Here is a 261,493-nt window from a genome sequence, read left to right as displayed (position 1 = left end):
ATAACTTTGCACACGACTTTTTCATTGCTTGCAACTGTTTTACAAAGTTATTCAGTATGTTGAAATATACATTTTCTGTGAAGACATTATTATCATTATCATTATCATTATGTATTTTTATATCATCTGACACACGGTCTACATGAACAAAACTTAACAATTAACATACATCAGTCGAAATTTATAAAAATTATAAACACGATTCTTAAAACAGTTACTAGTAATACAAAAGTCAAACAAATGATACACGTCATTAAATATATTACACATTGCTCGAATTGGCTCATTTTGACCGTAAGCCGTCCTGTGAAATGCCAGGCGAAGAAAGTTATTGGATCGTAGAGACCTCGAAGCTACGTTTACATTTACTTGCATCAGAATATTCGGTGCGTCTATTTCTCCATGAAGTAATTTTGCAATAAATGCGGCACGCATACAGTCTCTTCTTCTCCACAAGGTATCCATACTTAATAGTCTACAACGACTTTCATACGATGGGAGTTCAAGCGGGTTCGTCCACGGAAGGAACCGCAATGCTGATCTGATGAACCTGCTTTGCACAGCTTCAATCCTCATGAACCACGCTGCGATATAAGGGCTCCAAACCACTGCAGCTGTTTCAAGGGTAGACCGCACTAATGAGTAGTAGAGAGATCTCAAACAGTAAGGTTCATGGAAATCCTTTCCAATCCGCATAATGAATCCCAGGTGTTTGTTCGCTTTTGCGACAATGTGGTTATAGTGGCACTGGAAAGTCAGTTCGGCGTCCAACAAAACGCCAAGGTCCTTCACCACTGTTTCTCGCTGAATTGGCTGGCAATTAATAGTGCAGCAGTAGTCCAAAGGTGATTTTTTCCTGGTAAACGTAATCACTATACACTTTGCTACGCTGATAGTAAGTCTGTTGCACGAACACCATTCAAAAAACAAATCAACTAACTGTTGAAGTCGCTTGCAATCCTCCTTCGACCGTACCACGAAAAAGATTTTCAAATCGTCAGCATACATAATCCGACATCCGGGCGGTAGCGCTAAGAAGACGTCATTTAAGAAAAGTGAAGAATAACAGTGGTCCCAAATTGCTACCTTGCGGCACGCCAGAGCTTATCAGGAATACCTGAGATCTGAAGTTTCCCAGTTTTACCGATAGAAAGCGGTTGGAGAGAAACGATGCTAACCAACGCGTGAATGAAACGGAGGCTCCTAGACGTTTCAACTTCGCTAAAAGTAGACCAGGATAGAACCCATGCTGATCAGGTGAAATATAGCAAGTAACGTTACGCTGTAATGCCTCACTAATGAGTAATTCAAATACTTTAGATCCTGCACATAGTGAAGTGATTCCATGGTAATTTGCAACATCACATTTGCTTCCTTTTTTATACATAGGAAAAACGAAAGACTTTTTCCAAATAGCTGGGAACGTTTCTTCGCCTAGAGATCGATTGAATATTTTGCGGAGTGGATGCAGGAGTGTGCCTGCACATTTTTTAGTACGAGAGACGGGAGACGACTTCAATTTATTTATTATTCACTAAGACGGATATTTAATGAATTGTAAAATATTTTATCAAAAACTAACATACTTTACAATTAATTTTTTCCGAGGATGCTTCGGAGATCTCCATACGAAAACTAGTTTTTTCCGTTAGTCGTTTCAGACAAAATATAGTACTTTCCTGAAAAAGTATCAAAGTTTGCGGGAAGTTCCCCGAAATTGACAAACAAAATTTTGGGTGGTGCGAATTTCTTTTCTTAAGTATTTCACAACTCTGTAAATAAGCAGACTAGCGACAAACAGTCTTAAGAGACAATATGTGATTCAACATATGAAATAATTTTGTAGAACATTTGAAAGCAATGAGAAAATTGTGTGCAAAGTTTTATTGAGCAAAATTGATTTTTAAGTGCTCTTTCTAAACGAATCATTACATTTCGCAATCAGTAAGAGATAAATAGTCACTATGTTCAGAAAAGTTGCTTATTTTAGATTGTTCTGCAATTTTTTTTAAAGAAAACTTTTTTTTTAATGTATTTAAAAAAGTAGAAGGGTCTGTGCCTAAGGACACGAACGCTGGCTTGGCTGGGTAGTCCTACCGTAAAATACGTATTCCGGTAGAGCCAAATGTTGAGTTGAACAGCAGCTGCTTCTAACCTCGTGATGGTTTCGTTTCTGTTCTGGAAGATTCACTCGGCAGATTCATGTGAACGAATATTCCACATTCGCATACGCAGGATAAAAAAATAAATTATACTATTCAAAATATTACGAATGGTCTTTAAAATGACAGTTTTCTACTATCAGCAGATAAGAAAAATGTAAGATGGCGAAAACCAAACAAATTAACCATTAGTGGACCCTTTAGCGCTTGAGTTGGCTTCATCTATGCATTATTTTGAAGTAGTAACGCCAACTGACCTTTTTTATCTTTTTCTGTCCCGCTGTCCCATTTCTGTTCTGTCTTCCTCTTCTGTTCCGTTTTTGATTTTTTCTCTACCTATTTCTTTTTTTCTGTCTAGATTTTCATTTTTTAGTCCCGTTTTCCCTCTTTATTATCCCGACGTGTTTTTTTAGTTGTGTTTCGTTCAACTACTTATTCTGTTATACTTTCATTTCTGTTCTCTCCCGTTTTTTAAGTCAGGTTTTTTCTCTTTCTCTGGACCGGTTGTTCTGATATCGTTTTTCCTTTATCACTACCCCGTCTTTCTTATTTTTCTGCTTCGTTTTTCCTCTTTTTCAGTCCCGTCTTATCACTTTTGTAGTGTCATTTTTATTGATCCCTTTGTCTCCATTTTTATCCCGATTTCCCGTGTTTTCTTTTTTCTTGTTCACACCCTTTCTGTTTCGTTTTTCCAGTTTTTGTCGCGTTTCCTCGCTAATTTGCTTTCATTTCATGTTTCTCTCTTTTTTCATATTTTTCTGTCTCATCCCTCGTTTTCTGGCATCGATTCCTTTTGTCCCAGTTGTTCTCTTTCTGTGTTTTCCTCTTTTCATTCCAGTTTTTTGTCTTTTCTTATGCTTTTAATCCTTTTTTCTGACTGAAGTTTTTGGAGAGTCTTAGTAGAATACGAAACCTAAAATTAAAAAAGAAGAAAACTTATCCAATTTAATTCTACTATGTATATTTTATTCACGACAGATACATATTTCGCCTACGACTTGCAGGCTTCCTTCGAGTTCGAAAACAGACACTGAGGAAGCCTGCAAGTTGTAGGCGAAATACGTATCTGTCGTGAATAAAATATACTTAGTAGAATTAAATTGGATAAGTTTTCTTCTTTTTTAATTTTAGGACCTTTTTCCTGGCTTTTTCGATTTTATTTCCATGTTTTTATCTTTTTCGTCTCGTTTTCCTTCCTTTCCCTTCGGTCACATGTTTCCCCTTTTCACGGTTCACTATTTTCCTGTCTCGTTTTTGTCTTATTCTGTTTTTACAGCTATGGTTTTCCTTTTTCTCTGGATCGTTCCACTTTTCGTATAACGTTTTCCAACTGTTCTGTTCTGTTTTCTCTTTTGCAGTTTTATTTTTTGCAACCTCCTTTTGTGTTTTTTATTTGGTCCCAAGTTTTCGTTTTCTACTACGTGTTCCACTTGTACTGTTCCGTTTTCCCAGATTTTGTCACGTTTCCTCTCGTTCAGTGTGCCTTTTTTGTTTTTGTTTGTCATATTTTTATCTTTTTGTCCCGTTTTCTCTTGAACTGTATTGTTTTTTGTCTTTTCTCTTTTTCTTCTGTCATTATTTTCATCTTTTTAGACCCGTTTTCGTTCCTTTTTCATCCGCTTTCTCTTTTTTTATCCCGTCTTGTCTTTCTTGAGTCCCATTTTCCCCATTTTCCATTTTCCTGTCCTGTTTCTGTTTCGTTTTGTATCTTATTCTGTAATGTTTTCTTTCCTGTTCACTCCCTTTTTATTAGTCGGGCTTTCCTTATTTTTCTGCTCCGTTTTTCTTATTTTCCAGTCCCGTGTTTGTCCCTTTTTACTGTCTTGTTTTGCCTGACCCCTTTGAGTCTACTTTTCGTCCCGAGTCTTTGTGTTATCTTCCATTTTCGCACTTTTTCTGTCTCGTTTTTCCAGTTTTTGACGCGTATCCTTCCTTCACAGTCCCGTTTTGGTTTCTATTGGTTACATTTGTTACTTATTTTAGGTCCCGTCCATCGTTTCCTAGCTTCTTTCTGACTACTTTTATGTTCCGTTTTTTGCTCTTTTCTTATTTTTTGTCATTTTTGCTTTACTTTACGTCTTCTTTCGCTCCAGGTTTTATCTTTTTTCATCTCGCTCAGATAAAACTAACATAAAAAAGCTAGTTTTGTGATTTTTATCATTGTAATCCATAACTACTTTTGACACTTTTAACTGCTGAAATGTGTCATAAATAATTTCACCAATACTTCACCCTTCTAAGGTCTACATCATTTTTAGTTCTGAAAAATTCGCTGAAATGGTCAAAACTCATTTTTCAATATTTTCAATATTTTTTTTCTCAATATTTTTTTCAATAAACTTGAGAATTTCCCCGAAAATCTTTTCTCTTTTATCAGCTCCTACAGATATATGCCTTATGTCACATGATCCCGGACTTATTCCGTATTCCTTGAGCGACCGTGACATCGCTTTTTAGATAATTTTGTCAAATTTTTAAAACAAATCATCGGCTGTGATCATATTAGATACTTTGCTGCAGTTACGAGCCATGGTACGCGCCATCCGGATCCGGGAGGTCACAAGAAATCCGGAACCGGTACTCATAAAGGGACATTTCAACATCAGTAACATATGTCATGTCGCATATCAAAAAGCAATACTCCCGGTCCTGGACAAGTTCCTTCGATATCCAATCCTTAGCTGGATCAGAAACCAATCAAAAATTAAAATGGGTACAATTTTTAGTTTCTAATATACAACTTTTTCGAAAAGAAACCAAGTCCAACCAGTCCAACCTCATCTATTACCATTCCACCCCACCCTATCACTAATCCACTTTTGTTTCCCGCTTCCGGCTATCTCCGAACGGCACCTAAGCTACACACATGGGACATCACTCATTCACTTCGCACAATTCCCTCACTCAATAACGACCGAACGGAAAGGAAGCGATAGCAACTCTCAACCCCTTGTGATGCGTGATAGGAGTCAAACGGCGATGGATCGACGCATCGCCTGCCGCCGCCGGCCGCAGCACAATATGGACTCGAAACCCCAAAACAACTGTCGGCCTTCCTCACTTCTTCACAATCGCACAGGAACCCGGCGAAAAGATGGTCTTTCTTCGCCCGCCCCGGGACGGCTGAATGGGCAATTGAACGAGATCACATATCACATCCCATTCGGGCAGGATATTGGAAAATCGCTTTTTTATTGCTTGGGATCTTGTGTGTGTTTTTTTTTTCACCCTTCGCCGCCGGAAAGGGTGATTGCGAATTGGGTTATTTCGTTTCCCGCTATCGAACGGCTGCCGGCTCCGACCGTTTCTAAACATGTCCTGCGGGTTGGTCCAAGAAGTTTTTTCTGCGGCCAATTCAAGGATGGTGTCTTTATCCTGTTTTTTTTGGTCGAGGGTTGTTTGGCCAGGAAAGGGACTTTTCCGGTTGTTTGCCACTGTTTTTCTTTTTTATGGAGATTTAATATATTGATATTTATCATCAATTCGTAAATAATTTGATTGTGATTTATGGAAAAGATAAAGTTTGACGGAATGCTTACAATAACAATCTTTATTTTGATTTGATTTTATGTAATATCATTTGGAATCTGAATAGTAGCAAGATAGTATCACAGTGAATTTATTTCTTTGCTTGCAGTTGATAAATGTTGTACAGTCTATAGAAGGCACCAGACTAATTATGTAATTTCTGCCCCAGTGCAGAGCAAAGCCCGAAACTTAGCATTCTGTACTTTATGACATAAAAACATATACACACACACACTTCGACTATTACTGCCTTTTGTGAGAAAATTTGCAAATTATTTTCTCGTAAAGTGGCTCGACACTTTGGAGACCCAGCATTCGGCCCTCCCGATGATGGCGCTACGGCGCATCGCATCAAAAGAAGTGCACCCCAGCGGAACTGCCAGGCTCGGTGCTTTATTTGTTTTATGAGCGATTTTTTCCTCCTTGCATCTTGCGGAATTAATATCATTTTAACTTTTGCCCACCCTTGGTACTTGGCAACGACAACACGGGACCATGTATGTGCGCCACCGGTGCCCTGCGCTGGCGGCTGCGACGACGGGTGCTGCTGCAGTAGCTAACCATTCCGATAAGAGCTCACTCGACTTTGACAGGAAAGATGGAACCAGCAGAAGGCCGGCGCATCCGGGTTTCGGTGGACATACCAAAAGAATTTTAATTTATTTCAGTCAGGGAATTTGAGACCTCACCGCCACCATCATGCTCTGCCAGTCGGTAGTATAAATCCTATTCATATTTATTTGAATACACGCGCGGTGAGTATTTATTATTTCTTCCGGTGAGACCGAGACGCGGATGTGAGTCTGCCAGCAGTGCTTACAGGCGGGGTAATTTGTTCCAAAGGGCGGTCCAAAGGTTGTGCGAAGCTAGGCGGGCGGGAGGTAATCCTTTGAGGTGGACTAACATTAAAAATGCACACACGAACTCCGGGAGAGACCCGCCCGCACACAACATACTTCCAGGATTGCCTTTTGTCCGGTTGTGACAGAGTTGGCTTTGTTGTTCTGTCTCCACAGTTCAGCTCGCGCTCACCCGAGGAGGAGGATAAAACGGCGAAAGATATACAGTATGTTATCTTTTAATAATAATTATAATATATTTTACTCGTATGAAAGCGTAAATAATTGTAATGCTTGCCTTGTAGGGTAGGAAAATACGAATACAGCTTACATGATAGCTCATTCCTAAACAAAATGTTCAATTTATTATCAAAACTTATAAAACTGCTCTAGAGAAGCTCATTTAAAAAGCAGAAAACATAATTATCAATGTCCCTGACGTCAAATATTAATTTATTTACTAGCTGATGGCCACTTGAACATCTGTTATTGTAACGAAACTTCTCATAATGCAAGAAATGCAAGAAACCAAACTATTTTTCTTCAATTGTATGTGTCTACTCTTTGTCAGCTCCCCCTCATGTTGTCTCCCAGCCAATTGTAAATATGTGTTCTTTTCGGTAATCCCCATAAAGCGAAACAAAGCCTTTTTATGTTTTTGAACCTCCACCTTGTCAATGGCCACAATATTCCCCCCTTTCAAAAATCTCCTCTTATCGTCCAGCCACTTGTACAACTACTATCGTTCCAAATGCAAAAGAAACGCCTCCTTTACCCATTTGAGCCTTCATTCCCACCCATAAAAGACCGCCTACCATTTTTGTCAAACCCCCTGCACTGGTTCTTTTATGTCAAAAAATATAAGTACCAAGTTTGCTGAAGAACCGTCAAGGCGTTCCGGAGTTATAGCGGAACATATATTCTGCTTCCCAGTCGGTTACCCCTTCTGTAACGTAGCTAATAATGCATCCAAAACTGGTGCTGGAATCTATGGCTCTGGAACAAAAATCTCTGCGATGTGCGTCCTTAAAATCTCTGCCGATTTTAGCGACAAACCCTTGCTGTCGAGATACTTTGAAAATAAAATCAGAACGGTGAGCGTTAAATATAAATCGAGTAAAATGCTGATGTCTCTAACTTGCTCTTCCCTCCGAAGAGCATTTACAAAGTTCCATGGTTTCCTTAGTCAAAGTTGATAGGGTATTGGGTGCGTTGGAACGTAATTACTTCAAATTTTGGTGTGCCCACCATCAACCAGTTAAACTTGAATCAATTGACAAAGGCATCTTACATTCCTCGGTGCCGGCGACAATCGTCGATGGAACGCATGGTGAGACACAATTTAAGATCGTCAACGCAGATAAGTGCGTATCCGGCTTCTAGTAGCATAACTACTTCGTTGAAAAATAATATAAACAGCTAAGGTCCCACATTGCTTCCTTGTGGAACACCAGATATGAAACAGAGTATTGCTTGAGCTATTGTTGATATCAAATAATTTTTTTTTTTTAACTTTTCCCTTAGTGAAACTATGTTCATCAGCAGCTACCGGTAGCATTAGTTAAAAGATTAGGAAAATATTTGATTTGTCAGAGGTGACCTAAACATAAGGTGGACCACCGACCTTTCAAAAGCAAGTTTTGGACAAAAAATTACCAAGTAATCGTTGTAATTTTACGTAATTAAATTTTATTTGTCACAAAAATTAGGTTAACAACTCCACAGTTCCGAGTTCGACTATTAACTGTTTTCTACATTAAAGTTTAAAGAGATGACGGGAAGTATGTTCCAGTCTGGTCCCGCCCGTCGAATTTACATTGGATTTGAATTCAAACTAAAATTTGAACTTTAGGCCAGACATTAAATTAGCATTTGGATTTGAATTCGGGCTTGACGTTTGGTTTAAAATTGGATTAAAACTTTAAACTAATCCTCGAACTGGGCAACTGGACATTGAGTTGAACATAAATTGGAATTAAATTTGACTAGATATTTAGCTCAAATTGAATTTGAAAGCAGACTAGAAATTAGGATTGAATTCGACTTGAAATTGGACTAGACATTAAGTATAAAATTGGAATTAAAATTAGACTTTACATCAGAGCTGAAATTTAAATTCGAATTTAAAATCGTACAATATATTGGACTTAAAATTAGACTCAAATTGAGCTTAAAATCGGAGGCGAACTTGAAACTGAACTAGGCTCGGCCATCTCCACAATACTCGGTCTTGGGCTGCCGCTCTCCGTCGCCCCTAACACCCGTTGTTCTAGCAGCCTCGTCAGCAGCGCTCATCCAACGGGTGCGGGGTCTGTCTCGCAGTCGTCGGCCTCTGTCAGGTTCTCTGCAAAATATTATTTTCGCTGGTCTCTCATCCGGCATCCTTACTACGTGGCCAGCCCATTGTAGCCTGCCGTATTTTAATCGCTTTACAATATTCGCAGCTTTGGATACTTGGTATATTTCATGATTCATGCGCATGCGCCACACTCCTTCGTCTAATATGCCGCCAAGAATTGATCGCAGGATCTTTCGCTCGGAAGCGCCAAGAGCTCGTCGGTCGCTCTCTTTCAACGTCCACGCTTCGTAACCGTAGAGTACCACCGGGAGAATTATCGCCTTATAGAGCGCGAGTTTTTTACGGAGTTGTGGGCGACGGGACGTCAGCTGGCTACGTAATCACAGCTCATTTCGTTTAACTGAATCGTACGCCGCCTTGAAGTCTATAAACAAATGATGAGTCTGTAAGTTAAATTCCCGGAATTTATCGAGGATCTGTCGCAAGGTGAACATTTGGTCCACCGTGGAGCGTCCCTCTCGAAAACCGCACTGGTATTCGCCAACCCCGGCCACTGTAGGTGTCGTGACCCCGATGAGGTACTATACCGAAAACTCAATTACCACGAATAAAGCCATTCGCCAACAAAGGTTTCCTGCGACGGCCTCAGTCTGAGAAACAGAATGCGGGAGAGAACTTTGTATGCAGGATTAAGGAAAGTAATGCCTCGATAATTGCTGCATTCGAGTCGATGGCCCATTTTGTAAATAGTGTTATAGTGTAATTTAAATAGTGTAAATTTGTGTTTGGCCTTAAAATCGAAAAAACAATTGTACTTTGACTCGGAATTGAATTTGAAATTAAAGTTTAACGGGAAACTAGCAGTCATTGACTTTTCGTCGGAAAGCTCAATTTCGGAAGCAGTTTTTGGGCCCAAAAGCGGGGTTCTGTTAGTAAACATGTAAATACTGCATTCTTCTTGCAAATAAGAACACAGTGAATATATTTTCATGAACAGAATTTTTGTTTCAAACAAAAAAACTGCCTTCGAAATTGGCAAAATCGATGACTGCTAATTTCACCTTAAGTTTGATTGAAATCAAGCCCGAAATTTCATTTTAAATAGGCAAAGAAATTGGACACAAATTGGATTTTAATTTGACTTGAAATTACATTTGAATTCATACTTGAAATTGGAACTCATATTGTACTTGAAATCAGAGTTATACTTAAATTATACTTGAAATTTGGCTTCAATCGGACATGCAATTAAACTTGAGATTGAATTTGGCATTGGACATTAAAAAAGACTTGAATTTGGACTGATTTGAACTGGAAGTTTTACTTCACAACGAACATGGACATAAAAGTAGACACTATTATTCTCTCACATGTTGTATCTCTTTTCTATTTCGTTATATTTTCTTTACCAGTTACCCTTTTTTATACCATTTCGTTGAATTATGCACTTTTTCTCTCGTTTTCTTTTTTTCTGTCTCGTGTTTCCTATCACATTGTTCCGTTTGCCTTCGTTTTTAATCCCAGTTTTCTTACGTTAAGTCCTGTTTTTTCTTATGTTTTGCCTTTCTACTATATAAATATATAGTATATTGCCTTTCTACTATATAAATATATAGTATAAATGTATAGAAATCACTTGGAAAACCGGAAATGGAAAGAAGGTCCTGCGGGCCGAATGTTATATATCATTCGACTCAGTTTCGAAAACTGAGCATTTTCTGTGTGTGTGTATGTATGTGTGTGTGTGTGTGTGTGTGTGTGTGTGTGTGTGTGTGTGTGTGTGTGTGTGTGTGTGTGTGTGTGTGTGTGTATGTATGTATGTGTGTGTGTGTGTATGTGTGTGTGTGTATGTGACGCTTTTAATCTCACTCACTTTTCTCGGAGATGGCTGGACCGATTTTAATGTTCTTAGTGTCAAATGAAAGGTCTAGATGTCCCATTGGTCGCTATTGAATTTCATACTGATCGAACTTTTAGTTCAAAAGTTATGTATAAAAATACGAAAAATATGGGACTCCATTATCTCATAGGTCTCTTAACCGATTTGAACAAAATTGATTGCATATGAAAGAGGAGCCTTGCAAACCCTTAACTTCCAAATTTCATGACGATTGGACTTGTAGTTTGAAAGTTACATAAAGAAATGTGAAAAAATAGTATTTAAAACATATTTTTGAAACATATAAACATTAATTCAATGAAAAACATCACACATTTTATTATTATTTGAAAATTACTGCTAAGATCTATCAAACGAAACCGAGTTATTTAAAAACGGACGGTTCATTCAAAAGTTATTCAAACTTTAACACTTAAGCACCGTATATTGAACCGTTAAAACGTGTGAAATCAAATCATATCAATCAAATGTTGGTTGTATTCAATGTGTGTGATGTATGTATGTGTGTATGTATGTATGTATGTATGTATGTATGTATGTATGTATGTACGTATGTATGTATGTATGTATGTGTGTATGTATGTGTGTAAGTGATTACTATTTGCAATTTTTAAATTTGCATTGGTATTCAAGAAAAGTGAGAAACAGGTCAATTGTCTGAAGTTTTTGAAGTCTCTTAGTGGAATACGAACTCTGAAATTAAAGAAAAGAAAAAACTTTTACCGACTAAATTCCACTCTTTATTATTTATTCGCGACAGATACGTATACGCTTTGAAATAAGACAGTGATGAAGCCTGCACATCGTAGGCGAACTACGTATCTGTTGCAAATAAATATTAAGTAGCGGGATTCAATTAAAAAGTTTTTTCTTTTCTTTGCTTTCAGATTTCAATTGTCATTTTTTTCACTTGATGTTACTCACAATTGTACAAGAAAAGCAAAAAGCGAAGAAAAGCAGTTAATTTAAGCATGTAGGTCTAGTGGTGTATAGGATTAAAAATACTAGTGAGTTGATTTTTCCAAACAAAATTATACAAACTTCAAACAAATTTTCCGCATCAATAGAAGCTCTTTTCTATCAATAGATACTAGAGTTTAGGCATGTTATATGAAAAATAAGAAGTAAACGTTGCACGGTAATAATTTTATAACATTTGTTTTCGTTAGTGACATTTTCAAGGATAGATGTCTTATGTCATGTATCATGTTTTAATAAATAAATAAAAAATGACAAGCACTTGAAATCATATCAATCATATTTCCCATTCTCAAGCATGTTTATGGCGCAGCTTTTGCACTATTTTTTTTATCTCATCTTGTTTCCCTGTCCCTCTTATGGGATACATTGTAAAAACGATGCGACCAAGCTAATGACTATCTTTTCATGAAAGTACATTCAAAAGAAGCTTAAGTTTTGATTTTCATGCAAAAATAAATATTTGAAAGAGCGCCAGCTAATAAAAATTTCACTTTCTCTTTTATATCTAATGCTCTATTCAGTTATTTTTTCTAATTCAGATACCTATATTGCAAAATTGAAGCCAAGCAAACTAATAGTAATGAATCATTTTGTTGTAGATATCCTTTTTCTTCAAAAGCGAAGTATAATGATAATTTTTCTGAACTTTTGTTTTTCAAAGATGCTAACTTTTGAACGCATGGTATTAATATCAAAATATCAAAAAATCTGCTAAGAACACATATTTCATATTGTCAATTCGAAACATGTTTCGTATGTGGCTCTGAAGCCCGAAAATTAAGACCGTCTGTAGACCCGTTAGAGGGTTAATTTCTAATTTTCTATATATGTTCATTCAAGTCTGCAAACATTATATTTTTTTTATAAATCACGTAAAAATTATTAAACTAAACAAGGTGTTCATCAAGTAACATAAATGACGCTTGCAACTATTTACGCACCCAAGGAAAGAAAATATAATTATTCTACGTATTGGACGTTGTGAATTTTACTGGCAAATAAGGATTTTGAGGAATACAGAACGGTCATTTAAAAATAGAGTCAAGTTAATTATAGATGCTCCTGAGAAACTAAATAATGATTATTGTGGCAGTAGAAAGGCTAGGTCACGCCGCTAGGTGGATTAATTCGGGTTTTTGCTCATTTTTTGTTATCTTCTTTCCCGTTTGCGGTCTTATCTCTTCGCTTTTTCCCTCGTTTTCGATTCTGGTTTTATACTTTCTTAAACTTTTTTATCCCTTTTCGTCCTCATCATTATTACTATTTTTGATGTTCAGTTTTTCCATCTATACTATCACGTTTATTCTATTTTCGGCTCCCTTTCCGCTTTTCTTTTCCTCTTTTTCTGACCAATTTTCCCATTTTTTATCCCATCTTTCTCCATTTCCCCATTTCTCCATTTAGCGATAGCGTTTGATCTCTTTTCCTTATTTTCCTCGATTCCTCTATCGGTTTTCTTTTCACTCCATCGCTATTCTTGTTTTCACTTGTTTTCTGCTCCATATTCCCTTTCTTGCTTCGTCTTTCCTCTTTTTCTCTTTTGTTTTTCTTTTTTCTGTCCACTGTTTCGTCTTTCTTTGTTCCTTTTCCCTTCTTTTCTTGTCCCGTTTTTCACCCTTTTCCTAAATCCTGATTTTCCTCTATTCCGTTTTTTGGTCTTTTTCCTTCTGTTTTATCCCGGTTGTCAGCCTCGTTTTCCTGTTTACTCATTGTATGTTATTTTCTGTCCCGTTTCGACTTTTTTCCGGTTCTGAATTGTCTTTTTTCGCGTCTGCTCCGTTTTTCCTCTTCTTATGTTTTGTGTTTCCTCCTTTTCTGTCACGTTTTGGGTTTGTTTTCTGTTTTATCCTTCTTGTCTTCCGTTTGCATATTTTCTCTTAATTTTCATTTTTTTTGTCCCATTTTTCCTCTATTTCCTCTATTTCTATTTCTCCTTTCCTCTATTTCCTCTCGTTCTTTTCCGTATTTTCTCCTTTACATATCTGTTTTTTCTATCCATGTATTCTTTTCTTTTGTCTCGCTCTTTTCCTTTTTTGTCTAGTTTATCCTTATTTTTTCTGAGGTTCTTCGATTTCTAATGGGTTTTCCTTCTCTCCTCTCATTTTTCCTTTTCTCTTCCATTATTCATCTATTTCTAAAAATAAAAAATAAGAAAACTTATCCAATTTAATTCTACTATGTGTATTTTATTCAATGACAGATACGTATTTCGCCTACGACTTGCAGGCTTCCTCAGTGTCTGTTTTCGAACTAGAAGTTCGAAAATACACATAGTAGAATTAAATTGGATAAGTTAGCTTATTTTTTATTTTTAGGTTTCGTATTCTACTAAGACGCTCCAAAAACTTCAGTCATCTATTTCTATCCAGTCTCCTCATTTCTGCCTTGTTTTTTCTCTCTTATTTTCCTCTTTTACACTTCATATTGTTCCGTGTTTTCTCCCATTCTGCCGCGTTTCGTTCTTCTTCTAACCTCTGTACTTAACAAAGGCTTAGGAACTGGCCAAAATCACGAAATTGATCCAAAACTCAGAGGGTCGAGTTACATAAACCAATCGTTCGAATTCGACGAACTGAGCAATGTATGTGTGTATGTTTGTGCAGGCCGCTTCTTTTCTATCGCCTGTTTATCGGAGATGGCTGAGCCGACTGGGCCGCTATTACTTTTGTCTGAAAGATAGTATTGCCCAGTATATTACTCTTTAATTGTTTCGTGGTTTGATGTTTCGTTTAAAGTTACGAGCAAAAATGTGAATACTGCGTGAAACGATTTTCTACGCAACCATACAACCGATTTCGACGATCTTAGTACCTAATTAATGCTCTTGCTATCATAAAAATTTTCAGGAAGTTTTATTTATTGACGTCTCCAGAAAACTTTTTCATTCAGCTTACTACCAAAGGTTAAAATTTTCAGTTCCTTGGGTGTTTTGAGATCTAGATTCCAGATCGAAACAGCTCCACAATGTTTTTAAGTAAAATGTTCTTAGTATTTGTAGAAAGTTTATCAACACTTTAACCACTGGTCAGCATAAAATGCCTTTGCTTTGTCGCAAATCTAAGCACTTGATTCGGCAGTACTGATTAGAGTTGGTAGGATCGTTGCACTTGCACCGTAATTTTCCTGGTTGTCGATAAGAGAGGGTCAAGTATCAAAGACGTTTAAACCCAAGGCTTTTTAGAGTGCTCAGAGCCGTGAATACTGCATCAACATGCATGAAGTTTCTGGTTTTTATGTTATAGGATATTCAGCGATGCTAAGGAACCTGAAAGTATGTGATTCATTTGCTAGAGCAGAATTGTACCGTTTGTTTTGTTATAATATTCATGAACTAATGCTAATGTTCGGTTCAAAAATTCAAGTGGCGAATTTTCCGACCTCTGCTAAGCAACTTTCGCCCAGCCTAGGAAGTTCACGTATGGATCTTCCACTTGGCTACCCATCAAGCGCTTTGCTTGGCTTTGACGGTGGTGCGACGTTAGCGTGCGTTACTTGCTGTGCGGTCGGCACGGGACGGAAAGCGAACTGGCTGTAATCGGTGTGTACGTTTTAGCATAATTGTGGTATAGAAACGTTGCTCACAGTGGACATTTAAAGAATTTTTAAAATTACACTTTTTTTATGTTGAGCACCCATCTGTGGCGCGTGTGTGTGCGCTTCGGTGTACCAACCGAAGAGATAGGGAGAGAAGAATTGCTCCTTGGCGATGAGCTGCATCCACTGACTGCCTGCCTGCCTGTTGGTGGCACTGCACTGCCACCGGTGGAAACAAAGTCCGGGGTCCTCGGTTCGCGCGATATCCAAATCTTGTGAACCTCCACCTCCGCTGCACCGTGGTAATGTTTTATATAATTAATTTAGTTTTTTTTCTCGCTGTATTCTTGCAGCTCCCAGCCTTTCCATGAAGCTCGTATTTTTATTCGGCTTCCTGGATTCGGAATCTCGGATGCGTGATGGCAGTATTTTTTTTTTTTTTGCTGCTGCTTGCTACTCTAGCAGAGCACATTGCTTTGTGGCAAAGGGAAAATGAATTCTATAATTTCATTACGTGTACAATCTGACAGAATTTTATTTTACGGTATGCGCATATTTAGATAAGGATATTAAAAGTAAACGGGACAAAAGTTCGCGGTAAACCGGTGTTTTCCTTCGGTTCACAGATTTTCAACGGAAGTTTTTGTTTTTATAAACATGACAGCCGTTGCGGTCTCATTTTATCAGAAGGTTTGTAAGAATCGGTTCAAAAATAGAATTTAATTACAACTCTTGTCTCGTTTAGGCTTCTGATAGTAATTGCAAAAGTGTCAAACAATGTGACCTTATTTTGGTGTGTTCCATATAATTGCCTATGAAAAATGTCTATTAACAAACCGTTCAACTATTGTCTGATGATCTGATCAACATTCTTCAACAAAATTACAGCTTTTATCACTGGCGTTCCTGTGAGTTGTGCGATGCTTAAGTTCGTATGACAAACTTGATACCTGAAAATAAATAACGAGCAAAACGTAATCAATCAATAAGTCCCTAAGTAAATAAGCATTATCCGTTACCAACGCGTATGTGCAAAGAAATATCACGCTACATGTTTTGATGCAGATATTTTACAAAATGACAGAAGGAATCACAACAGTAACGTACTGATGAAACAAAAAGAGACAAAAACGATCCTCGAAACGTCACAAAAATAGCAAAAAAACTGACACATAAATGGAAAATACCACAAAAAGATACAAAAATAACAAAAATTGCACAAGAATGGCACCAAAATGATTCAAAAAAAATTTATAACAGTAGTCCTTCCAATAGACACTTCCACTTCTGTTTCGCGGTAGAAGCGGTAGAACTCAGTTTTGGAGTTTTTTAGGCTATAAAGCCACAGACAATTAAATACTTTGAAAATAATTTACAGTGGCCTAGCATGGAAAATTAACTTCTGGGTATTATTATAACTTGCATTCAAAAACTGTTCTATGATCCAAGGTAAAAGCTATGGAAGATACCATTGACTGAGTGTTTTCTATTGATTGACAAAAAAATACAAAAAAAAGTTGTTGAACAATGAAGCTCATTTTCGGTTACATCCTGAAAAAATAACTGTTAGTTGCATTTTGTAAAACGATTGAATTGTTGGTCTGCTTTTTTTTCAGGTATAACCCGATCAAATGAAAATAACAAATTTATGACAGGACGAGGAAATAACAAGTTTTTTTATAACAAAATCTCCTTTGCGTTTCGTTATAAATTTGGTCTCGTTAATAGCTTAGCTTAGCTTAGGTAAACTGCCCGTAGTTGCACTCCGTGATTGGTCGAACCAGTAAGATTGCGCAAAGAACAAATTAAAAGGGTGCTTGGGAGTAGCATTACAGTCTCATTGTGCAACTTCTACTGATTCAATACTTTGAAAATTAACCAATAACGACGCCGGCCACAACCAAAAGGCTGTACTACATGGGAAAAGGAAGGAATATTAGTCCGATACTTGTTGCTGCTAGAGACCGCAGGTACCACTGCATCTCCATAAGTATCACGGTATAGGATTTGTGTTAGCAGGGCAAGGTATAGCTCAGATATCAGATCAGATCAGATTACATTTTATCTATTACAAAAGCGCGAGCGACGTATTTGAGCCTGAACTCGTTTCGAGGATATGAACATAATGCTTTGGACATTTATTTCCGTAAGTAAAATATAAACTAGTCCCACGCGAATCTACTGTATGGACGGAAAATATTGCATCCGTCTTGTAAATAAGGTTGACGATTTATCACGAATGTTTTGAATTGATTTAATATTTTCTCGCAAATTTAAGATAAAGATATCGTGGCGGTCACGAACCATTACATTAAAAACTTTACGGCTACAGGAATTTATCGTTTCATAACAAAAATCATACAAATAACGTATTCCGTATTATTATTGTAAATTTCAATACAAACTACTATTCAAAACGGTTAGATTCGAATTTAAATCTGCTTAATTGTAACGGTTTCGTATAAATTTCGTTGTCAAAGTTGTTGCAACGAACGAGGCACAAAAGCAAGCGATGCCGATCGCTTGCAAAAAATACTCAGAACCACAGAACCATTAACGAAAACTGAGAATAACAATGTGCTTCACGTATGATTAGAACAAAATTAAATTAAAAACATTGTCCGTTGCGCAACAATTTCAAATTTCCGGTGATTTTTATGAAGATGTAGATAATCATCACATTGCTAATTGGCTCACAATACCTGGCAGCAAAAACCAGGAACAGTGAAACCAATAAAGCTTTTCTTAAAGCAAATAGTCCCTAAGTTGATAAGCATTTCCTCCTACCAACGCAAATAGGTAGAGATATAGTGCCCTACACGCTCATAAATTTGGTCTCGTTAATAGTTAAAATAACAAAAAATTTCAACAAAATCCACTCTAGACATATCACAATTATATCAAACTAGTTGAGCCCGAATCTTACGATCCGTAAAATATAAATGTCTGTTCAGAATCATCATTAATCTTTGTATAAGTTCTTTGAGTTCTTACATTGCATTATATAGCTGCAAGATGTTGTACATAAAAGAGTCAGCCGGAAACTGAAAAAAAAATGGATTTTATGCTCGCATTGGATTTTTTTTATATGAATAAAAATATTATCTCCACTGTGCTGATTCTATAGGTGGACACAATGGCTCTTTAGTGTGAGTAGCTCTGAACTTTCCATTGTCTGCCGCGAACCGATTCATATGGTCGGCGTTAAGTCAGACAGAACCGAGTGACAACATTCTGACTTCGAGAAAAACGCATTCAAAGTGTTCTGCATTCGAAATCATCTTATAACTCTGGCTGTTTGCAACATTTAGTAGTCTGATTAGAGTTAAATGTTGCTTAGAAAATTTTTGATCGTTTAGGCCATTGCAAATCATTTTCAAAGTTTTTGTCGATTAAAAAATTCTCTTTGTATTTTTTTCGCCCCCCCCCCCCCTTCAGTGGCTCAACAACGGAGGGACAAAAACATTTTTAAATATTTGTAATGGCCTAACTTATTTTATAAAATTTTGCGACTTGGTCCGGTCTGATTCAACACCGACCATCTGATACCGCGACAAGCAATCGAGTTGAGGAGGCGAGTCGAGCAGTCGAATCTAGTAGTTGGCTCGAGCAGTCGAGTCGAACAGTTGAGTCGAGCAGTCAAATCGCGCAGTTAAATCAAGCTGTTCAATCAAGCAGTTCAGTCGAGCAGTCGAGTCGAGTAGTCCAGTCGAGTAGTCCAGTCGAGCAGTTAAGTCGATCAGTTGAGTCGAGCACTCGAATCGAACAATTTAGCCAAGCAGTCTAGTCGAGCGGTCGGGTCAAGCGGTTCAGACGAGCAGTTGAATGAGCAGCGGAATGGAGCAGGTGAATCGAGCGGTCCTGTCTAGCAGTAGAGTCGTGTAGTCCAGTCGAGCAGTTGAACCGAGCAGTTAATTCGATCTGTCGAATCAAATGGAAGTCAAGCAGTTGAGTCGAGCAGTCTGGTTGAGCAGTTGAATCAAGCTGTTCAGTCAAACAGTCCAGTCGAGCAATCTAGTTGAGCAGTTAGATCAAGCTGTTCAGTCAAGTAGTCCAGTCGAGCAGTAGAGTCGAGCAGTGAAATCGAGCAGTCGAGTCGAGCAGCCGATTCGAATAGCCCAATCGAGTAGTCGCAATTGAGTTTAGTAGTCCAGTCGAGCAGTGGAGTTAAATAGTTGAATCGAGCAGTTGATTCAAGCAGTTGAGTCGTGCGTCGAATCGAACAGTTAAGTCAAGCAGTGGAGTCGAGCAGTCTAGTCGAGCAGTTGAATCAAGCTGTCCAGTCGAATAGTCGAAACGAGTAGTTGAGTCGAGCAGTTCAGTTGAGCATTCCAGGCGACCAATCAAATCGAGCAATCGAGCAGTCTAGTCAACCAGTTGAGCAATCGAGCAGTCCAGCAGTCAACCAGTGACTGAGGTGACTGAGAATACAACCCATTGCTACGAAAGCATGACGTCCTGTCAGGGGATTGTTTTTTTACCGATAAGCCTTTCATGACGTCCTGTCAGAACCTTGGTTTTCGGTACAGACATAAGCCTCATAGTTGAGCCCAAGTCTTACGTTCCGGAAAATATAAATTCAAATAGAATTCAACAGCTGCGGATACATTCCATTGGCCAGTGTTTGCGAAGATGTTTAATCTTTGTATTAGTTCTTTGAGTTCTTATATTGCAAAATATAGCTCGAAGATATTGTACATAAAAGAGTCATAGCCGGAAACTGAAACAAATAGTTTTAAGGTCGTATTGGATTTTGTTTAACTGACTAAAAACTTCTAGCTGTCTGCAACATTTATGTAGTCAGATTAGAGTAAAATGTTGCTTAGAAAACTGTTGATTGTTTGCTATCATTAACTCATTTTTTTAAATTTTGCGACTTGGTCCGGTCTGATTCAACACCAACCATATGATATCGCGACAAGCAATCGAATTAAGTAGGCGAGTCGAGCAGTCGAATCAAGCAGTTGGGTCGGGCAGTCGAGTCGAACAGTCAAGTCGAGCAGTCAAATCGAGCAGTCTAGCCGAGCAGTTAAATCATGCTGTTCAGTCAAGCAGTCCGGTCGAGCAGTTGAGTCGAGCAGTCGAGTCGAGCAGTTGAATCGAGTAGTCTAGTCGAGCATTTAAGTCGAGCAGTCAGGCCAAGCGGTTAAGTCGAACAGTTGAGTCGAGTAGTCGAGTTGAGCAGTTGAGTCGAGGAGTCCAGTCGAACAGTTTATTCGAGCTGTTGAGTCGAGTAGTCTCGTTGAGCAGCTGAGTCGAGCAATCGTGACGAGTAGTCCAGCCGAGCAGTTGAATCGAGCAGCTAAGTCGAGTAGTCCAGTCGAGCAGCTGAATCGAGTAGTCTAGTCAAGCAGTTCATTCGAGTAGTCGAGTCGAGCAGTCGAGTCGAGTAGTCCAGTCGAGCAGTGGAATCAAGCAGTCCAGTCGAGCAGTCGAATCGAACAGTGCAATCGAGCAGTTCAATCGCGCAATTAAGTCGAGTAGTCGAGTGGTCTAGTAGTAAGTCAAGCAAATATATCAATCGAATCGAGTAGTTAAGTCGAGTAGTCCACTCGAGCAGTTGAATCGAGCTGTTCAGTCAAGCAGTAAATTCGATCTGTCCAATCAAGCAATTGAGTCGAGCAGTCCAATCTACCAGTCCAGTCGAGCAGTCTAGTCAACCAGTTGAGCAATCGAGCTGTCCAGTAGTCGACCAGTGAGGTGACTGACGATAGAACTCATTGCTACGAAAACATGATTTCCTGTCAGGGGCCTGTTTTTAATTACCCATAAGCCAGGTCAGAGACGTGGTCTTCGGTACAGACATAAGCCTCTGATATCAATAGATGATAGATGATTATTGATTTTGATGATGATATGATATAACTAGATCTTTCCCCTCCATTCAAAAAATCCTTCTTCATTACTTACCCTTACCGTCCCTTCATCAATTGTAGAACCAGCGTTTCAAAAAATATAACTAGATCAAGTTTATTTCAAGATGAGTCACAAAAACCAGCATTCTGCCCTTAATGTGGAGACGCTGTGGTTTCAACGGGATGGCGCAACATGCCATACTGGTTTTATAACACTAGCCCGAATACCAGAAGCCCTGGAGTGCGAACCCTCGCGAGTAATTGGTATCAGCAGCTCGGGCTTCAACGACGAACGAGAGCGACGACTGTAGCTGTTAGCTAAACACACACTCGCAAAAACTCCTTGCAGTGCTTAAATAAACAAGAGCGAGGGTCCGAAAGAATTAATACGCTTCTGTGAGGAAATTAGGCCACAAGAGTATGGGCTTCGCAACACCGATCCGAGGGCAAAGTCTAGGTGCTACACTTCGTGTAAACTTAATCTTCTGTTTTTATACAACAGACTTCGCAGCCAGCCGACTCTGCAACCTTGCGGTTACGGAGCTCCTAATGTTACATTCGTGCTGGTATTACATTCGGGCTCGTGCTGCATTCGGGCTTTGGTTACATTCGGGCATCTGTTATTGGGGTTGGTGGTTTCGGGCTTGTGACGTTCGGGCAAGAGGTATTCGGGCTAATGTTGTAGAATCACCATACTACTCGTGTTACAGTTGGTCTATTAAAAGAACCATTTGTGAGACGAATAATTTCACCTATGGACTCGTGACCCGAATGGTGAAGTCATTCAATGAGATCTAGATGACCCAGCGACGGGCGGGCAGCTGTAAAATTAACGACAAACATAACACAGACGACAAAGCGGACACAAAGCAGCTACCGAGGTAGGATTTTTACGTTACCTTGCCACATCACGCTGTTTCAGCAGGATTTGACATCCTATCAATACGCGTTCCAGGGTTAGATTGGTGCAGACATTACAATGCTTTTATTTTAACCAAAGACAGAGATGAACAATGAGTGTGAGACGGAGTTACTGAGTGAGTATTGTTGTTATAAACTAGTTGTGGCAGCCGAATAATGACTAATTTCAGTCAGAAAGAGGTGGTAGCAACCAAAAATGACAAAAGTGTGATGCTTGGGCAGTATGTATTTTTCTTATCAGCTTTCGCGGGGGCAATTTTTCGCGAGCGAACCGGTTAAGGAAAAGTTACCAATTGTCGAAATTTAAATCGCTGATGAGCTGACGATGAGCAATCATCGCGATGAAAATTAGAAACATTGCATATAAATATGTCCCGCTCTGGAGCCACTAGCAACAACTTTCTTTCATTGCTTTCTACTACCGTTCCCTTCGTCGATTGTAAAGAATTGCCGTTATAAAAAAATTTAAAAATGGATGTCGAACTTTTCAGTAAAGATTTAACGATGCCTTACTTCACTTTTGGAACTTCATGGTAGATGGTGTTTGGTGTTGATCCTCAAAACGTCTCTTTTATTATTACTTATTGTACATTGGCTGAAGCAGATAAAACACGCATGAATTCGAAGTTGAATTGTATGCTTTCAATCCATTTCGATTTCCAACAACTTTTTCAACACTAGAGCCTACCCGAAACAAAAGATAAATTCCTTAAGAATTCATCTGCTGTCATTTGCAAAGACTCCACACTTTAGTACGTATATTTGGCGTAATCCTACCTTCGACAGTTATTCCGGACTCCGTCCCTTTCAGTGGTATCGAAATAAATATCCTTATCCTTCACAGATAATAAATCAACAATAAGAACCAAATCTTCCGTTCACATATGCGCGGCGGCTGGATGGTCCTCCATGCTCTCTAATATTAACGTATCGTATCGTCTTCCCATATATCATCGACAACATATCCTAGCGGCAGGAAGGAGAACGAGATGGCACACACCGAAATCCTCTTTTGACAGGTGCCGGTGCAGAGTCTAGCGCGTGAAATACTTCTGACGCTCTTGTAACAATACAGTCCGTGCCCACCACCTACGCGTTTTCTCCATCACACTTGAAATAGTAATGAAGTGCTGTCGGCTCCGATGAGTGCTGTCTTCGGCAGGCGGCAAAGGAAAAGGTCCTTCCAGCCAGCCATCCAGCCAGCCAGCGCTGCAGCAACGACAGCAGGGAGTTCGCCTGAATTATTGCCCGGTTTGCGATGATATATCGTCGATTTATTGTGATCATTTTCGCCCTGTTCGCCGATTGCCGGTGAAATATTTACGCGGACCAAATCTGACACTAAGAAATGAACACACTTCTTCCAGTTCCAAGTTTCGGAGTGCAGTGATGGAAGAGGAGGGGTGCCTCGAATGCCACGCGTCCGTGCATCCGAGTGGTGGCAGAAAGTCGCGAAAAGTAGCTGCCAATATATCATCGACGCTGATCGGCTTTTCTGTACGTAACTTTCAACTGTTCGCTAGCATTTTCTTTCCTACAAAATAGCTTCGGATTTTCTGAATATATTCTATCATTTCCAACTGTGTGCCACACAGTTACTGCTTGCTACGTATGCAAAACACCAATCTAAACAAATGAACAACTTTCTAGCGATTGTGGTGAATGAAGAAAACTCCCTTTCTCTTTCCGTACTTCCGCTTTGATTCCCCTTTCGTTACCAGGGTTTTATTGTATGATTTATTCTCGCATGATTTATTACGCCATCGAAAAGGAAAAGGAAAATCCTTTCACATCTGCATGCACGACTTCAACTGTTCTGCGGTCGCTCGCTGCGCGGACGCGGCTTCCTCCTCCTCGCTGGCGCTGCTGATGCTGGCATCTTATTGACATTCGAAGGCTTATGTGAGATAATTTTTCAAAGTCCACTCTCGTTGGTGGTGGTTTTGTCATCATCGCGACCGAATCGAATTGAGCGGGGGAGAATCCGCCAAATGTAATCACGTTCCAGTCATTTTTCTCGGTGAGTCTTGGATCTGGGTAGGAAATTGCGCGATTTGGCATGTATGATGGAGAAATTTTCTGCGAGTGTCGCGAAAAAGTAGAGGAGTTTTTAAACTTAGCTATTCAAAGTCTTTCAACAAAAACTTAACGCAAACAAAAGTGTAAGAAAATCGATCTTTCTTTGAATGGATTCGCGGATCACCCTTTTAGGGAGAATAACAAAAAACAGCTCACCGACAACGGAAGTGGGATGATAATTGCGTGTATACAAACACATTCTACAAACCGTGACCGTGTGCTGTGTGCGGAATGGCAACGAAGGGTGTCGCTTTCTACTGCCACATACGCGATACGTACCACGTGTATTGCTTTCATCAATCCCCTTTCTTTGATCCGAAGCATCGTTGGGGTGGAGAAAAAATCGTCCTTTCCGGCAGGAATGTTTCAAACGCCCAGCATTGCATATCAATATTTGGCCGACCGATTGTCGGAACTAGCCATGTGTGCGTGTGTGTCTGTATTTATGTTGTTCTTATGATTATAACAATTCTCCAGTGGCTTGTATATTTGCCTAAGGACTAGCATGATGCGATTTGGTGACCTCGCTTGAGGGGAAAGCACCATTCGAAGGGATAACTGGGTGGTTTATGTCACTTTATTAGTCCTGGCTGGCTTGTTATCAGATTTTGGTAATTCAGGACATGTTGATGGTTCCATTCGACTAACGTATTCATGCTGCGGCATACAAAAGAAGTTTAATCCAGTTTTTCTTTTCTTTTCTTTATATTTTCTGTGCACCAAAAAGTTTTAATTTTGTAAGTAAATTTGTGTCTAAAACTATATCAATACGCCACGCGCAAAGTCAGCGTATCAATGGTGTTTTCTATTACTTTTCCCCGATACGTGACCGGCAATGATTTTTGCTGCTAAGTAAGACTAGCACCAGAACAAAGCTCATCCCCGAAATATCAACACTTGATTGCTGAAGGTGAAGGTAGGTGCAGTTTATTTAAGCGATAATTCAACTCTCAGACTTTCTCCTTCTTTAATAGAATTAACGATTACGCCCTGATTTTGGTAGAAAGTGTGACACCAAGCTTTTGCAATCGGTAGTAACTCCGTTATGTTAACTGAATGGAATTTAATTAAAATTATTCTCAAGCGCTTTTCGATTCTATTTTGTGTTGGACAGGGTACCCGGGTACCCATCCGGATTTCAAAGTACAAAATTTTCAAATTTTCTTTGATCCAGGGTACTTCTTAGAACTAGTGAAATTACAACTTTTTATAAAATAAGTTTTCATGTAGCACTTAAGGACGTCAAAGTGGGGTGGGAGGTGGCTTCGAAGTGCTCAACAAATTAAAACGCTTAAAGGCAATTTTTGACCGAGTTGGATTCTCGTAGCACCCATCAAACACTCAGGAACTCACCCATTTCCAGTTTCGTGACAACATAGCCGGAGTTGGTTTATCTGAATCCCAGAAATGCGGCATTACGAGAATATGTACCGGAATTAAAGCATTTTTTATGTTGTTGGATATAATCATGGTAACATGCGTATTAAAATTCATCGAATTACTTCGAAAGGTCATTTTTTATTGCTTTGTGTTCCAATGAACAGGGCACCATACTTTCTTTTAGCGGTTAAAACACTTGGTTTCAGATGGGCTCAAGCTAGAATATTTATGAATCGATATTGTTTGCATGTAGATTATATAACGATGCCGGCCGTTTCGTTCGTTTTTCTATTTTTCATGCCAGTTTTATTTTATTTTCTGTCCATTGCCTCCTCTTCCATCGCACTTTTTTCCTGTCCTGTTTTTCACTCTTTCTCTGAGTTCTGATTTTCTTCTGTCTCTATCCTATCTATCTATCCACTGCTTTTCTATCGCGTTTTTCGTTGTCATCCTTTCCGTTTTACCTCTTATAATACACAGATTTTCCTGCTTTTCTGTCGCGTTCTGTTTTCCTTTTCCGTTTAATCCTCCATTTTTTTCATTTTCATTGTTTTCTCTCCATTTTTTTCTTTTTCTGTCCCATATTTCTTCTTTTTTTGTTTTCATTTCTTCATTTTGCCGCTCCCGTATTCTCTTTTATTCTTTTCCTCATTTTCTATCCCATTTTTTCTTTCCTTTTGCCTCATTGTTTCTCTTTTCTTTTCTTTCTCGTTTTCTTCTTTGCCACATTTTTTCCTTTTTATATCTCGTTTTTTTCTCCCTAACTGTCACGTTCTTCTTTTCTCCGTGCCAGTTTTTTTTTCTCTCGAGCGTTTTCTGTTTTTTTTCTATCCCGTTTGTCCAGTATTCGTCACGTTCTTCACCTTCTATCACATTTTTTTCTTTTTAACTTTTTTTGACGTAGGACTACGTCTTACTTTAATAGGGTGGCACGCTACGAAAACAAAAATGATCGTGACACGAAAAAGTGATAGATTCTGAACGGTAATAGTAAAGTCAATTCTGAACGGATTTTGCTGGATTACATACCAATCTGTGGTTTTCACAAAAAGGAAGGTCTTTACAGCTCGAACCCCTGGAATTTTTACATAAAGTCGAACAATTTTAGTGAATTCACATTAGCTTCCAGCCAATCACGTTTGATTATTTTCGGGTATGAACTCGCTATTTCTATTGCATTTATTAGGTAGACGTTGGAGTGATATCCGGCGTTTTTATAACCTTTCAGTGCAATTACTGCTATTTTATTGAATATTGGATATTTCAGCTCACAATTCCTCAGCTTTTGCTTAAATGCCATTTGCTTTTAGACACACTGAAATGCAACACAAAACATCACCAGTTTTCGTTGCTACGTGTAGCAAAAACAGTAACAGTTTCGCGACTTGCTAGTAGTGTATTGGTAAGCTATGCCCTTTAGTTACGTAGATAATGAAATGAAAGAACTTGAAAGAACCACCACTGTAGCACGGACAGCCTGTTTGTGGACCAAGGACAGCCTTGGAAGAAAAATCAACAAAAATTATCGTACCTCACATTTAGCCGGAACACTAGCACCATCTATAGTCGACATTCCTAAATATCAATTAGCAACAGGAGTATCCCTCGAACTAGCAATTATTTTTTATTGGACATTCCCCTTCTTTCGTTAAAAAGCGCCACTTTGACCAAAACGGAGACATTCCCAACTAAGCCCAAATTTGAAATGACGATTTAATCGAGGGGCAAGACTCTGTCGAAAATATATTACTTTTCCCTTAATATATTTACCGTTCCCACCCATAAATATAACCTTAAGCCCTATAAAGGTATACATTTATAGGGCTTTAATAGGGCCTAATATATTAATATATGATAATAATATGAAGTGTCTTACCCCTCGGGTTTAATCGGTGCGAAGAATGGAGAACGACTGTTGTGCCTGTTTGTCTGTGACTATAGTTTCCCAACTAAATGATTCTTTTCATTTACACACTGACAACCTTTGGCTCCTCTGGCGCTAGTATATATGGACTACAAGCGTTATGCTAGCGCCAGAAGCTAGCTGTTGTGAGTTTAGTGTAGAATTTTAGGCACCTTTAGCGACATCATCACTATAGCTTCCCAACTAATATGACGGAAGTTTTATTCAAGTGGGGACCTTTCGCTTGGATGTCTGTTCTCGTTGATTGAAATCACTAACCCATTTGGTTTTAAATTACAAAGCCGTTTAATTATTTGAAATAGTTGACCAAACTCGTGACTTTAGTCATGACCTTGAAATGCGGTCAGGCATATATTAATATTTTTTTTTTGAAACGATGATTCTACAATTGATGTAGGGACGGTAAGGGAAAGTAATGAAGAAGGATTTTTTCCGGGAATGAAGGGGAAGGGTGGGAAGGAAGGGGGGGGGGGGTATTAGGTAGCTATGCTTAACAAGTTGTCGTTGTGACTCCTATCTCCACTCCAGCATTGAACAAAAGATAGGAGTCACAACGACAACTTGTTAAGCATAGCTACCTAATACCCCCCCCCCCCCCCTTCCTTTCCACCCTTCCCCTTCATTCCCGGAAAAAATCCTTCTTCATTACTTTCCCTTACCGTCCCTACATCAATTGTAGAATCATCGTTTCAAAAAAAAAAATATTTGAAATAGCACAATTTCCTTTAACAAACCATAATAAATTAGTTGAACGTAAACAGTTGTCACTATTTCACATATGTAGTATTTAGTGTGCGTTTATGCTTCTGTTGAAGCTGCTATGTTAGAGAATTGAATTGGACGTACATTTTTCGTCCAACGATTATGCAACAAAGAGCCTTACGTAATTCTACGTCAGCTATGCGGTCGTGTCTTGTGCACAACCCTTCTGATTTTATCTAGAGATCAGCCAGAGGCTTAGAGTCATCAGTAATCCATTTGTGAATACGCTATCAATTTGGACTAATTTCAGTTAAATGTTAGAGGCGATTGTAGAAAAGGGGTGATTTTATACTTTAAGAAAATTGTTTACGTTCAGGACATCATATTGGACTAGGTTTTTATTTATTTATTTACTAGCTGAACCAACAAACTTCGTATTGCCACAAAATAAACTGTGTTGTACATAAGTCGTGAATCTCGGATGACCTTTGTCACAATCTTGAGTTTTGCAAGTTTCTGGGGAGTTCATGGGTGTTTGAATATACAAATTTTCCTCACAGTATAGTAGGAAACAACTCCCCCCATTGCTTAGCCTGATAAAATAAAGCGGATAGCATTTAAATATTCGCAATCATTACAAACCATTTCGCTGAATACCATTTTGCGGAACACCAATTCTCGGTTGACCATAACCATAATATAACATAATATATTCTCGGTTGACCATAATATAGAGTTTCGCAGAATACCATTTCGCAAAAAACCTTTCGTGGGATGTACCATTTCACCGAAAATCTTTTCGTAGAAAGTACCATTTCGCAGGGGTGACCCAACTGAAGGAAAGTAATAGAGGTCAGTAGATCTAGGAAAATAAATAAACCTAGATAGAGGTGATCTCTACGGGGGGCTGCCCCCGCAGTGGCCGGCGCTTCCGACGGCAGGACGCCCGCAACACTCGCGACCTGTGGCCGTCTCGCGCTGAATTAACTAATGTTACTATTGATAGTTTTCATTTGCTTGCTTAGTTCTCGAGTTATGAGGAAATTTGTATTTCATTTGTATGGGAGCCCCCCTTCTAAAAAGGGAGAGGGGTTCTAATTCATCATAGAAAAACTTCATGCTTCCAAAAACACCCACTTGCTAAATATGGTTCCACTTGATTAATTAGTTCTCGAGTTATGAGGAAATTTGTATTTAATTCGCATAGGTGCTCCCCCCCTCCTAAAGCGGTGAGAGGTTTCAATTCACCATAGAAAACATTCTTGTCTCCAAAAACACCCACATGTCAAATTTTGTTCCATTTGCTTGATTAGTTCTGGAGTTATGAGAAAATTTGTGTTTCATTTGTATGGGAGCCCCCCCCCCCCTCTTAGTGGGAGGAAAGGTTTCTAACCATCATAAGAACCTTCCTTGGCCCCAAAAACCCCTATATGCAAATTTTCACGACGATCGGTTCAGTAGTTTTGGATTCTATAATGAACATTCGGGCAGGCAGACAGAAATCCATTTTTATAGGTATAGATTTGTATGGGAGCCCCCCCTCTTAGTGGGGGGAGGGATCTCTAACCATCATAAAAACCTTCCCTTGCACCAAAAACCCCTACATGAAAATTTTCACTCCGATCGGCTCAGTAGTTTTCGATTCTATAAGGAACATAGGGCAGACAGAAATCCATTTTCATAGGTATAGATTTATTTATTTTCTTTGATACAATTTGATCTGACAATGTCTTAATGAAGGTCACACAAACTCTTACAAAGCATCAGTTCTTTTTTTATTAGATGATGATGATGGATTCCCCTACAAAGGTTTGAGGTAGTCGATTTATCTTATAGATAACTAGCTGACCCGACAAACTTCGTATTGCCACAAATTAACCTGTGTTGTACATAAAGCATGAATCTCGGATGATCTTTGTCACAATCTCGAGATTTGCGAGCCCCCCAGTGGGCGGCGCTTCCGACGGCGGGTCACCGGCAACACTCGCGACCGTCTCGTCCTGAATGATCTAGTGTTACTATAGATAGTTTTTGTGGCCTTGTATTGACTAATGTTTTATGGAAGAGTCTCGAATTTCTCGAGTTCAATTAGTTTTTGAGTTTCGCAAAAATTTTTGTTTTATTTGTATGAGAGTCCATATCCCCCTACCACAGGGGAGAGAGGTCTCTAACTATCGTAAAATAAATTCAAGACTCCAAAATCTCCCACATGTCAAATTTGGTTCCATTTGCTTGATTAGTTCTCGAGTTATGAGGAAATTTGTTTTTCATTTGTATAGGAGCCCCCCCCCCCCCTCTTAAAGTGGGGAAATCCATAGAAAATATACCATAGAAAATATTCTTGCCTACAAAAACACAAACATGATAAATTTGGTTCCATTTGCTTGATTAGTTCTCGAATTATGAGGAAATTTGTATTTCATTTGTATAGGAGCCCCCCCTCTTAAGGTTGGGAGGGGTCCTAATTCACCATAGAAAATATTCTTGCCCTCGAAAACTTTCACATGCATATTTTGGTTCCATTTGCTTGATTAATTCTCGAGTTATGAGGAAATTTGCATTTCATTTGTATAGGAGCCCCCCTTCCTAAAGTGGGGAGGGGTCCCAATTCATCATAGAAAAAAATGTTGTCTCCAAAAACACCCACGTGCCAAATTTTGTTCCATTTGCTTGATTAGTTCTCGAGTTATGAGGAAATTTGTATTTCGTTTGTATAGGAGCCCCCCTCTTAAAGTGGGGAGGGGTCCTTATTTACCATAGAAAATATTCTTGCCCTCGAAAACTTTCACATGCCAAATTTTGTTCCATTTGCCTGATTAGTTCTTCCGTTATGAGGAAATTTGTATTTCATGTGTATAGGATCCCCCCCTCCTAAAACGGGGAGGGGTCCCAATTCATCATAGAAAAAATGTTTGTCTCCAAAAACACCCACATGCCAAATTTGGTTCCATTTGCTTAATTACTTCTCGAGTTATGAGGAAAATTGTGTTTCTTTGGTACAGGAGCCCCCCCTCTTAAAGTGGGGAGGGGTCCTAATTTACTATAGAAAATATTCTTGCCCTCGAAAACCTTCACATGCCAAATTTGGTTCCATTTGCTTGATTAGTTCTCGAGTTATGAGGAAATTTGTATGAAGCCCCCCCCCTTTTAAAGAGGAGAGGAGTTATAATTCCCCTTATAAAGAGGGGAGGGGTCTCAATTTACCATAGAATAAATTCTTGTCACCGAAAACACCCACATGCCAAATTTTGTTCTATTTGTTTGATTAGTTGTCGAGTTATGAGGAAATTTGTGTTTCATTTGTATGGGAGCCCCCCCCCCCCCCCCCCCCTTAGTGGGGGGAGGGGTTTCTAACCATCACTAAAACCTTTCCTGGCCCCAGAAAACCACTACATGTATATTTTCATGCCGATTGGTTCAGTAGTTTTCGATTCTATAAGGAACATACGGACAGACAGACAGACAGAAATCCTTCTTTATAGGTATAGATTAGTGAATATACATTTGAACCAGCTAACACCTGCCAGTTCTTGACAATTTTTGAATAAAAATTCGAGTAGGCTCTCCAAATTCATACAGTTCTTCAACCCGAGTGAACATCCGGATGCATGACGTCACTGGTTCATGGTACCCAAACGTGGTTCGGTGGAATTCCGTGTGCAATAAAGCCGTAGTTCGCAGAGATCTTTGAGATGCTCGGAAATTCACTTTTGAAAGCAGCGTCGGCGAACCAATGTCGTTGTTCAAAATTTTTGCTACAAACGTTGCCTGCTGAACTTTTCTGCGCCGTTCCAGTGTATCCAAACCGTGCAGAAGACAACGTTCACGATAAGGAGGAAGATTCTCTGGGTCCCTCCAAGGCGAATCTCTGAGGGCAATACGGATAAATCGTCTGTGGATGCGTTCGATTCTTAGAATCCAGGTGAGCTGATGTGGTTACCAAATCGCGCAGGCGTTTTCAAGAAAAGGGCGGACTCATGCACAGTATAAAGATTTCAAGCTTTAAAGGGTCGTTAATAAAAATAAAAAAAAATTTCAAGATTTCAAAAGAGGGTCCTTAAAATCTCTTCCGATTTTGGAGATAAATTCTAGACTAATCTCAAGATTTTAGTCTTGATCTTGGAATGAGGTCATACATATATTTAATATTTTTTTGAAACGATGGTTCTACAATTGATGAAGGGACGGTAGGGGAAAGAAATGAAAATTTTTTTGGTGAAGGAGGGGGAAGAGCGGAAAAGGAAGGGGGGGGGTATTGGTAGCTATGCTTGACAAGTAGTCATTTTGACTCCTACCTTTTGTCCAATGCTGGAAAGTGCATGAGTCGAACCAAGCTGTAATCTGAGATTATAACCGGATTCGAACCCACAACACCCTCCAGGGCATGTGGTTCGCTGGTACTTGTACCTTTGAACCATAGAGGCGCTGGACAAAAGGAGACCGCAAAATCCACTTCTCAAGGATAGCTACGCGTGTTGGTTGTGTTATCGACACATATTGTGCCGCTTCCTGCATCAATTGCAGATTACCACCGAGCGAGAAGTTTTAATCTAACTACTATTTACTTTCAGGACGACGGCACTGTGCCGGTCCTTACGACTTGCAAGGTACTGCACGTGACGCTGTTCGTCCGTCAGCGTATGTTAGCCGCGTTTCTCGGCGCGGGTTTTCGAGGGAAGGCCCCGTTCCTATGTAATAGACTAATCTCAAGATTTTAGTCTTGACCTTGGAATGAGGTCATACATATATTTAATATTTTTTTGAAACGATGGTTCTACAATTGATGAAGGGACGGTAGGGGAAAGAAATGAAAATTTTTTGGTGAAGGAGGGGGAAGAGCGGAAAAGGAAGGGGGGGGGGTATTGGTAGCTATGCTTGACAAGTAGTCATTTTGACTCCTACCTTTTGTCCAATGCTGGAAAGTGCATGAGTCGAACCAAGCTGTAATCTGAGATTATAACCGGATTCGAACCCACAACACCCTCCAGGGCATGTGGTTCGCTGGTACTTGTACCTTTGAACCATAGAGGCGCTGGACAAAAGGAGACCGCAAAATCCACTTCTCAAGGATAGCTACGCGTAGCTATCCTTGAGAAGTGGATTTTGCGGTCTCCTTTTGTCCAGCGCCTCTATGGTTCAAAGGTACAAGTACCAGCGAACCACATGCCCTGGAGGGTGTTGTGGGTTCGAATCCGGTTATAATCTCAGATTACAGCTTGGTTCGACTCATGCACTTTCCAGCATTGGACAAAAGGTAGGAGTCAAAATGACTACTTGTCAAGCATAGCTACCAATACCCCCCCCCCTTCCTTTTCCGCTCTTCCCCCTCCTTCACCAAAAAATTTTCATTTCTTTCCCCTACCGTCCCTTCATCAATTGTAGAACCATCGTTTCAAAAAAATATATGATAAATTCTAGCTGACGGGATGCTTTGAAAATAATAGCAGAACGGTGAGCGTTAAACATAAGTTTGGAGTCGAGTAAGATGCCGAGGTCGCTAGCTTGCTCTGCCCTCCGGAAGGTATTTCCGTTTATATTGTAGTCAAAGATGATAGGGTTTTGAGTGCGATGGAACGTTATTACCTGACATTTTGCTGTGCTCACTATCAAGTAGTTAATCTTACACCAATTCACAAAGGCATCTAACAATCTTTGGAGCCGACGACAATCATCGATGGAGCGCACGGTAAGAAACAATTTAAGATCGTCAGCGTAGATAAGTGCGCATCCGGCTTCTAGTAGCATAACTACATCATTTAAAAACAATATAAACAGCAAGGGCTCCATATTGCTTCCTTGAGGAACACTAGACTTATTTGTAAACACAGATGGAACAGTAGATTTTAACTTGACTTGCAAGACTCTATCGCGTAAATATGATTTAAGTCAAGCCAATAGCTGCTCTGATGCTCCCAAACGATACAATTTCCGTAGTAGGATACGATGATCGATCCGGTCGAATGCAGCTTTTATATCAGTATAAACTGCGTTGACTTGTGCTTTTTCTGCGTGATGCAGAAGGAGGTAAAGTCGAGTAGATTGGTGGAAACCGATCGGCCAGGCATGAACCCGTGTTGGTAGGCTGATATATAATTGTTGGTACGGTTAAGCATGGCAGCGCGCACAATAATTTCAAATAGTTTGGAAGCTGCAGACAAGCTGGTAATTCCTCTGTAGTTCCTAACATTCCGACGATCGCCACTCTTATGAACGGGAAACATAAAGGATCGTTTCCAAATACTAGGAAATTTTCCTTGTGCAAAAAACTTGTTGAAAATATACCAAAATGGTACAGATAACTCAAATGCACTCCGACAAAAAATGCTGAAATGCCGCTATAATGCTGAAACGATAACATCGGTTGAAGAAGAGGAGTGGTTTTGCTCCCAGAGGTGCTTCCCAAGCAAAGATATCAAATTTTTTTTGCTTGTCGTTTATTTAAGGCTCACCGAAAAATCAAATAGAGCCAATTACCTATTTATAATTGTTACAATAATTTTAAAGTTATAAATTAACTATATTATAATATTATAATAATATTGTATCATATATTTTGTTTAATGTGTTTTGTTATTTCCGTTTTTTCTGACTATTCGCTGTCTGCGCCCCCCTGCCTTCGAAGGCCTGCTCCTATTGTGGCTCTGCTTGATGCCGTTTGAATATTGAAGTCTGGGCTCCTCTCCTTCATTAAATATGTAAGCCAATTTTCTTAAAGAATTCGAATATTTTTCCCAATGACTGAACATCTCTTACTCCCAATAAATCTCTAATAGGAAATAGGAATAGGAATAGGAAAGCCCCCGTTTGCTTTCCCAGCGATGAAAACTTTGCTAGCAACTCCACTCTCTCGGAATCAAATCTCACACATTCCCATACAATATGATTTACATCCTCGTATCCGTCTCCGCATTCACAAACATTTGTTTGAACTAATTTAATCCTATAAAGATGACTACCAAGAGCATAATGATTTGCTATCAGTCGCGAGACGAATTTAATAAATGGTCTTTCAAAATTTGTTTTATAAAACCAAGAACTAGTCGTAACTGAGGGTAAAATTGAGTAGCAATATCGTCCCAAGGTATCCGTATTCCATTTTTCTTGCCATTCTTCCATAGCAATCTGGTGTTCTATACTATACAATTCAGTATATTGAATGCCTCTATCAAAAGTAACTGTACTCAGAGCTCCTTCCTGAGCTAGAATATCCGCTTTCTCGTTGCCATCTATTCCGCAATGCGAAGGGATCCACACTAACGTTACATTGTAATTTTTAGATGCCAATTGTTATAAAATTTCCAAAGATATCAAATTGGTATAGGTTTAAGCACCGTAAAGAATCTTCGACCTATTGGGGCGAGGAGTTTCTGTCACTTTTTTTGCAAAAAACACGTGCAACCCATGATGACGTCTTTTCTTCGACCAATCAGGATGCGAGGATTTCTAGTTGGACAATACTTCATTATTTTCAGTTTTTCAATAGTGTACACTTACGATATAATAGCGATAATAATTCTTAGAAGATGTTTGATCCGAAGATGTCCGATCGATTGGTGCAAAAATATTGAAAATCGATCGGGAAATCGCTAAGCTATTAGCGTTCAAAACCTGACCTCTAGTCGAGAAAGATTTTTTGGAATGACACCCTATACCTAGCCAAACCTTGCCGTAAGACGTAGTCCTACGTCAAAAAGGAAAATGCAGCCTGGATGCGTCATACAGGAAAAAAAGATACTCAAAATAACTGTTGTTTCGAAAGACTGTACTCGAAAAAAATAAGCTGCACCAAAATGATCGCCAAACTTTCATTAAAATTTGGCTTTTCAATAAACTTTAAGGAAATAAACTACAGTATTATGGTATTTTATTTTTTTTTTGTCAATTGTATCTCCTCAAGACCAGCTTGTTCTCCTATATCTAAGATGCTTTCCGAAGTATCGAGCAAAGTTCTGGTAAATTTGGTGAGCTGACATCTTTTGGTTTAAAAACCGCATTGCCAAATATTGACCACGCCCAGTGGTAGGACGTTAAATCCGGCTGAAACAGTTTGATATTTGATATGATAACGTAAAACTCCTACCCCGGTAGCTGCTTTGTGTTCGCTTTAATGTAACTTTCGTCGTCCTCATAAGCTACGACGGTATCGTCAGCCAACCTCGGTACAGTTTTCTGGCGCGGGTTTTGGTCACCATGTTTTGTCTGTCGTTTCGGTTCAGTGCTTTCCGAATCTTGAAGTCCTGGAAGCATCGCAAATCATAAGTTTCTCGGCCTGTCAGGTTTGCGGTTTTCTGCCGCTGGCTGACCGCTACTGGGTCGTTTGGATCTCCTTGAATGACTTTACCAGCCTGGTTACTGTTAAAGAATGGTTTTTCAGGTATTTTTTCCATCCGCCTGTGTAATACATTCGAATTTTCTTTCTTTCAAGAAACCAATTGTGGCACGCACAGTACGGCATGTAGCGCCATTTCGTTGAAACCACGATTTCTCCAGATTTAAGACACTTAATTGTGGTACAAAGAAGAGGAAGGTCTTGGTACTGCAGCGGACATCATTAACTATTCTGATTGGCATAATATTTGAAGCACAACAGACCAGTAATGCAACCATCCCATGAAATGCTCCATGAAAGAATTACTTTTTCAGGATGTAAACGAAAATGAGCTTTAATCAACAGAATATTTTCTATTTTATTACATAAAACAGAATACTGCTTAATGTTTGCTGGCAGCAGAAATTGATTTTGACCTGGTTTCAAAACGAGCAGTCGTCTTTTTTTATACATTTGTTTCAATGCAAATCCTTAAAAAAGCGAGCAACCAAATGACGCAGCATGAAAAAAAACCCTTAAAAATATGGCATCAATGGAGCAAATTCCCTTGATCCAATAAGCACAAATTTCCATGCATATCACCGCACCGGTGCGTGTGGCCCATCGCTGGAATGTACCTTCCGACCCGGGGTATCTGGTCGCAGCCATCCATCCGTCCACCGAACCGGAGTGGAGCGAAGCAAATCATCCATCCACTTAAGCGTTATTATTTATGATTTCGAATAAATAAGCAAGAAATCAGGAAGCAGCAGCACACGACCTTTCGACTTTGGTCACGCGGGGTGAGACCAAGGGAAGGCGTCCAGATTTTTTTTTGCTTGTGCCGCGCGCGCGCCCGTAGGGGTGCATTTACAATGAGCTGAAGGACATTGAAGGAAGAAGGCGCACAAAAAAAATCCAGAAATCTGAATGCAAGATTTGATTTTGGACCGATTCTAAGAAGAAGAAGGTGGACGACGGTTGTTGTGGACGCCGAAAAAAAAGAGAATTATTTATGATTGGACCGCTCTGCTGGTCGGTGAAGTTGTTCTCCGGACTGCCAAGTGGATGTGAAAGATCAAATCAATTCAATTTGTTTCCTTTTTTTTTTGTTGCCGAACTGGCATGGGGAGGGGGCATCCTTCAGAGGATATTTCTCTCCAGAGGACCAATTGAGGATGGCGATTTGCTGCCGTTTCGTCTTGGCGAGGGATAAAATGACGGGAAATTGATATTTGTCTAGCTCATAAATTGCTGTTTTGAATAATTTTACGATATTTTTATAGCTTATTAGGTTCAATTTGTTTCATCGGAAGCTGAAGTGAGGCGGACCATTTACGTGGAGTTTGGCAGGATCGCTCGCAATTGTTAAACATCGAAGTTGTTAAATTGATGATTTTGTTCAGTCAAGTTCTATCGACGCCGGTGTAATGATTTTTGGGTGACCAAATACAAAATTGAATCCCAAAGGAATTCAGTGACTGTTCAATAAATTGAATTCCGATAAAAATGATGCTTGTCACTGTTTATGACCAACAAATAGCATTATTATGTTTATAATAATTTGAATTATATTAAATCTCGTGCTAACGGATTTTTCACTCGCTTATGTTTTAAGTTCACGACGATAAAAGCATCTTATAAACCAATTCGAAAACGTTGAAAATGAGAAGGCTAACGACGCCAAAAAATATCCTTCGCGGCCTTTCACTCCGCGAACAGTCAAACACAAAGGGAAGTAATTGATATTACGGAATAAATATTGAATGCATTATTTATCTATTATATATGGTAATTTGGCATGCATAATTTAGCCGTAGAAAAATCGTTCAAACGCTACTTTCATCTCGCGCTCAACTTTGTTACTCCGGAAAGAGCATCGCGGAAGGAAAAAAGTGATTTCGCTTAAGTGATTCTTCCGCATCCGATGCCTCCTTCCGCCGTCGAACTGAACAGTCTATTTATGATGTACACATCACTTGCTTTCGTCCCCCTCTCCCCGCTGTCTTTCAAAAATATACCACGATAGGAAAAATCGCGCGCCAACGATCGAAAAGAAGAAGAAAAAAAAACCGGAAAACGACTCTCGCGTGACGACGGCTGGCGCAGCAAAAAGGGCGTATCGAAAGCCCCGTTCCATTTTATTCCCAAAAACATCGCGCCATCATAGACTTGAAAGGCTGCAAGAAGATGATGATGATGATGAGAAAAAAACGCGATATTATTGCTTAATAGAAAGAAAATGATTAAAGCGATATTGACGACGGTTTTCCCGAGGTGGAGCTTTCCGACCGTTCGTTCGAGTGACGCGACGCCGACGGTGCGGTGGTGGATTTTTACGCATCGTTTTTCGCATAAATTGCACATTAATTTTATGGCTTGCCATCAATATGCTGGAAATTAAGTGAGAGGAAGTAATGACTTGTATTCTCGATTCGGTCTCTCGACTTTGTCCTCCCTGGGGCGTCAGTTTGCAGCTCAGCCGAAATGGCCGATGATCACAAATAATTCTTCGAATGGTTGAAGTAATAATTTCGACAAAGCTCGTGGCCTTCCAGTGAGAATCGTTATTATTAAAATTTAGGTTTGATGATTCAGAATTCTTGCAAGGAGTTTCACCAGAACTCCCAGAAAACCAGAAAAATACATTGGCGTTTCACAAGGAAGCAAAATTAGACCGTTATTATTCACATTGATAAAAATTTTGGTTACAATCAAGTATAAATAGAATAGTAAAATGTGCCAATAAACGATATCGAAAGTCCTTTAACTGTTACCATCGTGGCTGTTGGTCTAAAACACGCAATATTGTTCATTTTATTTTTTCCACACCCATTGTCCCCCTCTACCGTCCGGATAGACCACCCTTCCGTACTGAGCCTGCTAGCTTCACACGTATTCTCCGCTCTTGAAACTGACAAAAACCCAAAAACTAAACGAGCAAATAATTGCATATTTGAATCCAATCCCGACAGGTCCGAGTCAATTTAAATCCCCCATCGCTGCCGGTCAGTACCCGGCCGGTCAGCCGGTTGCTTTTGTCGATGTGGATGCGATTCCAATACATTGGGAAAGCCCGTAGACCGTAAACCCGTTGTATGGCTAGCGAGGCTGGACGTCATCATCAAATATGTAGCTGTTCATTTGTCCGGCCTATGGAGGAGTCATACCTCTAGTGTTCGATAGCCAGCGCCAGCGGTTCGGTTGGTTGATGGTGATCTGCACGATGCACATGAAATTGCCCGGTTGTGTCGAAATAAATTGACTAAAGTGTCTATCCACTGGGATGCCACTGATGCTGCTGCGAACGGAAAATCGGTGCGAGAACAGGATGAATCGGATTTGATTGAATTGATGCTGGACAGATTATACTGATGTACCGAAAAACGATGAATATTTAATGGTCCAGTTGATTGTTCGGAGGTTTTTTGATTTATGGTTTATGATGTTAAATTAAAACGGCCTAATTGGTTTTGTACGTAATCGGATAGAGGAAGGATGCAGCAGATTGACCGAGAAATGCTACGTGTTTAATCGACTATGGTGTCAGCTGTGAATAATTGATCCGGTTGGTTGGGACGGGCTTCAAAAGAGTTCGTCGCAAAATTACATGAAACAACCGCACGCAAGTAGAAATATCATATAATCAAAACAATAATCATAAGTTTAGTAACGCAACCGCAAAACAAACACAATCCAAACTAAACTAAGGGTGTTGAGAGAAACGTCGCGTGTTGAACCTGCACTATCGAGTTGTTTGTTGTTGCAATCATCTTCCGCACAGGTGTGACAGATTTTGGTTTCCGGTAATGCCGTGCAGACATCCAAATTGGCATAGATGCAACCTTTCACCAGGGCCGATGAGTCCTGTACTTGTAGTTTCAAACAATGATAACCCGTATTCCGATTGGGTTCTTCCAACCAATCTTCGATCATCTTCAATTGCTTAAACATAAATCCAGCCAGAAATTCCGTACAGATTTCCTGTGAACCTTCGGATTCGCAATCGCTTTCCTCTTCCGCTCCACACACCATACACTTTATGCCCTGGGCCGTACGAATCAGGAAGGCTAGCTTCAGGGTCCAGATTAGAAGTAACCAGGAGAATTTCATGCTGTCCATTCACTGTTTAACGATTGAATGAGTTTTTTCCGGAACAGCCAAGGGGTATTACAGTAACGTAATGGTCCCGGCTGAAGGTCAATGTTGCGCCACTTTACACTCCGTTCAAGGTAGGAACACTCAGCGGAATTGAAATGGTTTTGCAAAATTAATACTTTTGTTGATTGGATTGATCTGAAAAAATTGATTACTCACTTCCTATAAATAAATAAAAATAAAATTACTTAACACATGTTTATACTATCCACATTAATTTTGTTGTAAAGTTAAACACAATTGCATTTTTTTCGAAATTTCGAAGATTGGACAGTCATGCTTTTATTGACAAGCGCAAGTTACTAAATAAAAGCATGTCTGTCCCATATATTCTATTTTAAATTTTTAACAGTACATGGCGGAAGATAGTTCCTATGCCAACAATGTATGCACAAACGGAACGCTCCTACATTATTTCAGGATTTTAAATTCGTGATTAAAGAAGCCAAGAAAGACATCGCGGTCTTGGACGTATAGTCATCGGGTTGGATTCGAGATACATAATTTACAAATTACAATATCTCGAAGGCATTCGAAAGATTATATTCAAAAGAGGGCAGCTTCGCTGTTAAATACAGCAGAAAACTTGATGAAGTATGAATTTTGAACTTCAAGTATGCTCTACTGTCTAAAAAACAACACGAGCTATTTTTTTATTGAAAACTTCTCATATGAAACAAAATATTACCATAAAGGACATTGTAGAACCGAATGTTAAGTTATTATCACACTCAATAGAGACGTAAAATATTGTTGCCTCAACTGGCAAAAAGAAAATGTTAATAATGAACAATATTACTATGACACAGTTATGCTTTTATTTTGCACATGGAACTGTTCAAGTTTGATACTTTTAAGCAGAGCAATCAATGCACCTATTTTGCTTTTTCAACTGTAACACCTCAACCAAGAAAAATTGAAAAATGTTTCGTATGGGGCATTTATAGAGTCAATTATTATCCACAAGATTGCTGAACTAAGTATTGCTCTATCTTCAGTATTTACGGCGCACTCCCGATTCACACTGGGTGGTGCACTAAAAGCGCTCACTGAGCACCGTCCAGTGTTAACTAAGAGTGTGCAATAAATACTGAAGATAGAGCAATACTTAGTTCAGCAATCTTGTGGACAATAATTGACTTCATAAATGCCCCATTCCTAACATTTTCGAATTTGCTTGGTTGCGGTGTTACAGTTAAATATGCAAAATAGTTCAGCCCTGCTTTTTGGAAAAATTTTTGAACAAAGTCCGTCTAAATTACAGTTTTGACGTAGGACTACGTCTTACGGCAAGTTTTGAGATAGGGTGTCATTCCAAAAAATCGAAAAATGCGAGCGTCACGAAAAATGAAAGGTTTTGAGCGCTAATAACTCAGCGGTTTTCCGATCAATTTTAAATATTCTTACACCAATCGATTGGAAAATCTTCTAAGAATTGGCCCAAATGAAAAAAAGTATGGATTCTTGATGTTGAACTATTGAAAAATTGAAAATATTGAACCTATGTTTTACCAGAATTCTCGCTTCGTGATTGGTTGGAAGATTCTTTACGATGATCTAAATCTATAACAATTTGATATCTGTGCTTGGGAAGTAAGCCAAAACAAGTGACAAAGTTTCCTTATTTCAACAAGATTTCTTTACGCCACGATTAAACCTAGACCATTTTGATATCCTTGCTTGGGAAGTATGCCAGATTTCTTACGAACGCCCTTAAACCTAGTCCAATTTGATGTCTGTGTTAGGGAAGTGTGCCAGAAAAAATGACACAAGTTCATTGTCCCAACAGATAGCAAATTCTTTACTGCGAGACGATTAAACCTAGACGAATTTGATATGTGTGTTGGAAAACTGTGCTACAGCTGTAGTGTTCGGTTATAATATACTCTGTATAAATGCGCAGGCTTGCCGTTTCATTAGAAGTGTAGTGAAAAGATGTGCTGTTGATAAAATAGGATTGAATTGGTAAAATCCATTCACCGTGGGGAACCATGGGTAAAAAAACAATCTTTAATTTCTGTAAAGTAGCAGGAAAGTAATAGTTTGTGTTCATGATTTTGTTAAATTGTTTCCAAATACACAAAGAAATAACCCTGGAATCTGTTGAGAATTCAACGAATGCAATGTTATACTTTGATAAATGTTACATACAACGCATGTAGCATGTATATATGTTGCATATAGCATGTATACATGAAGAATCGAGTGATTACAAGCATGGATTCATGCTCTATCACTACAAAGAGACTTACGTAGTCCTGCGTCACCTATATATACGGTCGTGTCTTGTACACAACCCCTCTGATTTTCTTACTTAAAATTTAAACACGAAAACCAAAGCAATTCTTGCTTTTCAAAGATACGTTATTACTATCCCTGAAAAAACCTGCAAAAAGAAAGAAAAAATCGAAAGAAAATATTTTTTGTCGATTTTCGGAAATTCCATTTTTTAAATTTCCATTCCTGTTTCGTTTTAGAAGCGATAACACTCCGTACACTCATTTTTCGAGATCTTTGGGCCTTTGGGCTGTAGAACCCACAGACAATTGATTTTATTAAAAAAAATTGAGTTAAATCTCAAATTACTTTTTTGCCCCGGGGGTGTGGCAAAAACTTTAAAAATAATTTGCAATGGCCTTACTAATAAGGTCCTAGCATTGTAGCACTGTGACTACAAAAGATACAGCAATACTTTATTCAGCAAAATTGTAGTTAATGACTAGTTCTACAACGCTCGCATGAATAAAAATTGAGTCAAAGTGATCGAACCATCCCTGACCCCACCAGTGGTAATTCGACTCTGATATCATCGTTTAGACATTTACTATCGCGAGCTCGGGTTTAGATCGTATTTTAGCTTGCTACATTTCGCTGCAAATAGACGACGTACGCCGTTACGGACTGGTCAATCTGAATCAATTTGCGTATCTTGTCAGTTTTCGAACGGTACGAAACGGAATTAAATGGCATCTGAACGGCAAGACTGCATTTTGGTGGTTGTCAATGCGGATAAACGTCGGCGGTGGAAGATTTAAATTGTCTTCTCATCTTTTTAGTAGCTTGATGCGTGAGGGCGATTTCTATTTTGGTATACTCCAGAGGCGGACTGACCCACCGGGCAACCGGGCAAATGCCCGGTGTGCCCCAATAAAAATTTCGTTGTTACACAAAATGAGATTTTCCAAAATTTTTATTTCAGTTAAACTCTTTCTACGACTCACGAATGTTCAATTCCTGGGGCCCCATGATTCATGAAATCAATCGATTTGATGATTGAAAATTCAGCTTCGAATGAGACTGTTGGGGCCCCGAACTCTAAACCAAAATTTCTCTTTCAATTCAATTTTTTTATGACTCACGAATGTTCGATTGCTGGGCCCCATGATTTATGAAATCAACCGATTTGATGATTGAAAATTCAGCTTCAAATGGGACTGTTGGAGTCCCGAACTTTAAACCAAAATTTCTTTTTCAATTAAACTTCTTCTATGACTCATGAATGTGCGATCGCTGGGCCCCTTGATTCATGAAATCATTTAAGTTGAGCTGTTGGGGTCCAAGCTCCGAAAATATTACCAGCTTCAATTCTGAGTATTTAAAAGTAGAATATTTCATCCGCAGTTATTTGACTACTTATAAATATTGAACTGTCGGCTTAAGCTCCATACTCAGTTTACTTCAGTGGCGACGGTCCGTTATCGATCCTAGGCCGAATGAATTATGGTCCTACCTTTCTTCAAACCCCTCGAACACCTGGCATCATCCTCGATAGCGCACATCTATCAGTGCGATGTCTACTCCGAAGTCGAGAATTCTTGATTCTCTGCTTAAAATAATTTTGGCTACTCTTTCGTCGGGCCTTCTAGACACCTGACCAATCCAGCGCAGACTGCCACACTGTGCTATCTTCATTATAACAGCATATTTGCATTCTTAAGATAGCTCGTGGTTCATGCGCCTGGGCTACACTCCATTTACACACCATGTACTTCGTTTTGGCGGTGTTAATGGTAAGTCCCAATCTCTCAATAAATGACCAAAAGGCTTCTTTCGCTGCTCTACTTTTGATTTTGGTATATCGACGTCATCCGCAAAATCAAAAAGCGCGTGAGGTCTCATCCGCTATTCTGACTCATAATTTTTACTCATCCAGCGTCACACGAATCAACGTAACTAGTCCTGTGGGAAAACCATGTCCTAGCGTTAATTGTCACAGCTCCTTTCGTTTGACTGAATCGTATGCCGCCTTGAAATCCATAAAAATATTATGAGTCTGCAAGTTGTACTCCCGGAACTCGTCAGTTACTAGACGCATGGTAAATATCTGATCCATCGAGAAGCGACCCTCATGAAAACCAGCTTAATACTCGCCAACGAAGAACTCGGCTAACGGACTCAGTCTAAAACACAGAATAGGGAGAGCACTTATAGGCAAAATTGAGTAACGTAATGCCTCGATAGTTTTTCTCTCATGTCGATGTCCGTTTTTAAAATTATGGGAAATGAGGCCAATCAACCACTCCTCCGATATTTATTTTCCTCCCATATTCTGTTCCTGACAATGAGGTGGCGAATTGTTTCGTACAACTGCCCGCTCCCCGTTTTTAGAAGTTCAGCCAGGATACCATCCTTTACAGCAACCTTACCGTTTTTCAGCTCACTGATTGCTCTTTTGACCTCCTCCTGTGTTGGTAGCTCCACAGTTTGGCCTTCGCTCAAAATTCTTATCCTGTAGCTGCTGATCTTTGTGTTTACTTCTCTATTCAACAGCGTCTGGAAATACTCTTCCACCTGGCTGCTACCGTTTTTTGGTCAGCAAGCAGGTTGCCAGCACTATCATTGCACATCACAGGCATGGCAAAATTCTTGCACCTGACCGTTTTGTGGAAACTCCGCGTGTCGTTGCTGACGAACCTCTCCTCTGGACTGGCGAGCACGTGCTCTTCGCACTGGCGTTTTTAGATGGTGGGTTCTTTTTTCCGCAGTTCTACCGGGATGAACCAAAAAGATTCGCGCAGAGTCTCGGGTATTCCTCACATTGAAATCGTGTGAAGAAATTCTACAGAGGATTCGCACAGAATACCTTGCTTATAGAAGCATGATTCTTATAGGAGAATCCAAGAGTTGAATCCCAGGGATAGCTATAACTCGGCACGGAAATCGCTTGCACTATGAACTGTTCTGTTCTGACGTGTAGACGCAGTAAGCTACTCATATATATTGAACTATTGACATCATATCATTTATCACGCAAATCAAATCAAATGTTCACGCTGCGGCAGATCCTCCAAATAGTCCATGAATAGAGAATTCAACGGACAATTATTTCATTGATTTCAAAGTTGCGTATGATACCATCGACCGTAAAATCATGGCCATTCTAACTTCGCAGAGGACTTTATCAACGTGATGGTTCCTCATGTGGGCTGTTCAACATGCCGTTACAGGATGTTATCAAAGAAGCAACACACAGGCACAATCTTCAGCAAATCTAGTTAGTTCGTCTGTTTTCCCAATGAAATGGATATTGTCGATAGAACAGCATCTGGGGTGGTGGCTGAACAAACTAAAACTCAAAGCAGCGAAGATTGGGTTGAAGAAAAATGCGTCAAAACTAAAGTACCGTGAACCGCTAATATGACGCACATGCTAAAAGCTGGTAACTCGGTCCTAATAACGACTGAGTTTGTTTTGAGCATCGAGCCGCTATGCTGCCCGTTCTTCCGATACTCGACACTCGACAGTGCCTGAGTCGAGTCGAGTTGCACGACATGACTTACAAAATAGAGCCCATATTCATTCGATTTACTGTCCTTGTAACGCTGATGTCTTTTGAGTAGATGTCTTTTTTTGTGTTAATTTACTATCATGAGAATATTGCAAACTGGGGCCCCTAATATCAAAGGTCCGGTGGGCCCTTTGGCTCCCAGTCCGCCCCTGGTATACTCCAATTTTGCCGGTAAAAATATTCGTTTTTCCCAACATAAAATAATTTATTTACCAAACATATGTAGGACCAAACAATTATTTAGGAAGATAATCCTATTCATACACTATTTGTTTTTCCTTACTTTGCGCGGTTTTATCTATACTAATGGTTTAGTTTTATTTGATAATCAAGATTTCATCGCAAAAACCCTCTTAATGCAGTTCTACGCCAGCCAGCAGTGGGTTTCCTATATTATCTTTTGTAGATAACGCAAACACAATCCATAATTGTTGATGCTTAGTAAAAGTTTGAATTTAATTGGTTTCAAAGTTGGTACTCATGCTGTTTTTTCGTCTCTATAAAATTCAGTTACAATGACCACCTCAAAATTTGTTCCAATACTTCTTTTTGATGCAGAAAACTTTCCCAAATGAGGAAATAATAACGAATAGCCATTTACTCATTTTCTTCGATATTGTTACTTACTCCTGAGAACACTTCACCACACTTGTCCATGGTTTCAGCTTCTCGGTGGTAGCTATCCGTCCATAAGTTTGCCAACAAAGGGCACAGTTCGATAGCCCACCGCTGCTGACCAAAAGCTACCCAGCCGATTCGGTCAGTTCGGAGAAACGAACCGTCGTACGCTGACAAGGGTTCTTGACAGCCAGTTTCCAATAGCATTGTCCCTCCCACAACCACACTGACTGGCTGGTCTGCGTCGTCGATCCGTTTCGAAATCGAACAACAAAAGACATTTGCTGACGGACGGCCAAACACAGCCCGGCCGGCCGGCCGGTTGGCTGCGTTGGACGACGATGAAATGCACAGCTCGTCACTTCTCGAATTTCAAGTCCGGTCAAGCGGAAAGCTTCCCGTCGAAGAACGACAGCCGAAGAAGGGACGGGGAAGGTTTTCCATTCTTTATCCGGTGAGAAATTTACATAAAAGTGATTCGAAGAAGGCGGACAGAACTTCACTTCGCCGCTCTCGGCTCCAAAGGGCTGTGAACGTAAATCATTTCAATAGATTTTCCCTCTATTTATTCGGATGATGTTTGGTAGGGTGTGGGTTCTCCGGAAAATGGACATCAATTCTTGACCACATTCTTGTCCACATTGTTTGGATTTCAACTCGGAAAGGGATCTAGCCTTGAGGGTTGGATTTGAAGTAGCTATGGTTTTGGTTTCAAGTTTCCTTTAGAAAATAGAATTTCAGAATCGATATTGAGAGTCGGATTGCAGCAATAGAGATTAAAGTTACTAGTTTGTAATATTTAATTTATTTCTCAGTTTGGTTACAATTGAATGCCTCACTTTTTTCACAGTCGTGACTGAAAAGTAAAATAAAATCAATTATCACTATACCATATTGAAGCAATCACTGATTCTTACCTCAACGTGAATCGCCAAAACGCCATCCTCGCCATCATGAGCAATGTGTATGGAAGCCCGCCCATCAGCTAGCACTGTAACCGATTTGCCCGTGCACGAATTGTTAACCTTATCACCAGAGATAACGTCACAATAAACACCAGCTGGGAGACCAGTTTGCAGTACTTCCAACATATCCGCACCCGCCTGATTGTTGAAAGCCACAAATCCTTGATTGCCGCGCGAGAATGCTATTTTGTTATCTCCGTTGGACCACCAATTAGCGACCGGAGTTCCCCAGCAGACATTACGGAAGTGAATCATGTTCGTGATCTGGCGCCAACGGTGCTCGCAAACCCACCCATTGCCGCAGGATTGATCTAGATTGATGGAAGGTGAAACAATATTTCCATTGGCATCCATCGGTGGTCCAATATCCAGGTCATCGAACGCGAACGAACTCATGATCCTCAGTTGACCATAAGGAAAAGCTGCTCCGAATGCGACTGCCATCTTGTACGGTTTCGGTAATTTGTAGGTCAATATTGTGCCAAAATCGTGTCGTTGATTGTCATGATTATCGACAAACACCAGCGCGTCTCGCGACGGCAGCAGTCCCCAGCCTTCCCCGAAAGATTCCAACCAAACGAGAGCATCATTCCCACGGAACGCTCGACCCATGTAGTACGAGAACATAAATTCCGTCACTGTTCCCAAATGATTATACTCATACTTTCTCACCACTTCGTGATCCCCATTATCAATCACTTCCTGCATCATAAATGCTCGAGATCCAGGTGCAAAACCGAATTCCGTATTCAAATTCTTCAGCCGACCGTAAATTATTTCCAAATCTCCCGGCCACATATGCTTGGCGGCATCCACCCTAAACCCAGCGACACCCAGATCAATCAAATGATCCATAAATGCCACCAGTTTATCCCGCACGCTTCCAATCCCTTGATTTAAATCGGGCAGCCCAAACAATTCACAGTTTCTAATCATCACTGGATCGTTCCAATCGGTAATCTCACAAGAAGGATTAAAGTCCGACAGCGACCAGGGAACGGCCGGAAAATCACGATCGCGTGGAACAGCCGTAGAGCCTCCCGTTCCTACACCGGTACTGCCATCGGCCGGATGAGCCGCCATATGATTGATAATAATATCAATGTACAATCTCACCCCAACAGCATTACACCTTCTGGACATATCCAAAAAGTCCTGTTCGGTGCCGGACCGTGTGGTCAGCTTATACGACACCGGCTGGTACCGTTCCCACCAGGGTCGGTTGTGCTCGCTGGATGGTGGTGAAACGATTACATTTTCGTTGACCGGTGACAGCTGAATACCGCCGAATCCTCGTGGTCCCAGGAAGCGTTCACATTCCTGCGCGATATCGGAGAACTTCCACTCAAACAGATGCACTATGGTGCTGTGACCGGTCCAGAAATGTGGATCATGCTGCCCTTGAACATCCGTAAAGAGTATCAGAACCACCGCCAGTACGGTGGCTGTCCAAAATTGTTTCATTTTCACTACCGCGTTAGATTTAAAATGCGACTTTTTAAAATTAGTTCACTCCTTTGGTATGCACCATTTATAGCTGAGCTTAATCTCACGAAAATGAGCTAATTTTTATTCAACCGGTGGTCAGTTCGAACAAGATAAGCATGCTATGTAGAATCAAATCTTATCGGGTACAATTGCTGTATGAGATAATTTGCGAGAAAAAATAGCTACTGATTAATTTAGATCATCGTCGATTCAGGCATCATTTGTGTTTAAACGAATTTTTAGAGCAAAATCATTTGATAACCGTAAGGGCGTCTCAGTTACTGCAGTATAACCCTGGTAAGTCAGCCGTAGTATGTTCGAATCTTGACTGGGAGAGACTGTATAGGAATTTGGACACGGACACGACATTAGACACGAAGTTTTACTTCAAATTAGAATTGATATTTTTCGTTTTACTCTCTCACAAGTTCTACTTCTTTTCTGTTCCTTTTTTTCTCTTTTCCAGCTAGATCCTATGTTCACACATATTTTTCCGTTTATATCTCGTTTGATCTCTTTTTCCTGTTTTCCTTTTTTCATCTATAGGTTTTCTTTTTCTCCTTCGTTAATCTTCTTTTCTACTTCCCTTTCTTCTCTTGTTTTCCGTCTTTTTCTTTCTCGTTTTTTCCTCTTTTCTATCGCGTTTTTTTTTGTATTTCTATCCCGTCTTTTTCTTTCTCGTTTTTTCTTCTTTCCTATCACGTTTGATTTTTGTATTTCTATCCTATTTTCCCTCTATTCATTTCGTTTTTCCTGGTAAGATCATCTGTTGCTCTGCAAAAAACTTAAACGTTACTTTATGCAGCACAATTCTGCAGTTGGGTTAATATTGAGTTACCTATCTAATCGACTACAATATGTTGAATTCAATGGCCTTAAGTCTGACGTTTTATTTGTTGGATGTGGTGTACTGCAAGGATCAATTTTAGGTCCTTTATTTTTCTCAATGACTTACCTAATCAAATTAATTATTGTCAGTCACACTTGTATGCCGACGACTATCAAATATATTTATCGGGAAAACTGAATGAACTACCGAACACTGTCAACATGGTTAATTTCGACATTCAAAACATAATTGAATGGAGCAATGCGAATAGTCTCAAACTAAATGCACGTAAGACTCAAGCAATCATTTTTAGGACAAGACACATGGATGTACATTAAGCTCCTCTTGTCAAACTGTCAAATGTCGTAAAAAACTTGGCATTTTCATGGACAGTAATCTGAATTGGAAGACCCAACCTAATGCGGTCTGCCAAAAAGTTTATTTTGCATTGCACACTTTGGTAGCATTAAAACATTGTACTCTACAGCAGATGAGATTGAAACTTGTACGATCCCTAATAATTCCACTATTCGAATATGGAGATGTACTTTTCGCTCAGTCAACAGACGAAAACTTTCGTAAGTTACAACTTGCTATCAATTCTCTTACCAGATATGTTTACGGATTAAGAAAATTTGACCACATTTCAAGTTTTTCCAAATTGATTCTTGATTGAAGTTACAGGGAATATATAAATTTTAGAATTTGCAGTATGACGTATAAAATACTAAATCACTCTCCAGTCTACTTAGAACAACATTTTACCACAACAACACTTCCTAGAACGCTGAACTTGCTACTTCCAAGGTGTGAAACTAATATTTTGCGAGACTCGTTCAGACATCGCACTATACGACTATGGAACAGCCTACCTCACGCAATAAAGAGACAAACATCATTTTATAGGTTCAAGAAAGAAACAAAATTGCATTTTTCTCACTAGTCGAGTAGTAATACATACTTTGAAAACTATTAGAAGGTTATTTGTATTATTATTATGTAAATAAATTATTATTATTATTATTCTCGCTCGTTTTTCGCTTTTTCTGCCCGCTTTTTCTCTTTCTTTTCTCTTTTCCTTTTTTTCTTCTTTTCTTGTCCTGTTCTACGCCTTTGTTATCCTGGTTTTTCTCTTTTCTGTTTCGGTTTTCTTCTCTTTTTCAACATTCCTAGTCATGCCCATTTTTCACCTCTTCCTTTTCCTTATTCTGTTATCGGTCAGTTATCTGTCCCATTAACTTTTTTTTATTTTTTGTTTCAGTCTGTTCCTCTTGTTCCTTTTGTTCTTCTTATTGTACACTATGATGCTGCTTTTTTGTTTTGTTTTATTTGTTTAGTTTTACCTCGTTTGCATTCCGTTTTATTTTTTTTATCTTTTTCTCACCTTGTTTCTCAATTTTCCTTCTCGGGTACTTTCTCCCTTTGTTCTCCTCCCGGTTTTCCGCCTCTTTTGTTCCGTTCTCTTTTATGTCCAGTTTTCTTCTCCATTTTTCTCGTTTTCTTTAACGTTTCTCCTTCTTTTCTCTCATGTTTCTTCTTTTTTGACGTAGGACTATTTTTTTTTTGCTCAGTAGATGCTCATTTGACTGCAACGCCTCAACGAAACAGAAATCGAAAAAGTAGTGAAAAAGGCAATTGTAGAGTTAATTACACAGGTCTGCTTCAAAAAAACTGCATTGGATTTTTCTATTGATTCTTATAGATTTTTGTCCACTGAATTCAGAAAAAATTAAAAAAATTGTTCGTCACGTCAGGTTTTCATGTAATACTTGTTGAATAATCTTGAAAGTTGGTTTTAGACATAAAGCAGCAGAAATATCCCGGATGGTAATTACATTAAAAATTCATTTTTACATCAGAATTGTATTTATTAATGTAAACCCTTCCATGTTTTGGAAGAAAACCATATACGATGGAGAAACTATGGAGAATATTATTTTAAAGCAAATTTGGTGCGATCAAATACGCCCACTTGCGCTTAATCAACTGTACTGCCTTATAGAAGCAAATTTGATAAAAGTCCTGTATGAAACATTTGTAGAACTGAATGCAATCTACAATCTTTCTGAATTGAATACTCCATTACTTTTGTATTTACGTGGTAATAGTATTGCAACTTTATCTTTACCTCAAACAAACGTTCTATTTATATACAAGGCTTAAAGGCCGTCTTTATTATACATGAAAAAAATAATGCACTACTCTATTCAGCAAAATTGTAGATTATATTCAGTTCTACAAATGCTTCTTACATATCTTTTACAGATTTTGCATCTGTGAGGCACAGCAGTTGAATTTGCGTAAGTGAGCGTACCTGAGTACATTAACCCAGTGTTGAAGGGCAAAAACAGAGCAAAGATAAAAATTTCAGTCCAGTAGTATTTTTCCTGTATTTATTAAGTAAAAATTTACTGAAATAACAGAAAAAGATCTTATTTAGGTTTTTTAATACGAATCTGTGATAATAATTTTCCCATCTAATTTGCGACTTTTCCATATAAGAAGCATAATTTGCAAAAAATCTGTACGTGATGGAGAAAAACGGAAATCAATTTTGAATTCAGCACCCCAAAAAACATATGATTCACCATGATGCATTTGAAAAAAAAAATATTTTTGCAGACCTGTGGTATTATCCACAGTATTGTTGAAGAAAGTATAGTTCTATCTTTTCTATTTACGGCGCTATGTGGCTGCTACCCCGTTGGTAGCAAAAAGAGCGCTCATTTGGCTACCAACGGGGTAGCAGCCCCATAGCGCCGTAAATACGAAATATAGAACTATACTTTCTTCAACAATAATGTAGATAATAATTAGCTCTACAATTGCCCTTTACACTACTTTTTCGAATTCTGTTTAGTTGGGGCGCTGTAGTCAAGTGAGCATCTACTGAGCAAAAAACCAAGAAGGAAGCCTATCCATCACCAATGCTACAGTAATAATACGTAGCGTAATTTTTCTTTGGCAGCAAAAGGCGAACGGCTCACTGGTAACTTTGCTCTTTTGTTCAGACTGAAATTGAAATGCTCTATTTTATTTGACGTACATGATAGAATGAAGGACCATGAAAAATAGGTGTGGCCGATTCTTGTCGCTTGTTCTGGTACATAACACGAGATAAGGCGGCGAACAGCATTATTCAAACGCTAGCTGAACAACTGCCAACATCGTTTGCCACGGCAAACGAGAGTCACGCTAGACTCGTTTACGTTTTCAGTGTGTGTGCAGTGTAGTGTGTTGGAGCCGGAGCACTCGTTTCGCTGCCGTGATGAAATATCTGGCTGCTGAAGTTCTGGAATTGGCAGGAAATATGCTGCACGCGACAACAAAACGACCAGAAGCATCCCACGTCACTTGCAGCTGGCCACTTGGAGTTGTATTTCATCGTGATTCAGGACCATACACGAACGGCTTCGTTAATCGCATAGCTGCTAAAGCTTTCCGGCTGGTCCGTTGCGACAAGCCGTGCCTGGTTAGCGGTTATCGGTACTCCAATTTACCGAACAGAGAATTACGTTAAGTGCGTTAGTGCAAGTTTATTGCAAGCTGGAGTTATGATAACCAAACAATCAGTCCTTTCAAGGGCCACACAACGATTGAAGAGTTTATTATATTTTCTTGCCCAGTTAATACCATAATAACACAGGCGACGAGGGAAAAGTTAAATTTTCGCCATTGCGGACGACCAACAAATGACGGAAATAAGTTTTCTGGTCACGGGCGACATTTTCTGCGACTTTTAAAACGTCTGCAGGTTGTAAATGCTTTATCAGTGTTCTTTTGTAAGCCGCAGAAAAGTTGCGCAAAATTTTCAACCATTTGAAAACTCGCGCGTACCGTATACCGATTATCAGAGGAAAAGCATTATTCAACGTAGAAACATATCATAAAAATTTATTTACTGTTTGGTTTAGTTACTGACTTCGGAAATCTCTGGATCCGACGGTAATCTCCCTGTGAATATGCTAGGAAAATTTACTTACGTTTTCATAAGCAACTGTTTGCTCTACGCTGTTTGGTGCCTGATATATATAGAAGGATTTAAATTGACAGACAAAAAAATATATTTGAAAAAGAAATCATTGAAACAGAACATAATTTTCCGATTCTTTGAAGTTTTCCACCAATACTTAACCTGTAATTAGACTTAAAATTGGAAATTAATATAGATTCAACTTGAAACTGAATTTAAAATCAAACTTGAAGCTGGACTCAAAATCAAATTTGTAATTGAGAATAAAACTACCCTTGGATGGACAATATGACAATGGATTAGACAAAAATAAACAAAAACATGATTTGAAAATTGAAGTCGAAATCGGTGTTGAAATTGGACATAAAATTTGAATTTAATTCCGACTTGAAATTAAGTTGAAAAAATTAATTTATAACTTTAGGCAATTAATTTAGGTACTTATCGCAAAAATTGTGGCAAATTAAATTATAAACTGGTATCTTCTGAGTTACAGAAATCATCTTGTAACGATTAAATCAGTTGAAAAATCGGTTTACTCTGTATAGATATCCTGTATCTTTTACACGAAAAGACAACTGTATTCAATTTGTAACATATTATCGCTATTTTAGTTGGAATTCCGCACTGAAAATTATTGTGCGACTACTTTTTCCTTTCGGATTGTGGAACGGCCTAACAGAGATGGAGCGGCTCTTGACTCGGTTGATATCTCTCTTAATGGAACTCCGTCCGGATCAGCGTCACCGTCAACCGTGCATGGAATCGAAAAGGTTCTGCGACAAGTTCATCTCCTTTGTCACGATGCGAGCGGAATAGTTCTGCGGAGGAAACTGATCGATTGGCTTCATGAAGGAAATTGATTATTGATAAGCAGGTAATACAAATGTTCGTGTGTGTTCCGAAGAATTCTTTGCAAGAAAGAAATTATTCATAAAGCAGTTTTTTTCGATTCCAATAAAGTACCTTTTTGTTGTTACTGGTTATCATAGCGCCGGCGTCGCTCAACTCGGTCTTGGGCACGTCGCCAATTTCTCAGAAGTCGCAAGTCGCTTTTGAACTGGTCGAGCGATCCCGCACGGTGGACATCTCTGTTCCTGAGGCAGGAGGAGTTGTTGAAGAGGGCCACTGTCAGGGCATTGTCTTTTGGCATCCTTACGGCGTGAACGGCCCACCGTAACCTACCGACTAGCAAGGTTTAGGTATTTCAAGTAAGGCTTAGTCCACTGTCATAGAATTTTTAATATTATACCGTGTGACACATATATATTTGAACAAAAATCATTTTATGCTTGCAACGGCATATACAATTAATATAATCAAACTAAGACCGTGTTTGTAATCATGACTTAATTCTTACTTGACGTAGTTTCATTTTCGTATTGTTTCTAGTTCTGTGAGCACGATCCATTGTTTGAGTTACGGTCGTTGATGATAAATAAATTCCAGAACGAAGAGATGATTTGTATAAATACTACACAGTAAAAAGCTTTGTTGAGACGGGTTCTGTTGAAAACCGTAAAAAACCGAAAGAAAACGAAACGTTAGAACTGCAGAGGTCAAAAAGGTTGTTCGAGAGAGAATTCATCACAGTTGCGATAGGTCCGCATAGAAAATGGCAGTTGAGTATATTTCTTCACCCTACTAAACAGCCAATTTGGTCGGTTTTAATCGATCGATTAAACATACCGACGAATCAGTAGATCGCCCTATTAAACTCCCATAAGTCGTCGTTGCAAGAATCAACCGATTCGGCGAGTCCAAAATCGGGCAATTCAGCCTACGCGAACCTACTTTTAATAGGGGAAAAAATAGAAGTAATTTTTGTCAGGTTAGCTTGGACATTTCTACACTCAAAAAATCAGCACGTCAAGCCAACGTCTAATAACATTCTAGATTAAAACAATGAAGATTTGTCATTGATATAAAAAAATTCAAGACGATAGATTCGGTTTTCGTCCTGAGCTGCATTTATTTCCCTATCTAACCGAAGTTTGAACACCATAAATAGCGGTATATATCAACATCCAACCAACTAACCGAAACAACGAGCATTAAGTAAAGTGTTCTGTTTCCCGTAAATTTAATCTTCATAAATTTACCCAAAAACCCTGTGCCTGTCACACCTGCCTCGAAGCGCGGCAAAAAAAGGAACTAGCGGCAGACCGACTTCAACTCAATTGAGAATACATATTTATACAATTACCGGTTAATTAGAAAGAAAGTGTTTTTCTCCTGCAGAGCTGTGAGCTGTGGTCCACCGTCACCCATTGCCATTTGAACCGCATACAGAGAAACCAAACTCCAGTTACTACTGCTAGGTAAGTGAGAGAGCGAAAAAAAATCGCATAAATTAATTTACTGCTCCGAATGCACTGGTGGATTGTCAAGGGAAGGGGGTGGAGGGGAGGAGAGGGGAACTCGCACCAAGCCAGGAAAGTGAATTAATTTTATTTTAATTTTTGATCCCTTTCCTTGAGGCAGTACGGTTGGCGAAATCAAACGACACACGAAAGGAGTAGCTACGAAGTGGTTTCCGTTCATTAGACGTTTGCTTGAGCTGACAAACGACCGGCTCAGGCGAACAGACAACGGTTTCTTAAGAACCGGAAAAGGCTCCAGCAGAAGAGCCTTTTCGGCCGCCTAAAATGCCTGCAAAGTGGGCGGCCGGGAGCGAAGCCGATGAAGGATGCGGCCCGGTACCACAATACATTATCCTATAATTCACAATTATCTCATTTCTCGAGGAGAAACTAATTGTGGTTTATGTGTGAATGACGTTCTCCACGGCCGTCGTCGGCGCGGCACAATTGCGGCCGAGCACGAAAGAAGAAGGGCTGCTGCTAGGTTTATTAAAAGTGTTTTTAAAACATGACCCCGGAGTAACATCCAACCGGTTCTGGCCAACAACCGAAACGAAACGAAATTGCAATCACATTTTTATTCACAACTCAAACGGATGGAATGGAAATCTCTTTACGGTCCTTCGCGAAAGCCAAGTTTGCGCAGAAGAAATGGCCGCCACTTCCGGTGCTGGGCAGCACGGTGGGTAGAGTGGTTCCTCGCGGGTGACAGGTTGGGTTGTCGAATTCACAGGACATCAAATCTATGGATTTTATAGAATGGAGCAAAACAAACTCCATCTCAATCCGAAACAGATCAGATTTAAGTCACAACTTGTAGTGCTTTTCCGTATAGGACAATGCCACATCCACCCTGACCGGGAAGCGTCGCAAAATATATTTCACAATTTTATGGTGTGGATTTAGGTAAATAAATTATAACCGAAAAGTGCAAAGTTATAATCGTTGTGGCAGCCGAATGGCCAGCCACTTGTTTGTTCATTGGAGAGGCACCGTGAGACAACCTCCCCTGGACTAGGCATAGTTTCAGGCAGGCACCAGGAAGGTATGGCAAAAGGCAATGTGTCCTTCCTAGCCAGTGATTTCATCAGCTATTCGTCCGTTCTCTCCAGTTCACGCTCACTTTCTTCGGGGTGGCCCAGAGCAAGAGTTGTCGTGGGAAATGCAGTTGTCACCGAAATTAAGATTTAATGCACACTTAATTAGAGGAAAAACTGCAACGAACTGTATAGCAGGAAACCAAGGGGACTAAGGAAAAAGGTGATTTGTTTGAAATGACAGTTTCTATCGTCTCTCTAGGTGCCTTGCTGCCTGGTATAGCCAGTCCAAGAGGCCAAATCTATAAAAACTTGCAGGCACATGTCATTCCACTGTTTATTCCGACGAGGTCAGACAAACAGTGAAACCATTTGCGTAATGGGAAATATCGATTGATTCGCTGACCATGATGCACGATGGAGCGCGTTTGAATGCATTCAGCGCTTTCATTAATTGACAGTCCGTCAACCTCAAAGGATGTCACCACAACAGGGATGGCTTACAGTAGTATTTTTTCTTTTACTATCAAAATCAGGTAGGCGAACGAATGTATTTGGAAACATCCTAAATAAAAACGCTAAACTCATATTTTACAGCCCAGTGCATCAAGTGCATGTACTGCAAAAGTGACCTGTACGAGGAAGCTTGCGATGCCGTTGGAAAGCGCGTGACCTGTACCGAGGGGAATGCCCACGAGCACTTTCGCTATCTGCAGCGTCTCGATAAGGAGCTGCGTGAGCCCAACCGGAACGAAGGCTACCAGTGTATGAAGATCAAAGTAGGCAACCATCGGCTGATCAAAGGGTGCATCTATGCCAATCTGCCGGTGTGTGTGGCCTTCCGGAAACGGGCAAAAACATGTTCGGCCTGCTTGGATGACGATTGCAACAGTTTGCAGTACAGGGATTACTATCTGAACTAATTGCCTCATGCAAGAGGCTAAAGATTGTGTTTTCCTTTGGGATAGTGAGAAGAAAAAAAGAATATAATCTTTGTTTACATGCAAGAAAATGTTTCTCCATGTTTCGTGGAACCGTGAAATGAACGATAAAATTTGACTGAATCGGACGCCGCCTCATAGTCCACAAACAAATGATGAGTCTGCAAGTTGTAGTCTAATAAATGACACAAGGTAGACATCTGATCAGTCGTAGAATGACCCTCACGAAAACTAACTTTATGCTCGCCGACGGAGGACTCGGCTAACGGTCTCAGTCTACAGAATTGGATACGGGAAAACATCTTAAAGGCAGCCATCCAACCAGCCCTTCGGCAGTTGTGCTTCCTCCCAGACCCTGAAAATGATCCAGTGGATTGCTTCGTACAACCGCTCGCTCCCCGCTCTTAGAAGTTTAGCCGCGATACCGTCCTTCCCAGCAGCCTTACCGTTTTTCAGCTTACTGATTGCCTCTTCAACCTTGTCCTGCAACCTGCGGGCTCCACACCTTGGCCATCGCAATTCTTATCCTGTTCCTTCTGACCTCCTTATTTACCTCGCCATTCAACCGCGTCATGAAGTGCTCCTTCGACCAGGCTACTTCCACCGTTTTATCAGTAAGCAGGTTGCCAGCAGTATCATTGCACATCACAAGCATTCGACCGTTAATCAGTGCAAGGGAAAAGTCACTGAGAGCATTGTGCTAGGTACCATTTAAGTAACGACGTCTTACACAGTTCACTTCGTTCACAATCACAATTGCGTTACGTTCGTTGCACATTTGTTGCCTGCTGTGGCACCTTTTCGGCATCCAAACTTTAAAATATTGGAATCTGGCAGCTCTGCCAATTTTTGACATTGTCAAACTGAACAAATGAGTACATGTTTCATGTGTTCGGCACCTTGCCGGTACAATTGATCTGAGAGCTAGAGTCTCCATTTTGATGCCTCCGGTCAGTCCGCTGATTTCCAACTCTCGTAAAGTCTTGAAGTTTGAAACTCTTATTTGTATGGTTTCGGTCATGTTTTATAATGGCCATAAAGGTGGGACGATACTAGCAACATTTCCAGAACTGATTTTACTGAAATGGCCATATCTCGGTCGTTTCTCGACGGATTTCCGTTCTTTTATCACCAGTCGACTAAAAATAAAGTCTAGTTTTGGGACAAAATATGAATATTTTTGAATTGCACTAACTACTGCGTAACTTGAAATGTTTTAGAAAAACTAGAAAAATTTCCCCGTCGTGTGCAATTAATTTCATCGAAAAATGTGTTTGTAGAAGTTATGGCTGTTTGAATTTCGTCAACATTTTGCCTGTTCCGATCATCTTGTCTAACCCCTGTACTTCGACATCGTACTCAACGATCGAAGTTGATTGACAGTTACGCATATGAAACTGATCGACAGGAGACATCGGATGAACCAACTATCTATGATTCAAGCTTGTACTAGTAACGTGTAATACGTATGCATTTAAAAACTGGACTGATTTTAGCGATGTTTCCTGTGATTCTGTTGTATACAGAAAAGGTTTGACAGCGTTATTAGTTAATTAATATGTAGCAGCCATGCCTAAAACAGTCAAGCAACTACGCTTGATGCTTTTTCTCGTACGGCGTAATGTATTGCGTAAAGAAACTGTTCCATTCAGTCGTTTTTCGGTCGTCTCTCAGTCGTCTTTTATCTGTCTTTCAGTCGTCATTCAGTCGACATTCACATCATTTCACTGTACCAACCCAGGGAACATTCTGAGTTTTATTACATTCTTATAATGGTATTTATGACCATTTTTGGTAATAAAAACCATCATAAGAGTGCAATAAAACCTTGATTGTGACTTGGGAAGCAACACTAAAGGTTTTATTACACCCTTATGATGGTTTTTGTGGCCAAAATTGGTCATAAATGCCACTATAAGAGTGCATTACAACTAAAATTGCTACTTGGGTTCTTCAATCCGTCTTTCAGTCGTTTGATAGTCGTTTTTTAGTCAGTTTTTCAGTCAGGCGTCTTTTATTCGACTGCCATTCGTCTTTAACGACAAGGTCGTCAGAGTCCATTTACGGCAGTCAGCATGGCACCGAATATCACCCTTCTCTTCCCTTCTTCAGTGTGCCAACATACTCCCATAGACTCGGGAAACCATCACAAAAATATAAAATTAGTTCAACTAACCTGCTAGCCGTAATGAAATCTTGCAACTCGAAGCCCTAAACATTGCATTCTATTAGTTCTATTACTTTTTCGGTCATTAATTACACTAAATACTGAGATTAGTGACTAATTAAAATTCATCACTATATTTTCACTTTTTCGCCGTCGAATTTTCAATAATTTTTTTCAGCCGTTTCAGTCGTCGAATCACTCGCGAAACTTAACTTGAGGCACAAAAAACTTTAATTTACCACCCGAACAGTTATGTAGAGAGATATCATAATCATTTTGCCTAAATTATTCACTTGAATTGACAGGAAAAACTTTACTTCGTTTCGATTGAAATTAAGAATCCGCGACCGTCGTTGTTGTACGTTGCCAAGGAAACGGACGTTTATATGGAGTGATGCCAACGCAAACATTTGAGCATGAAATTGACCAATTATTTTCGCAATTAAATTAAAGGTCGTAAAGTGTCGATAATATACTTATAAAATTTACTGATAATAAAATTCACCGGAAATAACAATTTATGTGATAGAATTACCGTCGGATCTAGTTCAACAGCAAAAATAGATACGCGATTCTACGTTTCATAATTGTTGATAACAGATCATTACCTACTACTAACAACTCTATTCTCAACAAAACGATTGTAGCAACAAGTACTGAAATCAGTAAAAAAGCAACTGGACTCTGACGACCTTCACCTTAAGTGGTCGTTTTTCAGTCATCTTCCAGCCGTCGCTCAGCTATCTTTTATCCATCCTTAATTCCTTTTTCAGTCTTCTTGCAGGTTTCAGTCGTTTTTAACCGTCTTTCAATCGTCTTTCAGTCGTCGATCAGCCGTCTTTCAGTCACCCTTCAACGGTCTTTCAACCATCTTTCAGTAGCCTTTCAATCGTTTTCAACCGTCTCTTTGTCGTCTTTTAGCCGTCTTTCAGTCCTCTTTCAGTAGACTTTCAGTCATCTTTCAGTCGTTTTTCAATGGTTTTCAGTCTTCTTTCAGCCGTCTTTTAGTCGCCTGTAAGTTTTGTTTTAAACACCTTTCAGATTTCTTTCAGTTGACTTTTAGTCGTTTTTCAGCGATCTTTCAGTGGTTTATAGTCGTCTTTCAGTTGTCTTTCAGTCGTTTTCCAGTCTTCTCTCAGTTCTCTTTTACCCTTTTTCCAGTCGTCTTTCAACCATCTTTCAGTCGTTTTTCAATCGTTTTCAGGTCTTCTTTCAGTCGTCATCACCTGCGCGTTTTTTTTAGTGTACTTTTAGTCATTTTTCTGCCATCATTCAATCGTCTTTCAGTTTGAAATTAAGTAAAACGAAAGCCATTCCAAAAACATTCTACTATCTATATTTATTCGTGACAGATACGTATTTCGTCTACGACTTGCGGGCTTCCTCACTGTCCATAGTTCCATAGTTTTCTTTTTATTTAATTTCAGGTTTCGTACTACTAAGACGCTCCAAAAAATTCAATCTCTCAGCCGTCTTTCAGCGGTCTTTCAGTCATCTTTCAGCCGTCTTTTAGACGATTTTCTGTCTTTTTTCCGTCGTCTTTTAGGTGTCTTCCAGTTCTCTTTTAATCACCTTTCGGATTAGAATTTTAGTCGTGTTTCAATCGTTATTTAGACATTTTTCTCTCATTTGTGAGTCACCTTTCCGTCGCTTTTGTGTCGTATTTGATCCGTTTATCAGTCGTCAGTAATCATCTTTCAACAGTCTTTCAGACATTTTTCTATCATTTGTGCGTCACCTGTCCGTCGGTTTTGTGTCGTCTTTTATCCGTTTTTCAGTCGTCATGCAATCGTCATTCAGTTGTCTTTTATCTGTCTTTCAGTTGTTTTAGCCGTCTTTCAGTCTTTTTTCAGCCGTCTTTCAATTGTCTTTTATCCGTCTTTCAGTCCTTATTCAGCCATTTTTCAGGCCTTAGTCGTCTTTCAGTAGTCTTTCAATTGTTTTTCAGTTGTCTTTTAGCCGTCTTTCAGTTTTCTTTTAATCCTCATTTCACTCAACTTTTAACCGTTTTTCAATCATCTTTCACTCATCTTTCAGTTGTTTTTCAGTCGTCTTTCCATCGTCTTTCAGTCGTTTTCAGTCGTCTGTTAGTCGTCTTTTAGCCGTCTTTCAATTTTCATTAAATCATTTTCCAGATTGCTTTCAGTCAACTTTTAATTGTTTTTCCGTTGTCTTTCAGTCGTCTTTCAGTCGTATTTCAGGTTTTTTTAATCATCTTCCAGATTGCTTTCAGTCAACTTTTAGTTGTTTTCCAGTCGTCTTTCACTCATCTTTCAGTTGTCTTTCAGTCGTCTTTCAATCGTCTTTCAATTGCATTTCAGCCGTCCTTCAGTCGTCTTTCCATCGTCGTTCAGCCGTCTTTCAGTCGTTTTTCAGTCGTCTTTTAGCCGTCTTTCAGTTTTCTTTTGATCATCTTCCAGATTGGTTTCTGTCAACTTTTAGTTGTTTTTCAGTCGTCTTTCACTCATCTTTCAGATGTCTTTCAGTCGTCTTTCAATCGTCTTTCAGTTGCATTTCAGTCGTCTTTCCATCGTCGTTCAGCCGTCTTTCAGTCGTCTTTTAGTCGTCTTTTAGTCGTCTTTTAGCCGTCTTTCAGTTTTCTTTTAATCATCTTCCAGATTGCTTTCAGTCAAATTTTAGTCATTTATCAGTCGTCTTTCACTCATCTTTCAGTTGTCTTTCAGTCGTCTTTCCATCGTCGTTCAGTCGTTTATCAGTCCTCTTTTAGCCGTCTTTCTGTTTTCTTTTAATCGCCTTCCAGATTGTTTTCAGTCAACTTTCAGTTGTCTTTCAGTCGTCTTTCAATCGTCTTTCAGTTGCATTTCAGTCGTCTTTCAGTTGTCGTTCAGCCGTCTTTCAGAGGTCTTTCAATCGTATTTCAATTTTCTTTTAATTACCTTTCAGATTTCTTTCAATCGACTATTAGACGTTTTTTATTCGTGTTTCAATCGCCATTCATACATTTTTCAATCGTCTTTATATCACCTTTTTGTCGTCTTTCAGCCACTTATCTGTCGTGTTTCAGCCGTTTTTCTGTCGTCTTTCATTCTTTTATCAGTCGTCTTTTAATCATCTTTCATCCGATTTTCAGCCGTCTTTTAATCGTCTTCCAGTCGCCTTTCAGTTTTCTTTCAGTCGACTTTTAGTCATTTTGCAGTTGTCTTCAAATCGAATTTCAGTCACGCTTCAGCGATCTTTCAGACGTCTTTCCATCGTCCTTCAGTCGTCATTCAGCTGTCTTTCAGTCCTCTTTCAAATTTCTTTCCGCCGTCTTTTAGTCGTATTTCAGCCGTCTTTCAGTCGTTTTTCTGGCTTCTTTCAGTCGTCTTTAGTTGCTTTTCAGTCTTCTTTTAGTTGTCTGTTAGTCGTCTTTCAGTCCTCTTTCCGTTTTCTTTTAATCGCCTTTCAGATTTTTTTCCGTCGACTTGTCGTGTTTCAATTGTCATTCAGACATTTTTCAAACGTCTTGGAGTCGCCTTTCTGTTGTCTTTGATCATTTTATCCTTTTATTATCTTTCAATCGACTTTCAGCCGCCTTTTAGCCGTCTTTTAGTCGTTTGCATTCGCCTTTCAATCGTCTTTGAGTCGCTTTTCTGTCGAAACGAAAACGTTGGACATCATAAGGCACTTTGCGTCCACCGAATTTAGCCGTTCCGGCATTTACATCATTACATTCTTTTTGGAGAAAGCCGAGAGCTTCGAACGGAAGCCTGGTTCCGGTTAGCTACAGGGCTGCACGACCGTATAGGGCAGTGGAAGTAAGCCCGAGAGCAAGGTGGCCTAATTGTTCCACACCTTAGGTCGGGAGGTTGGAGCAACCGGCCTAACGAGGAAGATGTACTTGGACAAAATGGACATTTTTTATGCGAAAGCGTCAGTCAAGACCAGCCGTGTCTGAGCGGCAGGTACTGAAGATGCTGATGAAAAACATCTTTTCGTTGAAACGCGACGACCAGAACTACCTGACACCGGACGCTGGAGGTTAGCGATGACGATAAATTTATCTGCCACACCAAGTTCATGAAGACGATATTTCTGTGGTTGACGACCAGCGAGAATGAAATGTTCAAGCTACTTTTTGAGTGAAAGAGCTGAATAACATACCGACTTCCAACTTTCCATCGGTCATGGCTAAGGTAGCGGCCAACTACCGTAAAGCCGCCCACTTAGACATCAAAACATTTTTGTAGAAGGTTTAATAAACCTAGGATTTAAAGAAAATTTGAAGTAGTTTTTTTCATCACCAACTGAGATCACTCCATTTATCGAATACTTTCTTCTTTCGGAGAAGAAATAAATTCTCGCCAATCCTTTCCCGTTACAACAATTACCATCAACATTAATTACAATAATTTGTCAGTGTTGCAGTTGCAGTAATCTAGAACTAGATTATAAACTTGCGTGACTCAAAGGTGCCTCATAATTCTAAATCTCAATTACGTGTATTACTATTGCATGCTCAGTGTCAACCATGTTTCCAAGTGCAACAGTCCGGTTAGTTATAATCCTGATTTTCTCCTGCATCATCCAAATTATAGTTAGTACTCGAATACCTTAACTTTACGTTGAAATTTCCAACATTCTTCTACCACAACTTCAAGCCGTTCGAAGTAGAACTGGAATCTTTTCTACCGGATCCGGAATCGGACCCGACGCTGGTCGACTACGGGACGCTTCGCGTATACAAAAAAAGCCGCGATTGCCTAATAGTGACGGGCTATTTCATCATCCTGCGCAACCTGGGCCAGCAGAACGAAGCAATGCTGGAGTTCGGATCGATACGGGCCGATGGAAGCCTGTTTCCGTTAGGACGAAGCAGGAAGAAGTTTTGCGATTTCTACAATTCGGACTTTCCGGTGCTGCAGGCCGTCCGCGAAAAATCCAACCTCCCTCCGAAAGGGACCTGTCCGTTTCCGAAGGACAAGTACCACATCAACGGGTACGAACTCTCCATGTCGCACCTGCCACCGCTGCTCGCCCCTGGCAGGTACTACATGAGATTGGTTATTTTTCAGGACGAACAGTACGCTAGCGGAGCCTCGGTAAAGGGAAGAATGTCGGTGTGAAATGTGCGGAAAAATATGTGGTTTGGTAATAAAAGCTAATAAAACAGCAAAAACCCCATATTACTGCCTTGTGGGGCATCGGAATTATTTGAAACCACCATAGAATAGCAGAAGTTGAATTATACAAACAGAAACTTCTGTGATGCATTTTGACGCGTGCTTACAATTGTTTCGGGTGGGGTAAACTGCGGCCACGATAACATTCAGACATTCCTGACATTCCGACCATCAGCCAGACGATCGGTCAATACAGGTACTCATTCGATAATTGTGCTCCGATTTAAAACTTTTCCGTTAATCTAAACGTCTCAAAATTGTTCATCGTGTTTTATATGGACCCGTGACAAATGATCAAGTATCATAATTACTATCGCGACGCAAGGTGTGTTGCCGATTTAAGCATACTTCACCAAAACAAGACACAAGATGTATAGTAAAACTCCTTCCAACAGTCTGGGCCCCGCACAGCTCAATCATTTCGTAAAGACGTCAATGAAAAGGAAATAAATTACATGCTTTATTATGCATTCAGTCGGAGGTAGGCATGAGTTATTAAACAGAATACCGTCACAACTATAGTAATTACACTAATCACATTTTGTTCACCACCACTGAAAATGACATCGTTGCAACGATCGGTATGGTTGCAAGCCAGGCATTCCCGAGTTCCTTGAAAGCTCGCGTATCGCAAGTCACAAAAGTTGATCGAACTGACGGTCGAGTACACGCACCCTCGTATAAACAGAAAATTCATATCCGATAAAGAAGTTGCCCTCACGTGAACACATTGAAACTCTTCCCGGCTTAGCACCTGCGTCCAGACGAGGGTTGGCATAAAACCGGCCAGCGATTCGTTGGTTCTGCGAACGATCTCTTCCGTGCAGGTCATGGTTTCGATTTCCTCTGCAGTTCGGTTGCAACTGTTGATTCCGATACAGAAATGACACTCCAAACCACTCACGACAACACCTAACAACGATAAAACAAAAAGTCACGACTGAGAACAACGGACCGTCACAACGGAATTAACCTTTAAAGCTCACCTTGATCGATTATGGTTACGATCGCAATTACCGATACAACCTGCCAGAGCCGGTGTGACGTCATTGCGTTTTACTACCTTTGGCAGGAAAAAAAGTAAACTGCAATCAACAATCAACGATGCAACGCTGCAAGCGATCACTGACATACTGATCCTCTCGACCGGAGCCGTTCAACCCAACCTCACGGCGCGCGCGCCGATCATCGGTCAAGTGTCCGTACACTTGAACACTTTCGCACCTTTTGCGCTGTACCTGCGGCTACATTGCAAGTCAACAATGAGACGGAATTCTCAGGCGAACATCGACTTGCACAGTGCATGCAATACAACCGTATTACGGACTGGTTAAGTAATTTCAATCCTTCGTCGTCAGGCATCGTGTATTATCAGGCGCAATACACCTTATTGATTACGAACAATTCGACGTTTACGCAAAGAGAAATGTAACCACCTCTCAATGTATCATCATGGCTACTCGACATGCTTATATCATGATCTGATAGCGTAAAGCTGCCTACTATGATTGAACGGCTTTTATCAGAACCAAGATTTCCGCGCTAGCAGTTCTGTGTGTTTGGTGACAGTGCACAGTGAATAAATTTGCATTCTAAATTTGCGCGCAGCATATATGCAGCAGTTTGTGAATGAAATCGCGAGATAAATCTGATCATGCGATAGTGATCTATCCGACCAGCCATAGTGAGTGTGCGGTACTCCGCTGTGACCAGTTATTAGTGCAACCGATTGCAGCTAATGTTCAGGGAACAACAAACTACATGAACGGCGAAGTTTTTTAAGCTAATTGACTTCGCAAAAGTTCTCGAAACGGTAGCAGTACCGCTGCTGTTCCAATTCTGCCATTCGACGGAAGAGATTGGGAAATTCGTGTTGACACGCGCGATCGTACCACTAGCGACCAATCAGTTTAAGCCAATCAGCTGTTAAGCGTTTTACAGACGAGGCTACAAAATACAGGGCAGTTTTTAGTAAAGCTGCAAATTTCAACTTTTAACAGCAACTGGTCCTTATTTTACGGTAATTAGTATAGTAGAAACGACTTCCAAAATTCTATTTCAATTGAATAGTTAGAACATGTGGTGTGCACTTGATAACTTCGTCTGTAGAATGCTTCGATTCTTCATACGCAGATAATTTTATGAGCCGGTTACAAGTTACTCACAACATACATTTATTTTTCTTTTTCATATTTACTTTGCCGGTTGTAAACGATTGAGAAAATTGGTTTGAATCACCATCCGGTGATAGTGGCAGATCACTGAACTGGTTCGGCTGATTTCTTAAACGAAGTGACTAGAGCCGGAATGCTTTCGTGACCTACTACCAGTACTGTCGTTCATTTCGCTGATTTCATACCTAACGTGACTTAGTGCTTGCACGGGTCTGATATATGCTCTTAGAACCGCAACTGTGCGGACGATGCAAGCAAGTAGATTTTACAGTTTGATTAAATCAATTCTGAAAGGGAATTCTGATCCAGTATGCTTTTAACCAAACAGTTTGATCAGAATTCAGAATAAACATTTTGATCAGAATGAGTTTGATCAAAATGTACAATCGAAGTCTTCAAGGCTTTCCTAAATTAATTGTCTCCCAACTTTTGCAAGGTGTACGATGGGAATCTCTCCAAGTAGTGCCTGCAAGGCATGGTTCATACACCTACGCCACTCTCCTCTTTCCGTTTGTACTCTGCCAACAATAGTCTGGAAACACCTTTCGTTCCAATACGACAAGTGCACGTATGTCTTCCGTAAGCAAAGTTACCGTCTTAAGTCCGAAGAGGACTACCGCGGTATACCGGTCTGATTAGGGTTTTGTACATCGTCAGGTTTATGCGGCGGCGTATGCTCCTTGATTGATGCGTCATGCGGAAGGTAAAGAAGGCTCGACTTCCAGGTTGAATGCGTCGTTGAATCTCCTTACTTGTAAGAACCAACAGGCAGTGACCAGAGATCCCAAATATACGAACTTATCAACCACTTCCAATTCATTGCCGCCATGAATTACTGTCCGTGGGAGGCACGTTGCTTTCTCTGGAGCCTCTTCCTACAACATATTTGGTTTTCGACGCATTGATTTGTAACCCTTTCGTCGTAGCCTCCGTTTTTAGTCTGGCGTAGATTGCCTCCGCCGCGGTGTTGACCAGCGTAATGCCGCGGTAGTTACAGCAATCTAGCCGATCGTCCTTTTTGTGGATGGAACAAACCACACCTTCCAGTCACTCCTCCGGTAGTTTCTCCTCCTCCCAAGCCCTTGAAATTATCCAGTGAAATGCCGTAGCAAGCGGTTCTTGGCCCTTATTGTAAAGATCTGGCGGGAGTCGGCTCTTCCCGGCGGCTCTATCATTCTACAGCTGTGGCTGTGATGATATTAATAAGAAAAAGAATAAGAATAAGAATAAGAATAAGAATAAGAATAAGAATAAGAATAAGAATAAGAATAAGAATAAGAATAAGAATAAGAATAAGAATAAGAATAAGAATAAGAATAAGAATAAGAATAAGAATAAGAATAAGAATAAGAATAAGAATAAGAATAAGAATAAGAATAAGAATAAGAATAAGAATAAGAATAAGAATAAGAATCAGAATCAGAATCAGAATCAGAATCAGAATCAGAATCAGAATCAGAATCAGAATCAGAATCAGAATCAGAATCAGAATCAGAATCAGAATCAGAATCAGAATCAGAATCAGAATCAGAATCAGAATCAGAATCAGAATCAGAATCAGAATCAGAATCAGAATCAGAATCAGAATCAGAATCAGAATCAGAATCAGAATCAGAATCAGAATCAGAATCAGAATCAGAATCAGAATCAGAATCAGAATCAGAATCAGAATCAGAATCAGAATCAGAATCAGAATCAGAATCAGAATCAGAATCAGAATCAGAATCAGAATCAGAATCAGAATCAGAATCAGAATCAGAATCAGAATCAGAATCAGAATCAGAATCAGAATCAGAATCAGAATCAGAATCAGAATCAGAATCAGAATCAGAATCAGAATCAGAATCAGAATCAGAATCAGAATCAGAATCAGAATCAGAATCAGAATCAGAATCAGAATCAGAATCAGAATCAGAATCAGAATCAGAATCAGAATCAGAATCAGAATCAGAATCAGAATCAGAATCAGAATCAGAATCAGAATCAGAATCAGAATCAGAATCAGAATCAGAATCAGAATCAGAATCAGAATCAGAATCAGAATCAGAATCAGAATCAGAATCAGAATCAGAATCAGAATCAGAATCAGAATCAGAATCAGAATCAGAATCAGAATCAGAATCAGAATCAGAATCAGAATCAGAATCAGAATCAGAATCAGAATCAGAATCAGAATCAGAATCAGAATCAGAATCAGAATCAGAATCAGAATCAGAATCAGAATCAGAATCAGAATCAGAATCAGAATCAGAATCAGAATCAGAATCAGAATCAGAATCAGAATCAGAATCAGAATCAGAATCAGAATCAGAATCAGAATCAGAATCAGAATCAGAATCAGAATCAGAATCAGAATCAGAATCAGAATCAGAATCAGAATCAGAATCAGAATCAGAATCAGAATCAGAATCAGAATCAGAATCAGAATCAGAATCAGAATCAGAATCAGAATCAGAATCAGAACCAGAATCAGAATCAGAATCAGAATCAAGGAGAAGAGCCGCCACCAAGAAGAGAAGGAGTGCGAAGAACTCGAGCAGCTGTACCGCTTTCACGACAAAGGGCTCTAACAGAAACTCAACGAATCTCACAAAGATTTTGTGATGCGGGCCGAAATGTGTAGAGATAATGTAGGTATCTTGACTGACGACCGTGCGGTGATCGAAAGGTGGAAGCAGCACTACGATGAACACCTGAATGGTGTGCAGGCGGAAGACCATAATAGCGGAGGAAGTGACCACATTGGTGTAGCAAGTAACGAAGATGTGCCACCCCCATCGATGGGCTGCGGCTGGAGAACAACAAAGCAGCGATAAAGGATGGCATTGGAGCGGAATTTATTAAAATGAATAAGAATAAGAATAAGAATAAGAATAAGAATAAGAATAAGAATAAGAATAAGAATAAGAATAAGAATAAGAATAAGAATAAGAATAAGAATAAGAATAAGAATAAGAATAAGAATAAGAATAAGAATAAGAATAAGAATAAGAATAAGAATAAGAATAAGAATAAGAATAAGAATAAGAATAAGAATAAGAATAAGAATAAGAATAAGAATAAGAATAAGAATAAGAATAAGAATAAGAATAAGAATAAGAATAAGAATAAGAATAAGAATAAGAATAAGAATAAGAATAAGAATAAGAATAAGAATAAGAATAAGAATAAGAATAAGAATAAGAATAAGAATAAGAATAAGAATAAGAATAAGAATAAGAATAAGAATAAGAATAAGAATAAGAATAAGAATAAGAATAAGAATAAGAATAAGAATAAGAATAAGAATAAGAATAAGAATAAGAATAAGAATAAGAATAAGAATAAGAATAAGAATAAGAATAAGAATAAGAATAAGAATCAGAATCAGAATCAGAATCAGAATCAGAATCAGAATCAGAATCAGAATCAGAATCAGAATCAGAATCAGAATCAGAATCAGAATCAGAATCAGAATCAGAATCAGAATCAGAATCAGAATCAGAATCAGAATCAGAATCAGAATCAGAATCAGAATCAGAATCAGAATCAGAATCAGAATCAGAATCAGAATCAGAATCAGAATCAGAATCAGAATCAGAATCAGAATCAGAATCAGAATCAGAATCAGAATCAGAATCAGAATCAGAATCAGAATCAGAATCAGAATCAGAATCAGAATCAGAATCAGAATCAGAATCAGAATCAGAATCAGAATCAGAATCAGAATCAGAATCAGAATCAGAATCAGAATCAGAATCAGAATCAGAATCAGAATCAGAATCAGAATCAGAATCAGAATCAGAATCAGAATCAGAATCAGAATCAGAATCAGAATCAGAATCAGAATCAGAATCAGAATCAGAATCAGAATCAGAATCAGAATCAGAATCAGAATCAGAATCAGAATCAGAATCAGAATCAGAATCAGAATCAGAATCAGAATCAGAATCAGAATCAGAATCAGAATCAGAATCAGAATCAGAATCAGAATCAGAATCAGAATCAGAATCAGAATCAGAATCAGAATCAGAATCAGAATCAGAATCAGAATCAGAATCAGAATCAGAATCAGAATCAGAATCAGAATCAGAATCAGAATCAGAATCAGAATCAGAATCAGAATCAGAATCAGAATCAGAATCAGAATCAGAATCAGAATCAGAATCAGAATCAGAATCAGAATCAGAATCAGAATCAGAATCAGAATCAGAATCAGAATCAGAATCAGAATCAGAATCAGAATCAGAATCAGAATCAGAATCAGAATCAGAATCAGAATCAGAATCAGAATCAGAATCAGAATCAGCGCAGGTAAAAATGTTGAGTAGAGCCACCCGTCAGAATGTGGAGCGATACAAGCAGAAGCAGAGACAGGAAACCCGACTCATCAAGGAGAAGAATCGCCACCAAGAAAAGAAGGAGCGTGATGAACTCGGGCAGCTGTACCGCTTTCACGACACAGGACTCTAACAGAAACTCAACGAATCACACAAAAGTTTTGTGGTGCGGGCCGAAATGTGCAGAGATAATGTAAGTATTGAAAGGTGGAAGCAGCACTACGATGAACACCTGAATGGCGTGCAGGCGGAAGATCATGATAGCGGAGAAAGTGACCACATTGGTCTAGCAAGCAACGAAGATGTACCACCCACATCGATAAGGGAAGTTAAAGAAGCCATCCAGCGGCTGAAGAACAACAAAGCAGCGGGAAAGGATGGCATTAGAGCGGAACTTATTAAAATGGGCCCGGACAAGTTGGCTGGCTGTTTGTATCAACTGGTTGTCAATATTTGGGATACGGAACGACTACCGGTGGAGTGGAAAGATGCGGTTATCTGCTCTATCTACAAGAAAGGTGATAAGCTGGATTGTGAGAACTACCGAGCGATCACTATGCTGAATACCGCCGACAAAGTGCTGTCCCAAGTCATCTTCCATCGACTATCGCCAATAACCAATAGATTTGTAGGAAGTTACCTGGCCGGTCCATGGAGGGTCGGTCTACAATGGACCAAATCTTCACCCTCCTACAGTAGAGCCGCGTATTTCGATTCCCCACGCATTACCTGTTCGTCGACTTCAAAGCCGCATATGATAGCGTAAACCAACAAGAGCTATGGAAAATTTTGGACGAAAACGGCTTTCTGGGGAAGCTTACTAGACTTATCATGACTACGATGGATGGGATCCAGTGCTGTGTGAGAATCTCGGGTGGATTGTCGAACCCATTCGAATCCTGCAGGGATTTCGACGAGGAGATGATTTTTCCTGCCTGCTATTCAATATTGCGCTTGAAAATGTAATAAGACGAGCCGCGATCGAAATGCGGGGCACGAACAATTTATTTGCTTTGCTGACGACGTGGATCCTGTCGGCAGAACATTTGAGGCGGTGGAAGATCAGTACATCAGACTAAAACGCGAAGCAGAGAAGACTGGATTGAAGATAAATACGTCTGGCAGGCGGGACCGAGCACGACAGGGCCCGTTTGGGCAGTACCGTGGTAATCGAGGGGGAATTCGAATGAAAACAAGAAAACAAATCGGCATAACTTTCGAACGAATATCATTCGAACGAAAACAAGAACAAGGTGAGTATTCGAGTGAATTTCGTTTTGTTTTACCTTGCCTATAAATCGATGTTGGCGCGAGTATCGAAAAATTATGGACGTCCATTTTCATTCCAAATTTCGTGTAATTACGACTGTGGTAGATAGTCGATGCATAAGCAGCAATGTGAGAGAATTTTTAGTATGAAAATTTGTACATATTGCTTTCCTAAAAAAATTAAAAAAAATAAATTTTTATTTCCTTTGCATCCTGAGCTCTGAGAAAAAATGTTAGCATCTCTGGTCCCGGCGTAGTAGTTAGCATTCACGCCGAGGACCTGAGTTCAAATCCCAACCCCGCAGGAGTCACGAATGACCCAAGCGATTGACTATAATCTATACAAAAAAATCTTGTTAAGACGAAGGAACTTTGTTACTTATTTTGGCTGACTTCTCAAACACAGATACTAAATTAGTATAGGTTTAGATTGTCGTAAACAATCTACGACGTTTTGGGACCGGGAGATTTTGTCACTTTTTTTCTAAAATCACGTTAAAAATATGACGGCGTCTTTTCCAACCAATCACGAAGCAAGAATATCTAGGCGGACAGTGCTTCATTATTTTCAATGTGTCAAGAGCATGTACTTTGATATAGGTTTCATTATTGGTGTGGATGCGAAGAAGATTTTCCAATCGATTGCAGCATGAATATTGAAAATTGATCGACAGACCGCTGAGCTATTAGCGCTCAAAATCTTTCATTTTTTCGTGACGCTCTCATTTTTCGATTTTCTGTTGACCTTGTCGTAAGACGTACGTCCTACGTCAAAAACGTATCGAAAAGACAGCAATGAGATGACGAGAAGACGACGAAGATGCAGAGAAAAGACGATGAAAAAAGACGAAATACGTGAAAAGACATCGAAAAGACGCCAGAACAGCAACAGAAAATGCAAAAAAAAAAAACAATACAAAACGACGAAATGCATATAAATAGATGTACAATAAATGTACGGTTAGGAGATGATAAAAAGACGGTACAATAGGGACAAAAAAGTTTAAAAGCTTCAACAAGGCAACAAAACATGCACGAAAAGACGGTAAAGGCCAGTTTTTTTATGTCATGACAGCAAACGACGATAGAATTGCAAAGCCAGACAAAACAAAGCAACAAAAAAACGACAAAACGACGACAAAAGACGACGAAAAGATGAAAATAAGACAGGAACAATAGACGACAAAAGGATGGCAAAACAGTAACAAAAATAATGACAAAAAAGTCAGAAAGCCGACTAAATGACGACGACAAACCAGCAACAAAAATGGCAAAAAGCTGAAAGAAAACCAAAAACAGAAAACACGACAAAAAACTTTTAAAAAGGGTCAAAAAGTCTACAAAATATGTAAAAAAGACTACAGTAAAGAAAACAACATTTTGGTTGTCTCTTTTTATGTGCCAGAAGAGCATTAGGTTAGGATACCACTGCAACAGTCCTAATGATTTTCTTTTGTGGCAATTTTGGTTGCCTTGACAACAAACAGGACGAGGAGAAAAGGTACCAAAATCGTGAAGAAAAGACAATAAAACATGTTTGAAAAAGGTGACTAAAAACACAAAATCAAAAAAATAACAATGACAAAATGGATGAGGCCAAAAGACAACGATAAAAAGTCGTTGAAAAAATTTTTTTGTGAACGATCATCTTCAAAGAGCCTCAAGGAGAGTCGAAGAGATTTCAAAATGAAAACAAAATTGTTAATGCTAGTCCGAAGCGCTCTGTTTAGAATGTAAAAGATTCAAAGTCAATTCGTCTTTCAATTATCAAGAAAAAATAACTATTGGAAAGAGTCAACAAAAAATATGTTAGAACTTGTACGCCCCCTGTACAGAAGATAAAAAATTACTAAAACCATAAAAGCAATACTAAATTTAAATCAATTGTACAATCAAATATATTACAAGTCTTGGAATTAATGGTAAGACTGTTCCTATTACTTAATCTACGTTTAAAAATGGTTTTACTTACTAGAATTTGAGATCATCTACAAACATGTAGGTATTTGGGAGATTTTATGATGGAACACAAATCGTTCACAAATAGAATAAACAGTAGTGGGCCAAGGTGGCTTCCTTGAGGCACACCTGATTCTATCTTGAAAGGTGTTGACTTTGTTTTCATCTATGCGTACATACTCAGTACGCTCGGTGAAGTCCTTTTTTTCAATTTAGCTGCCAGTAAAATGTGCGGCACTCTTCAAACTCTCGCAAAATCGATGTAAACGGCATCGACTTGCTGTCGTTTATCAAGAACAGTTATCACCGATGTAACATAAGCCGTCAGATTCATAGTTGTCAATCGTTTTTTAACAAGGTGCTATTTCCACCTATAAATTAATTAAATTTATCTTAGCGTTGATTAAAACTACTCAGAATCCTCTTCAAAGTGCTAGAGTCTGAATGGAAAATTTGTTCCTACTTTAGCCATATTCTCTCAAATCACGGTTAAAAATAACGTCCTTTCGAATACCAACGGTTACCGTCCGTGGGGACTGCGTAGCCTAAAAGCTGGCTACTCGAAGCGCACTGTGGTCTGTCGCACCAGTTTGTCTGGAAAACCGTGTTCGTGCATTATTTGCCATAGCTGGTCTGGATCGTCTGTATCATATGCTGCTTTGAAATCAACAAAGACGTGATGCGTGGGCACATTGTGTTCCGACATTTCTGCAAAATCTGTCGGATGGTAAAAAAAATGTGATCCTTACCCGAGTAGCACACTTTTGTCATTTCTGGTTGCTGTAACCTATTCATGACTGAAATTAGTCATTATTCGGTTACCACAACTTGTTTATAACAACTGTGCTAATAGGGTAGGTGTGTGAGCCGCAATGAACCAGCATTTCTCGGCCATATTTATGAAGCTCTACTGGTCGGCAGTCCTTACCGGCGGCTTTGTTGGTCTTCAGGAACCTGATTTCTAGTTTGACTTTTTGGGGATCAGGTGCTGTGACTATCTTCCATGGGCATTCCTAAGTTCCCGATGTTGCCACTGCGGTGTTCATCGAACAATTGCTTCCACCTGTCAATCATCTCGCGATCAGATTTGATCAGATTCCCTTGATCGTTTATAAACCTGTCAGATTACGGCGTACAGATCTTACGAATTCACTTTCTCGTAAAACTGGCACTTATTGACTGTAGTGAATGTGCTAATTGTCCTGAGTTGCGTCCAATCGAAAGATACCCTTATGAAACGGGCGTATTCCGGAAAGAAGCAGGACTTAAAAGCGCTCAGCATTTCCAACAAATCCGAACCAGATCTACCGCCAAGGTCAAATGATTTTTATGTATATTGATAGTCATTGATGTCATCATGTTTGGCTAATTATTGACTCCTCCATTATTTATGAATCGAATTTTTTGGTGCTCCAGTGTCAAAAAGCGTTAGTACTTTCATCGTTGCCGAGCTGTGACTATTACCGAAAAACCACAATAGTTGACATCTCAGTTCAATTAAATTACACCTCTCCCCACATACGGAACTTGACAAAGGAAAAATAAAACACAAATAAACCTATCATCGAACGAACGAACGAAATGGCCTCAAATATTCCGCTCGCATCCGTGTCCAATTTTTCTTCCTTCCCGAGGCTCATTTATCAAACAGCCAGCAGCCGAAGGAAAAGTGTCACTTTCGTTCGCGTTTAATAAAACATATCCATTCCGATTTCCTCCTCCCACCGGGCTGATATGTTTGTTTCTTGCCTTCTGCTCTATCAAACGTATCAAGATATCCGATGGGGTGCGGGGGAAAACGTTCCCCGACTGTCATCTCTCATATTTTATTCGACTTCGTTAGCGGATGACGACTGCCTGCCTGCCTGCCTGCCTTTCTATCGAGTTCACGGTCGGATCGTGAGCGATGGCTCGTTCGAAACCTACACCCATCAGGCATTCGGGGAGCAATGTTTGTAAAATCTTTATTCTCATCCTGAATTGGCAATAAAGGTGCATTTCGGCTTCGTAGGACGTAGGTATTGCCGGAAGACAAAAGTTACGTAACCTCTTTATACGGTGGCATTTCCGCTTGCCTTCTGTTTCGACACCCGCCCGCACCCTCCACGGTACGTGTTCCGACGTTCTTCGTCTGCTGTCAATGTTTACTCAATGATTCTACGTTATGTCGTTTTGTGTGTTCCCGGGCAACATGCGGGGGAAAGTGAAAAGCATTTCAGGTATGTTAGAATTGATTTTGGGCATACATAAATCATGATTTTGGACTGCGAAACACAAGGACCGAATCTATTTATGAATATGGATTGCGAACGGCGGATCTTCACGGATCTTCGGTCGAAGTGCTTTTTGTTATTTTGTGCTGCATAAAATAGCTTGGTATGACAGGGTGTGCTTGTTTATGAAATATTTATTTGCAATAGAATGGAATTACTCGCGGTTCTTCGGTTTTCTAAGAATAATCATATTGAAGAAAGTTTCCACTGTATAACAAAGAAAGACGTTTGATCTCCTACAAGTTTGAAAAGTTTTGTCTGTCTGAGGTGTCAATCAGCATAGGAAAATTTCGGTTTGATCTCAGGTTGGTGCGGTTGCTTCATTCAATAACAACGAAGCAACGCGAAGCAAAGCATAAATCGTTATCCTTCCAAATAACCTCATCCAATCAGTAGCAACAATTTAAACTCACCGTTCGCCGAAATCTGCACCAAGTTCCTATTTGTTCAGCTGCTCGCTCGCGCCCCCAGGGCAAACTGTGTACACTTCCATCTGTTTTCTTCCGTACCAACCGAAAATTACGGTGAACTCGAAATCGAGATTAATTTTCATCCAAAGATGCTCCGGCTCACATACGTCAGTCTGATCCTGGAATGCAACCAGACCGGCTCACCCGAGGGATGAAGCGGCTGAAGAGGAACCCAGCTGACACGCAACGTTTTACCTGATGCTTGTACGTCTTCATCGTGCCTTGCTTGGGTCGTCTTACGACCGGGCCCGGTGCAGGAATGTACCGATTGTGATTTTATGTAATTAGAAAATTAATCTTAAATGAAAACAGCACCGCCACCGTCACCGCACATCAGATCTTACTTTCGCTTCTGGCATGCTCGGAAATTGGAACCAGAAATGACACACGGTCTTCATCCCGGGCGAAAGCTCCTCTACATTGGCTGCGACATTGGTTCACGGTCCGTGCGCAATCTTCTGGAAGACGGATTCGATGCTTGTTATTAAAAGTAAAATATTTGTGTTTGATTTTTCGGAAGTTCCTACCCGGTGGAACTCGAACCGTGCCTCGTGTCTCTCAATTTGGCAAATCTTCCTGTAAAGTTGCTTAGACATCTTGAAGTCACATACAATGGAATACGAACCAACCGTACCAACCGTACGTTGGAGGTTTACCACCAGAAGCGATTACACAATTGCCGCTCAATCAAAACCTGAAGGTATTCCAATTAATCAAGTCCTGCTTCAGCCCGAATAAAATCCTTTTGTTGACACTTGAAACCCACGTCAGAAACATTTCAGCCACACCTATAGACGAAAATTATCCTTAAGGAATCGTCTCATGCCTTCGGAGCATCGTACATCGTCCTACATGTTCGGTATATGGAAAATGAAATTCGATATAATTTATGTCTCTCCACACACTCGCTCGGGCACGTGAGAGGGCCTTCAATGAACCGGGCATACCACGGAAAAGACAAACTATGTATTTATCGATGGCAGGTGCACGAGCAGGAAGACAGCAGCAGCAGGACAGGGATGCTGCGAGGCGGATGGGGCGGAATCTGGCAAGTGTTTGGTGTTAATAAATTTGCCTCGAATTTCTCCGGTGGCATCCTGCCCGTTGTGTTTGCAGCCAAAGTCAATCCGGAGGAAGTGGAACTTCCGACTTTTGCCAGCTTTCTTACACCGGATAGATGCCGACCGAAAGCGGACGAGGGGTCGGCAATTAACAGTGGTGTTCTTTTAAAATTATTGTACAAAATGGTTCGAAAGTACCCAGAAGAATTTCATGAAATTTTGTGTGTAGAACTACGAAAGTAGAATAACCGAGAAGAAGTGTTCTGTAGAGCGCCAGTTTTGTGCGAATTTGCAAAGTTAGGGACTTCAGCTGGCTACGTAATCCGTAGAAAGCCCGATTCGCGGTTGCAATTCGTCGTTTCACTTCGTTGTACTTCTAGTTGGCAGTGTTAATGGTAAGTCCCAAACTCGCTGCTTCCCATTTTAAAGGCCTGAAAGCCTCTTCCACTCCTTTACGTTCCAATGATACCGACGTCATCCGCAATAGCAACGTTGAATAGCAGGTTAGACAGTGCATCCCATTGCTCCAGTTCATTCAACGTCACGAAAGCGGCTAAAGTCTCATCCGCTATTTTGACGCATGATTTTGACCCATCCAGTGTCGCACGAATCAGCGCAATTACGTTCGTCGGAAAACCATGTTTTAGTATTACCTGGCACAGCTCATTTCGTTTGACTGAGTTGTACGCCGCCCTAAAATCCACAAACAGATGATGAGTCTGAAAATTGTACTCTCGGATCTTGTTTAGTAAATGACGCAGGGTAATCATCTGATCCATCGTGAAGCGACTCTCACGAAAACCAGCTTGGTACTTGCCAACGAAGGACTCCGCTCCGGATACGGGAAAGCACCTTACAGACATAATTGAACAATGTAATGCCTTTATAGTTTTTACACTCGAATTTATGTCCTTTTTCGAAAATAGGGCAAATGAGGCCCGGCATTCGTTCTTCCTTCCAGATCCTACCGTTGTAGAGCTCACTAATTGCCTTTTTAATTTCTTCCTGTGTTGGTGGCTCAACAGCTTGGCCTTCACCTGCAATTCTTAACCAGTTTCTGCTGATCTCCGTGTTTACCTTCCTATCCAATAACATCTAGAAGAGCTCCTACCACCTGGCTGTTACCGCCATTTTATCAGTAAGCTGGTTGCCGGCACTATCATTGCACCTCACAAGTATGGCAAAATTCCTGAACCTCACAGTGCTCTCAGTGCAAGCACTTGCTGCATTCCACAACCTTGCGCGAATCTTACACACGACAAGATAGTGGTCAGAGTCAATATTTGGTCCCCAAAAAAACCGTACATTGATGACATCCGGAAAGTGTTGATCGTCGATCAAGACATGATCGTTCTGAGAGCTAAAGTCCCCATTTGGATGCCTCCAGGTGTGTTTCCGACTATTCGTTCGACGGACGTGGAAAGTAGATAGTAGAGATGGCCATTCCTCAGGTCGCGACGAAGTGGTTGAGCCTCAGACCATTATCGTTAGTGGATAGATAAAGGTTATGTATTCCAATGGCAGACCGATCAAATGAAAATATCAAATTCATAACAGGATTAGTTCTAAATAACAAGTACTTTATAATAAAATCTCCTTTGTTTTTTAGGTTTCGTTAGAATTTAAAATAACAAAAGTTGTAACAAAATCTGCTTTAGGCATATCACAAATATAGCAAATTATGAAATAATTTGACCTAGTTTATAGCAAGATGAGTCACAAATATCAGCATTCTATTCTGCTTTATAACCAAATTGTAGCAAAGTTTGTTATAAGCAACAAAACGAGATAGAATCTTTGTGGAATATTTTTTGAGTCGCAAGTTTTTACATCACATTTATAACAAAGTTTGATAGAAATATCAACTTGAGCTACAATTCTGTAATATTTTTGTTAGAATAATCTGATCAGGAGAACGGAAGAATTCCGTCTCCGATGATGATTTTCACATCATGTTTTGGGGCACTCTCCATAGGTCCTCTCGAGTCTATAGTAGAACTCGTCTTAGCATCATTGGAATTATCATTATTGTCGGTGCGTAACGGGTGGCAACATAAATTTTGGAATTTTTTCTCAAGCTGTCAAAAAAACACAAAGATACATGAAGAAGATCTGATTTACCGAAATTAAAGATACATTATCTGTTGTTGAAAAAAATTAGTGCACATTCGAAGACGGTCCGTAATCGGTTGTTCGGCGAAGCTTTCGTTTGACGTCGAAACAGAAGCGTTGTACGGCCGTCATGTCAACTTTGCGAATCCATCTCTTGATTCTACCAATCAACCGTTTGCAGTTCGTGGTTCTCCATTTATTTTTGTACACCAAGGAACTCAAAATCCCGAAGAAATCTTCGATTGGGTGCACTGAGGCACATTATTCGGGTCGTAGTTTTTGGGTAAAAATGGGATCGAATGGGTATTCAGGAACGATTGTGTTTTTTTTTTTGGCGTAATGCGATGATGCTCTATCCGGCCAAAACACGTATTGTCCATCTACATGATGTTTTTTTATATAAACGGGATCAAAATTTTTTTCAAACATTCGTCTGGTGCATCTTAATTGATAACCAGACCAGAGGGCTTGTTGATGAAGAAACGAGAAAGAGAACGATATCCTTCTGCGTCCAAAATTTTGGCTGGTCCTCCACTACCTTGCTTGCGAATAGTTGTCTATTCGCACCATCTTAGGATATGGTAAACAGTCGAAGCCGCAACATATCTGCTTTTTAAATGTTGTTCCGTATACTTTTTGCCGAGATTTCTGTTGCAGTTCGTAGAAGTGTACAACGCGCTCCCGAAATGTTTCTTGTCTCAACGCCATTTTTAGCAAAACTGGGCAAGCATAAACAAAAAAAAATATTTAACTGGAGGAGGAGGAGGAGGAGGAGGAGGAGGAGGAGGAGGAGGAGGAGGAGGAGGAGGAGGAGGAGGAGGAGGAGGAGGAGGAGGAGGAGGAGGAGGAGGAGGAGGAGGAGGAGGAGGAGGAGGAGGAGGAGGAGGAGGAGGAGGAGGAGGAGGAGGAGGAGGAGGAGGAGGAGGAGGAGGTTTTTGTCATCTTTCATAGTCTTTTTGTCATCTTCTCGTACTAATTCCCTTGTATGTTCGTCGTTTTTTGTTACTTTTTTCGGTGGCTTTTTGCCGTTTTTGTCATTTTTTGGTGCTGTTTTGGTATCTTATATGATATTTTATTTTATTATACCTATTCTTCGTCTTTTGTCGTCGTTTGACCGAATTTGTTTTTGTTTTTTCGTCACTTTTTTACACTTTTCTCGTCGTCCTATTTGTTGTCAAGATAAGCAAATGGTGTCTTTTTATCAGTGTTGCGAAGCCCACACTCGTGTGGTCTAATTTTCTCACACACGCGTATTCATTCTAACGAACGCGCCGGCATAAGTATCCTTTTCGGAAAAAGTAATGCAAAACCTGTAGCCCAGTGCGCCACGATGTCTCACAGCAGCTGATTGCTCAGGAGTTATTTGGTTCGCGGCATAGGCTATGCAGGAAGACAATGTGAGGGTGTGCGTGCGCGAGTGTGTAGGTAGCAAAATGTCTGCACACAGCTACGGTGGCTGTATGTTTTACGCTTGCATGTGCGGCGTAAGCGTTGAATGCCACATGCTTCCCATACTCACTCGCGTGAGAGTAGACATCGTTGGCTTCTCGCTCGATTTGCAACATTGCTTTTTATTATCTTTTCGCCGTAGTATTTCTGTCGTACATTCGTCGTCTTATTTGCCTGTTTTGTCACCTATTTGATGCTTTTTAAACATCTTTTTGTCGATTTTTATTGTGTTTGTTGTTTTTTGGTGTTGTTTTGACGTCTTTTCATGTTATTTCCGACATATGTCGGTCTTTTCATTAAGTTTTCAATTTATTTTGTATCATCTTTACTTTATTATTATTGGGACCTGACATGCTACTTGAAAATGCACATAAATTGCACGGAATTAACGTTAAAATTAGACTTAACACTGGTTCTATTTTTACGTAATTAGTTTACTTATCACAAAAATACCAAGCTCTTGAATTAACAACTCTTGCCCTCACCTTAAGGCCTCATTTTGTTATGCAATTCTTTTAGAGAAGGTGTGGCACGTGCTCCAGTGTGCCCCAGTCTGTGAATACCGGTAGTAGTAGAAGTGAAGGGAATGACGCCGATACTCTAGAATAAGTATTTCAGTTGTTGTTTTTATTTTTAATAGAATAAATACATTAAAAAAATCCTAAAAAAGTAATTTTTAGGCCCAAGAATATTAAAACCAGATGCCAAATGGGTGTATGTTATAATACATTGAATGACTGAAACACGGTAAGTAAAACAGATCTTTGATAAAGAAACTGACATGATTTTCGTGTTAAAAGACATCAGGTTAGCAAAAACTAGTGTCATTCAAAGTACACATAACACAGTTGATAATGCTATCAAATCAGACAGCAGTGCCCCTCGGTGCTTAGCCGGAATGTACGCATCGGCAATACAGCGGTACCTTCTTTTAGCCGCGGCGTGTCTAATCAAGCTTCCAGGGCATGGTGGTGGCAGTGCGAAGCACTGCACTTCCCCTCCCGAGGGGAATGTATTGCTTCGATACGATAGATGGGAGAATCCTTCCACCATCGTCGTCGTCGTCGTCGTCGTCGGCATCTATCAGGAGTGTTTTGTTTGCGGAAGAGCTGTGCTGCTCGGCCTCGTACCTTCCACGTTAGTTCGTCGAAAGTTTGACGATAGTTTGCCACAGCGCAGCGAGCCGCAGCAGGTTCTGTTTACTCTGGCCTTCTCCCGCACTCTGCCCTTTGCTGCGGGAAGTTGCTGTGCACGTTTAATATGAAAATATTTCCGAAAATAATAGTAATAATAATGAACCCCAAATGCGGCGGGTGCCTCCCGGTTCGTGGCGGAGGTGGGCTCTGGAAGGCAAGTAAATTTGAGAATTTATAGAATATTTAGATTACTTCTTTATCATTGGAGAAGATGTGTGGCAGAGCTGCCGCCGTTTGGCACTCTGGAGAAGTGCCAATTTTGGAACGATACGATGCGGTCGCAGCCAACAACGACTAGGACGACGACGACTGGTGCCTGGTTTTGCGAGATTTGATTTATTTGACTGGCGGGGAGGCGCAGAATATTTGTTTAACGAAAATACAAACAACGTGCGGTCTTCTCTCATTAGAGCCCGAAGCACTAGTTTTGGGTGGGTTGAGTTAAGTGTCATTAATTTTTGTTCGCGAGATCGATTTTTCGATAGGAAAATACGTTCGCTGTAGCTATATTATTCTGCTTTAAATTGAAAGACTACACTCTTACATGCCTAGTGAGATTCATCAGAGAACGTCTCGTCTGTTTTTGATGACAGTTTTCCACAGTCAAAGCTCACGATCACTGCACGGATGCATTGACTTAGCGCAGGAATCAATGTAAGTCTAACGCAATTCACAGCCGTGTGGCCGTATAACTAATCCCAAACTTTTAATTTGATATTAGAAGAAGCATAAACAACTGTAATAATATAATGTGGTCTCGGTTTAGACCGATAGACCAGAAGAAATATGTAGAAGCCGAGAGAGATTGGAGACTCTTAGGTACACTTTGGCGAACAGTTGCAGAGCGAAGGGTAAAAGTTGGCGCATTCCCGTGTCACCTGTTCACTGTTTCGAGATGAACGGAACAGAATTGAAAGTAGTGTGTCCAGTTTTACAAAATTTATAATCAGAAAAACAACAATTTTTTTAAAAAAATTAAAATTATCTTTTCAGGAAACATAAATTGAAAAAAAAAGCTCAATTTCGTTTTTCGAATCATGAGGAAGGTTTTTTGTTTCAAAAAATCCTTCGGCATCACTGATGTTGTTGGCCATCCGAATCAGGCCGGTTCGCAAGTCGATTGTCCATACGTCCTGGGCGAAGAGTGAATTTATATGGTACGCCAACTTTTCACATATCTTCCCAAACCGCAACCCCACCACATCCATGGCTGGGTTGCCGTTGATGGTTGTTTATGGATTTTCTGCTGCACTTCCAGCGCCGTAGCAAACATCCTCGGAGTCTGCTTTCGGGATTTATGCAGCCAGCAACAACGCTCGCTTGCCATGGCGAAAGACGTTCGCTCGTTTTGTCTTATGCGGATCCGGATAGGTAAATGGTGAATCCTTAGTCCTTAGGAGATATCTTCTCGCACTTTGGCCATAGAAAAGTTTCCTTAAGTGGCGGTTTCATTCCTGAGCGAGCAACTACAAATCAATGGTTTGGTTTTCAAACAAGACTGATTTACTTGACCCACAACAAGTGCAATAGTTGTCTCGGTTGTAAAAACTTGTGCAGCCCTGTTCTTCCTTGCGTGACTACATTAGGTAACAATAACACTTTATTATCGAAAATCTCAACCACAGTGGAACATTTTCAGATTACCAATCGATTCAATGACATGACAGAGGGCTGCCATTTCCGAAGCAATGTTAACAATGCATTGGACAGGAGCAAAACAGTTTTTGATATTAGTTCTCTGCATAACACAAATCCAAGTTAGTGTTCAATTAGTCTAACCTTCCTTCAATATTTCTCACATCCTTTCTCGAAAATTTTCAAGCCATTTGAAATTGAGTTGGATTCGTTTGCACCATACCCGAATTCGGACCCGTCAGTAGTCGATTACGGAACCGTTCGCGCCTTTAAAAGGTCGCGTAATAGTTTAGGCATATCGGGAAATTTTACTATGTTTCGAAACCTGGGCCACGAAGTTCAAACGGTGGTGGAGTACGGTACCGTAAAAGATGGACGATTTATTCCTATGGTCCGATGGAGGAAGGGCTTTTGCGAGTTCTACGACACGAACTACCCCTTTTCGGAGAGTGTCCTCGAAAAATCCAACCTTCCACCGAAGGGAACCTGTCCGTTGCCGAAAGGAAAATATGCCATCGATGGATTGGACGTTTCCGTCGAACATCTACCGCCGGTTTACGCTCCCGGGGTATATTATTTGAGGTTTTTAGCCTCAATCAATACGAAATATGTCTGCGGCTTCACCGTTATGGCAACGGTGTCCTATTGAGTTTTGATCGTCATTTTTAAATACATGAGCTGATTGAAGTTTTTTTTGAGAAAATATAATACTTTCTTCTAAAAGTTGTTTGGTTTGCCCGAAGTGTCCCGAAATTGATTTTTTTTTAAATATTTCATAAGTCTTTAAATATGTATCCCAGCGATAAACAGTCTTCAAATAAAATGTGGCTTTTAACATACTGAATAACCATGTAGAATTTTTGAAAACAATTGAAAAGTCGTGTGCAAAGTTATTGAGCGGAATTGAAGTTGCGTTGGATTCGTTTGCTCCATGCCCGGATTCGGACCCGTCGATAATCGATTACGGAACGCTTTGCGTCTTTAAAAGAACCCGCACGAGTTTAGGTATATCGGGACATTTTGTTATCTATCGAAACCTGGGCCACGATTTTTTAACTTTGCTGAAGTACGGCACCGCAAAAGACGGACGATACTACCCCATACTTCGAAATACGAACGACTTTTGTGAGTTCTACAACACGGAGTACCGCTTTTCGGATAGCGTCCTCAAAACGTCCAACTTTCCACCGAAGGTAACCTGTCCGTTTCCGAAGGGAAAATATTACATCGATGGATTGGACGTTTCCGTCGCCATTTTCTGCCACCGGTTATCGTACCCGGGATTTATTATTTGAGGATTCTGGGCCCAGTCAATACGAAGTATGCTACATTCACGTAGCCAGAAGGGGGGGGGGGGGGGCAGGCGGCCTATTTCGACTCCGATTGTTTTATATGTGCTGGCGGCTTCAAGATTATGGCAACGTTATCTTACTGAGCATCGATCAACATTCGGAGTGCTGCTGATGGAAGTTTTTTTGTAGACAAAATATAATACTTTCTCCTAAAAGTTGTTTGGTTTGTGCGAAGTTGCCCGAAATTGATTGTTTTTTAATATTTCATGACTCATAAGAAAAAGTGACAAAACTTCCTCAACTCACCAGGTCGAATGTTCTTTACGTACGATGATTAATGCTATGCCATTTTTATTTGTGTGACGGGCAAACCAGGGCTCCAGGTTACCAGGTGGTAACCAGGCTTCATTCTCGGATTTTTGCTCAGTAGATGCTCATTTGACTGCAGCGCCTCAACGAAACAGAATTCGAAAAAGTAGTGTACAAGGCAATTGTAGAGCTAATTATTATCTACATTATTGTTGAAGAAAGTATAGTTCTATCGTTTGTATTTACGGCGCAAAAAGAGCGCTCATTTGGCTACCAACGGGGTAGCAATCGCATAGCGTCGTAAATACAAAAGATAGAACTATGCTTTCTCGTTGATTGCTAATTGGCTTGAAAATTCCTTACTGAGATGTACCACCAACGGCAACACGAGTGGTGAGTCGGTGACGCAGTCGTGCACGTCTGCAGTTCCCCGTCGGTCGTATTTATCGGCTGCTGAGGAAAGGAAAGTATGCTGAGCGTGTGTTGGAGCTGGAGCACTCGTTTCTCTGCCGTGAAGGAATATCTGACTGCTGAAGTTCTGGAATTGGAAGGAAATATGCTGCTCGTGACAACGAAACGATCAGAATTATCGTCACTTGCAGCTGGCCATCCGCAACAACGAAGAGTTGAACAAATTGCTGTCCGGTGTCACCACTGCTCAGAGAAGTGTTTTTCCGAACATCCAAGCTGTTTTGTTGCTGCCCAAGAAGACGGAAAAGAAGGCTTAAATTTCCAACATATTACGTCGAAAAAATGTTCTTTTAAGGACAAAACATAATGTTCATGAAGATTTGAGGAATTTTCGCTCACTGATTTTATTTCCTATTTAATTCGATTGATTCTAATTGTTCGCTTCTTATCAAATAATAACCGATCGCCTCTCGCGCTTCTGTCCGCTTGTTGCTGCTGGTTGAGTTGGCCGTCTCGGAAGGTACCACAGCAGCCAACAAATATACCAGCTCCAAGTAAATGTGTTCGGTCAAGCGTCAAAATGCATAAAACCATGGCTTTAGTAAAATAAAATAGTTTTAGTAACATCTTTTGTATCTTCATATAAGAATTTGTTCGTTCTTCAACGAACGGTTTTCGGTAATTGATGAAACCTAGGAAACTTGGAACTTAGGGCTTTTCACTCGGTTTTCTTAAGCAACACAAATTTATCCATCACCAATGCTACCGTAATAATACGTAGCGTAATTTTTCTTTGGCAGCAAAAAGCGAACGGCTCACTGGTAACTTTGGGCTTTTGTTCAGACTGAAATTGACATTTTATTTAACGTAGATGATAGAATGAAGGACCATGAAAAATAGGTGTGACCGATTCTTGTCGCTTGCTCTGGTACATAATACGAGGTAAGCCGGCGAACAGCATTATTCAAACGCTAGCTCAGCTGAGCTACTGCCAACATCGTTTGCCAGGGCAAACGAAAGTCACGCTCGACTCGTGCACGTCTGCAGTTCCCGGTTGGTCGTGTTCATCGGCTGCTGAAGAAAGGAAAATATACTGAGCGTGTTTGAGCTGGAGCATTCGTTTCGCTGCCTTGATGGAATATCTGGCTGCTGAAGTTTTGGAATTGGCAGGAAATATGCTGCTCGCGACAACAAAACGACCAGAATCATTCCACGTCACTTGCGGCTGGCCACTTGAAGTGGGATTTTATCGTGACTCTGGACCATACACGAACGGCTTCGTCGATCGCTTAGCTACAGAGCCTTTCCGGTTATTTCGGAATTGACGCGGTTTTTACGCGAATTTCGGAATCTACCGCACATGTGCTCAATTAGTCTATTTTTTCATGTAGTATTGAAATCCACAAAGTTTTTTTACCCGAATTTTGGAATTTACGTGGTTTTTAACGTGAATTTTGGAATTTACGAATTTTTTACGCGATTTTGATTTACGTGGAACATATCCTTCGCGTTAAAAGCGACTTGAGTGTACATTGAAAATATGTTTGTGCAAGGAGGCGTGCAGTGGGGAGGCAATAACGAAAAACTAATGGTTTAAATTTTTAAATTGCAAACATGTGTGGGAAACGCAGAATTTTATACTCGCGTGGATGTATAAAAAGGTGGAATCTCCGCAATACCAAGTTATGTTTTATTTTTCCAATTCTATCACTCCCGTGTACGCACAACCACACATTCGTATGCGACGATATTATTTTCGTACGGCTGCTCTTTGTTTCTACCATAGAGAGTATAGACTTTTATCCGTGCGATAGAAACAACCAGAGCCGTAGCGTGACGCCCTTGGCGGAAACCCAATTTGGCACCCCCTTGTTTCCTAAACCAGTGTTCCTTGCTGGTTTATCATTTTTTCGTATTTATCGTATTTTTCGTATTTATTTCGTAAATGGATTAATTTCGGATGGCAATGATAAAAAATACAAAAGGTAATGCAATGAAACAAATTATCCTTAAAGCCTACGCTTATTAAGCCTTCTATAAAAATACTTTGACGCCGCTGAAACCATTGCGATGGCCGATCAAAAGATGGACGTCGGCATATTATTCAGCTCTTTTGCGGCCTTGGCGATTAGCTCCTTCTCCATTTTGACCACAACATTATTTCAGCACACTTAAATTTTTTTTATCGAACTCTGAGCAGCCGAACGTTCGGTAAAATTCGATGGTGCCAATCGACGTTTACGGATCATTAGTAGGAATGTTTGGCATCATAAAAAATTCTTACCGAACGTTCTGCTGCTCAGAGTTCGGAATGTGTATCTTCACTGACCGGAATACCCACGGACCCACAGGACGTAGTGCGATAAACGTGGAAAGTAATAGCGGTAGAAATTCACTAAGATTACCACTTTATTGACGACAAGAAAAAAGAGCTCTACAGTGAGTGCATATTTATTGCATATGACCTGCATGGCCGGTATGCGAGAACCATGATAACCATGATCTCCTGCGGTAGGCGCCAGAGAGCAAATAATAATAATTGGATCTCAACGATGCCATCAAAATACTATTTAAACTATACGTAACACGGTACTTTTGTTAAGTGTGAGGAAATGCTCCGTTTGAGCAACGCTTTAAATTTTTTAATTTGTTGCAGTCGGAGAACGTTGGGAGAGTTGATGATCGCCGGTACAATGTTTATCTCCGGGCGGTTCATCTCTTCTAGTGATCTTTTGGCATAATAGTCCAGGGTCGGCCAAAAACTTGCGCATCCTATGCGCGATACTTCTTGATAAAGACGGTAGCTTCCGGTATGTACTTCGTACTGTATCTTTGTATCTACTCGTTTACCGTAAACCTCGAATGAAACAACAGCGGCTTGAATATTTTCTTCCCACTGATCATCAACCACAGAAGGATCTTCTTTGGACAGATATACTTGACGTCATCGTTTATATTCTTGGTGGGGGACGTAAAGTACGCGGTTCCCTGCCAGTCGTTGCCGCCCAGCGTCAAGTAGTTTTCGTCGTCCATTATGACCGCGACACCGTGCTTCGTCGGAAAGATGTTTTCCCCAGTACCTTCAGTTGTTCGCTGGGCGATTGCATGCTACTCAGACATAGCCAGCATCGATTGACACTTACACTTAAAAATGGCCATTTTGGTCAAGTACTTCTTCACCGTTTCCGTTCAACGCTTTCACCTTTCTCGCGGGGGAGGATGTTGTTACTGTCAGATAAGCTTTTTTCAGCGGATAAGAAGCGCTTGACTATGCCCAACTTCTTCGCTACGGAGTGGAGCTGACAGTAACAAAGCATCGAGCGTAATTGTTTGACTTTTCGCCATGGCTGCTGCACGCAAATCACCTGGTAATGTGACATAAAAAATCGCTCAGTTCAGCTTTTCAATGCATATGTTAATGCTAATGCTTTACCGAGATTCAAGTCGTTTTTGGCGCCCCAAGAGAGCACCCTTGGCGTGACTAGTCTGGCCAACCGCCCGCTACGGCGCTTGAAACAAGCAGTACGTTGCGGATAGTCACTTCGACAAGAACGTTACGATTAGGTATCAACGTGCTGACCAGAGGAGAGACTTCAGTTTCAATTATCCGGAAAAAACACTTTGGTGGGATATGGGAGGCAGTGGTTTGTTGAACCAATTATGAGATTCTTCGGTAAGAATTGAATCAACCACTCGTTCAATCAATTCCTAATGAATTAAGCCTATTTTTGAAAAACCCGATAATTTATTTATTTGTCATTATTTATTTTATTATTAAATAAATAAATAAGTAAGGAAGTAAATACTGAAACAAGTAATCACTAGACACAATCGCGGAACAAGTAAGTTTATTTATATTTCAGAACTATACTAATCATAGTGTAATTTCTAGTGGGCTTCCGGACGACAATTACCACCACATTCCAATAAAGTGTCAGAAACAGTTGTAACTAGTACAGAACCTTATTCAAAACCTCCAAACAAAACAAAGTTAACTGAATATTGATCTGAACTACAAGCTTATGTTAAATATTGGCGTTCACCCGCTACCGTTTCAGTTAGCAAACTAGTTATCGAATAGAATTTTGAATGCCAATATCAAATATCCAATCATTCAAAAAGCTAACAAACAGCGCCGTGCAGTATAAAATGCCAGATATACCAAAAAGCAGTTGATTTGCTTTTTATTTTAATGCTTATATTGGTTATCTGGGATATGTTGAATTAATTTTCGAAACAAAGTCGGAAATTCAAAACTTATGACCAAAGCATTCTGATATTACTACAGGTCACATAGCATTTTGGTGTTGCATGAATCCTTTTGAAAAATAAGACGTGACTCGATATGGCATACTAAGTAAATGACATATAGAGCATTGAACATGATGCTCGGATCAAAAATTTAGTATACTATGTAAGACTACGGAAGAAGAATTTGTCGTTAAGGAGTACGCACTGGTCCGGAGCTTCCTGACAAGTCACAATATGACTAAGCTCGTGAGATTTTGTTAATCAATGAATGGTGGCAAAAGGTTTTGTTATCAACTGCAACCGATTCATCTACTAATATGATTATAAATTGAGAGTAACGGTACCAAACTTAGATTTGTCTCTCGAATGGATCAATGTCACCCTTTAATTAATAAAATCAACAATCTCTGACTAATGTTGATATCATAATTGATGGCTGCAGATGAGCAAGTTATCTCGTGTTGGTTTTTTTGACTTAAAATAGAGTGACCTACCTTCTTTCGTTCGGTGGTTTGCATTTCTAGGTGAAGTATTGTTTCATCATTCGGAGCACAATCGTCGTTACACCTAAGCATACACCTGCTATCTAATATGTTTGCTCTAATTTTTGGTGTGAACTCTCTGCACCTACATTACCATGGAATTTTTAATGATTATCATCAACAGCGAACGTTATCTCGACAATATCGGAACCATGTGGCAACACCTATCGATTACTTTGTATCGCATTATTGAGTAAACCAAACACTCAACGGTGCACGTGTGTTTGGTCTAGGCATGTACTAGTCATCGAGTGGCCAATTTGTTCAGTTCAAAAATAATCATTAGTTCCGAGACGGTGTACGGAAATCAAGCGCAGTCGCAGCTGATTTTTTGAAGGAAGTGCTTCCCTAAATTGAAAATCTACCGGAAACAATGCTTGCTTCCATTAATTCACTTAGCTTTCTCTTTGCGCTCGCTCTGGTTGCATCAGGTAATTGTGTGGATTAAATCAGTTTAATGTTATAATTATTAACATGATGTTATTGTACTCACAGCTTCGGCACTGGAATGTTTTGAATGCTACGGATTGAGCAGTTGCAATGGCGCTGATCAGAACCGAACGGTGCAGTGTGACAGAAGTCGAGCTCAGGCTACGATTGAAAGTCTGAAGGTGGTTTACCCAGAAGTTGAGACTTCACTCGTCCCATCGGATAGTTTTGTCTGTATCAGAGTTAAACTAACACTAGAAGGTAAAGCTGATTGAAACCCTGTCCCTTTGAGCTGCCAATAACATACCGATTTCGTTTCGTCTCCAGGTCAATCGACAGAGTCCTTCAAAAGTCGAGGTTGTGTGTTCAATGCCAAAGGAAATGTTTGCGATCAGAAAACGATTTCGTTCAACGGAGCGCTCGAGTGTTACTCCTGTAACCAAGATAAATGCAATGCAGCTGCTGGACTAACCTGGAGTGTTCTGATGCTAGTGGCTGGTTGGATAGCTACTCACCTATGGTGATAATTATCCTAAAAACTTCAAGAGATCACAAATTATTTAATTAGATACCACACGAACATTGTCATGTCGAAAGTACAACTCAATAAATTTATCGTCAAATGTTGGACAGGTACTCTGCATGATTGGCGTGCCCGGGCTGGGGCACGTGCCCCACCTTCTCTGTAACTTTACCCGGCTGTAATGTAAGACAAAATAATTTATGTAACCCAGAAGCCCGTAATTTTTAATTTAAATAAGTAAATGAATTGCGTTTCGAGCCTTGTTTAGACTCAATTTCAAATTCAAATTCAATTCTAATTTCATGCCCAATTACAATACCAATTTGAAGTTATCGAAATGGACTGGTCAATGAAATGGTAAAGCTGTGATGAGATATAATATTCAGAAATGAATTATTAAAACAATTCAAATAAGAAAACAAAAAATCTTAAATTTCCTATGAAAAAAAAAATTATTTTGATATGGTGCAAATCGAGTAAATAAGAAGTTGAGACCCTCTTTTAGAACTAGTGTCGGCTCACTAAACCATAATTGTTTAATTTAAAACTGCTGATCAAAACTTAATAATGCATACTTGCTATAACTGTGTAACCGATAACGTACTTCCCATCAAATGAGCACATAAACCGCAAGTAATAGGTCGCAGGATCGATAAACGGTAGCAGATGGGCAACGGAAACTTCATATCCATCCGTGTAGTATTTCCCCTTCGGAAACGGACAGGTTCCCTGCGGAGGCAGGTTGAATTTCGCGAGCAGCGCATCCGAGAAAGGGTACTTCGTGTTGTAGAACTCGCAAAAGTCATTCCTCCATCGGACCATCGGGAAAAAATGTATGGATCGCGACAAAGTGTTTGTCGCTTACAAGTAGTGATGTCAATGAATCTGAATCTGATCGCTTCTATGATCTTGATCGCTAGAAGCGATTTTTTTCCATCCCTGACTATAGCATAAAAATGCATAATTTTTCAAAACTAGTGTCTTGGGAAAATTTTAATAATAAAATTTAGCGCATCATTTTACACTTCAGGGTGACCGGTTAAGGCGATACAAATTTTTATTTTTTTAAATGCGTTCAAAACAATATAGCGTCTTCAGTAAACTTGTTAAAATAGCAACTTTGCCGAATATAGTAACTATCTATATCTTATTGGTTGTGAATTTTAGTGGTAGTGGTTTGTTAGAAAAAGTAGAAACACAGGCAAACAGACGAGACACTCGCGATAATTCCATCGTCCAATCAAAAACCAGTCATTTTTCAAAAAAGCATGTTTCGCAACATGGCCACACCGCGGCGCGCAAGTGTTGCTTTGAGTTTTCAGTATAAAACCATTCATATGTACTAAACCCTACAGCATAAAACCCTGCAAATGCAAACTACTCCGCAACATGCATAACAGAGGGTGCTAGTGTGCAAGCAAAATGTGCAGGACGATAGTTTTTAAAGGATTTTCTTCTAAGTGTCATGTCAGTTCGTCAGTGGTAGAAAGCTCGGTATCTCAGGGTACAAACACAGGTTTGGTGTAGGACTACGAATGTATACACTTATAGGTATGGTCTCTCCTCTAAATGCTGATACCACGAACCTTTCTATTGATTTCGTATGAAGATTTCAAATTTGAACATTATTAGACCGAAGTATATGCTATGATTCGATATATCTACAACAATCGATGAATTCCACGCTTTAAATATATTAAATGATGGAACATAATTCGTCCTGCGTCAAATCTAGATTCGCTCAAGACCTAATTTCGATAGATTTAATGCAAGCTCTGATTTGATATACTGTCCGTCAAATTTTACATCAAGCTGTTGCCGTCACGCAGTTTCAGTGACTAGTTTTGAAATAACGGTATAGATTTGCAAAGATTCTGGAACTGTTAATAAACAACACAGATCTACATGTTAATTAGCCAACAACATACGGGCTACTTGTTGAAAAAGTTAACATAAAAAATGTACTCAACTGTATGTTGTGATCCTATGACCTAGAAGAAATTTGTGGGTATTCAGGGCACATAAACGAACTAATTTCTTCTTCTGCTTTTTAGCAAAGCAAAAAAAAGAGTAATTCTCGCTGAAACGGTGCCAATACTGGCACGAGGCCTTCGAATATTGAATCTTTTGCGCCTAATTGGTTAAAAATGGGTAAAAAATAAGAATCACGCTTTTAATACCTCGATATAGTGGACCCCTCGTTCGTCAAGGGCCCCAACAGTTTCAAAAAAAGTTGAATTTTGAGCAAACCTTGAGATCCATATCATGTGATATTTCATAAATTTGCCATGAAGCAACTAACAAATGACCTGGTTCTGTAAAGAAGAAAAACAGGGCTTTCAAATGGAGTAAAAAATTTTTGGCGACCATCTTCGATTTCCTCACTTTAGGGGTCCTTAAAGTGATCTTAAAAATGACCCACATCCCTAAGCTCAACATCACTTGTTTTATATTCAATCCTAAAACTTTGATCAAAATTTCAACCAAATCGGTCAACATTTGCAATTTTGAGACCATTTTTAAGAGTTGTAGAATTGGTTGCTTCCCATATATCACCCGCCTAATCTTCCAACTGAGCATCTTGTACACGATATAAGATTAGGCGGGTGATATATGAGAAGCAACAAATTCTACAACTCTTAAAAATGGTCTCAAATTTGCAAATGTTGACCGATTTGGCTGAAATTTTGACCAAAGTTTTAGGATTTTATATTCAATCCAAGTGATGTTGAGCTTAGGAATGTGGGTCATTTTTAAAGTCACTTTAAGGACCCCTAAAGTGAGAAAATTTTTAATTTTTTAGGTAAATTTCATATTTAATTGAAAAAATCTCATCTAACTTTTGTAGAACCATAGTGAATGTATATATATCCTGAAAGCTTTTTTTCTAAGTTTTCCAAAAATGTATAAAAAACTTAAAATTGCTTGGAAAATTATTGAGTTATTCATGAAAGTATGTGTACACCTAGCCAAAAAACGTTTTTTTGCAATAACTTGAAATTTTGGGGGTGCTAGGAAGATTTCAAATGTGTTTTTATGATGTACTAGGTGTGACTAACAACGTACAGAGAAGCATTTTTTCCGTGTAACACCGTGTAATTAAGGAATATATAAGAAATTTTCAGAGTGAAGCACGCTGCACTCAAAGGCTAACGACGGAATTCTTTACATTTTAGGTTGTGTTGCTGTCAAGTACAACAACAACTGAAAAGCAGAGTACTAAGAAAACCGCTGGAATGACCTTCTCTAATCTCTAAACATTTCTCATCTGAACCCCGGTGATATGAATGCGTTCACATTAAAAGTCATCAAGCGCCATACACAACGGATCATTTTAGGTAGCTTTTGCTCATGCTTGCCGCTAGATGGACAATGTTTTCGGCCGATTTTCGGAAATTTCATTGTTCGAACTTCCATTTCTGTTTCGTGCTAGAAGCGTTAACTCAACTTTTCAACTCGTAGACTCAGGCTGTAAAGCCCACAGCCAATAGATTTTATAAAAAATATTAACTCATATCCTGCAAATTATTTTTTTACCCCACAATTTTTAAAGCCAATTTCCAAGTGAGGGGTGACAAAAACTTTAAAAATATTTGCAATGGCCTAATATCTTTCCTCTTCCTCAGCAGCTTTGGCAATATAGCTCACATTCAACTTACCTCTTTCCAGCATCCAAGATAAACCATTTTAGAGGAAACTTTTAAGCCAATTTCCTTTTCTACAATCCGGACGCTCAGAATTCGCACATATTTGATATGGTTTTCAAACCATTTGTTTTCATTAAGTTAAAACAATAAATTCATAAAATGGGCGCTTTGCACGTATGTCAAAATGAATAGAATTACTCAATATTTAGATTAAAAATGAACTCGCCTAATCTGAACGAGGTGTTCTTCATATTAGTGAGGGTTCACGGTATGCGAAGGAAAATTCCGGTGAAATAGCATTCATATCATGTAGGTAGTTAACTCTTAGCAAAGCGACCCAAGTAACATTTTTGTTGTGTAATAGCTTATTAAACTATTGTACAGCTAATTCACGTGAAACAAGTGCTTTATAAGCTTTTGTACAACAAAAATGTTACTTGGGGATAGCATTTTATTCAAGCCACTAAACGAATCCAAAATGCATTCATCGGTGTAAAATAGAGATGGTCGGGTATGAAAATCTGAATACCCGAACCCGACCCGTACCCGATTAGGAAAAAATTGAAAACCCGTACCCGACCCGAACCCGCAAATTATTTTTTTTTCAATACCCGAACCCGGCGGGTACGGGTACGGGTGCGGGTTTCGGGCAAATTTTCCGCTACCCGACCAACTCTAGTGTAAAACCATTCATATATAGATCAAAAAATACAATAAAAGCAAGGAAACTCCATCGATTTCGGTTACTTTTCTTTTACGCGCTTCATGAGCACGTGTAGAACCTTACAAATTCACCTCTTTCGTTTTCATTCCGGAAAATGGATCGTCACCGATAGCCGCTCCCTTCTGCAGCAACATCAGCTGACTCAAGCGGGAGAGCAACGTGCAAAACGTGCTCTCCCTCTCGCATACAAACGCACAAATTTGACAGTTCTCTCTTGTTCTCGGTAACGTTCGCGGTGTTGTTTTGGTTTTGGTTAATCAATCGTCGCAGCTAATCGGTGTTTTTTTAAACGAATCTCCACATTTAAAGCAAGAAAATTACGCTCCAGTTAACCGGTAATCGTTATTTTCCGCGATAAGTGTTCCCGACTGTGTACGGATCTAAAGTGCAAGTGAAAATGGCATCCAGCTCGACCGACAGTTTCGGTTTCAATGGATTGAAAATCTTCGAAGTGGCTCGCGATTGTCTGCCCGACGAGCGCAAGAAGACGCAAAACCTGCTGGAAACCAAAGACGATATGCTGTTTGTGTGGAATTCGAAAAATTGCTCGGTGCTAACGCTGAACTGGCGTGCGGCCAACGCCAAACGGGACGAGCAGGCAAAGTATCAGGTTAGTGCTCTGCCCGAGTTGGGTTTGATTTTGCTGGTCGGCTCGCTGGAGGAACTGCCGGAACGGAACATCATGTACATAACCTAGCTGTTTTGGTTGGCTTCGGCTTCGTGTTGTTTCTTGTTTATTTTTGTTTCATGTTGCTTTACCTCTGCTGCGTCTGCGCGTAAAAAAGAGAGAAGTCGCGTGACGGTCTCTCACTGTTTCTTATACAGATACAGTAGAGGCTTCCTGAAATGGGGCACCAGCGTAGAAGTTCTTCAATTTGATGTTTTAAATATGTTTTGTTCGCTAAATTTAAAAAAAATCAACATAGATCAACTTTAAAAATTCAGGAAACAATTACGGTTTGTAACTGAAATTTATAATCAACTCATCAGAGTGTTCTCTTTGCAAATGAAAAACAATGATTTACGTTCTTCGTTTTATCAATACTACCTCACTGAACAACGTTGTCTGTTAAAAATTATTTGAAATTGCATTCGAAGTTTTTCTCAAAATTACAGCTTTCCAAAAAAAGCTATCAACATTTAACCATTTACCATTTAATTATGAAAAACTCAAATAATGGCTTCCCCTAACCTCGATTTTGTAAATCAATAAAAACTTCATAAAAAGTTGTTTTGTTCTATTTAAGATACATTCAAAAATCACTTATTTTAAAAAGTATGACTTTTTTTTATTTGTTCTGTAGGTTGGAATTATACTGATTCAAGAATAAGCAGAATTTACAAATTAAGGAAAAGGCCTGAAAGCCTCCATAAACTTGGTATTCAGCTTATCTTACTACAACTCCTTTTATTCAATACCTAAATTGTGCACCATTGTGAAATGTATACCTAGGTTCCAATAATGATACCTTTGTATAAAATAATGTATAGTCTGAAACAGATAAAAATTCTATTAAAACCTATCGTTAGTTCACTAGTACCATAGTAGAGCTCAGCTAGCTCCTCTGCCAAGGGCCGCCAAGGTGCAGAATTCTAACGTCAAACAGTATTTAGATCCGTTCGTTGTTAAAAGACGAATGACGAAAAAGGCTCCGCCACTCATCAGACCATCTGCCGGCGCGCAAGTGTCGCTCTAGAGACACATTTCTTAGCTTTTCTAGCGGAAGATTTTCACTCGCTGGTCTGTTTTTGTTTAGTCGCAGCGAACGAAAGCAGCTTGACGACTGTAGTTCCGAAAGTGCTTGTCGAACTCGTGTGTCGCTTCGTCTCCTATAATACTACCCACACCAACGTGTAGCTTAAGATGGAAGAGAAAAGAAAAGATGAAAGATTAATAAATATTAGGAGGAAAACTTCTGTCTAGTTTTTCACTTGTATGTTTTCACCGGTGGGTGGAGAAGGCCCATGGTTAGAGCATTGGGGTAGCATGTGTGCTCGCACGGGGCGGTGGGTGCTGCGGGAAAATCGCGTTTATTAATGGTATCTTTTCATCTGTGGTCTCTAAGCTACACAACCGAAGAAGGCCTTATATAGAATGCCGCCAGGATAATATTCGTCCATTCTTTTCGGAATGAATTACCAGCTTGAGTCACATACTTTATTGATCCACAGACAGAAAGTACCCTGCTGTGACTGTCTCTTCATTTTAGATGATGTATGGAAAATCTCTCCATGGAAAGAAAAAACCCGTAGAGAAAATTGAGCAACCGCCCGCCGCCTCAGTACTTCCATCGGGTACCGTACCGTCCGCTCGCCACTCACAAGTAGATCGTAAATTATTGACAAAATTTGCCCTCTTATCTTCATCCCGCTCGGTAAATTTGAATAATTTTGTTACGATCGTAAAATTATGAATGCAGGACAATTTTCCGGGGCGCGCTTGTTGCCGATGCAATGGTCGTCGGCCCATCGAAAGCGAGCAACGAAATGCGATAATGTCGATATAGATTGCCTCGGCTTGGTCGTGAAAAGAAAAAAAAAGTAGAACAACCAGGACAGGAGAGCGGCGAAAAAAACTTGGTCACCCCCTCGAGCAAATAAATGTTAATCATTACACTTGGCCCTGGAGACTGAATGTGTAAGTACATACCTTGCCGGGAGCGGGAGCAAGCGGCAAAAAAAGCACCGGAACAGAAAATGAAAAATCCATTATTTTTTTCCAGCCGCTCATCCCGAATGGTGCGGACTAAAAAGTAATAAAATTTCCTTTCTATAATTTAAATCGCCAATTTCGGCGACGAAGTAGAAGGACACGCGAACCCGTGTGCACCTTGGCGCGCGGGCACGTCGGGCATCGCCGCGAACTTGGAACTCAGCAGTCGGATCGGTAGGAGTTTGCGATTGCATATAATTTAAGATTATGGCCATAAAGGCTAATTATGGCGATAAATAACTCATTATTAGTTGATAAATTGCTGCCATCGGAAATTATGACTGGGAAGATACTTTGCTAAATTAGAATCTGAAGCAGTTCCCTGAGTAGAACTAATGGCTTGTAGCGATTTAAAAGTATTTGGTAGCGGCGCTGCCAGTAGACTTGAGGAAATGTTTTGAAGGTCTTTTCAAAGAGTGCTCAATTTAATACTCTATCAATTCATCATAGGCAAAAGCGCGATTACCTAAAATTAATCGATCAGTTCGCAGCATTTCATTATCAGTCCTAAGCAAATAGCAAGGAAGGGATGCCTGAAGTTTTTGGAGCGTCTTAGTAGAATACGCAAACCTAAAAATAAAAAAAAATAAAAAATAAGAAAACTTATCCAATTTAATTCTACTATGTATATTTTATTCTATGACAGATACGTATTTCGCCTACGACTTGCAGGCTTCCTCAGTGTCTGTTTTCGAACTAAATTAGCCAAAGCAATTTTACAGTTTTTATAGGAGCTTAAGGTTCTCAAGGTGAAGCTGGTATACAAAAGGCGATTTTTTTATTTTTTTTTTATTTTTAAGGAAGGGATGACTTTTTACTCGAAATGAAACGAATTTAGAAAGTTTTTAAACGCATTTTTCTATACGCGATAATTTGGACGTAAATTTTGGAGTTTACTCGTTTTTTCGCACATTTTGGGATTTACATTGGCTTTTCCTTCGCGGGTTTAATTTACGCAGATGGATGGATTCAGAGAATGTTAAGTTAAGACCCGCTAGAACAGATGACATACCCTTCTACATATATATAAAGAATAATGACACAAACGGAGTACTGGCGCAAAGCTACATAAATGTTCAGAAGAGAAAAGAAAAACTCAGAGAGGTTGTTGTGATGATTTTTGTATTTCGTAAAGGTGTTCTATCGTTGAACCCACAAAGTGAGTCCTTCGGTTGCTCATGAAGAGATTCGGGACATTTCAGATCGGATGAAAAAATCAACTGCAGGTCAGAATTTGCTGACCGGCGACATACCGGATGAACTATAGAGCCTCAAAGTTTATTGGTAACTTTTTATTTAGAATTAATGAAAACTGCATTCCTCCTCCTCTAATAGCGGGGGTGGCTCCCTCCTTGATACAACTTTGTCTCCGATCGAACATACTTGGTCCTAGGCTGGGGTCGTCAATTCATTTAGCGTCTCGCCACTCGCAAGTCGGTTTCAACCAGGTCGCGCTATCTAGTACGTTGGACTCCTCCGGGAGATTCAAATCTCCCGCTCTCGAGCTCATGCATTAAGAACTTACCGCGTTTTTCACTCCACCTGGGTATTTTAAATATTTTAAGATGCCATTCGGTTTATCGAACAGTAGTGCTGTGTTTCCACGGATGATAGACTCAGTTGTTGCGCCACTGCGGTCGTTGGGATTTGTTGCGTATTTAGACGATGTGACATTCGGTGGGCACGATATAGAAGACGTCATGAAGCGATAAGCTTGCAATATTCCTCGGCAAACTGTGCGAACCCGGCTTAGTGGCAAATTTGGAGTAGACGCATCTTCTCAAAATGTCGATCAACTTTTTGGGTCACGAGATAAGTGAAGGTGAAATACGACCGGGAATTAGGAAAGTCCTTACAATTCGGGAATTTCCAGTTCCGACAAACGTGGAAAATGTCAGAGAGTTTCTCGGTCTTGGTCTAAATAAATACTTCAGCCGGTTTGTGAAGGAGTTCAGTATTGCAGCGAATCCATTAACTAGACTGACCAAGAAGGAGGCTACTATTTTAGTCGCAAAACTTCTGAAACTGAGAATCGAAAATATAGTTACGAGCTTGAGGCTTTAGCGATTGTGGAATCAGTGGAAATGTATAGAAAATACTTGCTAGGAAGACACTTTCTAATCGTAATAGACTATGAAGCCGTTAAAAAGACTGGAGAAGAAGCAAATGTTACCAGTATGTAGTTGCAAGATGGTTATTGAGGCTACAGTAATATGACTAAGAGCCAGAAAGCGAAGAACCGGAACCAGTTGTTGCAGCGTATGGACGAAAAGCTTCTGGAGATTATGAAAATTTTGTCAGTACCACCAGTGGATAACAGGGGTAGGCAGCTTTTCGAAGAATACACACTGAAGGAGGAGAGCGTGATGCGTAGATGCAGTGACGGACTGAAGTGGGTGGTACCAAATCGTGCTCGTTGGCGATTGGCACCGTGTTACCGTGATGACCTTGGACATAAGGGGGTGGATAAAGTAATTGAAGCGGCGAAGAACAATTTCTAGTTTCGCCGGTTACGAAGCTACCTGCAACTTGTTCGTTCGTTCATCGCTTCAAAACGAATATCTTGTGTAAGTGGATGGTTTTACGAAGTATAGGCTATTGAAGGCAATCCCTAATACAATAACTGGTCCAGTGATGGTCCAGGGAAACCGAAACGCATCATCACAAATCGTGGTACTGCGTACACATCCAAGGAGTTCGAGGGTTTGTGTGAACAATTGGAAATTATACACGTGAAGGTGGCGGTTGGAACCTCGTGTGCAAACGGTCAGATAGAACGTGCCAATTGAAGTATTTTGGATACCGTAAGATGCATGGAGAAGGAGGATATCAAAAATTGGGACAAACATTTGCGAATGATTCAAGGGGGGTTGAACTCGATGATCAACAGCACAACCAAACTGTCACCAAATACAATTCTGTTCAACTGTAGCTGTATCATCGAGACCTTGTCGAAAACCAGCTAACGATGATGTTCACCAGTTTACTACCCTGAAGGTCGATCGGATGAACTGAAACAATTAGTGCAAACAAGAATCAAGGTGGAGCAGCAGAGACTAAAGAAATGCTTCGATGAGCGGAGAAAACCAGCCAGAAAATACTACGATCTCTCGGACTCGTTGAAAAAGATTTGCAGGCCTCCGGGCAGATTCGGAAATTGAAACCACGATACAAAGGACCGTACGTCGTTCAAAAAAATTGGATATTGGACTACCAATATAAGCGAGGACGGTAGCTTAACGCCAAAAGCCTTCGGGTACAAACCGAAAGATTGTGGGCTGAAATCCCACCTGTCATTGCAATCCCAATATATTTTTGGTAAATATATCTCAATTTTCAAGTTTACCCAATTTATCATTCTTCAATTCACAAAAAAACGTCGAAAAAACTCGTCATAACATCGTGTCAGGTATGAAAAATAGATTTAAAAATATACAGTAATAAATATTGTTTCAATAGATATAGATTGGACCATACCAGAAAATATCCTAGAACGGTGGCAAACATGAATTTGCTGCACCGCCTTTTCAAATCATCAGATCCCTTAATTAGTAGCATTAGCAAATCGCCTTACTACCAACGCACATCCTAGCGAACCCGTCCTCCGATAACATCATAACATCGCTATCTAGTGGACAGTACAGAAAAACCAAAGGTAGAGCGTGAGAACCCCACAGCAAACTGGTGTCAAATATGGTCAAACGTACTGCGGAACCAGCGGCTGTCGTCAGATCAAAAAACGGTGCTCTATCTGTTCGTGAATGGTAAAACAGAGCATCGCCGCTTAATGTACATCACTCAGCGTGTTGACAGTGAACAGTGCTTGTATTGTCACGCAGCAGTAGAAACGTTGGAGCATAAACTGGTCGAGTGCCCGCGAGCAGCCGATGCATGGAAACTGCTGCAGCAGATGATCGCAGCGTGCCTTCCCGGACTACGAAGAATGGAGTATGTAGATATTAAACAACCAGTACTCAATAGAATATCGAGAATAAGCAAAACCAAAATACTAAACCTAGTTTCAAATTACATATGTTTTCTTAATGACTGCAATAATGTAATAGACACCAACTCGCTAAAAGCTATTCTTGAATTGTAAATATTAATTTAAATAAACATGACAAAATAAAAAAAAAATTAGGGCGTCGCGAGACAAGTTGGCGAGTGAACTATGTGGCGATGCAAAATACATGCTCGATATTTAATTTTATATTTCTTACTTTGCTTTTCTTACTAGTGTCTTGCGATGCAAGTAGAGCAAAGCTTTGGGTATAACCGTCTTGAAGACATGACCCTTCTTCATCGGCAGGCTTCGCAGCCGGTTATTAGAGTACAGGACAATTACATGGATAGTGTAAGGATCCTATTAAACTCTTGCAGTACCACACAGCCGAGATTAGTGTGCAGCCTCTGCGTATGGGACTGCCGCGGATCCACCTGGAAGAGGGGAATCCGCGAACTTAAATCTAGAGAAATCAAACACGCACGATCTAGCTCTAGATAACGACTGATTTTATTGAAACTAAATTTACAAACAGGAAACTTAAGACCAGGTAATAAAACTGCTGTCGGTAGGCATCGTTGGAAATTCCATGGTTGTGAGCATCGGACCGCCTATTTTGATGCTTCGTCCAGACGGTGTGAAAACAGGCAAACGTCCTGCCTATGGAATGCTGATATGATGATGATGGACATTAGCGAGATGGGCGGCAAGTATTGGCAGACAATAACATATCCCTTTAGTTTATTTGGCGCATAGGTAGCAAGCGCCGTTAAACAAAACAAAACCAAATTAAACCTTATGTTGTGAATGGGGGTTTTCCCCGCCAGAAGGCCGATCCTTCAATCAGCTTCTTGTAATGCATCTGATAAATTCATATCACACCGCATATACTTTAAAATAGAGGTAGGCAAATTAAGGAAGAGTGGCGCTGCAAGTGCATACGTCGGCTGGCTTGTTAGATTAGCATCGTACCTTGCTGCTAACAGGGCGATTTTCGGAATTTACGCGGTTTTTTACGCGAATTTTGGAATTTACGCGGTTTTTTTACTCGATTTTCGGAATTTACGCGGTTTTTTACGCGAATTTCGGAATTTACGCGGATGTTCTCAAAACGTCTATTTTTTCGCGTAGTGTTGAAATCCACTAAGTTTTTTTTACGCAAAACTTTGTTTTTTTACGCGAATTTTGGAATTTACGCGGTTTTTACGCGAATTTACGCGGTTTTTTACGCGATTTTCGGAATTTACGCGATTTTCGGAATTCACGTGGTTTTTTTTACGCGGGACGTATTCTTCGCGTAAAAAGCGACTTGAGTGTATCTCGGTCGCCAGTTTTTCCAACTTTTTATTGCATAGCAGTACGAAATATGACTAATTTTTACCTAAATCGTTCATTAACTCGCTCTGTATAGAAGATACGTGTTCACTATCTTCTGCAAAAGTATGTGATTTTAATAGATGCAAATGTTTGCAGAACATTATTTTTCCCTAAATCACATAGTTTGGAAGCTACAGTAAAAATTCCAATTTTGGGGGTCCGTCATGAAAGACGCCTAATATCTCAAAGACTGTGATACTTAGAGGAATAATGTTTTCAGCAAAAAGCTTCATAATAAAATTATCTAAAACTTCCTAGAACGTACTATACCTCTATATCATCAAATTAAAAAGTTATATTTTGCAGCGCCACCTGTGTTTGAGTTCTGAACTAATACTAACCACCAGTTGTTGCGTCTATTGATAAACAAAAATTCTTCCGAAGACGCCATATTGAAAAAATACTATGAAAATTAAAAAAGTTCACGATTCCAGAGCAATCAAACCACTGTACACTGTAATCCGGAATATCTCCGTCAAAAGCGGTACCGAATTCCACTCATAAATTGTTTGATTGATTTTTGCCTCAATCTAATACGGTTCTTTTAAAACGAGTTGAATTAAAATGGAATGAAATTTAAAGCAAATACCGCCAAAAGTCTGATTGCAAGCACCCCGATTTTCGACTTGGGGAACTTAAAGGTTAAGCAAAACAGTCACCTGGGACTTGCAGTAGGAACCAGAAAGCTTAGTTGATGAAAGAAAGTTGATCAAGACTAACAGGATAATTTGTTGAACTTTGCACATATTGCATAATTTAGAGGTGTAAACTCGTTGAACTGTAAAAAATCTGCTTATGAGTCAAGAATGCAACATAATAATATAACACTTCTCGGGTAATTTTTCAAATAGACCTATGTGACAATGAGAGATTCTCTTCGCGGGTCCTCTCTTCCTCTTTTTACGATCAATGCGTCGAAAAGAAAATTTTCAAAACATTCAGCTTACTAGTGACTCCGACAACCGATTCATTCAAAGCTGATGTGTTAAAATGCATTAGTATCGCCGTAAATAGCGGAAGAGAGGAGACGCGCAGAGAATCTCTCATTGTCACATAGGTCTATTTGAAAAATTACCCGAGACTTTGGGCCCTATTCTCACAGTCACCTCACCTAAATTTTTAATCCGAGAAGGTCGATTCATGGCACTCGGACACTTGACGTGGAATGACCCTTGTACAATAATTTTCCACACGATGATATCTAAACCGGATTACCGCTGGTGAGGTCCAAGCTTAGATCGAAGAGGCGAGTTGATCTGAACAGCTCGGCACTCGAGCAGCGAATGAACGACGGTAATGGCTCAGCTTGTTTTTTTTATAGCATTCCAGTAGCCGTTACTAGTCAGGAAGCCGAGACTACGCAATTGTCGTAAGTTTCTTCTTCTTCTTCTTCTTCTTCTTCTTCTTCTTCTTCTTCTCTTCTTTTACTTCTTCATCCTCTTCTTCTTCTTCTTTTTCTTCTTCTTCTTCTTCTTCTTCTTCTTCTTCTTCTTCTTCTTCTTCTTCTTCTTCTTCTTGAAGCAACAGCAGCAGCCGCACGATTGGTGTATGTAATAATCGTCCGTGCCTGCGAAGCAAAAAATCTAGCCATTGGAAACAATATTTTCATGAAAACGCAATTGCTGCAATCTTTTGCGGTTCGAATGGTATGTGAACCAGCAAACTCCGTTCTGAATTGGAAGAGCTATTAACAGTCAAAATCTTTCATTCTTTCGTGACGTTGGCCTGAATCTACCCTGCAGTAAGACGTAATTCTACGCCAAAACAGTTCAAATTTCCGTAAAAAAGAAAAGGCCAGCAAAAGCATAGTAAAAAGTACGAATCTAACAGCTTAAAAATAATACTTCTAACGTAAGTTCAGGTAACTGATAGCGAATTATTGCATTCCCCAAAAAACTGAAAATCACGAAAAAGGACTCATTCCGGCAGCTAATTTCTGCGTCTGTGGGCCAAAACGCGAAGAGTAAAAATTTTTGACTTATTATCGAAGAAAAAAATTACTCTCCAGTCGCACTCGTAAACCAAAGGTCAAACAGACCGGGTGCGGAGGCGAAAAACATAAGGAGGGAGGATAAAATTGCAAAAGTTCCTCCGTTCAACTGCAGTGGGTTGGGTGGAGTAGGTATAGGGACTGCAGTTGGATGATCAAGAATTATACTGTTCTAGAGCGAGACATAGAGATAGAGACAGAGAGCGCCGCACACGAATGAGTGAAAACGAGTGAAATAGCCAGCGAATGAAACAAGTCGAGGAAAGATGCAGCGGACGACGGTCTTTTTACCAGCAGGAGCCCGTTGGAAAAATCGGAAGTACCATTTTTGCAACGCAAACCCGGAGACACGGTGACAATGAACGGCGCAGGCCGGGATTATTTTATTATTATGATGAGTGTGGGTACAATTTATACTTTCGAGATACTATTATTAGTGCAGTTGAAAATTTCTTAATACTTCCGTAATTAAGGATATCCCCTTTTGCCGGTGTCGTTGGTATACGGGTTCCGGAGTTGATTCTTGGTTTTCGGGCTGTTCCGGGTTTTTACAGCTTTCCTTTGCCGGAGCTGCCCGTGTAGTGGCTAATTTAGACCAGCACGGCCATAAATATGTCATCTTGTTATAGTGGTGTTTCCTTCGGCTCGTCTTGAGCTTCGGCCATCCCTTTCCCCAGCTGTGTTGGCCTTCTCAGGCACGGCGGTATTTAATGTCACATAAAGTGCCGGCGAGTGCAAGTGAACGATGAAATACGAAATCGTCGTCGCTCGTCAGAAAAATCCTACCCTGGGAAATCGCTGCAAAAATTTTACAACCACACTGCGATATAATCACATAACCGTGCCTTGAGGCATATTGAGTGGACAAAAAAACTTTTACAGTGTTTTGGAGACTTGCTATCCATCATCATTCATCCCGCTATGATTAGAACGAATCAAAACGGGACTTCTAGAGTAATTGCTCTGCTGTTACTTTTTACCTTTCTCCTCAATCAAGCTGATACGAAACATCGGATTAGAAATATCAATTCTACTATCGAACTTCGAAGCAGTTGCCTTTTTTTACAACAACCAAACAAACCCTCCGTTGCCATTTATCTCAGCATGATTTTCCCAGGAGACCTCCATCCACATTCGAACCCCACGTCCGGGAGCGACGAGAGTGTGCCTCATCAACCAACAGCGGAAATCAGAGAATCATAAAAACGAACCAAAGGGCCCCAAAATAAATTTCCACCGAGCCGAAATAACAGATGTTTGCCCATCATCGCTGACAAATGGCCTGGCGCTGCTAAATTGGTTAATAGATGATGGATGGAAGCCATCGCACCACCACCTTTTTAGTTCCCGCTTTCCGGGAATGCTCTCTTCCTCTCGCTGCCGCTGGTGAGGGCACGTAAACAAGCGGTCAGTCAGTCGGTTCGGCTTGGCGAAAGGGCGGAGGCTGATTTGATGATCGACGAGATAAAAGCTTTTTCGCCGCACTTTGGTCTGACACCTCTCATCAGTTCGCTGTCAGCCGAATCAAACGAAGGAACCGGGGAAGAAGTGCGTCCTTTTTCTGGCTGGTAGCGAGGCGATGGCCATAATCATAATAATAGATCATTATATCGTTAGGGCGACGAATCACTTCCCGATGCGTGACGAAATGGATGATGGTGCCAAAAGGCCATTTTTACGACCTGGTCCAAATTGGATCAACGGAAACAGGCGCGTTTGATACGGTGCATAAACGATCCATCACACCACTTCGGTTCGTTTGGTTTGCTAAAGTTTATTAGGGATTGATGGAGTCGGCCGGGAATTTTCAGCGGTATAAAAGGCAACACTGGGACTGAGAGAGAGGAGAATCAAATCTGAAACAAAGATGCTATTTACGATTATTGTCGCTGCTTCTTCCGGGGCGATGATGCGAATAACACAAGGAACTTAATGCTGAAAATTCAATTTCCGGTATGTTGCACATTGCCGTGCACCGACGGCGCCATAAAGCGATATTATGATCAGTTTTATGCAAATCGTTGCTTACGAGCGACAGTCAGCAGCGAAAGCAAAGAAAGGCTTTCCGCCGTTGTTACTTCAGCAGTACAAAATAGTCACAAATGTGCAAACTATCAACTGCATGGCGGCTCCTGCAGCAGCAGCAGCAGCAGACGGTGTGTATTGTGTGATTTTCACTGCTTGGCGAGCTAATAAAATCGTCCTATTTGTTTTTATTTTAATACAGCCGTTATGGTGATCAGCTTTCATTTTTGCCAGCCAGCCAACAGCGGTTAATAAGAATTGAATATTTTGTTGCCACGAAATACGGTGGCAGTGTCGTAGAAAGTTCACTAATAGAAATTATGCGATGGATAAGTGAAAATTTGTAGCACATTGCGACTCTATTTTTATTTAAAGAAATAAACCTGTGAAATAACTCACCGCAAGGTTGTCTTCTGGAATATACAGTCAACTTTCATTAATTATACTAAGCTTATAACCGAGTTGGGCTGACCTATCAAAACTAAGACAAAGGAGTACATGAAAATTTAATACAATCCAATTATTAACGAAAGTTTTCATCAAAATCGTCTACCAGTTTAGAACAATTAATGTATCAGAAATCAGAAATCGGGTAACCTACCCTGGTGTAAACTAAGATCGGTTGTTGACAGTGAAGGGTCTTACAAGCCTTTCGTAAAAAATACCAAGGATAGGACGGCATCGACCAAGACAATGAACAAGGACTAACGATTGTAAGTTTTAAACATGAAAGTGCAAGTGTCCTAATTTTCTGAAAAGTACCCGCATTCATTTCCACTTATTCGAGGATTCTATTCGACTTATTCAGGGTTCGACAGGAGGTAAGCGCGTAATTATGCGGTGCCAATCGACAGCCGTATGTGCATGAGGTGTGAATGAGGATTAGAAGTCGTTTCTTCAACACTAGCATTATCAACGTGCATAGTCCACACTTAGGAACTAACCAGGACGATAAGGACGCTTTTCACGTGCAGCTTCAGCGTGAACGCAACAATCACCCCAGACATGACGTCAAAATCGTCATCGGAGACCTCAACGCTCAGGTTGGCCAGGAGGAGGAATTCGGACCAGTTATTGGGAACGTTCAGCACACACCCGCATACGAACAAAAACGACCATCGAATCATTAACTTCGTCGGCTCCAAAAATATGACCATGCGAAGTACCTATTTCCGACATAGCCTCTCATGTCGGTGCACCTGGACCTGGATCTAGCATTGGGCGATACTGTATCTGTATCGAAAAAATCGATACTTTTGAGCCGATACATCGATATTTTGGATCGATACTGAGCGTCCCGATACCGGCCAGTATCGATGCTAAAACGACGATATTTGTAGCGATACCTTTATAGTAAATGCTAGAGAAACTAAAATACTTTACTTATCCTAATGCGATGTCCATTGAGCTTGCTGGTGTTTATCGTACGCACACATCGACGCGCGATTTGTTGTGGTAACAACAGCCATTGATTTACAGCCAACAGCCAACAGATTTTACATTGATTTTACACGTTTGTTTTTGTTTTCCCCCAGTTATACCCCGGTAAAAAAACGAGGATCGCAGTAAGCAACGCGTGTGGTCGGCAGCAAATATTTTTGCTGTCAATTTTTCTTGTGAATTGTGAAAATTATTCAATTATTCAATTAATCAGGTTTTGGACCTTTAAAGATCAATTAGAACTATATATGTATTCCTGATATGTATTATACTAGTTACCAGTACCATTAGCGGATGTCGATAGCCTTAAAGCTAGCGATTCAGTCGTTCACACGGAAGCTGCTCTTGCAGACTAGGCGTCCTGCCATGAAACACCTGAAACCCAGCTTTCGGAGGAGTCTTCAATGTGTCACTGTCAAATTCAATCGGAAGAGTTATTCAGTGGTGGAGCCTGATTATCCTCCTTAGGTTAACAAAGTTGTCCCCAGTTCAAGGATATGGAAATCTACATACACACAGGTCCAGTCGATACACCAACAGATTACAGCGGGGTAACTGTTGGATGCGCTAGTGGCGGTGATAACCAGAAAAATCCGTTCAGCTCCTTAATTTGTGTGAGGAAAATGTTCACTGCTTTTGAGAACACCGGATTTGTGAATCTGCACACTAATGGAACGAACGATGGAACAAAGAGGAAATACCGGTGAGATCGTTTTGGTTTTTCTGTTTGTCATGAAGTTCCACGAAAACAATAACTTAATATTAAGCAATTTTGCTTTCTACAAAAACATTCTGTTATCTATCTGCTTTTACGTCAGTCAGTAATTGAACCGTTTGATCGAGAAACCCCACAAGCGCCATTTGACATGAGCCAATTTTCATGAGTTTTTGAAAGTTTTGAATCCTCGGGGATTCATACACCTTCTTTCAAATCCCGGGAAAAGGTTGCTTCCACAAACCCCTTTTTGTTGGGGTTGAAAATATTTCGAGAAAATCAGTTTTTCATTGTTTTCCTACAATTGTGTCAAAAGCACATTTGGGGTTTCTCAAACAAATGATTCAATTTCATTATACAGTAATTTTTGTTATTTTATTAAGTAACTCATGTCATACGAATAATCTATACTATTTACTACATCTTTGGTAGTTGGGATTTTTCATCTATTTGCAGAGAGCGAAATAAGGCGCTATAACCTTTGCCTATTGCAGCCGGACTTTTGGCCTAAATGCCATAAGTTCATCCTCGAGGGTCCGAAGTATTATATAATCTTTACTAGCTAAATACTCCCAACGAAACAAAGCTTAATAATTTATCAGAAACGGTTGGTACGAGACGTCCCCGTTTCTTCTTTCCCTGCTGATTCAGTAATATATGTATGTATGAATAACGTATTCACACAAGATACATTTCACAGAATCGTCTTTACGGTAATACTTCACAGTTGGCCTGGCCGATTTAACATTTGAGATGTATCTCGGATGTTTTCCAAATGTTAATACAGACAAGAAAATAATTTGAAATATTTCTATCATTAGAAATAATTAAAATTATTTCCAGGAATCCTTTATTGTGGCTGTGATGGTATTAATAAGAATAAGAAATAAGAATAAGAATAAGTTATACCCCGGTAAAAAAACATACGTTTGAGTGATAAACGATAAGTTTTTGTAGCCTTTTGCACTGGGCTTAGCAAGCTCTATTAGGATTTCACCTGCATAACAATGTTCCGCCAACAAACTCGATCCATGGCTGTCCGCCTCCAATTTCTCGAATGTCCCACACTTTCCAGGACTTGCTCCATATGGTCTAACCGTCAAGCACGCTGCGTACCTCTGCGCCTGGTACCAACCGAATTCGAGGCAAACATCATTTTTACGGGATTGTTTTCTGGCATTCTCACAACATGTCCCGGCCATTGTACTCTTCCAGCCTCAGCAACTTTCTGAATGCTGGGTTGGCCGAAAAGCTGCGCCAGCTTGTGGCTCATGTTTTTCCTCCATAGACCGTACTCACATACACCACCAAAGATGATCCTAAGCACACGACGTCCAAAAGTGATCAGTCTCCGTCGAGCATTGTCCACGTTTCGTGCCCGTAGACTATCGGTCTTATTTGCGCTTTGTACATGGTACATTTGGTACAGGGATGAAGCTTGCCAGATTTTAGGGTCTTGTAGAATCCGTAGTAAGCACGACTTCCGGCAAGAATACCTCTGCGTATTTCTCTGCTGCAGATGTTATCCGACCACCTCGAACTCGTAGAAATTAAAATAAGAGGTGTACCTAATTAATGCGGCAGCTAATTTTTTTTTCGATAAATAAACTCTGTAAAAATAGATGCATTCCCAGTTCCAGTCTTAAATCAAATTTTAAGTAAAACTTCAATTTCAATTTGAAATCTAATTTAAAGTCGGATTTCTTGGGTGATGTAAAAAAATCAAATTCAATTTCAAATCCTATTTCAAGTTCAAGTAGAAGTCCGATTTAACTCCAATTTCTGGCAAAGTTGTAAGTATAATTTCTAGTCAAATTTTACATCCAATTCACTATTAGTTACTAGTAAAATTTTAAGTTCTTTATTATGTCCTATTTCAAGTTCAATTTCATGCCTCATTATAAGTCCTATTTCATGTGTAATTTCAAGTCCAATTTATATATTCTAGTCTGAATTGGTCCAAACTTGAGTTTAACTTCGCGTCTAATTTTAAGTGTGATTTGAAGTCCAAATTCAAGTTCCACTTCAAGTTTAATTTTAAGTTAAATTTAAAGTCTTACTTCCAGCTCAATTTAAAGTAAAGATTCAAGTTGAAATTGATTCAAACTGAAGTCCAATATCATTTGATCATCAATATCAATTTGAAGTTCAATTTTAAGCATAATGCCATGCTCAATTCTAAGTTAAATTTCAGTTCCCATTTCAAGTTCAATATCAAGTTTAATTTTAGGTTCAATTTTAAGTAAAATTTCAAGTGCAATTCCAGCTCCGATTTTAAAATTAATTTCAAATGCAATTAGACAACTCACAAGTTGCTGAGTGAAGCTCTGCTTTCCTCAATGGAGGTAGCTGTCTTGGCACTCGAAGATGGATGTGGTTGGATACGCTAGACCGTCAATGAAGCCGCAACTGCGTTGTTAAGTGAAGAAACCCTGAGTGCATGAAATAACTTTTGACGGAGATGAACTGGAAGGGGTTGATGAATTCATAAATTAGGGATCTTTGACAACCGCCGTCAATCATACGAGTAAGCAGATTCAACGACGCATTCTAGCTAAGTCAGGTCTACTTTTCCCTTCGTAAGTCATTTCGATCAAGGAGCATAAACCGTATGCAAAATATAAAAGCATTTGCTAGCGCTTGGCTGAGTGGTCGATTTCTGGTCGGCCCGGCCGGTTTTTCACTTGCAAAGCCGGTGACCGATCAATCTGGCAAAAAGTCGGTTTACCAACTTAAAAAAACGGATTTGTACTTTTTGTCCGATTTTTAAAATTTATTTTTCATTTCCATCATTCCACTAGATTTTCTAATAAATTTTGTAGCAATCCTGAGCAATTCGTTGCAGTTTCCGGTCAAAAGAGTTTAAAACCGCAGGCCTGACCAGTCCGACTCAGCTATTATTTCGTTCCTAACGAGATTTCGTATGAGAACGAAAGAGAATCAACAGTAGTAAAAGCACACGCATATAATTTTCTAAAAAATTAAGCTTAATAATAAACAAAAGTGTGGTTTTCGTTGCACCCTGTCAGTGTATCGATACCGATATCGATACCACTGGTATCGATACTTGCCGCCCGATATTTCAACGGGATCGATACCTTTACAAAAATTGTATCGATATTCGAATATCGATGCTTTTCGTAGTATCGCCCAATGCTACGCTGGATCACCACAACAGACCAAACGCGCAAATCAACCACGCTTGATACTTGATGGAAGACATTTCTCGACGTTTTTTTTTGTATGCCAAAAGGGCACTGAGTTCAAAAATGCCACTGCAACAGACACGAAGATTGTCTTTTGTAGCTGGCCCCGATTGCTGTACACAGTTTACGGATTGCTCATACCAATTGATGGAGTTGAGTTGGGTTGTATGACTGGGCCCCAATTAGGTATTACATGGTTAATAAAACCAACTACCTTCTTGGAATGAAGTTTCTATACTGCGTATGGAGTTAATAGGTAGCTTCCGAAGAAGCTGAACCTGGAAGACGCAAGAGCTCCACACCAGCAGAGCAAGTGCGCTGAACTTTCTAGTTCCAAATTGCATAAGCGGCAAATGTCGGTTAAGACCTTGCCAATTCTCCTTAAATAGTACAGAGTGGGACAATGTCCGGTGAGGAGTCCCGTGATTGTGCGCTGTTTCCTACGCGTTAAGGTAAGTAGTTTGTTAACTACTGCAAGGTCTGGGTAGATAAACTGTTTAGCTTGTCTACAGTCCTGCGCTTTATACCAACTGGATGCTATTTCTAGCTTTTCCCAGGTTAGTAATTCGCTTTTGACACCGGATATGGAGGTGCCCAGAAACGGTTCGGGGCCAATGAACTGATGAGCAGATCCTTGTCTCGCTAGGCTGTCGGCAAGCTCATTGCCCACGATTCCGCAGTGTCCAGGCACCCAGAATAATAAAACTTTGTTCTGGCGGTAGAGCTCCCTCAAGGTTGTGCTGCACTCCAAAACTAATTTGGATGCACATTTGGTGGGCTTGAGAGCCAGTAGTGCAGCCTGGCTGTCCGTGAAGATTCCGATTTTAGCATACCTATACTTTCGTTTTAGACATATCTTGGCGCAGATGTATATTGCATATGCTTCCGCTTGGAACACGGTGGGCCATTTGCCCAGTGGAAGAGCTTCCTTTATTCCAGGTCTTTCTCGACGTTAGAACCTATCATAGCGTAAACATCGATTCTGATTACTACCTTTTGATGGTTAAAATGCGCCTGGAACGACTCGAGTTACCGAGTTACTCGGTACTGAGTACGTGCCAAGCCTTGAGGCAGCGCTACCGAGCGCAGGAGACCCAGCTAACATTTTTATTTGTATAAAAAGGCTAAAAATCAGCTTTACGTACATATATACATGCTAATAAATCGTATTTGGTGCGCAAAATTGGCATATACGTACTATTTTGTCGGCGGTTTATTGTTTATTGTTTATTGTTTATTTTCTATGGAGTAGGGAAAAGCCCTCGGGAGTGATACTCTATGTCGTTGTATCTTCTCCCGTGGGCACAAAACCTCTCATCTTTTAACTGTACAACAGATAACATGTCATCCTACAGTACAACATTGCTTATATACTATCCTATGCGCTAATTCACAAATAATACACCTAATTTATACACGCTGAATAAATACTTATGAGGCAGATATAACAAGACAAAAATTCTTCTTTAACGTAGCACGAGAAACATTGAAATCGAATTCTTCATTACAAACGTTAAACACGCGACATACACTTACTAACGGTTCATTGTGGCCGTAGTTTGTGCGAGAGCCAGGGATGAACAGGAGATTATTACGACGTAAATTTCGAGGCCTCACATTGAAATTGAGACGGTTAAGCAAATCGGGGCAGTCAATATCCGAGCGAATTAGATCGGCAACAAAGGTAGCCTTAGCAACATCGCGACGAACGCTTAGCAGGTCAAGTCCAGCTAGCTGACATCTACTTTCATAAGAAGGTAAGTTGTTAGGATCATTCCATGGAAGGAAGCGAAGGGCAAACCGCAAGAATTTGTGTTGAATTGCTTCAATTTTCTGAATGCCATTTTGGTAATATGGTGCCCAGATAATAGATCCATATTCCAAAACTGAGCGGACCAAAGAACAGTAGACTGATTTAAGACAATGGACGTTTTTGAATAATTTAGTTGCACGAAACATAAAACCTAGAGCGCGCCCAGCCTTTGCAGAAATGTAAGCGATGTGTTCTTTGAAGGTAAGCTTAGTATCCAATAAGATGCCTAAATCTTTGACTACAGTTACTCTATTCAATATTTGACCAGACACTATTTTGGAGGCGATATACGTGATTAGGTATAATAATACGAATTTCATCTATATACGGGTCATTCCATGCCAAGTGACCGAGAACAAGTTCAAACGTGTAATCAACCTTCACGGACCAACCACGAACCAAATTTTGCCAGACTGTTCGTTTTCGATCAGAAAGTAAAAATCTAAAATTTGCTACGGATCGAACATTTTCTCGATTAAGGGGGCATAGTACTTTTTACACCATATTTTTAGCCTTATTTCAAATATTTTTGTCTCGATAACGCGAAAAGCGAATCGATTCGAGTTTTTTGCATTCTAAACATTGTACTTTATACTAGTATTTACAATTTTGTTTGCATATGTGAACCTCTTCTCCTCTCCCCTACGGCTCCTTGAACATGTTCATTCGAAAAAAACATGATTTGCGGTACCATGGATTGGCGCTGGGGGGCTTATCCGAATTGAAAAATTCCAAAACGACATGAAAGTATATTAAATTATCTCGTGTTTGACCCATCCTTTTTTAAAAATTCGAACGCATAACAAAATGGCGGAGATTCAAACATAAAAGTAAGGTTTTTAGTCGAAAAAATTGACTTCAAACATTCATAAAAAATACAAAAATTGTAATATCGAACAAAGGATGGGTCAAACACTAGATAATTTTGTTGGCTTTGAAACAAAAAAAGAATCATGAGAATTGCTTGAGCCGTTCTTGAGATATTTATGGTACCGATTTTCAAAACCTGGTTTCGAGAAAAACGACGTTGAAGTTTTTATTCGCTGTGTAATCGCTCCAGACATGCGAGATACAAATAGCTGTAACTTTGTCAATTTTTGGAATTCATCGATATGACTTGAAACACATATGGTCAAAATGTTAATCTTTCGAAACAATCAATAAAAAAAATTTCGATTTTTTTAAATTGAAAAAGTACTATGCCCCGTTAATGGAAGCGCCTCCATTTTTAAGGAAAATACCCGATTTTGTCTAAACCTCTTTTTTTCTTTTGCTTATATCTCTGGAAATATTGTTTGAAAAGACACTATTTTCACATTTTCAAAGGAAATCATCCAAGGAATTCGAAAAAGATATTATTTTTGAGCACCAGTGCTGCCAAACATTTTTAAACTCAATTTGAAAAGTAAATTTACATTTTTCTCTCAATGGATGATTTCCTTTGAAAATATGAAAATAGTGTCTTTCTAAACTTATTATTGCCGGAGATATAAGCAAAAGAAAACAAATTTTACATAAAAATGAAGTATCGCTTGCCTTAAAACGGGATTGACAAAGAATACCTCAGGGCGATAGGTGATTCTTGTGTAAAAAAAATCTGCAAAACACGATGAAGTTGGAATTTTTGAGATCAAATTGTCTTCATTGAGAGAAAAATGAAAACTTAATTTTCAAATTGAATTTTAAAGTATTTGGCAGCACTGGTACTTAAAAATAATATATTTTTTCGAATTCCTTGGGTAATTTCTAAACCTAATCCTTCCGGAGATATAAGCAACAGAAAATAAGAGGTTTTGACAAAAAAGGGTTTCCTTAAACATTAAGGTGCTCCCATTAATCGAGGGAATGTCCGATCGGCACCAAATTTTCGATTTTTGCTTTCTGACCGAAAACGAACAATCTGGCGAAATTTGGTTAAAATTCGTGAAGGGCGATTACACGGGGCTCGGACACTTCGCGTGGAATGACCCATACGTAGTTTAGTTTTATGTACGATAATATCCAATTAAGCCCGACTCCCTCCGTACCGCTATACAATTGTGTGCTGAAAATGGTATGTGTGTCAGTTATTATCATGATATACGATTGAAAATCAACTTGGGCGGACTTTATTAAGCTTTAAGTTACGATTCCGAATTTGTTAAGAGATATTTACGATGATTCTCGTTCATTGATGAACGACTTAGTGCTAGCTGAAGAGCTAAACGAAGCCCGTCTTGCACTAAAAGCACAGTGGGTGACGTAACGTCGGTAATCCGGTTGCGAAAGGCCTAGGGTGAAATGCAGACGGCGACAGCAGCGCCCAGGCTACTAAAAAAGGGCAACAATAAAATCGGGTGGTCAGTGTGTGTGTTAAAAGCTATCCTTCGATCGTGTCGGAAATGCGGCGAGAACGGCCATTTTGCAAGCGAACCACACGATGGGAGGCTTCCAATGCCCAGCGTATAAAAAGGCAAAGGCGGGTAAGCAGTGATGGAGGCAACAAAGATAAATCTCAATGGAAGTGGAAAACGACGGATATCGACCAGCATTTCTTTGTCCAGGCACTCTGAGTGGATAGTGGAATCCCGATCCTGACTGAAGACGAGTTGATGGATATCTTGGCGAGGGCATGCGAGGGCTACTATGCCAAGAAAACTGGAACCGAGAAACCACCGCACCGGTGCCTAGCTTACTAGTGGATGGAAACAATTAGCAACCTTCCCGCTAGTTGTTTCAGAGCCAGAAAACACGTCCAGAGAGATTAGCCAGGGCTACATTGATACGGGAGATAGAGCTGAGCAAAAGCAGCTGTTACAAGGAGCTGTGCCAAAAATCTGATGGAAACTCGTAGGGTAAACCGTACAGTAACGTGATAGCGAAGGTCAAAAGTCTTGTGACCACTAGGGACCTGTGCTCGGATAAGCTGAAGGCGATCATAGAGGCACGACCCTACGACATGGTCAATAACGCCGTACGGTTTAGAAGAGGTGAAAAATGCCGACTGAAGCTCAAGAAGGCGTCTTGTTCAGATGGAATCCCTAATGTAACCCTGAAGTCAGCGATACCAGCGTACCCAAATATGTTCCAGACAGAGCTGCAGAAATGTCTGGAGGATGGTTGTTTTGCAGACAGCTTTAAGATCCTGAAGTTAGAGCTGTTGCCAAAGCCAGGAAAGCCTGCGGGAGATTCAACATCGTATAAGCCGATATGTTTCATGGAGAGGATTATCCTAAACAAGCTGACGTCGTGCACGGAGGGTGAACACGATCTTAAAATCGGATACCGGAAAACGAAATCCACTGTAGATGTATTCGAATAGTAGACGAGTGAACCGATAAATCGTCTAAACAAAAGTGTTGTAACGATCGACCTAAACAGCGTAACAGTGCCAGCTGGGATGCCATCGCCGGATCGCCGGAAGGTCCCTAATATCTGAGCAGAATTCTGAAGAGTTACTTCCAAAATAGGTTGTTTTTTTTTGAATCCGCCGAGTGCCGGAAGATCATGGCGGGAGTTCCGCAAGGCTGCATCCTCGGCCCAACGCTTTGGAATGGGATGTTCAACGGCGTACTGACTCTGAAACTGCCCAGAGGTCTGCGAATGACATCTCGACAGGGCTGTCCTGCACTTAGTGCACCGGATTAGCTTATTTAACTGTAACACCTCAGCGAAGCAAAATTTGAAAATGCTGTGTATGCCCCATGGTCACTACAAAACGGAGGTCCTGCTGGTCAGTAATTGTAAAGTCGTACAGCGGGCAGAAATCATTGTCGGAGAGCACGGAATTGCCTCAACGCGTATGCTTAGGCATCTTGGAGTAATGATTGATGACAGGCTTAACACGTGAAGTGGAGTGGAAGGGCAAACTCGACACAGCAGTTCTGAGCTCGATAAGAAACCCTATGAGGATGGCCGTGAGGAGATGGAATTCATGACGGTCGCCATCCTTGGTTCGATCATGTGACGATGTGTCATGAGGTCAGGCACTTGTGAGGTTTTTAGTGGGTTAGGATCTCACACTGCGCCACGTGATGTAAACATAGATCATTAGTGTGCCTGGCATTGAGGGTTTCCTCACGAAAATAAATACGTTTAAGTTGTAAAGCTTGGGTAAAGAGGAACGGTACACAACTTCTTAAGCGTTGCTTCAATGACCCTTTCTGACATAATTTTTGGCCTTCACGCCTTGTCCCGTTCTGTTTGGATACTATCAACACCTTTGTTATATTACTTTCTTCTACCGTGCCCTCCGTCGATTGTAAAAAACTACCGTTGATGCTTTTGGGCTTCTCAAGAGGGTAGCTGCGCGAAGTACACGGTGGCTTGTAGAGAGCATGGGGGAAGTAGCTGAATTCATTTTCCTGGGTACGTGAATGACACAGACAAAAATTTTAATTTTTAGATAGCTTACAAATGCTGCTGTAGAATTTATAAACCTTATATGAGACCAACTTGCAATGAAACTCTCCTTTCTCACAAAACCCTTCAACCTACACTCGTGATTCTCGAAAAACTGGTTTATGAATAACTCAGCTTTTTTCCTGAATTGTGTTGTAGGTACCGGTGGCAAGTGCAGCCAATTGTGACTACACCAGGCAAAAAGTAAGAAAGCAAAAAACTGCCAGACACCTTTAGACGTCGAAAGGCCAAATCAAACAGCACCCAACAGAACCACTTGAGCTGCGATTCAGCCCTTTTTCTTATCAAACACTGGTGAATTGTTCTCCACGAGCATCCTGTAATTTTTCTTTTGACATGTGTGCTTTTCCTCACTTCAGAGGAAAGAATTGGTGCGGTTCTCGTAATATTTCCACGTTCACACACACACAACCATTACATATTCGCGTTCGCATTCGCATCCGCAACCAGATGTAAACCCAGAGGTTGCCCTCGAGTGTTTCCCAACGAGGTGAGCTTCAGCGATTTACGATTATAATTATTGCCGGTCACCCCGTGGTTTGCCTTTCACACCCTTCCCGCCCGGCCGATCCATCCATCACAAGGCGAAAACTGTTGTTCCGTATGGTTCAACATTCCTATTTCCAGCGGCCGAGAGGCCTCACCGCAATACAAGAGCTCACTCCACGAGTTCGGATTTGTGTATGTTTTTTACCGGTGGTTTCCTGATTTTTCAAACACCACCCGAATCCTCGAACGAACGGTGAAAGGAGCTAGGAAAAGCAAGGGATTTCCACGTTTGTGGAAGGAAAAACACAAATTTCACCATTTGATGTTTCACAAGTATGTATTTCGCTTCGCCACTTAAAAGTGCAGTCAGAACAGGTATAATTTATTTCAATTTTTCGCTCTCTCACTCTTGTCCGGGTACACCTACAGGTTGGGTTCGCGCCGTTCGCGTATCCTTTGAGCGGATTGGTACGGCAGCCACGGAAGGGGTGTGTGCTAGTGTGTGAAAAAAATAGGAAACAGCAAAAGAGCAAAATTGCCGCCTGAATGAGCACGTTCGTCTTTGATTTTCCCGACCTCAAGTGGTCTGCAGTCGGGTCTTTTGAACGGAAATCTTTGATTTTGTGCACCGTCGAACGAGCAACCTGCCAGAACTGCCGTGAATGAAGATTCCGTAACTCCGCCGTCGTGCTGGAGTAGGTATAATATTGCGAATGATGAATGAAGGCGTGAGCAAGTCATATTAAATTTGCGGACCATCATTACAGTGTGAGATGTAAAAAAACTAGCTTTCGAAACATTATTTAGTTAACCTTTGATTATCAGGAGACGTAAGTTGCGACATTTTCTCCACCCATCGGTAAACCATTCAGTTTACCATTATTTCCCATTAAACCCTTTCTTTTCCCACGCTTGTCTCCCGAGTTCCCATTGAAGGCGGAGGCTAAATTTTCCGTTCGGTGCTCACAGCGCAAGTGCTTATCATCGATAAGGACCCGTATAGTAGAGTGTCGTTTTTTCAGCCGTTCGCTTCCGACTGGTACCAATGCGTTAGAGCAAAATGAGCAGACGCAAGCCTCGGAAGAGCGGATCCCCAGCTTCTCTCTGGGGGAAAGTATGGAAAACCGATTGAAACACACTCCAGCAACCGGCAGGGCCACCAATCAATTATCGATTGGCTCTCAATTTTTCCAGCTATTGATTCACAGTAATAGTATACTCTCATCGTCGGAGAGAATCCGGATGTTGCTGCTCGGGGGGAGGAGACTTCCCGCGTCTGTGGAATTCGGATTTTACGACTAACGACGTAAAAAAACCAGTTCAGCACGCAAAGACTTAAACGCCTGAATGGGTTCCGATTCCGGTACGAGTGGGAAATTGTTCTAACTTGAGTTTTGTGAAGAGGTTGTTGGTAGATTGGAAAGGCCTTTTCCGGATCGAATTATTTCGTTCTAAGAGCTCACGTTAGCAATGGAACAGCAGAAGCAAAACCGCTACTAAATTCGGCATAGATTTCCTTTTTTTTGCAGCGCTTTCGTTAAAAACTTTGCCACTGTATAACAGTACTGAAACAAATGTAGCACTCATAGGCTTTAATGTGTTATAACTATTTTCATAAAAATGTAAGTAATTTGCTTATTTTTATTCAATAAACATCAAAACCTGAAATTAAATAAAAAGAAAACTATTTCAATTAAATTCTACTATCTATAAACCACTGTTTTTCCACTAATTAGGCCGAAAAAATAGAAGCAATCGCTTACGCGTATCCGCTCTTGATGATGGTTTGGAAACACACAATTATATCACGTTTACTTATTTTAGAAATTGAACAACTGTGAATACTAGAGATGCCAATACCGGGGGGTATTTTGAAAACCGGGTTTTCGGTATTGATAAATGCAATACCGGTAAAACCGGTAAAAGTTAATACTTAAAAACAGCATTTACAAATTATATGATTTGAAGAAAATATCTCTATAATCAATGGTACTCAATTTCTTTTGACATAACTAATTGATTAGTTCATAAAAAAATAATATTTAAGAACGCGAAGAGAATTTATTGTGTTATCTTAAATTTTAAAGAAAAAACTGCCGGAGATAATTCGGTGTCCACAGAAAAAGGAAGTGTGATTTCCCAGCGGTAGATTTGATATGTGGCGTAGGAAAACCCTTATTCAAGAACTTTCAATAAAAGGCTTTGATACTGACTCTTATGATAAATTAATACTGAAAGTCCAGTCACCGCTTAAGTAAAGCGTATGCTTGTTTCTAAGATCGGACAGAGACGTTCGAAGCGATGATTAGAGCCTGTATAATTGGCTTAGCCCTGCCAACAGGCTATTCTGACTAAGCAAATTTTTATTCCAGTTCGTACTAGCAACCGAACAAATTCTTCTTCCGTGATGTGTTCTGACATTTCTCCAGAGTAATCCGTTAATTTTCACTGAAGATTTTCTGAACAGCTTCACTGTATATCGCACATTTCTTGTATTGCGCAATATTCTTAATCAATTGGCGCATTCAAGCATGAAATCGGACCTACTTTGCCCTTCGCAAAACGCTACGATCAAGAAGCATACGCCGCCGTTCTAAGCTGAAAATGTACAAAACCCTTATTTAACCCGTAGTTCTTTACGGAGTTGAAGCTGTGATGTCGCTCACAGTGGAAATATGCTCCCTTGTCGTGTTTAACCAGAAGATGCTGCGGATGATATTTAGCGGAGTACAAACTGAAAGCGAAGAGTGGCGGAAAAGATTTATGAATCCCGAGCTGCATACACTTCTTGGAGAGATTGCTATCGTAAGCTGGCTAAAGTTAATAGGAAACGGTGGGTCGGACATATCGTAAAGGTGCCGAATGACAGTGCGACAAAAGCGGTTCTCAACAAACCCTCCGGCACCCGGTGGGATCGACGTGCAAGATGGCTCCACCAGATCAAAAGCGACTTGTGACTTCTTAGACGTCTGGGATATTGGCGACGAGTGGCCCATGGAGTGGACCAAATTGAATGGAGACGATTGCTTAAAAAGCGCAAGGCACTCCGGCTCTATGCTGATGCTGATAGCGGTGGGGTATTTTGGAGCTTTCCCTTTGGAAGAATTACATAATTGAGTTAGTATTTGTAGAACCTTCCATCATGAAATTTAGTTCGCCCTATAATTTAAAAGTTTTACCAGCGATTCAAGTTTCTTGAGTTATTATTTGATCATACAAAAAATACCGAAAATACCGGTTATCGATCGTGGAAAAACCGGTAATTCGGTATTGGATAATAGCCCGGTAATACCGGTTTCGGTAAAACCGGTAAAGCATCCCTAATAAGCATAGGTTGATAAACTGGAAAATTTCGATATAGGCCATAAATATATTGGGTTGTGCAATGGCAGGTGGGGCTTGCACCCACGCTCTTTCGGTTGGTACCTGAATGTTTTACGGATACCAACCGAAAGAACGTGGGTGTGTGCTTTACCTGCCATTGCACAACCCAATGTATTTATGGTCTATATCGAAATTTTCCAAATTATCCAATTAATCATTCTTCGCATCAAACACTTCCGCCCTTTTCACAAAAGAGTTTACGTCAGGACAGCGTATAGTCATATACAAGTAAATAAAAAAGATATTTTGGGTAGTCGTTAGTTTGCAGTTGTTTGGTCGTTTCCTCGAGAACTAATGCGAATTAATCCTACTGGACGATTTTTATTGGTACAGAAGCTTGCGGAGCCTCCAATTCGTTCTCGCATGCAGCTTCTTTACTTACTTATTTTACTTTATTGGCGACGGTCCGTCATGTACTACCTTCACTATATCAGCATATTAGTATACTTGATACATCGTGTGATTCATTGATCGCAGAATTTTATGCTTAAAAACACCAAACACTCGTCGGCCAGCTTCTTTTAGCGTACTTGATTAATGTCCGTACGAGGTACGGGTAACCGGGAGGATTAGTGTTCTATAAAGCACCAGTTTTGTACGAATTTACAAACTACGGGACTTCAGCTAACTACACAATCCGCAGAAAGTACGATTCGCGGCAGCAATTCGTCGTTTTACTTTGCGTCTTATATCGTTGTCATAAGTCATGAGCATACCAAGGTATATGAATTCCCCAACTACTTCATATCGCTCCCCATCCAGCTCTACCTCAACCGCAACACCGTTTGGACTCCCACGTTCCCTGCCAACAACTATGTACTTCGTTTAGCGGCGTTAATGGTGAGTTTCAATCTTGCTGCTACCTGTTTAAAAGGCCTCTTCCACTGCTCTACGGTTGATTCCAATGACATCGACGTCATCCGCAAAACCAAGAAGTATGTGAGACTTCCATGTTTGCTCTTCGTATTGCTCCTTCCGAGGCAATGTTGAATAGCAGGTTAAAGCAGGGCCTTGCTTCAGTCCAATCAACGTCGCGAAAGCGGCAGACGTCTCACCCGCTATTCTGGCGCATGATTTTGATCCAGCCAGCGTCGCATGAGTCAGCGTAATAAGTTTCGTAGAAAAACTATATTCTAGCAGATGACTGCCGCAGCTCATTTCTTTTGACTGAATCATACGCCGCCTTAAAGTCTACAACGGCCAAATGGAATTAAATAAAAAACCCATATAGCCCTAGCTTTGCTGGCGGCCGGCCAAATGGAATTAAAGTCTACAAAGTTTTGCTGAGTCTACAAGTTACTTTCTTGATCTATTCCATCCGTCGATTATAATTAAACTTTGTTTTAGCGTCTATATTTTATTAACGTGCTAAAACCGAGTTCACTCAAATACTAATTCCACTTGGTGAAAAACTTATGAAATTTTTTCCACCGCTTAAAAGATCTTGGTCTACGTATCAACTTTACTGAAAACAGTAATTTTCTTTGTTGGAAAGCCGAGATATGCCGAGATAAAGTTAACGGTTCACAGACATTGTACAAAATACAACAGCGCGAGTAACGGAGTGTTAATTTTCGCCCCCGTATCCGAATGCCCGTACTTTGGGGCTGGTACCGAATGGCCGAAACACAAATGGCCGAATCACGAATGGCCGAACTCCAACAACAGTCACAGAAGGCCGAATCACGAATGACCGAATCACGAATGGCCGACTCACGAAAGACCGAATCTTGAATGGCCGAATCACGCAAGGTCGAATTTTCCCGGAATGCTCAAATCAACATTCTTATTGCTCATGTTGTGAGACCTTACACATTTTGAATAAAAATTTTCATCTATTTCTCTCCACGAATTTGAAAAATCCCCTTTCCCCTCTATTGCCTTTTGTTCCACTCGCAGCTCTGTGATGATCCGCGTCATTGATAGGTGAAGGAGAAAAGCTTTTCGTAAAATTCTGTACCTTAGTTTCAGAAAATCTTTGTTCCCCTAAGCGCGAATTATTTACGTTTATTATAGGGCCTATTAATTATGATCGTGCCATCGTGTTGGCAGCCCCCCGCAGAACTATTTAGGTGCACTACTATTTAGGTGCATGCATATTCCCAGGTTTACTGACTAGTAGGGATTGTCCCTTAGTTAAGTCCGAACGAGCGGCAGCGAGTAAGGACAGCATATACCCAACATTTGTGCAGGACGAAGGTCGTGATTATTTTCGGCCGAATATGACGTTCAGTCATTCGTGTTTCAGCCTATTGTGATTTGGCCATTCGTGATTCGGCCATTTATGATTCGGCCGTTCGTGATTCGGCCATCAGATATATTATGCCATTTGTTATTTCGGTCATTCGTGATTCGGCCATTCGTAGGTAATCTGTACTTTGGCCTTAACCCCACCCAGGAAATGTTGCACAACCTCGTTACATTACTTGTCTAATCTCCCTTCAGCGCGGCCCTTGCGTAATAACATGAAACCAAATTCTACCAGGAGATCGTAGGACAGTTGTGAGACTTCAGAAGAGGAAGGTGTCGCTTTTGGAGACACTCTGTCAAATACACCGGTCCTTTCATGGCATCTGTGGTCACGAAAGTACTCCGTTGTCTACATGAACAAATTGCTTGCCAAATCAATAATTTCTTGGCAAAGTTCGACTTCTTCTGTTTTCGGAGGTTCTCTGGAACATCAAACTTACCCTTTGCAGTGAAATACTGGTTCCCCGAAATCTGGTTGGAGTCCGCTTTCGCGTAGGTGTCATCGTCCACAACGCAGCAATGAGGTTTCGTCAGCTTTTAATCGTATTTGATTGGTCTTCTGCACGAAACGTTTGCTCAGTTTCAGTTGTTTTTGCGGAGATAACAGAGGAGTTTGGTTTCCCGTCGAACGCCCCAACTACGCGGGTGTGTTCCTTAACAGTGTACGGACGCCTTTTTTCTCCACATCTTGACTCACGATCGATAGTCAGATATTCTTCGAATCGTTTTATGACACGAGAAACCGTAGATTTCGGGAATATCCATTTTTTACGTACGTTTGACGTACGTGTGCGTTGGCTGTTCTTTCATATCTTTGCGCATCTGATAAAAAGGCACACACACAGTATAAACAATGCACTTTGTGCTTTCTCCATGCAAAGTTTCAATTAATTTTAACCAACGGTTCAAAAGATAGAGCAATTTAAGGGTGTTGAAATTTTGTTGTGGACGCCCTCTAGAACTGACAAAGATAAAAAAAATAGAACATTATTTTACTGTGACTAATTTTGATCATTATTAATCGTAATTTAGCTTGCGTGATTTGGCATGGTACGCCGTCTTGTTGCAACCATAAACTTACAGCTTCTCTACATTAGGCGCATTCGTTTATAGACAAAATGATCGGTATTCATGGCCCTGTAGCGGTCAGTATTAATTATTACGTTTTGACCGGCATCATTTTTGAAGAAAAACGTACCAATGATTCCACCGGCCCATAAAGCACAGCAAAGATTACTTTAACCAAATATTCAGTCTTTAGTCTGGTTTAAAAACGTTCTTGAACATAATCTAATCAATTACCCAGCAATTACGGCAGCCAGTTGTAAAATAGTTGTGAAATACGATGATTTCAAGTAGGATATTAGGACAATATTAATCACCTATTAAATCGCAATAATAGTTTTTTTTTCCATGTTGGGTATTTTTATCACTGCGACCATTTGTTTGATCTATTGTGATATATTCCCTGTTTTATTATAGCTATGTTGTCAAGATGACGCACCACTAGCAGAAGTGATTGTCATTGTTTGACTAATAGCATTTGTCCAGCCCGGTGATGCACTTCGGATGAAGTGCACTACTGCGCTGGGAGTTGTTCTCCAAATATCAGAGGGTTCTAACAGCCCTCTTTCGAAGAACCTTAATCTTTTATTGAGAATTGCCGGACATCGGCAATAATAGTTACAGATCATATTCTGGGAAAACTTAAAATTTCTTTTTAAGGTGTCATCATCCTCTACTGAAAAGTAGAGCGTCAATTTGTTCCGAGCGTATTAACTGAATTTCACAACAACAGAACTTTTGCCGAAACAATCTAGCTGTAGAACTCCTTTCACCATACAGCTTCTACTCCAGCCACTGTCAAACTAACTCGTCCCACCGAGGGACTACCTGGGACTTACTGACTGTTCCCAATTATTTTCGTTACAATTTCACGAAGCACTTGAACTGGGCCCCGCAGGGGAATCGTCCCGAATCGCTCGCCATCGAAGTTTGTGAATTGAAAAATTAAAATCCGTTTCATTATAAATCATGTTAGCTGTATGGAGGGAAGCAAGTAGATACGGTAGATTTTTTTCGTTTCGTGTCCCACCCGTGGGATCTGACCGTCCACTAGCACCGTTATCGCACGCGGCGTGAAAGGCGGGCCGAAAAAGGACGACGAAAAGTTTGTCCGCGGAATCGAGGCTCATTAATTTTGCAATTGTGTATGGAGAACGAGCCTGAATCGTCGATCAGATCGGGCACCAACGACGACAACGACAACGACGACGACTGGTACGGGGTGGTTATTTTTCCAGGTGGAAATTAATATCGGTTCTCGGCGCTCGGGGTAGAAGGGCAACTCGGCCAAGGTAATGGCGCATAAGGCAGCGAAATTGAAATTGGTACTTAATTTTGATGGCATCATCAAATTTAACGGTTTCCATTTGCCCCGGGAACACAGATTGACTAATGTATCTGCATTATTTATGCGGGATATTTTTTGCCGTTTCTAATCACGAAGTGCTCGCGAGAACGATTTCACTCCCGAGGCAGGATTTAAAATCAATTTTTTTCTTCTCTTTGTTGGCTACAAGCTCGGGGCGGTGTACCACGAGGTACACCTTCGAAGGGGATGGAAAAAGTAATTTCTTCCAAATGATGAATTTGTTTCTTCAGCCTGGATATTTTTTTTAGATTGATTGCAAGACAATGGAGTTGTTCGTTTAGAAAATATTGTCTCTATTAAAAAGTTTTCAAATTGCGTACAATCCATCAAAGGTTTACCTTTCTAGTACATTGTCGTTGTCACATTGTATTTACCCATCTTAGGGTTACTAAATAAATGTTCGCTCTGCAGTGAGTGACAAACTTCCATAAGATTCGGCAAAATAAAGTTTGGAACACAAAAGCGAGCAGATTATGATGCCGTTTATTTTCGACTTCATGTTTCCCATACGTTCACAACATTCTCGGTAATTATTTGTTCAGAGCTGTCGGCGAAAAAATCATGTAAACCTCCCCAATCTCCAGAACGGAATATGCAACGCGACCGAAAAAAAAATCTCAACAGCAGTGGCGGCAGCCAGGTTGATTTTAACATTTCTCCATTAAGATTGTTTCACCTATCAGATCTCTGTCAAAAACGAACGAACAGCAGCTCCGGGGGTTGAACCGAAGAAGCTGAAAAAAATAACATGCGGGAACGAATCGCTGCTCCGCTCTCTAATAAGCTCCTTTTGCAGGCAAGACCGAAGTCAAAGTGTATGTTTTGTTATCATTACAAAATCGCACAACATGAAATGGAAGAAAAATTATCTCCTCTTGTTCAATTTTCCACCCGAACACACACACACATTCACCCATTCTCCGTCCCCGCGGATTGGCCCCGCTGTTTGATGCTGATGATGATACCGTCTGCCTGCCGTCGTGGAATACGTGCGGTATTAACCTGAAATTAAAAGTCTGCTCTTTCCCAGTTGCCTTAAGGAGAAGACATACATTTTTTATAATTTATCCCGATGGAAAATAAACCGCCCGGTGAAAACTCGGTAGATACTCTCGGTGCAAGCCGGTTCGGAGTGAAAAGTTCATACTTTTTTCTCATTGTAGATCGCAATGATGCGGGCGGACTTTTGCAGTGATAGCAATATTCTTTGGTTCGTAAATGTTTGGTGTGTCGTTGTAGTACATAGATGACTCTATGGCCGGTTTGAATGCTTCTTCAAAAAGTAAAGTTATTTTACGCTAAATGAAGTGACGATTGTCAGAAATACATTCTATAACAGTTTACAGAGAATTTGATGATCTACTAAAAGCTAACCGTGATTCACCGGTATCTTTTGGAAATATAATAATCATCGATTATTGATGGTTCCATATTGTGCTCAGGAAGAAATCGAATGAAGAACGCTATTATTTCGTAAGTGTACACTATTGAAAACCAAAAATAATTAAGCATTGCACAACTAGAAATCCTCACATTCTGATTGGTTAGAAAAGGCAAAAAGGTTTTTGCACAAAAGTGACAGAAACTCCCCGTCTCAACAGGTCGAAGGTTCTTTACGACGTTCAAAAGTAGTTAGTTATTCAGCCGAGAGCCGGGGTGGCTCTTGCCGTATCAAGAATTTCTCTCCATTGTACTCGGTCTTGGACTACTCGTCGCCAACTCGTTGCGCGTATCGACACACGCAAGTCGGCTTCAATCTGGTCCAGCCATCGTGCACGTCGAGCCCCTCTATTCCTGGTGCCGGTGGTGTTCTTGAAGAGAACAGATTTCATTACACAGTCGTCCGGCATCCTTGCGACGTGGCCGGCCCACCGTAGTCTCCCACCTTTCGCCAGGTGTACGATGGGAATCTCTCCAAGCAGTGCCTGTAGCTCGTGATTCATACGTCTCCGCCACTCTCCGCTTTCCGTTTGCACTCCGCCAAAAATATTCCGCAACACTTTTCGTTCAAAAACGTGCACGTATGTCTTCCGTAAGCAAAGTTACTGTTTCAAGTCCGTAGAGGACTATCGGTCTTATTAGCGTTTTGTATGTCGTCAGCTTTGTGCGACGGCGTATGCTCCTGGATCGAAGCGTCTTGTGGAGGGAAAAGTAGACTCGATTTCCAGCTTGAATGCGGTGTTGGATCTCCTTACTCGTATGCCTTAGTCCACGCCGAATATTCCGAGAAGATATTTCTTGACTCTTGTTGTTAGTTTTTTGGGTTTAGATAGGTAGCCGTACTAGGGCTTATTCTACCGAGTCTCGGGATGGGGCTACCATCTTTCAGTGTTGAGACAACACTGTGCCTCCTCTCCTGTTAGTATACGACCTTAGTTTCCACCGGGGTTGGTTACCCAATCTTCGCTAAGGTTGCTCGTATTCCGGCTGGTACCTTGTGGAGGAAGGGTAGAGGTAGGAGTTGCAAGATAAGAAGCTAGGCACCATAATGGGGTCTGTTTTACGCATTATCCAACTATTTACCAACCACGACGTTCAAAAACCTATACCAATTTGACATCTGTGCTTGGGAAGTACGCCAATATGTAAAACCACTCCTTTTCTTTAACCAATGTTATGGTCTGGTTATGGTGCATGGATACATGCTACTATTGCTACAAAGAAGCTTACGTAGTAGAGATGGGCGTACGCTCACGAGACGTTCAAATGTACCGGTTCACAAGAAAGAGCGTTCAAGCGAACGGCTCTTGAAAAAGGGATTACCTACGAATTGCCGAAACAAATGGCTGAATCCCGAATGGCCGAAACACAAATGGCCGAAATAACAAATGGCATAATATATCCAATGGCTGAATCCAAAATGGCCGAATCATGAATGGCCGAAACACAAAAGGCTGAAACACGAATGGCCGAACGTCATATTCGGCCGAAAATAATCACGGCCTTCAGCCTGCACAAATGTTGGATATATGCTGTCCTTACTCGCTGCCGCTCGTTTGGACTTAATTAAAGGATAATCCCTACTAGTCAGTAAACCTAGGAAAATGCGTGTCCCTAAATAGTAGTGGCCGGCGCTTCCGACGGCGGGTCACCGGAGCACACCCGCGGCCTGCGGCCGTCTCGCCCTGAATCATCTAGGAAACATTCGCTACTGACACGATCAATAAGTCTAGCACCATATAATAAACGTAAATCATTTGCTCTTAGGGGAAGAAACAACTAACAATCAACTATATTCTATATCTACCAAAATAAAACAGAGTGTGTCTTGTTTTTCTGAAACTGGGTGTGTGTGGAACGCTTTTGATTGAGCCAACATTTCTCGGAGATGGCTGGACCGATTTTAATTATCCTAGTGTCAAATGAAAGGTCTGGGTGTCCCATTGTTCGCTATATGATTTCATACTGATCGGACTTTTAGTTCAAATGTTATGTATAAAAATACGAAAAATATGGAACTTCATTATCTCATAGTTCCCTTAACCGATTTGAACAAAATTGATTGCATATAAAGGGGAGTCTTTCAAAACCTTAACTTCAAGATTTCATGACGAATGGGCTTGTGGATTGAAAGTTACATAAAGAAAAGTGGAAAAAAATGTATTTAAAACTGCTTTTTGTTGCATACAAGCATTAATTCAATAGGAATCATCCTACAATTTATTATCATTTAAAAGTTACTGTTGAGATCTATAAAACGAAACCGAGTTTCTGAAAATCGGACGATTGATTCAAAAGTTATTCAAACTTTATTAAGTGTTACCGTATATTAAACCGTTAAAATGTATAAAATCGAAATAAATTAATCAAGGGTCGATTGTATTCAATGTATGTGTTATGCATGTGTATGTATGCGTGTATGTGTGTATGTATGTATGTGCGATTTGCAGTTTTAAGCCAAGTGTCCACTATAGAGTTATTTTGGTAGAGTAAAAAGCGTAGAGCGTAGAGACTCTACCAGCTGTGTGTACACTATAAGGCATCTCTACCACTTTACCGCTCTACCTAGAGAAGCCGTAGAGAAATTTTACGTAGAGCTCTACTACGCACTCTACGGCGTGTGTCCACTGGGGAAACTGTAGAGCGTAGAGCTCAACCAAACACTATGTCAACACAGCGTTTGGTAGAGCTCTACGCTCTATCTAACCTGCTAGATAGAGCTGTAGAGAACAATTTCGCTTTTGAAACGATTTCGCAACATGACGCCATATTTTTCTGATGCAACTGCTGCGAACAAATTGTGTACCTACGCATATACAGGAAAGTGTACGTAAGATAAATGTCAGAAATGAATGAAATGAATGTGCTATCACAGGCCAAATGGAAATTCAGGTGAATATTTTATTTTTAAATGAAATTATATGAGGTAGCATTTTATTATCCAGGTAATTCAAGTAATTTGGCATTATGATAGGTCATCTTTTGGTAATAATGATCGCAAAACATGACGGGACGTCATGCTTTCGTAGCATGGGCTCTATTCTCAGTCACCTGCTTACTGGTCGACTGCTGGACTGCTCGATTGCTCAACTGGTCGACTAGGCTGCTCGGCTGGATTGGTCGACTAGACTGCTCGATTTGATTGCTCGACAAGACTGCTCAACTGAACTGTTCTGGACTGTTGAATTCGACTGCTCGACTGGATTGCTCGCCTGAACTGGCGATTGAACTGCTTGACTGGACTGTCCAATAATACTGCTCGATTTAACTTCTCAACTAGGCTACTCGATTAAACTTCTCGACAGGACTGCTCGAATCAACTGCTCGATGTTCGACTTAACTGCACGACTGGACAGATTGATTCAACTGCTGGACTGAACTGGTCGATTAAACTGCTTGGTTGGACTGTTCGGTTCGACTGCTCGATTGAACAGCTTGATTCAACTGCTCGATTCAACTACTCGACTGGACTACTCGACTCAACTGCTCTACTGGACTACTCGACTCAACTGTTCGACTAAACCTCGATTCAACTGCTCGATTCTACTATTCGAATCGGCTACTCGACCCGACTGCTCAATTAAAATGCTCGACTAGACTACTTGATTTAACTGCTCGACCGGACTACTTGATTGAACAGCTTGATTCAACTGGTCGACTCGACTGCGCGGCTCATTTGCCCAACTCATTTGCTTGACTCGACTGCTTGATTCGACTGCTGGACTCGCCTGCTCGACTGGATTGCTCAACGCGATATCAAATCGGCACATTTGAAACAGAAAATCTCGGTACCAGCTTTTTAAAAAGGCTTAACTGCAAAATGTAAACAAACCGAGCGAGGGTTCTTTCCGCTTTGCTAGTCCAGCAGAAAATAACTCTTACTCGGTTTGTTTACATTTTGTAGTTGGGCCGGTTGGGTAGTCGCGCTAAAAACCCGCGTAAAATAGACTTCAGTGTATCACGGTGTTTGTAAAAATGAGAACCACCCTACAAGGCATAACAAAACTAATGGAAAACGAATTTAAAATAAATTAGTTAATTATTAAAAATTAGTTTTACAATTATTGCAAAAATTAGAACCACCCCAATCAATTACATCAAAAGAAAAGCCTTTCTGAATGAAAAATTTCTTTTCCGGATACTGAAAGGCCGTTTTCTTCTTATTTCATAGAAGAATATAATTTTCAATAAAGCATTGCACGCAGATGTCAGTGCGTTTTTTTCGTCCCAGGTTTGACAGTGTTGTGGAGTTTATTTTGATTACTTATTCGCAAGACCCAGAAGCAAGAAACTGCAAAAATAACAAAAATATATGTTGTGCAGAACTGATATCATTTTTCTGCTTCGGAAAAGTCGGGCATTTCCGGTTTCCGCAAACAAGTGGTACGAATTACAAGTAATAAACCCACTAGCAATAAAATTAGGTTACAAAGGGAATCAAAACAAAACACACAAAAACGTCAAACCAGAGTTGAGGTTAAGCACCGTGCAAAGGTTTATTAAATTTCCATTTCTATGAAAAATAAAAAAAATTTTGACATTCATCTTATATACACACTTCATATACGCGTATATGCATGCGCGATTTGTTTGCGTCGGTTGCATCAGCAAAATATGGCGTCATATTGCGAAATAGTTTCAAAAAGGAAATCGTTCTCTACCGAGTTCTCAACAGCTCTATCTAGTAGGTTAGATAAAGCGTAGAGTATATGTAGAGCTCTACCAAATACAAAACGAACGTGTATACACTTTAGAGTTTTTTACAGTAGAGAACTCTCCCATAGAGTTGCTGTAGAGCTCTACCAGTGAGCTCTACAGGGTGTATACACTACTCTACCTAACTCTACGTGAGATTTTTCTCTAGCTCTACCTGAAAAACTCTATAGTGGACACTTGGCTTTAGAATTTGCATAGAAATACAAGAAGAGTGAGAAACATTTTAATTGTCATTTTCTTTACTTGCTGTTACTCGCAATCGGACGAGCAAAACAAAAAGCGAAGAAAAATATTTGATTTTATCATACAGGTATAGTGGTGTATAGGCTGATGAGTTGATTTTCCCAAATAAATTTATACCAATTTCAAACAAATTTTGCGCATCAATAGATGCTTTTCCAATCAATAGATGATAGAGCTTAGAAATTCTATATGAATAAGAAGAAGAAAGGTTACTAATAATTCTGTATGATTTACGAATACGAATAAATATGGGTCCACTCATACCAGCAAAAATAACAAAATTATATTGATCATATTTCCCATCCTCAAGCATGTTTATGCCACCGCTTTTGTTTATTTGATCTCATCGTTTCCTATAACATTTAACGTATAAACGATACGATCAAGCTAATGACTATTTTTTTATTAAAGTTTATTCAAAAGAAGCTCAAGTTTTGATTTTCACGCAAAAATAATTAACTGAAAGAGCGCCAACTAAGAAAAAATCCAATTTCTCTTTTTCGTTTTTCATATCTAATGCTCTACCCAGTTATTTTTTCAAATTCAGTTATTATCTTTTTTGGATAAGGATTTTGAAAAATAAGGAACGGATATTTAAAAATATAGTCAAGTTAATTATAGATGTTTCTGAGAAATTAAAAAATAATTATTGCGGCAGTAGAAAGGCTAGGTCACACCGCTAGGTGGATTAATTCGGATTTTTTTGAATAGTTATGTAGGCATTCCGGGAAAATTCGGCCTTTCATGATTCGGCCATTCGTGATTCGCCTTTAGTGATTCGGCTTTTCGTGATTCGGCCTTCTGTGATAGAATTCGGCCGTTTGGATTTCGGGCATTCGTGATTCGGCCATTTGTGTTTCGGCTATTTGTGTTTCGGCCATTTGTGTTTCGGCCATTCGGTACCAGCCCTGAAAAAAAACCACGGTGCTTCGAACGCACCCGAAGGTGACAAGAAGTTTGAATCGTGGAACGTGATCTATACCGAACTGTCAACTTTGCGAACACACCGTACAAACGATCCGTGAATCATGAGCCGCTGATTTGAATCGGTTCGCAGCCGAAAACGAACGGTTCAGAGCCGCTCACACGAGTGAACCGTTTTGCCCATCACTGACGTAGTTTTGCGTCACCTATGCGGTCGTGTCTTGTATACAACCCCTCTGGTTTTTTTAAAGAGTCATTTAGTTCTCGCCGCCGGTAGTGCCGGATTTACCGGGAATCACAATAACCGCTAAGCTTCTAAACACGCTTTCAGCTACTCGAGTATTAACTTGTGGTACTAACTTGTGGCAACGATTCCTCGAAATTATTGCTTTCGGTGATTACCAGCCACGATGAAAACTAAATCTCCCATCTGTCCCATCTGTGAAAACTAAATCCCATTTACTTCTGATTTTTGATCCATTTTTATCTCCTATTCAGGGTAGGTAAATATTTTTCGACTCAACATGTCCACATTTGGGTAGCCTGCAGACCGTTTGTAAGCGTCCAGCCAAGTATCTGCATAGCAAACAGAAACGCCCACCGTCATGTCCACATCCTTTACAGTACCACACAAGACATGATTAGGTGTAATCACCTCCTTTTCTGGTGAATCCTGTAGGAGATATACCGACAGACGCGAATTACCCAAGTAACAGTGAAGGTTTTAGTTCAGTCTTGTGATCGTTTTCCTGATCGAAATTGAATACCATTATAAGAGTGTAATAAAACTCAAAATGTTACTTGGGTTAATTATATCCTTTGCCTCGGATAGCGACGTGAGAAAAATTTCATCCGTCAGCCTTCGACCGTCTTCTAACGCCTGTTACAAAATGACAAAATGACAAATGCCTTCAGCGTCCAGCATTAGACATATTTTATTTGTATGGCTGGACCTTTCGATTGACACCGGAGTTCCTTGCGATTCCTGGTTCAGGTCTGTTTGCAGGGTACTCACCTCTATAAATTAGCAATCATGCTGATGATGCCTTCATAAAATAGCTAACTCATAAATAGCAACTCATCCTTTCGCGCCGCAGCGACCTTTCTCGCTGGATTGATTTGGGCGCTGGATTGATTTAAGTATTTTATATTATTTTGGGGATGATTTGGGCTTAGATTTAAGTGACTGAAGTTTTTGGAACGTCTTAGTAGAATACGAAACCTAAAAATAAAAAATAAGAAAACTTATCCAATTTAATTCTACTATGTGTATTTTATTCAATGACAGATACGTATTTCGCCTACGACTTGCAGGCTTCCTCAGTGTCTGTTTTCGAACTAAAAAAATAGTTATAGTTTTTAGTTTTTAGTTCGAAAACAGACACTGAGGAAGCCTGCAAGTCGTAGGCGAAATAAGTATCTGTCATTGAATAAAATACACATAGTAGAATTAAATTGGATAAGTTTTCTTATTTTTTATTTTTAGGCTTAGATTTAAGCATTTTATATTATTTTGGGGATGAACTACACTACTATTGGCTGACTAACTGCTTTTCAAGCTGCTCAAAAAGATGAAACATTGTTAGTAAATCCGAACATCTTCTATTGGAAAGTGTAAGTGTTGGGTCCATTGTTTTGAATTTTTGTGATAATCCCCGGTTTTATCTTACGCATAAAGCTTGCTTACCATAACTTGATAGGATAGCAACTACAGTGAGACAGGTGTAAATCGGGGATAACTTGGTTTATAAAACTAATTAACCCTGATCGGTGATGCATCCCTGGTCTTCGTAGATTCTGAAGTCTGCGTCTTTTAGCGCTCCACAATTTTAGAGAAAACGTTTCGAGATTTTACTCTCGACATTACAAAAACGACAATTATCATCTTGTACAAAACCAAGATTTCGAAGATGATATCTCCTTGTACAATGTCGTGTCACAAGATCGGTAAACAGGCTGAGATCTCTCTTAGTCTAATTGAGACTCAGCAACTTTTGAGTCAACTCAATGCACGGTTTTATTATTTTTCTTGATTGGTTAGGAATTTCCTAGAATAGATCTGGGTGAATAAATGGAAAACTTGAGCCATATCCAGCAGGTTGGAGTTCATTTCCTTCTATACCTGTGTAAACTTTATTCTATAACTGAAAAACGAAAAAAAAAATTTTGTCGGGAAAAGGTCGGGATTTTTTTTTTCAAGGAGTTGTGGTCACCCTGAAAATATTTAAAGTGTGGAATTCATAGATTGTTGTAACTATATCGAATTGCAGCATACACTTCGACCTAATCACGTTCAAATTTAAAAAATTTATGCGAAATCTATTGCTATAGATGCTATAAAAAATATAAAAATTATAACTTTGTTTACATAAACTTTAACTAGAAGCTTCCGTAACATTACCTACACTTGTTCAAAGTTTTATACGATTCCTTCAACTACCATTTCAAACTCATAAATTGCATCCACTCCAAAACAGCACATTTTTCTTTGAGATGAAAAAGTTGCCGCTTCATCTAATTACCTATTCACAAGATGGCAAAGTGCCTTCGGGACCACCCAGCAGCATCAACTTTTTCGGATGTACACATAGATAGATACGAATTCCCCTCGTGCTCGCAGTCGGTCGGTCGGTCGTTCATCATCGGCAGTCTGTTAGAAATAAGTCCACCGTTTATTATCACTGGATATCTATTATTCATATTTATTGCCAAACGACAATGACTTTTTTAATGTGAAAAGAAGCCACGCAATCGACTGCCACCCGCGAAAGAGAGGCAATCTTTCGGGCTGATTTGGAAAGTAAATCTCATTAATGAGTTACATTTTCTTCTTTGCCATCGTCTGCGAACAGTGGCATTATCTTTTTCCCGTGAAGTGATTGCAAATTTTTATAGCAGCTCAAAATTCCTCTAGGTAGTCACTTTTGCGCGCCAATAGACTTAATTTGTAGATCCCTTCCTTCACCCACGGCTAGAGCTAGAGGTGAACTCCGCCCGGTGCGTAAGGCGGTCACTTCTCTAGCGTAGAAGGTGAGATTACGGCAGTCATTGTTTAATTACCGGGTATTATTTTTCTTTACTCGCAGACGCTAATACCATCGGCACCGCAAAACTTTACCGTCGAGAAGATTCTCCCGTCGACGGAGGCCACCTTCCTGGCGCTGAGCGGACCGCGAGGACTTTCGATCCTGGAACTGCCCCGCCGCTGGGGACCGAACGGACAGTACCAGAACGGGAAGGAGTGCATCATTTGTCGGTAAGTCGAAATGCTTTCTGTGAAAAAGTGAGAAAGGCGATTCCTCGCGCTAGAGAGGATGATAATTTGCTAGCAATCTTTGTGTGGCTACAGGTCGTGCTGGAAACAGGGTGTTTAAGTAGTTCGAAATGTTCGTTCAACTGTACTGAAGGGTGCAGACACACTGTGAAAGAACAACGAAAGGGATTTTAGTTCTACTTGGCGCTGACTAGTAAAGCCAGATACGGACAAGGCTTACGAAAATTGGTCGAATTTCCATAGAAAAGCAATAATATTTAACTCAGCTAAACGGAACCGGAGCAATCCCGTATTAAATAACTGGTTGGTTCGTTCGAAAGACTTGCTTCCGAAAAACTCCACTCGAAAGTAGCTTCCAGCAATTGACACGATCCAAAGTTGTCACTCGGGTCGAAATCAAATGAGAAACAACCAAACTTAAACAAAGCTCATATATATGTAGTACCCGAACGAAAAAGAAGTCAAACTCCACTGGAGCACAAAAACGTTCATCTAAATTTCATTTGATTTAATTTTAATTAGATTTTGTGTTTAACTAGCAAAATCTACACTTGCTCATACTCTCTTGTTTCTGCTTGTTGGCATTCGACATATGCTTCCCATGTCGGGGAAAATCTTTCGAAGCACACATCCGATGCCGGAGCTTATGAGCTTCCGATTTTCAGTTGGCACTAAAAAACTCATTTTGTCGAAGCTTCCGACGGGTCTTCCCGTCCGCTTCCCACCTCTTCTGTGCTCTCTATCTTTCCACACTGCAAACAGTATGCTGCAGCATCAAATTCGGAATGTTTTATAAGTTGGAATTGTTTCCCAGCCAAGGACTGGCTCTCCCCCCGAAATTGGTTAGATATTTCGGAAGGTGGCAGCACGCATGAGAGGACGAGGACGCATATTAACTTCGGTTTCGTTTTTACAGAGTTGCATCCATATCGGTGTACGGTATCCCGTCATCCCGCCAGCGTCTGTCATACGCGGAAGAACGGTTAGTTTATTAGATTTGCGGCTCAAACCATGCCGTGCTGTGAGAAAGTACCACCGCTTGTTTAACTTTGAAGCTGGATTCGAACTTTGCTCACTTGGCTTTGATAACAGTTCTGTTATCTAGCGGTGGTTGCAGATAAATGTGAATTAAACAGAGAAAATATGTATTTTGATGGAGTTCCAAATCAAAGCACTAGTCAAAAGTGGTTGCGTAAATACTGTGATTGCAATATAAGCTACTGGAAATTCCGCCGAATTTATTTGTTTTAATATGCTTTTATACTTGCATACAAATGATTGCGACTCCGCCTTCGAAAAGTCAGGCTTGGAAAAGTCGCTAAAGTCTTCGATCTTTAAAATGCCAGATTAAATGTTATGATGACCGATTAAAGCTTTTGTACCATTTACTGAAACGGAGGATGTTTTTTGTAGATAAACGGGGCTATAGCCCCCCCTAGAAATGAGCGCTAGTTCCGCCAATGCTTTTTCCTAATCCCATTAACCTTCGTTTATAGTGCACTCCCAGGTTTTGTTACGTCGTCTATGCCCAAAAAGCATGAGAAATCGTAGGGTAGTATCAGGCGGGCTTTATGGGGGCCCATACTACTACGGATCAAATTTTTACTCTCCGACAAATCCTCCAGAAATGTCGAGAGTACAACGTGCCCACGCATCAAATTTTCATGGATTTCAGAGCAGCATACGATACCATTGAACGCGAACAGCTATGGCAGATAATGCACGAGTACGGTTTTCCGGACAAACTGACGCAGCTAACCAACTCCTAGCCTTTGGAGACGACCTCGACATCATTACTAGAAACCGTGGGACGGCGGAGGCAATCTACGCCAGACTAAAAACGGAGGCTAGGAGGATAGGGTTACAAATGAATGCGTCGAAAACCAAATATATGGTAGGAAGAGGCTCCCGAGAAAGTAACGTTTCCCTTCCACGGACAGTGACTATTGACGGCGATGAACTGGAAGTGGTTGATGAGCTCGTATATTTGGAATCTCTTGTCTCCGCCGATAATAATAATACGAGTAAAGAGATTCAACGACGCATTCAAGCTGGAAATCGAGCCCACTTTTCCCTCCGCAAGACGTTTCGATCAAGGAGCATACGCCGCCGCACAAAGCTGACGATGTACAAAACGCTAATCAGACCGGTAGTCCTATACGGACTTGAGACATTAACTCTGCTTACGGAAGAAATACGTGCACTTGCTGTTTTTGAACGAAAGATGTTGCGAACTATTTTTGGCGGAGTACAAACGGAAAGCGGAGAGTGGCGGAGACTTATGAATCACGAGTTACAGGCGCTGCTTGGAGAGATTCCCATCGTTCATCTGGCGAAAGTTGGGAGACTACAGTGGGCCGACCACGTCGCAAGGATGCCGGACGGCTGTGTAGTGAAATCCGTTCACTTCAAGAACCCCACCGGCACCAGGAATAGAGTTGGCGACGAGTAGCCCAGGACCGAGTACAATGGAGAGGAATTCTTGATACGGCAAGAGCCACCCCGGCTCTCGGTTGAATAAGTAAGTAATATTTTACTAATGTCAATCGGTTTTGTTTTTAATCTAAAACAAGGCGAACTTCCCCACCTATTTAATGTCCCTGGGCAAGTTCCACATACGACACTCGCGCCTATTCGTTGTACCTCCGGTTATTTTGCACCCTGCATATGAGAGCCCTCGTTCGTTCTCTCATTCAAGTATTCATTTTGGTGCTCAATTGCACTTGGCTTTCGCTGTCTTCGCTCATCGTGCACCCGTGCGGTAGACCCTTAAATGCCTAGGCCATGTGCCGTGTCCCGCCGGTTGGCAACAGCAACCGAGACTCGATCACGTGCAGGCCGGCATAATTTTTCATCTAAAAATAAAAAATAAGAAAACTTATCCAATTTAATTCTACTATGTGTATTTTATTCAATGACAGATACGTATTTCGCCTACGACTTGCAGGCTTCCTCAGTGTCTGTTTTCGAACTCAAAAACAGACACTGAGGAAGCCTGCAAGTCGTAGGCGAAATACGTATCTGTCATTGAATAAAATACACATAGTAGAATTAAATTGGATAAGTTTTCTTATTTTTGCCTTTCTACTATATAAATATATAGTATAAAGGTATAGAAATCACTTGGAAAACCGGAAATGAAAAGAAGGTCCTGCGGGCCGAATGTCATATACCATTCGACTCAGTTTCGAAAACTGAGCATTTTCTGTGTGTGTGTATGTATGTGTGTGTGTGTGCGTGTGTATGTGTGTGTGTGGGTATGTAACGCTTTCAATCTCACTCACTTTTCTCGGAGATGGCTGGACCGATTTTAATGTTCTTAGTGTCAAATGAAAGGTCTAGGTGTCCCATAGGTTGCTATTGAATTTCATTTTGATCGGACTTTTAGTTCAAAAGTTATGTATAAAAATACGAAAAATATGGGACTTCATTATTTCATAGGTCCCTTAACCGATTTGAACAAAATTGATTGCATATGAAAGAGGAGTCTTGCAAACTCTTAACTTCCAAATTTCATGACGATTGGCCTTGTAGTTTAAAAGTTACATAAAGAAATGTGAAAAAATAGTATTTAAAACATATTTTTGAAACATATAAACATCAATTCAATGTAAAACATCACGCATTTTATTATTATTTGAAAATTACTGCTGAGATCTATCAAACGAAACCGAGTTATTTAAAATCGGACGGTTCATTCAAAAGTTATTCAAACTTTAACACTTGAGCACCGTATATTAAACCGTTAAAACGTGTGAAATCAAAACATATCAATCAAATGTTGATTGTATTCAATGTATGTATGTATGTATGTATGTATGTATGTACGTGTGTATGTGATGATAATTTGCAATTTTCTAATTTGCATTGAAATTCAAGAAAAGTGAGAAACATGTCAATTGTCTGAAGTTTTTGAAACCTCTTAGTGGAATACGAACTCTGAAATTAAAGAAAAGAAAAAACTTTTACCGACTAAATTCCACTATTTAATATTCATTCGCGACAGATACGTATACGCTTTGAAATAAGGCACTGATGAAGCCTGCACGTCTTAGGCGAACTACGTATCTGTTGCAAATAAATATTAAATAGTGGGATTCAATCGAAAAGTTTTTTCTTTCTTTGATTTCAGATTTCAATTGTCATTTTCTTCACTTGCTGTTACTCACAATTGTACAAGAAAAGCAAAAAGCGAAAAAAAGCAGTTAATTTAAGCATGTAGGTAACGTGGTGTACAGGATTAAAAATACTAGTGAGTTGATTTTTCCAAATAAATTTATACAAATTTCAATCAAATTTTGCGCATCAATAGATGCTCTTTTCAATCATTAGATATTAGAGATTAGAAATGTTATTTGAAAAATAGGAAGTAAACGGTGCACGGTAGTAATTTTGTAAGATTTGTTTTCGTTAGTGACATTTTAAAGGACAGATGTCTTATGTCATGTATCATGTTTTAATAAATAAATCCAAAATGACAAGCGCTGGAAATCATGTCGATCATATTTTTCATTCTCAAGCATGTTTATGGCGCAGCTTTTGCACTATTTTTCGACTTCTTCTTGTTTTCCTAACCCTCTAACATTGTAAAAACGATGCGATCAGGCTAATGACTATCTTTTCATGAAAGTACATTCAAAAGTGGCTCAAGTTTTGATTTTTATGCAAAAATAATTATCTGAAGGAGCACCAGCTAAGAAATTTCTCTTTTTCATATCTAATGCTCTAATCAGTTATTTTTTCTAATTCAGATATGTTGCAAAATTGAAGCCAAACAAACTAATAGTAAAATTTTCAGATTAATCATTTTGTTGTAGATATCCTATTTCTTCAAAAGTTAAGTATAATAATAATTTTTCTGAATTCTTGTTTTACAAAGATGCTAACTTTACCATGCGTTACCATGCGTTCAGGTATTAGTATCAAAATATCAAAACATCTGCTATGAACACATATTTCATATTGTCAATTCAAAACAAAACAGTCTAAGTTAGTTAGATACTGATGAAGGTCACACGTCGAGACCGAAATACGTATTTATCAATAAAATACAGTAGTAGAATTAAAGGATATAAATAACTTTTTGTTTTTCTTGTTTTTTATCAATTCAAAACAAGTTTCGTATGTGGCTTTGAAGCCCGAAAGTTTAGGCCGCCTGTAGACCCGTTAGAGGGTTATTTTCTAATTTTCTATATATATTCATTCAAGTCTGTAAAAATTATCTTTTGTGTTAACATTATTTTTCTGTTCTGTTCAGATGTTTCTGAGAAATTAAATAATGATTATTGTGGCAGTAGAAAGGCTAGGTCACGCCGCTAGGTGGATTAATTCGGGTTTTTATTTTTAGGTTTCATATTCTACTAAGACGCTCCAAAAACTTCAGTCAATAATTTTTCATGTTTAAATTTCATCAGACAACGGAATAAGTAATTCCTTTGTCTCGTGTCTAATTTAGATTCACGCCTGCGCGAAGTTCAGTTCAGTTTCAGTTCGGCACGGCTTCATGGATTGAAGCAAGTTTGATTGGATTTAATTTAGCCCGACTTTTCCGAGCTCAAAATGTGGTTGAGTAGCGAGAAGGGTTGCTACAAAAGCATCAAAGCGAAGTGTAAGTAGCAAAAAGTTATTATCAACCGGTTTTCATGTCACAGATTTTGTTTAAACAACCGGTTTTTAAAAATTGTAAAATTTCGACGGCGCGTTCATTTTAGCCACCATTCCAATAAGCTCGATAAAATGTAATGCGCATATGCTGCACAACTACGGAAACTGCTGAAAATTTATTATTTATTCTTTCGGATATTCTGTCATGGTAGCTTCAAACCAAATCGATCAAGATAATCTGACAGCAGAACTTTATCTTTATTGCATACGGCTATATAGTTTCAAGTGGCTGAGACTGGCTACGCAGCAAGTTTTGTCCCTTATAGCGTTGTAAAATAAAGTGCAAAATTTTATGAAATCGTGGCGGTTTCTCTCAAGCAGCGAAAAGCAGAGCATAATAAGACTGTTTGAGCTTATAACCTTGCCGAAAGGTGTTATGAAACGTTTAGTAGAGTTGGTGCTGAAAACCATTCGAAAAGCGTATTATTTTGTTATAAAATTTGTTACTTGGGTTGTTAGGTTACCTGCGCCCATTCACGGGGCAAACAAACCGACAAGTCTCATTTGGGCAGCCTGCGATTCTTATTTTAAGTGTCACAAATCCATAGTCAAGCGCACAAATCCAAAGTCATTTCGAGCCAAAGTGAATTGATTCTGAGTTTTTCTGTGCTTTGAATTAAGTGTACTTTGAAATAAGATTCCGTAACATCTATCAGAAGCAAACAGGCCAGCAAATGCGCTAAGAATTGCCAAAAATATTTTCATCATTCGATATTGTGCTAGCGTGAAAAGAGGTTGCCACAACGGCCTTCTTAGTTTGCCCCAGAGTGGACACCGACTGTTTTGTCCAACAATAAGGACGGTTAGAAACGGAATTTATAATTTCACTTTTTTCGCGACCGTCATTTGTTTTCCTTTTTTACTAAATTTTAAAGATTGATTAATGAAACACGATGTGATTAGTAATGTTCAACTGATGATTAAGGCTCAGTCTCAAAACTCCCGGTAATTGTAATAAATCGAGGGCATCTCAATGTTTTGTGGACCATTTTTCCTACTGATCTCGCTGCAAAATAATCACAAGGTGGAATAAATCAGCGCAGTAAATATTTTAATCACTAGCCAGTAAGCTTCAGATCCTGAGCTCCAGATCGGTTGTTCCTTGTTTGTTTTTGAGGGAAAAAATTATTACTTGTAGTTGTAGTACATAAATATTTCCCCACTTCTCGCGTTAATGCAGAACCCTTTCAATTAAGCCAATGAAAACCACGACTCCCCCTCTCTCCTACTTCAATACTGCGTTTCGTCCTTTACTCGCATTCAGCCGAAAATTCGTGTCTATGCATAAGCTAAACTCATATTCAACGCAAGAACACTTGCAGTGGATATCGAGCGGCAGGGAAAAAAAGCACCCGAAAGATTGCTCTGGGTTTTTATAACCCTTTCACCCTTTCGCTCCTTAGTCGATGCAATGGGCGTATCTGAACATGGTTATAAATATGCGTATTTCTGCTAATCTCCTACTGCACTCGTTATACGGCCCCTATAGCGGCAAAAGAGTTGACCCTTTTGAGCCGAACGCTTGGCACTTTTTACGACTTTCACCGCACACCGGCAAAGATTATCTGCCGTCGCCGTGCTGAACCGAGCAGGATTTACTCGATGCACTTGAAGGCGAAAAAAAACGAGCTACTTCCATCGAGTGCGGATGTATTTCGTAATTTATGATTTATGTATAGGACTGTTGGGGCGCAAAAACTGTCACTCGGGCTGGCAGTGGAATCGCGTGTCCGTTCTATGCACAAACGAGGTGGGCCTTTCCGCAGTGGTTCGGAGATTTTTTACGACACCCGATGTAATTTCACTTTGGCTACCCCGGTGCATTAAAAATATACCTTCGGTACTGTGTACTTTGGAGAAATGGACCAATCTCGTTTTTTCCAGCGTGCTACCTCAGAGATAGAGATTGCGCCTAGCTCCTAAAAGGATTGGATGGTACGGATTTTACGAGCCACGATTAGGATTGATGAGAGTGCTCTGCCTTTGCGGTTGATTAAAGTCCTAAAATCAGCTCCGGAGGTGATGTCTTCAAAGAAATTGTCTGCGGCTAGCTTAGTTGAAATTAATTTTTGATTAGCTCGGGGTTGCTAAACCGGATTCCTGAAATCAGGATTGAAATATGAATGTGCAGCAAAGTTCCTTGTCCTATTCGAGCGTTATTTGGATGAGTTTTTTGGGTCCCTACCGTAGAAGCAGAGAGTGGTGCTTATTTATTACACAGGTAGGTACCCTAAAATTACGGAAACGAGAAAAGATTCGAGAATTTCCATTCAAAACACATTACTCATTTCTTTAATTGCCGAATATGACAAACCAGCACGCAATTAAAGAACACCTTCTTCGGGTAATAAAAATCTATCTCGCTTCGAGTGGAGCGCAAAAAAATATCAAGTAAAATACCAAATGACGTACCCGTGTGCAATTAAACACAAACGGTGTCATCTCGTTTCAACTTTTTCGCGCCTTTTGGCGTTGCTCCGTTCAGTTTTTTTCCCCAGGTTAGAGCGACTTGGCTTAGGCCGTTCGAAGCGCCTTGTTCTCTGTCCCCGGTAGTGATTCATTTTTTCGGCTGGCTGCTTCCCACTCGCATCCTCCACCGGGTGTTTCACGTGCCCCCACACCCTGAAATGCTCCGCGAAGGGCAGCGCATTTCCTCGTGCATGAATTATTATAATGTCTTTACCTGACTTGAAACTTCCACAACTAATGTGTTTCAGTTTTAAATTTATACCGAAAATTTTGCACAACTCGCTTCCATTATGGCGCAGTGCCGGCGAGTGCCACATTTTGTTGTTATTTGTCTTTTGCAAGGGATTTTATTTTTTCTTCGCTCGCGTGCTGCAAGGAGTTCCCGGTTTTCAGTTTAGGTTCTCCCGCCTCATCTGTTTCGATGCAGGGAGGAATTTGAATATAACTTATAACATGCTTTATTACATCCGACGCGGGCTTGTGGTGCAGTGCTCTTCAACTTTCTAATGGGAATAAAATTATAATTGCAGCAATTTGCTGCGTGCGGTGGGAAGTTCGGTTTGAATTCAATACGGTAAGCATCTCAGCCGTTCGATTTGATAGGCTTACGAATTTTCTAGATTCTGGGTAGTAAATCACAGTCTTATTGGAAGGTAGGGTGTTATTCCAAAAAATCTTAAGTTGCAAGCGCCACGAATAATTAGATTTTGCTCAACGTTTTCCTAATCGATTTTCAATATTTTTGCTATACTTACCTATTTCTAGCCGTATAGCAGGAGTGGTTCTTACGGCATCAAGAATTTTTCTTCACTATACTCGGTCCTGGGCTACTCGTCGCCAATTCATTGAATGTCTCGACACATGCAAGTCGGCTTCAACCTGGTCGAGCCATCTAGCACATTAGGTCTCTATATTTTTGGTGCCGGTGGAGTTCATGAAAACAACAGATTTCACCGCACAGTCGTCCGGCATTCTTGCGCTGTGGCCGGCCCACCGTTGCTTCTCTGCTTCCGAAAGGTGCACGATGGGAAGCTTTCCCAGCTCGTGATTCATACACCAACGCCACTCCGCTTTCCGTTTGTACTGCGCCATAAATAGTGCACAGAAGTCTTCCGTAAGCAAAGTCTCAAGTCCGTAGAGGACTACCGAACGGTCTGATTAGCGTTTTTGTACATCGTCAACTTTGTGCGGCGGTGTATGCTGCTTGATTGAAGCATCTTGCAGAGGGAAAAGTGGACTCGACTTCCTGCTTGAATACGTCGTTGAATATCCTTACTCGTATTATTATTGGCGGTGACCAGAGATTCCAAATATGCGAACTCATCAACCACCTGCAGTTCATCGCTGTCAATAATCACTATCCATGGAACACGGAAAGTTGTTTTCTCTGGAGCCTCTTCCTTCCATAAATTTGGTTATCGACGCATTAATCTGTAACCCAGTTCTCCCAGAGATATTTCTGGCGTAGGTTTGTAGTAATGATGGTCGTCTGCGAAGGCTAGGAGTTGGCTACTCTTGCTAAAGATCGTTCCTCTCGTTTCGCCCGTTCGTCGGATCACACCTTCAATAGCGATGTTGAATAATATTCAGGACAGTCCATCCCCTTGCCGCAACCCTCTACGTGATTCGAGAGGCCTCTTGAGTGCCCCCGAAACACGCACGTAGCACATCACTAGCTTCAGTCGCGCCGACTTGTCCGGAAAGCCGTTCACGTGCATTATTTGCCATAGCACTTTGCGCTCGACTGTGTCGTATGCTGCCCTGAAATCCGGAATTTTAACGACTACTTTTTTGTTTGACTACTATCCTATTGACTCTAACTCTGCTCCCAGGCGAGATTTGAACATACGACGACTGGTTCGCCAGACCAGACCAGAGTGTTCAACTGGAACTTTCGGCAGCGTAGCACAATGCCGAATGCAGAGCATTATTGTTGCAAATTTTACGACTTATTTCCGGCTATTCATGTTCGATAAAATTATCAGACAACTTTGCCATTATTTACATGAATAGCATCTTAGACCTTGTTAAGTTGTTAGGCTTGTACTAAAAGCGCGTGAAAAAACGTGTCCAAAGTCAAATAATCCTTTGACAAGCGTGAAGGTGCGAATACATGACGTAAGTGGTTCATAAAAATCGTACATAGTCCGATGGAATCTGGTTGTCAGTAAATTCGATGAACAAAGTTGTCTATGTCAAGCTTAAAAATCAATACGGGACTGCAGAGCCGGGCATAAATTTCATTGTTAAGGAGTTTGGCCACAAAAGTTGCTTGTTAAATCCTTCGACGACTTTCTATTGTCTTCAAATCCAAAACCTGGCATTAGTCTACGTAGCGAGGAAGATTGAACCCAAGTTGTTGCGAAGCTCTAGAGATAACAGCAGTATAATGTTGGTTGAACGTAAGCGTGTTATCGATCAGAACTTTAAGACCGCTAATCTGATCGATGCATCCAAGAATAGTTTATCCGATTTTCAAATGAAAAGGGCACATTACATCGGTGAAATATTATAATTGCACATTTGGCATAACGGCAGATAGAAACAACGACAAAAGACAATAAAAAATTGCAAAGAAAAAAACGAAGTAAAGACGACGAAAATACGCCAAAACAGTATCGAAACAAACTACAAAAAACGGTAAAATCGCCAAAACGAAATGCCAAAAAAAGGCGTCAGAAAACGACGAGCCAATGAAAATACGATGGCAAAAACATCATAAAAAGATAACAATAAATGAAGATAAGAACCAGAAAAATGATAAAAAAGCGTCGAAGACAACAATATAAACAACCAAAGAACAACGAAAAGACAGCAAATAGACGACAAAAAGACGACGAGACGGTTACATAAACAAAAAAATAGCAAGGAGTCATTTGAAAAGCGTCAAAAAAGCGACAAAACATGCTAAAAAGACGACGAAAAGATGTTAAATATACGACGGAAGAACAACACAGAGCCAGTAAAAAGACGACTGACAACAAACAAGACGACAGAAAAAAAGCAAAAAAGTGGTGAAAGGGTAATAAAAATGGGCAAAATAACGACAGAAGACGATATCAAAAAACGAAGAAAAGTCGATAAAAGAAAGACGAAAAGACGCTAAAATAACAACAAAAACGACATAAAAAGGAGGTGCAAAAAAGGCACAACACAACAAATATACGACGAAGAAATGGCAATAAGCTGATGAATACGAAGAAAAAACAACAGAGAGATGATAAAAAACCGACGAAAGAACGACAAAAAGATAGCCAAAAGACGATGGAAACACGACAAAAGTTACTGACAAATAGGCGAAAGTCCATTGAAAAAAGACAAAAATATTTACGACGAAAAAACGCCGAATTACGCCAAAAAATTTGACAATATACAATAAAATATGACAACAATATGCGTAAAAACATAAAAACTATGTTAAGATGGTAAAAATGCAATTAAAAGATGCTAAAACAACAACAAAAAGTACAAAAACCACGGCAAAAAATGACAAATACGACAGATATGCGCCAAACAGACAACGAATGCGAAAAAAGACAACAAAATCATGGCAAAAGTACAGCAAAAAGGCGCCGAAAAAGCCAACATTGAGATGGCAAAAAGATGCTAAAACGGCGAAAAAATTGACGAAGAAAACAAAAAATACGGCGGAAAATGTTTGAAAGTGTTAAAAATGACTCACAGGTGATAGAAATAACATGAAAATACTATGAAGATGAAGCAAAAGCGCCAAAACAATGACAAAAAATTATTTAAAAAGATGAAATATGCAAATAAAGACGACGAAACGACCGTGAAAGTAACACTTTAGTTGTCTTTTTCTGCATGTCAAAAAGACATTGGGTTAAAAGGCCACCGCGACAGTTTTGAGGATTGTCTTTTGCGGCAGTTTTGGTTATCTTGACAAACAGCACGACAAGAAAGGGTGCCGAAAAGGTGATGAAAAGGGAACAAAACGGCAAAACGACAGCAACGATGAAAAGATGACAAAAAAAATCAACAAAATAAAAGTGTGAAAACAATAACAAAAAAGACGACAAAAAGGAAAAACCCGGTTAAAAAAGTGACGAAACATGCAAAAACGAAGGTTAACTAATGGCGATTGCGTTAATTGCGTTAGTAAAGGAGCATGATGCCTGCAGATCTTTACGAGTGGCACCGGAGCTTCTGTAACCGTACAGTCTACGCACAGCTCGTCACTAACGAAGCACAGGTCAAAGGTCCGATGATTCTCGTTTTCAATCCCACTCATCTGTTTAAGTCCAGCTGTGCTATATGTATTAAGTACTGTTCGCGGCGTTATTCCGATGGACGATCGGGAATAAAGAACCGTGAGAATTACGCTGCCAAGAGATCTCTAGACTTTAATTGCTACACAACCCAATTGATAGCTTCAAGATGGTTGTCCATTAAGTTTTCGCCGTTGACTCGATCGGGTGGGATGTAAACTACGCTGAGATAGAGTATTGCGTCAACAGTGGTAATCGCGACCCATAATTGTTCAACTGCCGAACTGTTTGGAGAATTAACTGTGCGGGGCTTGAATCCTGAGCGAACAGCTAACAAAACGCCACCTCCAGTCGTTTTACAACTATTTGAACGCGACCAATCCTGTTGGTAAACGGAGTAAGAGTCGTGAAAGGTCGCTAGCAAAGTTTCATTCAGTGAGGACCGCTAACGGATCATGCAAGTGCGTAGTGCTGGAAACACGGTACAGGTCAGTAGTGGTGAATGACCATCTGGGTTAAAATCACCCTAATATAAAAAAATGGCGAACAGACGACAAAAATATGATGCAATGATGGTGAACAGACCATGAAAAGACTTTTGACCAAACTCGTGACTTTAGTCATGACCCTGAAATGCGGTCAGGCATATATTAATATTTTTTTTTTGAAACGATGATTCTACAATTGATGAAGGGACGGTAAGGGAAAGTAATGAAGAAGGATTTTTTTCCGGGAATGAAGGGGAAGGGTGGAAAGGAAGGGGGGGGGGGGTAATAAAAACCTTTGAGTCCAGCGCCTCTGTGGTTCAAAGGTACACGGGTACCAGTGAGCGACACGCCCTGGCAGGTGTTGTGGGCAGGGCTTCGACCGATCCTTTTTTTCTACCGCAGTCACACCAACGCGCATTCAAATTCACACCGTCCGTTTAGAGGTGGAATACGAATGCTATGCATAACACAACTGGCATTTTGCTCAGTCAAACGCCGACTGCACGCTTCAGAACGAACGGGTTCTAAAACTTTTTGACATTTTCGTTTCGATTAAGTTGCCTTTACCGTTTGGAGCAGCGAATGACTGCAAAACAGTCAAATGACTGGCAATCACCACGCTACGAAAAGCAACCGCACAATCGTATGATTCAATACTACAAAAAAACAACCACTACATGTGCATGGAAGAAGTCGGTCGGACTCCGTCCAATACAAACGAATATTTTGCTTGCGTCGGACCGACGTCTGGGTGACAAACTTTTACTGTGAGCAGCCGATTTGGAGACAAAAAGAGAAACGAAAAAATACGTCACCGTATGCTTCCAGTCAGTTTGCAGTTTATATTCTCAAAGCGCAAAGCAAAACGGGAGATCGACTGTTTGCTTTTGCTGAGATGCCGCACGAATTGTACGACGGCAGCAGCGCAAGCGGCAGTTTGACTGGATTAAAAAAACGGTCAAATGATCGTTCAAAAATCGGAGTTTGAATGCGGAAAGTTCGCATTCACGGCAGTCACATTCAACTTGCGATCCCTTTTTAAGCCCTGGTTGTGGGTTCAAATCCGGTTATAATCTCTGATTACAGCTTGGTTCGACCCATGCACCTTCCAGCATTGGACAAAAGATAGGAGTCACAACGACAACTTGTTAAGCATAGCTACCTATTACCCCCCCCCCCTCTTCCTTTCCACCCTTCCCCTTCATTCCCGGAAAAAAATCCTTCTTCATTACTTTCCCTTACCGTCCCTTCATCAATTGTAGAATCATCGTTTCAAAAAAAACATGAAAAGACGATAAAAATACGATAGGAAGATGATAGAAAAACTACAACACATAACGAAACAACGACTAAGAACGACGGAAAGACAATATTTAGATAACAAAAAGACTACGACGAGGTGACAAAAAGAACGAATCACTGAACAACCATACGTTAAAAACCTATACGAAAAAAATGAAAGATGAAAGACGAAAAACATAGATGAAACGCGAATGATGAAAGATAAACAACGGAAGTCGACAGAAAGTGTCCCTTATTTACACTTTTCAGCAAAACGAACAAACAACACAAGCAAACCTGCAAATGAAGCACAAATATTGGTTAAACTTTTATTTAAACTAAAATTTTATTAAAATTTAATTAATGTTGGCAATTAAATTGATTTTGAAAATGCAAGTATAACCCTTTCTACGGTGATAAACTACGGATTTTTCTTAGTAAAGTCTGGCAACGCTGTTCGGGTATGATCCTACCCATCAACAGGGCGGTGCCCGACTGCATACAGAGAAGCAATTTGTTGTTTACTATGTACTGTTTCAGCTTCGTCAGTTGAAAGAGAGGTGAAGTGATGAGAGAATCATCTTCCCTCAGCATAGAAGCTCAACTTTTGAACTTTGCAGGTCTTGAACAATTTTCGATTTCGAGCTTTTTTACCTACATAATTGTGTGTGGGCTGGTGCTGAAAGGGGTAAACTAGTATGCCAAATCGGTGCAATAGTTTTTAACAGAAAATGATCATTGACTTTTAAAATGATGGTACTAAACACGTTTTAACTTGTAATTTATACTTGCAAAAAATTAATTTTTTCGACTTTAAAAAAAGCTGAAATATATGACACATTCTCCTGCAAAGCAATGAGAAAAAGAATAGACACAATATTTTGAAACCCCTACTGAAGACGTAGAGTAACGGTCTTTTTGCAAATTGCATCATTCAAAGGGTAAAATTTCTGATACATTATCAAAACGTGCGTGGTCCCAAAACCGAAGAAATAGATTTAATTTTTTTCTAAGGATTTGTCGTTACAAAATGTATATTTTTAAACTTGATAAAAAGAAGAAAATATGTTTAAAAAGAGAACAAAAATGGCAACTATCAACCGTTTATTCAAAGATTTTATTATTATTATCGTAGCTCTAGCGTGGCAGCAGCCACCGTTCGACATAAACATCGGAAACTTATGGAATTTGGTCGGATTTGGAGGTATTTAATGAGTACACCAGCCGGCAGCCAACATTTGGCGTCTCTAGCCGAATAAAGTAAATAAATAAACATACCGAATTTCGCTCGAGCAACCCAATCTGGCTCAACCGTGTGCTAAGTGCAGCCGGAATCTAATGACGAAATCGTGTGGGCTGCTGCATGGCAAACAACAAACACACAGCCCGCTCTGCTGCAAGCATACACACTATACCTACTGCTGCCTGGTGGATTTGAAAGTTTTTATTATGTGCGAGCAGAACCGACTCATTTATGGGGAGGCCGCCGCAGAGATGTTTTCCCCCTCGTCTGCCAGGGCGGCGGGTGCGAGGTCTCTGTTTGTGTTCGGTGAAATAGAATTTATTCCCACCGCATATCAAACTGCAAAATACTACTGCATTGCTATTATTAAAAGATTATAAGAGGCTGAAACAGTTTGTAGTTCGGCTGTGGCAACGGGCTCGCGGAAAGCGTCGCTTTTGCAGCTTCCGTACACTGAAATTAGGAAGCTAAATTGGTCAAAATTGATGAACAATGATTAATAAATCATTTTTTCTTTCAATTGCCATTCGTTTATGGTTTTCTGCAGCACATAGTGTAGGTTTGAATTTAATCAAACAGTACTAAAAAAGAACGAACGCCGCAGCTCTCCTGACAGATCCCAGTGCGGATGCAAACTTTTTCGAATCCCACAACCACTCGGAGAAACAAGAGAAATTAAATATGTACGGCCGAACAGCAGAATAAACCCACCTGCCTCCTCTAGTTATCCCAGCAACATAGCTGCACATGTTTTCCCCCGTCCGTGATCCGTGCCGGCAGGCGTTACCGATAAACCTTCCTTCCCCGCAGACAAAAATAAAACCAAAATCCTCGGAAACAGGCCAAATCGCAAATAATTCCGCACAAGCATTTTCCATATTTATAATGTATTTATGTTTTTCGGAGGATAATCTTCTAGTTTATGCTTCCGCATGCATAGACGATACGGGTACAGACCCTGACCGACCCCGCTCTCTGTCGCCGTGCGCTCCTTGCCGAGCGTCATTAGGGAACGGACTCTGGAGGTGATTACTATATGATTTTCGCGCAACGAGTCTGCTTGCGAGTCGGTTCCCTTAATTATTTGATCAAAGCGAATATCTATCACTCTCATACCTCGACCGAGGGTGGCCAAGGGTTTCCGAACTCATTAAGTTTGTACGGATTTGTACGGTTCCAAATAATGGCCACCCTCGATTCTCTACCGTTGCTCAACAGAGTGCTCCACGCAAATCCAAAGTTCAGATCTTTGTGGTTCATACCAAACACCAGCCACGGAGTGCTTCCTGGAGGAAGAACCCGCTACTGCTGAAAAAAAGGTTTCCTTCATCAAATCCGCTTCCTTCCCGAGCAGAGTTATATGAGACGTGAATATGTCCGATTGTTTAGGGCGGATGGTACAGACAGCAGCAAAAAAAAAAAACCTGAACGCACGGTGGAATCCACTAGCGACCACCATGAGGGTACAGCATATCTCCTTTTGATATGAGATTGGACCTTTTAATATTTTATTACATTTTATTTGTCTGCCGGACCATTAAAAGCGCCGGGTGTGGGTCGAGCCGAAAAGATAATTTATTCGCATTTATCACGGTTTTCCCCGTGAAATGGAAGCTCTCCTACTTGAGCAAATTATTTCGGTCCTGCTTTGATATCGGAGAATGCCAGCGAAATTTTTCACCGCCGTAAATCGGATACGTGGCATTTTACGAATCCCCATCCGAGCGTAGAACAAAGCCACCCGGAAAAGATCCCGGCCCAGCCCGCCTTTCGGTGAACCGGTTCGACCAAGTTTTCAAAAATCACCCCGAGGAGCGGGGTCTCCGACGTACCCTTTCCCCTTCGCCAGCACGTTATCCTGCATTAATATTATGCTAATGAAATGATGTATGCGTACATGGATGGTGAACAAAAAAACGGAACACATATCAGCTTAAAAATGAGCCTTTCATCGTTCCCCGTTCGCACTTCGACATCACTTTCTACTTTCATCCGCGATAACGGCACGGTTGAAGGTTCGCTCATGCCACCACCATCGACGGATTCCACTATCTATTGACACCCCGCTTTCGGTGGGTGGGAGGGAAGGAAAGGGATGGTCGCTCTGTATACTTTTTGATATTTTTAATAAATTCTAACCCCCGCTTACCGGTTGGCTTGGTGGTATCCGCGAGTATCGAGATAACAACCACCTTCAGGCTCTCGAAGCCAGTAAAAAGAGACGCTTTCTTTCGGCAAGTGTTGATAATTAGAAGGATTACGATTCCGACGACAACAGTCACGGTGAAAGTTGGAACACTTTACCCTGCTTCCTGCTGATGGCCGGATTATATGTGAAATCTCTTGTGGAACTTATGTGAATCGGATGGGTGTAATTGTAAAACTTTCAGGGTGATTTGATGTGACGATTTGCACGTTCTTATTACAAATGCGATAAAAAAATTGTTGTATTATTTTTGTTCATTGATGCTGAGATTCCACGTTTTGCCATTAACACGAATTAGCTATAGTGCGAAATTTTGTTAAGCATGAAAGTTTCAAGAATTGCTTATGTTACAAGCAGAGTTTTGCAGGAAAAATATGAACAACAGTAAAATCAAGATTTTCCTTAGATAGGCCTTACTATCTAACTACTGAAATATCTTTTGAATTTCTACGTGATTTAGCATTGCCCGTTATCTTCAATATATGTAACTTAATGTGTACAAACCAAATACCTACTATTACATCGGAAATTTGTTTAAAGGGAATTGAATACTCTAGCCAAGGTCTACAAGCTGTGAGAGCTGAGTTTAGATACAGCAAAACCTGTCAAATATAAACTAATGCTCAAAAAAATCAATACTCTGCATTCCGCATTGTTCTGCCGTGAAGAAAGCTAGGCATAGCGATGCTCGACATTACTTCTACAAAGTAGGAATGGCCTTAGGTTTCAGAAGTGCTTCTTAATTAATCAAAGCTATTATCTATTGTTCATATTTATTATAAAATCATCAATTATATATCTTCTAAAGGACACGAAAATAAAGGTGGTTGGTATTTTACCATATAATGGGTAGGCGGTCTGTTTTATATTATAAACGAACAGGAACGCTAGAGACAAAATCGGGGAATGCCAAGTTCGTTCCGTTCTATTTGTTCCATTGCATTGCTTAAGTAAGCTCTTGCAGAAAATGTATAGAAATCTCAAATCATAGAAATAAAATATTAATGATAATAATTTAGTAGTCAGACCATGTACATTTGTATCGTCTACAAAAGCAATTGCTTCCCAACTATCCAATGTTGTTCTATTCCTTCCAAACATGTTTCGTCGTGTTTTCTGAGCTGCTATTGTCAAAACACAATAAAGCTTAACCTTTAAAATCTTTAACCATAAAAAAGTGAAAACACCGTTGTTTAGGTACGAATAATGAGCAACGTACACTATATTGCAAAAAGAACGAAGTGTGGAATTCAAAAAAACACCGGGATGATATCGCAATACACTCAAGTCTTTTTTACCCAGTTTATTTTTACGAGTTTTGAATTAACACAGTTGTTTGCGAGGATTTTTGAATTGATATGTTTATTTTTACAATATTTTTCAAATAAACGCGGTTTTTAAAAGGTTTTCTAGTACGCGCCACGTTTCCACCGTGTAAAAAAAGACTTGAGTGTAGATCAAAATACTGGTCGCAGTGACGATGTCCATGCCGAAAAAAATGTTTTCCGTGCGTGAGAAGTTATGGAGAAAAGGACTCTAAAAACAAAATTTCAACTTAATTTACAAAAGGCAAATAAATTAATTTACCGTAAACGCACCTAATTCTGCGCATCCCCCATTTCAGTCAAAATTTCCGAATTCCTGCAAATTTTTATCATAATTAACACCTCTAGGAAAATAAGTCTACACAGAGCTATCTGAGAATGCCATGATTTTTAAGGGAAATATGCGGTGCGCAAAATTAGGAACCAAGCGCAGAATTAGGTACGTTTACGGTGTCTTACCTTCATCAAACGTACATTTGTCTATAGCTGCATTGACGGTGATCAACATCAAACCAGTGCACAATGTTCGTAATCCCAAGAATTAGAAGCCGCTGCTTTGGAATCTTACAAAATACCTATTTCTATGTAAAAAATGCCGGAAATCGATTGGAAACAGTCTAAAAAAATGTGTATTTTATCATACTGAATAACTTTGGAGAACAGTTAAAAGCAATAAATGAATTGGATGCGGAGTTATTGTGCAGAATTGATTTTTAAGTGCACTTTTGAAATTAATCATTATATCTCGCAACTAGCAAAAGATAGATAGTTGCTATATTCAGCAAAGTTGCTCATTTTAGTGTGTTTTATAATATTTCTGAAGAAAAAAAAATTTTTTGTACGTATTCAAAAACACAAAAGTTCATATCACCCTGAAACATGAACATAAGATCACCTAGATAGTTTGAAAAGATGCGCTGTATTTTATTGATAAATTTCTCTAAAGACACCATCGTTGAAAAATTACGATTTTATTACGCAATAGCAAATGAACCTGTTTTTGTAGATCTAGGAGAGAATCAGGCAAAATGGACCGATTCTGAATTCATCACGGTACTCAATCGATGACAATCTACTTTCCTGATGTCTTTCGAGTAAATTAGTACTATTTGATTTTATTCCCCTGTCTTTGAATTAGTTTTAATCACTCTAATTAGGTTTTACTATGTATTTAGGGGTGAATTGGGCGAAATGGACTATACCTGCATTTCGCACAGTATGGAATGGATGGGATTTGTTTCTTCTAATGTTTTGACAACCTTTGGAAGCTATTTGAGTTCGTTTCACGGGCGGCAAATAAGTTTTCGTACTGCTGAATTAGCTTTTAACATGATTTTTGGGGAAAATAGGGCAAAATGTACCACTTTCCAAAGTTCGCGCAGGATGAAACCATCACCAATCGATTTCCTGCATTTTTTTACATAAGAGTAGGTATCTTGTAAGATTCCAAACCAGCGCACAGTGGACAAAACCGCTTGTTGCCGCTGTTTTTAAGGGGTAAAAAGTGACTTTTTTGATGTAAAAAATCTCGAGAAATCAATTAATGATAGCCTCAACGCGCGGAAATGACGGGCAGTAGCCTATTTTGCTCCATTTAACCCTAATTTTTAATAGTGCTGAAAGAATCATGTATAAAAAACCCTCTCTAATTTGAAACTCTATGGCAAGGAAAAGAAAAAGAAGGTTAGGGAAAACGTACATGAACAATTTTATTTTATACTAGCTGACCCGACAAACTTCGTATTGCCACAAATTAACCTGTGTTGTACATAAATCATGAATCTCGGATGATCTTTGTCACTTCTCGAGTTTTGCAAGCCCCCCAGTGGGCGGCGCATCCGACGGCGGGTCACCGGCAACACTCGCGACCGGCTCGTCCTGAATGATCTAGTGTTACTATAGATAGTTTTTGTGGTCTTGTTATTGATTAATGTTTTATGGAAGAGTCTCGAATTTCTCGAGTTGGATTAGTTTTTGAGTTTCGCAAAAATTTCTGTTTTATTTGTATGAGAGTCCATATCCCCCTACCACAGGGGTGAGAGGTCTCTAACTATCATAAAATAAATTCAAGACTCAAAAATCTCCTACATGCTAAATTTGGTTCCATTTGCTTGATTAGTACTCAAATTATAAGGAAATTTGTATTTCATTTGTATGGGAGCCCACCCTCTTAAAAGGGAAAGGGGTCGTAATACACCACAGAAAAAAAATTCTGCCATCTAAAACTCTCACATGCCAAATTTGGTTCCATTTGCTTGATTAGTTCTAAAGATATGAGCAAATTTGTATTTCGTTTGAATGGGAGCCCCCCCCCCTCCTAAAAAGGTAAGAAGTCCTAATTCATCATGGGAAAAATGGTTGCCTCCAAAAACACCCACATGCCAAATATGGTTCCATTTGCTTGATTAGTTCTCGAATTATGAGGAAATTTGTATTTCATTTGTGTAGAAGCCCCCCCTCTTGAAGTGTGGAAGGATCCTAATTCACCGTAGAAAATATTTTTGCCTCCAGAAACCTCCACATGCCGAATTTGGTTCTATTTGCTTGATTAGTACTCGAGTTATGGGGAAATTTGTATTTCATTTGTATTGGAGCCCCCCCTCCTAATGTGGGAAGAGGTCCTAATTCATCACAGAAAAAATTCTTGCCTCGAAAAACACCTACACGCCAAATTTGGTTCCATTTGCTGGATTAGTTCTCGAGTTATGAGGAAATTTGTATTTCGTTTGAATAGGACCCCCCCTCCTAAAGTGGGGAGGGGTCCCAATTCATCATTGAAAAAAAAATTGTCTCCAAAAACACACATATGCCAAATTTTTTTCAATTCGCTTGATTAGTTCTCGAGTTATGAGGAAATTTGTATTTCATTTGTACAGGAGCCCCTCCTCTGAAAGTGGGGAGGGGTCCTAATTCACCATAGAAAATTTTCTTGCTCTCGAAAACCTTCACATGCCAAATTTGGTTGCATTTGCTTGATTAGTTCTCGAGTTATAAGGAAATTTGTATTTCGTTTGTATAGGAGCCCCCCCCTCTTAAAGTGGGGAGGGGTCCCAATTCATCATAGAAAAAAATTTTGTCTTCAAAAACGCACACATGCCAAATTTGGTTCCATTTGCTTGATTTGTTCTCGAGTTATGAGGAAATTGGTATTTCATTTGTACAGGAGCCCCCCCTCTTAAAGTGAGGAGGGGTCCTAATTCAACATAGAAAATTTTCTTGCCCTCGAAAACCTTCACATGCCAAATTTGGTTCCATTTGCTTGATTAGTTCTCGAGTTATGAGGAAATTTGTATGGAAACCCCCCCTCTTAAAGGGGAGAGGAGTTATAATTCCCCTTATAAAGAGGGGAGGGGTCTCAAATTACCCTAGAATAAATTCTTGTCACCGAAAACACCCACATGCCAAATTTGGTTCTATTTGCTTGATTAGTTCTCGAGTTATGCAGAAATTTGTGTTTCATTTGTATGGGAGCCCCCCCTCTTAGTGGGGGGAGGGGTCTCTAACCATCACCAAAACCTTTCCTGGCCCCAAAAACCTCTACATGCAAATTTTCACGCCGATTGGTTCAGTAGTTTTTGATTCTTTAAGGAACACAGGACAGACAGACAGACAGACAGAAATCCTTCTTTATAGATAGGCGGATCTATAGGTATAGATTAGGCGAAAAGGTGTGTGTGTGTGTGTGTGTGTGTGTGTGTGTGTGTGTGTGTGTGTGTGTGTGTGTGTGTGTGTGTGTGTGTGTGTGTGTGTGTGTGTGTGTGTGTGTGTGTGTGTGTGTGTGTGTGTGTGTGTGTGTGTGTGTGTGTGTGTGTGTGTGTGTGTGTGTGTGTGTGTGTGTGTGTGTGTGTGTGTGTGTGTGTGTGTGTGTGTGTGTGTGTGTGTGTGTGTGTGAGAGAGAGAGATAATTGCACTAGCTCTCCAATAATGGTGGTTGCAAAGCCGAATGGAATATTCGCTTTTCGCGTTTGCTTTTAAATAAAATAAAGATAAATAGGAAAAATCGAGTAGGGAAAAGAATATAGATAGAGAACTTACTTATTCTGGCTCGTTGTCCCTCAGGATTTGACCTGCAATATATAGATAGAGAAACAGATGGAAAAAGTAAAATAAGCAGATAGAGAGTGTGATAAAAAGATAACTAGGTCGAATGGGAGACAGGAATAGCGGGTAACGGTGCAATGGCGGTGGAAAGATAGAAATGTATAGTTAAGGATGGAAAGAGACAGGTAGAGTGCGGATGTATGAAGAACGGAAGAGTGAGATGTGGGGAGAGCCATAAAGAAAGAGACATTGGACAGTCGGAGAGATAATGGAATATCCGCATGGAGAAAACGTTACAAAAATGAAGAAAGTAGAAGGAAGGGAGAGAGAGATAGGATCTTTTTCCTGTATGGGCTCATCACTGCTACTTGATCTATTGTGATATCGTCAGGGTGTTTGCTGTAATCCACACTGCATTTCTTTGCTTATTATCGCATATTAAATGCGTTTTTGTGAATTGAATTTCGTTCACAGCTTGTTGTACTATTCCCGAGCAATCAAATGCTGTCTTCAGTTATTAATTACTCTCCTCTAATCTGCATGCTAATTGTATGAGTAACTGTCGATAGTCACCGGAGTGTTTTTTTATAACGGTAGTTTTTACAATCGACGGAGGGACGATAGAACAAAATAATGAAACAAAGTTATTCATAGTATCGAAACAGAATGGGACAAGACGTGAAGGGGAAAGAGTGGAAAACTAACTAAGAAAGTTTTCAAGTAGTCAGCAGGATAGAAAAATCTGTTGATTTTTAATTAATAAAAAATAAACAATAAAAAGATCATTGAAGCAATGTTTATTAGAAAGTGTTTCGTTCCTCTTTACCCAAGCTGGAAGTCTGCTGGTCGAACCAATCTATGACGGGTGCCAATTAAAACTGAATACGAACCATAATTAGAATTATAAAATTATAATATATTTTTCCTATTATCTACATTCGGCAGCACTTCCCAAGTAACAATTCTAAGTTTTATTACGTTCCTCTAGTCTCTAGTGGATTTCATGGCCAATGTTATAAAACCGCTAATAAAACTATGAACCCCACCAGAACTTCCTAAGGACCACTATAAAACTGCCTTCCCACCAAGTGGTCCATTCTTCAGAAGGTTTTTATAACCTCTCTGGGAATCAGGTTATAAGCTGAAGTTGTCGTATCCCGCTTTACTGAAAGCAGCAATACAACCGATTAAACTTTTGCTGTTTGACAGCCACCGCCATGATTTATTAAAGCTTTTCGTTTTCGCTCTCGTAAAAAGCTGAATCAGCCCGCCAGCGTTGTTAATTTGAAAATACATCCGTGAGCCGAAAAGGTAACGTTTTACTGCCAGATCGTCCTGACAGCTTTGGCTTATAGCGACCATAATAAAATATCCCATAAAATAATCAATAAATATTGAGCAATCTCCGTTCGTTTGCTGCATATGCGCATTGAATTTTAAGGTGTTATCGTTTTAATAGTTCTATAAAACTAACAGATCTATTGCAGTTTGGCAATAAACCATGATGAGATCAATTTTGATTGGTGTGCCGTTTTGTATTGCTACGCCACACTTATGGTAAGTTTATAAGAGACGTGGTGCAGCCAACTAGTTTTATCGTGATAATGTAAGCAACCACAACAAATTTACTTTATTAACAAGTTTTTATGGCTTTATATTCAGCTATAAGTATGTTTTGACTCGTATCCCCTCGGTATTGCGTAATACCATAATAAAACCAGGTGTAATCATCATCATCATCATCATCAATATAAGAGGCTTATGTCTGTCGCCAAAACGAGGGGCGCGATATGTATTTTCGTGGTAATAATCGCCCACATTAAGCAAAGACTCAAACCAATCATACCAGATTACATTCAAGACGAGCAAAAGTAACGTAGTTGCACCTCATAGAGTTACATAGCGTTAGCGTTACACAGCGTACCTCCAATTTGCTCACAATTAGACGCGAGGCGACGCGCGGGGGATACAGCCAGTGATTAATATCGCAATAAAACCTTTATAAAATTCAAGTAAAGCCAAGTGGCTTTAGAATTGTTAGTTGGGTTTCTTCGTCGGTTGGCAGTGAAAATTGGTGATAAATTTTCTGCACTAGGGAACTTGGAAGAACTAACTGTATCAAAGATCTGTGCGTGCTACTAAACAGCAAACTATCGTTCCAGCAGCGTATTTCATATGTAATCGAGAAAGCCTCTAGAAATGTAGGCAGCATATTCCGTATCACTAACGTTTGCCCTGGGATAAATAGGACACATCTTACAGAAAAACTTAATCACAACAAATTACAAGACACAGACATTTGATAGCAAATATTCCCAAACCTCTTTTATAAATTCAAACAAATTACCTAACATTTGATGGCTCGCATCTCCCAGGGACCGGTTTTGAATAATGGTCACCAATATGTTTTTAATTTAGCCCGCGTCAAAGTTTCCACCACCTTCCAACCGTTCGGAGTGGAAGAAACACACAAATCATCCACCAGACCATCATCGGAATGTTTCCATGCATCCTACGGTTACGAAACTGACTGAGGCCTAGAACCAGTCAAAAATGGACTTTTCGCGCTATTTGTAATAATTAAATGAAAATATTATTTTTAATTAACGCCTACCGAACACGGGCAACCCGAGAAAAGGGTCTCCACGGTGTGGAACTTTAGTTCCATCAGTCCGGCTGGCTTTCGGGAGTTTGTGGTTGTCCTGCCGGTGGTGGTGGTGCTGTTGGCGGTTCCATTAATCTTTGGGTCTGATTTTTTTACGGGCCGATGTCAACTGGGCGCTCTCTCTCCCAGGAGGCATTTCCATCACCACCGGCCACCGTCGTGTCGTATTGGGCGGCCGCCCGAATCTTGCGGGTAACTTTCCACCGCAACCGAAACGCAAGAAAGAAAGAAAACGCAAGAGGCCAAAAACTTTGACTGGTGACGGATGGCGGATGACGACGCGCAGAGAAGGTACGGAATTTGATTACGATTTGCCGGGGCTGTGGTCCCCGGGGTGGCGCAGTACTAAAAATGAACCACAAATCCGTGACATTATTTTTAATTTAAAGTTTTCGCTGATCCCACAGACTCACACACACACGCACGTACGTTTTACAAATTCGCATCGACCGCTTGTAGGTAGGTAATCAGAGATTAGAGATTTTTCTTACCTTCTGGGTTGGGTTGGGCAGAGTTTCAAACGAGTGGAAAAAATATAAGACTCTGCCACTGCTGCTGCTGGTGGTGGGAAGTTTCTTTGATCTCTCAGAAACACGTATCATTCTTCTTTTGTCTTCGGTGTAAAAGAGACGGATAGAATCATGTATGTATACAAATGGCTTATTATGCCTGCAGGAAGAATTTTTAATTGAATCTCATTTTTCTTTCCGTCACGTTTGAGTGAGAAAATGTCGTCGACCGAGGACAATTGGCAGAAAATTGTCGAGAAAAAGGGGTACGAGGAATTTCGACGATTTCGTAACGGAGTTAGATCTTATTTTCTTTTCAAACTGGTGTGAAATCAAAGACATGAAACTTGAGAGCTAAACGACACTGATCGGTGTCATTGGCACTCAATGAAACTTAAGTTTTAAATTTCTTGACAAACTAATTGACTGACTTGCTAACTTCCTAAAATTATTTTTGACGGTTTTACAATTTGCAAGAACTTGATTGCCATAATTAAATTAGTTCATTCCATAAATCCTTACTAAACGCTTTGTAATCCCAACAACGAAGCTTTCCCTTAGCTCGCAATTTCCTGCAATCCTTCACGCGCCCGATCCATCTTGTACTATTAAAATTTTGTATGTGTAAATTGTTTACCATTTTTCCTTGTCTCCTGCTTCTTGGAGATAATTTTTTTTGCCTCAGCTCAACTCATCCGCTAATATCTCGAGTCCGTTTAAGTTGTTCATTTAACGCCCCCAGCCGGAGCCGGGGCTGCCATCGAGGGACATTTACATCATCAAAAAGAATTGTGTTGATTTTTTATGATTTCCAATTTGGTGCGCTTTGTTTGTTCTCTCTTGGGCGGGCTGTGAAGCTGGTACATGACGTCACCCCCTTCCCACGAGTGGATTCTAATTAATTAGCCCAGAAGCGACCTGCCTCGTTCGCTCGCCGATGCCGATGCCACCGTACCGGTTCAAAGTGATAGGGGAATGTCCCACATCGTGTCGTCCTCGTCGCTGTCTTCTTTACTAATGTTGTTTTTTCTCTACTTATTTTCCACCCTGTCGGCCGACGAGTTTGGCGAAAGTAAGTGGGCATGAAAGTCTTTTGCTGATGGCCGGAGAAGAACGAATATAAAAAATATATATCGTAGATACCCTCATGGGCCACTTGGCCGTAAGGTAAACCCTGATCCCACAGCCCCCGGACGGAAGGGTTAACGGGGAATTTACTTTTTTAATTTCGCTTCTAATTGATGGCTGCCATTAAAGATTGTAATGGCATTCTTTTTTTTTAATTTGCAACATTCAAATAGCGATGATATAAAAAACTGTACATATAGCTCCGGAAAAACTGACACTAATCGTTATGATGGCTGAAAAATGCTACCAACGAGATTAAAATTATTTTGTTTATTGTGAGGTGAAGCCTTTTTTTGGTCCAGAGAATAAAAAGAAAAATCAAAGAAACGCCTTCGTGCTGATGCATATTTAAATCAAATTTGGTACTTCCAAAGCCTATCTGAACTAACACCCTGCATAGGATTTGTTAAAGCTAATTCCAAATCCACATTTTGTCTGTGTTATTGCTCTGTAAATTAATTTATTAAATAACCAATATTAAATGGCCTAATACAATGGCCAGTTTCGATGAAACTTTGGAAACAGTTCTGGAAGTTGATCAGTTTTCTACACAACATTAAATGTGTATTGCTTTGGAAAAATTATCATGTTTTCATAATTTATTCAAAATTTTTGTAGCGCACAGTAAATCTCGCATTTACCTCAGTACCTAACCTAGAAGAACTTCAATCATTTTCCTGTTTTACTTCTCGGTGCTCATCTCTTTCTGATAGTCGTTATGACATTGCCTTCGCACTCAAGGCTCCGAACGAAGGGTTCATTGTTTTGAATTATTAAAAGCGAAATTCTCAGTTTTTAACCATTTTCAATCAATCAAACACCAAAATTTCAATATTTAAAAGCCCGGTGTCAGTAGAGGCCCCGTTTCAACATTTCATCCAAATCATAAAGATACAGAAAAAAATCTGCTTCTCTCAGCACGTGCTTTCCCGTTCAGTTGATTTGAACAAAAATATTAGAAAATTGTAGCTCCAGTTGATATTTCTATAGCTTACTTACTTACCCTGAGACATTCGATGGCAATTAGGGACCTCGTCCGGTTACCACTTTTGCGATGTTTTGCAATCTCTGGACGGCTAGCTTTTTCCTTTGGAATGTCAGACAAGTTTGCGGCATACAAGCGAGCATTTTAACGTAGAATAACGTTTTTGTTTTCTATATTGGGGTTCATTTTGAAAGCACGAGAAATGAACATGTAACGATAAGTGGTTACGTTTTTCACGCTTATAACTCAGTCATTTAGCAATGAATCTTAGAGATATTTGTATCAATCGCTCAGAAATTTTTTAAGAATCAATTTATATTACAAATGTAGTAGAAATGTGTCTAATCTCTATTGAAATAAGCTTAGCTATCAAGCACTGTCAAGAATTAATTAATCAACCAATCACATATAAGCATAATTTTGCCTCCCAGGCCCACGACGACAAGTTTATACATTTGCAAATTCAGTTACCTCGGCATTAGAAAAAATGACAAAAATGAGCCGTCCAATAGGTAAAGAATTATTTGTTTCGATCAAACCTAGACCAAGTTGATGTCCTGAACGTAAACAATTTTGTGAAACTGTAAAACTGTCCTTTCTCTTCAATCAATTTTATCATCTGAACATTGAAGCTAGACGAAATTGATGTCCCAAACGTAAAATATTTTCGTAAAAGGGAGCAACCATCCCTTCCTTTCCACCGCGTGTATCAATAATTGTAAGAATCTACTCGAAACTGAAGTCTTGGATGAAAACGATATTCATGTATGTGATGTGACGCAGCAATTCTCAAAGTGAAAAGTTTAGGAGCCACTCAATGAGCTGCATCAGTTAGTTGCTTGCCATTCTTTACATAGGTTTGTTTTTATTGCTATAAAGCATGAAAATAACCAAAAAGTAGACGGATTTGTGTCTCAGGACACAAAGGTAGGTTTGGCGCAGGACTAGGATTGTATATACCGATAGTCCCTCCCATTAATATTGGTTCTAAGGACCTTTCTGTAGATTTCGTGTAAAAATATGAACATTATTAGGACGAAGTATATGGGGGTGGGGGTTTAGCTTACCTGTTCAACCTGTGAAAAATACAAATCAATACTATATTATTTTAAGCATCAAACAAACATTATTTAAATAACAGAATACGACGGTTTACTTTACCAGCAAATTCGTTGCTGAATTTTAACTACGAACCGAAAACTTTTCGTTCAGTTTTCCTATTGAACCAAATTCAAGAATAACCATGCGTAAGTTGTTCAATGCTAAAGATGAACGAGTTAATGAGAAAATTTTACGAATAATGCATGCCAATTTTCAAATCCCCTGTTGAAATGCCTCTATTTTCAAATCCCCTTCGTACCAACACATTGTTCCTGGTGCTAGTATCAACAATCAGCACCAGGAATAATGTGTTAGTCTGCTCGCTCATTGAGATCTCTAAAGCAACGTTGAAACGTCGTGTTGAACGTTTTGCTCATTAGCTTCGTAACTAAACAAAATGGAATCGAAGCGCAGGCCAAAGGGATATGGGGTAGTAAGTTGTTCAATGCTGAAGATGAACGAGTTAATGAGACAATAATGCTCCGGCGCTATCGACGATAGAAGTTGTTTGGCATTCTCTTTTTATCTCCTTATTCGTACCAGCACATTGCTCCTGGTGCTAATTCAGTATCAAGAATCAACACCAGGAATAATGTGTTGGTATGCTTGTTCATTATGATGTCTAAGCAACGTTCAACGTCGTGTTGAACGTTTTGCTCATCAGCTTCGTAACTAAACTAAACTCGTATTGCCTATGCGTCGGTGCAAACGAAATCATGAACGAGTGATGCAAATAATTTTGTCGGGTTGAATTTTGTTGCCTGTCCTATGAACAGGTTGAACATGCGGACGAGTCGCTACTGATCATATTGTATTGTAGCACGCATCATATTTTCGTGGATTTCAGAGCAGCATACGATACAGTTGAACGAGAACAGCTACGGTAGATAATGCACGAGTACGGATTTCTGATCAAAACTACTCTGGAACGAATGATGTGCTACGTGCGCGTTTCGGGGAGACTCTCAAGTCCTTTCGAATCGCGCAGAGGGTTACGGCAAGGAGACTGTCCTGTATGTTATTCAATATCGCTATTGAAGGTGTGATCCGGCGAGCGGGCATCGGAACGAGAGGAATGATCTTCAGCAAGAGTAGCCAACTCCTAGCCTTTGCAGACGACCTCGACATCATTACCAGAAACCGTGGGACGGCGGAGGCAATCTACGCCAGACTTAAAACGGAGGCTAGGAGGATAGGGTTACAAATCAATGCGTCGAAAACCAAATATATGGTAGGAAGAGGCTCCCGAGAAAGTAACGTTAGCCTCCCACGGACAGTGAATATTGACGGCGATGAAATGGAAGTGCTTGATGAGTTCGTATATTTGGGATCTCTGGTCATCGCCGACAATAATACGAGCTAGGAGATCCAAAGACACATTCAAGCTGGAAATCGAGCCTACTTTTCACTCCGCAAGACGCTTCTATCAAAGAGCATACGCTGCAGCACAAATGTACAAAACGATGTACAAAACGCTAATCAGACCGGTAGTCCTCTACGGACTTGAGACAGTAACTTTGCTTACGGAGGACATAAGTGCAGACTATTTTTAGCGACGTACAAATGGAAAGCGGAGAATGGCCGAGGCCTATGAATCACGGGCTACAGGCACTACTTGGAAAGATGCCCATTGTACACCTGGAGAAAGTTGGGAGACTACGGTGGGCCGGCCACGTTGCAAGGATGCCGGACGACCCTTCGGCACCGGGAAAAGAGGGGCCCAACGTGCTAGATGGCCCGAACAGGTTGAAGCCGACTTGTGTGTGTCGAGACGCGCAACGAATTGGCAACGAGTAGCCCAGGAACGAGGACAATGGAGAAGAATTCTTGATATGGCTACGATAATCTATAAATTCCACTCTTTAAATATTAAAAAAAAATTTCGATCTATTAGGACAAATGACTTTTGTCATTTTTTCTGGTAGACTTTCCTAACACCGACATCAAATTGATCAAGATTTAATCACGGTCGTAAGAAATTTTGTTGGGAGGAGGATTAGGAGACTTTGTCACTCTTTCTGGCGTGCTTCGCAAGCAAAGACATCAAATTGGTCTAGGTTTAAACACCCATAAAGCATCTTCGACCTGTTGGGACGTTGAGAGTTTCTAGGGCTGAGCAGTGATGCCAGGTTTTGCTGAAGAAAAACCCGTAGTTTTACCATCTGTGCTTTAATCACAGAAGAAAGGGTTATGAATTGTAAAACTAAATCAAATTTTAAATCAAACTTTTGATTTAAATGGAAGTTTGACCGATATTTGTTCTTCATATAAAGTGTTTCTCAGTTTTGCTAAAAAGTGACATTTTTTATCGCATAGGTATTCGTGATTGCATTTGAAACAAATTAATACTTTTTTGAATCGAATCAGTTTATGATACATTTCTAATTTCGTCTATATTATTCAATATCGCATAATCTTTACTTTCGTCATTCACCTTTAGCCTTTATTTTTCCAAATTCTTTCATTTTTCGTCGTTTGGTTATTTTGTATCTTGTCTTTAATTTTTCGTTTTTCTTTTTTGCTAAGTGTACTCCGTCAACTTTTCCGCCGTTATTGTCATCTTCTTGTCGTTTTAATTTGTTTTAACGTGATTATAGTCACTTTAACCCTCTAACGGGCAACATCGTAAAAACGATGCAATCAAGCTGATGACTATTTTATCATGAAAGTACACTCAGAAGAGCTTTAAGTTCGGATTTTCATGCAAAAATAATTATCTGGAGGAGAACTAGGTTACAAAAAGTCCAATTTGTCTTATTCGTTTTTCATGCCTAACGCTCTACCCAGATATTTTTTCAATTCAAATACATTACAAAATTGAAATAAAGCATGAAACTTACGCATAGAAAATTTTTAAGGTCAATCATTTTGTTCTAGATATCCTTTTTCTCCAAAAGTAAAAAAGGAAATATTCGCGCATAAATTATTTTCGAAATTTTTCGGAATTTTTGTTTTTGAAAGATGATAACTTTTGAATGCATAGTCAGAATGTTGTGAAATTAATATAAAAATGTCAAGAAATCTGCTCTGAACACATTTTGCATATTGTCAATTCAAAACAAATTTCGTATGCAACTCTGGAGCACCAAAACCGAAGGCCGTCTTACCCGTTAGAGGGTTAACAGCTTGGGTCATTCGTGGTTTCTATGGGACTGGAATTTGAACCCGAGTCCTCAACGTGAGAGATGTGAATGCTAACCACTACATCGTGTTGACCTCTCATTTTTTGTTGTCTTTTACTGTTTGTTGGTCGTTTTTCGTTATTTTTAACATCTGGTATTCTATCATAGCCTTTTTGTCTCTTTTCAATGGTTTGTTTGTCATTTTTTATTCCTTTTTGTGGCGTTTTTGGTTTGATGGCATCGTCAATAGTGACTTTTTTGGCACAGCCTGTCACTGTTTTGCTGACTTGTCAATTTGTGGCAATTTGTCGCTGTTTGTAACGTTTTTGGCGTCTTTTAACTGCCCAAGCAACAACGTGAGTTTTATTGTACTCTTGTGGTGGTCTTCAAGACCATTTTTGGTATTAAATACCATCATAAGAGTGTAATAAAACCCAAATTGTCACCTAGGCGTATTTTTGTCGTCTTTCAACTTTTCGCCTACTAGTCTTCACTTCTTCATCATATCTTTTCGCAGGCATTTCACTGCCTATTCGTCGATTATTTGCTGTCGTTTCATGGTTCTTTCATTGTCTTTTCGCTACCTTGCATTGTATGTTCGTCATATTAGTGTTGCTTTTTTTTGCTATCTTTCCATCGTATTTTCGTTTTATGACATTTTGCCGCCTTTTCTTCGTTTTCGTTGTCATCTTTTTATCATCTCTCGTCCTGCTTGTTGCCAAGACAACAAAATTGTTGTATTTTTCTTGTGTTTTATCGTTGTTCTTTCTGCGTCTTTTTGATGACGTATATTCGCCATCTTTTTGTAGTCTTTTTCGTATATTTTGTTGACTGTTTGACAGTTTTAATATCTCTTTCCCATTTTTTGTAGTGTTTTTGTTGCAGTTTTTTGTCGTCTTTTCATCGTATTTTTGTCATATTTTCATCACAGCTCTATTGACTTCTATTCACATTTCCGTCAACATTCCGCTGTCTTTTGTCGGCTCTTCGTTGTCTTTTCTATTTATTTTAGTCATCTTTTCATCGCTTTTTGGAGGTCCAAGAGTTTTTATTTGTCGCGTAAAAAGAGCATATTGAACATTAATGTATATTGAACAAGGATTCCATCTACTTGATTAAAAAGAACAACCTTATTCGCCTAATTTTGAAGTTCTATCGCACTACTGAAATCAAATTACGGAGCTGCCAAAATGCGGGAAAAAATAAAAATATATATATTTGATATAAATAAAAATATTCAGCCATTTTGCCGCACTTCAACCAGGAAAACATCAGTATTATTATAAATATCTGCCGTCAAAACGAAAAATGCTAGTTTTATTAACAGCAATTAAGCAAGTCAAGCAAAATTTTTAATACACTTCTCATTAAAGAAAAGCATTCTATTCGCTTCTTTCTCTTAAAAAGATAAAGTTATGCTTTTCGGGAAATTATTCATTGCATGAGTGTACATGTACTTTTTGTCACTAAATGATACTTTCAATCTTTTCCACGAAGTTTTTGAAAATCCGTAGATTTGAGCACTTGATCCGTAGGTCCGTAGAAAATTCATAAATCCGAAGATCTGGCATCACTGGGGCTGAGCCAAAAGTCAAAGTATCGATATTTGGTATCGCGATATATTAGTCCGGACCGTACCGGTAAGGCGAAGTCTATGCAGAGGCCCTGAACCGATTGCGTGCATGTGAGCTGTGTTATACGGTTGTTCTATGGCGAAAATTTTGGATCACATAATGGTCGACTTGACAGGTTTAAGGCTAAACCGTTTGCGTAATATGCAGCAGGTGTTAGAAAAATGGGTCTATCAGCAACAAGCTGTACTAGAAGTGCCTTTTCCAGAGTATTGGTTTGTTGATGAATGGGTACCCAATCAACAAAATATTCTACTAACGAATCTTGCGTTGGCGCTTGCACCACAGGAGGTAAACTATGGTGGACAGCAGCTTGCACAGCAGTAGCAGCAAGCTGCGCTAGAGGCGCACTAGGGCAGGAAAACCATAATCGACCATGATGGTCTTCGATTGCTTCCATACAAAATATAACCAGTGCACGGTTTGACTGAAAAGCAGACAGTTGCTAGAATCGAAAGAAGTTGGCAGCACCTAAGTGGCACGGTGATTGTGAATTTCTTTTTTCGGACGAAAAAAATGTTCATGCTACAGAATCACCACAACCAACAGAATGATTGAAAATGTACAGCACCTCCTTCAGATATTCCTCGGAACAAACTGACTGTTCAAAGGTTCCAAAACGTTTCCAGGGTGATGGTAGGTGAATGTTCTCCAAAAAATGTCAAGGTTTCATTGCTGTTCATTGAACCTAGTGTCCCAGTTGGCCTCGAGGGAAGACGCTGGTCTAATAAGCCAGTCGTCGTATGTTCGAATCTCGGCTGGGAGAGGCTGTTAGAGTCAATAGGATCGCAGCACTAAAGGGCTGCGCACAATTAATACTTTATGGTAGCGTTGGAGTTTACGGCTGGTTATCCGTTTGATCCGTTTTGTACTAAATTTAAAAACGGACGCAAAACGGAAAGTGAACACACAATCAATCCGTTCGATGACACCAGAAAAGCAGCATTGCCATATCAGCAGATTTCGCTTAGATTTATCAAAGTTTATTGATGAATTATTCCTACAGGTCAAACATGAAACCCTTTAAATGTATATACTATATTATACTAACCTCGTAATTGCCCTGTACGCTAATAACTTGCTGTGAAGTCTGTCGGTAAACAAGGGTCCAGTCTCAAAGGAAATTTATATCCAAGGCTTTGCTTTGTTTATCGATTGATACCATCTAAATTCTAGATGTGTTCCTCAAAAACGAAGTGAGTTTTTGTTATTTAACTTGATAACTTTATCTCTATACCTCTACCTTTAGTCAAACAGCGTGAATCGAATTATTTATTTCTGACTGCCTGATTGCTCGATCTTACTCGGGGCCCCTTTGTCTCTCAGTTACTTGTACATCTGTAATTGTAACCACTGACGAACTGACAGGACACATAGAAGAAAATTCTTTAAAAACCATCGTCCTACACATTTTGCTTGCACACTAGCACCCTCTGTTATGCATGTTGCGAAGTAGCTTGCATTTGCAGGGTTTTATGCTGTAGGGTTTTTACATTTGAATGGTTTTATACTGAAAACTCGAAGCAACACTCGCGCGCCGCGGTGTGGCCATGTTGCTAAACATGCTTTTTTGAAAAATGAGTGATTTTTGATTGGTCGAAGGAATCAACGCGAGTGTCTCGTCTGTTTGTCTGTGATGTAACGAAAATTGTCATAATGCAAGAAACAAAACGCTTTTCTTGTCTACTTCCTTTGTCAGTTTCCTTCATGTTGTCCCCCAGCCACTTGTAAATCTGTCTTCTTCTCGGAAATCCGTATAAATCGACAAATAGTCTTTTTTATGTTTTTGAACCTTCCCCTTGTTAATGGCCACCGTATTCCATCTTTCAGAAATCCAGCCACTTGCCATAACTGCTTTCTCCCCCTGTTAGGGATCCCCCTTATTGCAAACCCCCAGTGCTGGTTCCCTTCTGCCAAGAAACATATGTGCCAAGTTTGATGAAGAACCGTCCAGGCGTTTCGGAGTTAGGGCTTCCCCCCTTGTTAAGACCCCCTCTCTTGTCAACCCCTTCAGTTTTGATTCACTTATGTCAAGGAACATGTGTGCCAAGTTTGATGAAGAACCGTCCAAGCATTTCGGAGCTAGGGGCTCCCCCTGTTATGAACCCCCCCCCCCCCTTTTGTCAACTCCTTCAATTCTGACTCCCTTTTGTCAAGGAACATGTGTGCCAAGTTTGAGGAAGAGCCGTCCTGGCGCTTCGGAGTTTGGGCCTTCCCCCTGTTATGAACCCCTCTCCCTTTCGTCAATCCCTTCGGTTATGATTTTCTTAGGTCAACGAATATGTGTGCCAAGTTTGATGAAGAACCATCCAGGCGTTTTGGAGTTAGGGCCTCCCCCTGTTAAGAACTCCTCCCCCTCTCTTGTCGACCCCTTCAGTTTTGATTCCCTTATGTCAAGGTATATGTGTGCCAAGTTTGATGAAGTACCGTCCAGGCGTTTTGAAGTTATGGGCTCCCCTTTGTTATGACCGCCCCCTCTTTTGTCAATCCCTTCAGTTCTGCTTCTCTCATGTCAACGAACAATGGTTGCCAAGTATGATGATGAACCATCCAGGTGTTTCGGAGTTAGGGCCTCCCCCTGTTAAGAACCCCCCTCTCTTGTCAACCCCTTCAGTTCTGATTCCCTTATGTCAAGGTATATGTGTGCCGAATTTGGTGGGGAACGGTCAAGGCATTCTGGAGTTATGGTGGAACATACAAACAAATATACAGTGGACCCCCGTTCGTTTGAACGATTCCTCATGCAAACTAACGGGGTTCGTTTTTAATTTGAACAACTAGCAACCCTCAATATGCTAAAACTTGTATGAACTGGCCGCCCTGCTCTTTGTTATTGTTTTGGTGGTTTGATTTAGTCTCGTATAGTTGTTAGTTGCAAGCAGCGAATATGTTATTCTCCGATCGGATTTCTATCGTAATCGTTGGGAAACGAAATGTGACACTGATTAAACTAGGATTAAACACGCTAGATCAGTACAAACAAATCGTGTTTATGTGCATTGTCTGCGAAGGCAAATGATGCCATGTTGAGAATGACATTTGAAAGTAGAATCAATATATATATAGAATGCCAGTGTCGCTATTTTACTACGGGACTCATTGTGGTAAACATGATGCTAACAATCTGTATCAAGCCTGTGAATCGGGAACTTCATTGTCAAAGTTGCTCATTGTTATTTATCTGTTCTTTATCTGTGCGCTCGTTGGTGCTGTCATCAGTGCGCTCATCGCTGTGTTTTCATGCCAGTGAAATATTTTTAAACGTTCTTTTTCTTTTCGTCCGGATAAATTGCATCCCACAACTGCGCCCTTTTGCACCGATTTTTTCAGAAATTTGCAGCAAGCGAAGTTTCCAATCACATTACTTGGCAGCCATATTTGAAATTTTAAACTGGTTGTCAAAGTTTGACAATGAGATTCCTTTTTGATGAATCTCAGGCACACACACATATGCATATATACTGTAAATACATTATCTGAACAAGTGTGATGTTTACCACGCGCACTGCAGCGACACTGGCATTCTATATATATTGATTATACTCATTTGAACCATTTTTAATTTGCACATCGTGCAAACCAGCGGGGTTCAAATTAAAAAGTGTTCAGATTAAAAACGGTCAAACGAACGGGGGTCCACGGTACAGTATTCTCATGCTCAATTTTATATATGTAGATAAAAACAGTTTTATCCAACAACCACCGTGATATATTTAGATAAATCTATCATTTTGTATTATTTTGATAAAAAACACGATTTTCATCATTTCGTTTTTTTCGTTTCGTTAATCACCACGAACAGCTAAAGAAACGGCAGCACTTTTGCCGCAATGTTACACGCAATATTTGAGACGTTTCAAATCTTGCGGGTGACTTTGCGGTAAATGTTGCGTTAGTACAGTTTAGTACTCAACCGCAAAGTCAATCCGGATACATTGTGGGTTGTTCCATATGATTCCATGCATTTAAAGTAGCTGTCAAAATGCCGCTAACGCAAACGTACGTATTCTGCGCCGGCCTTAACCCCGCACTGTCCTGTATTCTAACAGCTGGTTGCGAAGTCTGTCGTATAAAAACAGAAGGTCAAATTTCGACAACGGAATTAGGACCTAGGCTTTGCTTTGAACCTAGTGTTAAAATCAACACATCGGTAATGTTTCAAAGAACCATTTGCTTCCCATCGTCAAAAAAAATACAAGAATGCACCATACTGCTTCCAACAAGATGCTGCACCGTCTCACCAGGCGAAAGCCACACAGTCTTGGTGTGAGGACAATTTTGTGAATTTTATTTCTTCGAAAGAGTGACCTGCCTCGTAGCCTCTTCGTCGTCGTCGTCGTCGTCGTCGCCTCGTCAAATCCTCTCGACTTCTATGCATGGGGTTGCATGCTATGCATACTAGGGAGCACCAAAGGATTCATTGTGGATATATTCAAGCAATGTTTGAAGTTATTACTACTCACCTGTGTATGGCGGTATTTAACTATTTCAGCATAGACATGATTATGTTGCTCCATGACAATACCAGAGTTGCAAAAGTGTTAAAAAATATTTGAAAATGCCAAAATGGGAAATTTGGCCGCACCCGCCATATTCACCAGAAATCCCTCTATGCAGAATTCGTCGAAACATTGAAGCGGGCACCCAATCTAACCTACCGTCAAAATTGAATTAAAATACTGACAATACCTCACGATTTCCTTTAACATGCACCATCCAATTGCGGCGACTATTATCACGGTTAGTTCAAGAACCGACCGAGTATGGATAGTAGTAGTTACCTGCATTTGAACAATTTCGCCAAATTACTTTGCTGCGCTACCGCCGCCGCCATCCAGTTGCTCGGTTTCAGCTTTCCACCGCACACCGGTGCGGTGCGAATGAAACAATAATAATAATTTGATATTTCATTCTCATCATCGTTCGCCGGTTCGCCAAATCCAGAGTGGTCCAGCAGTTTGGAGTTGGAGCGATGGCGATGACGATGGTAAACAGCAAATTCTGCGTATGTATGGCCACCATTCCGGTGGACTTATACCGAAAGTCCCGAGGATAGTCCGGGGGTTTCGGCCGAATCTTCCGTGTGGTACTCTCTTGCCTGCTTTTGTGGGTCACGGTGGCCCCGGGAGAGGGAGCTGGCAGAGGTACGGTTCTACCTACACTGTATGCACAGTGCGATGCTGGTCCGACGGTTGATCCTCCTACGGCTAACCGGCAGCAACACTGCGTTTGACTAAAAGGAACGGTTTACTGACTCGCTAGCTTGTTTTTCGGAAAAGGCGGAAGGCGGAATCCCGACATCGGAAATGGCCGCAGCGCCAGGTTGAACAAGTCAGCAGCAAATTTTCTAGTTAAATTAATTGTAAATTTTGCAATTATTATTTTGCGGTTAGGTAAATTAAATATCAGATAATTTCATCGCTTTCCCGGTTACTGCCGGAGGTTCGTTTGGAACGAGACGACAGTTACACTGCTAGGTAGCAGCAAAGTAGCAATCAGGTCATGTGATTGAGTTATCTGCATTGGAATCCATTCCGAATTCAGGCGATGTCAAATTGCTTCATTCATAGGTTAATGCCATGCAAGACGATTCCGAGATTTCAACTCAAATGACTTTGAATGAACTGAATTCAATTACTTGACCGTTTCTAAGAAATTTTCCTCCCAGCGTTCCACAATTGAACGAGACACACACAGCACAAAGCCAGTCTCATCGCAGCATCATTTCTCACATCCATTTCGGAAGTCGCAAATATAAAATGCAAATTATTAGCCAAAGTTTTTACCTTCAATAAATTTCTTGAAGAAAATCTTCGCTTCACTCATTCCTAGTCGGCAGAGTGTTCGAAGCAGCAAGTTTTCTGTCCGTATCCTGGTGTATTGTATTGTTCGGATGAACTCTTCCAGAAACTGCATCTCCAGCAAGAGAGAGAGGACCGGGAAAGGAAACCAACAAGACGACACACTGTAACGTAACGGCGAACGAACGGCGAAAACCCAGGGCGGCGAACAGCAGCAGAAACGGCTCGACTGCTGCCGCATACACCGCACCGGTTGGTTATCTTCAAATTATGAAGAGCAAAGTCAGCAATTCAGCAACAATATTTCCTATTATCAACTGTAAATTGTAGGACTTTTATCAAAGAAAACGACTGGAAATTCGGTTTGGTTGCTCGTTTGTCCGGTGGTTGTTCGACCAAAGACCGTTGAGGGGGAGGTTGACCGGACTAGTGGGGGGGTGGGTAGCTGTTGATAAAAAGTTTTCTGGTTTCGGAACTGTTCTCTCTGACTCGTTTTCACTAAAAGACAACTAACTAGTCGGTTGTGCGCAGAAAGGTGGGGATGAAGCACTGAAATTAATTGTCTATAATTTAAATTTTTATCCTATCGTAACCGAGCGGAAACGTCTTTGAATGTTGCTTGGCCACAGAAGTTCGCAACTTCTGGTTTTGCTGTTTTCTGCGGCTGTTCACTTATAGCGAATGTATTGCTAATAATGTTTCGTGTCTTTCTCTCTCTCTATTTGCAGGTAAGCGATGGTTTTTATCCCGGGAAAAAGTTTGTAAGTTGTTATTTGCGGTGGTGGAATAATTTCGAATAATCAGTGCCAAATAAAACGCACAACATTGCTTTTAGAGCTGTATATTTTATTGTTGTGAGATAACTCATCTAGAAGGTAAAAGTATTTTCATATGAGTTTTAATTCTACCTCTCTGTTAATGATCAAAGACTGATGTGAAACTAATTTCAACCAAGCATTGCTTCGTTATTTTAATTTTTTACCAAATCTACTCAACGTTTATTCCATAACAATACTCGATATCGTCTGCAATTTTAATTGATACTTCTGGGAGGATATGAAAAGACTTCTACTTTTACTTTAGGTTTCGACTAACTGGTGTTGCTGTTCAACCATATTCAAAAATCTATATTATGGGAAACTAGAGAGTAGGAAGATGAAAAATATCAATTAAAATTACACACTTAATTTACCAATAATTCGACTAAACCAAACTATTATACTCGACATTTTCTCCTTAAATTGTCTATTTAGATGCAAGAAATGTATTCGTAATGTAAATGTAAATCGTTTATCCTATTATTTGCAAGTGCAAGTGGGCACTTGATTTTTTGAACAACATCTTCTCCCGGCAGTTGAATATCAAAAAAAAATCAAAATATTTTTGGACCGTTATTAATAAAAAAAAGGCCGGCAGCCTACATATATTTAGCGCAGATCACTGAGATAGTTTTTCCTCAAGATAAATAATTGCGAATGCATAAAATAATGTTTATGGCATCTAAGCAAATAAGGTGATTATGTTTAATGAAATGAAAGAAAAAAGAAAAAGTAAAGCAAAATCGTGTGGCTTTAGATTCCTAGTGAACCGGTCGCACTCGCGGGTTGTTGGCTGCTCACGAGCTGTTGGTTTCGTGAGCGAGCTGTGCAAAAAAACGCTACGAGGCTGTGCACTCGCGTGTGGGTTAGTAGCACTGTATTCACACAGCACCAGCGGTTGTTAGTCATGCACTTGGAAATCTATATAAAAGCTCCCGAATATACGTTGTTTGATTCAAGGAAACGTAATCTTCGGTATGATTGATTTGAATCTCCAACCAGTGCTAAATATCTCCTAAGGACGTTACTTTCAAATGGTAGTTCAATTTTGCAATGATACCATTGAACTCATCTTTAGAACCACAAACGATCACAAAGTCATCTACCTAAACAGGGATGTAAGCCATACTGCCATCACCCGAGCATTTCACGTACAAGCAGGGAACTTCCCTGGACGGACGAAATACTATTTTCATAACAGTGTCATCTAGTTTGTGATTCCAGATTCGAGCAATTTGTTTCAGTCCGTACAAACCTTTGCGAAAGCTGCAAACCATGTTTTCTCCTATCGCGTCGGATCTGGTGGTAGACGAATGAACACTATTTCGTCTCAAGCTACCATTTAAATTGGCTGTCTTTACATTGGCCCGTAGTTTTGTTCGTAGCTGGTAAAGCCTGTAGGACCCACACATAGTTTTCGTCAAGCGATTGTAGCTTGTCCAGTCTAGTCGCTCGGAACAACTTGTTTCCACTTCCAGAGTGACAGCTAACGCATCGAAGAAACTTGGAAGGCTCCAGAAACTCAATCAGATACTCTACGATGCACAGTGCAAAAAAATGGGACAAAACACACAAAATGGAGTTGAAGTTTTCCATGAAGTATTATTTTTGTATGAATGTAGGCAGATCAAAGCACTGGGAATGATGCAGCCTTCTGGAGAATTTTTTGAATCTGAGATTTGTTTGACAACTCCCCATATTTTTCATTCAACGGAAGTTCCGAAAAATGATTTTTAATCGTTTTCTTTTAGGTATATTCACTCAAAGTAAACGTCGTTACGTGTTGAAATGGCTGTGGTTTAGAACCATATTTAGCAGATTGACGAAAATCAAGTATACTCTAAATATATTTACTTAAAATGTCAAAATAATGACATAAATGTGACTTCGCATTTTCAAAGTTGAATATCTTTTTTTTGGGAACGGAAGATAACCGTCATTTTCCATATAATATGCAGAATTTATTCTACTTTCCAAAAACCATAGTCGTATTTTGCGCGGATTTGCGCAGACTCAAAACATTGAATTTGATTGAACCATGTGTTTCGCTTGTAATTACTTCTATCTTCTACCACAGACTAACAGACGTAACACTTCGAACAAATTTTCTAACAAAACATCGTTTCAATGACACCCCTAAAACTTGGAAAAAACACTAGAATCACCTGGTGCAGTCTTCGCGCTACGCAGAGCAGCTTGCTATAAATTTAGCAATGCTATAAATTTTACTTGTATATTATCTGACAACAGCGCCAGCGCAAGCGAGCGGCGTTCTCGCGCAGCGACTGTTGTTTGAGTCTGGGCTTAAGTGAACATTTGAAATGATCGTTTTTATTGGCGATGGAATGAAGCTTCAGTGTTACGTCTGTTAGTCTGTGCTTCTACTGTTGATATTTTTCAAGCAAACCCTTGTGCATTTGGCAGCTGAAGGTTACTACTAGGTAAGCTGAAACCACAGATTAACAGACGTAACACTAAAGCCCCATTTCATCGCCAATAAAAACGATCATTTCAAATTTTCACTTAAGCCAAGACTCAAACAACAGTCGCTGCGCGAGAACGTCGCTCCCCTGCGCTGGCGCTGTTGTCAGATAATATAGGGGAAGGGCGGTAAAGACGGACACCTTAAGGTAAAGACTCAATATCTACTCAAATATAACTGTATTGATCGCAATTTTCGCACAAACTGAACCTTTAAGTCTCTGTCTAATAAAGTTACAACGTGCGCTGGAAAATTTCTTCCAAAATTTATGCTTTTTTTAATATTATGAACATCATGTATAAATCAAAGTTTCTGCGCAAGGGCGGGAAAGACGGACACTTGATATGGGAAAGACGGACACTCGCAAAAAGGTGTCACGCGTCGTCGAATTATCAGTATTAAGAAAGATTAACATATTTCATCATGTATTTAGGAAAGAATTGGTTTGGGAAAACCCCCTTCCCGATCCCCCCTTTGAGCGAGAAAATAAAATGGTTCCCTTCAATATTTTAATTGGTGACGAATTAATCGTTTCTAAAAGTTGGCCTATTCCAACTGCTATATGACTTCTGGTTACTTTTACATATAAAATATTTAAGTATTTGCAATGTTAAATAGTTGTTGGGCAAAATGGGTTCAAAATCTGTGTGTCCGCCTTTCCCTACCTTTGGGTGTCCGTCTTTCCCGACTTGGATATCATTTGTTCAAACTTCAATAACTTTTTACTGAATATTCAAAAATTTACCAGGTTTCCAATGGATATTCAGTGAAGGATCAAACTAACGGAATGTCGTCTGGTTAGCATGATTATGTTATTTTTTAACGATTTACTAGCTATTTTCTTCACACACAAAATTACATCGGTAACGTATTTTTCTTTGTTTTGCTTATAAATTTGACAGCTGCGCTGCTAAAAATCAGCAGTTTAATTCAAAAGTGTTAATTCAGTCTATAGAAACATTTCCCATCATTGATTTGCTTTAAAAAATTATTGTTTATGAAATATGACAAGTGTCCGTCTTTCCCGCAGTGTCCGTCTTTACCGCCCTTCCCCTACAAGTAAATTTACAGCATTGCTAAGTTTATAGCGACCTGCTCTGCGTAGCGCAAAGACTACACCAGGCGATGGTAGTGTTTTTTCCAAGTTTTGGGGATGTCAATGAAACGATATTTTTTTAGAAAATTTGTTCGAAGTGTTACGTCTGTTAGTCTGTGCAGAAACGTTGTGACTCGATGACATTCAAATTTTAGTGAATAAATATGATTATTCGCTAAAGAGAGTTCGTCCGTCCTAGAAGTGCAGGTCGCAAATCCGCTTCAGTAAGTGTAACCTAGTAACAATTCTAAAGCCACTCGGTTTTACTTGAATTTTATAAAGATTTTATTGCGGTATTAATCATTACCTCTGGTTTTATTGTGGTATTGCGCAATACCAAGAGGATACGAGTCCAAACACACTTATAGCTAGCTAGAAAACCATAATAAAACTGTTAATAAAGTAAATTTATTGTAGTTGCTTATATTATCACGTCTCTTATAAACTTACCATAAGTGTGGCGCAGCAATACAAAATGGCGCACCAATCAAAATTGATCTTATAGCGGTTGCTTGTCAACCCGGAAGAAATCTGTTATTTTTTTAGAGCTATCAAAGCGGTAACACTATGATCAATCAGATTTATTGCTGCTATGATGAAAAATACTAAAGTTCAACACCAAAATCATTTTTTTCTGCGTGGCCATATTGCCATATTCTAGTGTTTTGTTTTAGCTCGCAAACAAAAATCCATCAAAGCAAAGTGTTTTGCACAGAGAAAGTTTTATCAATCGGTTTTCCTGTCACAGGATGCAACCAAAATGATTTGCTAGAGATTGAGATTGACTAACAAAATATATGTATTTTGTTAGAACAACCAGTTTTCGAAAATTGCAAAATTTCAGTGGCGTGTTATTTTATTCACCTATTATATTAATATGCACGATAAAATTTATTGCGCACATGCTGCATCCGAACTAAGACTGCTCAAAATTCATTATTTATTCTAGGGGATATTTTATCATGGTCGCTATCGTTCAGAATGATCTGACAGTATAACTTTATCATTTCTGCTCACGGATGTATTTGCAAGTTGACTAAGCTGGTGAATTGATTTAGTTTTTACCAGAGTGAAAAGCGAAAAACTTTATTAAGGCGGTAGCTGTAATGCAGCGAAAGCTTACTCGGTTTTATTGCTGCTTTCAGCAAAGCGTGAAACAACTACTTGAGCTTATAACCTGGTTTTTATAGAGGTTATGAAAACATTCTGGGGAGTGGGCCACTTGGTCAGAAAGCAGTTTTAAAGCGGTTCTGGTCTGGTGTCTGGTGGAGCTCATAGTTTTATTAGCGATTTTATGAAATTGGTCATGAAAACTACTATACGAACGTAATAAAACTTTGGAAATTGTTACTTGGGCGGTTTTTCATGGAAAACCATTTTAAAATATTTGTATTTCGATTGATTATGTTATTACTAGTTGAGCCCGAATCTTACGGTCCGGAAAATGTAAATGTCTGCTCAGAATTCAGAAAACTGTGGATGCATTCCATAGGCCAGTGTTTGCGAAGATGTTTAATTTTTGAATTAGTTCTTTGAGTTCTTATATTGCATAATATAGCTCTAAGATGTTGTACATAAAAGAATCATAGCCTGAACAACTGAAACAAATAGTTTTTATGGTCGTATTGGATTTTATTTAACTGAATAAAAACTTCTGGCTGTTTGCAACATTTATGTAGTCTGATTAGAGTCAAATGTTGCTAAGAAAATTCTTGATCGTTTGCTATCATTAACTCATTTTTTTAAATTTTGCGATTTGGTCCGGTTCCATTTAACACCGACCATATGATATCGCGACATGCAATCGAGTTGAGCAGGCGAATCGAGCAGTCGAATCAAGCAATCGAGTCAAGCAGTTGGATCGAGCAGTCGAGTCGAACAGTCAAGTCGAGCAGTTAAATCGAGCAGTCTAGTCGAGCCGTTAGATCAAGCTGTTCAGTCAAGCAGTCCGTTCGAGTGGTCGAGTCGAGCAGTCATGTCGAGCAGTCCAGTCGGGCAGTTTAATCGAGCAGTTAAGTCGAGTAGTCCAGTCGAGCAGTTTAATCGAGTAGTCTAGTCGAGCCTTTGAATCGAGCAGTCGAATCGAATGGTTTAGTCAAGCAGTCGGGTCAAGCGGTTAAGTCGAACAATTGAGTCGAGCAGTTCATTCTAGCAGTCGAGTCGAGCAGTTCATTCGAGCAGTTGAGTCGAGTAGTCCAGTTGAACGTCTTATTCGAGCAGTTGAGTCGAGTAGTCCAGTCGAACGGTTTATTCGAGCAGTTGAGTCGAGTAGTCCAGTTGAGCAGCTGAGTTGAGCAATCGAGTCGAGTAGTCCAGTCGAGCAGTTAAGTCGGGTTGTCGAATCAAACGGTTAAGTCAAGCAGTTGAGTCGAGTAGTCGGGTTCAGTGGCTAAGTCGAGCAGTCTAGTCGAGCTGTCGAATCAAGCAGCCAGTTGAGTCGAGCAATCAAATCGAGTAGTCTAGTCGAGCAGTTGAATCGAGCAATCGGGTTGAGCAGTTGAGTCGAGCAGCCGATTCGAATAGTCCAATCGAATAGTTGAGTCAAACAGTTCATTCAAGTAGTCGAGTCGAGCAGTTCAATCGTGCAGTTAAGTCGAGCAGTCGGGTCGAGTAATTAGTTAAGCAAATGTGTCAAGCAGGCGAATCGAGTAGTTAAGTCGAGTAGTCCACTTGAGCAGTTAAATCGAGCAGTTCAGTTAAGCAGTCCAGTCGAGCAATCAAATCGAGCAGTCTAATCGACCAGTCCAGTCGAGCAGTTGAGCAGTCTAGCAGTCCAGCAGTCGACCAGTGAGGTGACTGAGAATACAATTCGTTACTACGAAAGCATGACGTCCTGTCAGGGATCTGTTTTTAGTTACCGATAAGCCTCCTGTCAGAGACCTGATTTTCGGTACAGACATAAGCCTCTTATATAAATAGATGACATCTGATGGCCAAAATTTAGTTCTCTCTTTAATATTGAACATATAATTACTTTTGATCTAAAATGATAAATTTGATTAGAATCAAATTGATAAGTTGCATCGTTTTCGAGTAATCGAAAAATACAAATTGCGTAAAAAACACTCGTGTAAAATGCGATTTTACTATGGTCGCCATGCCAATAAGTTTGCAATTCGCTAATAAAATTAGGTTCCCAAATAAATTGTCAATTAGGTTTTCGATAAATCTACTTGGCAGGATGCTAACGAACAGACATGAGCATGAACATCTCTCTCGGACTCCCTTTCTTATTTTCTCATGCCCTGCAACAAGTTTTTGCGAGTGTGTATTTAGCTATTGGCCACAGTCGTTACTCTCGTTCGTCATTGCAACCCGAGCAGTTGAGCGACCAATCGCTCGCATGGCCCGGACTCTTACCCGCGTGTGTAAGTAAGGGCGTAAGACGAAGGAAAAAGTTTACCGCTTACACTCGCGGGTTGTTGGCTTCGTGAGCGGGTTGTGGCAAAAGACGCTACGAGGCTGTGCACTCACGAGTGGGTAGGTAGCACTGTGTACACATAGCCCCAGGCCCAGCGGTTGTTAGTCGTATACTTGCGTCAGTGCAGTAAGCGGCCAGGATCTAGAGGAATTTTACTCGATTTCGATTGTTGCAATCCAAATTTTAATAAAAGTTTCCGAATATACGTTGTCTGATTCAGGGAAACCTTATCTTCGGTTTAATTGACTTGAATCCCCAAGCCATTGATGCAATTGTACTTATTTTCACAAAACGATCAGAAAGCAATTGTTTCAATCCGTACAAACCTTTGCGAAACCTGCAAACCGTGTTTCCTCCTTGCGCTTCGAATCTGGCGGTAAAGGAGTGTACACTGTTTCATATCAAACTACCATTCAAATAGTCCTCACGTTGATCTGTAGTTTTCTTCGCAGCAGGTAAAGGCTGTAGGGCCCATACATGGTTTTCATCAAGCGATTGAGCTTGTCCCGTTTAGTCGCTCGGAACAACATCTTTCCGCGATGTCGTACGATGTCCCATCTATGATGTACGATGTAGTACGTCCGTCCTAGAAGTGCAGGTCGCAAATCTGCTTCCGTAAGTGTACCCTGACCGTCAGAGATTCTGATCTCCTTCGACCCAAGTATTCAACATCACAAATAGCAATTGTTTCGTCAGCAACCGCCTCAGACTGCACGCCCGGTTCGACTTCAAGCATATTCCTGGAAAGAAATCGTAGTTTTCATTGTTGAATTTGATAACTCCAATTCTCTCCATTTTTTCAAAACTGCTGGCCCATAACCTCTTGTGTAGCAGAATGTGGTTGAGAAAGGGCCAAATCGAAAAATCGCATGATCGCATTTGGTATTGCGTAAAAAATGCCGACTTCTGCCGTCTCGCTCTAAGTTATCGAGAAAACGCTGAATATATAAACTATAGCAAACGTACATGATGGGAGGGTAACTAGGAAGAAGCATCCAACGTAGGTCTAGTAATCCCTAACACATACCTAGCACCTACACATGAACATACCAATAAATACTCTAAATAATATATGCAATTTATGTATCCTTGGCTTATCGCAGCCTGGATTCTGGTCTAAATGCTATTAGTTTATCCCAGAAGCCCCGGGGTATCACTTAACCTTTATTAGTAAAGATACTCCCAACGAGTGTGAACTGTAAATATAGGAAGCGTTTGGTACGTGAGGTCCACGCTTTCTTCCTTTGCCTTAATTTCACGGAGTGAAATTAGTTATTATTTCTGGCCTTACGTAATTTGTTGGTGGAATCCACTGTGCGGTACATGCTGCGCAGTTGATCTGTCGTTGACAAGAATTAAAATTGGCAGCGTTAGTTATTCAACTGATACGATAATAAAATCATCCAATGCAGGACACTTAGTCATCTGGGACAAATCGCCAAAATGCGGGACAGCCCGGTATAATTCGGTACATCTGGTCAGCTTAAACTACTAATGACAGAAAATTTGTAACAAAACGTAGTCAAGAGACAATTTTGTTATTCAAAACTAATGCCGTTATAATTTTTATGTTTTATTCCGGACTGTCAGATTTTCTTCACCAGGCAAAATCGGTACCTAAAGATGCTTGATCCGACAGCACAACGTAAGCAAACATCACCTGTGGCTCGGAGCTCGGTAAATTGGGGTTCATCGAAGTCTTGGCGGCAAAGTCGGCAACAGATAAGCTTTACTATGAACTTATTTGCTCGGAAAGGGTTAACCAGAAAACTCTGTCACTTTCCCCGTTCATGTTCTTTGAAGAAGAAAAAAAATGCTAACATTATTCCTACATTTTAATGTGTGTATTCTTGCTTTTATCCTTCTCAGTCAGCGATCCGATTTTCCTTTCCCTGTGAAAGAATGTACGATTTTTCGTACAAATTCGCTTAATCGCATGGATGTTCGTTGTTTCAGTTGGGTCCCCTCGTGTGCTTTTTTTGTGTTCCGGTTGATCCCGGAGACGTTTTTTTTTTCGTCGTGGTGTCGTGGAATTATAAATTTTTGTCGGAAAACTTCTGGGCGAGTTGGGCCATCATCGGATTAAAATATATATATATATATTCACGTGGGCAAGAAGAAAAAGACGACGATGGAAATGAGCCTGGGGGAAATGGCCACAAGCAGGATACATTCGAAAGGACACGTCCCGGAGAAATTAGTATCGCTAGCACAGGCTTGGCAGCCAGCGGAAACTGCCAAAGGATTGAAGCGAGGAAACGCGACCGAAGGGAACTGCGACAATAATATGAGTAGGTAATATAAATTGTGTTCTGCGAAAATATAGAAAAATGAGGCAAATTTAACACTGGTGATGGAAGGAAAAATGTGGTAATACTTTTTTCTCCGTCTCCAAAAACTTTTAAACGTTAGGATTGATAGAGAGTGGTTTTTCTACATTTTTCGTACCAATAATTTCAACATAAACTCCGCACTTCTATACCATTTCGTAAACCTTACCGCTTGAAACGATTGACTGTATCACATTTTCCGCTAAACTCTTCCACTTTGTACCGGGAAAGTGAAGGCATATATAATGTATTATTTTATTATATTCCATCCCCAACCTCAACCGCCCAGTCAGATGTTACCAACTTTTTTGACCATTCTCTGTCGAGGAGAGGAAACCGGTACCGTCCGTCCGCCCGTCCGTATCCAGAAGAAAGAAATTGAAACGAATTACACCGCAGCAGCAGCGAGGAAAGAAAAACCAACACCGCGTGGACCCAACCGAACACGCATCCCGTGTTGTGGGTAAGTTCCGGCGTGGATGGAGTCCGAAAGGGTTGCTCAAGGTACCAGTACACTGTTTGCTTTATCGTCAAATTTTCTTCCTGTCAGAATTTGGGCAAATTTTGGTATTTGACAGACATATTTGTCTTGCCCAGTATACTGTTTGTCAAATTTGATGTCAAAAATTCGATCTGAGACGTTACCCGTGTTACAAAATCAAATAAATTTTGACATATTTTGTGGGGCCAGTACACTGTTTGCAAAACAGTATGAAATTCGTGAGATTATCAAATACATTCGGCCCGAAAATGTTTGCGCCAGCAGATTTCTGTGCAGATCAAACTGATCAAATACGCAAAAAAAAGTACGCTCGGAAAGTGAGGCTATTCATTTAACAGGAAGCTGAAAGCCATTTTAATTTTTTTAAACACGTTTTAATACAGTCATTATTATTAATTCAAAATAATAAATACAAATTACTGCGGTATGAAAAAATGCAATTTATATACACTGAAATCGCTTTTTACGCGATTTTTTTACGCGACTATTTTTACGCGGTTTTCGGAATTTACGCGGTTTTTTTACGCGGTTTTGATTTACGCGGGACGTATCCTTTGCGTAAAAAGCGACTTGAGTGTAAATTCAATTTCTACATTTAGTGATGTCCGGTAATCGCTCGATTAATCGATTACAACATGGAATAATCGAATAATTTGTAATCGAATACTGCCGGCACGAGTAATTCATTAATCGAATAGTTTAAATAAGATAAAAAAATGCGAATAATCCCCATTAATCGTTCATAATCGTACGATTAATCGAATAATTTAAAGAAATATTCGAATATTTATAGTCAAATACTACTAGCTAGACCGACCGACCGACCGACTAGACCGGAACCCGGACCTCAGTTTTCGTTCCGATGTCGAACACTACGACTAGCACGAATACTGAACTAATCGATCAGTGCCTACTCGGTCGATTAATCGGTAATCGAATAATTAAAAATTTCGGACATCACTAATATCAATACCAATGTCAGCCGTGTCGCTTTTGTCCAATACCAATATCAGCCGAATTGACCATTTTACGAACCATAACAACATTGCTGATATTGATTTTGCTTCAGAGCTGCCATCAATACAGATATTTGTGCATGCATAAATTTGGGACCCTACCGTTTTCTCCGGAGTATTTAATTTTATCGATCTAATCTTTTAAATAACATAAATAGTTTATGGACTACTTTAAAATTCAGGAACATTAGTAGGGCCAGAAATCACAGCAACTGAAATAATTGATGGGTCCCAAATTTATGTATGCACAAATATCTGTATTTGTGGGGTGGCAGCTCTGTTTTGCTTTCCCGTGGGGCATCTGCGGATTGTCAAAGTACCAGCACAGCACAGGGAAAGCGCCACATCAATATCAGCAAGTCAGCATGTCGCTTTGTCACGTAAAATGCTCTTGACATAAAGGCATTGCTTGGTATATAATAAGTTGGGCACCAACTTTTCAAAAGGTCGTAAGCAGATGTCAGATATATCCAACAAAAATTTCTGTTGAATAACAGTTAATCAAGCGCTTATTACCCGGTAATCTATACCCCTACTATTCAAGAAAAATGAATGTTGGGTGCATGCATAAATTTGGGACATTATTTTTCCGCAGTATTTCATTTTTGCAGTCTAATTTTTGCTATAATGTACATAGTTTATGAAGTACTAGTACGTATTATAGAGATTGCTGACATTTACCGCACGCACAGTTCGCATTTGTTTGTTTTTTTTTCGCTGCGAAAAAATTTTCACGATGCACACAAACCACTGTATTAGTCGCACATTAGCAATCCTGATACCGTCCGTTATTATGGCAGATGGTGTAAAAAGCTGGATAGCGCATCACTGTGCGTTGCGACACACAAAACCAGAATAAAATTGAATGTCACACAGCTATCCACCTATTCGCGTGCGTAATGACGGCTACTGGATACAACTTTCGGAAAACGTTAGCATGCTTTTGGCAGCGTTAAGTAATTCACGTTAAGTTAATATTTCCAGCCTTAATTGTCGTTGTAGAACTTTCAAGCATACGTGAGCGGAGTTCCCAAAAGCAAATAAACATTGTCGAAAAGCGTACCCACAGTAGAATCAATATATATAGAATGCCAGTGTCGCTGTTTTGCTATAGGACTCATTGTATCATACAATCTGTATCAAGTCTGTGAATCGGGAACTTCATTGTCAATGTTGCTCATTGTTATATATCTGTTCTTTATCTGTGCGCTGGCTGGTGCTGTCTTCAGTGCGTTCTCCGCTGTGTTTTTATGCTAGTGAAATGGTAACGTTCTTTTTCTTTTCGTCCGGATGAATAGAATCCCTCACTGCGCCCTTTTACACCGATTTTTTCAGAAATTTGAAGCAAGCGAAGTTTCCAATCACATTACTTGGTAGCCATATTTGAAATTTCAAACTGATTGTCAAAGTTTGACAATGAGATTCCCCTTTTAATGAATCTCAGACGCACATACATTTGCATATATAATGTAAATACATTATCTGAACATGTGTGATGTTTACCACGCGCACTGCAGCGACACTGGCATTCTATATATATTGATTATACTGTACCCACTAGTCGCCATTAAGCGCGCGAAAAGGTGGATTACGGGTTTCAACTACAACAGCAATATTAATATTGCTAGTCGAATAGAGTCGGTGCAACGGAGGTTTATCCGCTTTGCCCTCCGTAGGTTACCATGGAATGACCCGTTCTGGCTACCAAGCTACGAACAGCGCTGCAGATTAATCAACTTGGACATCCTGCTAACACGTCGGGACGTAACTAGAACCGTCTTCGTATCAGATGTTCTGACATCTCGGATTGACTGTCCTTGGTTTCTATGAAGACTAGACATCTTAACTCGGTCTCGCTTAACGCGGAATAATTTCTTCTTGCATATACCGCATCGGAGAACTAACTACAGTACTTTCGGTACTGTAACCGGCTTACAACGGAACTTCAACCGTTTTGTGTCCTATTTCGATTTTGACGTCAGCTGCAACGTATTGAAAACCCAATTTAGAGCTCTTGCTATTAGTTTTTAAGTAGTCAGTAGGATAGAAAAATCTGTTGACTTTTAATTAATAAACAAATAAACAAATATGGCCAACAATAGTTTTTAGGTATCGACCTTTACGCGTGCGTAATGGCGGCTAGTGGGTACAATTTTCGGAGAACGTTAGCATGCCTTTGGCAAGTTGATATTTCCAGCCTTAGTTGTTGTTGTAGAACTTTCAAGCATACGTGAGCAAATAAACATTGTCGAAAACTGTACCCATTAGCCGCCATTAAGCGCGCGAAAAGGTGGATATGCATACAATTATTGTTCATATTTTCTAGTAAATTATCAATGTTAACAGAAACAGAATGTAGCCTTTCGATCCTGAAATGAACGTTTACATGCTGACTATTTATTTACTAGATATACTAGAATAATGTTTCACATATGTAGTATTATATACGTGGTAGTGCCTAATTTTAGAGAGTATTTAAGGTGAAATTAGTCGTCATCGATTCTGCCAATTTCAAAAGCAGTTTTTTTTGTTTGAAACAAAAATTCTGTTCATGAAAATATATTCGCTGTGTTCAGATTGGCAAGAAGAAGGCAGTATTTATATTTTTACAACCAGACCCCAGCTATTGGGTCCAAAAACTGCTTCCGAAATTGGGCTCTCCGACGAAAAGTTATTGACTGCTAATTTCCCGTTAAACAAATCATGTTCGAAAAACAGGTCTATTAAGTGATTTCCGCATTATTCATAATCTTTTTAACTTTTCACTATTGATTTAATAATGTCCTGATTTATTCCAGTGTCATTTCCTTTGCAAAACTTCCTTTCTGCACGATTTTTCCTGTACCAAATTCGATTTTGACAGCAGTTCAAATAATAAACATTGTGAGCTTTTTTGATAAGTTTCAAGCAAACAAACCGGCGAACAGCGCAAAATGTTACGAAAACAAATTTAATTTGATTGGCATATCACACTGTTTTACAAACCGCCAAATTTTATTGGAAAAGCTCGGCGACATTTTGAAAAATAAAATTTGTTCGAATATTTGGTTGGGTCAGTACACGGGTTTTCAAATTTATTTGATGAAATAGATCAAATATTGGATGATTCAGCAAACAGTGTACTGGTACCTTCAGATAAGCTTGCGATTTCGGCGCGATTCGGCTCGCCCGTCCGTCCGCCTCCACCAGGTTCTTCGCCTGTCCCGTTCGGGTTGACCCTGAGGGAAGGTTTAGCCGTGACCACACAAAGCAAGAACAATAACAATAACATCATCAACACAGCAGAGTGGCAACCGGTACCGGGAAAAAATCCTTTTGAAGGGTGGTGATGGTTTCGGTCAGCAGAAGCAACTGGGCGAGGAGACAAAAAAAAACGCTCAACAAACCTAACGACTACAAAATCATTTTATGGGGCAGCAGCAGCGTAGGAAAGAAAAGCAGATTCTAGCAAAAGGGATATAAGAGGCTTTGTATTAATTTGAACATGTTATATTAATACGGTGATTCTTTTTTTTTTGGTGCTGCCCCTGTTGGTATACAGGGTTTCACATTTTTAACAATTACATTATATTTGGCGTACTATAGCTAGGTATAGTGTACCGAGTGGGGGTGAACCGGGATCAGCCACTCGGAAACGATATGGATGCTGACTGTGTGACCAGATTGTTTTATTGCTTCCCCGGAGGGAATACGATTTGCGCGGCGGCGACTCGGTTGGATTGGGCTATCGGATTCGGCGGCTTGCAAGATAATACTGTGGGAGGAACAGTTGATTCCGTATGGAGTGAATGTTTGTTTTTGGTTGGATTTATGATTGTGGAAAAGTGAGTTTTTTTGCTGCTGAAACTGTTAAGCTTATTAAAAATGGAACATTTAGCGGATATCGTGTCTTGGTTGCTTCGCTCCTGGAAAATTCTGCAGGGAGTTACCAACGAGAAAATATGATTTTCCTAAATGGATAAGTCAATCTATAAAAATTTTATTTTAAAACCAAGATTTTTTTATATTTTATAGTCTTCCGAGGTACTCTGTCGGATTATCCATAATCGCAGCCAGTTAAATAGCAATAAAAACGATTCGGTGGGGTACTGATTGCAGTGTCACACGAACATCGCAGTTCGATTTTGGAGACGATATCTGGACGTTGCTTGGAGCAAGTATGTGTTCGCGCTACCATCCGTGGAAAGAGATTTTTAATATGCGGTCTGTACATTCCGCCTGATAGGAGTAATGACGTAGAAGTAATTGAGGCTCATATCTCATCGGTTTCTGAACTGTGTCACAAATGTTCAGTCGATGAAACGATTTTAGTATGTGATGATTATAACCAGCCACGCATGTTTTGGACTAATGGGCCAGACGGATTGCAGGCAGCCAGCAGTTCCAATCTCTCTAATGGCAGCGCAGCACTTATTGACATGGCATGGATTTTCTAAACCTGCGTCAAGCAAATTTGCAACGGAATCATCTCGGCCGTGTGCTCGACCTAGTCTTTTGTTCTTCGGAACAGCAGCTGGTTACTGGTATGTGCGACGCTCCACTGCTGCCCGTTGATCCACACCATCCGCCTTTAGTCTTGTCAGTGGAAGCTGCTGGAACGAGTAACTGCTCTTCGATGGTTGGCAGTGCGAATAGATCCACTGCATTAAATTACCGTAAAATGAACTCTATTGCTTTCTCGGACTATTTCTTGAATTTTGACTGGCAGACTCTACTAGAATATAATGACGTTAATGATATGACAGCTTATTTCTGCGACACAATACGCCAGTGGTTGAACGAAAATTTACCTATCACTAAAAGGCCTGTTTCCCTCCATGGTCCAACCCTTGCCTTCGTAAATTGAAACGAGAACGTAATTTTTGGCAACGCAAACATCGTCTTCGGAAGACTGCACTGAATAAACAAAATTTCAAGCGTCCAAGTGATGCGTATCAACGGTTGAATGCTACATTATACAAATCGCTCGTCATGCGGGTTCAAATCGATTTCCGCAGAAACCTGAAAGGATTTTGGAACTTTGTGAATTCGAAACGGTAACATTCCGCCATACCTTCTAATGTTTATCTCGATGAAACCGAAGCTAAAATCTCTATGGATTCACGTGAGCTGTTTGTGAAGTTTTTCGTTTCCGTTTTTGCTGACGAAACCGCATCTGATTCGGATGCTAGGGGAGCCTTTGTGCCTTGTCTTCAATAAATCATTCGAGCATGGAAAATTTTCGGATATCTGAAAGGAGTCATTCATGTTTCCTGTGTTCAAAAGTGGCGATCGTCGGAGTATTCGAAACTATCGTGGTATTACTAGCCTTTCTGCTGCATCCAAGCTGTTTGAAATAGTAATGAGTAATTTCATCCTCGCTAGAACAAAATGTTATTTCTCTACCGACCAACACGGATTTATGCCTGGTCGATCCGTATGCACGAACCTTATGGGTTTCACGTCCACCTGTATATCCTACATAGAACAAAAAGCACAGATTGACGTGATCTATACTGATCTGAAAGCCGCGTTCGATCGTATTGACCATAAAATACTGCTTCAGAAAATTTCGCGACTTCTGTTTCTCTTCCCAGTTCACCAACTGGTCGGGTGTCCCTCAAGGCAGCAACATGGGACCTCTCATGTTTGTGTTGTTTTTCAACGATATTGCGACGCTAATTGGAGTGGGATGTAAACTGACGTATGCAGATGATCTGAAATTATATTCGGTGGTTCGTTCTATAGATGACTGTGTCCGGACTGTGACTTTCCACCGCATTGCCAGTCCAATCGTCTACAACCATCAAATAAATGAGCTTGCACTCACTAGTTGCAATTTCTGTCTTTCTGACACTTATAAACTCGGAAACTATAGAACTAATCGGCACGAAAATTTGTATACAGGGCTTTTTGGAGCCGGAGAAGGTTTTTATGACGGTTCGTGACCCCTTTCCCTCTGAAAGGGGGCGGCTATCATGCAAATGATCCCATCTGCAAAAACGGCGATCGGCCAGATTGCTGTAATTACCGCGGCATCACGTTGCACAGTGGTCCAAAAGGGCGAAAAGCGCAACTTTTTTTCTAGTTTCTTTTGCTTTTATTTTATCACTTATGGTCTTCAGCACTCTTGTTCGTATGAATATCCTTCTTAACCTGAAACTGTCTAAAGTTAGTCTTTGCTTGCTATAATGCAAATAGAAAAATAATTTTTTTGTGTTAGGATATATAGGCATAGTTTCTTCGCAAATGTTGTAAATAACGTAAAAACAAGCAACTTTGCTGAAGAAATAAAATTTCTATCTTTATCGAATGCTGAACTCTCGGGCATATTCTCCAAAACTTCTTTAAAAATAGGTTTTTCATACTTAGCTTTTCTTAGTTGCATTTTACAAGAATACAATGTTCTAGGCAATTATCGAAGCACTCAAAATACACGTTTTTATAGAAGACCGCGAGTCTCTTGGACCTCTACTTGCTGAGCTATCGCATATTCAAGCTATAAATTTCCATAGCTTCACGAGCCCATGGGGTAAAATGAGGCAAGCGGATTTATGAAATCAGCACTTCATCTTAAAACTTAAGTCGAGTACTATAAACTTGTATTCTTGTTCCGCTTGTCACCAACCACCCAAATGAGAGTACGGCAAGCATACGTTTTATGTGTTTCGCGTTCGCTATAGGCTCGATACACGTCCATTCTTTTGTATTAGTAGATAGACACATGGTTTCTTCGGCAAAGTTATAGAAAATATAAAGGCAAACAACTTTGCTAAAGAAATCACGTTTCTATCTCTATCGAGTGCAGACCTATAGAGCATTTTCTTTAGAAATTCTTCAGAAATTAGTTTTTTATACTTAGCTTATGTTGGTTGCATTTTACAAGAACATATGGTTCTAGGCGATTACTGAAGGACTCAAAATACACGTTTTTACAGAAGATTGCACATCTCTAGGACCTTTCTTTTCAAAGGTGACGCCTTTGACTCGTGAAGTTAAGGAAAAATAAAGCTTAAATAAGCGATTACTTTGTAAGGAAAGGCCCTAGAGATTTGCAACCTTCTGCTAAAACATGTGTTTTTCAATAATCGCCTAAAACCATATAACTTTGCCGAAGAAACCATGTGTCTATCTACTAACACAAAAGAATGGACGTGTATCGAGCCCTATAGCAAACGCCCAAGTAACAATTCAAAGCCACTTGGTTTTACTTGAATTTTATAAAGGTTTTATTGCGGTATGAATCATTACCACTGGATTTATGGTGGTATTGCGCAATACCAAGAGGATACGAGTCCAAACACACTTATAGCTAGCTAGAAAACCATAATAAAACTGTTAATAAAGCGAATTTATTGTGATTGCTTATATTACCACGTTAAAACTTGTTGGCTGCACCACGTCTGCTATAAACTTACCATAAGTGTGGCGTAGCAACACAAAATGGCGCACCAATCGAAATTGATCTTATCACGGTTACTTGTCAAACCGCAATAAATCTGTTAGTTTTATAGAGCTATTAAAATGGTACCACCCTAACCAAACAGTTTTTTTGCTGCTATTATGAAGAATACCAAAGTTCAACACCAAAATCATTTTTTTATGCGAAGCCATATTGCCATATTCTAGTATTTTGTTTTAGCTCGCAAACAACAATTCATCAAAGCAAAGTATTTTGCAGAAAGAAGGTCATTATCAATCGGTTTTCCTGTCAGAGGAAGCAACTAAAATGATTTTGCTAGAAATTGAGATTGACTAACTGAATATTTTCAATTTGTTAAAACAACCAGTTTTCGAAAATTGCAAAATTTCAGTGGCGCGCTGATTTTATCGACCTATCATATCAAAATGCACGATGAAATTAAATGCGCACATAGTGCAAACCAACGAAATTGCTTAAAATTAATAAATATTCTATGGGATATTTTATTCTGGTCGCTATAAACCAAATCGTTCAGAATGATCTGTCAATAAAAATAAAACTTTTCTGCTCACGTATATATTTTCAAGTTGACAAAGCTACCGAACTTATCTGGCGTTTGAAAGTAAAGCGAAAAGCAAAAAGCGAAAAGCATAAAGCGAAAAGCAAAAAGCGAAAAGCTTTTTTAAATTATGGCGATGGCTGTCAAGTAGCGAAAGCTTAATCGGTTTTATTGCTGCTTTTAGCAGAGCGTGTTACGACTACTTGAGTTTATAGCCTGATTCTTATAGCGGTTATGAAAACATTCTAAGGCGTGGGCCACTTGGTCAGAAAGCTAAAAACTATTAAAACGACTAGAGGAACACCATGGTGGAACTTTCATCTCGCGGAACTAAAGAAACGATGCAGGAGAGCCTGGAATAGACGTCGGAGGGATGGCGTGGAGCCTTTCAAGCAGGCCCGGAAAGCCTATGCAAAGGCTTTACGATCTTCAGCACGCACGAGCTGGCACAGGTTCTGTAGCAACGTTTCCAGTTTCGGCGAGGCAAGTCGACTTAATAAAATACTGTCAAAATCGAAAGATTATCAGGTTAATAACATTCGAAGTTCGAACGGTGAATACTGTTCGAATGACAATGAAATCCTGGAATGTCTCTTTTATAGTCACTTTCCGGGCTGTGTGGAACCTGAAGTTCGAAACGATCCAGAAATCGTTTTAGGTGGCTTAGACTCATGGGCTTTTGCTCGGAGACTTGTCACAACTGAAGCAATTGAGTGGGCCGTGAACAGCTTCTCTCCATACAAATCTCCTGGAACAGATGGAATATACCCTATTCTACTGCAAAAAGGATTCAAGTACTTCAAACACATTCTGAGAAGGATGTTTGTGTGTAGTATTGCTATTGGGTACATCCCAACTCAATGGCGTGAAATAACCATTAAGTTTATTCCTAAAGGTGGACGCGCGACATACGAGCAAGCCAAAAGTTTTAGACCAATCAGTCTAACGTCTTTCTTGCTTAAATCACTTGAGCGGATTGTTGATCACCACATCCGCGAAACAAGCTTACTAGAAGTTCCTCTTCATTCAGCACAGCATGCTTATCAAAGTGGCAAGTCTACAACCACTTTATTACATGATGTGGTGGATAAAATTGAGGTTGCTTTTTCACAAAAGGAATCTTGCTTAGGAACTTTTTTGGATATTGAAGGCGCGTTTGATAACGTATCTTTCGCTTCCATTTTGGAGGCTGCTCGTTATCAAAATGTGCCTTCAATAATCATAAAGTGGATAGAACAAATGCTTAGTAACCGATTGCTTTTTTCGTCCTTACGGCAAGCAAGCATTTGGAAGCAAAGTGTTTGTGGATGTCCACAAGGTGGCGTTCTCTCGCCTCTTTTATGGAACCTTGTGGCGGACGGCCTATTGAGGAAACTCAATGGTCTAGGCTATCCGTCATATGGTTTTGCGGATGACTATCTCATCCTAGTAGTTGGAAAGTGCATAAGCACATTATTTGACTTAATGCAGCAGGCACTACGTGTCGTAGAAACGTGGTGCCGAGAAACTGCACTTTCGGTAAATCCGAGCAAAACATCTATCGTCTTATTTTCAAGACGTAGAAATACCAATGGAGCTCGCGCTCTGCGCTTTTACGATTCGGATGTTGATGTTGTGAACGAAGTGAAGTACGTGGGGTTGATTCTCAACTCCAAGCTTGACTGGTCCACAAATATTGATTTCCGAATTAAAAAAGCGTGCATGGCCTTTGGGCAATGTAGACGAGCAATTGGCAACTCTTGGGGGCTTAAACCCAAATACATACACTGGTTATACACGGTCGTTGTCAGACCAATACTGGCGTATGGTTGTCTTGTATGGTGGCAGAGAGGGGAAGTTGTGACTGTCCAGACAAAGCTAAACCATCTTCAAAGGATGTGTTTAATGGCAATGTCTGGTGCATTTACTACAACTCCTACTGCCGCCCTAGAAGCTATTTTCAATATTAAACCTCTACACTTTCACCTGAAGCAAGAGGCACTAATATGTGCTTATCGACTACACGCGATTGGCCTTTGGCAGTCTGTGGACGGTTCCACTGGTCATACTCGACTGTGGTCGCAAATTGTTGCTGAGGACAAGTTTGCCCTTGCTCCTAGCGATGTAACGCTCATGCGTACTTTCCCGTATAGGACTTTCTCAAGTGACTTTCCTCCTAGAGAGGATTGGATGTCAGGCTACATGGAAAGGAAAATTTCCGACTATGTGGTCTGTTATACCGATGGTTCCTTGTACGAAGGTCGCGCGGGTGCTGGTGTTTACTGCCGTGAGCTGGAATTGGAGGAATCCTATTCGTTGGGTAGTTACTGCACCGTTTTTCAAGCTGAAATCTTTGCAATTATGTGCGGAGCTCAGTTTGCACTTCAGAAAGAACTGATAGGCAAGATTATCTACTTCTGTTCTGACAGTCAAGCCGCTATAAAAGCCCTTTGTGCGGCTAATTCTAAATCTAAAACAGTCATCGCCTGCCACACCCAATTAGAAGAACTAAGCATTCTAAATGCCGTTCATCTGGTTTGGGTTCCTGGCCATTCTGGTATAACCGGAAATGAATGGGCTGATGAACTAGCAAGATCTGGAGCAGAAAAGTCGGTTTTCGGACCGGAACCTGCTTTACCAATTGCGGCATGTTGGATAAAACAAAAGATTCGATCTTGGTTTTCATCTGAACATGTACGTTATTGGGAAAATCTTGAAACTTGTCGTCAAACGAAAAGTTTCATTGTTAAGCCTTGTGAGAAGGTTGCGAAATTTCTTTTGCAACACTCAAAGGTAAATTGCAGTATTCTTGTCAGATCACTGACTGGTCACTGCAGACTAAATTATCATATGGCTACGATTCAGCGAGCTGAATCGTTTCATTGTAATTTATGTGAATCCGACTACGGTACACCATATCACGTAATTTGCAACTGTCCTGCAGTAGCACAATTGCGTCATAGGATCTTTGGATCCTACGTCTTAAATGAATCGGATTTTAGGAAACTAAAATTACGAGACATTTTGATGTTCCTTACCGAAAGCGGTATTGAGCTATAAGCTCTTATTTATCATGAGTATACCCCCCAGGGGGTGTACTTTTGATAAGTTAACTACCAAGGATTGCAGTATCCCCTCGGGGGTACAAAAATCTCTCGGTATATATATGTTTGTGTTTGTCCAAATTCCTCATCCACCCCTTCCTATTCCTCCTGTTTTCCTTCCCGTCCTCATCAGGTAAATGATGACACGGGCAAGATGGGCAAGGCACAAATCTTCCACATGATTGTGAGGAACGTGCTGCTCGAGCCAAAGATGCTGATACCTGATACCTGGTCAGAAAGCAGTTTTATAGCGGTCATCAGAAAGTTCTGGTGGAGCTCATAGTTTTATTAGCGGTTTTATGAAATTAGTCATGAAAACCGCTATACGAACGTAATAAAACTTGGATTTGTTACTTGGGCGGAAACGCATAAAACGTATGATTGCCGTACTTTAATTTGGGTGGTTGGGAACAAGTGGAACTTATACAAGTTTATAGTACTCGACTTAAGGTTTAAGATGAAGCACTGATTTCATAAATCCGCTTGCCCCATTTTACCCCATGGGCTCCTGAAGCTATGGAAATTTAAAGCTTGAATATGCGATAACTCGGCAAGTAAAGTTCCAAGAGTTTTACGGTCTTCTGCCAAAACGTGCATTTTAACTGCCTCGATAATTGTCTAGAACATTGTACTCTTGTAAAATGCAACTAAGAAAAGCTAAGTATGAAAAACCAACTTTTAAAGAAGTTTTAAAGAATATGCCCTATAGCTCAAAACTCGATAAAAATAGAAATTTTATTTTTTCAGCAAAGTTGCTTGTTTTTATATTATTTACAACTTTGCCGAAGAATTTATGTCTATATTTCCTAACACAAAAAAGTTATTTTTTTTTTATTTTCACTACAGTAAACGATGACTAACTTTTGATTGTTTTAGATTAAGGGGGATATTTACACGAAGAAAAGTGCTGAAGACCATAAATGATAAAATGTAAGCAAAAGACACTAGGAAAAAAGTTCCACTTTTCACCCTTTTGGACTACTGTGCGTTGGTCAATGTCGCCTACAAGGCGCTCTCCCAGATTTTGTTGCGTCGTCTATCCCCAATAGCAAGAGAATTCGTAGGGCAGTATCAGGCGGGCTTTATGGGGGCCCGTGCTACTACGGGTCAAATTTTTACTCTCCGACAAATCCTCCAGAAATGTCGATAGTACAACGTGCCTACGCATTATATTCTCGTGGATTTCAGAGCAGCATACGATACAGTTGAACGCGAACAACTATGGCAGATAATGCACGAGTAAGGTTTCCCGGACAACGTGCGCGTTTATGGGACACTCTCGAGTCCTTTCGAATCGCGAAGGATGAACTGTCTTGTATGTTACTCAATATCGCTATTGAAGATGTGATGTGCATCGAAACGAGAGGAACGATCTTCAGCAAGAGTCTTCGCAGACGACCTCGACATCATTATTAGAAACCTTGTGATGGCGGAGGCAATCTACATCAAACTAAAAACGGAGGCTATGAGGATTGGGTCACCAATCAATGCGTCGAAAACCAAATATACGGTGGGAAGAGGCTCCAGAGAAAGCAATGTTTACCTCCAACGGACAGTGACTATTGTTGACGATGAACTGGAAGTGATTGATGAGCTCGTATATTTGGGATCTCTGGTCACCACTGACAACAATACGAGTAAAAAAATTCAACGACGCATTCAAGCTGGAAGTCTACCTTACCCCTACTTTTCCCTCCGCAGGGCGCTTCGTAGTCCTCTAAGGACTTGAGACAGTAAACTTGCTTACGGTAGACATATGTTCACTTGCCGTATTTGAAAGAAAGTTGTTGCGGATTATTTTTGGCGCAGTACAAATGGATAACGGAGAGTGGCGAAGGCGTATGGACCACGAGTTGCTGGCACTACTTGGAGAGATTTCTGTCGTACACCTGACGAAAGTAGGGAGACTACGGTGGGCCAGCCACGTCGCAAGGATGACGGATGACTGTGCAGTGGAATTCGTTCTCTTCAGGAACCCAATCGGCACCAGGAATAGAGGGACCCATCGTGCTAGATTGCTTGATCAGGTTGATGCCGACTTGCGTGTATCGAGCCGCTCAACGAATTGGCGATGATTAGCTCAGGACCGAGTTCAATAGAGAGGAATTCTTGATACGGCATGGACGGCTAACAAGGCGAGCTTCGTTACTGACCGATCGTAGACTCCACTGTTGCTGAACAAACCCAAACATCGGCCAGCAGCTGTGAAGCAGCAGCATACTATAGTCGGTGATGTCAACTAGATTACACAGGGTTTGAGTTACTACACCATTTAAAGTGTGATTCCTGGCAAGTACTGCGACTCCCAGCGTTTTCAGAATTGATTTGAAAGATCCTGAGATGTGCACCAATTCTTCCGGAGTCCCAAGTTGCAGAGGACTTTGTCGGATGGTCTCTACGAAGAATAAATTATCATCAGGTTGTTCTTAACGGAGCGGATCAGTCACTCCCAGCTACCGCCCACGGTGACAGGAGTGGTAACCAATTCTGGAGATTTCTATTGACTAAATATGCGATCGAGAACAAATCATTTTCAGATCAATGTTTCAATAAAACATTGAATAAAAACTTCATTTTGTTTTTAATTTACGTTACCCAAAATGCTGACAATGTGTACTCATACACATTTTTACTCTTTGTTGAGTCGTTTGCTATTGAAGCAAATGTTACACAGTAGAGTACACTTTAAAATGTAGTAAATATCCCAAAAACTCGAATTGCTTCATCTGTTGTCGAACAAAGTTTATCGCTTTTTCAAGATGACAAACTTTGTTCTACACTAAAATAATGATCTTTAGCTTGTACCATAGTGGTTACCCCAACTTCCACCTTGAATTAGCAAGAAACATGGAAAATGTTGGGGGCGAAAAAAAAACTTCCTAAACTTTTCCCTCTGCCGAAGCTAAAAATAATTGCTCCACCAAAATCGCGATTCCACTCGAACAGGGAAAGTTTTTCACATGTACAAAATAAGTAAGCGATCCCGGATGGTGAACTGTATGTGAACTGAAACCTTCCCCACCCTCACCCCCGCATTACCCACCTATGGGTGAATGAAAAAGGAGAACCTTTCTGGCTCATCTTCATCAGTGGCATCATCTTCATTTTGCATGGAAACGTAATGCGCAAAGATTAAAAGGATCTGATACACAAAGCAAACATCCTGCCAATTCTTGTGTTATGCTTTCCAAGTATTTTTTGCTGTTTCGCATTTCTTTATCGTGTAAATTTTTCACTCACATGCGAGCACAGAATGCCCTCAACCAACCCTTCTCGTCGTCTCGTTCGTCGGTGCCTCACCTCCATTGCCGACGGGGCAAAAGTTAAGCAAAATTTCAATTGTTTGAGAAATTCTCGTCGCGACGAGCAGCCAAACGAAGAGGTTGACATCCACTGGAGTGCCGGTTTTTTCCCTGCATTTCGCTTTCGGGGCTCGCTTTCGGCTGGCGTATCTCTGCTGCTGCCGCGTCAAAGAAAAGTTCCTTCGCTGCAAATTACTCGCTCAGTTAGCAACGCAGCGGAAAAGTAAATATTTTCCAGGACAAATATTTTCCCTTCAAAGAGAAAATTGATACAAACACGACTGACTTCGTATGCGAATTCAGTCGCTCGCCTTGCGCTCGCGGGCTGGGATGGCTGCTGACATTCGGAATGACAGAAGAAGCACAATGGTTTAATGAGTGCTACCATCCGGCTGGTTGCGCTTCGGGATGAATATTCATAGCCGGTAATGATCGTTTGTCGAAACGGTTCGAAAGCGGAGATAAAAATCGTTTTAATTGATATGCAATTGGATTCAGGATCAATGGAGCACGGAACGCGAACAGTCGCACGGCCCTGGCTGCTTACTGGAATCGATTTTCGCCGAAGCAACCACCGAAGGTCTGCCTGTTACTAATAGGAAAATATGAATATTAATGAATGAATGAAACAACAGCCTCATTTGCCCGAGGCCATGGAGATTATAATTTCAATTGGAAAACTACAGCATCCGTTAATTTTATTCAGCTCGGTATTGAATGTTGTTCCTATGTAAGCTGAAGTTCCAGACTAAGTAAAATTAGTGAATTATTTATAGATTTGACCGATGCAGCGAAACAGATTTGCTTTAGTGATTCCAAGATAACACGAAGCTATTAACTTTTCTGAGTACGTGAGATTTCTCGTATTCTTCAGTTTACCGGAAGGCATCTCCATCAACATTCCACGCAAACAGGCATTATCCATTTCAATAACTGTCGCCTCCATCACCCGGTAGCTGAAGTAGGCACGTGAGAATTGTTAAGTTCGTATCTGAAGATTTCCGCCTTCGAAATTACACGCGATAACGGCAACAGCCAGGGAAGGTGTTAAGCAGCCAATAAATATTATTCCCACCCGACTAACTGCCAGCGAAAGGGGAAAGGCGGATATATTTTCCTCCAATTTTCACGGCGCGCCTTCAGGGCCCATTATCACGGTACCGTGCCTATTATGTTCACTAATGGCTCTAATACGTTCTGCTGAATATTTGCAACACCTTCGAATAATTAGATTAATTCTCAACACATATTTGTCATTAAAAGTGCGGTCCCCAAAACAAGCAGCGAAATCAAGCCGGTGTGCGTTGCTAGCCATCCCGATCCACCTGGAGACGCACGGTGATTAATAAATCAAAAATTACACCTCATTCCAAATTAGCTCGTTTGTTCTGCTTGTGTTTCGAACATTTTACTTCCACCTCGCCGTTGGTCCCTCGAGCAGCAACCGCGGAAGTAAAGCTTTTAATTTTCAATTTCAATTGAAAGTCGGTTCTACCTCTGCGTTTGTCTATCTGTCGCTGGCCGAGAAAGCTTCACTGGACTGGAAAATTAAAACAAATCATTTTTCCATGTTCCCTGTGGATGACTTTCACTCAATAGGAGGTGCCTGGGCTGGGGATGAGGAGGCGGAGGAGGGGGTCGATGGAGCATTCAGGCAGGACCCGATTTCCAGCGGACCGTAAGTTATTTTGTTTTCATTTTGTCCATCCCCAAAAACTCCGCGACACCGATAGATGTCGCGACAGCGGATAATTCAATTTACTGTTAAAAACAAGCGCGAAATAAGAAATTACAATCAAATCGCACCCCAGCCCAGCTGCCAGCTCCGCTGCTACATGAACGATCATCGGGCATTGCGCCCGTACTGTCGTGGCAGTCCATTCCGGAAGAGAGGAAAATCGTTTTGCAACTGCCTGTCACTTCCGCCGGCTGCACGGGCGGCGGTTCAATGGGTGGAAAGCGAAAAATTGTATGTATAATCATTCAGAACTCAATTAAAATTGAATATAAATTCGTTTTTTGCTTGACTCATTTCGCGCTTTTTTTTCTTCTGTGCGCTGTTTTCAATCTTCGAGCACAGTTGAAAATTGTGCGCTCGAAAGTAGAGCATGATGTTAAAACAATAGCTTTCCCCTGGTCACGGTCATGGTTGCGAAGCGTTTGTCACTGCTACTCTGGAATGGACGAAAGGATCCGGAAAAGATTGGTACCAAAGGTGGAGATGGGAGAAGGAAAAAAAAGTTCAGAAAGAAAACCCCAGGCTATGCGGGGAATTGTTTTTACATAAATTAAAAATTAATTTACAAAATCAATCATCGAGTTCCTTTACGATACCATCAACGTTTCTAAAGAGGGGCGCTGAAGAAAGAAAACATTTGAAATCTGCTTTATTCAGGTTGGTGGTTGTGGTTTCTTATTGTTTCATGACCAGACGCTGTGTAATATTTGGAATACGCTAAGGAAATCACGACTTCGAACTAAGTAAGTGCGTGTGTGATAACTATGCAATAAAAGAAAATCATAGGCTTAGTTTTACGATTGCGTCCAAGCAAATAATTTTTCTACTCACAAAATAATTTTCACGTTGAAATTACGGAAAAAGTTATGTGATTATTTTCCATCCAACTTTTCCCGTACTATTTATATGAATTCCACGTAGTTTGCATTAGCATACGTGCATTTACGTGGAAATCAGATAGATGATCAGTTATTGTATTTTCCAATAATGTTCAACTAGAAGTCATGTAACTCCCTGTAGAGAAATTTACGTGATTTTTCACGTGGAAAGGACGTGTGGATTATTTTGCGTGTATGAATCTATTTACATATACAAAAATGAACTTCTGTCTGTATGTGCCTAATAAACTCAAAACCTACTGAACCGATCGGTGGTAAAATCAGGGTGGCCAAAGACTCGGGAAATGCGGAAAAAAGTCGGGAATTCGACAAAAATTGTTATAAATCGGGAATTTGTGAATTTACGTGAGATGTTCAAGTTGTATTCCTTGTTGGAATCTGAGAGACATGTTAAATCGTTGACAACCCTGCCATTCTGAGACAAATGAATCTGAAGATCCTGAACGAAATCTTCGCACCAGAGATTTCCGCCACCTGCGAAGACGAGCTGAAAACCGTGTGCAACTGGGAATGTAAGGCGCTTTCTGTATTTTTCATATTTGTGGTAAAGGTACAGCCTTCCTATTGCCTTCGAGGTACGTCGTTGGTCTGACAAGCCACTCGTCGTATGTTGACCGCTATTTTGAATTATTATAATATTCCCCGTTTTTGTTTTCTTACTGATGACTTAATTACTAATGTATACATGTCCTTTGGCTTGTGGTTCGACAGAACGAAGGGATGAAGTCTGGTTTCTAAACTGTCAACGGTGATCTGCCAAGGTTTTTACCTGTCTCCAGAAGAGGTTCCAATAATAATCTGAATACATTTTGCCCTACTAGCACGGTTGTTACAAAGTAGTTGTGGTAACCGAATTATGACTAATTTCAGTCGTAATCCGGTTGCTTCAACTAAATGGATCTAAAGTGTGCTACTTGGGTGGTTTTGGTTGTGTTTTTTGTCGACTGGATTCACTTGTAACTATTGAAATATTGGCATGGGCAGTCTTCAGAAAATATCAAGACATAGATTTGATCTTTTCCCGACGTTTCGACACTTTGTTGGTGTCTTTTTCAAGGGGTAATATCGTTTACGTCTTTTGTTCTATTTTGGGGAGTGTACATATTACGGTCATGGAGGATAGTAGTTGGTACATAAGTTTGAATTATTAAAAAGAACTTTTCCTGCTTTGTAGCTATACTGCGAAAACTAAGCGCTTCTTTTTGAATTCAAAAAGATTACTACTGACATGACAATAACCGCTGCAAAAAAATTGAAGCGTTCCTTCTCTGCGGGGCATGACGGCATCCCAGCTGTAGTTTTGAATCGCTGTATTCTACCGTTGGTCGTTCCTTTACACATTATTTTTAACAAATCTTTCGAACAAGCTAAATTCCCGAATATTTGGAAGGAGTCGTTTATGTTCCCAGTGTATAAAACAGGCGACCGCCGGAACGTTAGAAACTATCGCGGAATTACTGATTTGTCTGCCGCGTCAAAATTGTTCGAAACAGTTGTTAGCAGTGTGATGTTGTCTCGTACAAAACTTTACATATCTTCAGCTCAGCATGGCTTCATGCCTGGTCGTTCCATTTGTACGAATTTAATGGAGTTTACCGCTACCTGTATTTCGCAAATAGAGAATAAGAAGCAAGTGGACGCAATCTACACGGACTTGAAGGCAGCTTTTGATCGGATCGACCATTCAATATTATTGCGTAAACTTTTTCGACTCGGTGCATCCCAACAACTAGTACAATGGCTCAGCTCGTACTTGCGTGACAGAGTATTGCGCTTGAAGCTTAGTACGTGTATTTCTGCGCAATTTACCAATACCTCGGGTGTTCCGCAAGGTAGTAATATGGGACCACTACTTTTTTCACTGTTTTTCAACGACGTCGCGTTACCTATTGGAAAAACTGATAATTGTCGCCGCCTGCAAGAATTACTCGATACATTTGTTGATTGATGTAAACGAAACTGGCTCACACTAAGTATGGCAAAATGTGAGGTGATAAGTTTTTACCGTATTAAAAGTCCGATTCTATTCAACTAGCAGATTGAGGGATCTGAGCTGCGCAGAGTAGACCACGTTAGCGACCTTGGTGTGTTACTTGATACTTAGCTAGCATTCGACCTACACCGTGAATCGATTATTTCGAAGGCAATGCGTCAACTCGGATTCATTTCGAAAATTGGACGAAATTTCAATGATCCGCATTGCCTCAAATCCTTGTATTGTGCTCTAGTTCGGCCACTGCTTGAAACCTGTAGTATTGTATGACGTCCTCAGCAGTTAACATGGAACCTGCGCATCGAACGAGTACAAAGGAAATTCATTCGGCTTGCCCTGCGACATCTACCATGGCGTCATCCCGAGATTCTCCCACCGTATTCTGATCGCTGCTGGCTACTTGATCTTGACTCGCTAGATTATCGACGTAAAACACACCAGGCAGTATTCGTGGCCAAAGTCATCAACGGTGAAATCGATTCCCCCAGACTTTTATCTCTATTGGACTTTCGTGCTTCGCAACGGACTCTACGATCCAACGGCTTACTGCAAACTCCATTCCACCGTACCGTCTTTGGATGTAATGAACCCGTTACTGCATGTGTTAGAACATTTTCTAAAGTGGAAGAATTGTTTAATTTCGACGAGCCATCGTATAAATTTGTATAAAGGTTAAGAAGCACCAATGTTTTATAGAAACCATTCATGTAGACTCTAGTCAGATGAAGTAATAATAATAATAAATAAACTCATCAAGACCCTGTGAACCCCTGGGCTCAGCAGAAAGCCTACCAACAAGGAGACAAAATCGGCAAAAATTTTTTTACGTTTTTCATTTTTTTGAATGCCACAGCCCTAGTAGCACTGTTGTTACAAATCAGTTGTGGCAACCGATTTGTGACTGGGTTAAAAATGCCACTGCGACAGTCGAGGAGATTGTGTTTTGTAGCTGACCGCTGGCGATTACTGTACACAGATTATGAATTGCTCATATCCATTGCAAGAGTTGAGCAAGACAGGAGCAAAGTAAATGCGCTGAACTTTCTAATTCTTGCAAAAGCGGCGAATGTCAACTAAGACCTTGCCTTATTCTCTTTAAATGATTAAGAGATGGACAATCCTCGGTGAGGGTATGAAATGGGGAAGGCAACTAGGAAAAAGCGCCCAATATAGCTCTAGCCATCCCAAGCCCCTACCTAGCGCCTCCACGTGGCCATACCTGGGAATACTTCAATTTGTATAATTGAGTAGCCAAGCTAGGAGGTGCGGGGTCGTGCGGTTTTCAGTTCCTAACCTTACAAATGTAGTTTTAGGCAACCATTAAACCACACGACTTTATTTTCAAGTATTATATGATTTAAACTAATATTTTTGGCAAACTAATCTATTTTCAGAGAGCGAAATAAGGCGCTATATCCTTGGCCAATTGCAGCCTGGCTTCTGGTCTAAATGCCATTAGTTCATCCCTGAGGGTCCGGAGTATCACTTAACCTTTATTAGCAAAGACGACTGTAAATAAATCATTATCTATGTATATGGGAAGCGTTTGGTACGGGAGGTCCACGCTTCCTTCCTTCCCCTTGATTTCAAGGAGTTTAATGGAATTAGGTATTTTTTCTGGTTCCACTTGATTCCCTGGAATTCTCTCTGCGGTACATGCTGCGCAGTTGGCCTGGCCGTTGACAAGAAAAATGATTGATTCAAGTAATCGTCATTTTCCAGGATGCCTTCAAGAATTGGCTGCGTTAGTGTGAGATTAGATTAGATTAGATTAAGAGATGGACAATCCTCGGTGAGGAGTCCTGTGATTGGGCGAAGTTCAATACGCGTTAAAGTAAGTTGAGCTGATCCTTGTCTCACAAAGCTGTCAGCAAACTCATTACCCCCGATTCCGCAGTGTCTAGGCATCCAGAATAATGAAACTTTGTTTTGGGGGAAAGTTCTCCTAAAATTGTGTTCCAATCTTATACTAATTTGGATGCACACTTAGTTGACTTGAGAGCTTGTCTATCCGTAAAGATGCCTGCTTTTCGGTTACTGTATTGGCCTTCCATTTTTGTTTCGTGCCAGAATCGATGAGTGCACTGCAGCTCTGCAGCATTTTTCGAGTTCCTAGTTGCTGTTATAAACAACTGCAGTCCCACACAATTTTAGAGGAATCTTTGAACGCTGCCTGGCTTCCAAAAATTTTGGTGGATATTTGCGTATATTTGTAGATTTTGTAATCGCAAAAAATGAAATTCATTATTATGGACAGCAATCTAAAATGTAAATTTCCGCTAATACTGAAAAATCTATTTGTTACACTTCGATGGTAAATAAATTTTGTTGAAAAAGAATTTTAAAGGTGTACGATTCAATTGTCTGAGGAGCATTTATTCTGCAGTTCAGATGATTGATAATTTCGATCCTTGAGCTTTGCTCTGCAATATAAACAACATGCGTTACCTTTTTTGTAACAGAAAAACAAAGGAAATTTTTGTCGGGAATTGATTAATGCGTGAATATCATACGAAATGATTGCTAAAATTGTTACTCATAAGTAACACTAATAATTTGATCAATAATTAGGTGATATTTAATCGCTAATCAGCAGCTAGAGGTAAAATGACCCACAATTGTGTGTGACCCATGATTGTGGACTGACTGTATACAGTTAGGAGGCTTAAAAAGTGGATTTTACTAGAATTTTTCGAGAGAAACCCCTTTAACTGATTAAAGTGAAAATTTATATGCATCTTACAGTAGCTTTTAGCTGTATTTTAACATATTTTGTTGTTGAAAAAAATTATTTAAATAGCTGCTAAAGTTAATATCCTGGAACTTTTCTAAAATAAGGCGTCTTGCGGTGAGCACGATATCTTTGGTCTGAATCATCGAAAATCGAAAAACCAAAAAGGAATCGGTGATAAAATATATTATCTATAGATTGATCGAAGGATTTAGCAATATAATCATTTTTGATGAAATGGCGGCTTGTTAAATATAAAAAATCGATTTTTGGCATAAATTTTGCTCTTAAATTGTCCATAAAACAAGAAATATCAATCGGTGAGGTAAAACCTTCGATTAATCTGTAGAATATATCCTTAGAACACTTGTGTCAAAATTTGAAGTGATTAGGTCCAGCCGTTTTCGAGAAATCTTGCTCACCGACTTTGAAAACACGGTTTTGAGAAACACGCGTTCAAAGTTTCGCGTTCCTTCTTCAATCGTTCTGACACGTCGTTACAAATATGCGTATAACTTCGTTAATATTTGCCGGATTAGCATGAAATTTTCTGTGTGCATACTTGAATATATGTACACTACGATCATGAAATAAACAGAAAATCGATTTTTGAAAATTCTAACTGTATATGACCTCTTAAGAAGTTCTATGGCCACCCTGTAAAATTGAGGCCGGCAAAGGTTCTTATGTGATTCTTTCCCCTCTAGGAGGGGGGGGGGGCTACCATACAAATGAAACACAAATTTCCTCATAACTCGAACCTAATTTGGCATGTGGGGGTTTTTAGAGGCAGGATTTTTTTCAATGGTGTACTGAGATCCCTCCCTCCTTTACGAGGGGGCCTCCCAAACAAATGAAATACAAATTTCCTCATAACTCGAGAACTAATCAAGCAAATAGAACCAAATTTGTCATGTAAGGGTTTTTGAAGCCAGAAATGTTTTTAGGGTGAATTGAGACTCCTCCCCCCATTTCTAGGAGGGGGGTGGGCTCCCATACAAATGAAACACATTTCCTCATAACTTGAGAACTAATCAAGCAAATAGAACCAGGTTTGGCATGATGGTTTTAGAGGCAGGATTTTTTTTCAATGGTGATTTGAGACCCCTCTCCTCTCTCAATTGTTTGGATCAATGTACAGAGCAGGGCTTCGACCGATCCTTTTTTTCTACCGCAGTCACACCAACGCGCATTCAAGTTCACACCGTCCGTTTAGAGGTGGAATACGAACGCTATGCATAACACAACTGGCAGTTTGCTCAGTCAAACGCCGATTGCAGGCAGCAGAACGACCGCGTTCTAAAATTTTTTGACATTTTCATTTCGATCAAGTTGCATTTACCGTTTGGAGCAGCGAATGACTGCAAAACAGTCAAATGACTGGCAATCACCACGCTAACTAAAAGCAACCGCACAATCGTATGATTCAATACTACAAAAAAACAACCACTACATGTGCATGGAAGAAGTCGGTCGGACTCCGTCCAATACAAACGAATATTTTGCTTGCGTCGGACCGACGTCCGGGTGACAAACTATTACTGTGAGCAGCCGATTTGGAGACAAAAAGAGAAACGAAAAAATACGTCACCGTATGCTTCCAGTCAGTTTGCAGTTTATATTCTCAAAGCGCAAAGCAAAACGGGAGATCGACTGTTTGCTTTTGCTGAGATGCCGCATGAATTGTAAGACGGCAGCAGCGCAAGCGGCGATTGACTGGATTAAAAAAACAGTCAAATGATCGTTCAAAAAGCGGCGTTTGAATGCGGAAAGTTCGCATTCACGGCAGTCACATTCCACTTGCGATTCCTTTTCAAGCCCTGGTACAGAGTATACAGCAAGATCAGGATCCCTTTGGTAGCAGATAAACTCATGGCAGAGGCGTTCTCATCGTCATATCAAATAAGTTGTCTTCAAAACAAAAAGCGTGCGTCAGCTCTAAACTCGAGCATGTGTGGGTTAACATTCGTAATTGTGACTCTAATGCCTATGTGAGTACTGCATACCTACAACCGGACATCTCCTATGATACGTTATCCAAAAACTCATCGCCTCTGCACTTCTCGTTACAAATTCTAGACCACAATACAGTCGATCTGCTATTTAGTGACTATAACCAACCTGCAACTGGGCCTGCAATTGTCCTGTACTCTAACATCTGCGAAGTCGGTCGTATAGAAACAGAAGGTCAAGGTTCGATAACGGAATGTAGCACCTAGGCTTTGCTTTTTTTTAACCAACCTGGCCTTGTTTGGAAAAGTACACACATCGGCCACGCGACTCCCGATCCTTCTCCGATCCCAAGATATGGTATACTGCTGCTGGACAGCATGCCTTTGATAAACATGCTTCAGCTCTCTACAGTTAGAAATTATCGAAATCGAACAACTGATCTTGTTTTCGTAAATTCAGAAATCTCACCGTACGGTAATTGCTTTGAAGCATACGAATCACTTGTTGATTCGATACGTAACATCCGCCGCTTTTAGTAACCCTAGCATGTCCTCGCCAGATAGATTTCGAGGAACACTAATACACGCAATGCAGTTTCACAAACTGCTCGGGTGTTCCTCAAGGTAGTAACCTGGGACCATTATTTTTTTCATTATTTTTAACGACATCTGTTATACGATGATGATCTCAAGCTCTACCTTGTCGTACGTTCGACAGCAGTATGCATCGAGCTGCAGCAGTATTTGAATGACTTTCATGATTGGCGGTACCGAAACCTGCTGGTCTTGAGTGCGTCTTATGCGCACTATGATCTTATTTTCTCGTGGAAAATTCCAATCCATGGGTATTATACTTTAATTCTATTTGAAAAGCAACCCAACAGAGTAACAGTTGTAAAAGGTATTGAGGTATTCTTTCCTGTATGTGTTTAAACGCAACGGCCACGTGAACTTTACCATTGACTACTAATTGAAGTCCATGTCAAATTGCTGTACCGAAGCTTACATATTTTTCACGTAGATGGAATGTGTCTACTTTTTAGAGTTTAGATTCGACTTCGAAATTTTTCTCAAAAATCATACACAGCAATCGAATTTTTGAATCACGCAACGAATTACAAAACTACTCCTCAAAAGCAATCAAAATAATCACTTTACCGAAACCAGCAACCGGCAAACCTATTTGACATAACAGCACAGCTGAAACAACATCAAATTTTAGTAACACTTCCACTCGACTCTCACCTCAAAATTCATAAAAAATTAATCATCGCCAAACAAGTCCTCGCCGTTTCCATTTCCCAGCAGTTGAAAGCATCGCAGCATTCATTTTAATTAGTGTAAATTAGCACTTTTTTCCCAAAACGTAAACGCGACAACATCCGCCAAACGATTATTGCCATCAATTTCGAGCCGCACAGCCCTCCTTCCAATCCTTTAAACTCCTGAGACTGACTGACTGACTGTCGTCTGTCTATCTATCTATCTATCTGGCGCCTGAAGCAGCAGCCAGGAGTGGCTGTCGAAGTGATAAGCATTCGAAGTACCGAAAAGTCGCTTAGTACAATCAAAATCTACAACTAAACCTATTCCGTGCCCGTACCTGTGTCGCCTTTTTTGTTCGACCATTAGCGAACTCTTTTGCGTACCGGTTGTTTTTCAAATGCCAACCCGGGCGCGGTACGGTGGAGGGGGGGGGGGGGGAGTGAGGTGGTGACGGAAAATGGTAATCGTTGTACACCTCTATTGGGTCGCTTCTTCCCGCGCTGTCAGTTTCTCGGTGCAATTCAGGATGGCAATTTGTTGGCTGGTTGGTACCTTAATATTGCGCTCTGTCCTTTTTCTTATTCCGCGGATGGATCGGGCGGCAGCTTGAGATGGAACTAATGATTTTACATCTTTCGTTAATTGGACGGTGTATTTAGCTCCGGTGTCGAAGCGGGACCGGTACTGACGAGTGCGGAGACTCTTGTGACATTTCTCGACTAAAACACTGAAATGGTTGCGTGTTCAACTATCCGAGAGCTTAAAATTAGTTCAATTGGTTCTGTACTCCTTAAGCCATGATAGACTATTTCGGGCAAAAGTTTTATGCAGTAAAAATAAGCTGCGTTAAAAAAATTCTGAAAAAATCAAAACCAAATACAATACTAGCTTCGAATGTTTACGATGATTTAAAATATTTTTAACGACAAATTACAAAAAGTAAATTATTAAATCAAAAAGCACCTCTCAGAAACCACAATCTCCAACCGGGTAAAACTAAATAGGCGGCATTTTCAGTTTCAACTTCCAATGCGAACTCAGGGCCGAGCTTCGCCGGCTGTAAGCACCCAAACTAATTACGTTCTGTTTTAAATAATCTAATAATAATCATAAAAGTTACATTTACATATTTTAATAAAAATCCTAAATTTGCTGACACCAGCCAATGGTCCGCCGCCCGCGTGAGCCAGCAGAAGAAGCATCAGAAATCACAATTAAGTGTCTGCTGCTGGTGATGCTGCTACTCTTGTACCTCTGAGAAGCCCACCCCATCGAAAGAGAAGCAGAGGTGTGCGATGTCAATAACATAAAAAGAGTTGCGAAACGTCTCACGCTTCCAATTAAACAGGTAAGTGTGGCAGACTGACTTTCTTTCGGATGATGGGATGGCACTAAGGGAGGGGGCAGGACGCGGATATCATCGACATCCAGCACACGCAGAACACGAATCTTGATAGCGAAATGAATTTTAATACTTTTATAAAGTTTTTAAATTAACACTTTCAGCTCGGCTGATGTTTGGTTGCCCGGGGGTTGATCGGTGGAATTAGTACGCGCGGTTACGGTTCCGTGTTGAACCGGTGCGGTGGCGAGAACCACAGGAACAGTAGGTACGGCATACGGGGAAACTTGAATCAATATTAAGGAGCGTGGAATGTGAAAGGCAACGGATTTGCAGAAGCAGTCAGCGCCTTCGTCACCCAGAGAGTGTCGTTGCTCATAATCCATGAAAGCCAGCCACGCTGAGACGTGAATTGTGTAATCTTGTTAACTTTTTCTGCTGATTATGCAGTTCGGAATATATTCAACCTCTTAGGCGCCGGTTATGTGTAGTAAGTTTTCTACAGCAAACTTTGCTGTTTTTGATGTCAATTTTAACAGGGAAATGTTCAAATTTTCACTTGAATCAATTAAAAGGTATTCTCTAGAAAAAAATTAGAAAAATCAACTTATAAGCCTCCGAACTGTATATAACCCCTTATCTGACTAAATTAATCCCAAATTCTTGGACAAACCGTTTCCAGTTTTTGAAGAATATCCACAAACTTTGGTGTTAAAAAATATTTTTTGTGAATAATAGCTTCTTATACTCAAACCCTGCGTGCGTTGCTACGCATTTAACTTAAGGGGAATTCGAAAATACTTAAGTTGACCTAAAAGGGCTTCACTATGACGTAATCTATTGATTTCCTCGCTGTCTTGCTTCCCGTTACTCATCTGCTCCTCAAACTCATTATGACATTTTCTTTGGTACTCGTGTTTTTCTCAGCAAACTAAAAAATAATAATGCACCAAAAATATATATGACACAACTGAATGTCCGATCCCTAGATCCCTTTTACCTAGGAAAAATGATTGACTCGACAGGTGGAACTTCTCCGATAATTGGAGTGGATCTCCGATCGAGTGCATTATCCAATTATACCACCGGGCAGTTCATATTTATATTTAAATTTGGACCTTTCCTCTTGTCAGAGGCCACCCCCTTCGACTTCCAGTCACATCTTGTGTGGACATCTTGTTTCCGTTACGCCCAGGAACATGTTGCAAGCTTTGTGGAAAACGGTTCAAATGTTGCAGAGTTATGGAGAAATATACGTACATTCTCCCAATCACTTTTATATATTCAGATTACATCAATGCTTGCAGAGCAAAATATATGTTCGTAAAGCAAGAAACTAATACAGCAGCAAAAAAACACGACTAAAACAACAAAAGGATATTAAAAAGGATCCAAAAAGGCGACAAAACATGCAAAACAGCAAGATGATGAAAGAACGACAAAAAGGCAGTAAAAAAACAGCATTTTTGTCTTTTAGAACTATTAGTGGGGAAAAGCGATGAAAAAATGACGAAACGACGACAAAAGGCGATGAAAACCAGAAGACAAAGACAACAAAGAGGCAGCAAAAAGACGAAAAAGTGATGACAAATGGGCAAAATGACGATGGAAAAAGATGATAAGATGACAAAAACACAAAGGCAAGAAAATAACGACGTCAAAGCAGTAACAAAAAAAAACTACAAAACTGTCAAAAAATGCCAAAAGCAAGTGTTAAAAAACCAGGAACAGTCGACAAAAGTACGATAAAAAATGATATTTTTATCACCGTGAAAAGACGACACAAATACGATGGATGACAAAAAGACAATGAATACGAAGAAAAGACAACAGAGAGAAGACAATGTAAACACAGCAAATAGATGACAAAAGGAGCTGGCAAAAGTTGGTATAACGACAACAAAAATGATGCAAAAGTTATGAAAAGATGGTTAAAATATGATGAAAAGTTGATGAAACGACGATGTAAAGAAGGCAAAATATGCTAAAATGACGACGAAAAAAAGAAAAGGAAGAACAACACAGAGGCAGTAACAAGACAACTGACAACAAACAAGATGACAAACAATCGCAAAAATGTGACGAAAGGACAAAAAAATGGCGAAACGACGACAAAAGAGGATAAAACAATGGAAAAACGGTAAGATGGCGACGAAAAGACGCCAGCAACAAAAAAAAAGCTACAAAAATCGTCGAAAACAGCAACAGCAAAGAATGGAGGCAAAAAGGCGAAAATACGATAAAAACACAACATAAATACGACAAAGAAATGACAAAAAGTCAACAATACAAAGAAAGGACAACAGTAAGATGATAGAAAGACAACGAAAGAACGACAAAAAGACAACCAATAGGCAGCAAAAAGACGACGAAAACACGACGTAAATCCCATTGAAGAAAGATGGAAAACGACAAAAATACGATGCACTGCCGCCAAAAATGCCATAAAAGACGGTAAGAAATGCAGGGTGGCAACTACCTGGAAAAACCTGGAAAACCTGGAATTGTCAGGGAATTTGAAATTACCTGGAAAAACCTGGAATAATCAGGGAATTTTTAACAAAATCAGGGAATTTTTCAAACAACCCCAATGATCGATTCATTGAGTAGTCAAGAACACTTAGAAATAGATAAAGAAGTACGGCATTCTGCGAGGCAAGTGAAGTGATATAACAAATTTAGTTTGCACTCACTTTGCGCGTTGCGTTTGGCGTTAGTCAAGTCGAATCGAATAACATTGAAGTTTCAGGACGGACATTTTGCGGCATGTTACACAATTCGCAGAACATCGAAATAAATGCCAGTGGCACCGCAGCGAAATTCGGTTTTCGAGAAAAATGTTGGAGAAATTCCACTGACTCACGGCAGTACATAAACTTGCCATACTGTTGTAACAAATTGTAACCGAAATGCGGGTGTAGCGACCCTACCTTCCACGTTACGAATCCCGATCAATCCAAAGTCCAAATCCAAATGCAAAGTGAAATAAGCCGCGTTGGTCAGAAAGTAGAACCGCCACCAGTGGTAAAGCGAAATAAATTAGCTCAATTAAACTTCTTTTTTGCATGGCTTATGGCTTGAAGAACGAAAATTAAACATACGAACATTTCCGCGTGACTGGCAAGAAAAGCACCATGGCGGGTTCGAGAGCTAGCCGCAATGGGCACTAAAACTCCGCTTGCGCCTGAGTTTGCGAATAAACTTCCGCGGAAAAAAGAACAGATGAAGAACTCACGGGAGGAGTGTAATTTACTGGTCGGCAGAATAAGAGAAAGTGATTGGAGAATTCGCCTAGGGAAATAGAGTAGGTGGGGAAATTTTTCTCAATACCTCGTAGATTGATAAACAATTCAAATATCAATGATCGAAACACATTTTCAGTTAAAATTATATCGCAATATGAAACCTAGAATTTTATTAAACACCGGGAAAAACCTGGAAAAATCAGGGAATTTGGTTTTTCGTATCCAGTTGCCACCCTGAAATGACAACAAATTGCTTAAATGTGACTAAGAAACGACGGTAAAGTTGGCGAAAAACGATGACAAACAGCCAAAACAGTAACAAAAAACACGTTGGTAAAAGCAACAAAAATTGCCAGAAATAAACGTCAACAACGACAAGCAGACGAAGAATTGACGCCAAAACGGCAACAAAAGAGAGGATAAAAATGGCAAAAGCCGCCGAAGAAAGCGACCAAAATGCCAAAAAAACATTAAAAAACCTACAATAGAATTAAAAAACGAAAATACGTGCAATACGATAGGTGGCTTAAAGACCATGACAAGGCAACAAAATTACAGCAGAGAGATGATAAAAAGGCGACGAATGGACTGCATACAGAAGACAAAAGACAACGAAAAAGTGATGAGGCAAAGTGACGATAAAAAAAAAGATGAAATGCGACAAAAATACGGTGAAAATGCCGAAAAAACGCTAGAGAAGCGACAAAAGACAATAAAAAGGACGAAAAGGCTATAAATAGTTGTAGGAAGGGCGATAAAAAGGCGAGAAAGGCAAAACAGTAAAAAGAAATGAAAAAAAAACAGTCAAGTAACGACAAAAAGACCATCGAGAGCAACTAAAAACTTCAAGAAATCCATAAAAAGAGACAAAACATGATATAAAGATGCCAGAAAAGTAGAATGGAAAACGAAAAGCAAACAACAGTAACATACAATCTATCATGAACTGACTTGATTCAAAAAAGTATCAAATTCTTTCAAATACAATCGAGAATAATACCAATAAAATAAATAACCCAAGTAATCAATAAGCATTACCAAAGCAATTCAAATGCAGCACATGTACAAGCAAGTCGCCGTAACTGCTATCATAACAACTATTTGGCAAATTACACATTGCTGCTAGCTCTCTTATGGAGCTGATAATGCCTGTTTTCGTCGTAACCCTTCCGTCGGTGATAAAGCATAGGTGGCAATACTACTGATTTTTCTTTATCAAAGTCTGGCAACGATGCTAATTTAATTGCGTCATATCACTGCTACTGACAGATAAATACAAAGAATGACAGTAGGTACCTTTCATTTGGTATCAAACTCATGAGAATGGGGTTTAGTTTGGCATTCGAAAATAAACCGCATTTTCTGAATTGCTCCTGGTTGTTGATTTTTCATTCCTACCATTAGTATGCATTCGTTTTAAACGAAATTATCCCTTCCAAACGCCTTAGCGGAATAAAAATCCAACACCTTCGAACCCGGAGTAATTTCGAAATTTATACAATGAAGTCCGCAGTAATTTCGCCGCGGCAATCATGATGGCAACAAATTAGCTACCGAGGTCTACGTTATCGCACTGTCGGATGCTTTTTGTATGCTGATTCGGTCCCCGTTAGAACAAGTTGTAGTACCCTTCCACTGCCGATTCGAACACCAATCGAATTTGGTCCTCCCCCGGACGAACAGCAGCAGATAAGACCAGGGCACTTTTCCATTTAAATTTCCAAACTGGTCGTTCTCGGCAGCGGCTCCCGGTTACTCGGTGTTGCTCGGTGCCAAAGAAATTAGCGCCTCGGCAAAGGGGTAACCATTCCAGGGTTCCTTCTTTTCACAGCGATGCGTAACGGTGGCGGAAGGCTATCAGCTTCGGCTGAATAAAAATAGCTCGATTAGCGTCCCACATCCCTCCGCTCCGCTACTGACACAGCACGGCCGAGACGAACCAAAACAGCAGTCGAACTAAATCTTCCCGATAGTGACGAACTGACGAAATTATGCTAATTACTGGAGCACTTTTGACTTTCGATGGAGGTGCGTGTGCCTGCCAATCTATCCGTGACTTCGTTCGCTATTGGCAAAACTTTACCCAAGACAGACAGATAACAACCGAATTTGTTGAGTGGCAAACGATCGTGCTGGGAGCAATTATAATTTCCTATCGCAGCTGCTCTATTAATTCGAAAGAGTTTGACGAAATTTTTCGAACCGCGATGAGGAGGGCAAAACCACTACGACGCCTAGGGTTTGCCGTTCGTTTGGAAAGAATGTTTCTGAAGCCTTCTGTAGGTTTGAACGATTTCGGATGTTACATGCAATTTAAACAATAATTTCAGTCGACCTGAACTACGTCCGAAACTCACATCAAAGCAGCGAAAAACGTGTAAATTTCCAACGCAACCGCACATATTTGCTAGAGCTTTGGGTCTGGCATGAAACCGCAGTTCAAGTGGCAAAATTAGCCCACATGCCTTCCGTCTCAAAGAGCAGATGGTATTAGGTTGGCGGGCAAAGGGTCTACACGGTTGGATTCCGTATTCAACCCGTCGGCATAGGCTGTTGGGCCGCCAAGAATGGTAAACCTTCCGATGTTTATTCGTCCACCGCCAGCGCGTTCAGCGTTCAACGTATGGCGAAAGCAGCCGAGTCTCGCGAACTGCTTCCTTTGCCTCTCATTTCGGAAAACTAAGGTTTTCTCGCGTACTGATCCGAGTCTAAGTACGGAGGCCTGAATATGTGAAGTACTGCTGCAGGATGGCGGTCGGTGATGGCGATGCGGTTCCGCGTGTGTTTGAAAGCGATTGCCTAAATGTACAACCTGTGTTCAACAGCTCCGGAAAGTGATGCTGTACCGGTGCGGGGGATAGTGTAGTACGGTGGGTACTCATGAACTTTTGCTTCCGAATGGGCCATGCCGTACCTCCTCACTACACGGGGCAGCAACAGCAGCACCAGCGTAAGCCGAACAATTGAGCGACCCACCACCAGCCAGCCCAGCAGCCAGCGCCAGCGAGAAGGGACGACTTTGCATCCCTTTTCGGAGAAGAGGCATGTAATTTGCGCTTCGGAGCCGAACACGGTGAAGCACACACAAACACACACACACACACTCCTCGAAGCGAAAGGATTAAATAGCGCAATGTTTATAGATTTTTATTTACATTTAAATTTATAAATTAATTTGAAGAAAATGCAAAATACATGTTGGAAATTTCGGAAAGTTTTCGATTTATTTGCTTTTTTGCTACCCGACGCCGTTCGGCGGTGCGGTTTTGTTTGTCGGAACTGGGTTTTCCGCGCGCAGAAAGGATTTGTTTGCTAGCCGCGAAGTTCGTAAATTGCCTGCCAAAGTGCGCCTTTGAGATAAAAAGGACTACTACAGGCTCAGCCGGGCCGGGGCAGCAGCAGCAGAGCAAGAATGAAACCGGCAGGTTGTACGTGGAAACGCGAAGTAAGTAGCTGTGCTTCGGAGTAAGTGGGCCACGAGTGGAGCTCATACAAGTTAACCGTGATGATTATAGGGATATGGACAAAGGAAAGTAATATGTGTGGAAAAAAGAGACGGCAGCTATTTGATGGGGTGATGGGAGATGGGATATCTTGTTGCTCCATTAAATATGGTTTTATGTTTCTGTCCGATTTGTTGTAGATATAAGTTTGGTAAAAAGAAAAAAATTACAATTACAAAAAATAAAATTGAAACAAAAGTTGCTAATCAAACTGTTTAATTAGCTACTTTTATTTCGATTTTAAATAGTTACTCGATTGTAAATCGTTTCATACATTTGAGATTTGAGTTAAATTAATTAGGGTCGTTTACTCTCAACTTTCGTTGTTGATCTTTTATCATTTGCCTTTCATCTTTATTTTCCGTCGTTCATCGTTTATTTTCTTCATGTGGTCTTTCGGTTTGGTGGTTCATTCCCTTTAACATCTACATACCTTTCTGGCATCTTTATATTTTTCGTGATTGTGTCTTTTTGTCCTCATTTCTCGCCTTTCGGCGTCTTCTTCGTATTCTGTATGTCATTTTTTATTTTTTTTTATTTTTAGTTATTTAGTTATTTTTATCACCTTTTCAACTGTTTATTATCACTTTTTCATTGTCTTTTCGGTGTCTTTTTGTTGAATATTTGCTATTTACTGTCTTTCTGTCGTTCTTATGTTGTCTTTTCATTATCTTTTTGTTGTTTTTTCGACGTGTTTTCACCGTCTCTCTGCAATATTTTGTCTTCTTATCATGGTCGTTTTACCATCTTTGCATCACATTTATGTCGTTTGTTCGTCATTTTTTGACTCCTTTTGCATTTTTTAAAAGCTTTGTGCCGTTGTTGTCGTCTTTTCTTTCTTAGCATTGATTTTTTTTGTCTTTTTATCGCCATTTTTAGGCACTTTTTTTCGTTGTCCTGGTTGGTCAAGACAACCAAAACTGCTACAAAAGACGATCATTAAGACCGCAGTGACCTTTTAACCCAATGCCCCTCTGGCATGTAAAAAAAGACCCCCAAAGTGCTGTTTTCTTTACTGTCGCTTCGTCGTTCTTTTGTCGTCTTTCTTTCCTATATTCGTCGTCTTTTTTTGCATATTCTGCATTCTTTTTATCTGTTTTTTTTGTCGCCTTTTTTCTTTTTGTTGGTTTTTTTACCATTTTTGTCGCTTTTGTGGCATTTTAGTCGACATTTTGTCTTCGTCATTTTCGTATATTCGGCATTTTTCGTTTTTTTCCTGTATTGTTGTGTTTTTGATACATTTTACAAGTTTTTTAACCGTGTTTCTTTTTTATTGTTTTGGTTCGTTTTCGTCGTCTTCCTATTTTTACTAGCAATTAAATCGTTTATTTGAGTGGGGTGTAACATGTTCTTTTGACACAATTGTAGGAAGACAACAAAAACTGATTTACTCGAAATAATTTCAACCCTAACTAAAAGGTGTTTGTGGAACCAACCTTTTTCCAGAATTTGAGAGAAGATGTAGAAATCCCCGAGAATTCAAAACTGTCAAAAACTCATGAAAATTGACTCATATCAAATGGCGCATGTGAGGTTTCCCAAACAAACGACTTAATTAGTATTCATGTAAACATTGTCAAATGAATTAACAGAATAAATAAATAAATAAATGTTATTTCCGTCGTCCATCATTTTTTGACTACACCCAGCTCTACAAAAGATACATACACGACATTTACAGATTTTGCTTTTATGAGGCAGCACCGTCCAATGATCGTAAGTGAGCGTAACTGAGCGCTGCAACATTGGTTGTTTTATCTTCGTTTTTTATTATCACCTTTTCTTCATCTTCTGGCATCATTCCGCCTTCTTTTGTTGTCTTTTTGTTCATTTTTGCAGTTTTTGTCATCCTATTTGTTATCAAAATAACAAAACCTATCTTTTTACTGTCTTTTCGTCGTCGTTCTGTCGTATATTCGCTATCTTTTCGTTATCTTTTCCTTTTTTAACTTTCGTTCTTGATCGTTCATCACTAGCATTTCGTCTTTATTTTTCCGTCGTTCATTTCATTCATTTTTTGTCGTTTGGTTTTTTGTCTTTAATTTTTCGTCTTTTTTGTCATGTATGTATGTATGTTGCTGTCGTCTGGTATTCTTTTTTATTGGATTTTTTATGTCTGTTAGTCATTTTCCATTCTACCTTTCTGGCATCTTTATATTGTTTATAGTCTCTTTCCAATGATTTATTGGCGTTTATGGTTGCCCTCGATGGTCTTGATGGTCATTTTGTCATCATTTCTGTTTTTTTCTCATTTCTTTTTGCTGTTTGACATTTTTATCGTCTCTTTATTGCTTCATTGCTCTACAACTATTTGTAGCCGTATTTTTTATTGTCTTTTGTTGCTTCTTTGAAGTTTTTTTGGCATTTTGTATAGTATTTTTGTCGTATATAATCTTTTTCCATCGTCATTTTGTCTGCTTGTCTTCACTTTTTTCGTCATCTTTTTGCTGTCCTATTGCTGCCTCTTCGTTGTCTTTTGTCTTCTATTTGCAGTCTTTTCGTTGTCTCTTTGCCATCTCTCTGCCGTAATTTTGCTGCATTTCTATGCTCTTTTAGTCATCGATCGTATTTCATTGTATTTTGTCTTCTATTCATCACTTCTTTTTTTTTCAATGTCTGGTTTTGGCATTTTTGTCGCTTTCTTCGGCGACTTTTGCCAGTTTTGTCGTCTTTTTCGTTTTCATCATCTTTACATCATTTCTTTGTCTCTGTTCAGCCATTTGCTGTCATTTTTGTATAGATCGCTTTTTCGGCGGCTTTGAATCATGTTGTCGTCTTCCGGCTTTTTTCAATGGGCTTTACGCGTGTTTGACATCGCTTATTTGTTATGTTTTGTCGTCTTTTTGCTGCCTATTTGCCTATGTTTCTTTTTTTCGTTCTTTCGTTGTCTTTCCATCATCTTGTTGTTGTCTTTTCTTCGTATTCGTCGTCTTTTTGTGATTTCTGTCGAATTTATGTTGTGTTTCCATCATTGTATTTCCATCCTTTTCGTCTTTTTTTGCCGTTTTTGTTGCTAGTTTCTTTTCGTTACCATTTTACCATATTTTCTTCGTTTTTGTTTTTCATCATCTTATCGTCTCTTGTCGTCGTTTTGCCATTTTTTATTATCCTTTCGTGGCCTTTTTGCGTTTTTCTGTCATCTTGTTTGTTGTCAGTTGTCTTGTTAATGCCTCTGTGTTGTTCTTCCGTCGTATATTCGACATCTTTTAGTCGTCCTTTTAGCATGTTTTGGCGACTTTTCATCGTCGTTTCGTCAACTTTTTATCGTATTTTCGCCATCTTTTCATAACTTTTACATCATCATTTTCGTCGTCATTATGCCGGCTTTCGCCTCTTCTTCGTCGTCTTTTTGTCATCTATTCTTTAGTCATCATATTGTTGCCTTATCAATGCCTTTTTGTTGCCTTTCCTGTTTTTTTTTCTTCGTTTTCATTGTCCTGGCTTCGTATTTGTGTTATCTTTTCATCGTATTTTCGTCGAAAGTTCGCCGTTTTTGTAGTCTTTGTTGTTACTATTGTGGCGTATTTTTGTCGTCATTTCGTTTTTTATTGGTCATCTTTTTATCGACTTTTTCGCCGTTTCGTCATTGTTTTGTCTTTTCGCCGCTTTTTTCCCCACTTATTAGTCGTTCTAAAAGACAAAAATGTTGTCTTTTTCTGTCTTTTCGTCCTCCTGTCATCGTCTTGCTGTAATGTAATCGTCAACTTTTTGGCATATTTTGTCGCCTTTTTGACGCTTTTTAAATATCTTATTGTCGTTTTTTTCGCGTTTTTTCCGCATTTTCATTGTTTTTTTGTCATCTCTTCATCGCATTTTCATGTTATTTTCGACGTATTATCATCGTCTTTCGTTAACATTTCAGTGTATTTCCATCATTTTTAATTCACTTTTTCGTCATCTTTTCATGGCACGTTCATTGTTTCTTTGTTTTTTTTGTTATGTTTTCTGAAAGTTTACATGTTCAACCATTTTTAATCATCGCGTAGAAAAAGCAAAGCCATCTACATCCATCTACATACATAAAGTTATAAAGATCAACCTTATTCGCTTGACAAAAGTAAAGCTCTATGGCACTCCAGAAATACGGATTACCTACGAATGCAAAGTGGTCCAATCAGCGAAATACGTGATTGTGTGATATTGCGCCAAAACGTGAAGTTTTTCGCATATAGTGTCTTTAGGAACATTTCTTGGTAGTGGTCAGTCCCGGCGTAGTGGTTAGCATTCACGCCTCTCACGCTGAGGATCCGGATTCAAATCCCAACCCCGCAGAAGTCACGAATGACCCAAACTGGTTAAAGTGACTATAATCTAAAATAAAAAAATAAAAAAACATTTCTTGGTATAACAAGCCCCTTCTTGTGAGAGAAATCTTTGGGTGATTAATTCCCTTAAAAGTGAGATACGAAATTTATTTTCTCGTATATTCGAGATACAGGTTTAGTACTTTCGGAAAAGTTGTAGTAAATATCAATACAAATAACTTTGTCAAAGACACCATAGTTGTATCTCTTCATGGAAATTATCTATGAAGCGTTATTCATGGACAAACCCTTCGAAACAGTTTTTAAATCCTGACTTATTCTGGTCAACTTTTACGTGTTCGTAGTGTTCTAGGAAGTTGTTTATCTTGCTAAAATCAACGTTTTTATAGAGCATTTTTATACGTGATTTTCTGAAGTTTCGGAGATATTGAGCATTTTTGATGAAAAATAGTACTACTTTGAGCTTAAATATTTCCCAAGGTGGCAAATGGTGGCAGATCAAACAACTCGTACTTAAAAGTACAACAAAAAACCTAAGGACATTATATGCGAAAAACTTTACGTTTCGGCGCTATATCAAACGATCACGTATTTCGCTGTTTGAACCACTGTGGAATGGCCGAAACACAAATGGCCGAATCACGCATGGCCGAAACACAAATGGCCGAACTTCATATTTGGCTGAAAATATTGACGGCCTTCAACCTGCACAAACGTTGGGTACACGCTGTCCTTACTCGCTGCCGCTCGTTCGGACTTAACTAAGGGATAACCGCTACTAGTTAGTATACCTAGGAAAATCCAAGCAGCTAAATAGTAGTGGTTTCTGCGGGCGGGCTGCACTCTTTTCTTGCCCCCGATCAAAGTAGCAACATTGTATACATTCAATCCTCTACAGATTTCGGAGTTATTTCCATGAATTGATTAAATCTATTTTATTAAAACGAATCGAAGTCATACTAAACCAAACAGTAAATAAATTTTCATGACCTGTTTCTACGTTAAACAGTGCTTTTTCTCTGGTAATCGGTAGACGGTACGCGCGAGTTTTCAAAATGCTGAAAATTTTGCGCAAAACTTGTCTGCGGTTTACAAAAAAACATTGATAATAAAGCATTTACAAGCTGCAGACCTTTTGTAAGTGGCAGAAAATGTCGCCCGTGACCAGAAAACTTATTTCCGCCATTTATTGGTCGTTCGCAACGGCGAAAAATTTAACTTTTCCCTCGTTGCCTGTGTTAGTATTAACTGGGTAAGAAAATATGATAAACTCTTCAATCGTTGTGTGGCCCTTAAAAGGACCGATTGGTTGATTATCATAACTCCACCTTGCAATAAACTTGCACTAACGCACTTAACGTAATTGGAGTACTGATAACCAACCAACCGGAAAGTGTGTGGTCATGGCTCACGATGAAATACCACTCCAAGTGGTCAGCTTCAAGTGACGTGGGATAATTCTGGTCTTTTTGTTGTCGTGAGCAGCATTTCCTGCCAACTCAAGCACTTCCGCAGCTAATTATTCCATCACAGCAGTCAGCTTCAGCTTCAATAGTTTCCTTTCTTCAGCAGCTGATGAATGCGACCGACCGGGAACTGCAGACGTGCACAACTCGAGCGTGACTTTCGCTGCCCTTGATGTTTCCTCCTTTACCGCACCCACACATGCCGATGAGATGTAGGCAGTAACGCAGCTAGCGTTTGAATAATGCTGTTCGCCGGCTTATCGCTTGTTATATACCAGAGACAAGAACCGACAAGAATCGGTCCCGCCTATTTTTCATGGTCCATCATTCCATCATCTACGTTGAACAAATTGGAGCATTTCAATTTCAGTCTGAACAAAAGAGCAAAGTTACCAGTGAGCCATTCACCTTTTGCTGCCGAAGAAAACTTACGCTACGTATTACTGTAGCATTTGTGTTGCTAAATAAAACCGAGTGAAAAGTCCTAAGTTCCAAGTTTCCTAAGTTTCATCAATTATCGGAAACCGTTCTTTTAAGAACGAACAAATTCTTATTTGAAGATGCACAAGATGTCACTAAAACTGCTTATACTAATGCTGCTTATGTGAAGATATAAAATATTGTTGTTCTTCGCTGATCACAATAAAGTTTATTGGGCCAGCAATAAAATTATTAAAACAATACATTCGGTTTAGTTTTAATGCGTTTTTCTGCGCATTTGTTGCGGTCAATAGTATTTAAACTTGGTTTTGATTGCTATCACTTGTTCACGGCAGACAATTTTCCAATGTGACGATTATTGAAATTAAACTAACTGTGGCACCGCTCGTGTTGCCGTGGTACAGTTCTCTTGTAACTTCGTTAAAGTAATGGATGGATGGAAAGTAAATAAATGGAATTTCCCATTGACTTTCTCGTTGATTCCTGAATTGTACCAAGACTTGTTCGATAATAATTGGAAATTATTCCAACCAATCACAAAGTGACAATTTCTAGTACGACCGAGTTAGAGTTGTTTTCAAATTTTCAATGACGCGCATTAAAAATCAATAGTTTTCAATATTTTCCAATTCGATTTTCCGATCAATTAGTGTAAATATCTTAGAAATCTATTGAGAATTTACTGAATTACAAGCCGAAGCGTGATAACGTGTTACCACTTTGATGACGTCATTTCCAACAACCAATCACGAAACGAGAATTCTGGATAAATAAAGGTTCATTATTTTCAATTTTTCAACAGTTCAACATCAAGAATCCACACTTTTCTTCATTTGGGTCAACTCTTAAAAGATTTTCCGATCGATTGGTGTAAGAATATTGAAAATCGATCAAGAAACCGCTAAGCTATTAGCGTTCAAAACCTGACCACTATTCGAGAAAGATTTTTTGGAATGACACGCTATCCCAAACCTTGCCGTAAGACGTAGTCCTACTACAACGTAAAAAGTAGTAATGTTCCTATGTGGCTCCCCTGCGGAACTGTGGGTTGCATTAAATCAAATATTCCGGAGTGTGCAGATGCAGAGGGGAAGGTCAAAGAATAATGGATTTTCACGATTTTTTTTCTAAAGTTGTAATTAAAGCTAAGTATGGGTATTTTGATTATTGGTTTAGAAATAGTTGAAAATGTACTTTGTATTTTTTGGATGCAAAACCAGTGATTGTTACGCTCGTTGCTCGTCAATCCGAATGGACGCACACAACGCATTTAGTTATTTGACTTTCTGCTACATTCGAAAACCAATTTAAATACCTAAGAGGTAATAATATCTTCAAGACCACTTAATTCATCTTAAACAATCTAGTATAATAAATCTGTAGACACTTTAGCTCAATAGAAAGTTCACAATATTACCTCAATATTCAATAATTCTTATTCGCTGTTATGAGTCGTCATAAAACAAAAATTGTCTACTAAAATTAAAAGAATTATGAACAAGAGAATATTATGAACTGAATGGATTATACGTATAATAGTGATATAAATTTGTTTACTCAACGTTGTTACATTGTAAATCACAAATCATGTGTAACTTCAATCGCACAGCCTTTCGCTGGTATTACCGGCGGCGCCCCATCAAATCCGCTAAATCCGTATGCAGGTCAAGAATCACTGCACTAATTTCGCCACCTTCCGTACTAATCCTGGTTTCGTTGTTCATATTCTATCGCCGCAGCTCCTACAACCTGGACGAGCATCTCTTCACCGAAAACGCAAATCTCGAAATCCTGCAAATTCGCTGGCATCCGGCATCACCGACAGATTCGCACATCCTGGTCCTGCTGTCGGACAACTCGATCCGGTAAGTATCGCCGGCACGGCACGGCACGGCACGGCCTCTCCCTTGTTACACATGCATGCATGGTCGCGTTTGTGTGCCATGTTAATTTATAAGATTCATCTCTCAGAACCGTGTGATCCGAAAGAGTTGACTGCTATGACGTGAGCGTTGTTGGTGTGTGGGGCGAAACCCCCTTTTTCGGAAAAGCGAAGAACGAGAACATTTTCAACTTGTTTGCTCAAAAGCCCAACCGGCCGGGAACACAACACAATGCACCATTCTATCCCTAGTAGGTGCTATTCACCGATCCTTTTTCCTATTTCTAGTCTGTCACGGTTGACCTAACCTCAAAAACCCACCCGACCGCGGTCAACACTGCCGTGGTCTTCGCCGTTGTCATCAGCGTCGTCGTCGTTGTCGTCATCGTCATTGCCGACGTCGTTTGCGACCCGCTTTTTCAATCATACCCCCCTAACCAGCAGATAAAAACCGACTGCCATATATTAGGCCGCGACAAGAACAGCGTCGTCAAGTGGTTCACAGTTGGACTTTTCTCTCGTCCCGGGCTTTCGACCGGATTAGGTCACTCCGTTTGCTCTGCGCTGTTACGATACTGTCGCACAGTGTGCCGACCGGCCGGCCGGCCGGACAAGAAGCAATAATAATCAACTTGCCCAAAATGCCTTCTCACCTTCCGTTCCGTCCCTCTTACTTGCAGCGTCTACGATGTGGACTCCCTGCGCCATGTGTGGCGCGTTGGTCCTTCGCCTACGCTGATCAACGGTGGCAACGGTAGCAAACTGACCGCCACATTCACCGGCGGCACCCCCGGCAGCGTCGGCGGCGGCTCGTCCTCGTCGGCCAACAAGCTGGTCTATCTGAGCAGCCTCGGCGATACGGCCGTTGATTTTGACATCGCACCGCCACGTGTGGTTTCGGCCAGCGGCGGTGCCACCGATGCCACCGCCCTGTCGCTCTCGCTGGCGACCAGCATGATGAGAGACAATCTGAACATTTCTTCGTCGGTCGCCAACGTCGGTTCGCCATCCGCTGGAAGTGGCAGCAGCAACCAGGCAAGTTTATTCCTACTTTTACTTTGTTATTTTTTCAGTGATGTGCTATTATTGGAGATTAATGCATTAGAGTGATTTGTGATCTGGAAAGTTGACGTTTTTTACCGTTTTTTTTTGTAGACAACCTTTATCAAGTCCAAGAAACCCGACAATGATGGCAAAGTAGAGTGGCCGATTGTGATTCTGCGGGGTGACGGTAATGTGTACATTCTATGTGCCGGACTCGATACGGATCGACCGAAACTGCAGGGTCCGATTTCGATCCTTCCACAGGTGGACGATAACTACGGGCTGGATTCATGTTCCCTGGTTGTGATCCCTTCATTGCCTCCAACCGTTATTATTGCCGAAAGTAATGGCAAAACCCACCATGCTTTACTGTTGGAGGAGGAGGAACCTGCTGAAAGGTCCTTCAACGAGTTGGACTCCAGTCTGGTTATTTATCCCTCCGAATGGTATCTGCAGGTGTTGGAAACCGTCGAGCTTGAACTCGGCCTAACTGGGGTCGATGAAGCTAAAAGTTTCTCTTGTCCAATATATTTGAAGCGTGATCCGCTCAACGAGTCCCGTTATTTTGCATATCACAATGCGGGACTGCACGCAATCACACTGGATTTCACCAGACAATTGAATCAGTTTGTCGAAATTGAGGATGACCTCAGCGATAAGTATCCCCTGTTCAACTCTCAAAGTCGAGCAGAGTATTTAGTCTGCACGAAAGCTTTACAAAATATGAACACCAATGCAGTGCTGGGCTTTGCCCTACTGCAATCCCCTGCGGGGATTCTTCTCCAGCTAGCCTCCGGTCAAATTGTCACGCTCGATTTAATCAGCGACCCCAGCCTGATCCGTGACTGGAAGATAAAGTTTGGCAGTAAAGCCGGTTCGGCTGCGGACTCCCCGCTGAAAAAAATGCTCAAAGATTCATTCCAAGAGCGCATTCAATCGATTTTAAAATCCGGAACCACACAGCCCATCCTGAAGCTGGATCAATCTTCGGAACCAACTCCGCAGGAAGCGTTTGAATTGCTAACGCAGGCCACCCGGATGCTGCGAGAGCACTATTTTGTGAAGCACGAAAAAGCCCGCCAGGAAATCGAAAGACGGGTACACGTGCTTCGCTTGCTCAAAGAGCAGCAGCTGAATGAGATCGCTCTGCTACAGCAGGAAAAGCAGCAAATTCGTGAAACGGCCGAACGCCTAGCCGAAAACTACGAGGACATTTGCGACAAGCACAGTTCGTTGTTTAAAAGGTAGTACCCACTATAATTTTTTTGGTCAATTGTTTTAAACGAAACTTTTTAACAGAGCTCAGGAAGTTGTGCGTCTGGCGACGTTGCGCCTCCCGAAAGGTTCCTTCTCGGAGAAAAAGTACGCGGATATGATTGAAAAAATAGCGAACGCCACCAAACAGCTGCAGAAGAATGTGGACCAAGCTAAGCAAAAGATAGCCGCCCAACAGGTGCTGACGGATCAAAACCAGAAGACGCTGAAGGAGCGAGCGGTTGCTCTGCCCAGCAAGCAGGAGACCATTATCAAGCAGATACTTGGTGAAATGTGAGTAAAACTTCTTTCCGGCTATCATACCACGCTGAGCGTGCATCTAACGGTTGTAAGCTTTTTAGGTACGGTCAAATCGAAGGTTACGTGCGAGATGTTAAAAAGATGAATAACATACTAAATTTGTCTTAAACAAAATACCGTTCCGTGCTGCAAGAAGGGTAAAATTAAATAAGATTTGGTTTACCCCGTAATCGTTGCTATTGTGGGTATACTTGACTAAATTTTGATTCCCTCAATCTTACACTAACTATAACACTCTCATTATATTTACGGTTTACTGAATAAATTGTAGAACTGGTTAGCGTTTACTAGGATGGGTTTTATTGAAGTTTTTGTGAATTCCAAATGTGAATTTTAATGCTCACATAAATATTTGCAAGTAATTATTCTAAAACAACGCGAAATCCGGATCCTTTTTTTTACCAAATAACTCACAACGCATTTAGGCACTTCTTTTGGATGACAACTTTCAGAAGCGGTGGAGGCACCAACACTGGATGAGGCTAAGAAGACAATTAGTAAGCTAAAAACTGGCAAGACAACTGGGAAGGACGGTTTCCCGGCTAAAATTCCAAAATCAAACGAAAGCAATCCAGCGGATTATTGACGTGGTGAATGGTCTCATTTGCTCTATTTAAAAAAAATGATATCGACAGCAGCGTAGAAACTGTCCACGCCTAACATTGTTCAATTCTGCGTAGGTGCTCTTCCGCATCCTATTCTGTAGCCTGAGACCGTTAGCGAAGTCGCCAGCAAGTATCATATTGGTTTTTGTGTGGGACGCTCCACGATGGATAAGATGTTTACCTTGCGTCAGTTACAAGACAAGTTCCGGGGTAATACAACTTGCAGACTAATCGTCTGTTTGCTGACTTCAAAGCTGCGTACGATTCAATCAAACGAAATGACCTGCGACCCACAATGCAAGAATATGCGCGGATTTTGCGCCAACTTATGTATTAGGCTGGTAGCAGCAATCTTGGTTTATGGGCGACCCTTTAAATCACATTTCTTTTTGTAGCACTGTTATCTCATCAGATAGCTCAATATGATCTAGAAAGTTTTTTGTACGTAAGAGAGGAATATTTTTAATAATGACTATTATTACCCAGATATTACAATTTCGCGACAAAAATTTAAAAAAAAAATTTTGACCTGTGCGTGTTTTCCATTACAAAAACAACATACATAGTCCTCGAAAATGATTTCTGAGGTCCATTTGACTATAACGGGGTCCATTTAAAGTTACCAGTGCTTTGAATATGCATTTTGTGTAGAAATGCCTATTTTTACCGTTTTCACATTTTCACATTCATCCATCAAGTTTCAATTGAATCTAATCACGATTCCATTAAAGTTAATAGACTTTTACCTTTCTTTTGCTATAATCACATCATGGAAAAACTGTAAACATTGATATGATTTTCATTATTTATTATTAAAAATTACTATATTTTGTTTGTACTGGCTGATGACTGAGAAATGCCTATTTTTCATCAGACTGTTTAATCTAAAATCTGTTTTATCTTATTAACTCATACAGATAAAGCAAAACAGTCTTCAGCAAAAATATTCTTTTATTATGTGCAAAATACTATCTAGGATATCGTATTGAGCTACCTGTTGAGATAAGCATGTCGCAGGAAAAATGTGATTTGATAGGTTGTCCATAAACAAAGGTTTACTGCTGAAAATGGGTAAAAGATAGAAATTTGATATATTCAGAAAAATTACATCAAATTATTTCAAACTAAAACTGCTTTTTTGTATTAAATTGTAGAAAACAAATTTGCTTAAATTAATACACAAATTGTTGTTAAGGTAACAGCTGAATATTGGACGACCTAAACAGATGCATCATTTTTTTATTCAAAAAGTTGCCGAAGACTTCAGGACTGCGTACGGTGCAATCAAACGAAATGAGTTGTGGCCCATAAAATTGAGCTGAAATATTCCATATAACCGCAAACCGTTATTTTCTGGCCCATAGTGGACGACACTGCTAGAGTCAGTAGCATCGTTGCACTAGCCTAGTAATTGTCCTGTACTCTAATTACCAGACGCTGCGAAGTCCGTCGATAAAGAAGGGCCAAATCTTGAAGACGTCTGTATCCCAAAGCTTTGCTTTTTTATACATGCATGATAGTGCCACGTAGTGAGACAATTCTATACTATTTCCTATACCATCTGTAAAGTTGTTTTTACTTAAACAACTTTCCTGAAGAAAGCGTGAGTTGTTATATGGAGGCTGGAGGATAATCAGGTGCAACGTGCAAGAGTGACTTTCCAATCAACGGGCTCAGCCCGCAAACCGAACGCGAAACAGAAGAAGCAGCAATAGTTACCACCAAGGCAATGCTGCACCTGCTAATGATGCTACAGCTGACCGATGTTAGTCGCTCACTTTGGCAGGCAGCCCACGGCAACGAATCATGTGAACGAGAGAGATGGATATGTATGTGATCCGCTGCTACTACATTTACACGAGGTTGGAGACGGATATGTCCGGCAGGCTAATGGTGCTAAAAAGCAAAACCATGGGTATAAACGTCCTTTAGAACTTGACCCTTCTTTATCGACAAACCGCAGCCGGTTATTAGAATACAGGAAAATTACGAGGCTAGTGCAAAAATCCTCTTAACTCTGTAGCGGCACCGCCCAGTCGAGATTCGAGCATATGACTGGCTTGTTAGGCCAACTTTTGACTCGAAGACGAACCATACTGTCGAATAACATGCTCACTACCACAGAGCTGGATAGCGTCAAGGGGCCATCCATTCTCTTTGTAAACGACTTATGTCCCACGATAAAATCGTCCAAGTATGTGTTTGCCGACGATCTGAAGTTCTATCGGGTAGTTGCTTCCAGTGTGGACTGGTCTGCCATACAATCCGACATTGATTCGCTGTTAAATTGGTGTAAACTCAACGGAATGGACGTGAATGTGCAGAAATGTAATGTCATCTCATTCTGCCGAAATAGGCATCTCAGCTTGTTAGATTACAAAATGGATTCAGCCAGTATCACACGAGTCGATTCTGTTAAAAATTTGAGAATTCTTCTAGACAACAAATTGTGTTTCACTCAGCACAGTACAGCTATTACTGCTACAGCGTACGCTATTCTGGGCTTCATAAAAAGAAATACGCAGCAGTTTACCGACTCTTATTGCTTGAAATCTCTCTACTGTGCGGTTGTACGCAGTATCCTTGAGTATGGGGCGCTTGTATGGGCGCCCTACCACGCTGTCCATATCAACCAGATCGAACGAATCTGCGGTTGTTGCCCTGGGATGATCCAATTCGACTGCCTCCTTACGAACATCGAAGCGCTTTAATACGTCTGCCAACGTTGGCGAATAGGAGGGCTTTGCTGCAACGACTAGTCATATTTGATCTGCTAGGAGGGTATGAAAATGTCCACGCGGAAAAGTTTTTTTTTTTTCATACCAAAAACAGAAATTAGAAACAGAAATATTGAATTAATTATACATATTAGCATTAACCATTGATCAGTGATTGTTTTTAAGCTCAAATACAATGGTTCAGGTTCTTCTAAAAAAAAGTTTTATCTTCTGATGAAGCATATGTTAACGTAAACCGAAACGTCAACACATGAACCGGGCATTACGGAAGAATTCGCCTTCAGAAAAATTTACGAACCACATCGCCTCGTAAAGGTCCTGCGTTGTGTTGAAGTAGACGGCCAAGCTGAGGTGCTCTGGTTAGACAGGGATACTCTTGACGGAGAAGAATCGTCCAGCGAAAGTCAAGCTGAAACGGAGTTTCTCGCAGTCGATAATAATTCGCTGTATCACTATGAACAGAAGAATTAAGGTCCTAACAACTTGCATTGCATTTTAATACGCTGCGGAAATTTGACAAAAAATCCTTGGAAAAACTCAAATTTCCACAGCGACTAAAAATCCATATGCATTGTGTCAGAGTCTTTAGTCTAAACAGGGTGTCGATTACCTGGAAAATCAGGGAAAACCTGGAAATGTCAGGGAAATTCGTTTCAACCTGGAAAAGTCAGGGAATGTCAGGGAATTTAATTTAAAGTCAGGGATTTTTGGCATGAGAAGAAAATATACCGAAAAAGTTATGGCATCACAGGATAACATTTACTTCAAGTGTCTGGCACCTTTTTATTCAAGGTCTTTGCGTATACCCGAATCAAATAGACACGTTATTTTTACTCACGTGCAACCAATATTCAGTGTACAAATTTCTTAGAGCTTTGAAATTTCGAATTTCATGAATGTGTGACTGACCTGCATTAAACCAGATCACGTTTCTCAACAACGCACTATGGCGCAAAGCTGGCCAAAAGTCAAAAATCCAATTTCAAGCTTTTTCCATTATTATATTTTTACCATTTTCTGGAATACTTTGAGAGGTTAACCTGAAAATTCTAGCCAGTTTAAAGTTAAAATGAATTTTTGACAAATGTCTGAAGTTGAACATGTTGAAGAATGATATTTTGTTCTTCCATACAAAATGTATGGGAAACTTAACACCAATATTAGGCGATCAAGAAAGTATGGCGGGAAACGTCAGAAAACGATCACGTTAAATGCATCTTATAGGAAATTTTCTCTACCTTTTGGAAATCTAGGTGGCTTTCTGCGCTTTGCTGCGCTAAGGAAGTAAAATCGACTTTTTGGCGGGTATATTACAAGTAATTTCTTCTTACATGAAGGAATGATTTTCTCTTCCATAGGAGAATTCCACGAAAGTCCCAGTTAAAAATGCTCGTGTTTGTTCAAATTTTGTGTAGTTGTTTCTTTTCGGAAAATTTTAGACCCCTTACTTTTTACTTGGCGCTTAGGGTGTCTTTTTCTGAGTTAGGATGATACCAAAAATTATCATTTTTGACCAATTTTCTTTCTTTAAAAATTCGTAACTGTTGAATTACTGAACCGATTTGAATTTATTTTTATGTAGTGAAGATGGGGTTTCGAAGAGCTAATTCTATAGTTTGAACGAGCTTAGTGGATATCGCAATTTACTAAAGTTTTTTTTGTAATAATTTTTTTATGGCTTGTGAACCACCATTAATGCATTATGGTACAAGTTTTTTATACTTTCAACGGCAAATACAAAATTTGCCATCTCAAAAACAAAAACCACAATGAAACAAGTAAAAAAACGAAACTATTTTTTTTTAATTTTGTGAACCACCCTAATGAGCGATCAGTTTTTTTGATTTCTGATCCCAAATTTGAAATCAGTGACCCAAAATTAGCTAAAGATGTTATATTCTGCCGATTTGAAGTAACTTTTGACTTTTGGCCAAGCTTTGTATGGAGGAGCGCCACTGTGCAACGGTTGGACCTATTTGATCGATCTTGGTTTCAAAGTGAAGGACTCAAGATCTAATTGATCATTATTAATATCATTTGAGCTCTTCGATATTCATCGGATATTTAGATCAAAAGTTGTAAACAAAAATTTGCTTATTTTGCACGGAAAGTGACATAAAAAGTCCATACCAGGCTGGTGGATGTTGGCCAATCTAGCAAGATTCTTAAAACACTCGTCGATGCTTCGAGAATAAATTTTTATTGACATTTAGAAAAAAACAGCATTTAAAATAAGCAAATGATGCCTCTAGATAATTCCAGGCTTCCGGACCGAGATCGGACTATAACTGGAACGAACTGGAACTAATCAAACTGAACCAAGATCACCCTTTGAAAATTTGCTACGATATTCAACCTGAACAGGTCAGAACCCGGACTTTAATTTTTATTCTCTTGTCGATCACTAGTGAAAACCTATGCTTAATGCGTATTTAAATGAAAAACCGTATCAGCCTCAAAATTCTGATTTAGTCTAACAAATCAATATCTTTGAAACTTGACTGCGTGCAGAGAGTCGATAGAGTAGCAAACCCGATTTATTTCTGAATATCAAAAGTTGGTTGCAAGTAGGTTGAATAGAAACAAATAATACAACGATGCTGCGTTGCTCAATTCATCGTTGTGTCATTTGGCATTTAAAAAAATCCTGAGGAACAATTATTTCCTTGAATTTTGATAACAAATCGAAATAGATGTTCAGACAAATCGGGCTTTGTAACTCAAGAACGCCTTGACTGTTCTCCACCAAACTTGGCGCACGCGTTGACATAAGGGAATCTACACTAGGGGGTTAACAAATGAGGGTTGGTCCCCAACAATAAAACAAATGAACTGCATTTATATCGATCTGAGTTCCATAAGTGGCTGAAAAATAATGGGGAAATGGTAATGAAGGTAAGGAATTATATAGAGGGGGCAACGAGGAGGGATATATCGAAAAAGACTTGGTTCCTGAACGATATATAGAGAAGGAGGGCTGACTGTTAGGGATCCAACAGGGGGGGGGCGAACAACATCATTATGTATGTGTGTTCCACCATAACTCCAGAACACCTGGACGGTTCTTCATCAAACTTGGTACCCATTTTCCTTGTCATAAAGGAAACAGCGCAAGGAGTTGTCAAAAGAAGTGCCCAAGTAACCAAAAATTCCGATTAAAGGGGATTTTTTGGCTTAATTCGCCAGCGAAATGATCATGAATAGAGCCCTATTCAGCTTAATTTTTAAGTAATTAACCGTACTTTCAAGTTCGTATTGGATAATTAAACTTCGAAGGGAAAACAAAACAACTTCTAACAGAACTAAAAAGTTCGCAAAGTTCACTTAAGTCGCTATATAGAACACTGGTTAGCTCAAAAAGTAACTCCAATAATCTTAAAAATAAAAAAGTTTGGGGGAGTTTTCCCACTTCTTCCTGTTTTCTAGATTCATGACATTTCCTAACTAATGCATTTAATTTCGGTTAACAGTGATAACCAATATGAATTATTTTATTTAATGAAATATCATCAGAAGATCATCGACTGTTTTTATTATAAATATTAATTTATTGTAACTTACCACACACCACCAACTAAACCTCGGGGATTTGGACTCGAGTCCTCCCTTTCGGTGACTTAGCTGTATATCACTGCTTCGTTGCTGGAATATGCGATTTGCATCGATTTTACTCGATGTACTAATTTCTCATTTACCACAGCCCCGAAACGAACTTACGCTCAAGAGCAACTCATCGGCAAAATTCATGTCACTAACGGCGTCAGAGATGGCGCAATGCATCAGGATAGGCTTGCAACACACACAACTTAACCGCATGAACCGACTTTACAGAAGTTAGAAGGAGGAGGCGGAAGCAGAAAAAAGAAAAGTATGAAAATAGATCTTAAAGTGCTATTATTATTTTTTGACAAAGCTTCTTTAAAAGCAGCTTAGCGCTCTTTGCAGCGAACTCAAGGTACTTTATTGAGAATGAAGTTCGGTTTACAAATATAGTGTCTTGTTGTTCAGCGAGAAAGTTCTGCGGAACTAAATTTGACCCAAATATGAACTTCCAAGTTCGTTCCTTAAGTGAAATTCGAACTTTTGGTTGCTTGGGAGTTCCGCATTTCCTTGGGAAAGAAAGATCAAATAGCTAAAAGGGAGTGTTTCTCTTGCATTTGGCCCGACACCGGTTGTTCCGAAGATAACAAAAAGAAGTTTTTGAAAGCGTAGGATAGGGTGATCATTGACAAGGGGAACAGATTTACAAATCGGCTGAAAAAATTCTAGGCTATTTTCCATACTATATTGAAGGTGATTGACATCTGAACCAGAACAACCTTCCCGAAAACTGCCTCTGTATACAGCCTATACAAGAATATTACATACATGTGGGCTAGCGCCACGTAGCGAGAAAATCCTGAACTACTAATGCAATATGACAACTTCGACTGGGAGAGGCTGTTAGAGTCAATAGAATCGTATCAACTGGCCCTGCAATTGTCCTGTACTCTAGCAGCTGGCTGCGAAGTCTATCGTAAAAAAACAGAAGGTCAAATTTCGATAACGGAATGTAGCACTTAGGCTTTGCTTTTTTTTTAATATGACAATATTTTTAAAAGGAATAAGTGAAAGTGAAAGACGTTGATACGCGCTAGCGTACAAAATCTCGAGAAAAATTGAATTTGAATTATGGAATTCCGCTTTTTTTCTACGCAAGCGGAGCGGAGAAGGTTAAAACAAGCAGCTTTTTGAGCGCTAGAGCTTGCGAACTACAACATCCGGTGTTGAATAATTTACAAGAAATTTTCCTGTGAGCGTTGAAACCATTATCTGCAGTAGAAATTTTTTTGAAATATTTCCCAACCCCTAAATGAAGCTTTTCTTAACATAAAAGCTTCTACTGTGCTTCAATTGCATACAAGTCTATATCGCAACCGCAATTGCATACAAGTCTATATCCATTTACCGTCGTGCGGGGTAACTTTTAGTTAACGTTAATACATTCCGCTGGTTCGCTAACACCTAAATAATTAAACCAAAATGTGAAGAAGCGCGTTTGATAATTTTTAAATACGTTGACACTTTTATTTCACTTGAAGCACCCACCCCTAAATAAACCGTTAATTCTGTAGAAATAACAATTACAGCCGATTGCTGCCGATTACAGCCGAGACCCCTTCTGAGAAGGAACAAACCACATCTTCCATCCACCTCTCCGGAAGTTTCCTCCTTCTAAATCCAGGAAATCATCCAGTGAAATGGACGTAACTGATCGCTGCAACCTTGATCAGAAGTACGACCGCAATACATGAGCACCGTTTGCTTCACACAATTTTTCAACGCGTTCTCTCGCGATCCCTACTGGCCCCAAAAGTTTTTGCTTACAAGTGTATTTACCTGACCGTTTATTCCGAAACTCACTATCTTTAGACAAAAGGGGGAACAGAAAAACCCCGATCCTGCCGTTCAACCAGGCGACAATTTGCTGCTTCTCTTTTTTTGACAGCACAGTTGATGGTCCCGGATTGTATTTTTTCTCCAATGTCCACTTCTCCTGTAAGCGATAGCGGACATCGGTAGTGATGGATATTCCAGTATACTTTTGTTGACCTTTCACAAAATTGTTGGCGCTATTTTTATACTGACAGTCAATAAAAACAAAAAGATATTTTTTACCACATTATATTTGATTATCACAATGGAATGATACAAAACTTGGGAGTTAGCATATTAACATCGTAAACACTTCATATCAAAATCGCCTTTTTCGTATGACTTACATATAAAAAAGTTAGAGAAAAAAAACATATCGATTCACTCTCAAGTTTTCCGGTCCGCGCAACAGTGACTTCAGAACATTCTTAATGCTCTACCAGCGGTCCCCAGAACAGTCGCGAAACATTAGTCTCATTTTCGCTCAGGAAAAAGTCCCGTCCAAGCTTAACGAACTCATCCAGCGTAATCTGTCCGTCACCGTTCTTGTCGATTACGGCAAACGAAACGGCTGCATCCTCGTCCGTTAGATCCAAACAGCGGAAGAACAGTTTAAATTCGTTTAGCGAAATCGACCCGGAACGGTCCTTATCTACTGCCTGCAAATATTTTAGAAATTGAGACCTTGTGGCTGTTAATACAGACTGTCTTGAACTTACCCTGTACACATACGGCAAGAACTGGTGGACCTTCTTCTTCAGGTCCTTATCGTTGACAACGTGGTGCATTTCAGTTAAATACTGCTCCACGGTAACTAGTTTGTATGGGCTAATTTCGCCCCACTGCTGGACCCAGGTGTTCTCCATGATCTGACGAAATTCCTCCTGCGCTTGGGCATCCAAGTGTCCCAGTTCACCGAATTTTTTCGTCAACAGCATAAAGTCGTCGTACGAAATGACTCCATCGTTGTTGACGTCCAGCACGCCGTGCAGGGTGCGCATCTTTCGTCGCCAGAATTCCGTGTTGCCCTAAAAGGGGAGGACAATATGAACAAATGTGAGCGTTATTATTCATACCAGGCGTTGAGTTTTCAATTCTAAGAAAGCTTAGAATTTAGGTATCAACGTAAACCCTATGAAACAATATCTAGTCGACCTGTTTTTGCTCATAGTTTAGATGTTATGTACAACAAAATTACAACCGTCGCGTCGCATGTACAACAAAATTACAATCGAGCAGGTCTTATTAATTTTCAACCAGGTCAAACCAGTGGGCCTTATTCTGCAAGGCGAGTGACATGACATGTCAAATTTTAATTTGTGCCCACACTCGCACCTTGTTCGACGTTGGTCGAACATAGGGACAAAATTAAAAGTACAATTTTGTGATTTTTTGTTAATTATTCTAAAACCAAAAAATCCTGAACGGCCGTCGCTCAATATACTGGCGCAAAGAGACTATAATCTATTTATATAAGAGTCTTGTGGAATGTCATTACCTCACATTTAGAAGTACCGATAAGAGTAGTTTGAATTACACCAATTCACGAATGTGTCCAAAAGTGTCTGAAACCGACGACAGTCCTCGATGCAACGAATCGTCATGTAAATTTTAAGTTCATCAGCATATACCAGTCTACAACCAGTTCCTATTGCAGAGGCAGGATCGTTAAAGAATATAATAAACAAAATTGGACCCAAGTTACTGCCTTGAGATGCACCAGATTTATTCGTGATCGGCGATGATAACTTAGATCTTGTAGTCAACTTAGATTTGTAGTCACAGAGCGGCCAGCCATGAAACCGTGTTGGTCCGAGGAAATGTCTGCGATTCCCAATCTTAAAGACCGGAAACAATTTAGGATGCATCCAAACCTTATGAAATTACCCTTGCACAACAGATTTGTTGAAAAGTCAACAAAACGGCACAGCTAAGGTTTCGGTGCAACAGATGAGAAAAACGTAGCATATAGTTCACATGAATCAGATGCAGTGAATGATTCGGTGTCGTCGAAGCAAACTTCAGATGGGACCGAGGAACATTTTCGAATTTCGAATTTTCGAATTTACAAACGTCTAAAGCTCGGGTTTCGGGTTTCTGCGTAGGTCTGTTTGAACTCCTAAGACGTACGATTTGTTAAGGTTAGCATTTAGCCACCTATACCTTCGCTGGCTCGTTTGCAGTCGTGTTTAGTTTGAATAGTACGCCATCGATGATACTTACGCTGGCATTTATTACGGACACGCTTCAAACGACCTAAGAACTGTGTGAGGAAGCGGGTCTCACAAAAGGCATGCTGAGGGCCCAAACCGATGTGGATATCGAAGCATGTGGGGTTTAGTTTAGAACGGCCAAGTTTTCAGGTCTATCCAGGCGCTATGCCGCGATAGGGACTCAAATCCCTGAGGTAGTACCTATCAGGTGATGAAAAAAATGAAGAGTGATCTACTCGGCAGGAAACCTGCCTACGAAACCTGAGAGTCATCGTGGAAGGGTTATTCTCAGAGTACGATCTATTGACGTACGGTCAAACTAATGACACCGTCACTTCGGTCACGAATAGAGAGCTCACTGCGATTGGCTGGGTTTTAAAGACGAAGAAGGTTCCCGGACCTGACGGGAGAGCGAACAAGGCTCTGAAGGCGGCGATCCTAGCATATCCTGATATGCTTAAAGAGATGCTTTAGAACTGGAAACATGTAAATTTCCAGATAAATGTAAAATACAAAGATTGATACTGCCACCAAAACTGGAAAAACCACCAGGAGATTATTCATCGCTACAGGCCTATTTACCTTAGAGCAGATATTTCCAAACAGGTTAACACCCGTTATGAAGAGCGAGACCGGGTTGGAAAAGATGCAGTATGGATTCCGCCAAGGGAAGTCTACCGTCGATGCCATCACATCAGTCACAGAGAAACGAAGTTCTCTGAGGAAGAACTACCAACGAATTGTTTGGAAGGTCTCATATACCCTGTTTACAAAAAGGACCACCGACTCGAATGCAGCAATTATCGGGTCATTACTCTCCCCAATCCTGCATACAAAAATTCTCTCCCGCATTCTGTTTCATAGATTGAGGCCGTTGTACGTAACCTTTGTTGCACGTAACCACGTAATAGAGTTGCGGTTTTCGAGAGGGACGCTCCATGACGGCAAGTTCTCGATTAATTCCGGGAATTCAACTTGCAGACTCACCATTTGTTTATAGAATTCAAGGCGGTGTACGATTTAGTCAAACGAAATGAGCTGTAGCAGATCATGCTAGCACATGGTCTTCCAACAAAACTGATTAGGCTGATACGTGCTACCCTTGATGGTTCAAAATCAAGCGTTAGAATATCGGGTGTAAAATCGGACTCTTCAGTAACGTTAGATGGTTTGATGCAAGGTGATAGGCTATCGAATTTGTCCATTGGAAGGTGCTATTCGAAGCGCTTGCCTGTACGAAGCGGTACCGTCGTCACGTAACGTCATCAACGTAAAAAATGTGATTTCATTAAGTAAATCGGTAAATTTTACTTCATTATTCAATACGGTCTAGCAAAAAAGGGCCGACCTGGACTAAACATCTATACAAAATTTGATTTGCTGCTTTTGAGCAGTTTTTACGTTATTGACATTTGACAAAAGCTTATATTTTTAGAAAAAATGCCTATAGCTCCAGAACCGAAGGAGATAGCGACTTGATTCCTTCAAACAAAATGTGCGTTTTCCATCCGTTCGAAAGTGCTCAGAAGGCATGATTTGTAAGAAATAAACACGAAAGGAGATATAAAGAAAAAACGGATTTTTTAGGTTCACCCCGACTAAAAAACTTTAAATAGCTCCAGCCCATCAACCATAAGAGATAGAACTTTCATTTCTTTAACAAAGTTACTAGTTTAATGTTCTTTAACTTTGCTGAACATTGTATTCAGTTAAATTAAGCCATAAAAAGTTTATGTCTTGCACTCGGCACTCGCTTACTATGATGGACTTAAGGAAGAAGCTGCGAAAATGCCCTATCTTGTCCCTATGTCATAAACTCTGCTAAAACGAAGTATATGGTTGCTGGTGACTGGAGAGTGGCAGCATAAGACCGAGTAGCGTGGAGACGACTCTTAAATTCGACCCAAATTCGATAAGTAGATTGTCGCCGAAAGAGGAAAGTAAGTAAATCAAGTTCCCAAAGACAGATTTAACTAAATCATTCCGATTGTTCTTACCAGTGAGCAAAAATTCAGCAACAACAAGCACAGCATGCCTGATCAGGGTTGCCACATGCACAGATTATTCTGTGTTTAACAGATATTTGAAAGAAATCGCCTGTACAGAATCTGTATGCATAGAATACAGATTTTCGCCAAATTACGCAGATTAAACAGATTTTTGAGCTTTTACATGCGAGTGAAAGAGACGGAAATAGTCAGCAAAATGATTGTCTATCTCTTTCACTCTCATTGTTTTGCATTGGACAGATTTTTGCACAGATATTTTTCCTCGCCGTACAGATTGTCAGATTTTTCCAACAAAAAACACAGAATTATATGTGACATCCCTGTGCCTGATTCGAGACGAAATTGGACACATTTACCATCCGAGGCGGGGCAGGCTAATCATGGCCTGTGATATGAGCAGTGCATTCGGTTCGGAGTTTCTCTTCAGCTTTCACAGTTGCTGTTTAAGGGGAAACCCATGGTCAGGGAGATCAAATGAGAATATGTTACATACTTACAACCGTTGATAGGTAAACTAAAGCAGATATGTAGTGGGATAGGTGATTGAATACTTTCACCAGTTTAAAGAAGTCTCTGTAGCGAAACTGAATCTACAAAAAGAGTGGGACTCAAACTGATAGAACATTTCCCTATCCTGCAAGAAACAATCACTCAAGTTGAGCAAACCGCACGCTCTAATTGGGACGTCTATCACCAATTGTGAACAGATTATTAGGTATTAATCAAGCCTGCTTCGTTGAAGGACGGTCAACATGGAATTAAACATTAACGTAGCGACAGATACAGGCCGTGAATACAAAATTCCCACGTACCATTCCTTGGTTGACTTCAAAGCGGCATATGACACCATCGATCGTAAAGAGCTACGGAATATCATGAACGAGAACGGTTTCCCCAATAAGCTCATCAAACTGATTCAATCGACGATGGACAGAACACAATACTTTAGTCGGATTTCGAGTGGATTGTCGAATTCATTCGAATCGCACAAAGTGCTTTGTCAAGATGATGGTCTTTCATGCCTGCCGTTCAGCAAAGCACTACAAAACCTTATGAACCGAGCGGACATCAACACGTGGGACACAATCTTGAACAAATCTAGTCAATTCGTTTGCTTTGCCGACGACAACGATATTATCAGCAAAATAACTTTGGCGGTGGCTGAACAGTACACCAGACTGAAACGCGAAGCAGCAAAGATTAGGTTAAAGGTTAATACGTATGAAACGAATTAGATGCAGGCCAGCGGAACCAAGGCCGAACAACGCCGCTTTGACAGTGGTGACAGTGGATCGACGGCGATGAGGTCAAATTAGTCGAATTTGTTTGCCTCGGTTCATTGGTAATCGCGGACAATGGTACCAACACCAGACGTGAGATTCGGAGGCGTATTATCAGTGGAAATTGTGCTTATCGCGGATTTCATAAGCATTCGTTGTCGAACAAACTAAACCTCCGCGCAAAATGTATCCTGTAATGGACGCTAATGGACGCGGAGACTAAATCTAGAAGGATAGGATGGGCAGGGCATGTTGCTAGAATGCCGGACAACTACCCTGCAAAAATGGTGTTTGCTTTAAATCCGACAGAAACAAGACGAGTGCGGGTGCAGCGGGCAAGATGGGTGGGGCGAGATCTGGCGGAGAGTTCACGGTAGCGAAGGAATTGGAAAACGGTATCCCACAACTGGGTGAAATTTTGTTCATTAGACTATGTCTAACGACGGCAAGCCAACTTAGTAAGTCAGAGTAAAAGTTTCCCACATGATCCACTGCCGAGAATTGGGGCTAGAAATTGAAAACCACTTAATCTCGAGCGTCTCACAATTACATAATATTAATGCTACTATGTAGGTGCGCATACATATGACCGATACACGCCGGTAAACGTGAACAGCAGCAGCCGAGTAAACGTTGATAATAATTATGATCGTGGCAGGCTCTGTGCTACCGGCGCTCAGGTATGCTCACTCGCACGTAGGTAGCAAAACGCCTTCATCGAACAACAGAGTCAGAGATAACGGAGAGCTGCGGACCGGCATAATCCCAGTGACCTGTTTTGCTGCGAAGATTTGAAGCTTTTTTTCATCTCTCTTTCACCATTGTTACTCTACTCACACTTTCGTTACGTTAGCTGGCTGGACTGTTGCACATAAGAGAGTTGTCGAAGTAAGAAATAAATGTTGAAATTATAAGTGATAGACAAAGACCAACACAGAAGAATCATTCATTCAAGTTATAAACAGCGAATTGTAAGTATGAACAAAGCATACACATGATTGCCATTTGGCAGGAGTCCGAACTGAAAAGTCGCTGGCACTGGCACAAATTGATAAGACTTTTTTCTTATCCAAATAATTTATAAGCACGTAAAACGTAAATAGACCATAAACAATGTTGAAAAATCGACACCGTTCAATGCTGCTGTTTGATCAAAACAAACAACAATCGATAGTAAGCAACAGACCAATTTGTTTGTCGTCACTTTTTATAAACAAACAATCTGCGCCAAGTGCCGGGCAACCGAAATCGTTATACCGGTGCCACCACCATCGTCAGATGAAGGACGATCTGCTGCGAAGAAAGGAAGATCAACGAAAAAGTGGCTCTATCTGTTCAGTATGAGCGACCTGATGGATCGCTGAAGCGAACAGCCAACAGCAGTAGCATACTGTAAACATGTGTATTTTATTTACCCCCGTCAATATTGGCTCCATAAGCTGATTTGTTATTAGTGGTCCTACAACTTCGACTCTCACACTTGCAGCGAACTGAAGGTGAAGTGCTACCAAAAGTGGCAGATAATGCAATGGCCCTAACCCACCTATAGTGAGGGCAGCAAGGGTACTTTGATACAAAACTAATCGGTCTTGAGAACAGTTTTTAAGGCTTTATTATTAAGCCAACACAAAAAATACGAGGTTCGGTCTATTCTAGAACAGGTTTGATCGGGTGATCGTGGCACTTACCCTCTCTCGGCTTCCTCTGAACTTTCGTGGCGGCTTATTTTCGCCGTCCGAATCTGAATCGGAGTCACTGTCGTAAGCCCGCTCCGGCTCTGGCTTGCTGCTTTTGCTTGCATAGTTCCGTACGCTGGTCGATACGAGGCCGGACTTGACTTTTCCAACCGCCGCAAAATGAGTCTGCGAATGAATAGGTGATTAGTAGAAAAAACCGTAAAATATAAAATTAAATGTAAATTTTATTCCTTACACAGCCCCGAGCAGAGTGAGTGCAAGCAACCGAAATGTTCGTTAATCAAATGATAATTGTTCTACAACATTACAAGCCAATCTCAACGCACGGCTTTAATAATGGTTTATTTTAACACAACCAGTGGTCGATGCACGATGCTGCTTTCGAAAGGAAGCGAACCTGAACAATCAGCACCGATCTTTTTCTTTCATTACTGATTCAAAACAGGTTTACCAACAGATGAAAGATCAAACGTCTACCAAAATGGACTCAATCGTTCATTTGTTTCATTTCGAATAATCATTGAATATATGTTCAGAAACTAAGTAAATTATTTGCGCTTACCTTTTCCGGTTGTAGTTGATTTACAGAACTAAACACAGCAACCGAGGACAAATTTCGTTCCCACAAGGGTAACGTGGACCGTACGCAATTTCTCAACAGAGCAAAAGCCATCTTGGATAGTCGGTTTTTCTTACATAAAATTGTCAAATATCGTTCGTACCTTATTATAATTTTAAAACTAGCATTTACTTTAACACTGGGTTCAAATTTCACGAATATAAACTGACTCTAAAACTTTTCTGTATACAATTAGAAACTGAAAACTGAACCTTTTCGAACGGCCTTTCCGCAATACGTTGTGACGACGCTCGTGGCAGAACCAGAAATGATGAATTTAAAATTCGAACGAGTTGGACTTGGACACTCCGCGGCAATTCCTACGGACAGCAGCCGTTGTTGTTGTTGTTGCTTCTTGAGCACACTACCACCATCATCATCACATGCTGTGTTGTTCCTTTCTGTTTTGTGCTGGCTGTCCGCGTGGCACCGAACACCGAACTTATCGCGGTTGCACGGTTTGTTTTGATGCGAAGCGCGTGGTGAGAGTGTCGGCTTTCGAACCATAATATTATGCTTGAAAACTGAACCGAAGTGATGAATTACATCTAAACTCAAGTTTCATTTTCAACCTGAACTGTTGTAAATGGTTCATATTTGGTTAAATTATTAGGAAGCGTTTCTCACGTACCACAGAAAACCTTAACTTATCAAAACACCAGTACCAAAAAAACAGAAAAACAAACCAAAACAAACGCAACGATCAGATGTATATTCGCTAAGTTTTTGTAACCTTTCGAAAGGAGTTGGTCGAGTTGCGACGCAATAAAGGCATCATGTTTCCTGCTGTCTGGCTAGCTAGAACTCTACGGAAAAGCGAAACATAGCAACCAGTCGTCGCTCGCTCGCACGCACACACACGCACGCACTCCACGCCAACTTTGTTTTCAACTCCGTCTGCAATCACCATCACCTCATAGACGACGGCTGCTGACACAGTTTGTGGTGCGTTTGTCGCACAGCCGTACGTTGTTCGATTCGATAGGCGCAGTCCTGGAAGGTTACCATCAGTGAGGGTGCACTCCCTTCGGTCACGTAGGCAGAATGAAATTCTATTTTTTGTGTGCTTTTCGCATTGAGCAGAGGAAAATTACCACGGAAAAATTTTGCCTGCTTAACCCAAGTTATTGTTCAGACGCGATTAACCATTTATTTACAGTTTAAAATCTGATAAACAAACTACTGCTGATAAGCTGATGTCCTGCCAGAACATTTATTAAGAAACAGCAAAACCTACACCATATCAATGAATTCGGCATATTCCAAGTTTCGAGGACAATCTCCGTGGTAAACGCAAACGCTGGAAGCGTTCCTGACATACCCGACCAAACACTGGCACCGGTTGATCGGCCTCATGGCACACAGCTGTCCGTAGGTTCCACAGGATTTTCCACACGGTCTACCGATCCGGCGATAAGTTTCGTTCGTAGAACAACGCTTAGGTGTTGCTAAATTAAAAGTAGGTGTTATTGATGTGCTAGTAGTTACTAACATACTTTTCCAAATCACTTACGGAAAACTGTTTCTTCCGGGAGTAGAAAGCGAATTCCAATACCTCTCCACCATATGTAGGCTTCAACGGGTGGTGTATCGAGGAAATTGGTACATAAGAAAATAATCGTGAACGAAAATACGGTCAGTGGTAGCATTCTGCAATTGTTGCTTCAGGTGTTGACCGGACAAAACTAATGTTAAAACCTGGTGTTTTCCCCGAATTAATGCAAAACTAGCTAAAAGTAGTTGACCATTCAATCATTTTCTCATTAGCGCCCGGCCGAGTGGTGGTGATTCACGTTGCACTGCAAAAAGTGCGCGCTGTGAAATATTTCTCCGTGAGCAAAGCATTTCGATGAAAAGTTTCCTATAAACTGGTGCCATCTACCTGTCAACGGTGTGAAACAAGCAAAACCACACTGAAAGAAAGGCTTGATCCCTGAAAACTGGATAGACGTAAAAGGAAATCTTTTTGGGCACTCTTGTCTTAGTTATCCACTAAAAAATCACAGCAACTGCCATTGATTTCTAAAATCGAACAAAGAGGAACAGAATCCAAAGAAAGATAACTTTCCTTTCTCACTTGTATTTTGAATTCATGTCCGCCGGTTCAGTTTTCTCCACTGCCGATGATTTCTTGCCTGCCGCCAAGCATGCCGACTCAAGGGTAATGCTCGATTTTGGTTTCCTGTCAACAGCTCCAATTAAGATTTATTTCATAACGATGGGGAACAGTATCGCAGTGAGCTTACCCAGACATAAACAGAGACATATTTTGGTCTGGCAAATTCCAGTAGGTAATCGCAGAGCAGCGAGCTTATTTTTACGAATATGAAATTAGAAAAACAACGTGTCCAGGATTCTGGAGTTAACTACCCAAAATCGTATATTTCACAATGACCAGTATTGTATGGAGCATGATAGTACGATAACTACGTGTCTTGAGTTAGTACAAGAAAAAATGCTTGAGACAAAATCATGTTGGAGCCTTACTATTGATCCAAAAACAGGCTTCGATACGGTGGATCATCATCAGTTACTTGTTGAGAGGCTGGATTCATAAGATATAAGAGGGAATATTAAGAAATTATTGGAAAACCCTTTTGTCAGCCACTATCAATTCACAACAACTGAAGGTTGCAGCAGCTCGTTACACCACATACCAACTGGAGTTCCTCAAGGAAGTATTGTCGGACCTATATTATTTTTGCTCGTTGTAAATGACTTAGCAAAATTAATGCTTCACAGTAAAATCGATGCTAAAGCTCTCCGATACTACTCTAATCATCACAACTCATATACGAAACGAGTGTTCTTGTAAGTCAGTAACAGCCACTAGCTACAATCAATTGCATTACACTTTCCATATGCAATATACTCAAAAAAGCTTGAAGCGGAATCTCAAACAGCTTTGACCATATGTGAATGATAAACGGAAAGAGCGAGACCTCCCATCGGTAATGTCGCATGCGACAAACACAACGTGCTCTGCTGATGAAAGTTGCTACTTATTTGCAAGTCATTTCTCCAATGTCTTCAGGACTGAAAAAGTTCCAGAGGGAATACTTGAGATGCGAGACATTTGCTTCTCCGAGACAGATGTTACAGCTGCAAATAAGCTAAAACCGTAATTGCAACCGGATACCGATGGTATACCTCCGATCGTCTTCAAGAACTGTGCAGATTCTCCTATGTTCGCCCTTAACCGCAATAGGAAACCTGTCGCTGAGTTAGTCAACATTGCCAGATGCTTGGAATCGAAAATCGATTTTGTTTCCAGCATGGATCTCACAGAGTTCACATTATACTGCATTCAAAACATGTAAAACGGTGTTCAAATAATTACAGGCTCGGGGTCGATCATGTTTTTGCTTTTGGCCAACTACCTTTGTTTGGCTTTTGGTGTCTAACGTTGTGAACTGGCTGAGGTCATATCTTTTTGTTAGACTAGGAAATGCACATTCCAAACAATTTTGTAACCGATTTGGTGTCCCACAAGGGAGCAAAGGGAGCTTTGCTCTTTTCACCTTTCTTCAATGATCTATGCGCAGCCTAGATGCCTAGAGGATGCAGACTTCTGTATTCTGAATGATCCCTTGCAGATTGTCACGAGCTCCAATGGGTGTAAAACGAACGAGATCATAATTAGTGTGCGTAAATGCTCGGTCATCTCTTTCAACCGCACAAAGAGCTCGATTATATGGAACATAGAAAGCGAGTCGCTGGATAGAGGCTCTGCCATCAAAGACCTCGGTGATGAAAAGCGCTCGTTCCGTGAACATTCTCTTACATAACTGCGAAGCCCAGAAAAAATTTGGGATTTCTCTTTCGAGTCATCAACGAATTACGGGATCCATATTGTCTGCGCGCTCTTTACTACAGTCAACTTTCGTTCGTTGGGCTATCTTTAACTGGGCTACGTTTTAATCGGGCTCCCGTTAATTGGGCTATAGCCCATCTAAAACGAAGTCAAACGTCATTTCTGACAGCGTATTTTTTCTTCCGAGGGGCTCTTGAATATAGTTCATTTAAGTGTGGAAAATAATTTATACAGAAAATATTAAAATTAATTGAATGGAACACAATTGCATCATATCGTTTTCCGATCACTTATGAACTTGACCCTCCTTTTTTTAGCATCACGGTGAAACAGTTAAAAATGCCAATATATATTAACATTGTAGCATGAAATTCAGCTATATACTTATTAAACAATCTAGAACTAAATTTCAACAATGAAAAGATTAGGTTCCACTTTGATTCTGTATTTAATATAAGTGTATATTTTTATAAACCTTTCTGCGACGATTTCGACAAAAACAATCGATATATCCCTCGGTTTTGACATCTCAGCCCAATTAACGAAAGTCTTTCACTGAACGGGCTAAGAGCTTAGTGCAATTAGCGAAAGTTGACTGTACTTCCTCGTGCGTTCCGTAATAGACTAGGCAGCAGTGGCGGGGAACCCTTATAGAGGTATTTGGTCGTCCCAATTGAAAGCCATTCAACGCTAGTTCATTCGATACGCGCTTAAATATCTTCCATGGAGAAACACATGCAACCTGCCTCCGTATCAAGACCGCTCTCGTTTATTGAGTATGGACACATTGGGCAGAAGATGAAAAATTGGAAGGGTTCGCTTCATTAGGAAGATTTTAGTCGGTGAGTTAAATTGTCCGGCCATCCTGGCTCAAATTAACATCAGTCGCCATACCACGCTTTCTACGAAATAGAGAGTTTCTTCGACCAGATTTCAGACGCACCGAATAAGGCCAGAATGAAGTCATTCGTGACCAAAAATCAACCCACTGCTGCTCTCAAGAGCGCGGACGATATTTGGCGGAGTACAAGCTGAAAACGGAGAGTGGCGAGAGATTTCCACCGTACATCCGGCGAGAGTTGATAGGGTAAGCTGGGCGGAACACGTCGTAAACGGTTCTCTTCAATAACTCTTCCGGCACCAATGACAGAGTTCCATCGTGCACTGGCTCGACTAGATCGAAAGCGATCGAGTTGCTACTTCCGACACGCCCAGGAAATTGGCGACGAATGACCCAAGATCAAGTTGAATGATGACGACTTTTTTGAAGCAGCACGTGCAATCCCGGCTCTATGCTGATGATGATGCCGACAGAATTCATTTGGGATTTTTAACGGCAAACTAGCAGTCATTAACTTTTCGTCGAAGAGCCCAATTTCGGAAGTAATTTTTGGGGTCAAAAGCGGGGTTCTGTTTGTTAAAATGTGAATACTGCATTTTTCTTGTCAATCAGAACACAGCGAATATATTTTCATAAACAGAATTTTTGTTTCAAACAAAAAAACTGCTTTTGGAATTGGCAGAATCGATGACGACTAATTTCACCTTAAAGCAGGATTTTCTATTCTATTTTGGTCTAGGCTTTTCAATAAAATGAAACAACCAATTATCTGTAGCAACGTTAATAACTTTCAAATAATTATTATGGTTCCTAAATTCACTATGAAACTAATAATAAACGACACGATTTTGTAAAGAGGAGGGACAGGGCTTTCAAGTGAAGTAAAAAAAAAATAGCGGTCATATTTGATTTGGCCACCATATTAGATTTTTTTAGAGAAACGAGTTTTTCGTTTTGACATTTGTAACAGGAAACTGGGTATGAAATAGGGAAGGCAAATGAGGAAGCGTCCAACATAGCTCCAGCCATCCCAAGCCCCTAACTAGCGCCTCTACGTGGCCTTACCCTGTAATACTCTATTGAGTAGCCAAGCTAGGAGGTGCGATGATGGGTGGTTCCCGGTTGCCTGATCTCAAAACTGCGGGTTTGAATGACGGCTGAGCCACACGACCTTGTTAGTAGGTAAGCTTAACATAAGTTATTTTAATGGTTTGTTTCGTTTTAGATCATGAAGCAAGCACCTCCTACTGCACAGTGAAAACTCGGGCCGAACAAAGTTTAAATAATGCTCATGGATACCAGAAGAAAAAATTAAATTAATAATGGAAGCACTCATGTAAACTCAAATGATGCAACTCTATTCCATTCGAAGGACTGCTGGTGAGATTGTTCTGTTTTTGTCTATATAACTTCATATAATGTATATTCATATAACACATATTTTATTACATTGCCATATACCATCATTATCGTAGAGGGGAAGGTACATCAGGGTGTCGAATGAATCGAAGACTGGATGAGAGAAGTGGTAACCAGCCCAAGTCATGTAAGGTCGGAGAGGATTTTGACGCGCCCTTGTGCTACAAGGGCATCACGCAAGATAAGTTTGCACGGCGAAGTTATGTATCTAGAAACCGGAAGTCTATACTGGAAGTAGTGTCTTATATCCCGTGGAATCATATAAGCGACATTGCTTATAGATCCACCCAACCCCTTTTGGTCCTTCACGAACAGCATTGACATGAAAGTTGCTAGGTAGATAAACTTGATTCTGCAGTAATCCTACTTGCATACAATGGGAAACCCTTGAGGTGATGGTGGCTACCCCCACACATACAATACATGACATTTGTAACAGGAAACTTCGTTCGGTTGTCGGAAAGTCAATTTCATGCAAACTCCACAGCCCTTGCCAAGTGTTTTGAAGTCAAGAAGTCAATATCAGGAGTGCAATATTGGTCAATGAAGTTTTTTTTTTGAAATTTACCAAATCTAACGGTTCGATGGAAATTTTCCAGGTACTTTCATGATTTTTTGATTTATTGTTGAATCCTAGCGCAATGTGGGGCTTTCAAACTGTCGCAAAATCTTCAAAATATATTAAAATGAGATACAACTCACTCGGTACTCACTGTACGTTCTATTCCCGGGCACGCCAAATAAACATTCCTTGCGTCCGGTTGTCGTTTAGCAGATTTGTGTTCTAAAATATTATTTCAATGAAACAACTAGATAGCTACGCCAAAAGAACATAAGTATTCTCACTACCGTGAAAGCACCTAATTCCGATCACCTAAGGCATGTTTCATCTTTGAGTCCCTACTGAAAAATAAAGGTTACACATTCATTTACATAGTATGTGTCTATAGCAAGTATTTTCAATTATGTTTCATGGAAAAATGTTAAAATGCCTAAATTATTAACCGAAAGTTACAAAAACTGCATCCAAGTATGCTGTATCAGTGCACCTAATTCCGATCATCAATTTTATGGGGTGATTCTAATTCCGATCACAGGTGTTATGTTACATTGCATGAAAAAACCTACTGCTGACACCGCTCGACAGCCGGTGCATACCCTCTCCAGTCACGGCCTGGCCAGCCAGCATCGCGAACTCCTCATCTGACCAATGTCACTGGTGACTGTTCTCGTCCTCTACAACTTTTGCTTCGTTATTTCCCAGTATTTCAATACTGGACGAACCCGGGGACAATTAGGTGCATTCAGCTCTTTTGAGATGAAGTCCATTGTCCATTGTAGCATGCATGCTAAAACTGCGGCAGGCTATTATGGGACTTAACCCCAAATTTGGGGGGCTCCATAGCCGCATGGTTACCGAGTCTGCTTTAACAAGCGAGTGATCATGAGTTCGAATCTTAGTAGAATCAAACCATTCGAGGTCAAGTGACTTTAGCATGGGTTTATTCTCAGGCCCCTCCATATACCCTTCTTTCATGCTGAATTCTATATATTTACCCACTGAAGCCTCCTGACAGTGCAAATGTCCCTCCTATAGTTAAGTATACTGGTCAGAGGTACGAATGAGTCCTAGCCAGGGACGGCTATAATATGGGATAGTACTGGCAGCGAGGAATAAGTGGGTAAAGTAGATCAAGCTTTGAAGAAAGGGTAAACCCCAATACACACAAGCACGCATTAAATTTGATAAGCATATCGCTCACTCAATAGCGATTATAGCAAAAAGAAATGCAGTGCAGGTCATACAGCAAACACCCAGGCGATGTTACAATCGATCTATACTGGTCGCAGTAATGAGTCCACACATGAAAAAAAAGCCCATTATGACCCGGGGATACCTATATTTTACCAAATGAAGTGAAACTGTGTAATCCATTATATTATGGCTCAAATGTGTCGGGAAACTCAAAATCGTCATTTGGAAAGGGTTCAAGGCCAAAATATCGCAGGTTTCATACGCTCAGTTTCAAACAAACAAATTACAAAGTAGTTTACAGATTTCTTATCGAATTTTGTGATAGACTTGATATGTAAATACCATTTTACATTTCAGGTAATGTTTCGTCACAAAATGTAGACGTTTTCATGCGTTTTGGAGACAAAGTTTTTTTTTCGTCATTTTTTCACTTTTTTCCGCCATTTATCACAACTTTGCACTGTTGAAAATCCAGATGTAATGACAAAAACTGACAGATTATTTCACACACACATCAGATTGATGTCTTATCTCTCTTGTAGTGATATATTAACAATGCTAACTACTGAAATTTAGCAGTGAACAGGTTTTGAAGACGAGGTATGTTTTATGTATGTATGTATGCCACTGTCGCCAAATTGAAGTGGCCAATTTCTAAAAGATCCCATCTTTACTACCGAACCGATTTAGCAAATAACCCATTCAATAGGTCCCGCATTCATCCAAAAACAATCTGGTCACTTTAGCGTTAACTCAAATTGGGCAGAAAACTGGACTTGAAAGCAGGCTTGAAATCTGAATTTGACTTGAATTTGGACTGGACATCGGGGATAAAATTGGACTTAAAATCCGAGCTAAATGCAACTTGGGATAGGCTTTAAAATTGGACATTAAATTGGGCTTGAAATTGGACCCCAATTGAACTTCAAATTGTACTTTAACATTGGGCTTGAAATTGCACTTCAAATTGGTCTTGGAGTCGGAGTTGAAATTTATTTTAAATTTAACATGAAATTGGATTTAAAATTAGACTTAAATTAAACTTGAAATCGGGGGTGAAATAGGAATCAAATTGGGCTCGGAATTGGACTTAAAATGAATT

The 261,493-nt window shown here is 40.1% G+C and overlaps 5 protein-coding genes across 5 annotated transcripts; 3 read left to right on the top strand and 2 right to left on the bottom strand.

Moving 5' to 3' along the window:
* Positions 1 to 47,860: 47,860 nt before the first annotated feature.
* LOC128739278 (alpha-amylase A-like) lies at positions 47,861 to 49,405 on the bottom strand. Its single transcript, XM_053834757.1, has one exon. The coding sequence runs from the start codon at positions 49,403 to 49,405 to the stop codon at positions 47,861 to 47,863; it is 1,545 nt and encodes a 514-aa protein (XP_053690732.1).
* Positions 49,406 to 57,245: 7,840 nt separating this feature from the next.
* Positions 57,246 to 58,554, top strand: LOC128739277 (uncharacterized). The gene is made up of 2 exons (XM_053834756.1): positions 57,246 to 57,276; positions 58,229 to 58,554. Exons 1-2 carry the CDS (start codon positions 57,246 to 57,248, stop codon positions 58,552 to 58,554), a joined length of 357 nt encoding a protein of 118 aa, XP_053690731.1.
* A 6,640-nt stretch (positions 58,555 to 65,194) lies between these two features.
* LOC128739276 (uncharacterized) lies at positions 65,195 to 65,805 on the top strand. The gene is made up of 2 exons (XM_053834755.1): positions 65,195 to 65,233; positions 65,278 to 65,805. The coding sequence occupies exons 1-2, from the start codon at positions 65,195 to 65,197 to the stop codon at positions 65,803 to 65,805; spliced, it is 567 nt and encodes a 188-aa protein (XP_053690730.1).
* A 32,373-nt stretch (positions 65,806 to 98,178) lies between these two features.
* LOC128739681 (nuclear pore complex protein Nup88) lies at positions 98,179 to 236,258 on the top strand. Its single transcript, XM_053835177.1, has 7 exons — positions 98,179 to 98,517; positions 140,557 to 140,726; positions 233,224 to 233,349; positions 234,047 to 234,401; positions 234,522 to 235,654; positions 235,710 to 235,958; positions 236,027 to 236,258. The coding sequence occupies exons 1-7, from the start codon at positions 98,305 to 98,307 to the stop codon at positions 236,091 to 236,093; spliced, it is 2,313 nt and encodes a 770-aa protein (XP_053691152.1). The 5' UTR covers positions 98,179 to 98,304; the 3' UTR covers positions 236,094 to 236,258.
* Positions 236,259 to 245,030: 8,772 nt separating this feature from the next.
* LOC128743271 (sarcoplasmic calcium-binding protein) lies at positions 245,031 to 253,269 on the bottom strand. Its single transcript, XM_053839815.1, has 4 exons — positions 252,505 to 253,269; positions 251,934 to 252,107; positions 245,463 to 245,771; positions 245,031 to 245,402 (listed from the first exon to the last, which is right to left on the bottom strand). Exons 1-4 carry the CDS (start codon positions 252,613 to 252,615, stop codon positions 245,172 to 245,174), a joined length of 825 nt encoding a protein of 274 aa, XP_053695790.1. The 5' UTR covers positions 252,616 to 253,269; the 3' UTR covers positions 245,031 to 245,171.
* Between the last annotated feature and the right edge of the window lie 8,224 nt (positions 253,270 to 261,493).

Source organism: Sabethes cyaneus, chromosome 3, assembly GCF_943734655.1.
Source record: "Sabethes cyaneus chromosome 3, idSabCyanKW18_F2, whole genome shotgun sequence".
Lineage (NCBI taxonomy): Eukaryota > Metazoa > Arthropoda > Insecta > Diptera > Culicidae > Sabethes > Sabethes cyaneus.
This window is presented reverse-complemented; position numbering and strand designations above follow the sequence as displayed.

Bases quoted from the DNA above. Each gene is read 5' to 3' on its own strand.
- LOC128739278 (XM_053834757.1), bottom strand. From the start codon at position 49,405: ATGAAACAATTTTGGACAGCCACCGTACTGGCGGTGGTTCTGATACTC.
- LOC128739277 (XM_053834756.1), top strand. From the start codon at position 57,246: ATGGCCGCCACTTCCGGTGCTGGGCAGCACG. The intron at 57,277-58,228 runs GTGGGTAGAGTG...CATATTTTACAG, and splicing joins TTCCGGTGCTGGGCAGCACG to CCCAGTGCATCAAGTGCATG.
- LOC128739276 (XM_053834755.1), top strand. From the start codon at position 65,195: ATGCTCAGTGTCAACCATGTTTCCAAGTGCAACAGTCCG. The intron at 65,234-65,277 runs GTTAGTTATAAT...TCCAAATTATAG, and splicing joins TTTCCAAGTGCAACAGTCCG to TTAGTACTCGAATACCTTAA.
- LOC128739681 (XM_053835177.1), top strand. From the start codon at position 98,305: ATGGCATCCAGCTCGACCGACAGTTTCGGTTTCAATGGATTGAAAATC. The intron at 140,727-233,223 runs GTAAGTCGAAAT...CTATCGCCGCAG, and splicing joins AAGGAGTGCATCATTTGTCG to CTCCTACAACCTGGACGAGC. The intron at 235,655-235,709 runs GTAGTACCCACT...ACTTTTTAACAG, and splicing joins CACAGTTCGTTGTTTAAAAG to AGCTCAGGAAGTTGTGCGTC.
- LOC128743271 (XM_053839815.1), bottom strand. From the start codon at position 252,615: ATGGCTTTTGCTCTGTTGAGAAATTGCGTACGGTCCACGTTACCCTTG. The intron at 252,108-252,504 runs GTAAGCGCAAAT...ATTCATTCGCAG, and splicing joins ATCAACTACAACCGGAAAAG to ACTCATTTTGCGGCGGTTGG. The intron at 245,772-251,933 runs GTAAGTGCCACG...CTCCCCTTTTAG, and splicing joins TCAGAGGAAGCCGAGAGAGG to GGCAACACGGAATTCTGGCG.